The sequence below is a fragment of the Metopolophium dirhodum genome, chromosome 3, assembly GCF_019925205.1.
Source record: "Metopolophium dirhodum isolate CAU chromosome 3, ASM1992520v1, whole genome shotgun sequence".
Lineage (NCBI taxonomy): Eukaryota > Metazoa > Arthropoda > Insecta > Hemiptera > Aphididae > Metopolophium > Metopolophium dirhodum.
This window is the reverse complement of record NC_083562.1, coordinates 36,812,909-37,017,274: the sequence shown is the minus strand read 5'-3', so window position 1 is coordinate 37,017,274 and position 204,366 is coordinate 36,812,909. Positions and strand designations below refer to the sequence as shown.

Sequence of the window (204,366 nt, the reverse complement as noted above, 5' to 3'; positions counted from 1 at the left end):
TAAGTTTCTTAATATGTACATCATTTTTCGAAGCTTTTTTCGTAATTGTTCAATATGAGTTTTCCATCTCATATTACTACTGATTTCGATACCTAAATATTTAAAATTATGTTCAATCTTTATTGATTCACAAAAACAATTTTTTTCTAACTGTGTACAGGTGTCATTATGAATTTTTATTTTTGTTTCAGTAGGTAGTCTATTTTCTATTAAGGCATGAGGTACAACACATGTTTTTTCTAAATTTAAAAATAGATTATTTTCAGTTAACCATTGTTTTATCAATTTTAAATCGAGTTTTATCATATTAAATATTTTGTCCCATGAGTCACCTGAACATAGCATAACTATGTCATCTGCATAACAGATTATTTTACTTTTTAAGGGGAGAGAGTGAATACCATTTAGCTGTATGTTGAAAAGTATCGGGGAGATAACTGTACCTTGTGATACACCACACTTTACAATATTTAAAGAACTAATAGATTCATTTATTTTAACACACTGTTTTCTATCACTTAAGTATGAACGGAGTAGTAGTAAAGCTCTATCACGTAATCCTAGTTGTTCTATCTTGTGTAAAAGTATGCTATGATCAATAGTGTCGAAAGCCTTAGCGAGGTCTAAATAGACCGTAGCACATTTTTGACTTTCATCTAATGATTTATAAATAAATTGAATCACTTTAGCAATGGCTTGATCCGTGCCTTAACCTTTTTGGAAACCATATTGAGATTTATGTATATAGTTGTTTGATTCTAGAAATGTAACAAGTCTATCTTTAGTAATTTTTTCAAATATTTTTGCAATATTTGTAATCATTGAGATCGGTCGGTAGTTATTGATTACATTTGTATCACCTTTTTTGAAAATTGGAGTGACGATGGACATTTTGAATAAATCTGGTACTGTTGCATTTGAAAGACTAAGATTATAAATATGTTTTAAGGGAGAGGCTAGTGCAAGTTTATTTTCTTTTAATAAGTTGACCGTAATACCATCTAAACCAGGCGAAGAACCATTTTTTAGTTTTGAGATTTGATTTGTGATTTCAAGTTCATTGGTGGGAGTGAATAGATTGAGGATAGATTTGTTAGGAGTGTTAATATCTAAAATAGTAGGTAATTTTGGAGTTACATTTTGTTGATTTTTTATTTTGGTGAGTAGATCTGATGCCACATTGATAAAGTAGTCATTAAATTTATTTGAGATAGTGCTTCCATTTTCTTTTACATTTAATTCAGTACCATTATGTATTATAGTATTTATTGTACGATTTTGTTTGTTTCCTCTACCGATAAAATTATTTATTAATTTCCAACACATTTTAGGGTTTCCGTTGGCTTTTTCTAATTCCGATTTATAATATAAATTTTTGGCATTTCTAGTTAATTGTGTGACTTTATTTCGGAAACTTATATAATATTTTTTTAGACTGTCATTATTATTATGTTTTTTTTACTTTGAGGTGTAGTTGGTCTCTATCCCTAATTGCTTTTATTAATTCAGTGGTGGCCCATGGTTTTATTTTCTTTAATTTCGAAGAGATTTTAATGCTAGCAGATGCCTGTTTTATTAAGTCGTTAAGTATGTTAATGAAAGATTCAGTTGCATTATTTGTGTCATAGTGTTTTAAGACAGTATCCCAGTTTTGACTTGAAATTAAATTTGATAGTATTGAATAATTTATTGTAGTGATTGAGAGAGGATCTGGCTTATTTTTTCTATTACTTATTACATTTCCAATACTAAGAAGTATTGGATAATGATTAGATATTGTAATTGGACAGACTATTGGTTTCGAATATTTTATTGTTTTACTTTTCATAAATCTGTGATCGAGGCAAGAGTTAGAGACATGTCTAGTGACGGTATCTATCATTTTAAAGTAACCATATTCAGCTAAGAGATCGAGGTATTTATTTGAAATTGACGAAGTACGTAATATATCTAAATTTATGTCCCCAATTAATATCTTAAAGTCAGCATTTAACTTTTTGGCTTTTTCCAACACGATATTTTGTAATTCATTTAAGAACAACTCTACGTCATTGTTAGGGGATCTGTAAATTGAGTAGATTAAAAAGCTAGTATTCCATTTTTTAATTTGAAGTTCCAGGACAGTATGAGAGATTGTGTTCGTAATTCTAAGGTGGAGATTAAAGATTTTATATAGACCATAACACCGTCGTTTTGGTTTTTATTTAATTTAGTGTAGTACATGGAGTAGTTTGGTAATTGATAGATATCAGCATCATCATTATCTCTACCTAACCATGCTTCAACTAGTATAATTATGTCATATTTTATAGGCAAATTATCTAATAATATACAGAATTCGTCAAAGTGCTTTTGAACACTGCAAATGTTAATTGCCATTATGTTACAAACATTTTCACTGTGGATTATTGAATTTAGATTGATGATGTCGCATGTGTATGTTTTAGTTTCATTTACATTTTGTAAAATTAAATTTTCATCGCATATAGAGTCAGTCATTAGGGTAGGTAATGTATATAACGTAGTATTAAATTAGGTATTTTTGTGAATGGCCATAGTAGTATTATAGAAACATGGTACAGCAGATAAGGAATTCTCATTAGCAAATTTAACCTACAGTTATAAGATAAAGAATAAAATAAATTAGTACGGTACAAAGTAATAGTTGCGATATACAATCAACTTTGTTTGATTTCATCAAAAGAAATCTTTACGAGGCCTAATAAGTTATAACAATTTAAAGGTAGATAAAATAACAGTAGATAAAATAAATAGACAATTGATAGTATCTTAACTAATAAACGGGAAAATAATTGAGTATAAAACATATTAGGAAATTATAGGGTATATTAAAAATGACTTACAAGGTTGCGAAAATTACATGCGTTCAATATCATTGGTCGAATTTATCCTGGTTATTTTTGAGTTTTCATTTCATCTTATTAAGATATCCCCGTTTGAGATCCATATGAATTTGTAGTTGTGTTCTTTCCCGGCAGCCCTTGTTTTGGAGTGGAGTATTCGTTTTTCTTTGGTCAAGCGTTCATTTATATAAATCTTATTTTCCGTTTTACAATTATGTTAGCATTTAATTTCTGTGATTTAGATGTACTTATTAATTTTTTTCTCATTTCAGTGGTTTTGAGTTTGGCGATTATTAATGGAGGTTTATTTCCAGTTTGATTTATTCTTGAAGCTTCTGTGACATTTATAACAATATTTAGTTTTTCAGCAATTTCTTTAACTATTTTAATACAGTTTTCGTTGTCCGTTTTTGGTACGCCTGTGATTTCAATACCAATGCCCATATTGGTTTGTTCGATTTTTTCAAGTTTTTGTTTTATTTCAAATATTTTGTTTGCTAACCTTGTATTTTCATTTTTTATGTGTACGTTTTCGGTCCTTAGGTGGTTTATTTCCAATAAGGTCGCATCCAATTTTTTATTGAAGTCATCAAATTGCAAACCCATAAAGGCAACTGATCTAATTAGCTCTTCCATTTTTTCCTCTAATTTATTTGGATTTGTTTTATCTGATTTTGTTGGAGGGTCTGTACAAGTTTGGCAAGTGAATCTCGATCTAGAGTTTTTAGACATTTTTGCAAAACTACTTTCAGTGATACCGACACAGTAAAAGTGAATATTGCTTTTACATTCAGAGCATATTAGAATATCTTCTTTGTGAGTCAACGTTTCATTACACTTTGTACAAATCGTAGGCATTTTATTGAGGTAGATATAGAATCGCGTATAATATTTTATCGAGTATTATATAAAGTCCGCACTAATCAAAGTCCAATACAACAGAGCGTAATTGTCGGAGCGCGATAATATTTATACGTGTGCACTGTACGGCGTCTAAACATGAAATATTGGTGAAATATGTGTTAAAAGTGTTAGCGATTAAAAGGGGATTGGTTCTAGAATCGGGTGTTGAGTTATTTATATTGATTTTATAACTTTGAGAGTGGTATTAAGGTTGGGTAGTTATTTCTTTTATAGTTGATCATAACTTTTTTGGATTTCTACTGTTTTTTTTTTAACAATTTCACCATAATAATCAAGTTTCTGTTTTTTAATTATGTCCGCTGGTTTATTTCTATATTGTTTATATTTATCAAGTATTAAATGGTTGCTGTCTGGTTGCCATATGTAATTTATCCCTTTTTTATCGAGTGAACTATACAAGGTGTTATCCAGTATTTGATTTGGTTATTATTTCTAAGTCTAATTGTAGTACTGAATTTAATTTTGTTTAATATTGTATTCGTAAGTAATGTTATTTTTTCATCTGTACCTTTGTTTGTTTTTATTTATTTCCAATCCATTTTATTTAATAACAGTCATAGTTTATTATAATCGACATATTTATATGAAGTGATGTTTGCGCTTCTGTTTTGTTGCAAGTTATGATTATTAAGTTGTAGAAAAATAAGTTAGGTCCATGTATGCTATTCTGAGAGAAGGTTCGCCAATAATCTACAAATAAATTATTATATGTTAGTAAAAAAGTACTATGCTATATAATTATTTCTTACTTTTCTCCACCACGATTGTCCCAAATGAAATCTACATCCAATTATTTTAATATTTCCAAACACGTCTGTAATTGTCTGATGAGCTCCAATTTCAAAATCAATATGAAATGTGTTGATTTTCAAATTTTTTTCGCATAATTTTAAACATGAATTATTTAAAAATTGCCACATTTTAATATATAAGTAGGCGGAGTTTTATTTTGTAAAAAATAGTAAACAAGTGGTAAGTAGTATCCATTTTTATATCCATGTATTGTGTACAATTGAATAAAATATTTTGGAGCATAATTAAATGTGCCATCGTCAAAATACTAGGTACAATTATTTGTCATAAATTGTATATTTTGTTCCGTAGTTAAACATACAAAATTATCATCAATCTGCATGTAAATGAATTGTTGACCCTTATATTTAAAACATTCTTCATTTTGTAAGTCACTTAATTGATAAATTGCTTCATCCAATGAAGTTGGTAATTTAGGATAGGTCTGCTTCCGTTTATCATACATTGCTTTCCGTACATTTCTTACATTTTGATTGTTTAAATTTGATGTTGAAGATGAATTTAAAAGTTCGGTGCGAATAATTTTAAGTGGCCGTGTGGAAATTGATTCATCAGCTTTTCTCTTGCAATTCTCTCTCAAAATTTGTGTTTCTAGTTTTTCAATAGAATTTTGATCGTGTTTATGTTGTCCAGCAGTTTCAATCACTTAACGTTATATCTAAACCTGAGAACATTATTGCTGAACATGTATTCATAACATAATAATTTGTACACCTCCATCTTAAAAGATTATCTTTTTTCCGCTCTCCAATTAATTTATATTTGTATAAATTCACTAAGGCCAATTATTTGCCTCTTTCTGATAAAATAATTGTTATATCACTTATATCCATTTTACAAAAAATAAAAACTATAAACACACTTATACGAAACGCACTATACACGACTACAGGTGATCGAACACTGATATTATTTCTATAATAATTTTGTAATTGTATCTCAATTATCCCCTGATGCTAAATGATTAAAACGTCGTTTTGCTTCGGAACTAATTTATTAATCAATAAAATTGTCGATAAAGCTGAGGGGTTCGGCTCACGGTTCGCGTCAGATATAATAATTGGTGTAATAATACGTGAAAATAATAAATTAAAAAATGTTGGCAACGTGAATGTGGCAATATCGCATAAAATATCCTATGTTCAATCGTGCTTTACCGGCACTGCTTCTATTTTTTCCAGTTTGACCTACTTATTTTAGGCCCCCAAGCGGGTGCATCGTACATGAGGATTGGCCTTATGTACATTATAAGGATACGCAACGCAGTTGATTTGTAGTAAATAATGGTTCTTTATTCTTACATATAAAAATATATTTCAGTTAACAGTTTTTTCTTTTAATTACATTTACTCTTCGAGATACATATATTTAAGTAGATTTTTTTAAAATGAGCAATGCAGTTGTGAACTCACGGTGCCTTCTGTATGTGACTGACTGGTGTGGACTAATACGATTCGAAGCGAGTGACGACCGGGCTGTGTTATGTAGTCCTTGGTGTATGCCAACGGGTAATAACTGCAGTACAGCGATCGGCGGTGGGTCTCACCAATGTCCCCGAAGCGGTGGTAGGTATAGTCGTCCTTTGACAGAGGTGAGTTCCGTGGACACAGCGGCCGTTGTTGAGTCGGTATCGGACGTGCTGGAACCGCAGTGCTCTGCTGTACGGCGTAGGCGCAGATTGAACAATACGGAGTTACCCATATCACTGACTACGCCGCACAGAGAGTGCTGACAAGACCCTTTCTAATGCTAATAGTGTGAGCAGCTTGAACAATACGGGATTAACCGTACCACTGCTCTCACTAAAAGTAAGGAGAGGGGTTGTTCTAAACAGTACAAGTTACCAAAGACGCAGATTCCACTGGTTACTCCTAGGTATTTGGCTTTGGTGGACCATTTTATGGTGTTGCCTTCCATTTTTATGTTTTTTGTATGAACAGGTATTTTGTTTGCGTACATAACTGTAGTTTTTGTAGGGTTTATTGTTACCTTCTAATCTTTGAACCACGTGGAGGCTAGATCTATTTGATTTTCTATTCTTTTAACGGCTTAATTGGTGATAGGTCCGGAAGCGTAGAACATACTATTCGTCTGCAAATAGAGCCGTCTTTGAGTCTTTGTGTTGGGGCATGTCATTAATGTAAGCCGAGAAGAGCTGAAGGGATAGGCAAGATCCTTGTGGTACATCAGCGAGTATGGCTCTACTTGATGACGACGAGTCGTTGACTCTAACTTCGAATGTCCTGAGTTAGAGGAACGATTCGAGTAGTTTAAGCAGCTGAATTGGTATTTGAAATTGTATTCATTTATAAATTAGACCTTGATGCCAGACTTTGTCGAAGGCTTTTTCAATGTCTATAAATGTTGTGGCTGTTTTTGTCCTTTTGTTTAGATTTATTGATATTTTGTCAACAATCTTGACAAGTTCCCAGATAGCAAAAATAGATTTTTTTATCATTTTTATGATATTATTTTTAGTATGATATCATTCGATAAATATTTTTTTTTTTCATCAAATTCGTTGAAAAAATGTTTTAGAAATGATTATAAAATGACGGTTGGCCCCGAGTTTGACATCAATAAAATATTACCAAATTATTAATTATGTGATAATACAATTGTGTTATCATTAAAATATTTTTGAAAAATAACAATTAATCAATATATTTGAATTGTTATTAAAACGTAACATTTCAAATCATAATAAAACAATACTATTGTATTATCGATTTAATATCATTTCCATTTTATTTTATTAATTTATATATTTTTTTTAATTGAGCTTAAGCCCGGCAACTTTGGCCATTAGCTGTTTTTTGTTTGTAGGTTATTTGTAGCTGGGGGGGGGGGGAGTTTGTATGTGTGGCAAGGATTTTGTCACCCATCTGGGAGCTAGCGACGCCGGCCGATACGTACACTCAAGAGTGTTTCCACAGTTGAGTGTACGGACCATACCTCACAAAGCCATAAAAATTAATATATTAATATAAAATGTATACTTTCTTTTTGTAGTATCATTCAAGAATAATAGACCAATTATTATAAATATAATAGATCATTTTTTTTCACCTAAACAAATATATGTGTATATCATCAGCAGTCCATGAATAATTTGGTTAAAGCTACATAGTACTTATACCCTCGTTGTTCCTTCTCATACACTTGAATCCATACTTCTTGGCATCAATAAGTATTCATTTTATTGTTAAATAAATCTCCATACCTTATATAATATAATACTATTTAAATATTATAATATTTAATAAAATACAAATATATTATAAATTTAACTCTATAGTTTAATAAAATGCATATTGTGCATATAATTACATTTTTATACAAACAATTTATTATAAATAAGTAAATAACAGATTATTGTATATCATATTACATTAATTAATAAAAACAATTCTATGTAAACATTTAAATTGAAAATAATTTAAGTATATTATACATAATAATTGTATTACAAAAGAAATATTGTGTAAACAATTAATATTAAAAAAAAATTGGTGAAAAAAAATTTGTTATAATAATATTATTATATTTATACCTAAAACTTGTGTTTAGTATACATATATATTACATAAAAAATGAATTTATCTTTTATAAAACAGGTAGTAAACAGAACAATATTTTTTTTTCATCATTATAATCAAATTATAACAATTTACAATTGTATAATAAATATAAGTATTTTAATTAATAATATATATACTGTACCTAATTAAAAAAAAACCTTTGAAACAAAATTGGGAAGTTTCATAACTTCTTCTATGTAAAACTTAAAGTTAAACTTATATTATTAGTAGAAATTTCCATAATTAGATCCATTGAAATCTAATGAATATATATTACAAGGAAAATTGTTTAAACTTTATATTATAAAAAAAAAAGAAAAATTACAATTAATATATTTATTAATCATATTATAGATATATTTATTAAATGATAATAACTTGCAATTTGTATAGTTAAAATTCAGAAGATTCTGGCTTATTTCTGAATTTGGCACCAGCAATAAATATTTTGATTGGCTGCTCCACATCAATTGAATTACAATTTTGAAATTTGTTAATTTTTTTTATAGAATCTATGATTAAAACATAATGTTAAAAACAAATAACTAACAGTTCTATGATTCAACATCTAATTTAAAGTGATTAAATTTCACTCACCAAAAATAACTGAACAACTTTTTAAAGTATGAAATACTTTCTTTTTTTTCTGACCTTTAAAACTATATTGTTCCAATAATATATCTTTAAACATGTATCACATGATTGCACGCACCGTGCTTGGTAGAGTTCCACGCACCAAACGAGATAATTCTGAAAACTAAAAATATTTATGTACAATAATATCTTACACATTTTTAACATTACATTATATTTAGTTTTTTACCAATTTTTTTTTAAATACTGTATCTAAAAGTTTTTCTTCAAAAATTTCCAATTCGTCTTCATTTGATAGTGGTAGTGCAAAGATGAAATTATTATCTGAATCATCATTCAATACTTCTTTGGAACCTTTGTTTAAAAGTGAATTCTCGAGACTTTCAATCCTTTCTACTAAAGCTTTTATTTCATACCATGTATTTAATGTTGTTCTATTGATTTTTGTTAAAATATCTATAAATGATTAAAAATATAAATATAAAATATGCCAAAGAATATTTTAATTTTAATTGAATAAAATACTGTTTGCTAATTAGTGAATGTAAGTGAAATTTTTTATATACAGTAGAATCCGCGTATAACAATCTTAAAGTAACCTAGAGAATCAGATCATTTTATCCGGATGCACGTGGATACATGATTAAAGGTATAAAAATTTAAAAATTAATAGGTGTATTATTATTTTAAAATATTGTATACATACCATTATTAGAATGCGGAGTAGAATTAGATGATAGATTATTGTCTGTCACTTTAAATGGCGATGATGAAGTTGTTATGATCTTCTCAACTTCGTTAAAATTGATTACATCTATAACAAATTAATATAAAATAAAATATTGCCTCATAATGTTTTTAATTATTTTTAAGATTAATATAGCATATCAATATTGAAACATAATTTAATCAATAAATTTAAATATTATATAAAATAACTTACTACACATTTTAGATTTTGGGCTCAGAGATTTGCATTTGTTTGTATCAAAATTTAGTTTTCTTTTGAACAATGATGTACCAGGAAAAGATTTTGGAAGATCTTTAAGAATTAATGTTTGCTTGGAAGGTGGTGTTTCTGTAAAATAAAAATAAACTATTATTTGAATAATTAGTACTGACTATTTTTATAGAATATTTGATATACCTAGAACAATTTTGAAATTTGTAATAATAATAATTATCTGTTATAAGAAAGTATATAAAACAAACACAAAAATAAAGAAATAAGGGGAAATATAACAAACAAATAATAATACCAAGTACAATATTTTCCTCGTGAATAACTGTGTTAAAATAGTTTGAATCTTTGTCTGAATCATCATCTTCTTCGTTGATAGATGAAGCTAAGCAATTGATCAAGTTAAAATGAAAAGGTATATATAAACAACAAAATATAAATACAAATTACCTGGGCTATCTAAAGAGTGAGTGTTCCACTTAAGTTTTTCAATTTTTTTAAAATCATTTTTTATGACTTTTTTCTTAATTTTTTGGAACCGCGTGAGTCTTTCTTCAGAAGTTTCATTTGAAGATGAAATATTTGAAGTGTCTTCAGATGCTTCTGCCTTTTGTTTAGCTATAGTATAGTCATCTGTAATATATATAAAAATAATATTGAACTTCACAGTTACAAAAATTATTCAATTTGTATTACTTACCTAAATCACTACATAATTTTTTGGCTTGTAAATAGTCAAAATCAAATTTATTTGGAGGAATTCTTCGCTTTATGAAATGTGTTGCATTTTTTAGTTTGATGTTCAATTTTTGTGCACGACCGAAGAGGATTGCAGTGGTTTTTCCCTCGTTTATTCGGAGGCGCTACTTTTTGAACCACTCTGAGGCTGTGTTTATTTGGCGTTGGAGTTGGAGTGTTGCGTATATCGCATTATGATTGGCGCAGTAGAACATAGTGTCATCTGCAAACAGTGATACATGGGCTTTTGGCTCTGTTGGCATGTCATTTGTGTAAATGTTGAACAACGTAGGGGAGAAACACGAGCCTTGTGGTACGCCTGCCCTTGCTACTCTTAGCGATGAGTTTTGGCTTTCTATGTTGACGGAAAACGTTTGATCTGATAGGAAGGACTCAATTATTTTAATGAGTTGCAAAGGGATGTTCATTTCCAGCATTTTGTGATGAAGCCATACGCAGTCAAAAGCTTTTTCGACATCGAGAAAAACTGCGGCTGTTTGTATTCCCTGGTTAAGGTTAGCGCTAATTTGATCGATGAGTTTGGTTAATTGGAGTGTTGTGGAGTGGTTCTGACGGGAGGCAAATTGTTCCTCTCTTATTTTACCAGCCAATCAATTTTGTAGGTGAAAGAGAATTGAACGCTCGTAGATTTTTCACAAGGATGAGAGGAGAGCTATAGGTCTATAGCTTTCCGGTAGTTGGAGGTTTTTGCCGGATTTTGGGATTGATATTATATGAGATAGTTGCCATATATTAGGAAAGTATTAAAGTTGGAAACAGCTATTGATTATTTTTGTCAGTTGTAATATTTTGTTTTTAGGCAAAGATTTTAGGGCTGTGTTTGTTATTTGGTCCCATCCAGGTGCTTTGTTCTTTGCGAGCATATCGATTAATTTTTGGATTGTACCCGGAGTAGTGAAGATGGATGAACTATTCATGACTGATTTATTTTTCGAGATACTGGCTAATACTTCCAGGAGATTTGGTCCTTGAATAGTTGTGAACTGTCGTTCGAGGGAGTCAGCAAAGATTTTTGTTTTCTCTTGAGCTGAGTACTTATCCGCTGGGCCCTAAGATAGGGTGGATGGCTGGTTTCTTTCTTAATAAGCTTCTGTTTAGTTTGTATATTGATTTTTCGTTTTGACCCATTCATCTTATCTATGGGTCTGGAGTATGAGCCTTATACATAGTATTTTTGAGTTATTATTTTTGAGGGGTGAGAGGTGATGATATTGGAGAATTCTTTATTTGCAGGAGTACTGGATTGTGTCGGAGGAGAGTTCATTTAGAGATGTAGATGATATTGATAAATGTGGAAGTTTGGTCAGGGCGATGACTTGGTATTGCAGGAAAGAACGTAGGCGAATCGGGAGCTACGACAGTAAGATTGATGTTTTTATGTAGTAGTATAGTGCTAGACCGGCTGAAATTTGCTTTGATGGGACGGCTTTTGGCCTATGAAGAGCACCTTTGCTGGGCCATTTCTCTCTGAATGAGGTTATTTAATTGATTTGTTTTGGTCTGTTCATGGGACTAGGCATGATAAGTGGGAATATTTGCTCCGTGAAAGTGCATGAGCAAGGTTCTTTGAAAGATAAAGTGCTTCGTCTTGAAGGGTATCTATGGACATTGAGTTTCGTAAGTTTTGATTTGAGACCAGGTAGTGGGCGCCGGTCATGGTACGTAGTGCTACGGATTGGAAGACCTCAATTTGTTTCCAAGATGATAGACGAATTTTATTTCTCCAAACCGGAGCTGCGTATAAAATGATGGGCCTGGGTGTATTTTATACATTGTTAATTTGTTGGCCAGTGGAACAGTACTGTTTAGGACCGGATATAGTGCGGCCCGGGCACCGCGCGCCTTACAAATGGTATTTTGGATATGTTTGTCGAAGCTTAGATCGTGGTTGAAAGTGATTCCAAGATATTTTGCGTGGTAGCTCCATTCGAGATGTTGATTTTGTAATTTTAACTTCATGTTGTGATTTTGGGATCGAGTCCCAAATATCACTGCTACCGTTTTGGATACGTTTAATTGGATTCTCCATTTGGTGAGCCAGTTGTTCGTGATGTCCAGTTGCCTTTGTAGTTTGTAGACTGCATATTTGTAGTTTGTAGACTGCATATTTGTAGTTTCAGTTGCTTGTGTATAGGAGAGTATCGTCCGCAAAGAGAGCCAGTGTGACTGGTCCTATGGTCGGGAAATCGTTTACGTAGACTGAGTATAGGAGCGGTGAGAGACATGACCCCTGAGGGACACCCGCTTCTATATTACGGGATGTAGATAGGTGGTCAGATATTTTGATTTTGAAATAACAGCCTTAAAGAAAAGATTCAATGAGTATTATAAGTGAGTGAAGGACGTTTGAGAGTGTTAGCTTGTGGATGTGCCCTTGGTGCCACACGCGGTCGAAGGCTTTTGCCACGTCCAGGAAGACAGCCACAGTTTTTTCCCCCTTCTGGGACCTTTGGTTCAGGTCGTCAGTCAGTGTGATTAGCTGGGTGGTCGTAGGGGCCAGTACGGAAAGCGTGTTGTTCATATCTAGTTTTAACATGGATGTTAAGCTTACGAAGTATTATTCTTTCGAATATTTTTGACATAGTGTTGTAAAGCAGGGACGTAGCCAGGATTTTATTTCGGAGGAGGTCAAACCAAAAAAAAAAAAAAAATAATTAATTTTAACCATTCTATTATTAATCAATCAAAAATTAAATTCGTAATGACTTACTAGTTACTATATTATGCTAGCTAAGTTTTGTACATATTGTAAAAAAAGTATCGTATAAATAAAAAAAATGTAGGTATAAATATAACATGGATATAATAAAATTTATAATAATAATTTTCTTTTTGATTTTGCCATTATATTCAAAACTTCTTTTGGTGAAACTGATATTTCCTAATGAACTGATAAAAGAGTCAGCCCTGTTAAACGGTCATTTCCAATTTGGTTTCGAAGTAGTGTTTTTACTCTTTTTAAAGTTAAAAATGATCGTTCAACTTCAGTTGTACATACTGGGAGGGTTGCCAAAACTCGTAACAAATAGTGTATATTTGGGTAAAAAGTCGAATCACACGAGTCTAAAATAGCCATAATATCTGTCGGGGTTTCTTCATTATTTTTCGACTTTTCACACCAAAGTAAATACTCACTTGCTATATATTTTTCACCAATTTTATCTTCAAAATAAATGTTGAGATTTTTTAGTTTTTCGACGTTTTTTTCCAAAGCGAATTTTGGCAACAATATTTCTGTTGACGATAAAATATCACAATTCTGTTTAAACCTATTTTCGAGATGTAAAATAAAACCATCTAAACACGGTAAAAATACAGATACTTTATAATACTCTTCTGGTGAATTATATGAATAATTGTCCCTATAATTTTGTTTATTTGTAGTATATATTGTTATTGGAAGTCAAAGATTTATTTTGAAATAAATGATTTGAAACAGTTCCAATGTCAATAATATTAGTACTCACAACATTTGATGCATCAATTATTGAAGAACTGCACACTGGTTGATTATGTTCTTGACATTCATGTTGATTTAAAAGCGCACCAGTAAATGGTTTTTTTGGTTTAGCTTTAAAAAAATTGTCAAGTGCTCCTCTCTTCATATTTGATTATTATAAAACAAAAAATGAAACAGAAACGAGCACAGAAATAAACCGAAATAAAATTTACCGTAGGTACGTTTATATGAAAGTAGACAAACATCGACTGACGACAGACGAGTATGGTATAATATATTTTGCTTTAAATTGTATACACAATACGATTAGTATAACAATAAAAGATAAAGTTTATGATCTTGTCAGTTGATAAAGGACAATCATGATTATTATATTACAAATCTATCTTAACTTAGGTACCTACTAATTAGTACTGTGTCATTTCTTATCAACATGGTTATTATAGAGTTTATAGTTTATACGATTATACGTGGGTTTATCGTCATCTACCTCATACCCAGCTATTTGGTATACGTATAAAAAAAATTTCGTCGATGACATTTCGGGGGGGGGAGGGGGTCCGGACCCCGTGGACCCCCCCCCCTGGCTACGTCCCTGTTGTGAAGTGATATAGGCCTATGATTGTCTGGTATTTGGTGGTTATTCATGGGTTTTGGGATCATGACAATTTGCGCTTTTTTCCACTGATCAGGGAAGTCTGAGGCATGACGTGTAAATTTTTGGGAGGGGTTTCATTGTATTGTTAGTAATTCCATCCTCTCCTGGAGCTTTGGCTGAAGGGAGTCCTTTTATTATGTCAGATACTTCTAGACCGGCTGTGTTTGTTGGTTTATTTTTATGTCGATTGACGTAGATTAAATTGAAGTTTTCAAGATTGTTTGGCGCTGGATTATACGTTTGTGGACAAGCACGACGGTCCCACCGTAGAAGGTTTTACCTGAGCGGACTGTGTTGTCTGATCTGTTGATATGAAAATGTTTGAATTTAATAGTGTTATTTGAGTTGAGCTTGGTTTCTCCAAGTAGTATAATATCGGCCCTGTTTATATTATATTGTAGTTCTAGAATTTTATTTGATATGCCATTACAGTTCCAATGAATAATTTTTAGATCATTATTCATTTCGATTTGTAAGTAGGGCAAGGAATGATTTGATTGTCGTGAGCATAATAGACTTCGGATCGCCGTCCGAAGTAAGGGCAGTGAGTAATTTAGTAAGGAGAGTAAATATTTCTGAGATATTGATTCGATTTGGGCTGTTTGGTTTAGTCATCGATTTGACAGTGTCTGCATATTTGGTACCTGAGTTTGCGTGTTGAGAAAGTGGATTTTGGTGCGTGGGTGGAGGAGGTTTGTTTTTATCAAAACTTACTTACTTACTTGGCAGGACGGCTTAACGCCTATATACTATGCCAGGCTTTTTGCCTTTGCTAGTAGCTGGATGTCAAGTGGAATTTGCAAATTAAGGATTTTTTTTTTTATTTATATATTGACTGGGAGGGGCCCGTTTTTTTGTAGGACTCAACAGTGACTTTTATGAAGAAGAGATCAGAGACTTCATAGATGTGTTTCGAATTTTGAGTGTTGCCAATAATAACTAGGTATATTGGCATATGTTTGTTGACAGGTCCGAAACGTTTTACAAGTTTTACGTCGAAATTTAATAGTTCTAGTTCGGATTTTAGCTCATCAGTAGAAATGTTAGTGGGTATACCTCTTAGCACTACTTTGAGGGTGCGTTCCTTGGGGAGTTTGGACGTTTTGAACTGGATTTTTTGATCAAGGAGAGTGCTGAATTAGCCTGAAGTGATCAATCACGCGGGTTTTAATTATTATAGATCCGTCGGAGGTTGCCTGCGCTGAGATATTTCCTGGAGAGACGATGGCGTTTTTGAAGATGATCGGTGCAACTTTGCGCCAATCAGAAAATTTATTTACAAATATAGGTGGGATACGAATTGTGGGTTTTGCGACTATTGGATTTGCATCATCTTTCTGTGATTCGCCTGAGTTGTTTTGCTTTGGGTGGTTAGGAGTAGGGGTCGGGCTGACGGAATGGTTTGATAATATTGAAACGGTGCACATACTCTACGTGGCACCGCTGCGTAATGATTGATAGCTATTCCTTTTGTTTCAGTATAAAATGTGTGTGTTTATTTATATTAAGAATTATTTATTTTACAATAAGTGGGAGGGGTCCGAGGGCCAACTGGTCACCGGGATCCCCGTACAAGAATGTGAATGTTTTGTTAGTACAATGTTTGATACAATTTATGGGATGGGACCGAGACTTAAACACACCGGGCCCGCTTATAAAAGTGGCGTCCGCTCTATGAGTCTCGTCCGGTATAACCTGAAAAGGACAATTTCTATATAATTCCCGTGGCTATCCAACAATATAGCTGTCGGTCGGGATAAGTTCAGCTTCGGTGTCGTTGGAGCCGGTGTCCCCGCGGCCTCGGTAAACTTATTACGACGTCGCCCGTATTTACGCTTTGACTTGGATTGTTAGCACTTCGAGGACGTTCGTCAGGTGTCTGTGGGTAAGACAATGCCTGATAGCCGATTGGCCCTGAGTGGTGCTAAACAAGTACACGCCGTCAGTCGTATGATATAGGCAACCCGTAATTCGTTGCCGGTGGAGTCGACGTTGTCGGCGGTCTTGCTCTCGTTTCGTAGCTGGTCTCGTTGGAACGTTTGGTAACTCGCTTCTCTAACAGGCTGAATGTTCCGCAGATCGACGTTGTCGGCGGTCTTGCTTTCGTTCCGTAGATAGTCTCGTCGGAGCGTTTGATAGCTCGCTTCTATCACAGGCTTCGTTGTGTCTTGCTAGGAGATGTTGTTTGTTAGAAGGTTTGAAGTGAAGTGTTCTTACATGCTTTGCTTTGCTTTGCATTGGGAGCCAAGGAAAAACCCCAGCTGTGTTTGTAAGTGTCAGGCGGTGCCTATAACTTATGTTTGAATTTTTAATGGCTGATTATCAGGATGTGGAGTATATTATTATAATTTCGCAAAGTTGATTGGTCTTGGTCGGCGTGTGTGTAATTGTGGAGCTGGTGATGTTCCAATGTCGCGGATGTGGGCGAATGTTGATTGGGCATTTCTGTGATAAAATACCCTAGCCGCTAGTTCTGCTTCGTTTCGTAATGAGTTTATGGGTGGATTTAAGATAGCGTTATTTCTGGTGAAAAAGTGGGCACCTGTGATTGTACGGATCGCCACGTTTTGGACTGCCTCTATATTTGCCCAGTTTGATGCACTGATGAGAGGACCCCATGCCGAAGAGACATATAGTAAAATTGGTTTGATATATAATTTATAAATTGAGAGTCTGGTTGGCATTGGGATGGGTGATCTGCTGTTTAGTATCGGGTATAGTGCCCCTCTGGCTTGCTTAGCCTTCCTGATGCAGATCTTGACGTGATCATTTAGGCGCAGTGCTTTGTCTAGTGTGACGCCGAGATAGGTGGTCTTGTTTTTCCAGTCGATTGCTTGGCCTAGTATTTGGATTTTTCGCGCGGTTTCTTTTCGGCTGGTTCCAAAAAGTATGCATACCGTTTTTTGAGGGTTCAGTTTTAAGCACCATTTTTGAATCCAGTCGGTTGTCATGGTGACTTGGCGTTGAAGACGGATTATAGCGAAGTTTTTCGACGTGTTACTAGAGTAAAACATGGTGTCGTCGGCAAACAATGAAGTAGTAACATGAGGTGAGGATGGGAGATCATTGATGTAAATGGTGTATAATAGGGGAGAAAGGCATGACCCCTGTGGAACTCCTGCTTCGATTGTTCTGAGGGTTGATTTTAGGTCGGAGATTTGTATTCTGAAGTTCCGGTTTGATAGGAAGGATTTGATTATTTTTATCAGGGATGTGGGGACGGTTGACATTGTGTGGAGTTTGTGGATTAATCCGTCGTGCCACACTCTGTCCAACGCTTTCTCCATGTCCAAGAAAATGGCAGCCGTGTGTCTATTATTATTTGTATTTAATACCAAATCGTCGATCAGTTTAGTGGGTTGAGTAGTCGTCGAGTGTCCGTGCCGGAAAGCGTGTTGTTCTGTTCTTGGCTTAAAATATTTGTTTAGATGGCTTAATAGAATTTTTTCCAATACTTTTGACATCGTGACGAGAAGTGATATTGGCCTGTAGTTGTTTGGTAGACTGTGGTTTTTGTTTGGCTTCGGAATCATGACAATCGTGGCAGTTTTCCAGGAGTTCGGAAAATAAGAGTGTCTGAGACAAGCTGTGATTAAGTTGCTTAGTCTTACGATGGCAGGGGCTGGAAGGTGCTTTAGTGCAGCGTTTGTAATGTTGTCGTGTCCGGGGGCTTTGGCGGATGGTAGGTTTTTAATAATTCCAAACACTTCCCCAAGGGTAGCGAATAGGCTTGACTTTGTGGAGTATCCGTTCAGTTCGTTGACCGATCGGCTGACCTCCAATAGGTTGTTCCCAGGGTTGGCGGTAAACTGGTCCCTCATTGTGTCTGCAAACAGCTCCAGTTTGGATTTAGTGTCGTAGATTTTTTGACCGGAGTTTGCCGTCAACGGGGTGGAAGCTGGCTTCTTGTGAAGTAGACGACGATATAGTTTGTAGAGTGATCGATCTTGGAAATTTAGTGTGGATGTGAGACGGTCCCATGCTAATTGACGATGTTCTTTAAGGAGGTTTCGGACATACACTATTTGGGCGTTTAGCATTGTCTTTACTCCTGGATGCCTAGTGCGTTGCCAGTCTTTCCTTAAATTTCGTTTGGTGGCAATCTCAAGTAGGATATCGGGGGAGAGTGGCTCTCTGGTTTGAGGTTTGTTAATGAGGTAGGAGCATTTTTCGATTGTTGACTTGATGAGTGTGGTAAATGAATCAACCTCGTTGTCGATTTCTGTTGGGTTTGATAGTTTGGTCGTCAGTTTTGGAGATTTAAGCGATAGTTCTTGCTCAAATTTTTTCCAGTTGATTCTTTTTCTGGCAGCCGGAGGGTTAATCGTAATAGGAGAGTCGCTTATAGTCATAACAATTGGGTTATGGTCTGACGTTAGCTCATTATGATTAGTAAGGACATACTCTCTGTGAGGGAGGTTTACAAGTGCTATGTCCAAGATATCTGGCCTGTGTAGAGAATTGTAGGAGTAGTGTGTTGGGGAGTCAGGTGCGCAAATGGAGTATGAGTTGGATGTTTCCATATGTTGGTGGAGAATTCTGCCCGCACGGTTTGTAGTGTGACAGTTCCAGGACTGATGTTTTGCGTTAAGGTCGCCAGCTGCTAGAAAGAGGCCGTTCTGATTTGTTAGAATGTCCAGGTCGTTAGTTTGCAGGGGAGAATTTGGACTCTTATACATAGAAGTTATACGGATTTGGTCGTTTCCAAGTTTGATTTTGACTGTAGTTGACTCGAGGGACATTACATTTGCAATTTGCAATTTGCAATGATAGGAGGGACTTATTGTCCTTTGCCTGAGTTTCGGGGGGTCTAGCCCCATGACTCGAGAGTAGGAGGTGAATTGGTTGAGGTGATTTTTATGTGCGCCTGGTCAGTTCACCGGGTCTGTTTCTGTTGCGCTCGGGTGGGCCGGACGTTTTGCCTATGTTTTGTAGGTGGCTGTAGTTAGATTGTTGGAGCTTGATGAACATGTTTTTTGAATTTTGAGTTATGGTAGATTGGATCGATGGAATTTGGCTGGATTTTGATATAACGGCGTTCCGGACAAACCAGGGCGAACCGGTGATTGTTCGGAGGGCAATGTTTTGTACTGCTTCCAGTCGCCTCCAGTTTGCATTTGATATAAGTGCGGCCCATGCTGGACCGGCATAGGTGATTATTGTTCTGACGTACATCTGGTATATGCTGAGCTTTGTTTGAACTGGAATTGGACTCAGCCGGTTGAGGACGGGGTACAGTGCGGCTCGTGTGCGTCTTGTCTTTTGGGCGGTTTCCATGACGTGCCGATTGAATCGAAGTCTACTGTCGAGGTAAACTCCGAGGGTATTTAACTGCAGGTTTCCAGCTATTTCCTGGTTGTAAATTTTTAATGGTGTCGATTTTTTAAGTCCTCTTCTCCCGAACTTTATTTCCAGGGTTTTGTCGGTGTTCAGAGTCAACTTCCACTTTTGGAGCCAAGGGAGGGTGACGTCAATTTGTGCCTGAAGTTTGTCCACTGCTTGCTGCATGCCCATGCTGGTTGCCATAAACATGGTATCGTCAGCCTTTGCCTTTGCCTCTTTAGGTTTGTCAGGGTTCCAGGTGTAGAAGGCATGTCGTTTATGTATGCTATGAACAGAATTGGCGAGAGACAAGATCCTTGGGGGACGCCTGCAATCGGAGTTCGTGGAGTTGAGAAGTCGGAGCCGACTCGGACTGAATATGTTCTGTCGGAAATGAATGATTGCACCAGTCTGACGAGCGAAGGTGGAACGTGTAGCTGGAGTAGTTTGTGCAGTAGTCCGTCGTGCCACACTTTGTTGAACGCCTTCTCGAAGTCCAGGAATGCTGCCGCTATTCGCTCTTCTCGGTTTGTTGTGTTGGCCAGGTGGTCGATTACTTTCGTCAGTTGGTTGGTCGTTGAGTGTTGTGATCTGAAGGCATATTGGTCAGGTCGGATAGAAGTAGATATGACTTTTTTCAGATTAATCAGGATTATTATTTCTAGGACCTTGGCCATTGAATTAATGAGTGCTATTGGTCGGTGGCTGCTTGGATTTTTGAGATCTTTTCCTGCTTTCGGTATCATTATCACTGTGGTTGCTTTCCAAGGGAGTAGGGAAGTGTTGGTATCTTAGGCAGCAGTTGAACATTTTGGTCAGTGCCAGGATGGTTTTGTCAGAGAAGTGACGGAGAGCCGTGTTGGAAATGCCGTCGGGTCCCGGCGCTTTGTTGCGTGGTAGTCGCTTAATGATGTCTTTAACTACTCCTGGAGAGACCTGCTGAATTGGTGGTTTTGGTGATGTGTTTAGAATTTGGATTGAGCTGGCGACTAGAAAGTTAGTGGCTGGAGTTCCATCCGGGCAATTGAATTGTGTGGCTAGGTTAGCAGCGAAGAGTTCAGCTTTCCCTGGGGAATCGAAGACTGGTCCTTGTTGGCCGTTAAATGGTTGGTTTGGAGGTTTTCTGTTAATTAGAGATTTGTTGATTTTGAATATTTTAAAGTCTCCAGGTCTTATTTTTCCCAAGGATCGAGTCCCATTCGGCGGCTCTATGAAGTTGGATGAGCCTTTTGACTTTTGATGTCTGGTTATTGAACCTGTGTTTGGCTTCTGGGTTCCGGGTATTTTGCCAGGCCCTCCGTAGTCTTCTCTTTTTAGTGATTTCGAGCTGGATATTGTCTGGTATGCGTGTTTGGTTTGATTGGTTGATGAGGATAGAAGTATTTTTGGACAAGGTGTCCTGGACAGTAGTGGTAAAGTTCTCAATCACTTGATTGAGTTCCGAAGTTGAGTAGATGGTTGGATTTTTTTGCATTGCAAGTAGGACGACCATAGATTTGTCTATGTACTCTTTTCAGGCGGATGCCTATTAAGAGATGAATGATATGGCAGGTAGATTTAGGTATACTATGAATGTGACCAATCGAATGGTCGTATTTTAGGAGTTGACCTGATTGTCGATACGGCTTCATCACGGCCCAAGTTTTTAATATGGTTGTGGTTTGAGAAGGTGTTTTGATAGAATAGTCTTTTTGAATTATCCTTTACTACTTCACGTATGGTTTTTATTCTGGCAGAGTCACGAATGTTCTGGTTTGATACGAATCTCAAGAGGCCAGCACTGGACCGTACGCAAGTGGTCTGAACTGACTGAATGAGATTCCAGTTAGATGGCGAAATACAAGGGACCCAGGCCTCGGCGGCGTATGTTAAGAGTGGTTTTATGTACATGAGATAGATTTGAAATTTTGGATTTGAGCGGCACTGAGCTGCGGCTATTTAGGACTGGGTTGAGCATATTATTGCATCTACGCGCTTTGACGAGAGTATTCTTGACGTGGTTGTGGAATGTTAGGTATTTGTTGAAAGTGACTCCAAGGTACTTTGCATGGTTTGTCCACGGGATGGGTACACCTGCCATGGTAATTTGACTCAAATTAAACGTGGTGTTTTTGTTGAACAAAATAGCTACTGTCTTACTTGTGTTGATGCCTAGCCTCCAGTTTTTGAACCATGTTAAGGCCAGGTCAATTTGCCTTTGAAGTATAGCAATTGCGTATTTAGGGTTACGATTTGAGGCTAGAAACATGGTGTCGTCGGCGAATAAAGCGAGACTGCTGTTAGCGTTAACAGGTATGTCGTTTGTGTATATCAGGTATAAGTATGGTGACAGGCAGGAGCCTTGTGGCACACCTGCTCTGATTGGACGGTTACTGGAGACAGAATTATCGACACGAACGTTAAAGTATCCGTCGGATAAGAACGATTGGATAAGCTTAATTAAGTGGATTGGGGTACCAATTTTGAATAGCTTGTGGAGTAAACCTTCGTGCCAGACCTTATCGAAGGCCTTTTCTACGTCGAGAAAAATAGCCGGAGTGAATTTTTTGTCGTTTCGATTTTTGCAGAGCTGGTCCGTGAGCTTAATTAGTTGAAGAACGGTAGAGTGTTGACGACGGAAGGCAAACTGTTCATCTCTGATCAGGTGCTCAGTTTGGCACTTTAGTTTTCTGAGGATGATTATTTCAAACATCTTGGCAATAGTGGGTAGGAGCGTGATAGGACGGTAATAAACGGGGTCAGCGTGGTTTTTCCCCGGTTTAGGTATGGTTATGATCTGACCTCTTTTCCAGTCGTCCGGGAAGAAACAAAGTCGAATGCAACCGTTGTATATATGCGTTAGCCTGAGAATAAAATTATTCGGAGCGTTTTTAAGTGCGTTATTCGTTATATGATCTTCGCCGGGGGCTTTCCGTTTGGGTAGATGGTTTATGATGTCTTTGATGAACCCAGGGGTTGTGTAATCGTTACTACTGACTTGTGCGTCAATGATAGAAGTTAGGCTGCTAATTACTTCGGGGAGGACTGGGCCACGATTTGGTGTGAACTGTTGTTGGTACGTATCAGCAAATAGTTCTGCACGATCAATGGCCGAGTAAATTAGGCCGTTTGGTCCCATAAGCGGATGAGTTGCTGGTCTCTTTTTAAGAAGGCTATTGTTAAGTTTGTAGATGGAGTGGAGACTTTGGCTGTTCCAGAACGGGTGTTTAGCGTTCCAATCGCCCGCGAGAATAGTCGGAAGGTCGGTGTCCAGGAGGTTATCCACGTCCGATGGCATAAGTGGGTTTATAGGCCTTTTGTAAATTGCCGAGATTCTGGTCTCTCGGTTGTTTAACTGAATGTGGATGGTAGTGTTTTCCAGAGAGCTTGTCTGAATGGGGACTTCGTAGCGAATGAGCTTGTTGGCTACTACGATCGCTGTGACTCCGGCGCTTCTTGACTGACCGGGAGGAGTGGGTCGATCGTTTCTATAAATGTGGTAGTTTGGTAGTTTGAAAGACGTTGAGGGTTTGAGGTGTGTTTCGCTGAGTAGGATGATGTGGGTTTTATGTTGTCGAACGAAATGGAGGAGTTCTGATTTTTTGTTGCCCAGACCTTGGCAATTCCAGTAGAGAATTTTAAGTTGTTCGTCCATCTTGGTTTATAAGTGAGACAATGGTAGACAATGACATTGCAGACAGGATGGAGTCTTTGAAACTCGATGCAGTAGATATCTGGTATATGGCGTGATTCAGGATATCAATTAGGTTTGTGTTAATCTCGCTTAGCGGTTGAATTGGTGGATCTAGTTGAGATTTGGGCGGCGATAGAGCCTGTGCATAGGTGAGTTGCATGGGGCTTGTGGGTGGAATAGATGTTGGTTGAGTAGCTGGTGGCGGAGTGATGTCATGAGGTTTGGATTTCTTTGCAGAGGTAGCTTTGATGTAGGCGGGACATTGACGGTAGTTAGCCGTGTGTTCGCCATTGCAGTTGCAACATTTTGGCGGTTGGTCAGGAGTTTTGGTACACGTCTTAGTTGCGTGGTCATTGCCGCATTTCACGCATTTTGGCTGGTGATTGCAATTAGCTGAGGAGTGTCCGAAGCCTTGGCAAGAGAAGCTCTGGGATGGTCCTGATGTTTTATATGCCTCTACGCGAATGATTAGGTAAAATAGACTGGATAGGTTGAAGATGTTCTTGCTTAATTGGGTGTTAGGGAGACACACCATGTACATCGGCAGCTTCCTTCCGTCTTTCAGGAATTGGCGCACATTACATTGCTTTGCTTTGCTTTGTTTTAGTTTTACTCTGTATCAAGCGTGCGCTTCTTGCAGAGAGATTCAAGTAGTTTCATGTAATTGTTGGCTGTTAATTGTAGATGATTATGCTAAGCTTAGGGGTCTTTTTTTGAATATTTCTTTATGATGTTTTCTGTTTACTATGTCGGATATGTGTTCGTAGTTGTAGTTTTTGATTTTTTGGAATGTTCTATTCATTTCCAAGTTAACGGAGTCTTTTATAGATAATATATTTAAAGACGATCTTATTGTATGGTTAGAGACGTACCAATGGCTGCCTGTAATTGTTCTCAACGTTTTGGACTGGAACGCTTCCAACTTTTTCCAGCTGGCTCTTGAGATGTTCGCTATCCACGATGGAGAAGCATATAAAATGATTGGTCTTATGTAAGCTTTATATATGTAGAGCTTTTTTTTAAGAGGAAGTGGACTGTGTTCGTTGATGAGAGGAAATAGTGAGAACTTTGCTCCAGTTGCTTTATGAACCAATGATTTTAAGTGATTTGCAAAATTAAGTTTTCTATCTATAGTTACTCCCAGATATTTCACAGAATTGGACCATAAGACCGAAGTATTTCCAAAGTGCAAGGTATTGGATTGATGAGTGGATCGATTTGTGAACATGATAGCTTGGGTTTTTAATGGATTCAGTGATATCTTCCATTGTTTGAACCAGGGTATTGCAAGGTCTATTTGTCTTTGGACTCTTGAAATTGCTGTATTGTTAGTTGCTCCGGAAGCGAAGAAACCGTGTCGTCTGCGAAGAGAGAGATGTTGGCTTCCTTCTCTTTTGGCATGTCATTAATGTAGACCGAGAATAAATGAGGTGATAAGCACGACCCTTGAGGGACGCCTGCACTAATTGTTCTTGGGGAAGATAATGAGTGGCCGATCCTAACTTCAAATGATCGGTTCAGGAGGAAAGATCTGAGAAGGTTGATTAGTTGATGAGATACGTCCATTGTTAACAGCTTGAATATTAGACCTTTATGCCACACTTTGTCAAAGGCTTTTTGAATGTCCAGGAATGTTGCAGCTGTTTTATGTCTGATATTTAAATCATTAGTAACCAGATCTATAACATTTATCAATTGAATAGTCGTACTGTGTTCTGATCTGAAGCTGTACTGTTCAGGACGGATTTTTGGCATAATAAAGACTTTCAATCTAGACAGGAGAAGTTTTTCCAGAACCTTTCCCATTGTATTGAGAAGAGAAATCGGACGATGATTAGTTGGGTGTTTGGGGTCCTTTCCTGGTTTTGGTAGCATTATGATTGTTGCTATTTTCCAAGGTTTAGGAAAATATTCGATTCTAGCGCAGGCATTGTATATTTGGCAAAGATAAAATTTGAATTTCTTACCACCGTGTTTTAGGGCGCAGTTGGAGATTTTGTCCGGTCCTGGGGAACTTTTGTTAGGAAGTCTGCGTTACATTACAAATTTTTCCAATTTGTTTTGGTTGGGCGGCCAGTGGCCTATTAAGAGCACCAGGCTAACGCCTTTACACTCTATTTGAGGTGTTTCATGACAATTTTGGGTCTTTAGGATAGTGCTGACAAGTGAGGGTGGCGACTAAGCGATAGCCTGTATGCTAGTGATTTTGATAGATGTAGTGCCTCCTATTTTAGAGGGAGAATGGAGGTAGAGTTCCGTAGATTATTGTTGTTTACGAGATAGTGAGCGCCTGTTATAGTACGCAACGTCACATTTTGGAAGCCCTCGATTTTTCTCCATGTGTATGGACCAATGAGTTGTCTCCAAATTAGTGCGGCATATAACAAAATTGGCCTGATATAGATTTTGTAGATTGTTAGTCTGTTGGATAGTGGGACAGTACTGTTGCGGTTTAGGACAGGGTAGAGGGCCGCCCGGGCACCGCGCGCCTTTTTGATGGTATTTTGGATGTGATTTACGAAGCTAAGGTTTTGATTGAACGTGACTCCAAGATATTTTGCATTTTTGCTCCATTTGATGGTTTGGTTTTGGATAGTAAGTTTCATGTCAAGATTTTTATGTTGGGGCCCAAATAACACCGCTACCGTCTTTGAGACGTTTAATTTGAATCTCCATTTGGTAAGCCAATCTGTCGTAGTATTTAGCTGACGTTGTAGGGCCATAACTGCGTATTTATAATTCCGGTTGCTGGCATATAGGAGAGTGTCATCGGCAAAGAGAGCCAGTTTTACTGGTCCTAATGTAGGGAGGTCGTTTGTATAAATTGAGTAGAGAAGCGGAGATAAGCATGACCCCTGAGGGACGCCTGCTTTAATTTTGCGTTCCGTTGAGAGGAGATCAGAAATTTTGATTTTGAACGTGCGATTACTAAGAAAGGATTCTATCAGTTTTACCAATGGAATAGGGACGTCGGCAAGCATGAGTTTGTGTAGTAGTCCTTGGTGCCAAACTCGGTCAAAAGCTTTCGCTATGTCCAGAAAAACAGCCGCTGTGTTTTCTCTCTCATTGGATTTTAGTGAAAGTTCGTCGGTTAGTGTTATTAATTGAGTGATTGTAGAATGGCCCGTACGGAAAGCATGTTGCTAGAATCTGATTTTGATGTAGTTGTTCAGTTTCCGTAAAATTATCCTTTCGAAGATTTTGGACATAGTATTAAGTAATGAAATGGGTCTATGGTTGTCCGGTATTTGGTGATTCTTTATGTGTTTGGGGATCATAACAATCTGAGCTTTTTTCCACTGGTCAGGGAAATAAGAGTGTCTAAAGCAAGATGTGTAAATATTCGCTAGGAGTACGATGGCTATTTTTGGTAGGTGTTTTAACGCTTTATTTGTAATGCCGTCCTCGCCCGGTGCTTTCGCTGGTGGGAGATGTTTTATTATGTCCCATACTTCTTTCGGTGAAACGTAGTTTTCTGACGAGGGAATATTGAGAGCTCGTAGTTTTGCGATGGAGTTATTTACTTCAGGTAGTGGGGGACCTGGGTTATTATGGAACTGGGTGGTCATTGTGTCCGCAAAGAGCTCAGCCTTTAAGTTTGAGTCGTATATTTGTGTCCCAGCAGGGGTTCTGAGCGGTTGAGATGGTGGTGGATTATGGAGAAGGCGACGGTTCAGTTTATATAGGGATTTATTTTTAAAGTTTAGTGTGGAGGTGAAGAGTTGCCACTCATGGAGTCTATGTTTGGTGAGCAGATCTTTAACGTAGGATACTTGGGCGTTGTATAGTGTTTTCATGCGTGGGTCTCGTGTTTGTTGCCAGTTTTTCCGCAGTATACGTTTGGTATCGATCTCTAATAGTATTTCGTCCGGTAGTGGTTTCGAAAGCTCTGATTGACCCACTGTGTAGGAACAGTTTTCGCATTCATTTTTTATATTATTCGTAAGTTGGACAATGTTTCTATTGATGTCTGAGATGAAAGAGATGTGGTTGCTTTTAATCCGAGGGGCTAGTTCAATTTCAAATTTTTTCCAATTTATGCGCTTTCTTGCTCTAGGAGGATCGCATAGTGACATTCGAGATTGTATGCTTAGAATCTGGGGGTTGTGGTCAGAGGAAAGGTCGCAGAGGTTGGTGATGGAGTAGTTCATGTTTGGTGTATAAAGTAGAAAGATGTCGAGGACATCCGGGCGGTGCGTAGGAACATACGAGAAGTGGGTCGGCGAGTCGGAAGCCACGACCGAGTATCGGTTTGACGACTTGGCGTGTTGCGCTTAGGGTCTTGCCTGATTTATTGGAGCGTAGACTGTGCCAGTCTGTGTGCTTGGCGTTTAGATCACCGCCAATTATGAGCGGGCCGTTGTGATTGGATAACGCATCTAAATCTGACGATTTTAAGATAGCGCTTGGACTTTTGTAAACCGCCGTGACCTGGGAGATTTCATTTTCTATTTTTATTTGTACGGAGGTTGAGTCAAGTTCAGTTGAGACATTGACATGATTATGCGTAATTCCACGACGGATTAGCACTGCAGTTCCCCCGTTTGGTGGATGTCTTGGCAGCGGTTGACGATCGGAACGATAGATGTGGAAATTTGGAATCTTGAGTTGAGTTTGTGGGTGAAGGCGGGTTTCGCTTAGTAGAATTACTTGGATGTTGTGGAGTTTTACAAATGCTGTTAGTTCTTATGTCTTTTTGTTGATACCATTGCAGTTCCAGGCCATTATTTTTATGTTAGTCATGATGATTTTTGGGGATGGCGTTGAGAATTGACATGACTGTATTTAGAATAGCGTCTTTAGAGTTTGAATCTGCACATTTTTGAATGGTTCCAGGTAGTTTTTTGATAATGCTAAGTATTTGCGTCATTGTGGCCATAGGTTCGGTGGGATTTGAGGTGTTAAATTTTACTATTTCGGCGTAGGTTACGGAGGTAGTTTGATGGGCATTTGGTGGTTGTGGTGCGGCAGGTGGAGGAGAAGACAGGGTAGGTTGATGTGCATGTGCGATGTTCACAGCACGTACGCTGTTGGGTTTTGGTTTGTGTTTTTCAATGTAGTGAGGACAGCCTCGGTAGTTGGCAGTATGCTCCCCTCCGCAGTTGCAGCAGGTAGCTTTATCAGTTTTGGGCTTTACAGTTACATTACACTTGGACTTGCCTTTATAGGACGGCCTATGGCCTATTTAGAGCTCCAGGCAGTTGCCTTTTCTCTCTAGTTTGATTGTTGATTGTTTTAAGTTTTTAGGACTGTTTGTTTTTGAATTTTATGTTGATAGTTTTTGAATGTGTTGGTATCTTGATATTGAGGCCTTGTAGTAAAAAGTCTGGGTTGCGTGTTTTATGATGTCTGAGAAAGGTTGTATGTTTGCTGATCTTTGGATAGCTTCATTTCTAGTAAGATAGTGCATGCCCGTTATTTGTCTTAATGTTGTGTTTTGTACGACCTCCATTTTCTTCAAGCTTGACTTGCTAATTTGTGGTGCCCACGCAACTGAGCCGTATAGGATAATTGGTTTTATATACATGTTGTATATTTGAATTTTTGTTTTTAGCGGTATAGGAGATTTATTGTTTAATATTGGGTAGAGGGAAGTTCTTGCTCCTTTTGCTTTTTGCGTTGCGATTTTTACATGTTGTTGCATATGTAATTTTGAGTCGATAGTTATTCCAAGGTATTTAACTTTATTTTTCCAGTTTGTGGTTTGGTTTCGTACGGTTATTTTAGTTTTTGTTGGTTTTCCTCCGAAGATAATTGATTCAGTTTTTGCTGCATTTATTTTTAGTCTCCACTTGTCGGTCCAGTCAAGAGTTAGATTGATTTGTTTTTGCAGATGGGATACCGCATACCTTTTGTTTCTGTGGGCTGCACGGAACATTGTGTCATCCGCGAATATTGATGTTTTTACTTGAGGATGAAGAGGGAGATCATTGATGTAATGCGTGTATAGTATCGGTGATAAGCATGAGCCTTGTGGTACCCCTGCTTGTATGGTTCTTTCTGTTGATAGTTGGTCATCTACTCTTATCTGAAAGGAACGTCCAGTCAGGAAGGATTTGATTAGTTTTACGGTGTAATTTGGTAGATCTGTATTCTTATTTAGTTTGTGGATGAGACCCATGTGCCACACACGGTCAAACGCTTTTTCTATGTCCAAAAATGTTGCAGCTGTGTATTTCTTTTCTGATTTGTTGTTTTTTAATTCTTTGAACAGTTGTACAAGTTGGGTGGTCGTCGAGTGTCCCTCTCTGAAGGCATGTTGTTCTGGTCGTGGTTTGATACATTCTTGTAGTGTTTTCAGTACTAGTTTTTCGAATAATTACATTACATTGCTTTGCTTTGGGGGGATGGCTAAGCCGTGAAACTATACCAGGCTTTTGCCTCTACTAGTGGATGGATGTTTTAGGAAGGTGGTGTTAAATTTGTTGGTCAACCCATGTCAAAGGGTAGGGTTTGATTCTACGCTTTGTGGTTGGTGGGGTGTGCGATTTCCCTAAGAGTCGGATGTGGGCATGAGTAGAGAAAGAGTTTTTGTAGAACATCGATTTAGATTGGCTATGAATAGAATTTTTGATTGACTTGAAATTTGCTGATTTTAGAAGGACCGAATTTTTAACGATAGTGGGCATACCCGTTATCGTGCGAATGCCGATGTTTTGAACAGATTCGATACATCTCCAATGTGAGGGACCGATGAAAGGAGCCCAAGAGGGGCCAGTATAAGAAAGAATTGGAGAGACGTAGAGTTTTAGAATATTGAGCTTTGAAGATTTTGGGACAGGGCTAGAACGGTTGAGAATGGGGTAAAGAATACCGCGGACGCGAGTGGCTTTTTTGGTGATGTCTTGAACGTGTTTGTCGAAGGTGAGTTTGCGCCCTATTGTAACGCCGAGGTATTTGGCATGATTGGACCAAGTCACTGGATGGTTGTCGAGTAGTAGGGGTGGGATGTGAGTAGTATTGGAACGTCCGAAAAGAATACCTATTGTTTTGGTAGGGTTTATTTTGATTTTCCAGCGATGAAACCATGTGGTAGCTAGGTTGAGTTGGTGTTGTAATTGTATGGCTGCACGTTTCGGGTTTTTGTCGAAAGTAAAGAACATAGTGTCGTCAGCGAATAGTGAGAGGTGAGCTTTAGGAGTTGTTGGTATGTCGTTAATGTAAGTCAAGTAGAGAGTAGGTGAAAGGCAGGATCCTTGAGGGACGCCTGCGAGTATGTGTCTGGTGGACGAGAATGAGTCTTCGATTTTTGTGACAAAAGTGCGGTCAGTGAGAAAGGATTCGATGATTTTAACGATTTCAGTCGAGATGTTGAGTTGGGACAGTTTGTAGAGGAGACCGACGTGCCAGACCCGGTCGAAGGCTTTTTCCACGTCAAGGAAAATGGAGGCGGTGTTATCGTTTTTGTTAAAGTTCTGACTAAGTTGGTGAGTAAGTTTGGTCAGTTGTTGAGTGGTAGAGTAGTGTTCAGGTCTGAAGGCAAATTGTTCTGGGCGGATTTTGTCTCGAAGATTGGTTTGAAGGTTGAGAGAGGATGATTCGTTCGTAAATTTTTGATATTGAGGACAGTAGAGCGATAGGTCGGTAATTTTCGGGAAGTTTGTGATCTTTACCCGGCTTAGGGATGGAAATTATTACTGCTTCTTTCCAAGCACGTGGAAAGTAGCAAATTCTGAGGGAGCAATTCATAATTTGTGTTAAGGAAATTAGAATGTTATTCGGTAGAAATTTAAGAGCAGTGTTGGTGATGAGATCGACACCAGGGGCTTTCTTTTTGCGTAGGTTGTTTATGATTTTTTGGATTGTGCCAGGGGTGGTGTATAAATTAGATTTGGTGATACTTATGTTTCGAAGTAAGTTGGAGTGGGCAGAAACTTCTGGAAGGTCGGGACCAGGGTTTGGTTGGAACTGGAGTTCGAGAGAGTCAGCTATCAGCTCGGCTCGATCGATGGCCGGAAAAACTAGACCGTTGGGGCCGGTGAGAGGGTGGGATGCAGGACGTTTGTGGAGGAGACATTTGTTTAGTTTGTATATAGAGCCGTCCTGATGGTCAAGAGAATTAAGAAAAATGTCCCACTGGTCAGTTTTGTGAGTTTCGAGTAAAGTTCTGATTAGTGAGATTTTGGCGTTAAGTTGACGTTTGGTAGTCGGGTCACGGATTCTTTGCCATTGACGGCGTAATTGGTTTTTTTTTCAGTTAATTCAAGTTTTATGTAGTCAGGTAGTAAAAAGGAAGAGTTTTTGTGTTTAGGGGTAAATACGCTAGCTTCGATCGCGTGTTGTATGTTTTTGGTGAGAGTATCAATTGCCAAGTCGATCGACTCACTGTTGATGGTCGGTAGTTCAGTTGGGTTTGGTAAGTTGGATAGAATTGTCTTGTATTTTGTCCAGTTAATGAAGCGGTTAGTCGTTGGAGGGGACGATGATACCGGAATACACAAGGTCTCCAGAAGGATAGGGTTGTGGTCAGAAGATAGCTCGTTGAGGTTGTCGATTTGAGTAGGATAAGGTAGTCGAACGAGTGCGATGTCAAGTATGTCAGGTCTGTATCTAGCGTTTGTCGGGAAGTGTGTGGGGGATGAGGGAGCAGTAATGGTATAGTCCGATTGTTGAACGTGGTCGAAAAGTACGCGACCGGCAGCGTTTGTCGAGTGGCTATACCAGAGAGGGTGTTTGGCGTTGAAGTCACCTGCCGAGATTTGCCATTCGGCACTTTGGGTCAACAAGTCCAAGTCGTGAGACGTGAGTGTTGCACCTGGTGGTTTGTATACCGCTGATACAAGGACTTCGTGGCCGTTTAGTTGGATGAGGACAGAAGAGGTTTGAATGGTTGTGTTAAGAGTCATAGGTTGGTGGACGATGCGACGGTGAATAAGGACGGCCGTGCCGCCGTGAGGGGGCGAGCCCCGGGTGGTCGGTAGGTCGTTCCTGTACGTGAAGTAATTTGGAATGTGAAGGTTGGTGCAGGGAGATAGACGAGTTTCGTTAAGTAAGATAATGTCAGTTTTTAGTTGGAGCGCGAGAGCTGTTAGTTCATTAAGTTTGTGTGTAATACCGTTGGAGTTCCAAAACAGGATTTTTAAGTTATTCATTTTGGGGTGAGAGAATGGACAGGAATGTTTTAATTGTAGTTTCTATGAGTGATTTCGGATCTTGATTGTTAGATAGTGCAGTCAGTAGGTTGGTGAGCAGGTTGAGAATAATTGGTAAGTTAAATTGTGGGACTGGAGAAACTAGAGAAGTGTTCGCTGATTTAGAAGTTGCTGCAGAGTAAGTGATTGTAGAGTTTTGCTGGTGGGGAGGTGGTGGTGGTGGAGAGGTCGGGATTGGTTGTGAGACTTGTTGTTGGGCGGACTTTTGGTTCGGTGGTGGAGATACCTGCTGTTTTTGGGCCAAGAATTGGGGGCAGCCTCGAAAGTTTGCCGTGTGCGGACCGCCACAGTTGCAGCAAGTCGGAGCTTGTTCAGGGGTTTTGGGGCAGACGTTGGCAGCGTGGTTTCCAGCGCATTTAACACACCGTGGTGGGTGACCAGTTACGGGAACGATGGCCAATGCGTTGGCACGAGAAGCACTGGGCTGGGCCGGAGGGTTTAAGGGGTTCGACAGAGATTTCCAAGTAGAACAAGTTGGTAAGGAGAAATATATCCTTGGCAGTCGGGTTGGCAGCGATATGCACGAGACATATAGGCATTGGTTTGTCTGGGGTTCCAAAGCGGCGGACGAATTTAACGGAAAAACCCAGGGACTCAAGTTCATCCTTAAGTTCGTCAGAGGTTATGTCATTTGGTATTCCCTTCAGAACTACCTTGATGGATCGTTCTTCGGGGAGTGAAAAGGTGTGGAATTCGATACTATGTTTCAGTAGAGTTTTTTGGATTAACCGGAAAAGGGTCGCATCGGCGGCCCTAAGGTCACTTGTTCGCCGGAGGCCTTGGCCGACAGAGAGCTTGGTTGCAAGTTGGGGAGTGCGTATATGGTGGGCGCGACCTTACGCCAGGAAACGGAGCTCAGGATTATGGGAGGTGGTCTGGGGATTGTTGGAGATTTGTACGGCGATTGGGTTGTTGGGACGGTGTTGGTTGATGCAGGAAGTAATGTATCTGTGGATAGTACGGAGTTAAGTGAGGAATGAGAGTGTTGAGACGAGATGCTTGAGTCAGAAAAGGAGTCTAGAGTTTCGGAGCCGGAAGTTCCAGACGGAGTTGGAGAGGGGGGGGCAGAACGTTGACGTGATATTTTAAGTAAGTGGTTGGTAGGAGGGTTTCCCCCTTTGCGTTTTTTGCCCATGTTTGATGGGCGTGGGTGTGTTTAGGGAGGGGATGGGATGCTCTGGCTATGTGAGGGCGCGGCCCCACGACAGCTAAAACGGAGGGACGTCGCTTCCGCAACGGCTTACTTGTGGGCGCTGGTGCCCTGTTGAAGAGCGGTGAAAACGGCTGTTTTGAGTTGCAGGTTCGTGGTGTGAACCGTGGGCGCTGGAGCCCTGTTGAAGCAGTGAGAACGGTTGTTTTGTGGTTGTAGGTTCGTGGAGTGAACCGTGGGCGCTGTTGCCCTGTTGAAGTGTTGAGAACGGCTGGCTGCAGACTATAGTTGGCAGAGGACGTCTTAACGGGATAACTGTTGGCTGGATGATGATGGATTCCATCACAAAAAACAGTGTTATTTAATGATAACAACGTACCAAGTAGTAAACAAATTACAACCAAGTTTGTTCACTTGGTTATGACCGCCCTCAGGTTTTTTGTTATTTTCCTATCTCTAAAATGTTTTTATTGATCAATACTCAACTTTTTCGAATCTTCATTCTATTCTAAACGTTACGGTTCATTAGGTCTGACTCAAGAAGCTGTTGCTTGCAAAATATAAGTAGTTGTCTCAGCAAATCCTCGTGATTTATGGTACATGCTTGTTGTTTCTATTTTACGACGGGTTTCATTTAGTAGGATTATGTCAGTTTTCAGTAGGAGAGCGAGGGAGCGTAGTTCGTTGAGTTTGTTTTTGATACCGTTGGAGTTCCAAAATAGGATTTTTAAGTTATTCATTTTGGGGCAAGAGTATGGACAGGAATGTTTTGATCGTTGATTCTATGATAGTTTTCGGATCGTGATTATTGGATATTGCAGTCAGTAGGTTAGTGAGCAGGTTTAGTATCAGTGACAAGTTTAGTTGTGGGACTGGAGAATTTGAAGAAGTGTGCGCTGATTTTGATGTTGCTGCGGAGTATGTCAATGTAGTGTTTTGTTTAGGGTGAGGTGGTGGAGGAGGGGGGGGGGGTTGAGGTTGGGTGTGAGGATTTATTTTGAACGAAGACTTGGGTTGGAGTTGGAGATACCTGCTGTTTCTGAGCCATGAATTGGGGGCAGCCACGAAAGTTTGCCGTGTGTTGGCCACTACATTGCAGCATGTCGGAGGTTGCTCGAGAGTTTTTGGACAGGCGTTTGCATTGTGGTTTCCGGCGCATTTTACACACCGAGGTGGGTGGCCGCAGTTACGAGAGCCATGGCCAAAACGTTGACAGGAAAAGCATTGAGCGGGTCCAGAAGGTTTTAGTGGTTCAACTGAGATTTGCAAGTAAAACAAGTTTGTCAGAAGAAATATGTCCTTAGCAGTCGGATTAGCAGCGATGTGCACTACACATATCGGCATAGGTTTTTCAGGGGTGCCAAAGCGGCGGACGTAGTTTACGGAGTAACCTAGAGTAACTAGCTCGTCTTTAAGTTCATCAGTAGATATATCGGTTGGAATGCCCTTTAGAACGATTTTTACAGAGCGTTCCTCGGGGAGAGAAAAAGTGTGGAATTCGGTGCCTAGGTGTAATAAAGTCTTTTGGATTAGGCGGAATTGGGTGGTATCGGTTGCCCGTAGGGTTACCCGGTCGCCGGAGGATTTTGCTGATAGAGAGCTCGGTTGCAAGTTTTGGAGTGAATAGATGGTAGGCGCGGCCTTCCGCCAGGAAGCGGAGCTCAGTATGATAGGTGGAGGCCTGGAGATTGAAGGAGCTTGGGCGGTTGAGAGTGAAGTTTTTACTGAGTGTACGGAAGTAAGTGATGATAGGGAGTGGTGGGTTGAGGTGCTAGAGTCGGAGAAAGAGTCTATGGTTTCAGAGTCAGAAGTACTGGAATTAGATTGTATTGGGGAAGGGGGAGTTGATCGTTGTTTTGGTATTTTCGGAGGTGGTTTGGTCGAGGGGTCTCCGACCTTCCTACGTTTGTTGTTCCTGGTCATTTCAGTGGGTGTGGGATGTTGGGGAGGGGAAGCTGTGGCAATGTGAGGGCGCGGCCCCACGACAGCTGTTGACGGAGGGACGTCGCTTCCGCGGCGGCTTGTTTTGGGCGCTGGTGCCCTGTCGAGAGCGGTGAAAACGGCTGTTGGTGAAGACGTCGCTTCCGCGGCGGCTTGCTGTTGGCGCTGGTGCCCTGTTGAGAGCCGTGGGAACGGCTGATTTGGTGACGGTTCGGGTGTGAACCGTGGGCGCTGATGCCCTGTTGAGAGCGGTGAGAACGGCTGTTTAGTTACGGTTCGGGTGTGAACCGTGGGCGCTGATGCCCTGTTGAAAGTGGTAAATACGGCTGTTTGAGGAACTGCTGCTGAAGCTGGCTGCAAGTTGAGTGGTGTAGGACTTGTTCGGATGTGAACTGAATGATGATTATTAATGATTTTTACATTACATTACATTGCTTAGCTTTGTATGTAGTGCACTATTTCAGGCTGGTTAGGTGGCCACAGTTACGGGAACCGTGTCCAAAACGTTGGCACGAAAAACATTGTGCCGGGCCGGAAGGTTTAAGGGCTTCTACCGAAATTGTAAGATAAAATAGGGAGTTGAGAAGGAAGATATCCTTGGCGTTCGGGGTTGCCGCAATGTGTACGAGGCACATGGGCATCGGTTTTTCGGGAGTACCGAAACGGCGAATGTATTTTGTTTGGAAGTTTAGGGTTTCTAGTTCGGATTTTAGATCGTCAGTGGTGATGTCGATCGGTATGCCCTTTAGAACGACCTTAAGGGAACGATCTTCAGGGAGGCTAAAGGTATGGAATTCAGTTTTGCTGTCAACTAGGACTGAATTTGTCGGAAGTGGGTGGGGTCGGTAGTTTGGACAGTTATTTGTCCATTGGATGTGGTTTTGGTTGAAATTGCGATGGAGTGAAGTTCGGAAGTTTGTAGATGGTTGGTGCGATTTTTCGCCAGGACGCAGAGTTTAAGATTAAGGGGGGTGGCCTGATTTGCTTGGGTTTGGCTGATGTCGGGATTTGTTGTTCGGATGTTTTGGCTGGTGGAGGTTTAGTAGTCGGGGTGGAGTGTTGGGAGGATTTGTTTGATTCGGTGTCGGAAGAGGAGCAGTTTGACGACATTGTTATTGATGAGTCGGTCGACGGAGTTGGAGAGGGGGGGGGGGGAATCCCTCTGTGGACCTTTTAGGAAGGTGGACGGTGGGGATGGTGAGGCACGTGGACGTCCCTTCTTTGAACTCCCGGGTGTATGCGCGGGGCCCTTCCGCTTGTTAGCTGTTTTGCCCATGGCAAGACCGTAACAAACTCAGGGTTTAACACTGTAGCTCTGAAAAGAGCGATTTTCTGGTGGTGTGACGGGTGGGTTTAGGGGGGTTTGGTTTGGTCAGGGATGGGATTCTGCGGCAATGAGAGGGCGCGGCCCCTCGACAGATAAACGGTGGGAGGTGGATACCCGTCGCTTTCGCGACGGCTTACCTTGGGCGCTAGTGCCCTGTCGGAGTAGCGGTGAAAACGGCTGTTGATTTGGACTACGACGTCGCTTCCGCGGCGGCTTAGGTGGGCGCTGTTGCCCTGTTGAAGCAGTGAGAACGGCTGTTTTGTAGTTGAAGGTTCGTGGTGTGAACCGTGGGCGCTGTTGCCCTGTTGAAGCGTTGAGAACGGCTGGCTGTAGAGTAGTTGGCAGAGGACGTCTTGCTCGGATGTGAACTAATGATGTGTCTGATGTGTCTAATGATGAAGATGTCAATTACATTTACTTACTTACTTGGTAGGACGGCTTTTGCCTATATACTATGCCAGGCTTTTAGCCTTTGCTAGTAGCTGGATGTCAAATGGAATTTGCAAATTTAGGATTTTTTTTTTTTGTTTATATTAACTTATTGCCCATAATTTTACTCTAGGTCGTTGTTTATGTCTAGAGGCTTGTGATTGGTGGGAAGTCTGGCCAATGTTCTTTATATGGGTGTACTGAGAAGTTGAGATACGGTGGAAGGTTGCTAAGGCGTACTTTTTGATTAAGAGCTTGATAGGGATGAATCCGGTTGTGTGAAGAAGTACTGAGTTTTTTACTATGGACGGTTGACCTAGTATTACTCTGATACCTATTGTCTGTACTGCTTCTATTTTCCTCCATGTTGATGTGCTGATGAAGGGTGCCCATGCTTCGCCGGCGTAAGTTAAGATAGGGATAATGTACATTTTGAAAATGTTTAGTTTGGTTCTGGTGGGGATTGGGCTTTTCCTGTTTAAAATTGAATATAGTAGACCGCGAATTTGAGTAGCTTTTTTAACAATGTTTGACGCGTGAGTAGAAAAGTTTAATTTACGATCAATTGTTACTCCTAGATATTTAACGCTCCTGGACCAAGGAATTTTAATGTTATTTATTTGGATATTATTGATGTTTGTAGTCTTTGTACGGCCGAACAGGATTGCAATGGTTATGGATTCATTTATACGAAGTTGCCATTTTTTAAACCAGTCTGATGCCAGGTTTATTTGTTTTTGGAGTTGTAAGGATGCAAAACGCACATTGTGGTTTGAACAGTTAAAAAACATTGTGTCATCCGCAAATAATGAGACTCGAGCATTAATATTCGTAGGTAGGTCATTTGTATAAATATTAAAGAGCGTAGGGGAAAGACAAGAACCTTGAGGCACGCCCGCATTTGCCTTTCTTACGGACGAATTTTGGTTTTCAATTTTTACAGAAAAGGTGCGATCTGAGAGGAAAGATTCAGTAATTTTTATAAGTTGTAGAGGGATATTCATGGACATCATCTTGTGGAGAAGTCCGTCGTGCCAGACAGTATCAAAAGCTTTTTCAACGTCAAGGAAGATGGCAGCTGTTTTAATACCTTGGTTGAGATTTTCGCCGATTTGGTCTATTAGTTTGGTTAGTTGGAGGACAGTTGAGTGGTTTTGACGGAAAGCGAACTGCTCGGCTCTTATTTTGCCTTCTAGAGATTTTTGGAGATATTGTAGTATTAAACGTTAATTACATTGCTTAGCTTTGTATGTTGTGCACTATTTCAGGCTTTCAGCCTCTGATAGTGTGAGTGAAGTAGTGGAAGGAGTAAGATGAATTGAGCTCGGGAGCTTGCAGAAGTTTTGAGTTTGACTGGTGCTGGTAGATTAAAAGTTTATGGGTCGTTTTACATAATTTGCTGTGATTGTAGTTCTGTTGCTGATTTCGGAGATGTTGTTGTGAGGGGATTGCTGAATTTGAATTTTGACGGAGTTAGTTAGTGACTGAATGTGATCCTTGAGAAGTACATAGCCGGTTGAATGGGGGATCGCTCTGTTGTTCACGTACCATGGTTGTCCGGTAATTTGGCGGAGTGAGGTGGATTGGAGCCTTCAAGCTTGATCTAGCTATTGTTAGAGATGTTGGAGGCCCATATAGGTGATGCGTACGTGGCGATGGATCGGATGTAAGTGTTGTATATGAAGCATTTAGTGTTGATACTTAAAGTTGAGCTGGATAGCATGGAATATAATGAATGTTTGACTGCTTTGGATTTGTTAATAGTGGAGTTGATGTGTTTGAAAAATTTTAGTTTATGGTCAATATGAACACCGAGGTACTTCATGGAGGTTGACCACTTGATGTTGGTGTTTTTGATTTTGGGCTTGATGGAGTTTGAGGTGGATCTGTGAGAGAACATTACTGCAGTGGTGGTTTTGAGAGGATTTATTGAGATTTTCCAGTCGTGGAACCACCTTACAGCTGCGTCGATCTGCAGTTGTAGCTTTTTGGTGGCGACGTCGTTGGAAGTGCTGGTTGCGTAGAACAGTGTGTCGTCTGCGAAGAGTGCCCGAATTACATTGGACTTGCCTTTGTAGGACGGCCTAAGGCCTATATAGAGCTCCAGGCTTTGCCTTTTCTCTCTTGTTTCATGTTTACCCTTACAGTATTGGACGATTTGTCAGTAAGACATAGTTTATTGGGTCAGAGCCCGAATGTGACGGAATCTTGACACAGAAGCTCTATGTAAAAATACAGCTATTGCCAACTGTATTGTTTCCGAAATAGATAGAATATCGGCTGACTGTCTTCGAATTACATTGCTTTTGCTTTGCTTTGTATGTTGTGCACTATTTCAGGCTTTAAGCCTCTGGTAGTGTGAGTGAAGTAGTGGAAGGAGTGAGATGAATTGAGCTCGGGAGCTTGCAGAAGATTTTAGTTTGACTGGTGCTTGTAGATTAAAAGTTTATGGGTCGTTTTACATAGTTTGCTGTGATTGTTGTTCTGTTGCTGATTTCGGAGATGTGGTTGTGAGGGGATTGCTGAATTTGAATTTTGACGGAGTTAGTTAGTGACTGAATGTGATCCTTGAGAAGTACATAGCCGGTGGAATGGCGGATCGCCCTGTTGTTCACGTACCATGGTTGTCCGGTAATTTGGCGGAGTGAGGTGGATTGGAGCCTTTCAAGCTTGGTCCAGCTATTGTTTGAGATGTTGGAGGCCCATATAGGTGATGCGTACGTGGCGATGGATCGGATGTAAGTGTTGTATATGAAGCATTTAGTGTTGATATTTAAAGTTGAGCTGGATAGCATAGAATATAATGAATGTTTAACTGCTTTGCATTTGTTAATAGTGGAGTTGATGTGTTTGAAAAATTTGAGTTTATGGTCAATATGAACACCGAGGTACTTCATGGAAATTGACCACTTGATGTTGGTGTTTTTGATTTTGGGGTTGATGGAGTTTGAGGTGGATCTGTGGGAGAACATTACTGCGGTGGTTTTGAGAGGATTTATCGATATTTTCCAGTCGTGGAACCACCTTACAGCTGCGTCGATCTGCATTTGTAGCTTTTTGGTGGCGGCGTCGTTGGAAGTGCTGGTTGCGTAGAACAGAGTGTCGTCTGCGAAGAGTGCGGTTTTGCAGCTGGGGTGAGATGGTAGATCATTTATGTACAGACAGAATAAGTATGGGGCGAGGCAGGAACCTTGAGGCACTCCTGCAAGAATTTTGCGTGGTGTGGATAGTTTGCCTTCAATTTTTATTTGGAAATGTCTATCGGTCAGAAAGGAAGTAATGATGGTGATGAGGTCACTGGGCACTTCGAGGTCGATGAGTTTGCTAATGAGGCCGTCGTGCCAGACCTTGTCGAATGCTTTTTCCACATCGAGCAGGATTGCAGCAGTTTTCCTTCTTTTGTTGAGGTTGAAGGATATATCGTCGACTACGCTGAGTAATTGGGTGATGGTACTGTGAGAGCTTCTAAAGCCGTGTTGGTCTGGACGGATTTTGGAGGTGGTGAAGATCTTAAGTCTGGTGAGCAGTAGTTTCTCCAGAACTTTGGACATTGTATTGAGCAGTGATATCGGGCGATGATTGACTGGGTTGGTGACATCCTTGCCTGGCTTAGGAATGGTGATGACGATGGCATGCTTCCACTGTAGAGGGAAGTAACCAGCACGTTTGCACCAGTTGAGAATTCGACATATGTGAGTGATGGTTTTGCGACCACAGTGTTTAAGGGCGCTGTTGCTGATGCCGTCTGGCCCCGGAGCGCGCCGACTAGGGAGCGTCTTGATTACGTTCCAAACTTCTGAGGGAGTGAAGTATGAAGTAGTAGTGGGAGGAAGTGAGAGCATGTGAATAAGTTTGTTGTGGACTGATGAGTCAATTTGGTCGTTTCCCGGAGGGGAACGAAATTGTGCTTCCAGAGAGTCTGCGAGAAGAGCGGCCTTGTGCTCCGGATCAAAGGTGAGGTTGCCTGCTGTGTCCTTGAGAGGGCGAGATGGTGGAGGTTTACGAAGCAGTGCCCGATTGAGTTTGAAAAAGCGAGACCAGGCGTTGGGACCTTCATTCAGAGAGCCGAGGAGATTGCTCCATTGATTATTTCGATGTTCTGCCATGAGTTGTTTAACTTTAGTGGTTTGGCGATTGTAGGAGGTTTTGGCGTCCGGATCTCTGGATCTTTGCCAGCGAGATCGTAGGCGACGTTTGAGATTAATTTCAAACTGCAGCTGCTTGGGTAGAGCTCTGGAACCTTCATGGAGTGCAGATGGAGAGGTGTGGATGGCTATGCCATGTGACATGGTTAACGTTAGATTTTTGATCGCTGAATCAATGGAGCTAGTGGATGATCCGCTGGACGGTGAGTGGGTGACGGAGTCCATGAAAAGCTGGAACGCGGCCCAGTCGGTGACTTGTTTGGGTGCCGGGGGACACGAGGATGCCATGGTTGAGTGGAGTTCAAGTACAACTGGAGTGTGGTCTGAAGATAGGTCGGTTGATAGGTTTTCGATGTGATGGTGAATGTTGTTAGCTTTAATGATGGCGATGTCTAAGATGTCTGGACTGTGGTTGGAGGCGTTTGGGTAGTGTGTAGGAGTGATTGGAGAAGCGACTGTTAGGTCATTTCTAGAGTTTATGAATCTGGCTAGAGTGTTTCCGGCCGTGTTGGTCCTCCTGCTGAACCATAGCTGATGTTTACTGTTCAAGTCACCTGCAATGATGGTGTTGTAGGTGGTGTCTAGTAAAGCGGTGAGATCGGATGGAATGAGTATGTTGGTCGGTCTTTTGTATGCGGCGACCAGGCGGAGAACAGAGTTGTTGACTTGTATGTGCACAGCAGTTTGTTCTAAGGAAGTGGTTTGAACGGTGATGAAGTGGTGAGTGTACCTTTTGTGCACGAGAATAGCGGTGCCGCCTCCAGCCGAGTGGCCGGGGATTTGAGGGCGATTTGTGGTGTATGTGAAGAAGTTTGGAATGTTGATAGAGCGTTGACCAGTGAGGTGGGTCTCATTGAGAAGCAAGATGTCGATTTTTTGTTGTTGAACGAAGTCTATGAGTTCAAGGCGCCTCCGAGTGACGCCTTGGCAGTTCCAGAATAATATGCGGGTGTTATTCATGTTGAAGGCTGGTGAGGATGAGTGGCAGAATTGTCAGCAAGGCAATGAGGGCATCTTTAACCTTCATTTTGTTAGAGGCAAGATTGGAAATGATGGTAGTGAGTTGAGAGGCCAGAGATACTGGGACAGTGGAGACTGCAGCGCCATTAGAGGTTGTGGAGGCGTATGTGCTGAGGTTGACAGGTTGACTGGTCGGTGGATTCGTGAGGGCAGAAGCAAGTGAGTTGACTGATGGAGATGATGATTGAGTGACTGTTTTTGAAGTGTTGGGTCTTGTAGGACGTCTTCTGTCCTTTTCTTGAATAAGCGAAGGACAGTTCTTGTAATTTGCTGTATGGGAACCAAGACAGTTGGCGCACGTAGGTGGTTCTTCGAGGGTCTTTGGGCAGTTCTTGGCCAAGTGACCCTGGGCACATTTGACGCACCTAGGAGTGTATCCGCAGTGAAGGCTGGAGTGACCAAATCTCTGGCAGGAGAAGCATTGGGCAGGGTTGGTGGATTTGTAAGGTTCAATTTTTACGGCCATGTAAAAAAGAGAGTGTTCGTTGAAAATTTGTTTGCTGGAAGGAGAAGAAGCAAGAATCACCATGTGGAGGGGGAATTTACGAGTTGCGTTGCCGAATTGACGAACTGATGTGACGTCGTATCCTTTGGATTTGAGTTCTTCCGAGACCTCTGATTCGGTGATGTCTGAGAGTAAGCCACGGATGACTATTTTTAATGTCCTTTCCTCCGAAGATGGAACGGTGTGGAATTCAGTATCGTGACTGTGAAGGTATTTTTGAACGGACCTAAATAGCTGAATGTCGATGCACTGAAGTTTGATGGAATTGTTGGTAGATGCCTTGGCTTGAATGCTGTCAGGAGGGACATCGGATAAAAGTTTGGCAGCGACTTTGCGCCAAGCAGTTCCTTGGATGAAGATCGGCGGAATTTTTTGAGCAGAAGGTGGTGGTGGTGAAGAGGTAGATGGCTCAGAGTTTATATCAGATAACACATTTGATTGTGAGTCCGAGTCTGACGTGATAAACGATGAGCTATCGTCGGTGTTAATAGAAGCAGATGAAGGTGTAGGAGATTTGGGTTCTGGTCGCTGGAGTGCGTCCCGTTGACGTAGCTTCATGTGGGCTGGTGTGTTGTTTTTGTTCCGACCGCGGTGGTTACCCATGACGGTATGAAATCGTTGAAAATTACTTGATGACAACTTGTCCCGGAGCCATTTAATAGTTGTGTAATAGTGTAACTAATAAGCTCGATATGTCTAACTTCGATATCTCGATATTATCCTAGAATACTTAGATTACATTGGGGAACGCACCGGTATATATACCCGTTCACCGCTGTATTCCGGTTTCTTATTGGTTGACAGCCCTTTGGATAGGCAATCCCAACTACTCTCGTTTCGATGGTCACTGGGTTATAATGGTGTTGTTTTCCATCGGTAAAATCCATATATCTATCAAAAGTCTCATGTTTCCTTACATCTGATGATATATGTTGGTCATGAGAATGGCCGTTTTAGTGGTGTGTATTTATGTTTGTATTTGTACCGCAACAATATAGACGAGGTAGAAGTAGAATCAGAAAAATAAGACTCACCTGACATTTGCTCGTCGAAGGATTCGGGAGAAGGAGGTTCTGCACGTTGGCGTCGAGCAGCATGCAACGGTGGTAGAGAGTAAGTATTGTCTCGTGTTTTCTTCGAGCTTGTGACCGGAGGTGTCCGTTTTCTTTTGCATCTGCGGCCGCCCATGGTGTTTCGTTGTTCAGAATGGTTCACTGCAATATTGTAACCGACGTCTGCACAGAACGAACAGTGGGCAAGAACTGATAATGATATAAATAATCTTGCTTTGTTTTGTATAAACCTACTCTGTTTCAAGCTTTTCCGCTTCTTCCAGACAGTATGGAGTCTTTTTAGAGATTGTTTATGGAGTTTCTTGTCTATTTTTAGGTTAGGTCAGTGGTCTTCTTTTGAAATGTTCTTTATGGCTTTTTTTTGTTAACTATTTCGTTGATGTGTTCGAAGTTTGAGTGTGCTATTTTTTGTTTGATTTTGGTTCTCTCGTTTAATATAGTGTCATTTATTGATGGCATGTTCAATGACATTCTTATTGCATGGCTTGAGACGAACCAGTCACTGCCCGTTATCATCCTCGGTGTTTTTGACTGGAACACCTCCAGCTTAGTCCAGCTTGTTTTAGTTATGTTTTGTGCCCACGCGGGGGTGGCATAAAGTAATATTGGTATAATATGCGCGTTATATAAGTACAGTTTGGTTTTTAGAGGAAGCGGGCTGAAGTCATTGAGTAGTGGATGCAAGGTATATTTTTCTCCGGATGCTTTGTGTAACGCAGTTTTTGTGTGAGCGTAAAAGTAAGTTTTAAGTCGATGGTCACTCTAAGGTATTTTATTGTCTTGGACCAGTTTCTGTGTATTATTTATTTATTTGTTTTCATTTAAAACAAAAATGTATACATACATGTAAAATTACAAATATTCATACATATTATAATTTGGCGTTATATATAAATGATTGTCTCCGTAAGCTAGGCTTGTTGTGGAGACAAGGTTCTTAAAAAAATATCTCGTACATTTACTAAATAATTAAATTAGCGAGTTACATATTGCAGCACCCCCTAAAAGCAAAGCTTGTGCTGGGGGAGCGAGTTCTTTTGACCTACCTAGAAATATACATACATTTGAATAATATAATAATAAATCTGTTTTTATACTATTACACTATAAACATAATAATACATAATACAATATCTTAAATAATAGTCTCATTAAGTATAATCATATTTTCTTTAAATCAACATGTCTAAGATAAGTTTTGAAAGACTTTAAATTTTCAAACTGATTAATATTAATATTTAATAATCGACATAAATTTAAACCAGTATGCAATACACTTTTTTGCCCAAAGGCTTTTTGGCATTTCAATAAACGAATATTAACATTTTGCTTATATCTAGTATCATGATCATGATCTGATACAGGTATTAAATGTTTATGCTTAAATAAATGAACTAATACAGCTTGATTATATACTACCTTAAAACTATTTACATTAAGTTTTTCATAAATTAAAATAGTATTTGTTTGCAGTGGAAGATTTAATAAATATTTAATAATACCATTTATTGTTACATTTAAGTTATGTACAATGCTGTTACAAGCTCCTCCCCAGATGGATATACCATATGAAAAAATAGATTGCACTAAGGCTAAATAAATAATTCTTTTATAATTTACATCTAATATATACCTGACTTCATGAAATATATAGAAAAATTTACGTAAAATACCATTTAAATAATTTACATGGCCATCTAAGTCTATGCTCTATTTTTAAGCCAAGATATTTTAACTCATTGACTTTTTCAAGTTTTACACATTTTGGATCACATTTATTTAAATTAGTATTACATTTTAGGGAATGTACAATCAAATTATATCCATGTAAAACATTAATAACAGATAAATTAAAACATATAAATTTAGATTTCAGTAAATTTAACTTTAACTTATTTTTACAAAACCAAATATATACTTCATTTAAAATATTATTTGCTTCATGATACAAATTGTCGATTGTTGGTTCGGATATTAGAATAGCTGTATCATCAGCAAAACTAATGAATTCTTTATTACTATCTGTATTTATATTCAATAAGTCATTTATAAAAAAGATAAAAAACAATGGGCCTAAGACTGTTCCCTGCGGAACTCCACAGGTTATATATTTAGCTTTACTATAACACTCATTTATTTGAACTATTTGAGTTCTTTCATTTAAGAAGGATTTTAATAGATTATTAGCAACTCCCCGAATACCCGAATATTCTAGCTTTTTTAATAATAACTCATGATTTACGCAATCAAAGGCTTTTTGCACGTCTAGAAAAATACCCATTACTTTGTTATTAATGTCAATATGTCTACGAACAAAGTTATCAAGTTTAAAAAGAGTATCACTCGTTGACAAACCAGCCAAAAAACCAAACTGTGAATTAGAGAAAAATGAATTCTTTTTAAAGTAATTTAATAAACAGCTTTTGATACATTTCTCAAAAATTTTTGATATAGTTAAAGAAAGTGAGATAGGTCTTTAATTTCCACACGATAATTTATTACCTGATTTAAATAGTGGAATAACAATACACTTTTTAAAAGCTAAAGGGAAAACACCTTTTAATAGGAGGTGGTGTTTTTTGAATAGGAAGGGTTTTGTTTGGTTTTGGGATGGTTTGGGCCTGAGTTTGTGGTTTTGGTTGGTTTTGAGCCAGTAAGTGGGGGCAACCTCGGAAATTTGCGGTATGTGATCCGCCGCAGTTGCAGCATGTTGGGGCTTGTTCGCGGGTTTTTTGGCAGTCGCTAGCCAAGTGGTTACCTGCACATTTCACACATATAGGTGGGCGACCGCAGTTGCGTGAACCGTGGCCGAAGCGTTGACACGAAAAGCATTGGGCAGGGCCGGTGGATTTAAGGGGTTCGACGGAAATTTGTATATAGAAAAGATTGTTTAACAGGAAAATGTCTTTGGAATTTGGATTTGATGCGATGTGTACCACACAAATTGGCATCGGTTTTTCCGGGGTGCCGAAACGGTGGATGAATTTAACGGAGAATCCAAGGGTTTCCAGCTCCCCTTGGATTTCGTCGACCGGGATATCATTTGGGATGCCCTTCAGCACGACTTTGAGGGAACGTTCTTCGGGGAGCGAAAATGTGTGGAATTCCGTTCCTTTGGACATTAGCGTGTTTTGGATCAGACGGAATTGGGACGAATCAGAAGTTTGGATGGTGACTTGGTTGTTGGAGGACGATTTGGCGGTTAGAGAGGTAGGGGCAAGGTTTGGGAGGGCGTAGATCACAGGAGCGATCTTCCGCCAGGAGCCGGAGCTTAGCATGATTGGTGGTGGTCTGGCGGATGTAGGTTTAGTCGGAGTTTTTGGTGTGTTTGGTGCGGAAGTAGATTGTTTAGATGCGGAGGTGGTTTGATTTAGTGTGGAGGTTATTTGGTTTAGTGAGGAGGCGGTTTGGTTTTGTACGGAGGTGGTCTGATTTTGTGCGGAGCTATTTGTTTGGTTTGGTTTAGGTACGGAAGTTGATTTAGTAGATGTCGCAGAGGACGCAGAGGACAGTGAGTGGTTTGTAGAAAGGCTACAGTCAGAGAGAGAGTCTAAGGTTTCAGAGTCGGAAGTATTTGGTTTTATTTGAGGGGGAGAAAATGTGCGTTGCCGTGCAACTTTCGGAGGTGGGTTGTAAGTGGAGTTTCCCGTTTTCCGTTTTTGTTTTCCCATAGTCAAGGTTGTGGTCAACCTTTTTCTGGGGAGGGGACGGGGATGCTGTGGCTATGTGAGGGCGCGGCCCCACGACAGCTGGTTGCGGAGTGACACGTCGCTTTCGCGGTGGCTTACTTGTGGGCGCTGGTGCCCTGTTGGAGAGCGGTGAAAACGGCTGTTGTTATTGACTTTGACGTCGCTACCGCGGCTCTATTTTGGGCGCTGGTGCCCTGTTGAGAGCGGTGAGAACGGCTGTTCGAACGCTGTCGCCTCCGCGGCGACTCATTGTAGACGCTGATGTCCTGTTGGAGTGAACCCGCACTTGACGGTTGACGGTCGGATTTGACCCGTGGGCGCTGTTGCCCTGTCGAAGGCACCGCCCCAGAAGCCGGATGCAGTGTTGGCCGGCAGAGCAGGTGCGAACAGGCTGGCTGTTGACTGGACTAGATATAATTAATGCTATATTATTATATATAATATATTGCTATTGCTATGGGTGACGGCCTGTGGCCTAATGGGAAGTACCAGACTGATGTCTTTGTCTTCCTGTATGATGTAATTCTCGGAGTTTTGGCTTGTTTATTTAGGTGTTATTTTTTGAAGTAGAAAGGTCTTGATTTACATATAGGGTCTTCTGGGTCTGGTACTCCTAATTTTTGAATGTGTGGGTAGAGGGATCTTGTGTTTTTATTAAACATTATCGTAGTGGCTTTCCTGGCATCTTCCTCTATTGACGGGATTTTAGTTATTGCGAGTAAGGATTTGTTTGACTGGTATGGTGGAATGGCTGTTATTGATCTTAGTCCTACGTTTTGCACGGCTTCGATCTTCTTCCAGTTTGACCTACTAATTTTAGGCCCCCATGCAGGTGCGGCGTAGAGGAGGATGGGCCTTATATATATTTTAAATAGAGATAGTCTTGCATTAATTGGGATATGGCTTTTGCTATTTAGCAGCGGATAGAGTGCCGCTCTTGATCGTTTGGCCTTGTTAATTATGTCCTCAACATGATTGTGGAGTGCAATATATAATTAATGATCAAAATGCACCCGTATTTATAACCGTTTGACATTGTGTTTCTCGGGTGTTGATTGGTCGGCGTTTTTAGGTATGACGAGGAATTGTCGTATATTCATCATTTGATGAGTTGTTTTCGTTATTTGACTTATACTCCTGTTTTTGTCTGACATGGAAAAGCATGTTGTTGGTTATATTTTATATGCCAGGCGTTTGCGTTTAATTCGTCATGTCTCTATTCGTTGTTCCATGATGTTCGAGAAAGTCCGTTTTTCGTGTGCACGTGTGTGTGGTGGCCCCGTAACGACCTTAACCTGGTTTTGGCAGCCTTATGATTTCAGTTTCATTCCATGGCTTTGAAAAATATTCGAATCTGGTGCAGGCATTGAATATTTGGCAAAGATACTAGGTGATTTTGTACCATCGTGTGTTTCAAGGCGTGTTACGAAATGTTATCTAGTTCCGAGAACTTTGACTTGAAAGTCTGCGTATTGCTTCATGTACTTGCTAATAAAACTCGCTAATAGCATGGCACAGAATTATGTAATTTTTGTCTGTTGGCCTAATCAGGGGAAGTTTGCCCCTTTACTCGGAGTATACCTGTAACTAGAATATCAATATAATTAAATATCTATTTTCTTTTCTTAAAATTTATAATAATATTATATTATAATGTAGTATTAGATAAAACATCGTGTGGTTGATTGATATTTTTGCCGCCACGCGCTTTTTGTAAGGTATTCCTGATATGTTTTTCAAATATAAGATAGTAATTCTGGATCACAACAAGGTATTTAGCGTGGTGGCTCCATTTCAGGCATTGGTTATGCACTCTTAGCTTCATATTGCGTTTTTGATAAGGAGACCCAAAAATTACTTCCTCCAGCATGTTGTTGTTATGAATGCTCCGCATGTTTAGCGTCATTAGCGTATATGGTTAAAGATTCGATATACTTTCTGTGAACGTATGAAAAAAAAACCCAACTCAAAATTAAAATAGCTTGCGTATTTAAATTTTTAAAAATTCTAAAAATTGTATAATTACCCATGCCATTAAATATTATAATTAATAAAATCATTAACCTGCACAATTAATGTTGAAGGAAAGAACAAATTTTATATTGTAAACCATTTCTCAAATGTATTAATTAATGTAAACATTGAGTTAAAATGGTACCTATATTAAAAAAAAAAAAATGTCAACACCAAAAATTACTCATCAAATTGTATATTATATAATTAGTAATTAAGTACCCATATTATTTAATATTATGATTAATAATATCATTAAAACCTGTACAATTAATAAAATATGCACAATTTATGTTCAAGGAAAGAACAAATTTTATATTGTAAACCGTTTTTAAAATGTATTAACTAATGTAAACATTAAGTTTAAATGGTACCTATATTAAAAAAAAAAATTGTCAACATTGAAAATTACTCATCAGTCATCACAATACCTATCTAATTTTCAATTTTACTAATGCCGATGTATTAAAACTCCTTATTTATTTTCAATGTCAATGAATTATGACTGCATAATTTACAACTGTAAAAATAACTTAGCTCATAACCAAACATAGACACACATTTTATAGGTAGTATAAATATCATGTAGTTTTAAACAAAAAAAAAAACATTTTTATAATATTATTCATATTAAGACATTGGTAACCCGATTTAAATCTGTAGCCTACTAATGATAAAAGTACTCATTCTTGTGACACCATTATTATTTAATTATTGAAACATGATTAATTAGTAGCCCGAGGTGATCCGCGGCCGCAAGAAGCGTCTAAAGATTGTATATTAACATCTGTTTTTATGACGTGGTCGGTAGCCCGAGGTATGACTATAACCAATTTTATCATGAAAAACATCTGGATAAACCGATGTAGACCTTGCCACCGCGGCCTATTAAAGGTTCACCATTCATATGAGTACTCATTCTTATGGAAAAATTATTGTTTTATCATTAAAACGTCATTACCTAGCAGCTGGAAAAAACATTCAAAAATGTTTTATTAACATCTGATTTTTATAATGTGGTTGGTAGCTCAAAGTGTATGACTATAGATTATTTTATCTTAAAAAATTACCCTAAACCTTCTCCATTTTAAATATTATATTAAATAATTAAACACTAATCTTACTCCCCTTCGTCAAATTTTCCTTAAAAAGCTGATATTCTAATTATTACATTGCAGTTCCCAAAACCACATTAACTATATTGTGTAATATTGTTCCTACGCATTTTGTTTTATCACTGTTATGACTGGTGATTGTTATTTTTATTTTTATTTTTTAGAAAAATTGTTATTTAAAATATTCCTATAATTGTTAAACTTTTCCCAAAATATTGAAAATGTTATTATTATTTTACACATTAACTAAGTAATATACTATTGTTACCGCATATTTTATTTTTATTACCGTTTTATTTTATTGTATACATATTATAAAAAAACATTGTTCTTTAAAATGCCTCTCAAAATTGTTATACTTTTCCCTAAACATTGAAAATGTTAAAATTATTATTGTACACATGTTAAAATATATTACTACTCATTTACCAAAAAACACTTTCTTATTATTTACCTATTTCTTTATATATTATTTTGTTTACAAAGCTCATGCTTATAAGTCACCAGGCAGTAGTTTCTCTTAACTGGCGGATCCTGAGGTAAGTTTTTCTTACCAAAATGAATTAAACCCAATGAAATAATTAATAATACAAATGACTAGCAAAATGTTAAAAAAACTATGTATTAGACTTTTAATCTGTATTATTCCTTTTAAATCGGGAATAATATATCAATAGTAAAAAAAAAAACAAACTTCATCAACAGAACAATCTGTTAAGTATCCATTGAATATGTTATCAAAATTATTATCGAAATTCATTGATGAAATTCATACAACATTGTGTATAAGATTATAAGTATGAAACTTTCCCCTTTCTTGCAATATTGAAAAATATATTTTTTTTAAAACTGTTTTTTGGTATGTTATATAAAATCATCTCTAGATGCTCATACTGATTTCATACATGAATAGTGATTATCAATATTCAATTCCGGATCATTGTTAAATTTTATGTTATTTGTTTAATTTAATATATAAGAAATATTTCTGTAATACTAATAGCTTTCAATAACACTTCACTAAGTACAGGGGTTAACTGTACTTTCTACTATAGTTTAAAATTAAAAATAATTTTTTATCTTTAATTTTAAAAATAAATTTCATGAAAGTAAATAAATAAAATTAAAAAATAAATTTCATGAAATTTTAGAACACTAATATTGTATATGAAAAATGGTTCTGTGCGGTAACTGTTCGTTAGCTTAAATCACTAATGATTTTACTCGGTATTTTCTCATTAATTTTAAAATATTGTTTTACAATTTACATATTACAATTTTAATTTTCTTGACTTTTTAGCAAACTTATTAAGAATTTTTTTTTTTAAGTTCTTAAGTAAATCGTTTTCAATGTTTAGTATTACCAAATTATCAAAACAATTTTGCTCCATTGAAGATCTCAAACAGGATTTTATTCTCCTCGTAGCTGAAAAGGAACGCTCACAAGTAGCTGTAATAACAGGTATTATTAATGCTACTTTTAACATTTTTCTTAATTTAGTGTGTTTATAATTGATCAATTAAGATTACTATGTAATAGGTATGGGACTCAGCAGCACAGAAAGCATTAATTTAGTGAACAATCATAAATGCCATGAATATTATACAAAACTAATTAAAAAACAATACAATACATAATAATATATAACCTTAATATGAGATATTTAAATTATTAAAAATAACGTATGTGAGACCAATTTGGATTCATGACATAGAATGTAGATGTAGATGAATAACTTCTTTGAGTATTCACTTGTTTTTTATAAATTATTATGTGTAGATTTCGGTCTAACTTTTATAATTCAAATTAGAATATAATATTATGTTTGTAAAATATATTTCAACGCTCTCAAAAACTTGTTAATACATAAATATTCTTAAAAAGAAATCAATTGTTTTTTGGCGGGAACCTATATTTTTTAGATACATAATATTAATTAAAGTAAAGATAATTATTTATTTGTACACAAACGATTATATAATAATTAATATACATATATAATACTAAAAAAAAAAAAAAAACAATTTATTAAAATACACATTACCTGTATAAACCCTTTGTTAAAATAGTAATACATATTAGGTGTGTAGGTATACCTGTAGTGGCTAGTATCCAGTTAATCCACGCATTAACTAATAACTACAAAACAACAACACTACAACATGCTACATAACTTCATCCACATTTGTTTGGTTACCTTAACACAAATTTATTCACAAAAATTGCCATAAGTTACAATATAAACCATTACATAAATGTGTTTACATTTTTACAAATAACAAATATATTTCCTAGAAAATAAATTATTAACACCTTTAACCGGTCCTCTAGAAGCGAATACTGCTATTGGTTGTGAAAAATTAGCACATGAACTTTGGTACGTAATTACTAGTCCATTTAGACCAGAGGTTTCAAAATCCTGACCAAAATTCTCTATTCCAGTATGTTTTTGAATCTACATCAATGCTCTCTCGCAATATGATTTCATCATCAATGAGCATTCCATGTTCTTTACTTAAAGAAGTCATTTTCTTTTTTAAAAGTAAAAAATATTTATCATCAAAACCACTTAGTGGTTTTACAAGAGGGAGATATCTTCTTATCGTACGAATACATGGTAATGGTAAAATATCTTGGCGAGCTATAAAATAATGTAGACAAAATGTATGATCATGCTGCAGTGTACAATTTATTTGATTTATTTTGAAATGTTATTCATTTATAATTTAGTTTTGAATTTACTTTAGATAATATCCATCGGACTTAGTGTTAAAATACAAAATTGATTGATATTCTTACCGAATTATAAATAATATACATAATAAAATTTTGGATTTTCTGATTTACTTGTAGTAATTATCTCATGAATAATTTTTTTCTGTGACTCGCCTAATTTACAATTATTTAATACAAATTTCCCCGAAGAATCACTCATTTCTCTTGTTGATGAATTATTTGAAATCTTATTATTAATTTTTTCAATTTATTGTTAATCGCAATATACAGTTTTTTTAATGTTAGAATTACATTATTAAATAAATTTCAAAGTGATTCATAAAAAAACAGTATACAACTAGGTACTTACCTAGAATTTGATTTTTGTAAATTTTTTTTTATTTAACATATCACAATATTTCTTTTTGTGGATTGGAGTAAGAATTTGCCCTATATATTTGGACTTTGCTTCCAAAGATCTTTTTTTATAAACTCTAAATGTCGAATATAAACCTTCACAAAACTCACATCTTTTGTTAGAATCAATAATCATTGAACATTTATCATGGCGCCATATATTATTGAATCCTAGAGATGCAGTGCTAACTTGAATACCTAAAAGTAAATATTTTACATAACATATATTTTACATATTACCAAGCCAAAAACGAAGAAATCTCCGGCCAAACCAAAAAAAACAACCTTTCGTTTGTCAAATCAAAGGTTCCCACACAGCAATTTTACATTGTAATAACATTACTATAAATTGTAATTAAAAATATCAATGTTACCATAAAATTAATTTTTGATTTATTTTGATTTGTATAATCTTATAATAACATTATACCGTGATAATTTGGCCAGCAAAAATATGTTATCACAATATTGATAGTTAAAGTTGCTGTAATATTTTTTTTTTAATATTAAAATTAAAATAATATTACCAAAATATTATTACTATATTGTCATAAAAATACTCAAACTTTAAAAAAATATGATAATAATATTATCATTTAATACCCTTAAAACATTTCATAATGTTATGATAATATTATATTTATGATAAAGCAATTCTATTAATAGCGTTAGGTAAATTTGTACCAATATTGAATTTCCATTACCTATTTTAAAAGTATTAAGATATTTTAGTACATTTATGGATCAGGAATTATGTCAGGACAATACATAAACATAATAAAAAAAATTTTTCTTTTTTATTGATATATTATATAATATACTTGCTTTATTCAATATAATATCTTTATATGCAAAATTGACGGCTGTAACATGATTGCGCTCGTCCTACCTTTTTACATGCAAAAAACGCAACACGATTGCGCCCAGCAAGTTAGCTCAAAGCACCAGTTTTTACCTTTTTACCTGCAAAAAACGCAACACAATTGCGCCCAGCAAATAAGCTCGATTGCGCTTCGTGAAATATAAAGTCTTGCCTTTCTAACAATTTTCCAATAATCTATTTAAAATACAGTCGGAGTGGAAAACTCTTAAGTTTAAGTTAGGTTAGGTTATTATTTTAACAATTTTCCTTCCCAATTGTACAGTCTTAGGACTGACAACAATTATGTCCTATAGGAATATAGTTGTTGTCAGTCCTAAGCCTGTAAAATTGGGAAGGAAAATTGTTAAAATGATAACCTTACCTAACTAAACTTTGAGTTTTCCACTCCGACTGTATTTTAAATAGATTATTGGAAAATTGTTAGAAAGGCAAGACCTTATATTTCAAGGAGCGCAATCGAGCCCTTTTGCTGGGCGCAATCGTGTTACGTTTTTTGCAGGTAAAAAGGTAAAACCGGGCACTATCGAGCTAATTTGCTGGGCGCAATCGTGTTGCGTTTTTTGAATGTTAAAAGGTAGGACGGGCGCAATCGTGTTTCACCGAAAATTGACTCCCAGTCAGTATATAATTTTGAAAAATTAAAAAAATTAATATAAATTCTACATTATTTGACTCCCTGTCAGTAGGTTTGGTTAGTTAATTATTTAACAATACTTTTTTAACATTCTTTTTTTTTTATATAAATATACAATATATATATATTAAATAATAGTATTATTAATTTTTTTAGCACGCCTAAAACGTGCATGAGCTAGCCATGTTCCAATATCATTATCAACGTCTTTTTCTGGTACCGTTTTGTATTTGATATTGGTCCTCAATATATCTAAAATAAAAATGACCACTTTAAATAAGTATTTTCATATAAACAATATATAGCTATATAATATATTATAAATAGTTTATATATACGCATATATATAATATAAATATATATAGTACAATTCAAAATGTCTGTATCAACTTTAATATACTTGAATGGGGTTTTGGTTTTTAAAGAAACGAGTAAATATTAAGGAATATTTAAATATATTCTAATTGAATGGTACACGTATTTATTCTAATTTTTTACATTCCACTTATTGTCTTACTATAAATAACTATATATGTTAACTATATATTTTTATACATTTATAGTTTAAGTAAAAACATATTTCCATGACTGTTAGAAATTATAATTACCAATAAGAAGCCGATAAGAATATAATGAAGAAAACCTCAATTTTTTTTTGAAACCATAAGTTGAATAATCCTCAAGAACTTTGTCATCAAACATTCTGGACATAACACGCCTCAGTGAGTCACCTACACTTTTATTAGTAATGAGCAATGACAATTTGCGTACCTGAAAATTAAGACGATTAAATTGATTATGTTATTTCTTAAACTCAATTGTTTTTACGTAGAAGACTCAAATGAATTAAGTGTTATTGCTTATTAGTTATTACCATAATAGTTTTAAAGTTGTTTTCATTTTTTTGAAGTTTCAGTTCAAATTCTTGTAGTGCTTCATGACACTCTATTGGAAATATATTGTTCAAGTCATAGTCATTAATACCATCATCTGATACCGAAATTGAATTTTTATTTATATTTTCCAGCAATGTATTTATATTAGCATTCATAAGTTGATTGGTAGATATACAACAATTTATGTCATATTTCATGACGGACAACGTGTTCACTGCATATTTTTGATATTCTAAAAACAAATAATACAATTTAAATACAATATAACTGAATACTAACGATAAAAATAAAAATTATGAAACTTTAAACAACAATAATGTTTTATTAAAGTAATTAATAATACCTACCAGCCACTGACATTATTGCTGTAGGTTCAATTGCAGTTTTAGATTTACTATAGCCTAAAGAAAAGAAACAATGAAATGTCAGTTTGTTAAGAAACTTGTTTACTATTAGTATTAAAATACTTTGCTCAAAATATAATGTCTTGGAAAAATCTAAATTGATAATGATGATTAATTTTAATTTTAATAAAACTACAATATGTTAAGTAGTATATAATCTATAAGTATTATAGGTTAAGGGGATTGGAAGTGGTGATTTTCTGTATTTGTCTAATACACATGCAACATAGGATTTTAGACGTGTTCTATTTCCAACATACCGCAATAGATAAAAGCAATAAGAAATCTGAAAACATTTGAATTTTTTGTAAGTCTATTGAGATCGACTTTCCCCATTTTAGATTTTAACTTCTTCAAAAATTGAAACATGACGATTTCTTAATTACTTTTAAGTATTCTCACATTTTTATAAATTCAAATCTGTTTTCAGAATTCTTATCGCTTCACTATATCAATTAGGTTGTTAGAAATAGAACACGTCCAAAATCCTATGTTGCGCCTGTGTTAAACAAGGACAGAAAACCACTGCTTCCAATCCCCTTAAGACAAAATAATATATAGGTATTCTTACTATTTGATTTCAACAATTTATCATCAAAAAGTTTTCTTTTTATTGGAATTGCTGTTTTACTAGTGGACTGTAATTGAGGCGATGTTTCTATTTCCAATAAGGTATCAAATAAATCTAAAAAAAAAAATAATAATGATATCATTATTAATTCTTGGACTATATAGTTTATTATTAATAATTTAAAAAATTACTTTTGGATTTTGAAGCTTTAGTAGGTTGGGTATGACTTAGAAACTTTTTTTGTGGTTTCAATGGTTGAGAATCTGATATTTTTGTTCCACTCAAAGATTTTCTTTTTGGAGAGTTATCATTATAATCATTATCATCATTTAAAAATATTGGACTTGTATCTAAAATCATTGTTTATTATTATTCATACTTTAGAAATATATAAAATATAAATGTGAGACTTTATTACGAATGCTATTTATAGGAAAACAACAGACGCACCAGGACGACTGCAATAATTTTTATAAATATTATTTTAGTAGATTCATTGGGACTCTGAGTGTTATATTATATTTTCTACTAAGGTCTAAAATATTTTTAAATCAATTTTAATCTAGTAAAATAATGTAACTTCTATTTTTTTGATAATATGATACCTATGTGTATGGTGTAATCTGGATCTAAATCTGAGTCATCGTTTGATTCACATTTACCAACTATACTTTTGTTCACTGAAAAATAAAAATGATTATATGATAGGGTTAATTTATATTATATAATCACTATTTTTGTTAATTATTTATAACTTATTATATACAGGCCACAGGGTGTTTAAAAAGTTTGGCAACGGTCTTTAAACTAATTGGGACTGGTAAACAATATGATATAATTATAATGAGGTGATTAAATATGAACACCATGTACAGTGAAACCTCGATAACTCGAATTGATTGGGGGCGAAAAAAAAATTTGAATTATAGAAAATTTGACTTATAGAGGTTTGAGATATCATATATTGTAAGGCAGGGGCCAAGGTATTCCTTCAAGTTATCGAAAATTTGACTTATGGAGGTTCGAGATATCGAGGTTCCACTGTATATTAATAATATTTAAATAATTATATATAGATATAGGTATGATTGTACTTACAAAATATATCAGGTGGACTTTTAATAGCTTTTTTTTTTGGTGACGGTGATGGTGAATTATCAATCATTTTGGCTCTTACTTTACGGTCTTTTAATACATGTTCAGTTCCTGATAGATCAGAAGATTCTTGAGCAATTTTAGCCTTGTATTTCGCTTCTTCGTAAGTATCTAAACAAAATGAATGTAAATTAGACATACCTATAGGTATAATAATGCATATATTGTTAGAAAATAAGTTTCAACTATATAAAATAAATACTAAAATATAAATATTGTAGTTTACATTTATACTATAATATTATATTATAATCACCGTAACAGGATCCCAGCTTTCTAGCAATATGCCATTTAAATTCTTTTTTGTTTGGTGGTAATTTTTTTTGTATAATTTTTTTTGTATTGGAACATTTTATTGGCCAAGCACACAACCCATTTTTGTACCAACTACTTGGAACAACGTCAACTGTGTTGTCTTTTGTGAAGTTGACAACAAACCACATAATGCTCAAAGAAAGCTATAATACATATATAAATTGGATTTATTACAGTAATTAATTTAAAAAATATTAAATAATAAATTACACCTACACTCATTTACCTGATGGTAATAACCACAGCACAAATAAGAATAATTTATGTTGACATTTTTACTATCATATTATTTACTATTTTTAATTGCCTATATTACATTTTAATACATTTATGATACAATGGTTTATATATTTACATTTGCTTTTATTAAAACAATTTTTATATAATATCTGTATGTAATATTGGTATAGCATAAGTGCAGTTATTCAATGGTATCACCATCATTTTATATTTTATGTCAATAATATTCCAGACCTTAAGATTATCCATGAGATTATCAACTTTGTAAATATTTAAAATTGAAGAGCAAATAGGTTTAGTATATGCTGGAAACTTGTTTAAAAAGATTTGACCCACTATGAATGTAACACTATCAATTTTTTCACGTATAATATTTGCACATTTTACAATCTGACCACAATGAGTTAAAATATAGCAGTCTTTGTCATTGTTAGTTTTTAGAGTAAAATTTTCAAAAATAATCTGGTGATATTGTAGATAATTTAAATATTCAAGTAATGGACCATTATTGTGCATTTTTTTTAAAGTAAATTCTTTGTTAATTTGATTGAAGTTTTGATTACGGACATGACACTTTTCATTGTACCGACAAATAAATTGTTGAAGAGGTTTTTCACTTTTTCTTAGAGCTACTTTAATTTCCTTCATATGGTTTTCAAACGGAAAACAACTACATTGATCAAGTGGACCATAACGGTCATAATCAGATGTGATATGAAGAAGCCCATGAATGTTATGAGAAACATTGAAATTTCCATATATTTTATCAAATGTCATTACAAAATAATCCAATAATTGTTGAGCATACTCTGAATAATGAACTTTATCCGGACTTAGTAAAATTACCATTGCCACATTTAATGCCATAAAGTTAACTAAGCAATTAGTTGATAAAATACCATCAAGAATTAAAGGACCAAGATAAATTAAAAACAAACGCAATTCGGTTGCTTTCCAACGACAAATATCTTGCACTTCTCGAGGTTTTCTAGAAAATTCCAAAGGTATATAAGGCTTTATTTCTAATAGTAATTTAGTTATTTCATTAATTTTTCTTCCTGGTAGGCGAACATTGGCTGGACCTCTGATAACCCAAAATGAAATAAGTTTACGCATCACACCCAATGTTACTAAGTGCATATAATCTAGCACAAACGATTTAGAAATATCAAAATTGGGTATTCTGGTAAGAATTGAAGGAGATGTTGATGTATGGAAATCTTCATCAGTACAATTTCTATACTCTGTATCAGTTCTTAAAGCAGATTTATTTCTATTATATGGGAAACAAACACGATTATTAATGTATTCTCCTTCGATTTTACATCGTGAACATGATGAAAATCCAGAATGTCCTTTGGTTTTGAGGACAAAACTCTTGGCTGGTGCATCACAACAGAAGACATTAAATGAAACATTAATTTTCTTATTTTGTGCAACTATCCCATTTAATGATAATTCTACTGCCTCATTAACAAAATCTAATAAATAATCATCACTATCATTGGGTTTCGTATACCCATGATACATTCCAACTGGAAAAACTTGAGATTTCTTATTTGTAGTTATTATGTAAGCTAAAATAGGCCAAAATTGACTTCCACTGGATTTTGAAAGAGGGAGTCCGTCAATACCTACAGCAATTTTTAATGAAAAATAATTTTCATTTGCCACATAATTTTGGAGAATGCCTTTAGCAATTCCAAAATGGTAATACAAGCCAGGTTCTACGACTCGTAGAGTATAATCAAATTTAGAAGATGTATGTAAAAGTGTTCTACTATCTTTAGGTAAGGATGAAAAACATTTGTGGGTTCTTAATAATGATAATAATGAATTCACTGTAGTCATTGGAACATTATGGTTAACAGCCCAATGTGCAAGACTATCATTAAGATTTGGTAATGTTGTTGTATCAAGTACTAAGGAATTACTATTATCAGTAGATTGCTTTTTGGACAAATTATCAACTGTTGATACACTAGACAATAAAGAATTTGAATGTGGTTGATGAACACCTGATGCCAGATTTGGATCAAGTCTAGGAGTTAAATTATCTAATGTTAATACGGGGATATTACTATTATCCTGTCTTGTATTACTAGAAATGATAAATGTATCAGACTCTGTACCCTGGTCCAATGTAAATAAATTATTCACTAAATCTCGTTCCTCTTTAATTTTCCTGTTTCTAGTCCTATTACTTTTAATCATCTTACTGAAAAAAAAAAAATAGTAATATATATGAGGTAACAATTGTACCTAGCATCGTATCTATGTTTCTAATCATAAATCAATTTTATCAAACTTAATATTATAAAAAATATATTATATATTATACATTTTTAAAATTATAATTCCTAAAATGTTCATAACCAAAACATGCATTTATTTAATATTAATATATATATATATATATTATATTACTTATATTATAAACTTACTAAGAATGTTTAAAAGGACGTGATACCCACATTTGTTGTCTTCGTCTTACAATTAATGTACTATCTCTATTTATTATTGTTGAATTACCCAAATTCTACAACGCACAAGGAAGAACTTTATCTGTGTCGTAGCGTTTTTATTTTTTTGATAACATAACTACAATTTAAGTTATCAGTTTGAGAACATTAGGTTTTTTAAATTTAATTTAAAATAATTTTAATTATTGGTTAGTAGTGCTATCAAAAAAAACCTATCAAACTACTTAACTACCTAAACTAACCGTACCTATATTAATATACCTGATATATAATTAACCTATATTAATGTATTCTCATCTATTAAACAATAGTACATCATGAAACAATTTTGTGTTGTGAGCTTTGATATATTAAAGTTAAAACCTATTATCAAGCTTAAAGGCATTTATAATAGGGTTTGGAATTAACATTATGTATGTTGGTTTTTTATTTAAATATTTTAATTTTTATGAAAATTGTGAGTATGTAAAATATTATAAAAATGATCATAACCCTATTAAAAATTAAAAGGTCGTAAAAAAATAATGTATAAACACAGATAATATGTACTTACTATTTAAGTTTGATTATAGGTATATTAATTCACTCTAATGCTATATTGTTGGTCTGCATAAAGCATGAAAACAAAAACAAAATATAAATTCATATTTTCCCAACACAGACGAGAAAATCTAAATGTTTTTAAAAACAGTAGGTATGTTACAAAACCAAAACAGATTGCATATTATTTTTTTTTAAAAGCACAATAAATTGGTTCTATATACCGAACGTCAATTTGATATGTAGTACTATAGAACATATATTTTTTTTTATAGTACGTTTGTAAGACGGAGACAACAAATTACAAAATATGTGTGTGGCGTTCACGTCTTCTTAACAGATATATAGGTACCTATATGGCTGTATAAGTAAAGTAAAATTAAAACAAATTAATAACGTAAGATTTTACTTACCAAAGCTGTTGAAAAGTGAAAACTTAGAATTTTCGATTTGAAACAGTTTTCTTCTGTAGGTATGACGAATATAATTTGATATTATTATTAGTTTAACAATATTACGATTTGATCACCAATGTTATAGTTGGTTATAGTCAATAGTATTAATACTCAATAGCAATTCCACAAATCATATTAAAATCTTCATCTTTAGGCCCGTTTCATATCGTACGCGCACGTTTCATACGTCGCGGTCGCGTTCAGAATTACGTGATTTATATATTGACTGTTTCACATGGACGCGTATAAAACGCGACTCGTTGTTGGATACGCGGGCATTCATTCTGTATATCATATCATTCTGTCACTAGTTCACATCCGAACAAGTCCTACACCACTCAACTTGCAGCCAGCTTTCAGCAGCAGTTCCTCAAACAGCCGTATTCACCGCTTTCAACAGGGCATCAGCGCCCACGGTTCACACCCGAACCGTAACTAAACAGCCGTTCTCACCGCTCTCAACAGGGCATCAGCGCCCACGGTTCACACCCGAACCGTCACCAAATCAGCCGTTCTCACGGCTCTCAACAGGGCACCAGCGCCAACAGCAAGCCGCCGCGGAAGCGACGTCTTCACCAACAGCCGTTTTCACCGCTCTCGACAGGGCACCAGCGCCCAAAACAAGCCGCCGCGGAAGCGACGTCGACGTCAACACAAATCAGCCGTTTTCACCGCTCTCCGACCGGGCACCAGCGCCCACAAGTAAGCCGCCGCGGAAGCGACGTCCCTCCGTCAACAGCTGTCGTGGGGCCGCGCCCTCACATTGCCACAGCATCCCCTCCCCAACATCCCACACCCACTGAAATGACCAGGAACAACAAACGTAGGAAGGTCGGAGACCCCTCGACCAAACCACCTCCGAAAATACCAAAACAACGATCAACTCCCCCTTCCCCAATACAATCTAATTCCAGTACATCCGACTCTGAAACCATAGACACTTTCTCCGACTCTAGCACCTCAACCCACCACTCCCTATCATCACTTACTTCCGTACACTCAGTAAAAACTTCACTCTCAACCGCCCAAGTTCCGTCCAAAACTCCTTCAATCTCCAGACCTCCACCTATCATACTGAGTTCCGCTTCCTGGCGGAAGGCCGCGCCCACCATCTATTCACTCCAAAACTTGCAACCGAGCTCTCTATCAGCAAAATCCTCCGGCGACCGGGTAACCCTACGGGCAACCGATACCACCCAATTCCACCTAATCCAAAAGACTCTATTACACCTAGGCACCGAATTCCACACTTTTTCTCTCCCCGAGGAACGCTCGGTAAAAATCGTTCTAAAGGGCATTCCAACCGATATATCTACTGATGAACTTAAAGACGAGCTAGTTACTCTAGGGTACTCCGTGAACTACGTCCGCCGCTTTGGCACCCTGAAAAACCTATGCCGATATGTGTAGTGCACATCGCTGCTAATCAGACTGCTAAGGACATATTTCTTCTGACAAACTTGTTTTACTTGCAAATCTCAGTTGAACCACTAAAACCTTCTGGACCCGCTCAATGCTTTTCATGTCAACGTTTTGGCCATGGCTCTCGAAACTGCGGTCACCCACCTCGGTGTGTAAAATGCGCCGAAAACCACACACGGCAAACTTTCGTGGCTGCCCCCAATTCATGGCTCAGAAACAGCAGGTAACTCCAACTCCAACCCAAGACTTCGTTCAAAATAAATCCTCACACCCAACCTCAACCCCCCCTCCGCCACCACCTCACCCTAATCAAAACACTACATTGACATACTCCGCAGCAACATCAAAATCAGCGCTCACTTCTTCAAATTCTCCAGTCCCTCAACTAAACTTGTCGCTGATACTAAACCTGCTCACCAACCTACTAACTGCGATATCCAATAATCATGATCCGAAAACTCTCATAGAATCAACGATCAAAACATTCCTGTCCATTCTCTCACCCCCAAATGAATAACTTAAAAATCCTATTTTGGAACTCCAACGGCATCAAAAACAAACTCAACGAACTACGCTCCCTCGCTCTCCTACTGAAAACTGACATAATCCTACTAAATGAAACCCGTCTATCTCCTTCTACCCAACTTCACATTCCAAATTTCTTCACATACAGGAATGACCTGCCGCCCGTCCGCGGCTCGCCTGCTCACGGCGGCACGGCTGTTCTAATCCACCGACGCATCATTCATCAACCTATAACTCTTAACACACTCATTCAAACCTCTTCTGTCCTCATCCAACTAAACGGCCACGAAGTCCTTGTATCAGCGGTATACAAACCACCAGGTGCAACACTCACGTCTCACGACTTGGACTTGTTGACCCAAAGTGCCGAATGGCAAATCTCTGCAGGTGACTTCAACGCCAAACACCCTCTCTGGTATAGCCACTCGACAAACGCTGCCGGTCGCGTACTTTTCGACCACGTTCAACAATCGGACTATACCATTACTGCTCCCTCATCCCCCACACACTTCCCGACAAACGCTAGATACAGACCTGACATACTTGACATCGCACTCGTTCGACTACCTTATCCTACTCAAATCGACAACCTCAACGAGCTATCTTCTGACCACAACCCTATCCTTCTGGAGACCTTGTGTATTCCGGTATCATCGTCCCCTCCAACGACTAACCGCTTCATTAACTGGACAAAATACAAGACAATCCTATCCAACTTACCAAGCCCAACTGAACGACCGACCATCAACAGTGAGTCAATCGACTTGGCAATTGATACTCTCACCAAAAACATACAACACGCGATCGAAGCTAGCGTATTTACCCCTAAACACAAAAACTCTTCCTTTTTACTACCTGACTACATAAAACTTGAAATAACTGAAAAAAACCAATTACGCCGTCAATGGCAAGGAAACCGTGACCCGACTACCAAACGTCAACTTAACGCCAAAATCTCACTAATCAGAACTTTACTCGAAACTCACAAAACTGACCAGTGGGACATTTTTCTTAATTCTCTTGACCATCAGGACGGCTCTATATACAAACTAAACAAATGTCTCCTCCACAAACGTCCTGCATCCCACCCTCTCACCGGCCCCAACGGTCTAGTTTTTCCGGCCATCGATCGAGCCGAGCTGATAGCTGACTCTCTCGAACTCCAATTCCAACCAAACCCTGGTCCCGACCTTCCAGAAGTTTCTGCCCACTCCAACTTACTTCGAAACATATGTATCACCAAATCTAATTTATTCACCACCCCTGGCACAATCCAAAAAATCATAAACAACCTCCGCAAAAAGAAAGCCCCTGGTGTCGATCTCATCACCAACACTGCTCTTAAATTTCTACCGAATAACATTCTACTTTCCCTAACACAAGTTATAAATTGCTCCCTCAGAATTTGCTACTTTCCACGTGCTTGGAAAAAAGCAGTAATAATTTCCATCCCTAAGCCGGGTAAAGATCACAAACTTCCCGAAAATTACCGACCTATCGCTCTACTCTCCTCAATATCAAAAATTTACGAACGAATCATCCTCTCTCACCTTCAAACCAATCTTCGAGACAAAATCCGCCCAGAACAATTTGCCTTCAGACCTGAACACTCTACCACTCTACAACTGACCAAACTTACTCACCAACTTAGTCAGAACTTTAACAAAAACGGTAACACCGCCTCCATTTTCCTTGACGTGGAAAAAGCCTTCGACCGGGTCTGGCACGTCGGCCTCCTCTACAAACTGTCCCAACTCAACATCTCGACTGAAATCGTTAAAATCATCGAATCCTTTCTCACTGACCGCACTTTTGTCACAAAAATCGAAGACTCATTCTCGTCCACCAGACACATACTCGCAGGCGTCCCTCAAGGATCCTGCCTTTCACCTACTCTCTACTTGACTTACATTAACGACATACCAACAACTCCTAAAGCTCACCTCTCACTATTCGCTGACGACACTATGTTCTTTACTTTCGACAAAAACCCGAAACGTGCAGCCATACAATTACAACACCAACGCAACCTATACTCTTTTTCAAATGAGAACGCACCGGGCGGCGGACGAAAACCGGTCGAAACGCGCGCATGGCCTCCCCACTCCCGACAGTTTCAGCTGTCGTAGGTGGTGCCACCTTGTATACGTAGTGAGTTGTATTTCCACAACATTGACGGCCGTTCGCACAATATGTGAAACGATATCTACTGTTTTGTTTACGCGCGCTCAGTAAATATATTGAATTTTGGCTTGGATTTGTGCGTTTAAATTATTTTTTTTATCGTGTCCTGCTTATTGGACAAAATTATGGATGACGAAATAATTGTTACACCAACAAAAAAAAATCCAAAGGGAAAGGTTTGTATTATTGTGATTAATTATATTATAGAATAGTGTATATTATGTTATTTGCAATGTATACAATAATATTATTATCATACATTTATTTATTCCAGTTTGTTTCATCAAGTCAAAAAGTGATGATTATCAATGCGTACAAAATGGAGTTGAAAAACAATCCGAAAATCACTATTAGGGAATGTCGGATAGTTCTTTCCAAACGCCTAGGCATTGGGCAAAGAACAATTTCAAACACTATTAGTGAGTACAATACCTCAAAGACTGTGATGTCTCCAAACAGAAAACGATGTAAGAAATCGTTTAAAGACGATTTCGATGATTTACATCGTAACACTGTGCGTCGTCATGTACATTCTTTTTGGTACAACAAAACCATTCCTACATTGGCCAAAATATACGCAGTTATTAAGGACGACGATAGTTTACCGTATGTATCAGAAACCAATTTATATCGTCTTTTAAAAACCATGGATTTCGAATACACCAAACGAAGCCGCAATAGTGCTCTCGTCGAAAGAGACGAAATAGTTGTATGGCGTCAACATTACTTGGAGGATATAAAGAAATACCGGGAAGAAGGGAGACACATGTACTACCTGGACGAAACGTGGGTCAATGCAGGAGAATGTACCAACAAAACATGGGTAGACAAAACCGTCAAATCGTGCCATGATGCATTTGTTCGAGGCCTCACAACAGGGCCGAAAAATCCAACAGGGAAAGGCAAACGACTGATCATTCTACACATAGGGTCGGAAGACGGGTTTGTACCAGGTGGACTCCTATGTTTTGAGTCAAAAAAAAACACGAATGATTATCATGACGAGATGAACGGTGACACATTTTTTGAATGGATGCAAAATATATTACCAAAACTAAAAGAAAACTGTGTCATCGTTATGGATAACGCATCATACCATTCAGTAAAGGCAGACAAAATACCTACTACATCAACAAAAAAGGCGGACATAATTAAATGGTTGGAAGAAAAAGGTGAAGTTATCGACAAGCCTATGGTAATTCCTCGACTACTTGAAATAGTACGCAGAATTAAACCAATGCACGACAAATATGTAATTGACGAACTGGCCAAAGAACACAATCGCACCATCTTAAGACTCCCACCGTACCATTGTGAGTTAAATCCGATAGAGCTGGCTTGGTCATCAGTCAAACATCACGTCAAAATAAACAATACCAGCTACAAATTACCTGATGTGAAAAACTTGTTGTTGGAAGGTATCGAACGGGTAAATTCCGTTATGTGGAAAAATTTCATAAGTCATACCGAAAAAATCGAAAAAAAATTCTACGAAATGGATTTCATCGTTGACCAAATGTTGTCTGCAGAAGTAGAACCTGTTGTCATCAATGTAAGTAATTCCTCTTTCGAGTCTGAGTCTGACTAAATGTATTTTTATTTTTTATATTTGTAATTTTTATTTTTTTTTTATGTGTAATAAAAAAAGAAATATTAAACAAATGGTTTTCTGTACTTATTAAAATATCATCCATAAACCTATCCATCGTGTTTCTGTGTATAATATAATCAAATAAAATAATGAAGTATATATATTTATATACATTTATATGTATAAAAAAAAAATTTTTAAATGTTTTTTTGTTGTAAGTGATATACAATTATAAACTAACTACCTATCTGATCGAAATCAATTTAATGAACCGTTTGATTAATTTAAATACATATCTAATAATTATACAATCATGAAGAGCCAAAAAAATCTTTAAATTCAATATTATATAGGTACGATTAGTGTCGTACTTATATAAATGCGTATTATAATATATGAGTTGATATACATCATAATATATTATATATTAGGTATAATAGGTGTGTGTGTGTATATATATATATAAGTATATATATATATAAGTATATATAATTATCCCATTTAGACCCTAACACATGGATGTACTAAAAAAAATATATATATAAGTATAGCATTTATATACACGCGTTAATATTGTGTACGTATAACATAATATAATATAATGGTCCCCACGATGCTATACTTTATATATATATAATAATTAATAACACACCAAGTATATTATCGCCAAAAATGTGTACGAAATCTTCGCCGACCTGCTATGAATGTTCGAATTTCAAAACGTACATTCTCATCACAATAACCTCGTGCGGCCCGCCGCCGGACGTACACAATATATATTATACTATAGGTCAGAGTTGGGCCAAATTTTATCTAGATAATTATTCGAATAAATATGTATTCGATTAATTATTTATTCGAATAAAATGTTATCTCAATAATCATCTAAATAAAATTTCATTCGAATAACGCCCTACTCTGCTATAGGTAAATACTATGGACTCAACAAGTCCCTGTGGTGAACTGGCACCACAGCCTGCTACGACTGCTATGGACGATTTAATAATTTTGTTTTAAGAATTAAAATATATAGGTATTATTATAGATACCATATTACCACGATGCCATAATATCGACAATATGTATACTATAAGAAATACATCAATAAATAATGAATAATAATAATCCGTAAGTGTTTACGTATTTGAGTATAAAAATAATAATATTCTGTGGCGTGCAACAGTATGATGCGGTAGATAATAATTATAATAATAATTGAACATTCTGTATGCCCGGCGGCGTCGAAAGTAGCCGATCATTGGCGACTAATCAGAAATTAATTACTAACTTTGTGGGAGGGGCTTGTGGTTCCGCCTCTGATAACGATGCGCGACCCGGTGCGTTCTCATTTGAAAAAGAGTATAGCTACCACATGGTTTCATCGCTGGAAAATTAAAATAAACCCTACTAAAACAATAGGTATTCTTTTCGGACGTTCCAATACTACTCACATCCCACCACTACTACTCGACAACCATCCAGTGACTTGGTCCAATCATGCCAAATACCTCGGCGTTACAATAGGACGCAAACTCACCTTCGACAAACACGTTCAAGACATCACCAAAAAAGCCACTCGCGTCCGCGGAATTCTTTACCCCATTCTCAACCGTTCTAGCCCTGTCCCAAAATCTTCAAAGCTCAATATTCTAAAACTCTACGTCTCTCCAATTCTTTCATATGCTGGCCCCTCTTGGGCTCCTTTCATCGGTCCCTCACATTGGAGACGTATCGAATCTGTTCAAAACATCGGCATTCGCACGATAACAGGTTTGCCCACTATCGTTAAAAATTCGGTCCTTCTAAAATCGACAAATTTCAAATCTATTCAAAACTCCATTCGTTCCCAAACCAAATCAATGTTCTACAAAAATTCTTTCTCGAATCATACTTACATCCGACTTCTAGGTAAAACACACCCTCCCCCAAATACTAAACGTAAATTGAAACCCTACCCACTCTCTTGGGCAGACCAATAAATCTAACCATTTCTTCTTAATTTCCATCCACTAGTAGAGGCTAAGCCTGGAATAGTAAACGGTATAGCCATCCCTTTCAAAGCAAAGCAAAGCAAAGATACGCGGGCGAACACGTCCCCGTACGCGATGCGTATGAAACGCGTGCATACAGGCTATTATAGGGCCCTATCATAGATGCAATGTTATATCTTAATATATTATATTACTAATATTATTAAAACGTGAGATGATTTTTTGTCAAGTTATATCTGAAATTCTACTGTATCGATTTTCATGATTTTTATCCCTTTAAACGCAAGTACTCGGTGTGGTATTAAGCCATCTAAAGAGAAAACTCCAAATATGTAACAATATTAAATAGTTTTTGGAAATATTTAGTTTTCCGTGTATAGTTGCATATATATAGTGAACACAAAATCTTTAAGATCTATTATATATAATTATCTATTATCTGCTATCTCGGAGATCTAAATAGTTATGAACTATAATGAATAATAATACATCAGTGATTGGCTGATTGTCTTATTAATGACTATATATTATTATATATATTATAATATATATATATAATATTATAATATTGAGATTAAAAATTAAAAATGATTTATATTTTATTTATCAATTATCACATACCTCAATAATATTATTTTAGTATGCCTTATTTATTTATTGTGTTTATCTTTCTCCGTCAAATTATTCATTCTTTTATTGCATATATTGTACCACGCTACCATTGGATTGCGTATTTATAAAAATAAAATTTATGTTGGACCAAAAAACCAAGTTATATACCTATAGTTTGGTCATTTTAATTATTACCAGATTAAATACAATACATACGTATATTTATATATTGTATTTAAGATATTTTTTGATGGTACGATCATACTAAGTATTCAATAAAATATTGCAAAAACATGCAAAATAAAAATAGTACTTTTCTCATCAGAATATAATATATATCGCGGACATTACTCACTAAAACTCCATCTGGACGTAAAAAAATACATGCTGTTATTGCTTATATAAATCCTAGCCCTATATAGCTGACGACCACTATACCTATAATTGGATCTATTGTGTGTCGGTATAATGGAGTATCCAAGTCCATAGTCCATTTTCATATGACATAAATTTAAAATTTATAAGTTATAATAATGTTTTAAAAAAAATGAGTTGACACATTGTGGCCCCTTTCAACTTGCAGCCCGGGGCTATAGCCCCCTAGCCCCCCCTGATAGCTGTTTATAACTTACTACAATAGTTGGACATCCAATAATTGAATTTCACAAGCAACAGCATATCAACGCCAGACATAAAAAATCTTTAAAGTAATACTAAGCAAAAGGTTTCTAACAAACAATATATATATATAATAATAATAATTTTTTTTCCCTTTTTTTTTGTATTTTTACATTATTGTCATTCATTTTTCATTTATATTTTGTAAAAATTCTCAGTGTTAAAACAAATAATAATAGTGGCGGGCGCACGGCTGAAATTTTTTTTTTTTAATTATGTCATAAATTGGCATGTTAGAAAAATTATATTTGCCATCCCTGCCCTAGACGGAAGTGACGGATCGAGTTAAAAATTATATATAACTAATATTCAATATTTATAATTATTCAGTTTTTGGTAAGACTAATGCAGTCTAAATATTAATCACACTATGATTAATAAATAGGAATTATTGTATTTACAATAGTAGTATATATATTATTATATAGATAGATCAAAGTCATCGTTATCGGTGGTGTTATCAAACAATAATGCAGGTTATTAATAAAGGACTGGTTACTTCAATGTTAAATAAATAAAAAATAAAAATATTATAAATTAAATTAGCTTTAAATGTTCTCCTAAGATTGATATACAATATTATTATACACTAATAATTTTATATTTGTAAAATATTTACAAGAATTTAAAATTTTAATATTATTATTTTAATTTAAATAAAAAGTTAGAATAATATTGTCAGAGTAACCTTGTTTAAAATTAAAACTAAAATATTATTTTAATATTTTCATTTGGTTTAAACTTAAATATTATTAAACTAATTAAATTGTATCATTGAGAAAATATATAAATTGTAATATTACATTTTTAAACTTCATAAAATGTTGAACCAACTTTATAATCATAATATTTAAAATATAATTCAGTTTTAAAGTTATTGTAATATTGATATTATGGAATTGCTGTGTGGGTTGTGGCCAAAGTGAAAAAAACACCCACCAAGAAGAAGACACCGGCACCAAAAAAAAAAATATGTACCCCCCACAAAACGATTGGAAAATATTTAAATCGGTCCTTTTCAGGAACACCAAAATAATAATTAATAACTCACCCGTGCTTATCTTGATTTCCCGATGCGCATTGACATGGTCTTACTTTTGGAGATTAATATAAAACAACCATTGAGTGAACAAGGTATTTGACCAACTAACATAATATTATTATTACAGTATGGCGTTAAGTGATGTCTCTTGTCCACACGAAATACGATAGAATAATAGAAGAAAAAAAAATGAAAATATAGTCATGCAACCACACCATTTTGCTTGGAAGGAAGTTGAAGGCCGATACTATACTATTATTATAAAAATGTATTCAATCCAGAAAAAATGCTTTGAATAGATTGTATTTGATTATGCTGTTGAAATTGGACCGACTCATTCAATATTATGTAATTTGATCATGATAACTTTTTGTACAGTTGTTTAATTAATTGTAAACATTGATACATTAAGGTTACTAAGAGACTAAAGAGATGTAGTGTATTTTAAAATATTTATATCTAAAATATAATTTATGAACGCATGACATTACGTTGTAATTATTATACAGAGTTATTGTTATACCTAATCAAGTTAATGATGATTTTTAACTGAGTTAAGTTAAGTCGAAAGAAAACATTTTAAACAGTTGAACAGTAAACGTAATTTTTTTTAAACTCTTATAAGTTAAAAGTTATATGAACATTTTCAATTAACTTATTATTATTTTTTTAATATCTATACGAATACCCATTAATATGGTTTAAAATGATAAAAACCATAAATATTATTGAACACGGGAAATAGCCAACATACGAGCATAACCTAATTGATTTTAATTAAACAATAACTTATTCGTGGCGAAAATATTAAATGATATTATATTCTTGATAATTGTACATTTGTGATTTGTATCTATGTCAATATAATAATATAATATCATATTACTTATTAGTTATTAGTATTTATTGATTATTATTATTACGATATGGCCGTATGCCGCAGTATGGTATGGTACGTCTTTATATAATATACGATACACCTAATTTGGCTATTGCTATGTGACTTATAATTAAGTTATTTTTCTTGAAGAATTCTGGTTAACGGAACAATAAATAAATTTAACTATATTTCTAATTTCCTATTCTAGTATATGGTTACGTAATAGGTATGCATCATCAATAATAATTTTTATTTTTATCATATTTATTATTTAATTATTTATAAATTAACTTAACTTGAATTTGATTAAAAGCAACTCGTTATTTATTAAGTTTATGATATCAATTAAAGTAAAGTTAATGAAAATAAACTTTTTAACTCGTTTATGCCCAGGCTTGTACCTAATACATGGGATTCGCGCTGTATAATTATTGAGTGTTGTCGTATATTGTAGACAGTCGTCAAAATAATTATTGACATATTATGTCAGGCCAGCGAAGCAAGATGTGCCGGGGCGACAGTAATATTGTCTATATATTATAACACCGCTGTCGCTGAGTGATTCGGCGAGGACGTAGGTACGACGTGCGTGTGAAACACCGATCGCAGTACCGGCTAGGCAATCTGAATCTGCTAACTGTTTTATTTATGTTTGTTTTAATACAATAAAAGTGTTTCCGACCTGAAAAGCCGAGTTCAACATTATTTTAGTCATTCTTACGTTCTTACATTTTATAATTTATAGGAGCAGCGCCGGTATATACTATATACCTACGTACTATGTGTCAATGAAGTTTTATCAAACTGAATAGTGGTGCCAAGGGATAATAATAATATGTACTCTTTGAGTCATTTCAAGTAGATGGGAACGAACTAAGAATTGACGAGCGCATACCATCGTAGCTCAACGAGTTGACAGTGCCATTCTAATTAATTTTAGAGAGTGTCATTAACTAGAGAATACGAGGGAAGACGTATTATAGTTGGTCGTTGTAATGGATGTGTTGATTAATATGGATTTCATGTCATTGAATAATACGAAATACGATCCTGCGGCCTATATAATATATTATTATAATCAGTGTTGCGCTTAGATAAAATAAAATTATCTAGATGTAGATGAGATACCTATCTGAATTTATTAGAGTTGGTCGAACAATAAATTATTAGTGGATAATAAATAATATTATTGTCATAATGGATATATCACCAACTTACTAATATTGGTTATTATTATAAAATGTAATATAATATTATCATTATATTCGTAAGAGAGGTCAAAAGTTATTATTTATAAGTTTATAATCATTAAATATTTTTTTTTTTTGTTTCGTATATTGAAAATATATTTCTAGGTATGCTATGCAATTGTTATTCACATATCACATTTGAAGAAATAAAGTTTTATCACACAAGAGTAAATGTAAAATCGATTCAATATATATTATTATGGGTCTAAGAGATCGTATTTGAAATTAAGGTAAAAGTTGTTCACACGTACCTAATATAGGATAAACCGTAACCGCGCACAAGATTTGAATAATAAAACAATCGACGGAATGTGATGGCCCTGAAAAGGGCCGTTTTAAAATGATGATGAAGAAATGACGGGATATTTAAGCACGTTCTCCGCGGATGCGACGGGCCAATTGAATGTCCTTCGGCATGATGGTGACACGTTTGGCGTGGATGGCGCACAGATTGGTGTCTTCGAACAGACCGACCAGGTAAGCCTCGCTAGCTTCTTGCAGAGCCATGACGGCGGAGCTCTGGAAACGTAGGTCGGTCTTGAAGTCCTGGGCTATCTCACGCACCAGACGTTGGAACGGCAATTTGCGGATCAACAGTTCCGTGCTCTTCTGGTAACGACGGATTTCACGGAGGGCGACGGTTCCGGGACGGTAACGATGAGGTTTCTTCACTCCTCCGGTGGCGGGTGCGCTCTTACGTGCGGCTTTAGTGGCCAGCTGCTTCCTGGGCGCCTTTCCTCCGGTCGACTTGCGGGCGGTTTGCTTGGTACGTGCCATCTCGCAATTGATTGATTGTCAATACAGATTCTCAGACAAGTATGAATGAACAATGATACCCGAAGGAACTTTGCTTTGGGAGGGGCGGCTATGCCGTTTACTATTCCAGGCTTGTGCCTCTACTAGTGGATGGATTTTGTGGTTGATTGGTAGGTTCAGTTATGTTAGTCAGTCCAATTTAATGGGTATGGTTTGAGTAAACGTTTGGTGGTTGGAGGGGAGTGGGTTTTACCTAAGAGGCGGATATGATCGTATTCGGAAAAAGAGTTTTTGTAGAACATTGTTTTTGATTGAGAGCAAATGGAATTTTGAATAGATTTGAAGTTGGCTGATTTTAAAAGGGCCGAGTTTCTAACGATGGTGGGCATACCGGTTATCGTGCGTATGCCGATGTTTTGGACGGATTCGATACGTCTCCAATGGGAGGGGCCGATAAAGGGTGCCCAGGAAGAGCCAGCATATGTAAGTATAGGGGTCACGTAGAGTTTAAGTATGTTAAGTTTTGTTTTCAGCGGAACGGGACTGGTACGGTTAAGTAAGGGGTAAAGCATACCACGGACGCGGGTAGCTTTTTTGGTTACGTCTTGAATGTGTTGGTTGAATGTAAGTTTACGTCCAATCGTGACGCCTAAGTATTTGGCCTGTTTTGACCAGTTAACGGGTTGGTTATCGATGGTTAGAGGTGGAATGTGGGTTGTATTAGAACGCCCGAAGAGGACGCCTACTGTTTTGGTGGGGTTTATTTTGATTCGCCACCTGTGGAACCAGTTGGACGCGAGGTTGAGTTGGTGTTGTAGTTGTATGGTTGCACGTTTGGGGTTTTTGTTACTAGTAAAGAACATCGTGTCGTCAGCGAAGAGTGAGAGGTTGGCTTTAGGAGTCGTTGGAATGTCGTTAATGTACGTCAAGTATAGCGTCGGTGAGAGACAGGAGCCCTGAGGGACTCCTGCGAGTACGTGTCTGGTAGTAGAGAAGGAGTGTTCGATTTTAGTGGTAAAAGTACGGTCGGTGAGAAAGGATTGGATGATTTTTACGATTTCTAACGAGATGTTGAGTTTGGAGAGTTTGTAGAGTAGGCCTTCGTGCCAGACGCGGTCGAAGGCTTTCTCCACGTCGAGGAAGACGGAAGCAGTGTTTAAGTCGTTGTTAAAGTTTTCGCTCAGTTGGTGGGTGAGTTTGGTCAGTTGTAGTGTGGTCGAGTGTTCGGGTCTGAAGGCGAACTGTTCGGGACGGATTTTGTTTTTGAGTTTGTCTTGTAGGTGGGTGAGGATGAGTCGTTCGTAAATTTTGGACAGGGAGGAGAGGAGGGCGATTGGTCTATAGTTTTCGGGTTGTTTATGGTCTTTGCCAGGTTTGGGAATGGAGATGATGACTGCTTTTTTCCGGGCAAGGGGAAAGTAGCAGATTCTGAAGGCGCTGTTGATGATCCGAGTAAGGGACAGTATAATGTTGTTTGGTAGGAATTTAAGAGCCGTGTTGGTGATGAGGTCGTCACCTGGGGCTTTCTTTTTGCGAAGGTTGCGAATTATGTCTTGTATCTGGCCGGGAGTGGTAAAGAGGTTAGATCGGGTGATGTCAAGGCCTTGTAGGTACTGGGAGTGAGCGGTTACGTCTGGTAAGTCGGGGCCGGGGTTTGTTTGAAATTGACGTTCGAGCGAGTCGGCTATCAGCTCTGCTCGTTCGTTGGCCGGAAAAACTAGGCCGTCGGGGCCGGTTAGTGGGTGAGATGCTGGACGTTTGTGTAAGAGACATTTGTTGAGTTTGTATATTGAACCGTCTTGGTGGTCTAGTGAGTTAAGAAAGATGTCCCATTGGTCAGTGTTGTGCGTTGCGAGTAAGGTACGTATGAGAGATATTACCCGAAGGAATCAAAATACGCCGTTAAATATACACGAATCGGAACCGTATGCGTCGCTACCATTGGTCGGTGTACTGCGGTTTGTTCGAGAGTGGGAGAAATCCAATCGAGCATTTTGATTGGCCGTGCGTGCGTCGTAAAACGAATAAATAAGACGACTTTTCATGTCCCCGGCATCATCACTACTTCACGTTCAGTTCACATCCGAGCAAGACGTCCTCTGCCAACTACTCTACAGCCAGCCGTTTTCAACGCTTCAACAGGGCAACAGCGCCCACGGTTCACACCACGAACCTTCAACTACAAAACAGCCGTTCTCACTGCTTCAACAGGGCAACAGCGCCCACGGTTCACACCACGAACCTTCAACTCAAAACAGCCGTTTTCACCGCTACTCCGACAGGGCACCAGCGCCCAAGGTAAGCCGTCGCGAAAGCGACGGGTATCCACCTCCCACCGTTTATCTGTCGAGGGGCCGCGCCCTCTCATTGCCGCAGAATCCCATCCCTGACCAAACCAAACCCCCCTAAAACCGCCCGTCACACCACCAGAAAATCGCTCTTTTCAGAGCTACAGTGTTAAAACCCTGAGTTTGTTACGGTCTTGCCATGGGCAAGACAGCTAACAAGCGGAAGGGCCCCGCGCAAACACCCGGGAGTTCCAAGAAGGGACGTCCACGTGCCTCGCCATCCCCACCGTCCACCTTCCTAAAAGGTCCACAGAGGGATTCCCCACCCTCTCCAACTCCGTCGACCGACTCATCAATATCAATGTCGTCAAACTGCTCCACTTCCGACACCGAGTCAAACAAATCCGCCCAACACTCCGCCCCGACTATGAAACCTCCACCAGCCAAAACATCCGAACAACAAACCCCGACATCAGCCAAACCCAAGCAAATCAGGCCACCCCCCTTAATCTTAAACTCTGCGTCCTGGCGAAAAATCGCACCAACCATTTACAAACTTCCGAACTTCACTCCATCGGCAATTACAGCCAAAACCACATCCAATGGACAAATAACCGTCCAAACTACCGACCCCACCCACTTCCGACAAATTCAGAAAGTCCTAGTTGACAGCAAAACTGAATTCCATACCTTCAGCCTCCCTGAAGATCGTTCCCTTAAGGTCGTTCTAAAGGGCATACCGATCGACATCACCACTGACGATCTAAAATCCGAACTAGAAACCCTAAACTTCCAAACAAAATACATCCGCCGTTTCGGTACTCCCGAAAAACCGATGCCCATGTGCCTCGTACACATTGCGGCAACCCCGAACGCCAAGGATATCTTCCTTCTCAACTCCCTATTTTATCTTACGATTTCGGTAGAAGCCCTTAAACCTTCCGGCCCGGCACAATGTTTTTCGTGCCAACGTTTTGGACACGGTTCCCGTAACTGTGGCCACCCACCCAGATGCGTCAAGTGCGCAGGAAATCACTTGGCATCTGAATGCCAAAAAACTCCCGACCAAACCCCGACATGCTGCAATTGCGGCGGGCCTCATACGGCTAATTTCCGCGGATGCCCACATCTCTTGACGATAAAACCCAAAATCGCACCACCAACAACCAAACCCCAAACCCTGCCACCGACAACTCAATCTTTTACACCACCCCTGCCCCCACCAACAACTACAATAAAACCCCAAACCCGCTCGTACGCTGCAGCCACCACCGGCCAAGCGCCCCCACCACCACCAAAACCGACCAGTCCCGAAGCCCCACAAATTAACCTGTCCCTCATTTTAAACCTCCTGACCAACCTCTTAACAGCCATAGTTAACAACCAGGACCCCAAAACCCTGATACAAACAGCAATACAATCATTCTTAACCATACTATCCCCCCAAAATGGATAACTTAAAAATTCTATTTTGGAACTCAAACGGCATTAACCACAAACTTGACGAACTGCGCTCTTTAGCACTAAAACTGAAAACCGACATAATCCTACTTAACGAAACCCACCTAAAACCCTCGGCCAGACTTCACATTCCTAACTTTTTTACGTACAGGAACGACCTGCCGCCCGTGCGGGGCTCGCCCGCCCACGGAGGCACGGCCGTTCTCGTCAACCGACGTATCGTTCACCAACCAGTTACCCTAAACACAACCATCCAAACCTCTTCCATCCTCGTACAACTCAACGGCCACGAAGTACTTATTTCAGCCGTATACAAACCACCCGGAACCCTACTAACGACAAACGACCTCGACCTTTTGACAAAGAGTGCCGAATGGCAAATTTCGGCAGGCGACTTCAACGCCAAACATCCGCTGTGGTATAGCCACACGACTAACGCTGCCGGCCGTGTCCTCTTTGACCACGCACAACAATCGGACTACTCTGTAACTGCTCCCTCTTCTCCCACACATTTCCCGACATGCACACGATACAGACCTGACATACTCGACATCGCCCTCGTACGACTACCCTATCAAACCCAAATCACTAACCTCAACGAACTATCTTCCGACCACAACCCCATTCTTCTAGATACACTCTGCACTCCGATCTCTTCTTCTCCACCGGTTACGAATCGGTTTATTAACTGGAAAAAATACACGACAACTCTCGCGAACTTACCGAACTCAACCACTCAACCGACCAACGACCGTGAGTCTATCGACCTGGCAATCGAAAACCTCACAAAACATATCCAACAAGCGGTTGAATCCAGCGTATACGTACCGACACGCAAACACCCGTCCACTGTAGTACCAGACTACATTAAACTGGAAATACAAGACAAAAACCGTATACGCCGCGAATGGCAAATAAACCGCGACCCGACAATTAAACGACAACTAAACGCCAAAATATCTCTCATACGTACCTTACTCGCAACGCACAACACTGACCAATGGGACATCTTTCTTAACTCACTAGACCACCAAGACGGTTCAATATACAAACTCAACAAATGTCTCTTACACAAACGTCCAGCATCTCACCCACTAACCGGCCCCGACGGCCTAGTTTTTCCGGCCAACGAACGAGCAGAGCTGATAGCCGACTCGCTCGAACGTCAATTTCAAACAAACCCCGGCCCCGACTTACCAGACGTAACCGCTCACTCCCAGTACCTACAAGGCCTTGACATCACCCGATCTAACCTCTTTACCACTCCCGGCCAGATACAAGACATAATTCGCAACCTTCGCAAAAAGAAAGCCCCAGGTGACGACCTCATCACCAACACGGCTCTTAAATTCCTACCAAACAACATTATACTGTCCCTTACTCGGATCATCAACAGCGCCTTCAGAATCTGCTACTTTCCCCTTGCCCGGAAAAAAGCAGTCATCATCTCCATTCCCAAACCTGGCAAAGACCATAAACAACCCGAAAACTATAGACCAATCGCCCTCCTCTCCTCCCTGTCCAAAATTTACGAACGACTCATCCTCACCCACCTACAAGACAAACTCAAAAACAAAATCCGTCCCGAACAGTTCGCCTTCAGACCCGAACACTCGACCACACTACAACTGACCAAACTCACCCACCAACTGAGCGAAAACTTTAACAACGACTTAAACACTGCTTCCGTCTTCCTCGACGTGGAGAAAGCCTTCGACCGCGTCTGGCACGAAGGCCTACTCTACAAACTCTCCAAACTCAACATCTCGTTAGAAATCGTAAAAATCATCCAATCCTTTCTCACCGACCGTACTTTTACCACTAAAATCGAACACTCCTTCTCTACTACCAGACACGTACTCGCAGGAGTCCCTCAGGGCTCCTGTCTCTCACCGACGCTATACTTGACGTACATTAACGACATTCCAACGACTCCTAAAGCCAACCTCTCGCTCTTCGCTGACGACACGATGTTCTTTACTAGTAACAAAAACCCCAAACGTGCAACCATACAACTACAACACCAACTCAACCTCGCGTCCAACTGGTTCCACAGGTGGCGAATCAAAATAAACCCCACCAAAACAGTAGGCGTCCTCTTCGGGCGTTCTAATACAACCCACATTCCACCTCTAACCATCGATAACCAACCCGTTAACTGGTCAAAACAGGCCAAATACTTAGGCGTCACGATTGGACGTAAACTTACATTCAACCAACACATTCAAGACGTAACCAAAAAAGCTACCCGCGTCCGTGGTATGCTTTACCCCTTACTTAACCGTACCAGTCCCGTTCCGCTGAAAACAAAACTTAACATACTTAAACTCTACGTGACCCCTATACTTACATATGCTGGCTCTTCCTGGGCACCCTTTATCGGCCCCTCCCATTGGAGACGTATTGAATCCGTCCAAAACATCGGCATACGCACGATAACCGGTATGCCCACTATCGTTAGAAACTCGGCCCTTTTAAAATCAGCCAACTTCAAATCTATTCAAAATTCCATTTGCTCTCAATCAAAAACAATGTTCTACAAAAACTCTTTTTCCGAATACGATCATATCCGCCTCTTAGGTAAAACCCACTCCCCTCCAACCACCAAACGTTTACTCAAACCATACCCATTAAATTGGACTGACTAACATAACTGAACCTACCAATCAACCCCAAAATCCATCCACTAGTAGAGGCACAAGCCTGGAATAGTAAACGGCATAGCCACCCCTCCCAAAGCAAAGCAAAGTCCCCGGCATCAGTCTAGGGACAGCGTAAAGAGCAGCAACTACTCCAGTATTTAACTACAAGAAACCACACCTATCCTAATATGACGGGACGCGGTAAAGGAGGAAAAGGGCTTGGCAAAGGAGGCGCTAAACGTCATCGTAAGGTGTTGCGTGATAACATCCAAGGAATAACCAAGCCTGCCATTCGTCGGTTGGCCCGTCGTGGTGGAGTGAAACGTATCTCCGGTTTGATCTACGAAGAAACACGTGGCGTGCTGAAAGTGTTCCTGGAAAACGTGATCCGCGACGCCGTGACGTACACCGAACACGCCAAGAGGAAAACAGTCACCGCCATGGATGTTGTTTACGCGCTGAAACGACAGGGCCGTACGCTTTACGGATTCGGAGGTTAATCAATGCACGCAAAATTCCAACTTAGTTTAAAAAGGCCCTTTTCAGGGCCACCAATAATACTAATTTGATACACCGACTTTGCCAATGATTTGGCAAATTGTTGGTCGACGCTTAAGAGGACGTTAACCCGCGCTGTGTTGTCTCCGTCTTGCAAGTGCGTAACGTAGCAAATTTTACGCTCAGCAAAACATGTGTAGCTCCGTTAGTATAAAAAATTAGAGCGAATTTGGCGTCATATAAAATCTAGAGGTAAGATTATTATCTAGGCAAAACCTCATGGGCTTTTTAGTATATTTTAATTTTAACGCGAGTTATGAGTAATATTCACTATTTTAAAGTTGTAAATTTTTATACATCTTATAATACTCATAACTCGCTTTGAAATTAAAATATACTAAAAATCCCACGAGGTCGCCTAGACAATAATCTTACCTTTAGATTTTATAATAGGTCTATTCACCTTAATTTTTAAATTAACGGAGCTACACGTGTTTTGCTGAGCGTAAAATTTGGTATGTTAAGCACTTGTAAGACGGAGACAACACATGCGGGTATAACGTCCTCTTAACGTTGTGAGTTGATTTTAGCACAGTCATGAAAAATATTATCTTTATAAAAATGTGATGGTATGGAGAAAGGAAAAACCAGCTAAACAATTAATGTTACAGTCGGCCCTACTTTTTTATAACCCTAGTGCCGTTTGAGGGAAAATTCTACATTCTTCATACGCGATAAGGGTACAATTGCTACGTTTTTTTCACCACTCGCGCTCACGGTATCTCGATATTTTTAATAACGGTTCATTGGATCATGGGATCGGAATGAATTACGTATTCGTGGTGACTACAATTTTAGTACCAGTGTGTTGAAATCAATATTCTTTTAGGTACTAGGATCATGCATTCTATAATTTACATGGAAAACATTTAGGTACTTTTTGTGTAGTCAAATGATAAATGAAACTCATTAGGTCGTTTAACTAGAAATATCATTCTGTGTCATCAGCAGTCTTGCATATGACACGTTTTAAAAATGTTTCAAGTACAGCTAATAAAAATAATATTTTGGATATTTCATAACCTACAGTTAGTGTTTTCTTCAGTTGCACGATAGTTTATTTAATATTGAAGATGTATTATATACTGGAAAGTAAACAGTTTAATACTAATATCGATATATATTACTAGCGACTGTGTTTGTTGTTAATAATATAAATACAAAATAAAATCTGTAAAATTTTATTTTGTGCCAATTTATAAAAATTACATTAGTAATCAAAAATATATTATGCAAAATGTGTTGATAATTTCATTCCTTTTAAGTTTCTACACATACGTTTAGAACGCCTTATTCCATTTTAATATTATTTAGTATTCAAAATCCAAAAAATCCAAAACAAACAACAAGAAATTCACAACTAGTCTTAATCCCCTTATTCGATACCGTGATTTTCCGTTTTTGTCGAACACATGCGCGACATAGTATTTTAGACGTGTATTTGCCAAACATTTCGATTGATCTATTGAAGCAATAAGAATTCTGAAAACAGATTTGAATTTGTCGTCAAGTCTCCTTGAAATCGACTTTCCCACATGTTCGATATTAATCTCCAAATTCCTATAAATGCCATATTAAACAAGAGTACTTAAAAATTGTCGTATTTTAATTTTTGGAGAAGTTAAAATCAAAAATGTGGAAAAGTCGATTTCAAGTAGACTTGACGACAAATTCAAATCTGCTTTTAGAATTCTTATCGCTTCATTAGATCAATATTGGTGTGTTTGGCAAAGAATCAGTCTAAAATCCTATGTCGCGACTGTTTTCTATTCAAAGTAAATTCGTACCATTGGCCAATATTAATTAATAAGGAGGCACACGATTGATTATAAAGGTTGATAAATTGTGTTTTATATTAAAAAAAAAAAAAATTTATATTAATACTGAAATACACATAGGCAGACTAAATTAATTGGAATAAATCAATTATTTACAAATTATTATGTTTATGGCTTTTCAAGAATAAATTGTTTGTAATATTCATTCTAGGTCCGTAAGAAGAAAATAACTCTTAATTTATAAACACCCGTGCAAAATGCTAAAAGTATAATATTATGCTATGTACCGTGGTGTTACCTTTTCGGATGAGTGAGTTAGTTAAATTGATGGCCCTGAAAAGGGCCTTTTTAGTAGAGCGAGTGTCGGGTGGGAATATTTAAGCTTTCTTTTCGGTCTTCTTGGGTAAAAGAACGGCTTGGATGTTGGGCAACACACCACCTTGAGCAATAGTCACTCCGGATAACAATTTGTTCAACTCCTCGTCATTCCTGATGGCCAATTGTAAATGTCTAGGGATGATGCGAGATTTCTTGTTGTCACGGGCAGCGTTACCGGCCAACTCCAAAACTTCGGCTGCCAAGTACTCCATGACGGCGGCCAGGTAAACTGGAGCTCCGGCTCCGACGCGCTCGGCGTAATTTCCCTTTCTCAACAAACGATGGATACGACCGACCGGGAACTGAAGTCCGGCACGGGACGATCTGGTCTTGGACTTGCCTCCCTTCGCTTTTCCTGCTTTGCCTCTTCCGCTCATGATTAATAGTTAGAGGACACTTTTGTATAGAATTCAACTGACGACTGATGGAAATTTTTTTGCTTTGCTTTGCTTTGCTTTGGGAGGGGTGGCTATGCCGTTTACTATTCCAGGCTTGTGCCTCTACTAGTGGATGGATTTTGGGGTTGATTGGTAGGTTCAGTTATGTTAGTCAGTCCAAATTAATGGGTATGGTTTGAGTGAACGTTTGGTGGTTGGAGGGGAGTGGGTTTTACCTAAGAGGCGGATATGATCGTATTCGGAAAAAGAGTTTTTGTAGAACATTGTTTTTGATTGAGAGCAAATGGAATTTTGAATAGATTTGAAGTTGGCTGATTTTAAAAGGGCCGAGTTTCTAACGATAGTGGGCATACCGGTTATCGTGCGTATGCCGATGTTTTGGACGGATTCAATACGTCTCCAATGGGAGGGGCCGATAAAGGGTGCCCAGGAAGAGCCAGCATATGTAAGTATAGGGGTCACGTAGAGTTTAAGTATGTTAAGTTTTGTTTTCAGCGGAACGGGACTGGTACGGTTAAGTAAGGGGTAAAGCATACCACGGACGCGGGTAGCTTTTTTGGTTACGTCTTGAATGTGTTGGTTGAATGTAAGTTTACGTCCAATCGTGACGCCTAAGTATTTGGCCTGTTTTGACCAGTTAACGGGTTGGTTATCGATGGTTAGAGGTGGAATGTGGGTTGTATTAGAACGCCCGAAGAGGACTCCTACTGTTTTGGTGGGGTTTATTTTGATTCGCCACCTGTGGAACCAGTTGGACGCGAGGTTGAGTTGGTGTTGTAGTTGTATGGTTGCACGTTTGGGGTTTTTGTTACTAGTAAAGAACATCGTGTCGTCAGCGAAGAGCGAGAGGTTGGCTTTAGGAGTCGTTGGAATGTCGTTAATGTACGTCAAGTATAGCGTCGGTGAGAGACAGGAGCCCTGAGGGACTCCTGCGAGTACGTGTCTGGTAGTAGAGAAGGAGTGTTCGATTTTAGTGGTAAAAGTACGGTCGGTGAGAAAGGATTGGATGATTTTTACGATTTCTAACGAGATGTTGAGTTTGGAGAGTTTGTAGAGTAGGCCTTCGTGCCAGACGCGGTCGAAGGCTTTCTCCACGTCGAGGAAGACGGAAGCAGTGTTTAAGTCGTTGTTAAAGTTTTCGCTCAGTTGGTGGGTGAGTTTGGTCAGTTGTAGTGTGGTCGAGTGTTCGGGTCTGAAGGCGAACTGTTCGGGACGGATTTTGTTTTTGAGTTTGTCTTGTAGGTGGGTGAGGATGAGTCGTTCGTAAATTTTGGACAGGGAGGAGAGGAGGGCGATTGGTCTATAGTTTTCGGGTTGTTTATGGTCTTTGCCAGGTTTGGGAATGGAGATGATGACTGCTTTTTTCCGGGCAAGGGGAAAGTAGCAGATTCTGAAGGCGCTGTTGATGATCCGAGTAAGGGACAGTATAATGTTGTTTGGTAGGAATTTAAGAGCCGTGTTGGTGATGAGGTCGTCACCTGGGGCTTTCTTTTTGCGAAGGTTGCGAATTATGTCTTGTATCTGGCCGGGAGTGGTAAAGAGGTTAGATCGGGTGATGTCAAGGCCTTGTAGGTACTGGGAGTGAGCGGTTACGTCTGGTAAGTCGGGGCCGGGGTTTGTTTGAAATTGACGTTCGAGCGAGTCGGCTATCAGCTCTGCTCGTTCGTTGGCCGGAAAAACTAGGCCGTCGGGGCCGGTTAGTGGGTGAGATGCTGGACGTTTGTGTAAGAGACATTTGTTGAGTTTGTATATTGAACCGTCTTGGTGGTCTAGTGAGTTAAGAAAGATGTCCCATTGGTCAGTGTTGTGCGTTGCGAGTAAGGTACGTATGAGAGATATTTTGGCGTTTAGTTGTCGTTTAATTGTCGGGTCGCGGTTTATTTGCCATTCGCGGCGTATACGGTTTTTGTCTTGTATTTCCAGTTTAATGTAGTCTGGTACTACAGTGGACGGGTGTTTGCGTGTCGGTACGTATACGCTGGATTCAACCGCTTGTTGGATATGTTTTGTGAGGTTTTCGATTGCCAGGTCGATAGACTCACGGTCGTTGGTCGGTTGAGTGGTTGAGTTCGGTAAGTTCGCGAGAGTTGTCGTGTATTTTTTCCAGTTAATAAACCGATTCGTAACCGGTGGAGAAGAAGAGATCGGAGTGCAGAGTGTATCTAGAAGAATGGGGTTGTGGTCGGAAGATAGTTCGTTGAGGTTAGTGATTTGGGTTTGATAGGGTAGTCGTACGAGGGCGATGTCGAGTATGTCAGGTCTGTATCGTGTGCATGTCGGGAAATGTGTGGGAGAAGAGGGAGCAGTTACAGAGTAGTCCGATTGTTGTGCGTGGTCAAAGAGGACACGGCCGGCAGCGTTAGTCGTGTGGCTATACCACAGCGGATGTTTGGCGTTGAAGTCGCCTGCCGAAATTTGCCATTCGGCACTCTTTGTCAAAAGGTCGAGGTCGTTTGTCGTTAGTAGGGTTCCGGGTGGTTTGTATACGGCTGAAATAAGTACTTCGTGGCCGTTGAGTTGTACGAGGATGGAAGAGGTTTGGATGGTTGTGTTTAGGGTAACTGGTTGGTGAACGATACGTCGGTTGACGAGAACGGCCGTGCCTCCGTGGGCGGGCGAGCCCCGCACGGGCGGCAGGTCGTTCCTGTACGTAAAAAAGTTAGGAATGTGAAGTCTGGCCGAGGGTTTTAGGTGGGTTTCGTTAAGTAGGATTATGTCGGTTTTCAGTTTTAGTGCTAAAGAGCGCAGTTCGTCAAGTTTGTGGTTAATGCCGTTTGAGTTCCAAAATAGAATTTTTAAGTTATCCATTTTGGGGGGATAGTATGGTTAAGAATGATTGTATCGCTGTTTGTATCAGGGTTTTGGGGTCCTGGTTGTTAACTATGGCTGTTAAGAGGTTGGTCAGGAGGTTTAAAATGAGGGACAGGTTAATTTGTGGGGCTTCGGGACTGGTCGGTTTTGGTGGTGGTGGTGGTGGGGGCGCTTGGCCGGTGGTGGCTGCAGCGTACGAGCGGGTTTGGGGTTTTATTGTAGTTGTTGGTGGGGGCAGGGGTGGTGTAAAAGATTGAGTTGTCGGTGGCAGGGTTTGGGGTTTGGTTGTTGGTGGTGCGATTTTGGGTTTTATCGTCAAGAGATGTGGGCATCCGCGGAAATTAGCCGTATGAGGCCCGCCGCAATTGCAGCATGTCGGGGTTTGGTCGGGAGTTTTTTGGCATTCAGATGCCAAGTGATTTCCTGCGCACTTGACGCATCTGGGTGGGTGGCCACAGTTACGGGAACCGTGTCCAAAACGTTGGCACGAAAAACATTGTGCCGGGCCGGAAGGCTTAAGGGCTTCTACCGAAATCGTTAGATAAAATAGGGAGTTGAGAAGGAAGATATCCTTGGCGTTCGGGGTTGCCGCAATGTGTACGAGGCACATGGGCATCGGTTTTTCGGGAGTACCGAAACGGCGGATGTATTTTGTTTGGAAGTTTAGGGTTTCTAGTTCGGATTTTAGATCGTCAGTGGTGATGTCGATCGGTATGCCCTTTAGAACGACCTTAAGGGAACGATCTTCAGGGAGGCTGAAGGTATGGAATTCAGTTTTGCTGTCAACTAGGACTTTCTGAATTTGTCGGAAGTGGGTGGGGTCGGTAGTTTGGACGGTTATTTGTCCATTGGATGTGGTTTTGGCTGTAATTGCCGATGGAGTGAAGTTCGGAAGTTTGTAAATGGTTGGTGCGATTTTTCGCCAGGACGCAGAGTTTAAGATTAAGGGGGGTGGCCTGATTTGCTTGGGTTTGGCTGATGTCGGGGTTTGTTGTTCGGATGTTTTGGCTGGTGGAGGTTTCATAGTCGGGGCGGAGTGTTGGGCGGATTTGTTTGACTCGGTGTCGGAAGTGGAGCAGTTCGACGACATTGATATTGATGAGTCGGTCGACGGAGTTGGAGAGGGTGGGGAATCCCTCTGTGGACCTTTTAGGAAGGTGGACGGTGGGGATGGCGAGGCACGTGGACGTCCCTTCTTGGAACTCCCGGGTGTTTGCGCGGGGCCCTTCCGCTTGTTAGCTGTCTTGCCCATGGCAAGACCGTAACAAACTCAGGGTTTTAACACTGTAGCTCTGAAAAGAGCGATTTTCTGGTGGTGTGACGGGCGGTTTTAGGGGGGTTTGGTTTGGTCAGGGATGGGATTCTGCGGCAATGAGAGGGCGCGGCCCCTCGACAGATAAACGGTGGGAGGTGGATACCCGTCGCTTTCGCGACGGCTTACCTTGGGCGCTGGTGCCCTGTCGGAGTAGCGGTGAAAACGGCTGTTTTGAGTTGAAGGTTCGTGGTGTGAACCGTGGGCGCTGGAGCCCTGTTGAAGCAGTAAGACCGGCTGTTTTGTGGTTGAAGGTTCGTGGTGTGAACCGTGGGCGCTGTTGCCCTGTTGAAGCGTTGAAAACGGCTGGCTGTAGAGTAGTTGGCAGAGGACGTCTTGCTCGGATGTGAACTGAACGTGAAGTGATATTGTTCAAGTAAATATTAAAAACGATGGATGATTCGTCTGTTCACTGCGGAAATTTTTTTTTTTTGCTCCGCACATTATATAGGCAAAAATAGGAAAACAATTCTGCTATTGGATAAACGAAACAGTTAGACGAAACAACTTGACACCGTTTACCAATCAAATGCTACTCGACGATGCTGTTTTCAATCGGCGTTTTTATATATTTTTTTTTAGAGAAACGATTATTTTATTTATCAGGTAACCACCGTCTAATCCTGTTTAGTCCACCATACTTAGTACTTTTCAACTAATGAACGATCGACGTATAGCTTTGGTTTGGTAATATATACTCATTTTTCCTGCGTTCTACCCATCATTCAGACCTAATCGTTCCAGTTGTCAACAAGTAATTTTCAACGATTCATACCGTCATGGCTCCAGGAGGCAAATCCGCAGGCGGCAAAGCGATGAAGAAGTCCGGCAAGGCGCAAAAAAACATCGCCAAGTCTGACAAGAAACGCAAGCCCAAGAGAAAAGAATCATACGCCATCTACATCTACAAAGTGCTGAAACAAGTACACCCAGACACTGGCGTTTCCTCCAAGGCAATGAGCATCATGAACAGTTTCGTCAACGATCTCTTCGAACGTATTGCTTCGGAATCCAGTCGTTTGGCTCACTACAACAAGCGATCCACAATTACCAGTCGGGAAATCCAAACCGCCGTCCGCCTCTTGTTGCCCGGCGAGTTGGCCAAGCACGCCGTCAGTGAAGGCACTAAAGCCGTCACCAAGTACACAAGCTCCAAGTAATCATGTATTGCTTAGCGAGGTTTTGACACTTAAAAAGGCCCTTTTTAGGGCCACCAATTGTTGAGAATATTTTATTGTAATATTTTACATTGAGAGATGGGCAAAACGAGATTCATAATGGTGACGACTATCCTGGTGTCCTTCTGGAACCCGTTCATTATTGTCCTGTTTTTCAGTGCCCTATGATAAACCTCCCTTAACGCAAACAAAAAAACTAAATATAAATTAAGTATTTAATTATTTATTCAAATTAAAAAAAATAAACATTCATCGTCTGTCGAGTTCGGTAACGCGACGCACACCAAAACTCTAGACGACAGTATAATATTACATTAATACACGATATACTATAAACGAAAATACCTAACCGTCGGGATATATCCCGTCGTTGTTGCGATAAGACTTCCCACAGCTGTACACAAAATAAAATAAATATGAAAAATGATTAGAATTATTATGTTTTCTGCAACAAATAATTTAATTCATAAAAATCGAAGTAATGCATGGAATCACTTCACACGGAAAATAATAATTGGTTGGCTTAACTGAAATTATATTATGTGTACTGGTTGCTAGATTCATAGTTAGTTCGTCTACAATATATTATAGTTGCTAATTTGTTAAATTATACATTTATTTAAACATTTTTAAGACACTTATTGAATTACTATGCTATTCGTTAGCTTTAAAAAAAAGGTACCCAGGTATAATTAATATTATTGTATGATAAAAAAAATTTTTATTAGTTATTTCATTACAGTACGAAAAGTGCAGTGTATAGTACGACATTTAAAAGTTTGTCAATCTATTTAAACTTTTATAATAATATTATGTATAATTTTATATCTTCAAATTTTTTTTATATTTTAATAGTTTTTTGCCAAACTACATTTTAATTATTATCTACTACACAGCGTAGATAATAGTTCATATATTATCTATGTTACACAGACACACAGTAAACAATATTTTCTGTTGTTACATCTTCTACTCTCTTTATAGTTATTATTATTCATTGTTATTGAAAGTAGCTATTTTTATTATTGTCAGCTTAATAGTGAACTAGTTTCAGTGATAATTCAAATATATTACCAATTTTTGGACTAATACTAGCTATGTATATTTATTCAAACCGATAATATACCATTTTTGATATATTAAAAAATGTAATTGAAAATACATAGGCACAATTATTTTTCATAAGCATTTAAAGTTGAAATTTTGAAAACATTAGTCATATTTTAAATTTTAAAATGATTTTGTAGTCCAAAATGTAGTAGAAAATATTCAACTCTTATGGCTAAGGATAGAAAACTTACAAGGTTCCACCTAGGTAAGTAGGTTATTCTGTAACCAAAAAATCTCAATAATATAAAATCACAGTTCTTTTTATAGTTATTTTATGTTCAAATTTGGAGGAAATTATATAATCAAGGATAACGGTTTTAGTTATTTTGTTGTAATTTTATAATATAAATTAGACCTTAATATTATCCTAACCTATCCTTAGCCATAAGAGTTGAATATTTTCTACTACATTTTGGACTACAAAATCATTTTAAAATTTAAAATATGACTAATGTTTTCAAAATTTCAACTTTAAAAATGCTTATGAAAAATAATTGTGCCTATGTATTTTCAAAACTTTCTAAATGTCATTGTAACAATCTATTAAGAGCCTTGTATTACATTTTCAAGCTATTTTAAAAAACATATACAATTTTATTGACATTCATAGCAAAAAAAAAAAACTAAATAAAATTAGAAACTGAAAATGTCTGATGGAAAACGATAATATAAATGTTAAGTGAAAATGTCATTTGTATTAGAGTTACGCCAAAAACCAAAATCCAAAATCGAAGCAGTTGTATTGCTCCAAACCGTAATGACAGACACATAAAAAACGCACATCATTGTAAAATAAATACAATGTCATTCATCACTCCGTTCAGAATCTAAAATATAAGGTTATATATTTTGGCTATTACAAATATTTTTAATATTTTTAATGGCATATGTCATTGTTTAATAAAACGTAACTTATTTTAAATTATTACTATTATTATTATTATAATTATTATTGTAGAGTGATATAATGTTTGTAAAATCCTAAGGGTTTATATTTCATTAAATATTGTTTTGAATTTTAATATGGAATCTTATTATTTGTAAACTGTAGGTAAGTATAATATGGAAAAGGGAACAATTATAATAGTTATAACTACGGCAAAATGCATTTTTTTTTGGTTGATCTTTGACAATGCTATCCAAGTACATAATTCGTTTAGTGTACCGATTGCTTTAAAGCTAATCATTTTCATTTTCATTTTTTGCATATTTCGATTTTTTTTTTTTATTTTTAGAGCATTTTAATCATAGTTGGGCAATTTATGTTGGTTTTAATGCATATTTGTTCAATAAGTCACCCGTACTCGGATAAGTAACAAGTAATAAAAGGGCAAAAATTCAAAACGTGGTATCTATTGCCAAAATTTCGAAAATCGAGTTAAACATCGATTTATATGGAAAAAAGGTGGATAAATGAATGTCGCTCTGCTGTACAGTAGATTACAAGCGGGTCACTGTAATGGATGGTGTTAAATTTGAATTCAATGATATAATATCATTGTATAAGAAAAACAATTCTGAGCGAAAACGGTCAGTCAGCCCTATTACCAAGTATATTTGATGATATTATTGTGAATAAAGTAATTTATATATAACCTATTTACGTGGAGCCTTGTTTTAAATTTTCAATCCTTAGCCATAAAAGTTAATCATTTTATACATTTTTGACTACAAAATAATTAATAAATTAAAAAATTGATAAATGTTGTCAAAATTTGAACTTTAAATAATATATTTTTAAAAAAGGTTCACCGCAAATCATTAAAAACTTGTATTGATCATACAATATATTAATAAAATGTTCAATGACATTGGTGGTCCTGAAAAGGACCGTTTAAATGTAAGAAGGGAGAAGTATATTTCAATTACTACTTCTTTTTGGGAGCTGCGATTTTCTTGATTGGAGTTTTCATCGGTTTGGGTTTGATGGCGGCCGGTTTTTTTGTTTTGACAGGCGCGGCTTTTTTCGATTTTTTGGCTGCTGGTTCGCCCACCGTGGGTTTTTCGGCGGCTTTCACTTTTTTGACGAACGATTTCTTCTTTTTCAATTCAACGACCTTTTTCGGCTTGACCTCTTGGTTAGGTCACTTGAAGTGTCCCGAAGTGCCGGTTCCCTTGGTCTGAACGACGGTACCGTTGGCGACGGCGGCTTTCAAAAACTTTCTGATGAAAGGCGCCAACTTGGCGGGATTGACTTTGTAGTTGGCGACCAAGTATTTTTAATGGCTGGCAACTACGAACCCTTCTTCTCCTCGAGCTCTTTAATATAACCTTTCTTTTTCCTACTGACTTGACTCCCCTATATATATTAATAGATTAAATTAAACTATCTAATAGAGTTGAAAAAAAAAATATACTATATTTTTCGAGGTATTCCAAAAACAAATGATTTGTAAATTTGACTATAATTATAGTAAACTAGCTGAACCCGTGCACTTCGTTGCCCATTAAGTGCACTAACTATATGTGACTCAAGCTTTGTTCAATTCGTTATTTAATATTCGGTGTATGGTTTCAAAATTAATCTTAACTTTTCCGTTGCCCTGAATAAAAATTCTGATACGCCTTCAAATAAAGTATAGATTGATAATAAAATTCAAGTATTCCATTGTAATGAATTCTTACAGAAATCGATATAATGCATTTTGATAAACAATGTTTTTCGTTTTGTTTTCTGGTGCAAAAATAAACAACGAAGACGGTTTTCCAACACGCGAACTGGCAACGTACAGCTGCCCGTGCGAAAAACATGGAAATTCCAAATCGATCCCACAGACTTCCAACGATTAGCCTTGCGATTTATTGATTGTCATCGCAAAAGCCAATTTAACGGAAAACTGAATCCGCTTAAACTGGAATGGAAGATCTGTTGGAATGATCGGAATTCGTGGGATAAGGACTTCCTCCCCTTTGAAATTGCCCTTGATGATCGTTGATTGTATTACATTGTTCATCAGTTTCTTGACGGACAATCGTGTACCATTACACAATTTAGGAGGATTTAGATTCCGCAACATAATTATGATCGATCCCACTTTTACCTGCAAATTATGCGGTGGAGTTCCGGGCACATCAAGCGAGTTCAAAAATTCTGTCGGATAGTTGACCGCTTCGTTTTCGTCTGTCGTGCTGTTAACGGATTTATATGAACGCAGTTCTCCAGCAATTTTACTCTGAATTGTAAAATTCAAGCTATCGACGTCCTTATTCCTCGCTGCTAGTATTGCCCGTTCACTCATCCAATCAAGATTGTTATAATTGACATCAATGTTTGGGAACACTTTTGTAATGAGTTCTTCCTTCGATGATGTGAACTCACAAAAATTTGCCGGAAACGATATTAATCCAGTCAAAACATCAATCGGAATGTGTCCATTACCAAGCGCCAGCAGTTGTCTCGAGAATTCAGCAGCCGATGGGTCGTTTTGCAACGCAACTCTCATGTTCGTGGTCAATTTCAACATCTTTACATGCCGCCACAAAAACGACGATTTCAGGCATGCATTAATTTCATCGGCAGCAGTAGATTTCGGAATGACGGGAAGTGTTTGACGAAAATCTCCGGAGAGCAATATCATTGCCCCACCAAATCGTCTCGAATTACCTCGTAAATCTTTCATCGTTCGGTCAACTGCCTCCAAAGCTAGTTTATGTGCCATCGTTCATTCATCCCAAATGATGATTTTGCATTCTCGCATCAATTTCGCTTTCGCTGAATTCTTGGTCGTTGTGCATGTAGGCTTGTCAACCATGAGAAGATTCATTGGCAGCTTCAAAGCTGAATGTGCAGTTCGACCGCCTTCCAACAATGTGGCAGCAATGCCAGAGGATGCGACAGCCAACGCAATTTGTGATCTTGACCGAATTGTTGCCAGAATCAACGAAATGATGAACGTTTTGCCTGTCCCTCCAGGAGCATCGAGAAAGTAAATGCCTCCCGTTCCATCATCAACAACCTTCATCAGCGAATCGTATACATTCTTCTGCTCGGAATTCAACAGCGGCACATTTTTTCGGACTATTTCAGCCTGCTCATCTAGATCATAGTTTTTCTCCCGCTGTAATTCAAGATTGAATGCAGCGTGCCTCGAACGATTTGGCGCTGGCATTCCCAAAGTTGACAACAGACTGCCGCACATGAGCACGCACATGTCTTCGATCAGAACTAATGCTTCGTTCCGCATCTCGTCGTTACTTTCAATATCAAAATTTGTCGTTCGAACTCTGTGCAAAATGTCATCAACCATCTCGTCCTTGTATTTCTCCCACAGTGCATTCGGGTTCGATGGATGACATGTGGCTATGATGATCGCAAACAACGTACGAATTTGATTTGCTGGCGCAGAAACGGTTGCATCGGCGAGTGTTAAGTCCCAATGTGAATCGTTTTCGAGCAAATTCAAGCATTGGAAAGCTTCCCGAAAAGTTGTGCACAGTACACCATCGACAGTACGCAGGGAATTGAAGGATGTCCCCTAACGTTCACCAAAAGTAAGCGAAGATGGAAGCATTCGTCTTGGCGTGGATGAACTGTGTATATTCGTCCGAGGGAATCAGTCGAATAGACATCTGCGAAGCCAGCAACAGCATCACCTTTCTTCCTGCGTTGTAACTTCTTTGATGCAGCATTCCATGTACAATAGCGTGGCATTTCCGAATATAGTAAAGTCCTCGCGAACGGATCGCTTTCGCATGTCGAAAAAAAATTTGTCAATGTCGTCGCTGGTGGTGGTCCTGATCTTTGCGCTGCGTTTGCTTCCGTAAAGTATACACGCTGGCCGTTCTCTAAGTGAACTGCCAAATGTACGACAGTCGGTTGACGTTCATGAATTGTAAATGAAAACAGCCGCCAAATTGCCTCATTACAACTCACGTAACGTCCAAGTTGAAATTTCATCACCTCATCGTTTGCATTTGGATCAGCAATGCCAAACACAGCCATGTCACTCCCTTTGTTCACATATTTGCAAACATATTTGATAGATTTTATGGAGTTGCAATACTCAAAATTGCAGTGGTTTGAGAACGTTTTCGACAAAAGTGGACAATATGGAACGATCCATCGATTATCGACGACGACATCTTTTCCCTTGACTTTCATTATGATTGATCTGCCGTTGTCATCTGGAGAACGACGCCGATACAATGGATATCCGTCGATTCCACTGACGCGGGAAACGCTTACTGCAGTTCCGTTTTGCATGCACGGTGGCCCAGGATTATGAGTTCCGCAAGGGCCATGTATCATGTTCGTGGTCACAACAGAATGCAACTCATGATCTGTTTCTGGATCTGGTATTTCGGCAGAAATGATCGAATCAACATGATCTGGTCGGACCTTGTCAAACATCCAAAGCAGAATGTGCGCATGTGGTAAACCACGCTTCGGCCATTCAACCGAGTACATCCATCAACGGATTGCGCCAAAGACCTTCTGCTTAACGATGTAATTCATGAGTACTGCGTTATATTTTAGTGTATTCGCTAGGAAATGTTTTGATTGGATTGTATTTCCATAGAGAAACGAATACAATGGCTCTGGTGGTTGAGCTAAAACTGGTAATTTAACCTTGCCACCGGCGCAGCATAAGCCGGGGGTTTCCAATCTAAACTTCAATGCCTTGCCATGCTGGCATACGATATATAATGAGCCGATATCAACACACAAATGATCTTTGTAAGCGAATGCGGAATCATATTCGAAAGCAGCGCGATTCAAGGCTACATCTGAACTTCTTCTTCTTATATTAACATGTTGTCGAATTTGAGGGGGCGTTTGTGCAGCGCTGGCCTGTGTATTATGAGCACGTCTAAATTCATTAATGTTTCTTGCATTACGTGTACGCCGTCCAATGTTTGTTCTTCTCATAGGAGGCATGATTCAAGCACAAAAATTCTCTCCAAAAAACAATAGTCGTTTTTGATTGAAAAAGTTAATAGATAACATAAAACGATAATGTTTCAAAATAAAATGAATAATGTGCCAACTATTATATTTGTTTACTCTAAAGTTATGAGTGTCTAAAATAAAAATGTATGTCAACCAGAATATAAAAATATATATTATTTTTTTTCGATTTTTATCAATATTAATCGATTTCAAGCCCAGCTATTATCGATATTTGTATTATTATTTATATTATATATTATTATTATTATTATTTTTATATTATTTATATTTTTTTCTCCTAGATGGCGCCACCGGTGTAACTCAGTTTTTGTCTCTAAATCTCTAACTCACATCAATTAGGTCCATATTTTATGCTATTAACCCGCTCCCCGATATTCTCTATCATTTAAAAAAAAATTTAGCAAAATCGGCCCAGCCGTTCTCAACTGATGCAATTTCGAATTTTTTGTCTCCATTTTTATATACATATATAGATTTTAAAAAACGTTTAGTTGAATTTACTATAAAAGTCATGAATAACAATAGTTGGTTTAACTAAATATTTAGTTAGAGAAATATTGTCAACTACTTTGTTTAGCTGTTTCAGAAAATTGATTTGGTAAATTTGACTGAGGTTAAATGACAACATAGCGCTACTAAACGACGCATCCCCCACCCACATAAACATAGCTAACGGAAACCTCTCCTGCATAGATTTAACCCTCTGCCCACCATCCTTAGCACACAGATTAGAGTGGAAAGATTGTCCGTCAAGAAACTGATGAACAATGTAATACAATCAACGATCATCAAGGGCAATTTCAAAGGGGAGGAAGTCCTTATCCCACGAATTCCGATCATTCCAACAGATCTTCCATTCCAGTTTAAGCGGATTCAGTTTTCCGTTAAATTGGCTTTTGCGATGACAATCAATAAATCGCAAGGCTAATCGTTGGAAGTCTGTGGGATCGATTTGGAATTTCCATGTTTTTCGCACGGGCAGCTGTACGTTGCCAGTTCGCGTGTTGGAAAACCGTCTTCGTTGTTTATTTTTGCACCAGAAAACAAAACGAAAAACATTGTTTATCAAAATGCATTATATCGATTTCTGTAAGAATTCATTACAATGGAATACTTGAATTTTATTATCAATCTATACTTTATTTGAAGGCGTATCAGAATTTTTATTCAGGGCAACGGAAAAGTTAAGATTAATTTTGAAACCATACACCGAATATTAAATAACGAATTGAACAAAGCTTGAGTCACATATAGTTAGTGCACTTAATGGGCAACGAAGTGCACGGGTTCAGCTAGTTTACTATAATTATAGTCAAATTTACAAATCATTTGTTTTTGGAATACCTCGAAAAATATAGTATATTTTTTTTTCAACTCTATTAGATAGTTTAATTTAATCTATTAATATATATAGGGGAGTCAAGTCAGTAGGAAAAAGAAAGGTTATATTAAAGAGCTCGAGGAGAAGAAGGGTTCGTAGTTGCCAGCCATTAAAAATACTTGGTCGCCAACTACAAAGTCAATCCCGCCAAGTTGGCGCCTTTCATCAGAAAGTTTTTGAAAGCCGCCGTCGCCAACGGTACCGTCGTTCAGACCAAGGGAACCGGCACTTCGGGACACTTCAAGTGACCTAACCAAGAGGTCAAGCCGAAAAAGGTCGTTGAATTGAAAAAGAAGAAATCGTTCGTCAAAAAAGTGAAAGCCGCCGAAAAACCCACGGTGGGCGAACCAGCAGCCAAAAAATCGAAAAAAGCCGCGCCTGTCAAAACAAAAAAACCGGCCGCCATCAAACCCAAACCGATGAAAACTCCAATCAAGAAAATCGCAGCTCCCAAAAAGAAGTAGTAATTGAAATATACTTCTCCCTTCTTACATTTAAACGGTCCTTTTCAGGACCACCAATGTCATTGAACATTTTATTAATATATTGTATGATCAATACAAGTTTTTAATGATTTGCGGTGAACCTTTTTTAAAAATATATTATTTAAAGTTCAAATTTTGACAACATTTATCAATTTTTTAATTTATTAATTATTTTGTAGTCAAAAATGTATAAAATGATTAACTTTTATGGCTAAGGATTGAAAATTTAAAACAAGGCTCCACGTAAATAGGTTATATATAAATTACTTTATTCACAATAATATCATCAAATATACTTGGTAATAGGGCTGACTGACCGTTTTCGCTCAGAATTGTTTTTCTTATACAATGATATTATATCATTGAATTCAAATTTAACACCATCCATTACAGTGACCCGCTTGTAATCTACTGTACAGCAGAGCGACATTCATTTATCCACCTTTTTTCCATATAAATCGATGTTTAACTCGATTTTCGAAATTTTGGCAATAGATACCACGTTTTGAATTTTTGCCCTTTTATTACTTGTTACTTATCCGAGTACGGGTGACTTATTGAACAAATATGCATTAAAACCAACATAAATTGCCCAACTATGATTAAAATGCTCTAAAAATAAAAAAAAAAAATCGAAATATGCAAAAAATGAAAATGAAAATGATTAGCTTTAAAGCAATCGGTACACTAAACGAATTATGTACTTGGATAGCATTGTCAAAGATCAACCAAAAAAAAATGCATTTTGCCGTAGTTATAACTATTATAATTGTTCCCTTTTCCATATTATACTTACCTACAGTTTACAAATAATAAGATTCCATATTAAAATTCAAAACAATATTTAATGAAATATAAACCCTTAGGATTTTACAAACATTATATCACTCTACAATAATAATTATAATAATAATAATAGTAATAATTTAAAATAAGTTACGTTTTATTAAACAATGACATATGCCATTAAAAATATTAAAAATATTTGTAATAGCCAAAATATATAACCTTATATTTTAGATTCTGAACGGAGTGATGAATGACATTGTATTTATTTTACAATGATGTGCGTTTTTTATGTGTCTGTCATTACGGTTTGGAGCAATACAACTGCTTCGATTTTGGATTTTGGTTTTTGGCGTAACTCTAATACAAATGACATTTTCACTTAACATTTATATTATCGTTTTCCATCAGACATTTTCAGTTTCTAATTTTATTTAGTTTTTTTTTTTTGCTATGAATGTCAATAAAATTGTATATGTTTTTTAAAATAGCTTGAAAATGTAATACAAGGCTCTTAATAGATTGTTACAATGACATTTAGAAAGTTTTGAAAATACATAGGCACAATTATTTTTCATAAGCATTTTTAAAGTTGAAATTTTGAAAACATTAGTCATATTTTAAATTTTAAAATGATTTTGTAGTCCAAAATGTAGTAGAAAATATTCAACTCTTATGGCTAAGGATAGGTTAGGATAATATTAAGGTCTAATTTATATTATAAAATTACAACAAAATAACTAAAACCGTTATCCTTGATTATATAATTTCCTCCAAATTTGAACATAAAATAACTATAAAAAGAACTGTGATTTTATATTATTGAGATTTTTTGGTTACAGAATAACCTACTTACCTAGGTGGAACCTTGTAAGTTTTCTATCCTTAGCCATAAGAGTTGAATATTTTCTACTACATTTTGGACTACAAAATCATTTTAAAATTTAAAATATGACTAATGTTTTCAAAATTTCAACTTTAAATGCTTATGAAAAATAATTGTGCCTATGTATTTTCAATTACATTTTTTAATATATCAAAAATGGTATATTATCGGTTTGAATAAATATACATAGCTAGTATTAGTCCAAAAATTGGTAATATATTTGAATTATCACTGAAACTAGTTCACTATTAAGCTGACAATAATAAAAATAGCTACTTTCAATAACAATGAATAATAATAACTATAAAGAGAGTAGAAGATGTAACAACAGAAAATATTGTTTACTGTGTGTCTGTGTAACATAGATAATATATGAACTATTATCTACGCTGTGTAGTAGATAATAATTAAAATGTAGTTTGGCAAAAAACTATTAAAATATAAAAAAAATTTGAAGATATAAAATTATACATAATATTATTATAAAAGTTTAAATAGATTGACAAACTTTTAAATGTCGTACTATACACTGCACTTTTCGTACTGTAATGAAATAACTAATAAAAATTTTTTTTATCATACAATAATATTAATTATACCTGGGTACCTTTTTTTTAAAGCTAACGAATAGCATAGTAATTCAATAAGTGTCTTAAAAATGTTTAAATAAATGTATAATTTAACAAATTAGCAACTATAATATATTGTAGACGAACTAACTATGAATCTAGCAACCAGTACACATAATATAATTTCAGTTAAGCCAACCAATTATTATTTTCCGTGTGAAGTGATTCCATGCATTACTTCGATTTTTATGAATTAAATTATTTGTTGCAGAAAACATAATAATTCTAATCATTTTTCATATTTATTTTATTTTGTGTACAGCTGTGGGAAGTCTTATCGCAACAACGACGGGATATATCCCGACGGTTAGGTATTTTCGTTTATAGTATATCGTGTATTAATGTAATATTATACTGTCGTCTAGAGTTTTGGTGTGCGTCGCGTTACCGAACTCGACAGACGATGAATGTTTATTTTTTTTAATTTGAATAAATAATTAAATACTTAATTTATATTTAGTTTTTTTGTTTGCGTTAAGGGAGGTTTATCATAGGGCACTGAAAAACAGGACAATAATGAACGGGTTCCAGAAGGACACCAGGATAGTCGTCACCATTATGAATCTCGTTTTGCCCATCTCTCAATGTAAAATATTACAATAAAATATTCTCAACAATTGGTGGCCCTAAAAAGGGCCTTTTTAAGTGTCAAAACCTCGCTAAGCAATACATGATTACTTGGAGCTTGTGTACTTGGTGACGGCTTTAGTGCCTTCACTGACGGCGTGCTTGGCCAACTCGCCGGGCAACAAGAGGCGGACGGCGGTTTGGATTTCCCGACTGGTAATTGTGGATCGCTTGTTGTAGTGAGCCAAACGACTGGATTCCGAAGCAATACGTTCGAAGAGATCGTTGACGAAACTGTTCATGATGCTCATTGCCTTGGAGGAAACGCCAGTGTCTGGGTGTACTTGTTTCAGCACTTTGTAGATGTAGATGGCGTATGATTCTTTTCTCTTGGGCTTGCGTTTCTTGTCAGACTTGGCGATGTTTTTTTGCGCCTTGCCGGACTTCTTCATCGCTTTGCCGCCTGCGGATTTGCCTCCTGGAGCCATGACGGTATGAATCGTTGAAAATTACTTGTTGACAACTGGAACGATTAGGTCTGAATGATGGGTAGAACGCAGGAAAAATGAGTATATATTACCAAACCAAAGCTATACGTCGATCGTTCATTAGTTGAAAAGTACTAAGTATGGTGGACTAAACAGGATTAGACGGTGGTTACCTGATAAATAAAATAATCGTTTCTCTAAAAAAAAATATATAAAAACGCCGATTGAAAACAGCATCGTCGAGTAGCATTTGATTGGTAAACGGTGTCAAGTTGTTTCGTCTAACTGTTTCGTTTATCCAATAGCAGAATTGTTTTCCTATTTTTGCCTATATAATGTGCGGAGCAAAAAAAAAAAATTTCCATCAGTCGTCAGTTGAATTCTATACAAAAGTGTCCTCTAACTATTAATCATGAGCGGAAGAGGCAAAGCAGGAAAAGCGAAGGGAGGCAAGTCCAAGACCAGATCGTCCCGTGCCGGACTTCAGTTCCCGGTCGGTCGTATCCATCGTTTGTTGAGAAAGGGAAATTACGCCGAGCGCGTCGGAGCCGGAGCTCCAGTTTACCTGGCCGCCGTCATGGAGTACTTGGCAGCCGAAGTTTTGGAGTTGGCCGGTAACGCTGCCCGTGACAACAAGAAATCTCGCATCATCCCTAGACATTTACAATTGGCCATCAGGAATGACGAGGAGTTGAACAAATTGTTATCCGGAGTGACTATTGCTCAAGGTGGTGTGTTGCCCAACATCCAAGCCGTTCTTTTACCCAAGAAGACCGAAAAGAAAGCTTAAATATTCCCACCCGACACTCGCTCTACTAAAAAGGCCCTTTTCAGGGCCATCAATTTAACTAACTCACTCATCCGAAAAGGTAACACCACGGTACATAGCATAATATTATACTTTTAGCATTTTGCACGGGTGTTTATAAATTAAGAGTTATTTTCTTCTTACGGACCTAGAATGAATATTACAAACAATTTATTCTTGAAAAGCCATAAACATAATAATTTGTAAATAATTGATTTATTCCAATTAATTTAGTCTGCCTATGTGTATTTCAGTATTAATATAAATTTTTTTTTTTTTTAATATAAAACACAATTTATCAACCTTTATAATCAATCGTGTGCCTCCTTATTAATTAATATTGGCCAATGGTACGAATTTACTTTGAATAGAAAACAGTCGCGACATAGGATTTTAGACTGATTCTTTGCCAAACACACCAATATTGATCTAATGAAGCGATAAGAATTCTAAAAGCAGATTTGAATTTGTCGTCAAGTCTACTTGAAATCGACTTTTCCACATTTTTGATTTTAACTTCTCCAAAAATTAAAATACGACAATTTTTAAGTACTCTTGTTTAATATGGCATTTATAGGAATTTGGAGATTAATATCGAACATGTGGGAAAGTCGATTTCAAGGAGACTTGACGACAAATTCAAATCTGTTTTCAGAATTCTTATTGCTTCAATAGATCAATCGAAATGTTTGGCAAATACACGTCTAAAATACTATGTCGCGCATGTGTTCGACAAAAACGGAAAATCACGGTATCGAATAAGGGGATTAAGACTAGTTGTGAATTTCTTGTTGTTTGTTTTGGATTTTTTGGATTTTGAATACTAAATAATATTAAAATGGAATAAGGCGTTCTAAACGTATGTGTAGAAACTTAAAAGGAATGAAATTATCAACACATTTTGCATAATATATTTTTGATTACTAATGTAATTTTTATAAATTGGCACAAAATAAAATTTTACAGATTTTATTTTGTATTTATATTATTAACAACAAACACAGTCGCTAGTAATATATATCGATATTAGTATTAAACTGTTTACTTTCCAGTATATAATACATCTTCAATATTAAATAAACTATCGTGCAACTGAAGAAAACACTAACTGTAGGTTATGAAATATCCAAAATATTATTTTTATTAGCTGTACTTGAAACATTTTTAAAACGTGTCATATGCAAGACTGCTGATGACACAGAATGATATTTCTAGTTAAACGACCTAATGAGTTTCATTTATCATTTGACTACACAAAAAGTACCTAAATGTTTTCCATGTAAATTATAGAATGCATGATCCTAGTACCTAAAAGAATATTGATTTCAACACACTGGTACTAAAATTGTAGTCACCACGAATACGTAATTCATTCCGATCCCATGATCCAATGAACCGTTATTAAAAATATCGAGATACCGTGAGCGCGAGTGGTGAAAAAAACGTAGCAATTGTACCCTTATCGCGTATGAAGAATGTAGAATTTTCCCTCAAACGGCACTAGGGTTATAAAAAAGTAGGGCCGACTGTAACATTAATTGTTTAGCTGGTTTTTCCTTTCTCCATACCATCACATTTTTATAAAGATAATATTTTTCATGACTGTGCTAAAATCAACTCACAACGTTAAGAGGACGTTATACCCGCATGTGTTGTCTCCGTCTTACAAGTGCTTAACATACCAAATTTTACGCTCAGCAAAACACGTGTAGCTCCGTTAATTTAAAAATTAAGGTGAATAGACCTATTATAAAATCTAAAGGTAAGATTATTGTCTAGGCGACCTCGTGGGATTTTTAGTATATTTTAATTTCAAAGCGAGTTATGAGTATTATAAGATGTATAAAAATTTACAACTTTAAAATAGTGAATATTACTCATAACTCGCGTTAAAATTAAAATATACTAAAAAGCCCATGAGGTTTTGCCTAGATAATAATCTTACCTCTAGATTTTATATGACGCCAAATTCGCTCTAATTTTTTATACTAACGGAGCTACACATGTTTTGCTGAGCGTAAAATTTGCTACGTTACGCACTTGCAAGACGGAGACAACACAGCGCGGGTTAACGTCCTCTTAAGCGTCGACCAACAATTTGCCAAATCATTGGCAAAGTCGGTGTATCAAATTAGTATTATTGGTGGCCCTGAAAAGGGCCTTTTTAAACTAAGTTGGAATTTTGCGTGCATTGATTAACCTCCGAATCCGTAAAGCGTACGGCCCTGTCGTTTCAGCGCGTAAACAACATCCATGGCGGTGACTGTTTTCCTCTTGGCGTGTTCGGTGTACGTCACGGCGTCGCGGATCACGTTTTCCAGGAACACTTTCAGCACGCCACGTGTTTCTTCGTAGATCAAACCGGAGATACGTTTCACTCCACCACGACGGGCCAACCGACGAATGGCAGGCTTGGTTATTCCTTGGATGTTATCACGCAACACCTTACGATGACGTTTAGCGCCTCCTTTGCCAAGCCCTTTTCCTCCTTTACCGCGTCCCGTCATATTAGGATAGGTGTGGTTTCTTGTAGTTAAATACTGGAGTAGTTGCTGCTCTTTACGCTGTCCCTAGACTGATGCCGGGGACTTTGCTTTGCTTTGGGAGGGGTGGCTATGCCGTTTACTATTCCAGGCTTGTGCCTCTACTAGTGGATGGATTTTGGGGTTGATTGGTAGGTTCAGTTATGTTAGTCAGTCCAATTTAATGGGTATGGTTTGAGTAAACGTTTGGTGGTTGGAGGGGAGTGGGTTTTACCTAAGAGGCGGATATGATCGTATTCGGAAAAAGAGTTTTTGTAGAACATTGTTTTTGATTGAGAGCAAATGGAATTTTGAATAGATTTGAAGTTGGCTGATTTTAAAAGGGCCGAGTTTCTAACGATAGTGGGCATACCGGTTATCGTGCGTATGCCGATGTTTTGGACGGATTCAATACGTCTCCAATGGGAGGGGCCGATAAAGGGTGCCCAGGAAGAGCCAGCATATGTAAGTATAGGGGTCACGTAGAGTTTAAGTATGTTAAGTTTTGTTTTCAGCGGAACGGGACTGGTACGGTTAAGTAAGGGGTAAAGCATACCACGGACGCGGGTAGCTTTTTTGGTTACGTCTTGAATGTGTTGGTTGAATGTAAGTTTACGTCCAATCGTGACGCCTAAGTGTTTGGCCTGTTTTGACCAGTTAACGGGTTGGTTATCGATGGTTAGAGGTGGAATGTGGGTTGTATTAGAACGCCCGAAGAGGACGCCTACTGTTTTGGTCGGGTTTATTTTGATTCGCCACCTGTGGAACCAGTTGGACGCGAGGTTGAGTTGGTGTTGTAGTTGTATGGTTGCACGTTTGGGGTTTTTGTTACTAGTGAAGAACATCGTGTCGTCAGCGAAGAGTGAGAGGTTGGCTTTAGGAGTCGTTGGAATGTCGTTAATGTACGTCAAGTATAGCGTCGGTGAGAGACAGGAGCCCTGAGGGACTCCTGCGAGTACGTGTCTGGTAGTAGAGAAGGAGTGTTCGATTTTAGTGGTAAAAGTACGGTCGGTGAGAAAGGATTGGATGATTTTTACGATTTCTAACGAGATGTTGAGTTTGGAGAGTTTGTAGAGTAGGCCTTCGTGCCAGACGCGGTCGAAGGCTTTCTCCACGTCGAGGAAGACGGAAGCAGTGTTTAAGTCGTTGTTAAAGTTTTCGCTCAGTTGGTGGGTGAGTTTGGTCAGTTGTAGTGTGGTCGAGTGTTCGGGTCTGAAGGCGAACTGTTCGGGACGGATTTTGTTTTTGAGTTTGTCTTGTAGGTGGGTGAGGATGAGTCGTTCGTAAATTTTGGACAGGGAGGAGAGGAGGGCGATTGGTCTATAGTTTTCGGGTTGTTTATGGTCTTTGCCAGGTTTGGGAATGGAGATGATGACTGCTTTTTTCCGGGCAAGGGGAAAGTAGCAGATTCTGAAGGCGCTGTTGATGATCCGAGTAAGGGACAGTATAATGTTGTTTGGTAGGAATTTAAGAGCCGTGTTGGTGATGAGGTCGTCACCTGGGGCTTTCTTTTTGCGAAGGTTGCGAATTATGTCTTGTATCTGGCCGGGAGTGGTAAAGAGGTTAGATCGGGTGATGTCAAGGCCTTGTAGGTACTGGGAGTGAGCGGTTACGTCTGGTAAGTCGGGGCCGGGGTTTGTTTGAAATTGACGTTCGAGCGAGTCGGCTATCAGCTCTGCTCGTTCGTTGGCCGGAAAAACTAGGCCGTCGGGGCCGGTTAGTGGGTGAGATGCTGGACGTTTGTGTAAGAGACATTTGTTGAGTTTGTATATTGAACCGTCTTGGTGGTCTAGTGAGTTAAGAAAGATGTCCCATTGGTCAGTGTTGTGCGTTGCGAGTAAGGTACGTATGAGAGATATTTTGGCGTTTAGTTGTCGTTTAATTGTCGGGTCGCGGTTTATTTGCCATTCGCGGCGTATACGGTTTTTGTCTTGTATTTCCAGTTTAATGTAGTCTGGTACTACAGTGGACGGGTGTTTGCGTGTCGGTACGTATACGCTGGATTCAACCGCTTGTTGGATATGTTTTGTGAGGTTTTCGATTGCCAGGTCGATAGACTCACGGTCGTTGGTCGGTTGAGTGGTTGAGTTCGGTAAGTTCGCGAGAGTTGTCGTGTATTTTTTCCAGTTAATAAACCGATTCGTAACCGGTGGAGAAGAAGAGATCGGAGTGCAGAGTGTATCTAGAAGAATGGGGTTGTGGTCGGAAGATAGTTCGTTGAGGTTAGTGATTTGGGTTTGATAGGGTAGTCGTACGAGGGCGATGTCGAGTATGTCAGGTCTGTATCGTGTGCATGTCGGGAAATGTGTGGGAGAAGAGGGAGCAGTTACAGAGTAGTCCGATTGTTGTGCGTGGTCAAAGAGGACACGGCCGGCAGCGTTAGTCGTGTGGCTATACCACAGCGGATGTTTGGCGTTGAAGTCGCCTGCCGAAATTTGCCATTCGGCACTCTTTGTCAAAAGGTCGAGGTCGTTTGTCGTTAGTAGGGTTCCGGGTGGTTTGTATACGGCTGAAATAAGTACTTCGTGGCCGTTGAGTTGTACGAGGATGGAAGAGGTTTGGATGGTTGTGTTTAGGGTAACTGGTTGGTGAACGATACGTCGGTTGACGAGAACGGCCGTGCCTCCGTGGGCGGGCGAGCCCCGCACGGGCGGCAGGTCGTTCCTGTACGTAAAAAAGTTAGGAATGTGAAGTCTGGCCGAGGGTTTTAGGTGGGTTTCGTTAAGTAGGATTATGTCGGTTTTCAGTTTTAGTGCTAAAGAGCGCAGTTCGTCAAGTTTGTGGTTAATGCCGTTTGAGTTCCAAAATAGAATTTTTAAGTTATCCATTTTGGGGGGATAGTATGGTTAAGAATGATTGTATTGCTGTTTGTATCAGGGTTTTGGGGTCCTGGTTGTTAACTATGGCTGTTAAGAGGTTGGTCAGGAGGTTTAAAATGAGGGACAGGTTAATTTGTGGGGCTTCGGGACTGGTCGGTTTTGGTGGTGGTGGGGGCGCTTGGCCGGTGGTGGCTGCAGCGTACGAGCGGGTTTGGGGTTTTATTGTAGTTGTTGGTGGGGGCAGGGGTGGTGTAAAAGATTGAGTTGTCGGTGGCAGGGTTTGGGGTTTGGTTGTTGGTGGTGCGATTTTGGGTTTTATCGTCAAGAGATGTGGGCATCCGCGGAAATTAGCCGTATGAGGCCCGCCGCAATTGCAGCATGTCGGGGTTTGGTCGGGAGTTTTTTGGCATTCAGATGCCAAGTGATTTCCTGCGCACTTGACGCATCTGGGTGGGTGGCCACAGTTACGGGAACCGTGTCCAAAACGTTGGCACGAAAAACATTGTGCCGGGCCGGAAGGTTTAAGGGCTTCTACCGAAATCGTAAGATAAAATAGGGAGTTGAGAAGGAAGATATCCTTGGCGTTCGGGGTTGCCGCAATGTGTACGAGGCACATGGGCATCGGTTTTTCGGGAGTACCGAAACGGCGGATGTATTTTGTTTGGAAGTTTAGGGTTTCTAGTTCGGATTTTAGATCGTCAGTGGTGATGTCGATCGGTATGCCCTTTAGAACGACCTTAAGGGAACGATCTTCAGGGAGGCTGAAGGTATGGAATTCAGTTTTGCTGTCAACTAGGACTTTCTGAATTTGTCGGAAGTGGGTGGGGTCGGTAGTTTGGACGGTTATTTGTCCATTGGATGTGGTTTTGGCTGTAATTGCCGATGGAGTGAAGTTCGGAAGTTTGTAAATGGTTGGTGCGATTTTTCGCCAGGACGCAGAGTTTAAGATTAAGGGGGGTGGCCTGATTTGCTTGGGTTTGGCTGATGTCGGGGTTTGTTGTTCGGATGTTTTGGCTGGTGGAGGTTTCATAGTCGGGGCGGAGTGTTGGGCGGATTTGTTTGACTCGGTGTCGGAAGTGGAGCAGTTTGACGACATTGATATTGATGAGTCGGTCGACGGAGTTGGAGAGGGTGGGGAATCCCTCTGTGGACCTTTTAGGAAGGTGGACGGTGGGGATGGCGAGGCACGTGGACGTCCCTTCTTGGAACTCCCGGGTGTTTGCGCGGGGCCCTTCCGCTTGTTAGCTGTCTTGCCCATGGCAAGACCGTAACAAACTCAGGGTTTTAACACTGTAGCTCTGAAAAGAGCGATTTTCTGGTGGTGTGACGGGCGGTTTTAGGGGGGTTTGGTTTGGTCAGGGATGGGATTCTGCGGCAATGAGAGGGCGCGGCCCCTCGACAGATAAACGGTGGGAGGTGGATACCCGTCGCTTTCGCGACGGCTTACCTTGGGCGCTGGTGCCCTGTCGGAGTAGCGGTGAAAACGGCTGTTTTGAGTTGAAGGTTCGTGGTGTGAACCGTGGGCGCTGTTGCCCTGTTGAAGCAGTGAGAACGGCTGTTTTGTAGTTGAAGGTTCGTGGTGTGAACCGTGGGCGCTGTTGCCCTGTTGAAGCGTTGAAAACGGCTGGCTGTAGAGTAGTTGGCAGAGGACGTCTTGCTCGGATGTGAACTGAACGTGAAGTAGTGATGATGCCGGGGACATGAAAAGTCGTCTTATTTATTCGTTTTACGACGCACGCACGGCCAATCAAAATGCTCGATTGGATTTCTCCCACTCTCGAACAAACCGCAGTACACCGACCAATGGTAGCGACGCATACGGTTCCGATTCGTGTATATTTAACGGCGTATTTTGATTCCTTCGGGTAATATCTCTCATACGTACCTTACTCGCAACGCACAACACTGACCAATGGGACATCTTTCTTAACTCACTAGACCACCAAGACGGTTCAATATACAAACTCAACAAATGTCTCTTACACAAACGTCCAGCATCTCACCCACTAACCGGCCCCGACGGCCTAGTTTTTCCGGCCAACGAACGAGCAGAGCTGATAGCCGACTCGCTCGAACGTCAATTTCAAACAAACCCCGGCCCCGACTTACCAGACGTAACCGCTCACTCCCAGTACCTACAAGGCCTTGACATCACCCGATCTAACCTCTTTACCACTCCCGGCCAGATACAAGACATAATTCGCAACCTTCGCAAAAAGAAAGCCCCAGGTGACGACCTCATCACCAACACGGCTCTTAAATTCCTACCAAACAACATTATACTGTCCCTTACTCGGATCATCAACAGCGCCTTCAGAATCTGCTACTTTCCCCTTGCCCGGAAAAAAGCAGTCATCATCTCCATTCCCAAACCTGGCAAAGACCATAAACAACCCGAAAACTATAGACCAATCGCCCTCCTCTCCTCCCTGTCCAAAATTTACGAACGACTCATCCTCACCCACCTACAAGACAAACTCAAAAACAAAATCCGTCCCGAACAGTTCGCCTTCAGACCCGAACACTCGACCACACTACAACTGACCAAACTCACCCACCAACTGAGCGAAAACTTTAACAACGACTTAAACACTGCTTCCGTCTTCCTCGACGTGGAGAAAGCCTTCGACCGCGTCTGGCACGAAGGCCTACTCTACAAACTCTCCAAACTCAACATCTCGTTAGAAATCGTAAAAATCATCCAATCCTTTCTCACCGACCGTACTTTTACCACTAAAATCGAACACTCCTTCTCTACTACCAGACACGTACTCGCAGGAGTCCCTCAGGGCTCCTGTCTCTCACCGACGCTATACTTGACGTACATTAACGACATTCCAACGACTCCTAAAGCCAACCTCTCACTCTTCGCTGACGACACGATGTTCTTCACTAGTAACAAAAACCCCAAACGTGCAACCATACAACTACAACACCAACTCAACCTCGCGTCCAACTGGTTCCACAGGTGGCGAATCAAAATAAACCCGACCAAAACAGTAGGCGTCCTCTTCGGGCGTTCTAATACAACCCACATTCCACCTCTAACCATCGATAACCAACCCGTTAACTGGTCAAAACAGGCCAAACACTTAGGCGTCACGATTGGACGTAAACTTACATTCAACCAACACATTCAAGACGTAACCAAAAAAGCTACCCGCGTCCGTGGTATGCTTTACCCCTTACTTAACCGTACCAGTCCCGTTCCGCTGAAAACAAAACTTAACATACTTAAACTCTACGTGACCCCTATACTTACATATGCTGGCTCTTCCTGGGCACCCTTTATCGGCCCCTCCCATTGGAGACGTATTGAATCCGTCCAAAACATCGGCATACGCACGATAACCGGTATGCCCACTATCGTTAGAAACTCGGCCCTTTTAAAATCAGCCAACTTCAAATCTATTCAAAATTCCATTTGCTCTCAATCAAAAACAATGTTCTACAAAAACTCTTTTTCCGAATACGATCATATCCGCCTCTTAGGTAAAACCCACTCCCCTCCAACCACCAAACGTTTACTCAAACCATACCCATTAAATTGGACTGACTAACATAACTGAACCTACCAATCAACCCCAAAATCCATCCACTAGTAGAGGCACAAGCCTGGAATAGTAAACGGCATAGCCACCCCTCCCAAAGCAAAGCAAAGCAAAGTTCCTTCGGGTATCATTGTTCATTCATACTTGTCTGAGAATCTGTATTGACAATCAATCAATTGCGAGATGGCACGTACCAAGCAAACCGCCCGCAAGTCGACCGGAGGAAAGGCGCCCAGGAAGCAGCTGGCCACTAAAGCCGCACGTAAGAGCGCACCCGCCACCGGAGGAGTGAAGAAACCTCATCGTTACCGTCCCGGAACCGTCGCCCTCCGTGAAATCCGTCGTTACCAGAAGAGCACGGAACTGTTGATCCGCAAATTGCCGTTCCAACGTCTGGTGCGTGAGATAGCCCAGGACTTCAAGACCGACCTACGTTTCCAGAGCTCCGCCGTCATGGCTCTGCAAGAAGCTAGCGAGGCTTACCTGGTCGGTCTGTTCGAAGACACCAATCTGTGCGCCATCCACGCCAAACGTGTCACCATCATGCCGAAGGACATTCAATTGGCCCGTCGCATCCGCGGAGAACGTGCTTAAATATCCCGTCATTTCTTCATCATCATTTTAAAACGGCCCTTTTCAGGGCCATCACATTACGTCGATTGTTTTATTATTCAAATCTTGTGCGCGGTTACGGTTTATCCTATATTAGGTACGTGTGAACAACTTTTACCTTAATTTCAAATACGATCTCTTAGACCCATAATAATATATATTGAATCGATTTTACATTTACTCTTGTGTGATAAAACTTTATTTCTTCAAATGTGATATGTGAATAACAATTGCATAGCATACCTAGAAATATATTTTCAATATACGAAACAAAAAAAAAAAATATTTAATGATTATAAACTTATAAATAATAACTTTTGACCTCTCTTACGAATATAATGATAATATTATATTACATTTTATAATAATAACCAATATTAGTAAGTTGGTGATATATCCATTATGACAATAATATTATTTATTATCCACTAATAATTTATTGTTCGACCAACTCTAATAAATTCAGATAGGTATCTCATCTACATCTAGATAATTTTATTTTATCTAAGCGCAACACTGATTATAATAATATATTATATAGGCCGCAGGATCGTATTTCGTATTATTCAATGACATGAAATCCATATTAATCAACACATCCATTACAACGACCAACTATAATACGTCTTCCCTCGTATTCTCTAGTTAATGACACTCTCTAAAATTAATTAGAATGGCACTGTCAACTCGTTGAGCTACGATGGTATGCGCTCGTCAATTCTTAGTTCGTTCCCATCTACTTGAAATGACTCAAAGAGTACATATTATTATTATCCCTTGGCACCACTATTCAGTTTGATAAAACTTCATTGACACATAGTACGTAGGTATATAGTATATACCGGCGCTGCTCCTATAAATTATAAAATGTAAGAACGTAAGAATGACTAAAATAATGTTGAACTCGGCTTTTCAGGTCGGAAACACTTTTATTGTATTAAAACAAACATAAATAAAACAGTTAGCAGATTCAGATTGCCTAGCCGGTACTGCGATCGGTGTTTCACACGCACGTCGTACCTACGTCCTCGCCGAATCACTCAGCGACAGCGGTGTTATAATATATAGACAATATTACTGTCGCCCCGGCACATCTTGCTTCGCTGGCCTGACATAATATGTCAATAATTATTTTGACGACTGTCTACAATATACGACAACACTCAATAATTATACAGCGCGAATCCCATGTATTAGGTACAAGCCTGGGCATAAACGAGTTAAAAAGTTTATTTTCATTAACTTTACTTTAATTGATATCATAAACTTAATAAATAACGAGTTGCTTTTAATCAAATTCAAGTTAAGTTAATTTATAAATAATTAAATAATAAATATGATAAAAATAAAAATTATTATTGATGATGCATACCTATTACGTAACCATATACTAGAATAGGAAATTAGAAATATAGTTAAATTTATTTATTGTTCCGTTAACCAGAATTCTTCAAGAAAAATAACTTAATTATAAGTCACATAGCAATAGCCAAATTAGGTGTATCGTATATTATATAAAGACGTACCATACCATACTGCGGCATACGGCCATATCGTAATAATAATAATCAATAAATACTAATAACTAATAAGTAATATGATATTATATTATTATATTGACATAGATACAAATCACAAATGTACAATTATCAAGAATATAATATCATTTAATATTTTCGCCACGAATAAGTTATTGTTTAATTAAAATCAATTAGGTTATGCTCGTATGTTGGCTATTTCCCGTGTTCAATAATATTTATGGTTTTTATCATTTTAAACCATATTAATGGGTATTCGTATAGATATTAAAAAAATAATAATAAGTTAATTGAAAATGTTCATATAACTTTTAACTTATAAGAGTTTAAAAAAAATTACGTTTACTGTTCAACTGTTTAAAATGTTTTCTTTCGACTTAACTTAACTCAGTTAAAAATCATCATTAACTTGATTAGGTATAACAATAACTCTGTATAATAATTACAACGTAATGTCATGCGTTCATAAATTATATTTTAGATATAAATATTTTAAAATACACTACATCTCTTTAGTCTCTTAGTAACCTTAATGTATCAATGTTTACAATTAATTAAACAACTGTACAAAAAGTTATCATGATCAAATTACATAATATTGAATGAGTCGGTCCAATTTCAACAGCATAATCAAATACAATCTATTCAAAGCATTTTTTCTGGATTGAATACATTTTTATAATAATAGTATAGTATCGGCCTTCAACTTCCTTCCAAGCAAAATGGTGTGGTTGCATGACTATATTTTCATTTTTTTTTCTTCTAATATTCTATCGTATTTCGTGTGGACAAGAGACATCACTTAACGCCATACTGTAATAATAATATTATGTTAGTTGGTCAAATACCTTGTTCACTCAATGGTTGTTTTATATTAATCTCCAAAAGTAAGACCATGTCAATGCGCATCGGGAAATCAAGATAAGCACGGGTGAGTTATTAATTATTATTTTGGTGTTCCTGAAAAGGACCGATTTAAATATTTTCCAATCGTTTTGTGGGGGGTACATATTTTTTTTTTTGGTGCCGGTGTCTTCTTCTTGGTGGGTGTTTTTTTCACTTTGGCCACAACCTTTGATTTGACAAACGAAAGGTTGTTTTTTTTGGTTTGGCCGGAGATTTCTTCGTTTTTGGCTTGGTAATATGTAAAATATATATTATGTAAAATATTTACTTTTAGGTATTCAAGTTAGCACTGCATCTCTAGGATTCAATAATATATGGCGCCATGATAAATGTTCAATGATTATTGATTCTAACAAAAGATGTGAGTTTTGTGAAGGTTTATATTCGACATTTAGAGTTTATAAAAAAAGATCTTTGGAAGCAAAGTCCAAATATATAGGGCAAATTCTTACTCCAATCCACAAAAAGAAATATTGTGATATGTTAAATAAAAAAAAATTTACAAAAATCAAATTCTAGGTAAGTACCTAGTTGTATACTGTTTTTTTATGAATCACTTTGAAATTTATTTAATAATGTAATTCTAACATTAAAAAAACTGTATATTGCGATTAACAATAAATTGAAAAAATTAATAATAAGATTTCAAATAATTCATCAACAAGAGAAATGAGTGATTCTTCGGGGAAATTTGTATTAAATAATTGTAAATTAGGCGAGTCACAGAAAAAAATTATTCATGAGATAATTACTACAAGTAAATCAGAAAATCCAAAATTTTATTATGTATATTATTTATAATTCGGTAAGAATATCAATCAATTTTGTATTTTAACACTAAGTCCGATGGATATTATCTAAAGTAAATTCAAAACTAAATTATAAATGAATAACATTTCAAAATAAATCAAATAAATTGTACACTGCAGCATGATCATACATTTTGTCTACATTATTTTATAGCTCGCCAAGATATTTTACCATTACCATGTATTCGTACGATAAGAAGATATCTCCCTCTTGTAAAACCACTAGGTGGTTTTGATGATAAATATTTTTTACTTTTAAAAAAGAAAATGACTTCTTTAAGTAAAGAACATGGAATGCTCATTGATGATGAAATCATATTGCGAGAGAGCATTGTTGTAGATTCAAAAACAATTGACTTCTACTGGAATAGAGAATTTTGGTCAGGATATTGAAACCTCTGGTCTAAAAGCAAACCATGGGCTAATTTTTCACAACCGATAGCAGTATTTGCTTCTAGAGGACCGGTTAAAAGTGTTAATAATTTATTTTCTAGGAAATATATTTGTTATTTGTAAAAATGTAAACACATTTATGTAATGGTTATTGTAACTTATGGCGATTTTTGTGAATAATTTTGTGTTATGGTAACCAAACAAATGTGGATAAAGTTAAGTAGCATGTTGTAGTGTTGTTGTTTTGTAGTTATTAGTGAATGCGTGGGTTGATGACTAGGCATTATAGGTATCTAATATGTATTACTATTTTAACAAAGGGTTTATATTACTAATGTGTATTTTAATAAATTGTTTTTTTTTTTAGTACTTTATTACTAAATTAAAACAAATAAACATATAATTTATTTATCTGTATTTATGTGAATGTATGTTTAACTTCATGTTTATTGTTGGTAAGTTTTAACACAATGTGTACATATCTCTTGTAGTATTATATTATTTAACTATATGTCTTCAGTCTTCACTCACATAGGCATGGTCCTATCTCAGTTTGTGATAAAAGCCATTAGCCTCCTTGAAAATTGTGGAGCAAAAATTGATGGAATCGTATCAGATGGGGCATCTATAAACCGCAAATTATGGGTAGAATTTGGCGAGGCTGGGCATCAACGAGTTAAAAAGTTAATTTAATATTAACTTTTTAACTTAACTAATTACTTTTGGCTTTTCATTAACTTAACTGTTAACTTACTAAATTTAATTTTTAATTAACATGAAAATAACTAACTAATTTTTCATTTTAAGAAGTAAGTTATAGTAATAGTAAAATGATGCCTTTGTAACGTATTGTATACTGTATATATTAAGTTTTCTTATTGATTATCTACTTCTTACTGTAATTACGTTATTTTTCTCTATTTAATATTAAAAGTATAACTGTCATATTATCATTGTTATTATATAAAATTAAACACTACTATATGTCTATAGGTACTCTAGTTCATTTCAATAACGAATGGCTAAGGCACCAAATCTACCTAATCTGTGCTTGCGCTATTAATATGCTTTAATATATTAGTTGCTATTATATCCTTATCTATATTGTTATATTGTTATTGTTAATTCTCTTTTTGTTTTATTTTTCATTTTCTTAATGACTTAAGACTTTGTATCGCTTCCTCTCTCTTTTCTGCACAAGCTTTGCTTTTGAAAAGAGAACCAAAGATTAATTAATTTATGCTTATAACATGTTTTGTACATTTAATTTTAATTTGGTAACAATAAATATTATTATTATTAAGTTAAGTTAATTAATTTTGTTTATAATTTTATTATACCTACTTCAGTCTATTTCATTTTCATGTCGAAAAATGTTTACCGTGATATCATTTGAATCTAACTTATATGGAAATACTGTATAAAGTATAAACACTATATATAGTCTATAATTTAGTTTTGGGTTTGAAAAAAATTAAGAACACTAGCGTTGTATAAATAAATTAAGTTAAAAAAAAGTTAACGAAAAGTGTCTATTATAAATTTTAACTTAACTGAGTTAACCTATAATTAAATTAACTTTTAACTTTTTGTTATTGGTGCAAATTAACTTAATTAACTGAGTTAAAATAAATCATTAACTTGCCCAGCCTTGGAATTTGGAATAAATGGTACAATGAATAATGTGAAAAATTCATTTATTCATCCTTTAGACGACAGTAGAAAAATATACATGTTTTCAGATGCCCCACATTAATAAAAAAGTTTGAGGAATCGACTAGTCAACAAAAAATCTTTAGGGGTACTCTATATATTTTTTTTAGGAATAATATAATGTTTCAATTTCTTAACTAACATAATTTTTCTTTTCTAGATTTCTCCCAAATAACTATATGTTAGGTGGAATCATTTCATAGATGTCTATGAAAAGGACATCGATAGGGACTCTGCAGCTCCCACTAAAATACGACCTAAAATTACTAAGAGACATTTGTTTATTGACAGTTTTTCAAAAATGTCTGGGAGGTTAGCGGCTCAGGTAAGTAGTGATAATAATAAAACATTAATTACCTAGTTAAAGTAATTTAATTTAATAATACATTTTGGTTTAATATTTATAGGTTCATAGCAATTCAATGGCTAAAGGTATCGAATTTTATCGAGACCATGAAGGCATTGATTCATTAAAAAATAGCCATGAAACACAACAATTTGTAGAATTTTTGATAAAACATTCGATGCACTCAATCGCAAATACTCAGCTGAAGGAATAAGAATTAATAGTCACGATTTTGATGTTTGTTTATTTATCTACAATTTAAAATTTAAAAACGTATATCTAACTGTATGATTATTCATAGGTATTAAATGAAACATACACTTGGATAAATGAATGGGAAAGTAATGTTAAGAATAAATTAATTCCAGAAGATGAATATCTTACAAAAAATACAGCTGAGGGATTAAGAGTTACAAGTATATAATTTATTTTACCCATAGCAATTTTTTGGAATGACACGTCAAGCAACTGGACGGAATGACCATCCAACATTTCCTACATTTTTGCAAGTCTATAAAATGCTTTCTCTATATTCAATTTTAAAAGCCCTTACAACTGGAAACTGCAAAATTTCAGAAAAAAAATACAACAAAAATTACCATGAATGATTTAAAAATTTTTTTTTTTTTTTTGAAGATAGTGTTATGCAATCTGAGAAAATATTAAAATTACAAAATAAGCTGGATAGTACACTAACAGTTGGAGAGTTGGAAATTAAAGATGTTTTTGAAACGATCTTGTTTCCCAGTCCTGTATATCCATGATTTAAGATAAATCTTAAGTAAATTATATAATATATCTTAAGTATATTATCTTAGTCCGTGGTACACTGGTACCTAGTATAGGTAGATATGTGTGCTGTAAATTTACCAGCTAAATCAAAAACGCCTATTCCGAATTATTGTAAAGTAATATCTTTTTTATCAACTAAAATTGTTTCAATTTTTAAAGGTATTATTTTTATAAGGTATTAAAACACCGAATAAGGTGTACAACAAACTGTAGTCAACAGACGTTCGTGAAGTTGGCCCACCTAAGTACTTCAATTTTTTTTAAGGCTATGCCATTATTTTGCAAGTTATTTGCAAGTATTTGCAAGTCTATTTTTAGAATTTGCAAGTCCAAACTTTCACCGTGAATCCAAAAACTGAAAAGGTGGGCCAACTTCACGTAGCCCACCCATTTTGACCGAGAACTTCAAAATCGGTATCAAACGAAAGCTAATGATTAGCAAGTATCTGAAAGCCCCTTTTTGAAATTTGCAAGTCCATCAGGCGGCCGCTATAAACTATTGAACTTGTGAAGTTGGCCCACCTACTTTGTCCTAGAACTTCAAAATCAGCACCAAATGAAAGCTACTGATTAGCCAGAATTTGCAAGTCTGGTTTTAGAATTTGCAAGTCCATCAGACGACCGCTATAAACTTTTGAACTTGTGAAGTTGGCCCAACTACTTTGACCTAGAACTTTGAAATCAGCATCAAACGAAAGCTTATGATTAGCAAGAATTTGCAAGTCTGGTTTTAGAATTTGCAAGTCACCCGGGTGGCCAGTAAGAGCTTTCAAAGTTTAGAAGTTGGCCCACCCAAGTTGTCCCAGAACTTCAAAATAGGTATCAAACGAAAGCTAATGAATAGCAAGTATTTGCAAGTTCGTTTTTAGAATTTGCAAGTCACTCGGGTGGCCACTAAGAGCTTTCAAAGTTTGGAAGTTGGCCCACCCAAGTTGTCCCAGAACTTCAAAATAAGTATCAAACGAAAGCTAATGATTAGCAAGTATTTGCAAGTCTACTTTTAGAATTTGCAAGTAACTCGGGCGGCCAGTAAAAGCTGTCAAAGTTACGAAGTTAGCCCACCCAAATCGACCTAAAACTTTGAAAATGGTACCGAACAATAGCTTTTCATTTGCAAGTATTTGCAAGTCCAGTTTTAGAATTTGCAAGTCATTAAGGTGGTCGCTAGAAGTGGTTTCTTACTTTTGAAGTTTTACTGTTGCCATTTTTTATTCAAATTAGTTTTTTATTTTTATCGGTATCAATAACACATATTTTATTCGTTTTTTAATGTATGATTGATTATATGTTGATGTGTTGAAAAAAAATGAAAGCACTGTCGAAGTGTTATGGCAGTATGGCACTATTATTGTTTGACCATAAATTTAAGGCTGTGTACGCCTACGGTAGAAAGTACTCCTTATAAGTAGTCTCGCTGTTTCTCAAAGACCTGAAACTTCAAAGTGGGTAGGTATCAAACGAAAGGTAATTATTATAACAAACATTTGCAACTTTGCAAGTCACTATGGCGGCCGCCATTAGCTTTTGAAGCTGGGAATTTTGGGCCAACTGTTTCGATCGAGAATTTTATAATTGGTTATCAAATAAAGCTAATAATTTTAAAATATGCTTGTGGCTCGCTTTTACAATTTAGAAGTTACTCAGGGATTCATATCTTATAACCCCTAATTAAGGCTTTCAAAAATATTATTATACCATTCCTTGTACCACGTTTGTATTGATTTGTACGACACTCCTCGCTGTTTTGATTTTTGGAACCAAATCTGCAGTTTTAATCGTTTAGTCTTTAGGTACATTCCGTTATGTCTGTATGTTGTAACTTATAGTGTACCATAGGAGTTTAACCTACAGTGTAGCTTATGCATATTGAACATAACATAGCTTAGGTATATTAATGTATGTTGTATATACAATGGATTCAATATTTATTTACTATTTATTTAATATTTATTTTTTTATTTAAATTAATATTATATTACATTTTACTTAATATAGATTTTTTTTTAATAAATGTAGATTTATTTTATTCAACTATCCTTTTAGGATTTCGTACGGTAAAGCGGGTCCCTATATTACTAAGGCTCCGCTGTCCGTCCGTCTATCACCAGGCTGTATCTCATGAACCATGGAAGTTAGAAAGTTGAAATTTTCACCGATTATGTATTTCTGTTGCCGCTATTACAACAATTAATACTAAAAATCCTAGAATATAATATAATATAAGCAGTGTTGCCAACATGTTTATAGCTGATGATGGTACGGAACCCTTTGAGCGCGAGTCCGACTCGCATTTGGACGGTTTTTTAATTAGATTTAGATTTTTTTCATTCATTTTAAATTTTTTATTCAAATTAGTTTTTTTATTTTTATCGATATCAATAACACAGTTATTCGTTTACAATTTGAATGTATGATTGTATGTTGATGTGTCTTCAAAAAATTAAAGCACTGTTGAAGTATTAGGGCAGTATGGCACTATGATTGTTCCAGGCTCGATCAGAAATAAATTGAGGCTATGGTGTACGCCTATGGTGTACATTATGATATAAAGTATTCTTTATAAGTAGGTATATTCACTGTTTCTCAAAGAACAAAAAAAATATTGTGGACCAACCTTAAATGCATTCGTTTAGAAGTTTGGAAACAAAAAATAGTGTATATTTTGCATGTACAACAAAATAATTATAAATATATAAACTTGAATAAAAATTACAAAACATAAACGTTATAATTCATGTTAGTTTATAATATCATAAGTCCAAAATGGTAGGACATATGCTGGTTCAAAATTCCCAGCTTCAAAAGCTAATGACGGCCGCCATAGTGACTTGCAAAGTTGCAAATGTTTGTTATAATAATTACCTTTCGTTTGATACCTACCCACTTTGAAGTTTCAGGTCTTTGAGAAACAGCGAGACTACTTATAAGGAGTACTTTCTACCGTAGGCGTACACAGCCTTAAATTTATGGTCAAACAATAATAGTGCCATACTGCCATAACACTTCGACAGTGCTTTCATTTTTTTTCAACACATCAACATATAATCAATCATACATTAAAAAACGAATAAAATATGTGTTATTGATACCGATAAAAATAAAAAACTAATTTGAATAAAAAATGGCAACAGTAAAACTTCAAAAGTAAGAAACCACTTCTAGCGACCACCTTAATGACTTGCAAATTCTAAAACTGGACTTGCAAATACTTGCAAATGAAAAGCTATTGTTCGGTACCATTTTCAAAGTTTTAGGTCGATTTGGGTGGGCTAACTTCGTAACTTTGACAGCTTTTACTGGCCGCCCGAGTTACTTGCAAATTCTAAAAACGAACTTGCAAATACTTGCTATTCATTAGCTTTCGTTTGATACCTATTTTGAAGTTCTGGGACAACTTGGGTGGGCCAACTTCTAAACTTTGAAAGCTCTTACTGGCCACCCGGGTGACTTGCAAATTCTAAAACCAGACTTGCAAATTCTTGCTAATCATAAGCTTTCGTTTGATGCTGATTTCAAAGTAGTTGGGCCAACTTCACAAGTTCAAAAGTTTATAGCGGTCGCCTGATGGACTTGCAAATTTCAAAAATGGGCTTTCAGATACTTGCTAATCATTAGCTTTCGTTTGATACCGATTTTGAAGTTCTCGGTCAAAATGGGTGGGCTACGTGAAGTTGGCCCACCTTTTCAGTTTTTGGATTCACGGTGAAAGTTTGGACTTGCAAATTCTAAAAATAGACTTGCAAATACTTGCAAATAACTTGCAAAATAATGGCATAGCTTTAAAAAAAATTGAAGTACTTAGGTGGGCCAACTTCACGAACGTAGTCAACAGTCCAGTTTTAATTAGACATCGGCAAGTACATAAACTAATCTTCCGCTTATTGGTCTAAAACTACAAAAAATACGGTGTGCCTTAGTAGGGTCGGAGCCGATGGGTTTTTTGGTACAAAAACATGTTTTACAGGAAAAACTCTCACGCCCTGACTACCTATTCTAGTGGATTTCGTTAATTTTTTTTTTTTATTTAAAAGTAGAGAACATTGTGTAGGTCAGATCAAAGTCCGATTTTGAAAATTATAATTTTGAATAATGCACAATATCTGTTCTTTTTCAAACGTATTTTTCAACTACTATTTTAAAAAAAATGAAAATTCGAGTTCTGATCCGACCTGCAAAAACTTTTCATCTTTCAGACAAAAAAACGACGCGTGGGAGTTTTTCCTGTAAAAGCATTTTTGTTCATCAAAATAATGCTCGATAATAGCCTTCGAAGTCAATCACTGACTTGTGCATGCGTGTGCGTAAATATCTTTATTTGCGCGTGTAATTACTAATTATAGCTCACTCATACTAATATCGATTTAAGTACTCACACACATGCACGTTCCCCGCGAGGCCGACACAACATGTGAATTTAATTGCCTACATTTTACTCCTTAATAAATGACCGGCACCGACACCCTTAATTCAATTAAAAATTATCATTAACTTACTACCCAGGCTTGGTTACACACTTACACGTGATATAATTCCAGCGGATGTCGTTGTTATCGTTACTCGTTAGATCCACTGGACAGTAGTTACGGGAAAGTGAAGAATATAAAACGTAAGATGTAGGTACCTACTCTAACTTATGGTAATTAGGAATATTTTTTTTAAATTATAATGGCCGTAGAAGTTTTATTTTACAGTATTATATAATTAATTTTCACACTAAACTTTTCATATATTATGGCTTTACTATGATTAATAAATATATAGGTTAGGATAAGTCTTGGGTTTTACTAAATGACGTATATTATTATTTATTAAGAGCAATAACTTTTTTTACTCAATTTGGCCAAAAATATTTTGGTCAATCATTTTTATAATCGGTGATTTCACTCAAAGATTACTTGATAACATAAAAAAATATAATTCTACGTAAGCATGTTTTGTCAACGTTACATAATAAAAGAGGTACCAATAATACCTATCGCTCACTATGGAAGTTCACCTTGAGTCCTTGATTCACGATCGTCGCTGTTTCATAAACCCACTCCATTAGTTCACGAACCCGTGTTTGCGACGGTCCGAACGCATGGGTGAAATACAATTATTTATAACACCTATAATACTAATTATATAAGTAATAATAAAATATTATATTAATAACAATAATGTCTTGTACATCATTGTTAGTTTGTACGGGAGTTGTTTTCTTCCTGCATGTCTTCCAGGTCATGTCCGTCGATATCGACGGTTCGGCGGACAGCGGCTTGCCGAAGACATGGATCGCGAAAATCTTCTACGAGGCGCTGGTCGACTTCAACGGGCCCAGAGACGTGGGCAGTACAGCGTGTCGCCAACAGACGCAAATGTACGCCAGACACTTGGAAAACGATTCGCTATGGGCGGTGCAGAGTCAGTAAAATATATTTTAATAATACATATACCTATTACCTACCCACTTAAATGTTAAGAAAAAGTAAAAATTGGGTATTTTATATAATGGCCAATGTGTAGTGGACAATGTATAATAATATGATATAATTGGAAGTTACTCGTTTCAATCAAAAGTATACCTTTCTCTTTTCCACCGATTCACTATTCGACCAAATCATAAATAGGTAAATTCCCCTTACTATCGTATAAAAAACGCAAACCTATAGGATGGCATTTTAATAATATTGAATGTTGTATAACTATTATAGGAACAATTATTAATTAACAATTAATAAATATATTTAAAAAATATAAATTATTCAATTAATCAAACAAATGTTCGATTTTATTCAATTTTGGTTTATGGGAAAAAAAAATTAATAGTTGAATACAAGGTTCCACATAATAGTTACAACAACTTCAGATGTTAAATTTGACTTCCAATCTGTGCATATTATTATCCTCGTGTAAAGGATTACTAGCTAACGTCCTAGCAATAACCTAACCTATAGGTATAATATGAACACAATTTTGGAGGAGATGTTATTGGCTATATTTAACGGGCGCGGGAAAAATGAATCTGCACCAGATATTTTTCAGATAGTAGGAAATAATAAATAATAATCTTTACAACTAGAGAAATATGATTATTTCGTAACTTTATTTATTGTACTATTAATTTAAATTATAGGTAAGTACCTTTATAATTATATAAATAATTTAACTTTGTAACCACTGAAACAATTTCCTCATTTGCGTACCTATCTAGATGATAATATATTTAGTCATTATCGAATGAATATATTATTATATTATAAAGCAGGAAATGCAGCAAAAAAAATGTATTGCTCATATGACTAGCGTCTAGCTTTACAATATATTAAAAAAAGGCAACAAAAAATAAAGATAATTTTTCGGTATCTTAAACTTTAACAACATTAAAGCTATAACGAGACAAAACTCTTTCTGTTTAATGCAAATTAATTAATATATTGTTGTACGTTTTTATAAGATGGTAATGCGGGTTTGGCATCCTCTTAAATACTATTATAATAATATGTTGTATTTTACGAATCACGCCAACAATTCAAATTATTTTAAACTCTAAACGATAAACAGGAAACAGGATTCTGGTTTGTTTTCCCATAGAAATCATTTTTTTTTTAACTAGAATCAATTGTTTATATAATATTATTATATTATGTAATACATGTCTAGTGTATGCATTTGGAATTTTCGTAGGTAATAATGAAACAGGTATATTGCGTACAATATTCGAGACGGAAATTATATAACAAAAAGTAATAATAAATAAATAATAATAAATCATAGATATAAGTATAATATAGCTACTGCCAACTTTAGTCAGGTCAATGTCGAAATTTCACGTGTCTGCAGTATACTATTATAGACGCGCAATAGATTTTCTATTATAATATTATAATACATAGGCGTGTCTTGAACTATTTCGCAGATCTGGCCGTGGTAATTTTTTGGGAATTCCCATATGAGATCACCTGTGTACCTCCCCAAAAAGTTCTAAAAGTTAGGGTTGGGATTATTTACATTAGCATTGCTTACCGTTTCCAGAGTGACCAGACCCATATGCACAGCTCCTATAACTTACCCGTTTATGCAAACCTAATAATATGTATTATTTTTAATTTTTAAATATCGTTATGTTTTTTTAACAATATATTAATATGCAGTGTCTGATTCTTGGATACGGTATCCGAACGGCATACTTGTCGGCACCTCACACCACATGGGTGTGTACGATGAGTGCGTCAGCGTTCACAGGCCAATTCAGGGCAAATACTGTATACCATCCGTCAAACTCGGATCGTCAAACGGCGTCGATTTTACGGTCGGCAAACCCGATCAACCGCAGAGCAACGACCACGCCTGGCGTGAGATACTCGGGGTGAGTAGTGAGTACGTAATAGGTACGCGATAGGTACAATGACAAGTTCAATGGTCAGCGGAATAGGTATATTATAATTATATTATAATATTAAAGATAGTAGATATTATGAACTCTGTCGTGAGAATATAACTCTGTTTGGAACTTCTTATATTTAATATTAGAACACCATCAGTCAGCCCTCGAAAAAGAGGACCAAACAAATACAATTCTTCAAGGAATCCAATTTAGTCCTATTTTAGGTAAACAATTTAACAATGTGTAGGTACGACAATGATAACTTATTGAAAGAAACGTATTTTTTTAAACAAATAAAAAAATATATTTAAAAAAGCATTATTGAAAAAAAAACTATAATATAGTAGCATTACGCGGTAACAACCACGGCTGGTTCTCATTAATTACGGTCTATAACCTATCGTATACCTACCTAACTTCGTATTGTATTTCTAATAGTAAAATTATCTACATAGTTCGTAGATCATGACAAACAACTGCACAGGAATGTCGTAAAATTTGGCATTTGCATCCCGGACTCTTGCACTGCTGCCGATCTCCAGGTTACGCTACAAAAGGAATTCGACAAACACTTCCTACCACATCAGGTTAAAGCTCAAGTCGAAGTCGAATCAATATTGTGTTCGACGGATAAGGACGAATATCCGTACGATACCGGCTACTATTTGACCAGGTAACGAATGTCTAGATTAAAATTAATGCAAATTATTTAATTGTTCTATCGGCACAAAAAATAATTATTATATCTAGATTAATACCTACATATTATATTTCAAAAAATAAAATTATAGGTACGTTTTTTTTAAATTTGATTTTTTAATTGATTTACTAACAAAATAAGAGTAAATATGCATAAACCCTTTAAATATACAAAACTAATAATAATATTATATAATATACATTTGTTGAAAACTATTAAATACAAAAACCATTGATATGAAGTTAAATTTCATAAAATATTCATAATATTTTTCTGTTTACACGGTATAATTTTCAAAATTTCGACCTATATTATATAGAGATGTCAGAATTGACTTATCGATTTTTATTTCAGGAAAAACTCTCACGCCTCGTTGATATGTCGAATTCTGAGTGGAATGATGTGTGTTTTTTTTGTATCTGTGTAAACGATAAAAAGTCGAAATAATGTTTCGATTTTCAACTTCAGCATCTTATTTGATGACAAAGTGAATGTTGTTGGAGTGTCAAATTTTAAAATTTCCAATAGTTTTCAAAAGCGCCGGAAAAACAACATAAAATTTAAGGAAAAACGGAAATTTTTACGTAAAATTGGTTTTCCACAAAATCGATTTTGGTTTTTGGTGTAAATCTAAAACAAATTAACGTATATACATGAAATTTTCACTGGTTGTTTATATTTGCGTTTTCTATACACGATACTATTTTCAAAATATTTAAAATTTTTGATTTGTTCTGAACTGTTTAGGAACATTTTCTGTTTCCAATTTTATTAGTCGTTTTTTTTTGATTTTTCTATGAATGTCGATAAAACTTTATTTGTTTAGTAAAAAAGCTTGAACATTCAATACAAGGCTCCTACTACCTATATTGTTACAATGACATTTGAAAAATATTAAAAATCCTTAGTCCCAGTTTTTATTTATAAGCATTTATAAAGTTCAAATCTTGACAAAATACGAAAAAATCACGAAAATTAGCAAATTATTTTGAGTTTAAATTTATAAAAATTTTTCCTTTTAAATCTAAGATTTAAAAATGTAATCCAAGATTCCTCATGAGTTTGTCTACCTTTATCAAAAAAAAAATAATCAAACAAGCAAATCAAATTAAATTTTTATGAGAATTTGAAATTCATATTTTTACAATATTGGTTATTCACTCGATTTGTCATGTAGCGGTTTTGTTATTTTATTGTTATTCAAAAATTAATTTCTGTAAATAAAATGAAAATTTTACTGAATGGTTATATTTTCATTATCTATACACCATAACATTTTGAAAATATTTTGACTCTTTTTGAGCAGTTACGGACACTGTCAGTTTTCAATTTTTTTAGTTTTTTTTTCTATAAATATCAATACAATTTTTTTGTTGGGTAAAATAGCGTGAAAATTTAATGCAAGGCTCCGGATATATTGTTATAATAGCAGTTGAAAAATATTAAAAATACATAGGCACAATTTTTTTTTATAAGTATTTAAAGTCCAAATTTTGACAACATTTAATAATTATTTTGTAGTTAAAAATGTATAAAATGTTTAACTTTTATAGCTAAGGATTGAAAATTTAAAACATGGTTCCACGTAAATAGGTAAATATTATATAAATTACTTTATTCATAATATCATCAAAATATATATATTTAGTAATATCGTAGGCTGACTGACTGTTTTCGCCCTGAATCGTTTTTCTTATACAATGATAATATTATATAATTGAATTCAAATATAACACCATCCATTACAGTAACCCACTTTTAACCTACTGTACATCAGAGCGACATCCACTTACCCACTTTTATTGGTCATTTTTTTATCTGAAAGATGAGAAGTTTTTGCAGGTCAGATTATACGTCAAATTTTTATTTTACTTTAAATAGTAGTAGAAAAATACGTCTAAAAAGAACAACAAATTGTGCATTATTCAAATGCATAGTACAGTTTCTATAATTATAATTTTCAAAATCAGACTTTGATAAAACCTACAAAATGTTCTCTACTTTTTTTAAATAAAAAAAAATTAACAGAATCCGACTATTCTACAGGGCGTGAGAATTTTTCCTGTAAGACATGTTTTTTGTATCAAAAAACGCACCGGCTCTGGCCTCCTTAACGTTATAAAAATTTCCACAACAGTTTGAAAATTGAACACAAAGTTCCTTATAATTTTTATTCTAACCAATCAAAAATATTAAAGATATGAAAGCACAATTTTTTAGATGCATTAAAAGTTCAAAGTTTGAAAAAACTACGACAATTTGCAATTTTATTTATATTTAAGAAATTTTTTAGTTTTTACAGTTCGAAAATATAATATTATAGGTTCTTCATAAATAACTACCAACCGTAAGTAAAAGTAAAACTTTAATATAGGTAGATAGTATTTAAAAAAAAACATTAGAAATATAAATTTAAAAAAAAAAATGTTAACACTTTTTGATCTACTTACATCTATATTATCTTATGTTTAACTTGTAGTAGCCAGTAGGTTTTTTGGTTATTTCTGATTATACACCTTTGTATGACTATTAATCGTAATATTTTTTTCGAATTTGCTTGAAAGTTCACTAGTTGGATTCATATTCTTGGTCTGCTGCTTATCGACGGCGTACCATTTGATAATAATAATACGGGATAACAACGGAAAAAATAGTAAGTAGAGTATTTTTTTTTTTAGTTATAAATATAAATAACTAGATAGGTACATACCCATAAGTAATAGTATTAACAATAATTATACGTTTTATAATATTTAATTAATCAATTACTTTTACAAAACCAGAAAAATCCTTAAAAAGGCATGGTATATATAAATTTCTTTAATCAATTTATACGAACAATTTATTTCGTTAAACATCTGCTCAATTCTTTCGAGTTTCGGGGGGAGACTCCTGGGTTTCCAGCATCGCCCTTTGGAAAGACTGGGCAAGTTAACGATTTTTTTTTAACTTGTTAAGTTAAGTTATTTTGAAATAATAAAGTTAAGTTAAATTAAAAGTTACTCGTATTTTTTTTCGTTAATTAAAATTAACTTAACGTTTTTACTTAATTTTAACTTTTAACTTGTTAATGCCTAGCTTGACCTTTTGGCATGTCAACGTAAGGTACCTATCATATTATTATTCAAGGCTGAGCATTAACGATTTAATAAGTTTAAAGTAAGTTATTTTTGACTTATCAACTGAACTGTTTTAATTAACTTAACTTTAACTTAACTCCTTTATATATTTACGTTAACTTAATATCAACTTATATTATTTTTAATATTCACTAAGTTAATTTTGAATTTTCATATTATCCAAATATTATTTTTATTAATTATAAGTTTGTAGAATATAGAAAATATTATCACAAAAAAAAAGATATATTTACAAAAAAATATAGTAAAATATAATAAATAAAAACTAATATGTCGTATTAATTAGGTACTAATTTATAATAATATAGGGGTAACAATGTAACATACTATTTGTTTAGTCTCCCTTCTTGCCCAGCCAATAGCCATGTTATTATTGCACTTATTATTGTATTTTATATTTTACAGGTGAAATGCCAGAAACGTTTGGCTCATTCTCGCTAATTCGCAACTGCAGAGATCTGATCAAATACAACAAAAACAACGAATTGAACATCTTCAATGGGCTAAAAGTTGTTGCCATGTTATTGGTGTTGTTCTGCCATAAATTTCTATATTTTGTAATAAATCCGATCACATCCGGGATTTACCTTGAAAAGGTAATCCAAATATCATAATGATACTATGATGCGGGAGCATGCAACGATCATTTACATGACCTATTTCTAACTTTGCTTTGCTTTGCTTGAGTGACTGCCCCTGGGGCATTTTGCCTATACTAGTGGTTTAAATTATTTGAGTAATATAATGATTACTAGTTAGCTGATGCCCATTTTAGCGGACGTTGTGTCGGGGTTTTGTATCGTGTTTCACTGGGTTTGTGGCCGAGGTATCTTATATGTGGGTACTTGGAGTATGAGTTCTTGTGAAACATCGCAGATGCCTGGTTGCTGATGGTTCCCCTGATGGTTTTTAAGCCTGCGGAGCTGCGAAGAATATCATTCCTGACAAACGTGGGATTGCCCGTAATGGTGCGGAGGCCAATTGTTTGTACTGCCTCAATTCTTTTCCATTGGTGCTTCGATACAAGGGGTGCTCAAGCTGCACCAGCGCATGTTAATATAGGGATGACATACATTTTGAGGATCAGGATTTTAGTTTTTAGGGGTAATGGGCTTTTCTTGATGATTAGGGGGTATAACATGCCCCTGACCATGGTGGCTCTTTTTCTAGTGGTATTGATGTGCTGTGTTACGCCATGTCGTCTGTTTAGTGTTACACCGAGATATTTCACGTTATCAGACCATTTTATTGGGTGACCATTGATTTTAATTAGAGGAATATTTTTGGTGTTTTTGTTTCCGAAGAGTAGTGCTTGGGGTACTCCAGAGAGGATTGGGTGGTTTGTAGATGTTTGATCTTCTTGTTTAACTGCGAAGGTTCGGTTTTCAAGGAATGATTGTACGATTTTAGTCAAAGCTGGGTGGATTTGCATTTTGTTCATTTTAAAAAGGAGGCCATCGTGCCAAACTTTATCAAAAGCTTTTTCCACGTCAATAAAGACTGAGACTGTGTTGATTTTAGAGTTCCAATTTACACATATATCATCTATCAAATTGGTCAATTGTTGAACTGTTGAGTGGCCTGGACGAAAAGCGAACTGTTCTTCCCTAATTATATGGGAGATGGTTTTTTGGATGTTTTCAAGAATTATCCTTTCGTAGACTTTTGAAAGGAAGACAGCAAGGCAATGGGACGGTAATTTTCCGGAAGTGAGTGGTCTTTCCCCGGTTTGTGGATCGAGATAATGACTGCTTCTTTCCGTATGGAAGGGAAATAATTGAGTCTTAAGCAACCGTTTAAGATGTTTGTAAGGGTTATAAGTTTGTTCTTAGGGAGGAACTTGAGAGCTGTGTTAGTATAAGGTCTTCTCCGGGTGCTTTTATTTTAGGCAGGTGCTTGATGATTAGTTGAACTGAACCGGGTATTGTGTAGAGATTGGAAGAATCGATAGGTGTAGATCGGATATTGTGAGCCATTTCTTCTAATTCTAAGATGTCTGGGCCGGGGTTAGGTTTGAATTGTTTTTATAGGGATTCCGCTATTAATTCAGCTTTAGATTTCGCGTCGAAAATAAGGCCGTTTGGTCCTTGGAGAGGATGAATTGCTGATTTTTTTAAGTAACCTTTGTTAATTTTGTATAGTGATCCATCTTTGGTGTCAAGGGAGGTAAGAAACCGGTCCCACTCGTCTATAGTTAAAAATATTGTAGGCAACCCCCCAAATTTCTGGTTTGCAACGCTTATGGTGGTTAGTGTTAGTAAGAAGGGATACACAAATGGAAACATTTTACCCTTAAGTAATAATTAATAGTAAAAAATGTATTCATTCACCGTCACATACTCACATTATACATTTTATTTTTGTAGAGAAAATACAATTTATTATTATTTATGATCTATTTTGTAAGAATTTAAATATATAATCCGCCTTCTATTTTTGTGAGGAATAAAAATGTTCCTGAACATTTTTGAACGATTTGAATATAAAATTGTTTACTTGCTTTGCATTTTTTTCAGTTAAAAAATATAAAATACATGTAGGGTTATACCATTTATACACGATGTATAAGATATCTACTATCTACATAATATATTATGACTTATTAGAATTAAATGGTACCTACTCCAACTTTAAAATTCACGATCTAATATAAAATCGTTTCGTGTGTGTTGATATTATATTATATTATTTAAATAGGTCCAATAGAAAAACTACTCAACAACAGATTAACGGTGCCACTGGGTAGACTATCCTATACAGTTTATCTTGTCAACATCATCGTTATGATGATGATAGAAAGTAAACAAAGAACAGCCGTAACTCCTTCATCATATATATTGGTAAGTGAATACTTTATACTAATCAGATCTATTTATTTAGTCTTATTAGTTAAACTGCATGCATCTGTTCATATTTATATTTATAATTATCATCTTAAAATAGCTACAACTAACATTGTCTTTTATCGATAGAAATAGATAGCCAGTAACGGCTAGGAATGTCTTATTTTATTAAAATAATAATAAAAAAAAAAATCAGATATCATCGTTTTAATATCACATTAAGAAGTTGTACTTAATATATGAATTGATAAAATTAATCAACAATTGACAGACAGTATTCAAATTCTAATTACGATTTAGGTTCCATGTAATTACAGTGATACAACTTATAAGTCAATACTTAATAGCAATAATAATATATGAGTTAATATTACCATTGATTATAAATACTAGTACCTACTTATAAGTTATAAATTATGATCAATGATAATACCTAGAATATTATAATTATTGTTAAATTATAATATATATTAAGAACAAATTACTAAGTATGTGGTACACTGAAAAAAACCTATATAGTAATATATAAGTTTTTAAATAACCCAAGTTATTTTTTTTTCATTAAATGCCCCATTGTCTACATTTGAATTATATTTTATAAATTATTGTATTTTTTACTAATGCAATTGACGTTTCAGGTTGATGGATGGATTATCGGATCGTTCAGAACATACTTTGCGGGAACTTTGCTGTATTTGATCATTGATGCACCGCTTGGACTGTTGATCAAACTATTATTGTTTGGAAAGTAAGTAGGTATAACTATCTAATACTAGCCGATCCCGTGCAATTCGTTGCCCGTTGAGTGCCACGTAGATTTGGCGTGCGTTGCCCGTTAAATGTATAAACTTTGTATGACTCAACATTTATTCAATTCGTTATTTAATATTCGGTGTATGGTGTTGAAAACTTTTCTAAAATACATTTCTTCGTAAATACTGTTTTATATAGAACACGTGGACATATCGATGGCGTCGGCACTACGGCAACACGAAATGAGACGGACGCCAAAACCAAATGAGACGAAACAAAAAAATACATCAGTTCTGTAACCGCGTATGTACTATACCTTTATTTGTTTTCACATCATTCCGTATACAATTTTTAACACCATAATGGACTTACCATGGATAATTTTATTAGTTAAGTATTTTGTTTGTTGAGAAGTGAAATTTACCGGTAAAATAATATCAGTAATAATAAAAGTAGATACTAGATATTGCAACCGTAAAAAAGCTGCTTTAGTAGCTTATAATTTGTTAAATGATTCTAGTATTCCACTGTAAGATTATCATCATTTTATGAAAAAACATAAGAGCAATTTCAAGTCAAAATTAAATAACACACAGTAGAACATTTTCTTTAAGTACTATAATATGTATGAATATTGTATGTTTGGTATATTACAATATACTCGCATTTTATCAATAATCTACAATTCATATTTCCTCCTATGTGAATTTTGTATTTACAAGTTGGTTTCGCTTACAACCTGTAGAGCTATAAATGTTCATGAACATTTTTTTGGTTGAAATTTTTTTTTTTTTGGATATCGTAATTTTAGATTCTGAGTGAAACGATGAATGTATTGATTTTACAATGATGTGTGTTTTTTTTTTTATTTTTTTTTTATTTTTTTTTATTTTTTTTTTTTATTTTTTTTTTTATTTTTTTATTTTTGTGTCTGTGTACACGATAAGTAGTCGAAATAATGCTTCGATTTTCGACTTCAGTATCTTGTTCGATGGGAAAGTGAATATCGTTGGTGCATTGGGGAGGTCAAAATTTTAATTTCCCAGTAGTTTTCAAAAGCTATGTGAAAAACAAAAGAAAAATTAAGGAAAAACGGGAATTTTTACGCAAAATCGATTTTTAACAAAATCGATTTTGGTTATTGGTGTAACTCTAAAACAAATGACCGTAGATGCATGAAATTTTCACTGGTTGTTTATATTTGCATTTTCTATACACAATACAATTTTGAAAATAATTTGACTTTTTTTGAACTGTTTACGGACATTGTCAGTTTTCAGTTTTTTTAAATTTTTTTTCTATAAATATCAATAAAATTTTATTTGTTCGGTAAAAAAGCTTGAAAATTTAATAGAAGGCTCCTAGGTTATTGTTTCAAAGGCAGATGAAAAAAATTAAAAATCCTTAGTCACAGTTTTTTTTTATACACGTTTAAAGTTCAAATCTTGAAAAAATACGGAAAAATCACGAAAATTTGCAAATTATTTTGAGTTAGAAATTCATAAAAAATTTTCTTTTTAAATCTAAGATTTTAAAATCTAATACAAGATTCCTCATAAGTTTGTCTAACTTTATCAAAAAAAAAATTTCTACAAGAAAGTCAAATTAAATTTTTATGAGCGTTTTAAATTCATATTTTTACAACATTAGATATTCACTCGATTTCTCATGTACCGATTTCCTTATTTTCTTGTAATTCAAAAACGAATAACTGTAGATACATGAAAATTTCACTGAATGTTTATATTAGCATTTCCTATACACCATACAATTTTGAAAATATTTTGACTCTTTTTGAGCTGTTTACGGACATTGTCAGTTTTCAATTTTTTTAGTTTTTTTTTCTATAAATATCAATAAATTTTTATTTGTTGGGTAAAAAAGCGTGAAAATTTAATATAAGGCTCCTGATATATCGTTCTAATAGCAGTTGAAAAATATTAAAAATACATAGGCACAATTTTTTTTTATAAGCATTTAAAGTTCAAATTTTGACAACATTTATCAAATTTATAATTTATTAATTATTTTGTAGTTAAAAATTTATAAATTTTTAACTTTTATGGCTAAGGATTGAAAATTTAAAACAAGGCTCCACGTAAATAGGTTATATATAAATTACTTTATTCACAATAATATCATCAAATATACTTGGTAAAATCATAGGCTGACTGACCGTTTTCGCTCAGAATCGTTTTTCTTATACAATGATATTATATCATTGAATTCAAATTTAACACCATCCATTACAGTGACCCACTTGTAACCTACCGTACAGCAGAGCGACATCCACTTATCCACCTTTTTTTTTTTTTTAATTATAGGCCATTTGTTAATTATTTATTTAATCATTTATTCACGAAACATTTACCGACTTACTTATAAAATAAAAATGTTAACTATGTATGTTTAATATATTTTCTTAATTAAAAATGTAGGTGTAATAAATTTAAAAAAAAAATCTAGAATTTAGAATTAATTGAATATTTATTAGGTACATCAGTACATGATTATTATAATACATTATTTATATTATATTAAAATCAATTTTGGTTTTAATCTCTAATAATTAATTTAATTTTGTATTTATATATTTTAGAATCACTGTCTGGTTGGATAAACACCACACAAGATCACAAGGTTATAAAGAAATAATATCAAATATTTTAAAACATTGCTGTCAAAGTCAACATCAAAAACCACATTCACAGATGTAGCCACTGAAATAGTAGTTAATATAATTAATAACTAAATATTTAAAATACATAGGCAAAAATAAGCATATTATATGCAGGAATAAAAAAATATCTTATAATATTATTTTGTGTTACTTATTTTATTTTAAAAGTTATCCTTTTTCAAATAATAAAAATGTGGGTAAGTTTGTACATTGGTTCTCCTTTACATGGGTTGTGTTTGGAGTGTACTGTGTCACCAAACTCATGTCTCATACTGATTGCGATCACAATTTGCGATCTAAAGTTTTGAGCAATTTAATTTTATCGTATATTGTAAAATATATTTCCTGGTTTATTTATGTCATACAAAGTGTCCGCAATCGATTTTTATCAATTTATTTTCACCGTACAAAATTTCCGCGATCGATTTTTATCAATTTATTTTCACCGTACGAAATGTCCGTGGTATGCAACTCAAACAATAGATAGTACAAAGTGTCCGTTTACCGGCTAATCTCCCATACCAGTTTTATTAATGTTATCTACCTAGATATATTAAACACATTTTGTATTCAAATTTAAATCATACAGTTTAATTGTATTATTCAAAAACAAAATTACAAAAGTAAAGATTTATGTTCAGAAATTTAACATTACACACATAATATACACAATTGTTTAACAAATTGTAATAATTATTACGGCAGTATACGTCATATATACTATTATTATTTTATTTTAAATAAAACCCAATGAATGACATGGAGAATATTTTTTATTTCAAAATTTAAATAAATATAATTGTATTTTGTGTACCTATAGGTATTATAGGGGCGTACCCAGGAATTTTTCTAAAGGGGTCCACATATTTTTAACATGTAAAAATTATACAATCAGTGGTTGGCGTTTTAAGAATTATGTCCGAAATGCTATGGTGCGTTTATATACCTGTAGCGGTCGAGGACGGCGTAACTTGATTGAGGGGCGGGTAATCTACCAAGTTCACTTATGTGGGTGAAAGACGATCGGGCGTTTCGATGAAGGAATACCAGCTTTAGCTTTCTACACTTCATTGCGATAGGGGGGAGGACTTAGAATTCCATTGTTTCTTGTAAGGAAGTGGGCACCGGTGATAGTCATGATTCGTATAGCCACGTTTTGAACTGCCTCGTTGTTTCTCCAATTCGACTCGCTTATGGGTGGGCCCTAAGATGTAGCAGCGTATAGTAGAATCGGTCTTATGTAAATTTTGTATATGTAGAGTCTGGTTGTCATCGGTATGCGAGATTGACTGTTTTGTTTTCGGTTACAGTGCAGCTCTGGCTTGTTAAGCTTTATGAACGCAAGATTTAACATAATGGTGTAGCTGAAGTGTTTCAACGAGGGTGACACCGAGATATGTATTTCTATTTTTCCAAGCAATTGTAGTATCTTGTATTTTTATTTGACGACTGGACGCATTGCGTCTATTCCCGAAGAGTACTGAAACTGTTTTCTGGGTGTTAAGTTTTAGGCACCATTTTAAATCCAGTCAGTTATTGTTTTCACTTGTCTCTGTAGATGGTTTATTGCTATATTCTTTGACGTGTTTCTAGAATGAAACATCATGTCGTCAGCGAATAGGGACGTGACACATATGGGGGGTGGCTGGGAGATCGTTTATATAATGGCTGTATAGAAGGGGGGAAAATGAGCCATGAGGGACACCTGCTTTTATCGTTCTTTCTGTAGATGTATGGTTACAGAGTTTGATTTTGAAGGTTTGGTTTGACAAAAAGGATTTTGTAAAGTTTTTATTAGAGGAGAGGGACTGTAGACATTGTGTGAAGTTTGTGAATTAGTCCATCATATCAAACTCTGTCAAATGCTTTCTCCATGTCTAGGAATATGGCTGCAGTGGTCTGTGTTGTTAGTATTGATTTACAGATCGTCGATGAGTGTAGCAAGTTTGGTTGTCGTCGAATGTCCGTTGATAGAGAGTATGCTTGTATGTATGAGTGATAGAAGGGATGGTGATGGTGAGGTGAGGATTAGTTACATTAGATTTTCGATGGATAATGATATGATCCATTATATGCTAGCGATTGAAGATCTTCGCTTTGTTGAATATTAAGTTCTTTGATCCATTGACTATTTGGTTCCGTAGTGTTCCTTACGAACCTAGTGACGCTGTTATATTTATTAGTGATGAGTTTTAGACCTCCTAGAGACGGCTCCAGTCCTGTTTTGAGACAAGAGCACCCCCAGGCTGGTCCTCCGTTATAACTAGGCTTTGCATTGAGTGGGATGACCTCCGTATAAATTTACTACTACTACTTGGTAGGACAGCTTTACGCCTATATTCTATGCCAGGCTTTTTGCCTTTGCTAGTAGCTGGATGTCAAGTGGAATTTGCAAATTAAGGATTTTTTTTTTTTTATTTATATATTGACTTATTGCCCATAATTTTACTCTAGGTCGTTGTTTATGTCTAGAGGCTTGTGATGGGTGGGAAGTCTGGCCAATATTCTTTATATGGATGTACTAAGAAGTTGAGAAACGGTGGAAGGTTGCTAAGGCATACTTATTGATTAAGTTCTTGATAGGGATGAAACCGGTTGTGTGAAGAAGTACTGAGTTTTTTACTATGGACGGTTGACCTAGTATTACTCTGATACCTATTGTCTGTACTGCTTCTATTTTCCTCCATGTAGATGTGCTGATGAAGGGTGCCCATGCTTCACCGGCGTAAGTTAAGATAGGGATAATGTACATTTTGAAAAGGTTTAGTTTGGTTTTGGTGGGGATTGGGCTTTTCCTGTTTAAAATTGAATATAGTAGGCCGCGAATTTGAGTAGCTTTTTTGACAATGTTTGACGCGTGAGTAGAAAAGCTTAATTTATGATCAATTGTTACTCCTAGATATTTAACGCTCCTGGACCAAGGGATTTGAATGTTATTTATTTGGATATTATTGATGTTTGTAGTCTTTGTACGGCCGAACAGGATTGCAATGGTTTTGGATTCATTTATACAAAGTCACCATTTTTTAAACCAGTCTGATGCCAGGTTTATTTGTTTTTGGAGTTGTAAGGATGCAATACGCGCATTGTGGTTTGAACAATAAAACATTGTGTCATCCGCAAATAACGAGACTCGAGAAATAATATTAGTAGGTAGGTCATTTGTATAAATATTAAAGAGCGTAGGGGAAAGACAAGAGCCTTGATGCACGCCCACGAGTATGTGTCTGGTGGACGAGAATTCAGCCAGAACTTTAACAACAACGTAAACACCGCTTCCATCTTTCTTGACGTAGAGAAAGCCTTCGACCGACTCTGGTACGTAGGTCTCCTCTACAAACTATCTCAACTCAACATCCCGAATCTTCATCACAAAAATCGAAGACTCATTCTCGTCCACCAGACACATACTCGCAAGTGTCCTTCAAGGATCCTGCCTCTCTCCTACTCTCTACTTGACGTACATAAATGGTATACCAACAACTCCAAAAGCTCATCTCTCACTATTCGCTGACGACACAATGTTCTTTACTTTCGACAAAAACCCGAAACGCGCAGCCATACAATTACAACACCAACTCAACCTAGCTACTACACGGTTTCATCGCTGGAGAATCAAAATAAACCCGACCAAAACCGTAGGTGTCCTTTTCGGACGTTCAAATACTTCACCCATCCCACCATTAATACTCGACAATCATCCAGTGAACTGGTCCAATCACGCTAAATACCTTGGCGTTACAATCAGCCGCAGACTCACCTTCGATAAACACGTCCAAAACATCACCAAAAAGGCCACTCGCGTTCGCGGAATGCTCTACCCCATACTTAACCGTTCTAGCCCCGTCCCACAGACTTCGAAACTCAACATTCTAAAACTCTACGTCTCTCCAATTTTCTCTTATGCAGGCCCCTCTTGGGCACCCTTTATCGGTCCCTCACACTGGAAACGCATCGAATCTGTCCAAAACATCGGTATTCGCACGGTAACAAGTATGCACTCTATCGTCAAAAACTCGGTCCTTTTAAAATCTGCCAATTTCAAGTCTATCCAAAACTCTATCCGTACCCAATCTAAATCGATGTTCTACAAAAACTCCTTCTCTGTTCATGCCCACATCCGACTCTTAGGTAAAACTCACCCCCCTCAACCACTAAAAACAGGATCAAACCCTACCCACTATCATGGGTAGGCCAACAATTTTAAAATAATCACCCTCACCAACTTTCATCCACTAGTCGAGGCAAAAGCCTGGTATAGTTAACGGCATAGCCGCCCCTTCAAAGCAAAGCAAAGCAGGTATCATTTTTTTGGTTATCATTTGTTTTGGGTATCATTGACGAATCCTTAGCGGACGACTCCTTTGCTTCGTCTGACACCGAAGGAAGCCTAGTTTCTATCAAATCAAATTCTGATGTAATGAAAAAAGCCAAGATTAGCATCCCACCGATTTTCATCAAAAACTCCTCTGATTGGCGCAGAGCTGCACCAAACGTTTTTAAAGATTCTGACCTCACCCCTGAAACTTTTCGCGCGCAAGCTACCTCAATTGGATCCATAATTGTGAATACTTGCAAACCAACACACTACAGACAACTCCAAAAAATCCTACTAGAAATGAAAATACCTTTTCAAACTTCAAAACTGGGAACGCCAATGGCATTTCAAAACGAATAAACGAACTCAGTGCACTAGCATCTTCAATCAAACTTGATGTTATTTTAATCGGTGAAACACACCTAAAACCAAACTTAACCCTCAAAATCCCAAACTATTTTACCTACAGAAACGACCTGCCGTTAAGACCGGGCTCTAAAGCCCATGGCGGCACAGCTATTTTAATTCATCGTAATATTCATCAATCAATTCAAACAAATACTAAACTCCAATCTACTTCCATTCTAATTAAAATCCACAACGAAAGCTTGCTTGTTTCCTCGGTCTACAAATCTCCCTCGTCTACCTTGGACCCTTCAGACTTGGACCTTCTCATAAACAGTGCAGACAATTTCATAATTGCTGGTGACTTAAACTCTAAGCGCCCACTCTGGAACAGTCGTAAAACTAACTCTGCAGGAATGATATTATACAATCACCTGCAGCAAAACAACTACTCAATTATTGAGCGTTCAATTTTCTTTCACCTACATAATTCACTGGCTGGTAAAATAAGAGAGGAACAATTTGCCTTCCGTCAGAACCACTCCGCAACACTCCAATTAACCAAACTCATCGATCAAATTAGCGCTAACCTTAACCAGGGAATACAAACAGCCGCAGTTTTCCTCGATGTCGAAAAAGCTTTTGACTGCGTATGGCATGATGGGCTTCTTCACAAAATGCTGGAAATGAAAATCCCTTTGCAACTCATTAAAATAATTGAGTCCTTCCTATCAGATCGAACGTTTTCCGTCAAAATAGAAAGCTAAAACTCATCGCTAAAAGTAGCAAGGGCAGGCGTACCACAAGGCTCGTGTCTCTCCCCTACGTTGTTCAACATTTACACAAATGACATGCCCACAGAGCCAAAAGCCCATGTATCATAGTTTGCAGATGACACTGTGTTCTACTGCGCCAATCATAATGCGAGATACGCAACACTCCAACTCCAACGCCAAATAAACACAGCCTCAGAGTGGTTCAAAAAGTGGCACCTCCGAATAAACGAGGGAAAAACCACTGCAATCCTCTTCGGTCGTACACATAAATTGAACATCAAACTTGAAGTAAACAATATCGAAATCTCTTGGTCAAACAATGTGAAATACCTCGGAATTACAATTGATCATAAGCTCAGCTTCACCAATCATGCCGAAACGATAGTCAAAAAAGCAACCAAAATTCGAGGATCCCTCTACCCAGTGCTTAACAAAAAATGCCCAATCCCAGCTAGGACGAGACTAAACCTCTTCAAAATGTACATACAACCAATTTTAACCTATGCTGGTGCACCATGGGCACCATTCATCTGCAAATCCTCTTGGAAAAAAATTGAAGCGGTCCAAACTATAGGTATCAGAACCATCCTGGGTCAACCGACCATAGTACAAAACTCAGTTCTCCTAAACACAGCTGGTTTTGACACTGTCAGGAACACCATCAAAAAGAATGCTGCAGCAGTGTTTTACCGATGCTCAAAGTCTCAGTATAATCACCTCAGAAGAATAGGTCAGATCATCCCCCCACCACCTGACTTAAGATACACACAACGCCCTAGAGCAAAACTATAGGCAAACAACTAAAATATAAAAAAAAAAATAAAAAAAAAAATAACCCCAACCAACCAAATCAATCAAACATCCTGCGACTAGCAAAGGCAAACAGCCTGAAATAGTTAAATAGGCGAGAGCCGTTCTACCGAGAAGAAGAAGGTATCATTGTTCTAAGATGATTGGCGAATTCTATCTATCCAAACAGGAGCTGCGTATAAAATGATGGGCCTGAGGTATATTTTATATATTGTCAATTTGTTGGCCAGTGGAACAGTACTGTTTCGGTTTAGGACCGGATATACTTCTCTGAGATTTTGTTTCAACTATCAAACAGTTACGAGATGGCACGTACCAAGCATACCGCCCGCAAGTCGACCGGAGGAGAGGCGCTAAAGCCGCACGTAAGAGCGCACCCGCCACTGAAGGAGTGAAGAAGCCACATCGTTACCAGAAGAGCACAGAACTTTTGATCCGCAATTTGCCGTTTCAACGTCTGGTGCGTGAGATAGCCCAGGACTTTAAGACTGACCTGCAATTCCAGAGCTCTGCCGTCATGGCGTTGCAAGAAGCTAGCGAGGCCTACTTGGTCGGTCTGTTCGAAGACACCAATCTGTTTCCAGTGCGCAATCCACGCCAAAGGACATCCAATTGGCTCGTCGTATTCGTGGAGAACGTGCTTAGAATTATTGTTATTATTACCCTAAAAGGCCCTTTTCAAGGCCACCAAAAACAATATTATAATCATCAGTAAACCAAAATTTAATTCGCAGACACCATTAGATTTTTGATAATGATGAGAAGTATAATATCGGTAAGTACGTTCTTGGTAATTGGTTTAATATGATTTACAAGTGGCTATATTATTTTAGGGCAAGCCAAACACACGACGGATTCTGAACGTCTCTATGCACCTGTGTTGGGTCTTGGGGCGAGTAACCTAACTTAAGTTACAAGTTACTGTAACGAAATTACTTTTGGAGTATTTTAATTACATTTTATTGTAAGCAATTTATATGTAATTTAAGTCAGTTTTGTGTAGTAATTTTTACTAAATTACTCGTTACTTTTTTTTGGTTTAATACATTTTTAGAACGTATTGATAATATTATGTGTAAATATTAAAATATATCATATAACCTATAAGTTTTATAATGTATAGGTTAAGTTGTCTGAACAGTAATATTTCCCTTGCAGGCAATCTGAATACGTCGGTCGCAGACAATGTGCAAATCATCCACCTTGATATAGGCAATGTTCAAAAATTCGATTTTATAGCTTGTACTTGATCTTAATAATGTATGGACCTAATAACCAATGGCAACCAATAATAAATTAGTACTAATATCTGCTAAATATTTCTACTATATAACCAATAGCAACTATTTATAAACAACAATTTACAGCGTAAATCTCAAAATCCTCGTTTGGGTGGTAGGAGGGTGAAAAATACTTTACGACCATTGCCATGGGAAAGTGAATCTAGTACTTTGAATACCTTGAATTTAGTATAAAATGTTCAACTTGTATAGCTAAGGATTGAAAATTTAAAACAAGGTTCCACGTAAATAGGTAAGTAATATATAAGTTACGTAATACCTACCTTAGGAGATAAAAAGTTATATTTAATAGCAAAGGAGAAAAAATTAATGGAATTTTATTAAAGAAATGTATTTTAAAGAAAAAGAAAAAGGTCTAAAAATGGCAACTAAATTATCTTATAAACATATTTATTACTTTAATGAGAAAATGAATGTTAGGCTAGCTACTCAGTTATTAAGTAATAAGTAAAGGTTTGTTATTTTGTCAATCATTAAATTCAAAATTTAAAGACTGGGCCAACCGTAGAATTCTGCCAATTTATAGATGATGCGTTTGACATACTTAATTGCTGTTCAAAATATTCAACATCTCCATATAATAGGGTTTTAAGCTTAGAAACATATGATAACTAACTATTTAAATTTCATAAAACAGTTTGAGAAGTATGTATATGGCTTAAAGCATGTAGATGGGACCAGGGTTGTTGATTCACTGAGAAAAACTGTTTTTGTTGGTATAGTATGGGCTCTGAAAAAATGTATTAAATTACTATAATTTTATAATTGGAAATGGATATGGGATGGAATACATACTCCTTATAAAATATCACAAGACCGCATAGAAACATTTTTTAGCTAAATGAGATCGAGGGGTGGGTAAAATAACAATCCGTCAGCTAAAGAATTTAAAATTGCATAAAAAAAACTATTAGTGCATCACCATGTTAGTGGATCACAGTACCTATGGAAATCCCAGAATCTATGCTATCTCAATCAAAAATATTCATCCCAGATTCTATGACCCCCCTACTAATGATACCAATGACTATAATAATCAAGAAGAAACAGTGACTAATCTTGACCATGATCATCTAAGATCATATTTCAATGTATCTCCATATGTAGAAAATATAACGAGTATATTGCAGGATTCGTTTCTAAAACAGTAATGAAAAAAATTAACTATAATATATGCAAAGAGATCTTAACTGTAGGTCAAACAGCTAATCTTTTAATTAAACTAAAAGATAGAAACGATGCACTGATTAAACCTATTAAGGATGGTGGTTATATTCGTGCCGTTTCAGAAAAAATATACGATGCATAGATTTTACAAATATGTGTGGTAACAATTTTATAAAAAATTATATTTGAAAATAAAATCAGAAGTGTTTACACGTAATTCTGTATTCCAAACAAATACAATGAATAAGCATATAAAAAATCAATCATTGTTTACGAATCATAAGGACCAATTACTAATTTTAATAATATACACTTATGTAAATTTACGATTAAATTATATCGCAAATCAACAACAAAAAAAGGTGGGTAAGTGGATGTCGCTCTGCTGCACAGTAGGTTACAAGTGGGTCACTGTAATGGATGGTGTTAAATTTGAATTGAATGATATAATATCATTGTATTCACAAGTTCTAACAGGTGAAGAAACATCCAGTAATTTAGATAGGCTTCCTTTAGTACGCACCCATGATGTCTGTTGATGTTGAGTGGTCATTCTCGGCATACAAAACTCTTCTGTCAAATAACTGTAGATCATTCAAATTTGTAAATATAAGAAAACATATATTGTTCAATGCAGTTCTTAATGTATCTAAATGAAATAAGTTAATACATTTTATTATTAATTTAATATACAACAATAGGTATTAAATTGTTTTACATATTTAAGTTAACAGTAAATGTTCCAGAGCTGGAATAAATATATTCTATTTCTCAAATTCCTTCACCATATTTTAGGTATATTAAAACTTGTATAATTTAAAAAATCTATAAATTAATTTATAAAAAAGTTCAAATAAAAAAATGTTTGTTGATGAAATTTTAATTTTCATATTTTTCAACGTTAAGAGCTATTTATAGTGCTTATTGTGGTGTGCTTGAGTGCATAATAAAGAGCTAAAAATGTACTTTATTTGTGCTATAAATTCCGAGCCTTGGTCATAAATTATAATGTAGGTACGTAATACTTTTTTTCTTTTTTTTTTAATGCCTAGTGGCGTTTATTGATAATTCACAATCTGTACATTAGATACAATAAGTAATTTTGATTACATGCTGTTAATGACTTGAAAGGAAGACTAGCAGTAGAGTCACTTTTTACAATGAATTTACTGTATTATTTATTATTATAGATATTCATCATATTTATATATGCCTACAATATTATAGTTCCCTATAGATTTATGACTTAAAGGAGCTTACAATTAATTTCTATAAATCATTTCCATATTTGCAATTTTGCATATTATTTTGTATAGGTACTTAAGGAGGTATTTAGTTTTAATAAATTTTAAATTATAGAAACAAACTTTCATTAATTCTTTGAAGAATTTTAATTTGATCACCTAGGTACTATAAAAAGACATATTAGTCTACCTACCTACCTTAAAGTAGTAAATGTGGAATACCAAGATTTGTTAGATGGATTACATACAGAAATGGTAACAAATAATGACAGACCACCATTTTGTGTTATGGATGATTCAGGATTCAAATATTCAATATTTTGAACTATTATCGAATTAACATACTGTCGATTAATAATATCTAAACGTGTACATTTAAGTGGAAGTTTAAAAAAGAAATTAAAATCACAGCGTATTGAAATAAAAGAAAAATTACTCCCGGGAATAAATGCTTTTTTTGATAAAGATTCTTTTGCAAATGATTCAAGTTTGAGTACCACGCCTTTGAAATCTGCGCCTACGGAAACGGAAACAACTGATAATTTAAGTACGATGTCAGAGGAACGGCTGAGTGGTTTGTCAATTATTTCGATTGAAAATAAGCGGGCACAGCAATTAAATTTGGATGAAGTCATTGACAAGTTTGCTCAAGTGAAGGCTAGGAAAGTTAATTTTTAATTACATTATATAATATAATACTTAATATTTCAATGTCATTGTTTTTATACATTTTTAAGTAGTAAAATAATACAGGCACCTTTACATGCATTTTTTTTTTACCTCATAGAATCATTGTTTACATTAAAGAAGGCCTCAAACTTTTATTCGCCCCAGGGCCACCAAGTTACATGCTACGCCACTGCTATTACGAATTACGATCAAAAGTTAATACGTGTTTCATTTCGATATTTTAAATACCGAATGAAAAAATTATAAATTTATGTAAGTATTTAATAAATGTTTATTACTTTATTCGATTGCAAATATTTTGAAAGTATGAGTGATAAATGCAAAAAAAGTAATTGAATTGGAGAGGTTCTGAGGTTATTAATCTTATTATATTATTATTTATAATAATCTAGTAATATTACTAAGTAATATACGACATAAGTAATGTTCTAGACCAGGGGTCGGCAATAGGGGAAGTAACTGGACCGCCAAAAATATATTTTTTAATGTTGGCTTTTGAACATAATAGGTAGATATTTGATTTATTTTTATGATGCATTTGGATATATTTTGGCTCTACATACATATGTGAAACTTCGTTCTCCAAAATTACGTTTTTAAAGAATAAATATCGTAAAGTTTACCTAATTAAAATAAATTGATCTAAAAAAAGAGACAACAATCAACAATTACTATATATAACTATAATTATAAAGATCTTGTGCCTGACCGTCTGAGTCTATTTTCTTATACGGTTATACCTACAGTGCGAATAGGGTCCTACTTTTTTTTTTAGTTTCTAAAATCTGAACTAGGCGATGAATGTATTGATTTAACCATGAAGTATTTTATAAGCGTTTAAACTTTAAAGTTCAAATTTTGACAACATTTATCAAATTGATAATTTTCAAATTATATTGTAGTTAAAAATGTATAAATTGTTCAATTTTTATGGCTAAGGATTGAATATTTAAAACAAGGTTCCACGTAAATAGTTTATACTAGCTGTAACCAAAAATTCTATGGTATTTATACAAACTAAGTTTTTTTTATAGGCATTATAAGTTCAAATTTGTATGAAATAAGATATTTAAACGAAGATCGACGATTTTAGTTGTTTTGTTGTAATTTAAAAATATTATTCATAGGTACCTACATGTTTGTAGCTTTCAAAATGTATAAATGTATTATTATATTTTATATACACAATTAAATTTTCAAATGCAATATTTTCGGCAAAAATTAATTCAACCTACTATACTAATACCCAGACAATAGTAAAATAAATTACTTTAACGACTTTAACCATAGTAATATCATGAAATATACTTAGTATTATTATAGGCTTCGCCAGAATCATTGTTCGTATTAAAATATTTTATATCATTGGATTCAAATCCATATAATATCCATTGCAGAGAATTCTCTAGACACCATGATTCTCGTGTACCTACAATAGAGTGTTACCTACTTGCCAACTTTTTTATATTGATTTAGTAACATCTATAATTTTCTAACAACTACCTACTAACTAGTTCGACTATCGATTTTAATAATTGTATTTACATTTTTAAAATTAATTTGAAAAATATTAGGTTGTGATACTATATTAATTTACTTACACATCCAAAAATAATCAATTTATTTTATTTTTATTTATAAAAAAAAGTTTACATAATATATCTATTTTTACGTGGTCTGGCTTCATTGTAAATAATTGTAGGTATATCGCTGACAATAATATTTTAAACAAAAATACCTATTTACGAGTGCAACGATTACTATATTTAAGATTTAAATATTTAATTAAGATTTTCCAATTCCACCCTATAAGAGCCAATTATTTAGCCTTTAGTTATTGCTCTTGTCAAATGATTTATTCATTCATAAATTTGGTAACAAATAGCAATAATTATTATACCAAATGTCCAAATACATCATGTATAATAATTGCGTATTGTGAACATTTAATTATTAAGTATACCTATAGGCTATAATAAAAAATAATATTTTATGTGATTATGTGATAAATTAAATAATATTTGAAATTGTCATAAATTCGATGACATACAATATTTATAAATGTAAGTATTGTTTTCACTTTAATAATTTCAATCACTTCATTAATTTGATAGTTATATTATATATTACACTTATGTTTAAACAATATTAAAATTATATGGTGTTTCCAGTTCTGTAGATTGTAATAATATTTGGTGGTCCTAAGAAGGACCGTTTTAAATTAGAAAAATAATAATGCACGCACATAGGTATTAAAAAATAGGCTTAAGCTTTCTTTTCGGTCTTTTTAGGCAAGAGAACGGCTTGGATGTTGGGCAACACACCACCTTGGGCAATAGTTACTCCGGACAATAACTTGTTCAGCTCCTCGTCATTTCTGATAGCCAATTGCAAATGTCTAGGGATGATACGGGACTTTTTGTTGTCACGGGCGGCGTTACCAGCCAACTCCAAAACTTCGGCGGCCAAGTATTCCATGACGGCAGCCAGGTATACCGGTGCTCCGGCTCCGACACGCTCGGCGTAGTTTCCTTTTCTCAATAGACGATGGATACGACCGACCGGGAACTGGAGCCCGGCACGAGACGACCTGGTCTTGGACTTGCCCCCTTTCGCTTTTCCTGCTTTTCCACGACCACTCATGTTGGAGATATGTGTATATGACGTTGTAGTAGTATAGTAATAGTAGTAGTCAACTGGAACGACACGACTCAAATGATACTCTGGTCAGCTTCAACACGGGTTTATATATAGTGAAATTGCCCTTAAATTGAGATGTATGAGACGTAAAACAAAAATGTGACGATGTAATATGACGAGTTAGTTGTGTAAAAGGTTATAGCAAAAGGTACTTTTACACAAGCAAAATGTAGGGTGTCCGGAGCAGATGTATTTCCCCCAGAGGGTAGTAATGTGACGATTTAATAAGGGTGATGTCGACCAATGAACGCACGTAGTTGCACCGCAAAAATAGCTTAAATACGAGAGCACTATTTCTAGGGTGTCACTCGTTCGAGCCGTACCATACAACACAGTTCAGCAGGCAAACACAAACATGGCTCCAGGAGGAAAATCAGCAGGAAAGGCGATGAAAAAATCGTCGGGCAAAGCGCAAAAGAACATCGTCAAGGCCGGAAAGAAACGCAAGCCCAAGAGGAAAGAATCGTACGGTATTTACATCTACAAAGTCCTGAAACAAGTACACCCCGATACCGGCGTCTCCTCAAAGGCAATGAGCATCATGAACAGCTTCGTCAACGATCTTTTCGAGCGCATCGCCGCCGAATCAAGCCGGCTGGCTCACTACAACAAGCGTTCAACAATCACCAGTCGGGAAATCCAAACCGCTGTCCGTCTGTTGTTGCCTGGTGAGTTGGCCAAGCACGCCGTCAGCGAAGGCACAAAGGCCGTCACGAAATACACCAGCTCCAAGTAATCGAACGTGACGATGATATTCCACAACCTACTGCGATATAGGTATTATAACACTTAAAAAGGCTCTTTTCAGGGCTACCAATTTTTGAACTATAATCCTAAAAGCCCGCATTTGTTACTCCCACCATTTACCTGTAAACACCAATGGAACCATAGGAGCATTTCTACTGCCCAAAAAGGTGAAGACCTACACAAAATTAAAATTAAATAAAAAAACACACATTGTGAATCAATACAAAATGTAAGTTAAGTTTTTCTATTTTTTAAGCCTGTAAAAGCTAGGTACAAGTTAATTAGAAAATAAAAATAAATTTAGTTTTAACTTTTTTTCATATAAAATTAATAATTACACACTTTTTGAAAGCTAACAAATAACATGGTATTATTTAAAGGTCTTATTTGTAGTTTTAAACAAATACATGTACCCAGTAGTCAGTACGATTAAGCATTTACATAAAATTAAATATTAAGATTTAATTCAATATATTCCATAGCATACTTATTTAAATAATAAAATATCTATTTGATGTTGATATATACCTGAGCTATAAAACTGAGTGCATAGTTACAGTTTGATTGACTGATTAAAAACTGCTTTGTGACTGTGAGGTAGGGTGATGTAGGTATATAATTATATTATACTGGCTGTAACATTTTAACAGAAAAACATGACAAATTAAATACATTTTCTTCTAATCAATGTTTTAATTTATTTTATATAATATATAATTTACAGACGCTTGTGGTATACGTACCAAAACATTTTTTTTTTTATACTGAAAATAAAAATTTTTATATCTGATATAAATATTGTTATTGGAAAATTAAAAATAGCCAATTTGTAAATCGGTTTTTTGGAAAAATATTGATTGTAGGCACCTAAAAACATTCATTTAAGTTGTGTATACTTTATTTTTTACAATCTTTTTAAATCACATTATTCTCGTTCACTCTATATTGTACCCCTGACTTCTCTGTCTATAGAGAGAGCGAGCAAAGAAACAAAGTACTAAAATGTATGCAGTTCCTTAGTTCCTTCACTACTTTATGTTTTTTCTCTCTCGGTTATATGGATCGCCTAGCAATAATTAGCATTGATGGCAGGGTGGAGTGGAATGCGCTGTCCAATAGTTTATGGGTCTATGGTAATAAGTTCTTTTTTTTCTCTTTTTTTCCTGTTTTGAACCGACGACGCCGCGGGAACTGCTTTCGCAATGCTTCCGCGGCGCAATGGTAATAAGTTCTATAATAACTTATAATAACTTATAACAACTGTAATAACTAATATGATTGCAATAAACAAAAATATTATAAACGGCTGCGGACTATCAGTAATCTGGTCGTCGGACGACAATAAATTTTATATAAGACGACCGCGGACCGACGGGCGACAGGCGACGATAATGCGAGAAAAATAATACATATTATAATGTAAACGAGTAGACGGTCGGGTCGACTGCTGACCAATGCCTACTACTGAATATCGTAAATGAATAATGATTTAAATAAAATATGTAAATGTAATCATTTACAGTATTTGCCACCACCGACGACCGCCGGATGCCGGATCGATTATAGTGCTATCGCCCGGAGGAAACACTTTCCCGGAAACGCGACGACGACGTCTTGTCTAGTCAGTTGTTACGCAGAATAAAACATTAAAACCGTACAACGTACCGTGCACTGTAATCGTCAACGACCTTAGAACGACGACGCCGTGATCTTGATAAGACGAACATAATAATATTTTCTGTGATATTTTTTCCTGTTTGATAACTCAAATTGTATAAAATATGTTATTGTTTTTTCGTGTTAATTCCCTACGTTTGTCCACTCGCACAGTGTAGTATTGTAATAATAATTGTTAATAATTATCATATTCGACGACATATGGGACGATAACGATATCATATTATTATCATGCGCAAACAACAAATTAAAACGTACAATTATTGATAAAACAGTAATTCCGTGTAAAAGCCAAACCGTCGCGTCAGACTACAATCGCTTTCCAAAGGCTCAAGAGTCAAACGAGTACCGACAAGTCTTTCGTTACGTTATTCATTACGTTTGACGGTAAACACCTGTGCCCATTGTGTACGGTTATGGGCAACACTAGCGGTAATCAGCGCCACAAGTCGGCAGGTCTGATCGTTCCGTCATCGCCGACAAAGGAGGTGCAAAGTCAAGCGTTTGTGTTTGATAAAACTTCGGATTCTAATGCGCTACACGAGACTAATGCGCTGTTCCCCCAGAGTTCATCGAAACCAAATGTATGTCAACAATGGTAGTCTAATAGACACTTCTGTGTGTATTTTCAATATTATTTTAATTTTTTATCTTTTTAATTCGATTTAACCGTTCTTGATCCAATAGGACGATGATTTCAACGACGGAAACCCGAATTCATTGTCAGAAAGCGACACCGAAAATAAAATGTTACCGACCGTGTTCAGATGGGATGGCGGTGGCAAACAAGTGTTCATCAGCGGCACGTTCTCTGAATGGAAACCTATACCAATGGTTCAAAGGTACTTTTATATGGTCTAATACAACCATACATATTATGTATGTAGTTAATAAATTGTAAACTTGCATTTGTATTCACTGTAAGTAGTTAGGTACCATTGATCGTTAGGAAGAAAAGTAAGGCTTGAATAGAAAATCTAAACATTGGATCCATGTAGTTAATGTATACGTAGATGAACTTAAATTACTTAATAATTACTGTTGATATATTACATTCATTGGATTTTTCATGAGTATATTAGGTTCATAATGTAACAAACAATATTCTTAATTTCCAAAACATTGCCTTGACTGTTATGCATAAGCTGACATCTTACATAATATTGTGTTGTCTCCAACTTACAAACCTGCAGTATGGCAAATAACTAAAATTAATGCTAACAACACTAAATTAGTTAGGCTGAATGCAAATTGTTTACATTAGTTATAAATTTGTAAGTTAGAGACAAGTATTTTAAATACTGTCTTGGACGTAGGATTTGTATTTGAAAATCAAATACTTTTGACAATTCAAACAAATTATTCGTCGATCGTCACTTTTTAAAAATGTATATACTATTTTATTTATAAATTATAAAAATATTTTTCTTTCATAATTGTTGAGAACTCCTGTCCACTAGCTCTGTATATCCACATCATTTATATTTCATTAAGAACTGTTTAATTAGGTACCTATTATTAAAGAATTTCTATAATATAACAAGTTTTATTTATTTTCATTTTTCAGTATACAATTGAAAATGGTACAAAAAGTTCTAGTAATACCTAGGTGAATGTATCATGACAATTTTAAATAAGTAATTACAAAATTAATTTAGCAAACTAACTAGTGGAAAAGTAAAGTAAAAAAAAGTATTTGAAAAGTATTTAAATACATTGCAAGTATTTATATTTTGTTCTTAAATACTTTTTCTTAAAAGTATTTGAAATGTATTTTAAATACTTTCTGAATGGATGTATTTGTATCTGTATTTAAATACAATTTTAAAAGTATCTTTTACAAGACTCATAGTTTTGTGAAGAACTCTGATTACGTATAGAATATAATCAATTATTATTTGGTTAAATCTTAAAATATGTATCTTCATTTTTATCTGCTAAGAAATCGGTGCAGAATCTATGTTTATTTGTGGGTTTTTAACGATAATTCTGTTTTTAAGTAAGTTATGAGCATTTTAGCAATTTACGCTATATTAAATACGCATAACTTACTAAAAAACTGAACTATCGTAAAAAACCCACACACAAACACAGGTTTGACAATCAAGTTTCATTAAAGGTTGATTCAGTGGCGCGCACTCAAAAATAAATAGGGGTAGCATATTGAATCGGTTACCTCTATATTCGCTAATTGTATATAATTATACAATAGTTTATTTTCAATATTTTTATACGTAGTAGAATTTTTATAATGTAAATATTTTGGAGCCAGGGTGTCAACCCACCTACCAAAAAAATCAGGGGTAGTAGCTTCTACCCTTGAACCCTCCAGTGTGCGCCACTGGGTTGATTCACTCTAATTTTTAAACAAATTGAGCTAAACGCGTCATCTTGAGCATATATTTGCTGTGTTACGCACTTGTAAAATTAAGACAACAAATAGCTGTGTAGCGTCCTTTTAAGCTTACAATTCAGATATAAAAAAATTTGATAAAGATTTATTAATATTAATAATATAATTTAGTTTAAGATGTTTCATAAAATGTTTATTTAGACAATGATTTATGTAAGTCCTAAATAATCAACAACTTTCTGTCCTATACTTTTTTTTATACAATTTACATTTAAATCATATCTTAAAAATTCACGTTTAATTATATTTATAAATATTTAATTTGTTAATATTGTTCTATATTAAAACAACTCTTTAGCTTTTTTGTTGACTTTTGAATGAATTTTTGAACTCATCAAACCCTCAAACATATTAAAATTAAAAGTAAAATTTAAGTTTGAATCCAAACATCTCAAATAATTTGAGCATAATCAAGTTTAAAATGTTCAAAGTGACAGAAGATAAATTTTAATTAATTTTTATCAGTAAACATTGTTTTTTAACTATTATATTTTAAAATTTGTAAAAAAATTTAAACCTTTAAAAGTTTAAATTCTAATAATAAAGGAAAAAAAATTTGAATTTGTTAAAATATAAGTTTGACCTACCCTTCCCTACTTACATAAAATGTAGGTGGCACGACAAAAAATAGATGTTAAAATGTAATAAAAATTTATTATTGTCTAGAGTAGCAACATTTCTTAATTTTTTGAAGTACGCGGACTGCTAATAAAACACTATCAAACAGTGGACCCCTTCCCAATTGTCTTTTAAATAACCTTTTTATGTAACTAGTCCAACCAATATTACAAACACATAAAGAGTTATACCAAAACATACTCATTTCATAATTATTTTTAATATGTACTTAATTTTACAAAGAAATTTAATACTTTATCTTTTAATTTTTATTACTTAATGCAAAGAGCTGTGTTACATTCCCTACATCAGTTTTTAAAAAATTTACTCTAAAAACGTATTAATTCTAAAAACTTTAACCATACTCTGGATTTCTAGGCCGTTTTAAAACTTGTTTAAATTTATACAATAGCAGAGAAGTCATTTTTAGATAAATAAACTGTGGGAATAATTGGAACTAAAACTTTCACAACAGAAATATTAATAGCGCAATGAACTCTTACAAATGGAAACACAATTTAAGAACCACTGTTTTAGAGCAACATATTTTAACAATAATTTATTGAACTTTAACTTATCATAATATATGAAATACTTTCTACATGACGTGATTTATTTTTAAATATATAAGTAATACACTATCAATTTTATTTATGATTTCAGTCACAATGATTTTGTAACTATAATTGACTTACCAGAGGGTGAACACCATTATAAATTTTGTGTTGATGGCAATTGGCAGTGTGATAATAAAGTTGTAAGTTGATATTTAATATTTGCAGCATTTTGCATGGAAAAATCTATCAATTTACAATATGCTTTTTATTTATAGTCCATGATTGAAGGTGATCCAGGTATAACAAATAACAAAGTAGTAGTGAGGAAAACAGACTTTGAAGTTTTTCAAGCACTAGATGTTGATTCAATTGACGAAAATTGCATTGAAAAAAGTAATCAACATTTATTTTATTAACTGACTAGTAAATTTTTTTTTAATGTATAGCTTCTAAATATCTACATGACCTGTCGATACATTAAAAATTAAGAACAAATAATACTTAAAAGATTTAATAACTAATTCAGCATATTTCATTGTAAATTATTACATTTTCAGTAGTATTATTAAAATTAGAAATGAGAATATAAAATTAGCCTGGATTGTAAAAGTTAATACCACAATATGTTCATATAATATATAAATTAATTGAGAATTTTTAATTATCTGTACAACTGTACCTTATTTAGTGGAAATATCTGCAAAAATCAAACACTTAAAGAAGAACCGCATAATAAACAGATTTATAAATATTTGAGAAAAAATTATCTCTTCAGAGCGCGTAAATATGAACTACTGAGTTTTTTAATTCTGTTCATAAAATTTAAGTACATTTCAATGTTACATATTAAAACAATATTTTTGATTTTTAATAAATGTTTAGTCTAATTTATATTTGTATGAACACTTAATAATTGAAAATACAACATTTATCTAACCTAGTAACTGTTCAGTCACTTTTTTTACTAAGGTGGTTTATTATTACCTTTAAATTGAAAAATGATAGATATATTTTGGATGAATTTAGATGAATCTAGATATTGATACTTAGAATCTATTTATATCACTTTTTTTTAATATTTTTTATTTAGGTGGATTTTCTCAAGATATTCCTTCGTCAGTTCCTTGGCAGAAAGTTTCTGGACCACCAATTTTACCACCACATCTTCTGCAAGTGATACTGAACAAAGACACTTCAGTTTCCGTAATTATTTTCGATATTATTCTCATACAAAATAATAATTTTTTTTTTTTTAATAAATAATTTTGTGTACTTAGTGTGAACCAACACTTCTTCCAGAACCAAACCATGTGATGCTCAACCATTTGTATGCTCTTTCAATTAAGGATGGAGTCATGGTGTTGAGTGCAACACACAGATATCGTAAAAAATATGTTACTACTCTACTGTATAAACCAATCTGAACATGGTATATTATGTTTATTTTTTTTTACTATTTATTCATTCATTATTAGGACAAAACACATTAGGCTGAATTATAGTTCTACTACCATGTTTGATTCATTGAGCTTTCATTGGACTTTAAAATTTGAACAAATCTTTACAAGTTACTTTTATTCAGTCTTAAATATTAGGGACATTTTCCGGTAACTGCTGCAATTCCGTACAATTTTCCATTACCGTGTAGAGGTACAGGTAGACTTTCTCTCTTCACTTTTTCATTTCTTCCAGTGAATTCGATTTTCCCTCTAAAATATAAATATATAATCGTAATATATTGTATCAATCTTTTAAAATATAAGAACCACATACGTTATCCAATCAGTCCAGTAAAAATTTTCCCTTGTAATAGTCAGTCCAAAAGGATAACTGCAATTAGCAACAGCAGTCCGTTGTAATCGACTCTCTATTCCAATACATTCTAAAATATAGGAAAAAAATATATATCTGTTTATAATATTAGATAACAAATAATAAATTGCTTAGTATTAACTATTATTAATAATAGATATAGGAAGACACTTTTTTTAAAAAATATTTTGTAAAGTTACCTATGCTTTTTAAACCTGCATCTGCCCAGCACATTTCATCTGTATACCAATCTATAGCTATAGAGTTTGGTAATTTGACATTAGGTCCTTGGACAAAAATTTCTCTTTGACTGCCATCCAAATCAGACCATTCAATTTTAGGGCTATTTCTATTCCAGTCTGACCAAAATAATTTTCTAGCCATAAATAAAATATATAAATTAGTTAATTAAATTGTTTCAGTTTTATATAAATTATAATACTAGGTACCTTCTGTTTGGATGAACTGCAATTCCACGAGGATTACTCAGTGAAGAATTTGCTATTATTGTTACATGGGTGCCATTAGACAAATCTGCTGCCATTATTCGTTTAAAACCAGAATCGGTCCAATAAATCTTTCTATTAATCCAGTCAATAGTTAACCCTTCGGTTGATGTAGCTTCGGTAGCAATAAATTCTTGCACATTTGAACCATTCAGTTTAGCAGACTTAATTGTCTGGTCTGCTATATAACTCCAATAGAACTGCTCTTCTAAACAATCAACTGCTAAACCTTAAAATAAAATATAATTTACTGACTGACCCTATGCACTTTGTCAAATCTTATATGATTCAAACTATGTTCAACTCATTATTAAATATTCATTATAATGGTGTCCAAAACTAAAAAAAATGTTGAACTGTTACTATTGTAATATGTAACATATGATAACAATTTATAAACAAAATAAAAATTGTAAATACTTACCAATGGCTATTTTATCAAATTGCAGATGAATTGGATAATCTCCTCTTGTTTTGTTTGGAACAGTTGGAATATGCAATGTTGCCATCCCTTGATTTACAAGTAAGTAAATGTCTTCTTTTGTTGTTTTTTTATTTTCTTAAAACAAATGATACTTAAGTATAAGGGTAAAATAAGTCTGAGCAGAAGTGATTATCTAACCACTTGGCTACAAAACAATATATATTTTTTTTTTATACATAAATTCTATGTAAATATTTATGATTTTGTTTTATAGATGCTATAAATTGATGTTTTATAAATAAACTATTGTAATTTAAATAAATGTTAATTATTATGTTTATATGTTATTGACAAATATTTGTCTTACCTTTACAGTAATAACCATTTCCTATGAATCCTTGTCTACATTGACAAATGTAATGTCCTGATGTATCAATCATACACTGAGCCAATGGATGGCAAATGCTAGTATTTACAATACATGTCTCTGAGCATGATAACTCTAATCCATTCCAGTTTTCTGTATATCCCTTCAAAAAAAAATATTAGGAATTGTTCGTTTTTATTGTGTAAATATTAAATAATTATAATTAGCTTATTTTATTAATTACTACCTGGGCACAAGAACATTTAAAAGTATTTCCTATGTTGTTACATTCAGTATTTGCAGGACACGAGTTCTCTGTGCATCCAGTTTCAATAATCCGATCACATTGTGTAACACCGTTACCTCGGTATCCGTTATTACAACGACATGCATAATTATTTCTTTCTCCTTGTACACAATTGGCATATCTATGACATTCGTATGAACAGCCTAAGATTGATAAATAATCTTATATTACTGTGGTTTATTGTAAATAAAATATACAACTGTGACTTACGTGATCTTTGGCATTTGTTTTCAAGCTTTTGATAACCTTCCAAACACTTACAGCTATATATGAAACTGGTTTCGTTATACATACACGTCTCGTTCGGGCCACAATTTGAGTCCGCGACACATTCTCCAGTCGGTGTACATATTACACCATCTCCTTCATATCCGCTGTTGCATACACATATTGAATGACCTTCAATCATCTGACAGCTAGCATGCATATCACAGATGTTTGATTTTGAACACGATAGTTCTAAATCATTTTTAGTAGCAACATAACATACAAAATGTGTAATAATAAAAATAAAATAAAATATGACATTTTTTTATAAAAATAATTATTAAATGTGTACCTGTTTTTAATTTTGTATTTACATACTTATCTTGTTTGTAATTTAGAAGAAATACTTGAATATTTGTTTCAGCAACATAAGATAGGTATTTTGTACAATTAAATAAGAAGAAAGAAAATTGATAAGGTGATTGTGGTTTGAAAAAGTCCTTTATTAAGAGACTGGTTCAAGGTGCTAAGGTTAGCTTTAAATGCTCAGATTTAAATGTATAGAAAATGATTATTTATTTGTCATTTGATACAGGGGAGAAAATAGTAGGTAAAATGCAGAAAGTTCAACAACATAAACAAAAATTCTGCCTTTTTAAAAAAGATCAACTCGCACGGTTTTATTTAAATTTTAATATACCTACTTAGGAAGGTAAGTACTCGTAGTTTATATTCAATTTTCTCATAAAACTAAAATGGGCCTTACTGTACTATGAAACTGTTTTTCGTTTATTTCAAAATTGTAATTTTAATATTTTATAAGCGTAATTCTGCAAGTAAATAAATTTTACATTTTGAGTATTAAAATATTTATTATATACATACTACCTATGTATTAAACATTTAAGCACTCTAGGTTTTCGAAAAAAGAAATGGTCATTAAAATTGCCTGGACCCTAGACATTTTGTCTCAGTCCTGGGGTCCAGGTTCTACAAAAGTTTAAGATCTATTGGTTTAAAATAGTTTAAATAATATAAAAGGTACCTACATTAGTTATTTTGAGTTTTATATTTGTGAACAATCACTATTTTACCTATTAATTGTTTTTACATTTTCATAATATTTTTTCCCTTGTTTCTCAATCTATATTATTATACAATGAAATAGTATTTTAATACTGTAATCCATTTTAATCTTATTAATAATAAATTCTTAAGTATATAGGTGATTAATAAGATTTTCATAAAACTATAATAGCATTATTAATACTATTTTCATTGCTATAAAACTGTAAAAGTGTTTTGATAATTTTCTTAGTTCAATAACAGTATTTAAATGCTTATATGAAGTGATTACAAATTGTATTGCATTTGACACATAAATACGTGTATGTGTAAAATATGTAAATTGCCCAATAGTTGTCCCAATAAAAGAATGAATTATAACAATAATTCTCGGTCATGGCTTATCATATTAGAGAATTTGTATACCAAACAAACGACAGTTTGTAGTAGCAATTTTTATTTTTTTGAGGTATTTGAACACTATATAGGTATTATTTAATTGTTTTGTGGTATTACCACACTACAATTTATTACCACGATTTAAGATTGTATGGAATGGACACGACCAGACTGGTGGGTGGGTGGGGTGTGATACTGTTTTGTCACTACAATTTAGTAGGTGAGAACTAAGCGATAATTAAAATATAATTTGTTATGCGAATCTGGACGGTGGTCTATGGCTCGCGGTGATGTTATTATATGTAATTATCACGCTTGTAGATATCTACAACAGTGGTAATTATTATAGCGCTCTAATTGCATAGTTCCCCCCCCCCCCCCCCCCACTACAATATTTACCGTGACAGTTTCGGATCGCGATTTTAGCCACCGTGTCCAGTCCATACTTTCGTAGTTCATGGTTATTACTTGTAAATGTATAATACATATTTATTAGTAGGTACCTATTTAAAAATTAAATGTGCATGAACAAAACTATAGAATCTTCACTAGGTATTTAGAACAGAAATAACTAAAGGATACCTATTAATAATTAATATTCTGTCCTTAGTCTTAGTTAATAATATGTAAACTATTGATTCTTAGATTTCTTACCAATAATCGAACACTCATATCCGTCTCCTTCATAACCCGGATTGCATTGAACACTTGTGTCGTTGTTGAGAATTTATATAGTTACATTGGGCATGAGCATGACACGTGTTGATCTCAGCACACGAAACTGCAATCATTTTTAATACAAGTTATACAATTAATAAACAACATAACTATTGTTAGACCGAAACTCACTCGATGATTCTGTTATGGTGCTCTCCGGTTCTACGGTCGTAATATCATCATAGGGCGCACAATATTCTCCGACGTCAATGTACGATGACGGACATTGACACAAATCTTGGGTACAAGTTTTCTTCACGGGACACCCCTGACCTATGTATCTACTTCCTTCCAACCGGCATCTGGGGTCTATGAACAATTTTCGTAAATTATGCAATTAATATAGAAAGTATAAATGTATATAATATACAATCTTGCTTTTAGTGCCTAACCTAGTTTGCTAAATTAGTTTTTATATTTTTGGTAAAAAATTGGTTACAAATATTAATTTTCCGTCATAAATCATAATGGTAGGCACCTATTTACATTTTTGTGAAATATACGGAGAGAGAGGCTATACGCGTGTGGAAGATGGAGAAATCAATTACAATGTTGTGCCTTATTTAGGCTACAATATTAAAAATACCATTGCTTTTTTTCGAAAACAACGATCGCTAAAATAAATGTGAATAAACTGATCACTCTTCGTATGAACTTACATAACGGTAAACACCTAAGTCCATCGCCTATGAAACCTGCGTTGCAAGCACAGGCGTAGGTACCCGGATAATTCGTACAATGACTGTCCCTGTGACAGACTTCTGGTATATTACATTCGTTGACATCTATGCATTCGAAATCGGTGGAGTCGCCTGACAGCAAACGTATTTCGTAACTATAGTCGAAAAAATATCAAATTGTACTATTTAATCCAAGAAAACGTAAAAAAAAAGTGAAACTTCCAAATAACAAAGTCTCACGGACAAACAGAAATATCGTATTAAATAAAATTGGTTCTCAAAAATATTTCATTAAATGGAAATTGCACTGTATCTATATTGTTTTTTAAAAATAATTTGAGTACATTATTATTAATTACGACTTTAAAAACATTATACTTAAATAATATATAAGTTACGTCATTACAGTTCCTGATAAATAAACGATTAATTTACCCTTGGATACAGGAACAAGTGCTGATATTATCAGGTACATCACAAACACTGTTTTCGATGTTGTATGCCCTTGATATTGGTTCTGAAAAAATTTATAAATTTCGACGTTGACATAGGTAAATACATACATTTTTTTATATAACCCCCTTCCAGGAAATAAAGGGGAGGGAATTCCAGTTGTGATTTTTATCAAAATATACCAGTCTTATGACAGTTGTAATGACAACCTTATTAATCAAATATTCAGATAGAACTATTATGAAAACACAGTGGCATAGCCATGGTGGTAGGGGGGGGGGGGGGGGGGGGGGGGTGGTTGGCCATGCAACACCCCCAATAATTAACCGTATCAAAACACTAGATAGAAACTTTTAACTAGATAAAAATAAATAATTATTGTTAGATAATTGTTGAGTACGCACTACTGTAAGTTGTAACACATTCATTATTGATAATTCAACTCTGTAAAAAAATCATGTGGTAGCGCACACCTCCAAGGAATAAATTGAACAAAAGAATACAACGTTTTTAAGTAAATTGAGGTAAAAAAAAAAAATAATAAAAAATGCTTGTTCCAAGTCACCGCTGATATAGGTTTTAGGTGACTAGGAACATTCGTTTTTTCAAGTTCAGATTGCATTAAACCATTTGTGGTAGGTCACTTGGAAAGCTAAAATTATTTTTTAACAAAAAGTGTTAAAAACCATAATTTTACTGTAGTATTTTTTATTAATTGAAAAAAAAATGTTAACATTTTTTTGAAACTATTATTATGGTTGATTAATACTTTTTTTATTATAGTTTGCAGCCTTTACTCATGGTTAATGGAAAATTAATTCCAAAGATTTAGATGAAAAAATTGGGTAAGTTCGACTGCCGGGTGTTCGCTCATAGTAGTTTGGCATGTTCCAAGCCGCCCACTTTTTTTGGACGGATAATAAAAACAGCCCTCAAAAATCCAAATAATATTATTTCCGAATTCTAATTGACGATTAACACCGACAATTCAGTATAAAGTCACTAAAAAATAATAGTAACTTGACATTTTACGCTCAATTAAGACTTCCGAAGTTTTACGTAAGTTAAGTTTTTTATTAAATTATGGTTGAATCACAAGACGTATTGATAAGAGTTAACACATTTTCAATGGCAACGAAATATTCCGAAAAATATTATTATGATGGCAGAATTTCATTCCCTTATTCTACCATAAAATTAAACGATGTTATCAAAAAATAACACAATATTGTTTCAATTCACCTCTCAGTTCCAAGCACTTAATAAAAAGATATAACTTAGTCCGAGGTTCCAAGCCACCATGATTGACGGCAGTAAAATACTGTACTCTGTATTACAGTATAAGACACTATAAGTATAACAATTTATTCTACTGCCTCTGTACTATAGTAGAATTGCAATCACCGAAATTCCACAACGCATAGGGAGAACTTTATCTGTGTCGTATTGTTTTTCTATTATTTAGATATCATAAATAAATTTAAAGTTATCAGTTTGTGAACATTAGGTTTTTTTGTTTTAATCATTTAATTATTGAAAATTATTGATTAGTGCTAACAAAAAAATGAAAACACTACGACACAGATAAAGTTCTTCCCTATGCGTTGTGTAATTTTGGTGATTCTACTATAGGCACATATAGACGGAGTATACCTAGCTGTCCCGTGCAAAACAGTTTTTGCTATGTTGTACATATTTTATAAGACGGAGACAACACTAGCGGATGTACGTCCTCACAATGATTAGAATAAATGATCACTAATTGCTACTCACAAACATTTACTCGACACTCACTTCCTTAAAAATTGCATGCCTATATTGAACTCCTTAAAAACGGTCGATATCGAATCCCCTTTATAAAAAAAAAGTACAATATTATGGTATTTACCCGTATTCGGGGCTTCAGTAGCAGCTCCGCAGTAATAACCGTTCCCCTCAAAGCCCGGTTTACACTGACAGCTATAGGTTCCCACTTCGTTAACGCACATAGCGTTCGGATCACATCGATCGATCCTGTCTTGACACTCGTTGATATCTACGCACCCGGACTCGGCACCGTACAACGAATGGAATCTGTGTAATAAAAAAAGTACACGCGTGACGATTAAAAATTAGAACATATTATTTTGTGTCAGATTCTGCTAACACGAAGCCACGAAGGGTTTAAAAAAGATGAGTTAAGTCAGTGCAGTCTTACGACACAATTGTTATGAATTATAGGTAGGTACATATTAATTAATAAATTATTATAGTTTATTGGTAAAAGATGATATTATTTTATTCTGCAGCAGCTCACTCTGTTGTATGTACCTATATATAATAATAATATATAATATATATATATATATATTTCATTATTTTTAAAACGATATTAGGTGCATCGTTGTTAGTCATCGTTATAACAATAGCTGACAATAATAAGTAAACATTTTATATTATTATGTACATACCCTAGATTGCATTCGCATCTGAATGTACTACCTTCCCTGACACACGTACTGTTCGCAACACATTTCACATGTCCGTCGCTGCAAGGGTCCTGCGTGTCTTCTATGTATCCGTATGGGTATTTCGTGTATGCCGCATACAACAATAAATTAAATATTACTTATTACTAATAAGTTTAAGCACATATAGGCACTGCCGTGCCACAACAACTATTTGAAGTTGAAAAACTTCAGTATTTATTAAGTATTTTACTATTTTAGTACTCACCAAACGGCAGAAATATGTTGTTTGTGCTGACCAGTCTTAAAATTTTTACTTTTTCCTCGTAATAGGCGAATGCTTTGGAATTCTGCAACATGAACGACGTAAAACTTTTGGCGGCCTTGTTACATGGCTGAGAGAATTCAAATTTTTGCGCCACGGTCACTTGCTGTTCGAAATCCGACCCTTCCTGTTTGTACCTGTACGTGTAATACGAGTGCATACGACCTGTTCAAATTTAAATATGAAAACATTGTAATATTATATACAATATATAGACATTCAAACATTTGATAGCTAATATTATAAGATCTGGTTACCTTAAAATATATGATGGGTGAGTGGAATATGTTCAAATACAATTTGAGGTTCGGGGGCTATTGATGTTTAAGGGGGCCTAACCCCTAGAGCCCCATATTTGCACCTATTGTGGGTGGGTATTGATAGAAGGAAAATTGGAAATTGTATTGGTATAGCGTAGGTCACCTAAAATTATTTAAGCAACACCAATTTTTTTAACTTTTTTTTTTGACAAACGCCTCTAGACTCTGGTTGACTGAGTATATAGATAACCTATACAATTTTAATTTTACACTGCGTTTTTAATTTGTATTTATCAAGATCTTAATTAGGTATTTATGATTCCAAAAAATATTTTTTTTATAAAGAAATAGGTTTTATACACAAGTGGAAAAAAAAAACAAAATGATACTTTAAATGGGTAAACACTCGTATTCTCGAAAAGTTTTATGGTTTTTTGATAAATATTTTTTATAAATTTATTAAACGGTCATTTATTAAAGTCATTAAACAAAATATTATTATTATTTTATATGAAGTAAGTCTCCTCCCAGACTAACACAACTCCCGCCTAAAATAACGAAATATTCAAATATCATTAATTAAATTTCTCAATGAACTTTTAGATCCATCATTATTCATTAACCCTCTACCATATTCCTTCTTACCATTGTCCTTAGTTAGTTAGTTCTTACAATCCTTTACTTAATACTAAAATATAAACAAATAACATATTATAACCACACACACTCTCAACATTCTTGACATTCAAATAGTTTTGTTAGGTACTCAGCTTAGTCCTCACCGTAGTCATCATCTTATATAGGTACTCGATAACTGTGGTTCTTACTATCGGCCAAATAAGCCAGCCTATGCCCTATACCCACGATGTAGAGCCTTCAATAGAATTCCTCTTCACCAACCGTCCCACCGACAATCAACCCAATCCCTATAAATCATCTTACAGCCCTTTATTAAAGAATAAAGATTATATAATATCATATATCGTGTGAATAAAAAAAAAATTAAGTAAAAAACTATTTTATACTGTTATAATTTTTTTAGTATTTCAATTTTTATATTTAATAAGTACTAATAAGTCATAATAGTGTTAGTTTTATTTATTATCTACTTGATTTAAATAATAATATTGTTCTTCTAAATGTCCACAAACTCGTAGAACATCGTATACCTATGTCCTACACAATATTATCTCAATTATCTCACTCACCGTTCGCAATCGTATACTGCTGATGATTGTCGTTGGGCAATGTGAATCTGGTATGTGGCAACGGGACCTGAGGCGTTGTTCCCTGTACGGTGGCGTCCATTATCAATTGATCGAACGAATTGAGCCCGAAAAACCGTTGATGAATGGTTATCCTGTGTTCGGTTCCCGGAAAAGTCACTTCGGAAGTATAGTTTACCACTCCTCCTATACATTGACACAATCGTAAATGCGTGATGATATAATATAATGTGACATATACGACAAATTGTATGCACTTAATAAAATGCAAATTATTCATAATTACTAATAAAATTAGGCACTCAAAATGAGTGTTTGAAACATAATGTGTAATTAGAATTGAATGCAAACAAATATTTTTGAACTTCAATTTGTAACCTAACCTAACCTAACTCTTCTGTAACTTGTTTATTTAGATAGTTTCACTGGACCACAGGGATTTCAATAATATATTATATATAAAAATGTAATTGCAAAATTAAAATATCTAAGGCATTTTTTACAATGTCCGCGGGTAAGTGACTGATAACGCTATCCGTCAGAATTATATCGGTAACACAAAATAAATTCTGCCGGTTCGTCTTATATAGACAACATAATTTGTCGAGATCGACTTTAGTTTAATCTATATATAATATATATAGGTATATAAATAAATATTGTAATAATCCAATAATCACCGACCTGTCAACTGGTATCCGTTGTACGCGTTTTCCGAGTGCAAAGAGAAAAGCCAAGCAACTACCGACGGGAACACGGTCAGGTATTGCAACTCGAAACCCAGGTTGCTGGGCACGTCCGAGATAGCCATGTACACGCGGCCGTCCATCGTTGCCACGTAAGCCTGTAAGTCCGACTCCGGCATGGAGATCCCGTTGACGTCGATGCTGACTTTTCCACTGACGCGGACTGGTACGTCTGCACGAGTAACATAAAATAACATAATACTATAGGTAATGTATTATTTTCGCACGGGTAAGTACTGCATAGACAGTAGTTTATACTGCGAGTACCTACATATAATATAGACCATGGCTTAAATATACTGTTAGGTCATTGGCACTCATTGCTGCAATAGTACCTTTCAGGCACGTAGCCAGAATTTTTTAAAATAACGTGTTTTAATTTTATATTTAAATACAATTTGGGGGGGGGATGTTCACACATCTAATATATTTTAACACCCAAAATACCCGCACTGGCTACGCGCCTTATACCTAGCTGGTACCCCCCATTATAGTACCCTGAATTTCAATGCTAGCACCCCGTGAATCTCTTAATCATCTTAAATAATGATAAAAAATCTTGGACAATTACCACTATGTGTCAAGACTCAAGATAGACTATCGGACTTATCAATTATCTGCATAGAAATATGAGATATGGGCAGGTATAGTCCTTATCAAGCGTCATTTTACATGTCATGGAAATTACATGTCTTAACTAGTAAAATTACAGTGAAACTTTCATATATAACGAACTTCCAATTAACAAAAAGTTCTGTTTGACTAAATATGTTTGAGAACCAAACCAAATTAGAACCAAATTTATTTAATTTAATTTTAAGGAATTCTCTATAGTACGAATTTTTGTCACCCGTGAACCCACGAAACTTCGTACTATGGGAGTTTCGTTGTAAGTACATATTAAATAACGTAAAAAAACATAATTGTTTGCATAAATTGTTATAAATATTGTGCCTGTGAATTGAATGCAGGGAAAAATCTCAAAATATTCACTTTAAAATGCTGTAATGATATGCTCACACACCATTATAATGAACTAAAATTGTACAGAATAATAAACAACGGCCAGACTGTCGCTTGTAGAAATCGGTCGCATCAAATAAAACCATTGATAACGACAACTAAGATATTGACACGCACTCATAACAATATTACGTAGGATGTGTGTGACTTTATTTTATGTTGACGCCAAAGAATAATCTAGTTCCCAGGCCCACGATAATTTAGTAACAAAGCCACCCACCACTCTCTGGTCAGCATCCTCGCGTCCGTCCCTTAAATCAGTGCATGAGCACCAGCCACCAAGTAACAACCTCTCAAGTACCAAAGAAACCGATTTCAACGAGCGACAACTGGACTTCTTATGCAAGCAATAATCAGTGCGTTCGTTAATTCAATTTGTGTATTTGAAGTAGTACTTTATCTTATCTAAAACCTAAAACTCTTACAATATTGTCTACGAACAACTGCGAATCAGGTAAGGCATATGATGTAATATTTTATGTGGATTGCAGTCAATACGTTCTATGTGCTTTTTTCCATAAAATCATATTGTACGGTCTATTTGATATAATTCTCGAATACACGATCTCGAGAGCCCTCCGAACACCTGGAGGAAGGTAATAGCGTAATTTTACAATTCTAACTTTTACTATTTTAATATAACTATCGGCAGGAGCCGTATTTATAATTATTTATATTTTATCTTATTTTACGTTATTACAATGCACTATACATGAAAAATAAATTCAAAATCGGTATAAAAATCTATTAAACTGTGATGAGAAAAGAATTATATTTTCATTTATTTTTAAGTTTTTACAAAAATGTATAAAACAAAAATTAAAAAAAAATTCATAAAATGTTGGTAAAATGTTTTTAATAAATGAGAAATGAGATTCGTAAAAACATACCTTTTTTATAAATTTTATTAAGTGGCGTCAACCGAACCTGAGTGGCGGGGGATGCTTTCTTGGTGGGGGTCAACTAGGCTAGAAGGTACCGAAAAATGTATACATATTTAGGAATTAGGTATTTAAGCAATAAGTATAACAATATAATAATATGTAATATGTTATAATTTTATATTTATAAATTTAAATTCTTTTACAATAATTCAAAATTGTTCGTAATGGATATTCGACCTTTTCATCTATGATTAGCATTAGATAACTTATACAATATATTATAACCAGATTATAGCTATATACCTAGGTATAATAGTAGGTAGTTTATTATAATTAAATCAAGAGTCGACTTACTTTCTTTGATACAAGTCACTCCGTTGCCAAAGTACCCTTGCTTGCATATGCAGCACATGTCCCCTTGTTCGTAATCCACGCACGACGCTTGGTTGTGACACAAAGCTCCGGCTACCGCGCAAGTCAAACCTTCATCTGAAACATAGTGACATTAAATATTATTATCATAATAATCATGGTAACAGAGAGCAACGCCGTCACAGGTAGTGGACGAAAGTGGGTTCTACAATGTGTCAATATGGTGAGCTTAGTCACCTCTAATAATTCCCATTTCCAACCACTTTCAAACATTTCTACATTTCCACGTTTGACGAGCATTACTTATACGAGTTACACTTTATAAATTATAATATACGATTATTATATTATATAATACCATTTTGGAACATAATACTCTTAATTTTTCCCCAAACCATCTGATTCCGAAAAGAACAAAATGTAATATGTTGACATGAATAAAACGGGGAAATAATTTATAATTGTTCATAAAATATTATACAAGTGTAGTTTTTTCTTTTGCTAAAACGATGCGTAAAGCTACATAATAAGTCAATAAGATAGGTACCTGGTCGGACGCTCCCGGGAAATTCAGGTGGTTCCACGTTTTCATTCGGTCCAATGTTGCCCACACGATACAACCAAATGCCCGGCGCGTCCGTGTTACTCCATCTATGCATAAACAAGATCAATCAATTTAATCGTATACAATTTGTTATAATATGTGATATAATTTATAAATTAAATTATAGGTATCTATATTTGTTCGCATGAGCTAATAATAATTATTTTTAAAAGAAAATTCCTGCGGATGGTGGCTTATATTATATTAGTAGATATAATAGTTGATACCATTAGGCATTAATACTTTTATGACTTTATTATTGAATGTAGGAACACAGCTATGCCCGTTGTAGGGACTAAGCATCTCCATTCAAACGAATGCACAGTATCGGAACACTAATTATAATTTTGGAGGGGTATAATTTTTTTAAAATAAATAGGTACCGTAAACTTTGGCCCACCGTTGGAATTTTAAATACTTCTGTAAGCTGTGATGTATAAATACCCCATTCCCGGGTAACTTTGGCTCATTTTTTTTGAAAAATTATTTTATGGTTAAAAAATTGGAAATTAAATTTTGCAGAGGGCATAATATTTGGATCCACGTAATTATGTCAAATTTTTTTAATTTTAGTTTTTTATGTGCAACCTAGTTAAATTTAGTCCTAAAGTTGAAAAATGCTGAAAAATGATACAAAGTTACCCCGGTTTACGGTAAGGAGTTACATTTAGATAGTCAAGAAAGCACATATAATTAAGTAACTATTAATTTCGCACCCTTCCTTAACTAGGTAGTGCCTATCGATGTCTTAAATATTTTTTGTAATTGACATTCTCTTTATCATAAAAATACAATAGGTTACGCAATTGAAATTTAAAATGAATAAAACATGTAAAATCTGACACTGATGTAAATTTTATTTTTACCTAGTAATACACTACTTGGTAAATTCAAGCTGTTGGTTGTAAAAATAAAAATATATAATATAGGTACTTCTATAAATTATAATAATGGTAAAATATCAACAGTATAAGTAACCTTTAACATACCTAGTCTGAAATATAAACTCAAAATACCAATAATAAGGTAGAAGTGAACTTTGTGAACTATAGATATTTATTTATCAACTGTTGACTACCTATTGTTAGTTTTAGACGTTTCTACGTTCGCTACATAAATAAACTTCTTGTATATTCAATTTAAAATGGGAGCGTCGAGCATATTATATTATTATATTTGTATTATACATTTATACCTACCTAGGTACGGTTATAGACTATAGTATAATACTAGTAAATGTGATGAAATAAAGATAACGATATTATTTATGATTTAATATTTTTAATAAGTTTTTACTTAATATTTATAAGTTACCTGACGCGATTACACTTTTCTACAAGTATTTATTTAAATTAAAATACGTTATAAACATCGTGTGTTGAGTAAGTTATTATAGACACTCATAGACAGCTGAAGAGTGAAGAGAATCCATGAGATTTACAATACAAGAAATATTAGCAATAAAGTAAGTACTAGTAAAAAGTAGGTTAGGTTAGGCTAGGTACTATGTTTAGGGCTCGGTTTAGGTATAAGTACTACCTGTTTATTAAAAAACCAAAGGTGGGCAAGTCAATTGGAAACTGGAGTTAGTCAAGTCAACAATAAGAACGTGCAGCTATAAGTCCAAAGTTAACAAATACCTATAATAAGCAATAAAAAAGTTTAAATTGGAAATTAAAAAAATATTTACTTAATTCAGTTAAAAGTTAGTTTACCTATTGGCTATTCATTTGTTTTAAATTTCCCCTGGGTTACATCATTTTTTAAATACTCCGCGTTTCCACCCCAGATAATCAACCTACCTTTGATATTTACTAAAATTATTATAACGTATGCATTCCACCTAACCGGAAATTTAGTCAGTTTAAATCGCACGAAAGTGTTTTGTTTTTGAAAATCACAAAACCTTACTTAAACAACCTAGCGACGACAAAATATATGACCGATTTACACCTCGGTGTAGCTGTGCAAGGGTACCTACTAATACACGTATTATGGTCGGTGGTCAGATAATCGAAAAAAAAAACAAGAAAATAAAGTTTAGTGGAAAATTTATCAAAATACTTATTCTTGTACAGTTCTACAGTTGTACGTTGTATTTTAGTGTGTAATGTAAAATGTTTGTACATATTATATTATATTTGTTATCCACCATAATAGGTATCATAACTTGTATTTTTTGATCTTAATTATATAGTATATTTGATCACCAGAAAATTCCTCATTTCTATACACTTATTATAATATACATGACGTATTTCTCGTAGACTTCACATCTCGAAGATCTCGCGAAAAAATCTAGATAAATTCATATAGACGACCTCAGTTTCTATCTTAGATTATAGTCAAATACAAATTTTGTCATTTATCTCGATAAGGTGTCTATAGATACAATGATCTAACTAAATTTAGCTATTGCACAACACTGGTTATTGCATCGAAGGACTTACCTGTCCAAGTAGGTAGGTGTCTATAGATACAATGATCTAACTAAATTTAGCTATTGCACAACACTGGTTATTGCATCGAAGGACTTACCTGTCCAAGTAGGTAGGTGTCTATAGATACAATGATCTAACTAAATTTAGCTATTGCACAACACTGGTTATTGCATCGAAGGACTTACCTGTCCAAGTAGGTAGGTGTCTATAGATACAATGATCTAACTAAATTTAGCTATTGCACAACACTGGTTATTGCATCGAAGGACTTACCTGTCCAAGTTGTGTATTTGATCACTGCCCGATCCGCGGAGCACGTGTATGCGTCCGTCGGCGGCGCTGAACCCGGCCTGGGCCTTGGCGTCCGGCAGCCCAACCTCGTCGGCCAACCCGCCGAACGACTGCACCCACTGGACGGGTGACGGGTACGCGAATTGCACGAACGTCTCGTGGCCGTCTGTGGCCACGGCCACCTGGAAGGTGTTGGTCCGGTCGGCGTTCTTCTTGTAATAGCCCACCCGGTGCCAGGTGGCCACGAACACTGACGTGGCGGTGAACCGGCCCTGGTACCGCGGGTAAAACCTGGACACCAGGCCGTTGGCGTGGGCCAGCGTCCGCTGGTCTCTGTCCTCCCGGTAGTACACCTGTCCACTGCCGCGCAGGTCCACGTTGGCGTAGAATGCGGCCAGCGCCGGGTAATCGAGCGGGAACGGCACGTTGAAGAACGTGGGCATCTCGTTGTTGAACGACACCAGGCCATTGCTGTTCACCTGCGCCCGGTCAAGTTACACAATTAGGTCGGTAGGTATAAGTATAATATTAAAATTCATAACTTATTGCAATACAATATTATTAATCGTAGCAGGGACTGGAATCGAATCGAAAAGAACCGGTTCTGGTACCCGAAATCCCTCATAAATCATAATATTGGGAACCGGAACCGAATTCAAATGGTTTCAAATAACCGGAACCGAAACTGCCGAATCCATATTTTTAAATGAACAAAAATCTGGTTTTACAATGATTGTCTTGTGTGTTTACCTTCGTCGCCTGTGCTCAGTTTATTGGCTATAAAAAGTACTACAGAGTACCTACCTACAGAGAGACTTTGATTAACTATTATTACTTATTAGGTACTTTTGTTTAAAACAGTAAAATCTGGTACCAAAACCAGAATCAGAACGGTTAAATTGAAAATTATAATATTGTCTAAACACCATAAACTGTTAAATGAGCATCACCTATTCATTATCACTTATAAATGTAAAATAAATAATAATCATACAAATTCTGGTATGAATGTATGACGAATAGTAATCCAAACAGCCATTAAGGGAGCACACTATACAAAAAAAAAGTTCTTTTTTTATGAGTATTTTCAAGTATTAATGTTGTATAATATTATATACTCATAACTCACTTAAAAATTAAAATATCGTAAAAACCAACGAGAGAACAACGATCGTTTAGTTACATAAAATTAGAGCGAATTGACATTTATAATATTATGTGAATTTGCTCTAATAATTAATATTAAAACTGACAGCACCCTATTGAAACTAGCGAACGGAAATTTGCCATGTCGTCCGCCGTGTGTAAGACGAAGACAACACAAGCGGGTACGACGTCATCGGATAGCTTCAGCCACATAAAAAAAAACTGATCATGGAGTGGGTTAATGTGGGAATCTCTCTTTTTGCATTTCTCAATAATTGAAATAAAACCGCGGAAAAACGAAAATATTTACGCAACACCAGTTTTTGATAAAACCGTTGTTTTTTTGCATTGTAATTCAGAAAATAATAACTTACTGTATTTTAAAGTGCTGAGATATTAATTACAGGTATTTGATAATTTTACAAAATATTTATTGTGACATTTTTTAGATTTGGTATGATCTTAAAATAGTTTGTACACTTAACATTTTGAAGTTTTCATAAATTTTCTAAAAAGTTTTAATTTTTTTTTTTTTGATTTATGTAGATAGTTATAACGTTATTTCGTTTTAGGCGCACATTGGGTGTAAATGTATGAGGTGCTGGAATAGGTACACAGATTTCCTATTACTATAATTTAAATTGCATGTTGCAATTATTTTAAATATTTATACAATTAATAGCAATGAATCAAATCGTCTGTATGACGGTACACCCGCATGACGTGATCTTATCTCCATCTTACAAGACATTGTACAACATGGCAAAAACTGCTTTTCACGGGTAACCTCTCAGTCCAAGATAAGCAACCAAATTTCCACACTATAAAGAGGAGAACATATTGTATAGTAAACATAAGCAACGATGACTTATTTTTTCGATATCAGAACTAAAAAAAAAAAGTTATTCAAGTTTGAAACACTCAAAAGTAATGAATTTTCAAACAATAAGAACTTTTTTCGTATTTTTTATATCGAAAATTTAAAAACAACGATGCACAGTCAATGTTCTCCTCTTTCCATATGGTGTGAACTTTTTGTCTACAGCCCGAGTGGTGTCCTATACCTTCGCAAAACCGTTTTTGCCATGTTTTGCATTTGTAAGACGGAGACAACATGTGCGGGTGCAGCGAGTATAGCGACCTCTAAATAGTAAATAATATTTGTCATTCCACATTCAATTCGGAGTAGCCTGTAGGTTAAATAACATTAGTAAAATCCAGTGTATTTATAAATAGAATATAATTTCGTAACCAACTATGAACCGTAAGATAAGATAATATACAATTTTCTATAATATTATGATTGCCGTTTAAATGTTTAGACGAACACTGAAACGTGCGTTCATATTATAATATACTGTTTTAATCGTGGATTCGTGAACTATTTTCATATGTGTAATAGAAAAAAAAAATTCTGACTCAACAAACCGCAATAATTTACAAACGGTACAATACTGAAATAAATTTTACAGGGAACTGCACTCCCTATGTGCGCCTATCACGGTCGCTATGTATTATACTATTTTCGATGCACTGTAACATCAGACATTTTCAAAATATTTAAGACTAATTTAAGCTATTTATTATTTATATAATGAACATATTCGCACAATCACACTCTTCTACGGTACCTATACAAAAAAATAATGAACAGGTACTATTGGTCCAAAATTTAAGTTTGTGGTCTACTAACAACTTATCCGCTACCTACCCATTTGACCATCGTAATTTTTGTTATTTATAATATTATATAATATATTATATTGTAATATTGTATTATGATGAATAATATATTGTTTTACAACAGAGTTTCCCAAACTGTAGTAGTCCGAGGACCCCTAGGGCTTTGATTAAATATATTTAATCAATGCCTAGGGGTTGGTTATAATTATTATTGTTTGGTTAGGTTATTTTTATTACGGGGTGCGCAATAATTTTTACTATACTCTAAGGGGCGGTCCGGCGGAGGAATGGTCTGGCAAACGTTTTACAATATTAATATATTATGTAAAGTTTACATAAAAAATAGTGTTTATGACTTGTTCACCTACCAAATTACTGGCGTGATAGAGATACCATGATAATTATTAATTGTACACCTACATAAAAACTATTTTTGATATATTTAAAAAAAAAAAACTAAAAATATTAGAAATTTATAATATTATATTTGTACGTAAAAAATACATTTTGGAATACCTGTCCGGCGAATCGAGAAAAAATGATCATGCCAATATTGTTTGACCGTTTGAGTACGAGTCTGCATCTATAATAGCTATAATATAGCTATTTAAAGTCCCGTACCCTAAATCCGTCAGCCGTTCACTAATACTTTTTTTTTGTTTATGATAAAAGGTCCAAGCCACTAATTATGACTTATTTTAATGACAAAGGGAATAAGTCTTATAAAATTACATGCAATAGCTCTTAAGCCATGATGCGAAAGGGCTCAAGTCAAACAGGTATAATATATGCAATAAGTCATAAGTCATTATAATTTGAAGAAAATAAATAAATACTAAAATATATTTAATAATAAAATAACAAAACACTTATATATTATATACACCTATAATTAAACATGATTATGAATACAAAATTGAAAAACATTAAAAATTTACAAAGTTATAATGTTTTTTGTGTCTCCTGAAATCGTATCTATTTTTTCTCTTAAAAACCGTCCAACTTAAAATATACCTAAGCACTATCGTAGTTGCAGATTTAAAAATAGATTGAACAATTTAATCCATATTATCCATTACCTGTTGCGTAATTAATTATTATTTTATTAATTAATCCATATGATTCATACAATATAATTGTAATGATATGCTCACACACCATTATAATAAACTAAAATTGTACAGAATAATAAACAACGGCCAGACTGCCGCTTGTAGAAATCGGTCGCATCAAATAAAACCATTGACAACGACAACTAAGATATTGACACGCACTCATAACAATATTACGTAGGATGTGTGTGACTTTATTTTATGTTGACGCCAAAGAATAATCTAGTTCCCAGGCCCACGATAATATTTAGTAACAAAGCCACCCACCACTCTCTGGTCAGCATCCTCGCGTCCGTCCCTTAAATCAGTGCATGAGCACCAGCCACCAAGTGACAACCTCTCAAGTACCAAAGAAACCGATTTCAACGAGCGACAACTGGACTTCTTATGCAAGCAATAATCAGTGCGTTCGTTAATTCAATTTGTGTATTTGAAGTAGTACTTTATCTTATCTAAAACCTAAAACCCTTACAATATTGTCTACGAACAACTGCGAATCAGGTAAGGCATATGATGTAATATTTTATGTGGATTGCAGTCAATACGTTCTATGTGCTTTTTGCCATAAAATTATATTGTACTACGGTGTATTTGATATAATTCTCGAATACACGATCTCGAGAGCCCTCCGAACACCTGGAGGAAGGTAATAGCGTAATTTTACAATTCTAACTTTTACTATTTTAATATAACTATCGGCAGGAGCCGTATTTATATATTTATATATTTATTTTATCTTATTTTACGTTATTACATAATATTATGCCAACGTCCTATTGAATATAAAGTCGATAAATGCAAATAAGTATTTCAGTATTTGTGATCAATGCCATTAAAATATGATAATATTACACGACACACGTCGTGTGCAATCAACTAAATTATACAATTTAGTATTTACTATCTAGTCTACATAATTTGATATAAAAATATTATTGCAGAACAAACAGACGAGTGCGAAGACCGTTTTCGGCAAATGATAATCGTTTTCATTTGGTTTTCTTTGTTTTTATTTTCTAAAAAGAACGAGTTTTTCGATACCAAACAAAAGGGCGCGGAAATGTGTTCGGGGTAAAAAATGTCATTAGAAAATAATTCTATTCGGCATAACGATAACAATAGTCAATAATAATATTATAATATATGATAGAAGTATAATATACATTACTATAATAATTAAATATCAATCATATATTGTCCCCACTTGCCCATGACCACATTTTTTTTATAATTTTGTTAAATCTCATATGGTCATATGGGGTTATTTTTTCGGGGACTAAATTTCAAGGGTTATTTTTTCTTGGTACAGTAGTTGTAGGCACCGTAGCGACGTATCGTTATAATTATTATTTAGCAGTGCAATAGAGTGAATAGAATACCTGAAGAACGAATTCAACGAAGTAAAATACATCAATTCAGTAATTGTATTTTCTCAAAAATGTACTCACATTAGAAAATAGAATTTATTTATAATATATGTTCACCGGACTAGGTACTGTATTAATCACACAAACACTTGAAATCTTGAATATTGGCGAATTGGTCATAACATTTTCCCGTTTGGGTTAGGTTTTTAAATACTTATATTTACATAAACTATTATACATAGATACATTCTTCAATCAATTTTCGCATCAATATTTTGGCGCCCCCTGCATCCTCTTTAAATAAGATACATATAATTAATGTGTTTAGTGTACGTGAAATGTTTTACATATTATATAAAATAAGCGATCGATATGCATTTTAATATTAATGAACTAGATACCTACATAGGTACCATTGATATTTGATTAACAATACTAAATTATTCAATACGTAATGTACATTTACAACTTACTTATTATACATTTATCATATTATTATATTATTGTATGTATAAATTTAAAATGTTTAGAAAAATAATATGATAAATGATTAATGATTTAAAGTTTAAGATTTAACATCTAAATAACATCTATATTATACAGCTATAATATACACATATTACCTACTCCCAAAAACGTAATCTTTCATGTCTGACTGTTTGACCTTTTCTTTTGATTTATTAAGTATTGTAGCCTATAGGATATACTAAAAGAGTTTGCTGTATCAATTGACGAATTCAATAGCAAGTAATATTTATGGTAACTCATTTATAGGATGCATCAACTGTGTAATTTTAATAGTTTACTCCTGAAAACAAATTATTTATCTATAAAACATATTTGCCCTACTATTCAGTTGAACCAAATTCAAGCATAGTGTGATCACACGCGTTTTAAAGTTCACCAAATCATTAAACATTACTGAACGGATACAATTTTATATCATAGCAATATTAATTAATAATTTTTGATTTTATTTTTTTATCTGCTGTTTTGTTATTATTATTTATGACTTATGTAGATAACAACATTTTTATGTACCTACCTCGAGCATTAAATATGAGAAAATATAGTATTTAAAATTAAAACACAGTCTTGGTTAAAAAAAACAAATTAAAACGGTTTAAGTTGTTCAAAATTACTATTACTGGTATTTTATAACCATATGTAACGTAATTTTGTATATATATAAGTATTGATATGGGTTTTTTATGCAATAGAATATTAATGTGTAATTTGTTTTAATTTTCGTCATCACTTATAACACGGCTATTATTGGCTATAATTATCTTAATCTTATTAAAAGTTAACACACAGGCAGACATTATTTTAATTTTTTTTTAGCTAACAACAGAGTTCAACCCTGCTTGGGAGTTATAAATTAAAACTATCATAGAAATAAAATAATAATCTCAAAAGTAGCTAATATGTGTAATGATTGTGTATGATTTACTGATTAACTTTGGAATGCAATAAATATAACAACTTCAATATTTTTTTAACTTACGAAAATCGTGTCGTAAGTCTCATTATAGAACTTCACAGGCACACTGAGTGGAATGCCCGGGCTAGCAACCTCATATCCCACTCGTAACTGTGTATCACCGGCTGATGGTCCATAAGGGTAAACTAATTGTGTTGAACTATTTATCCCAAAGACCAGAATTAAAAGAAAAAACCGTAACAATTCACTGAACCGATCCATCGTTTTTGTTAAACTGAAAGTGACTGATGGCCGTTACACTATTCGTACATAATATGGCAATAATAGGTTATCTATAAAATTTTACATATTATTTTAGACTTGAGATCAAAAGTCCAAACTGATAAATTTCATGTATTCACAGAAAAGAAAGAACAATCAGTAGCATTAAAATAGTATTATTATATTAATATAAATTATATGTAGGTATAAAAAAAAAAATTCAAAGGTCAATGACGATAAAAATGTTGATTTTTATAATTCATGAATCAGTACCACTATCCCATTGATTCTTTAATTTTCTGTAAGAGAAGTTTGACTTCCGGTGATTCATCTGAGATAAAGTTCATTGAAAACTCATTGTACAGGCTCATAAATGATTCCAACTCTTCTACAGCTCTTAGATCTAAACAATTAACAATAATTTATTAAACAAGAAAATAACTATATGATGTAATCACTTCCTAAATTTTGATTAGGTTATTAACATTATCCATTACATTGTACATATTACACTAAAAACACTAATAACTTAAATTTGTATTATGATAGACAAATATATATTGTATAATATACGTATATTACGTATAATCATCTTGTACGTACAGGATGATTTACTAAGTATTTTCACTGTTGGGAATTACTTAGTGACCCATAGCGAAATAGTAAGTGTAGGTATTATATGCTAATCATTTTATTTATGAATATATTTAAAAATGATTGGGTTCAATATAATAACAATACCTTTGTTGTTATAAATGAATAAATGTATACAATTAAACTTGAATCAATAATTTAAATTATCTATTTAAAATACTTTAGTTATATTATATAAACACTAAACCGTACATTTAATACAATCGGAAGATGATATAAAATATTGTATTCCTAAACTGTAATACAAATAATTCATAAACACAAAGAATTATGTGTTGTAACTTATATAGCAAGTCATGTTTATACTAGTTATCTAAAAAATAACCTTAATTTAAATTATTTTCAGCTAACATTTTGATTGTAAATAAATCAATGTAAATATCTTAATTATTTACTATAAAATATGTAGGGGTCAATAAATACTATTGATTTAATTATAATATTCCATAAGTAGTGATAAATTTAAAATATACAAAATATACAAAACTATATCTTACCTTTCAAGTTTGTTATCACCAATATATAAACTTCTAGGGATAATTTGCGCAAACTTACATTTTTAGGCACGCCTGAAAGTAAATATTTTAGTAGATAAAATTATCAAAACTATGAATTATGCTAAATTTAATTTACAATTAATTTATCAATTTTTTAAGCTTACCAAAAGAAAAGTGCAAAGTTCTTTTTACATGGCTAAGTATGTATTTAAGTTGTTGCTTGTGACTGGCATACAGCTGAGCAAAAGCCAATCGTTCTATTACTTTCAAGAGTGTACTCATGATAGCTAACTGCAGCGGTCTAGTATTATTTTTTAAATGATCAGCACACTGAGCAGCAACTGTTTCTCCAAATTCAACTAAATAAAAAAATGTGCCAATGACTGTTTAGTTCCTACTTCAATCTGTGATAATTATAACAGAAACATTTAGATTTATTTGATACCTTGAGTTGCCAATGTTTGAGGCCATGCTTTTCCAACCAATGAGAATAAAGATTCTTTTAATTTTAATTGTTGTGATTGATCATCAACATCTGAATCTTCAGTACTCTATAGATACAAAATGTATATTATAAATCACTATTCTCATTATAATGACAGATTAAAATGAGAAAAAACCATACTTTTTGTATTATGTGCATAACTAATTGGTAAGTTTGAGCAAATCGATCAATTTTTAATTTTTCCAATAGCTCGCCAAGAGTTTTTAAAGCTACCATTCTATAGTTAACATTTTCTTTTTTACATTCATTGAAAACCAATTCCACAATTTCTTCATTTTTATGTGTTTCTGCTAAATCACTGAAAATATACCAATTTTTTATAATAAAAATGATCAGTAAAATTTTATTATAAATATGGTTGATACTCTTCTCCGAAATTCACCTTGAACTTAAGTTTAATTGCAACAAGGCTTCTAGTAAGAATTCTTTACCATCCCAAGTTCGGCCAGCCAAACCTGTTTTAATTGTTTCTATAAACTTATTACGGTGTTCTTCATTTAATTGTCGACCGAGTTTATTGGCTGCATCTCCAATCGATCTAGCTGCCTACAACATAATATCATTATATAGATGGAATACAAATATAAAAAGTAATTTTTAAATGATCTCACTTGTGCTTTCATTGACCACGATGGGGACTTGATTGCAATACCCAAAAATTCATAGACAGAATCCAAATAACGCAATAGTACAACTTCGGTATTATGTACATTATCTTCCCAAAGTTCTTTCCATATATCATGGCTTGAAACAATTAAAACTGCTCCGTTACCTTAAAGTTAAAAAAATTGAATTGTGTTTACAAATGATAGTTGAGATTTATATTCATGTAAATTACTTGTTTCTTTTTTGTGGATAGCAAAAAATACCAATGGTATAATATTAGCTAAGTATAAATCTGGTTTCTCACATTGACTTATACCTTTTAATGCATACCCAACGGTTTGTCTGATACTTTCATCTGTACATTATTTGTTAAACACATTTTAATAAATAATGAATAGGGCACAATAAGGGCAAATAAGGCACATTTACCTTCATTTTCTATGTACAAATCTCTCAATGATTGAATTAACTTGTTTACAGTAGTATCTTTTGCGACTGTAGTGATTATAGCTATAGTAGATGCATAGCTTTTTCTAATTGTAGTGTTGCGATCAGTAATACCTTTCATTAAGGATTTTAAAATTTTTTCTAAAATAAAAATATACATATAATATTATGCAATATTTATATTTATTAAATGTGACATGCACTTTACCTAAAAATTTTGAGTTGACCTGTAGCTGCTTTTGGGTGATCAACAAACTAATAAAATGTGATGTGGCAACTTTAGTAGGTAATCCAATATTAGTGGTTAGAAGATCTTGTAAGAGTGGTATTAAATCTTGCAATACTGTCTCATCGATATAAAGTAAGCTCTGAAAGTTAAAATAAAATATAATATAAGATTTTTTAATACAAATTTACTATTATTTTTTTATTTAAATTACCTTTGATAGTACATCACTTGAACTCAGTGTTCTCGCTGAAGCAGCACGTTGAGAGTCTATAAGTTCTTGAGTGTTGGGATTAGCTCCAGACATAACACTTAAAATACTCATAGTTGGTGTTTCCACTTTATCCGCACCTCTCAAAAGTGCTATTATTAATTTTGCCAAGTCTCCTTTTAATTTGTCACCACAGTTGACAATTAACTGAGATATCATATCCATACTAAAATTAAATATGCATCATAATATGCAATAATAATGATAGAAAAATGTAATAAACCGTATTTACCTCATTGCCCGTATACTCGACTCAGTGTGATACAGACCTCTGTCTAAAATTATTGGCAAGAGTAATTGTAGCAGTACTGTATTAGTAGTACATTCAGTCACACATAACTAAACATAAATATCATATTTGTACAATAAAAAATAAGTATTAAACAATAATCATAAATGTATTTGTTTATACTTTAGATAATGTTTTAGCAGTAGACGTGGCAGCGGTTCTAGTGCCTTCATGAATATCATCCATCACTCTAATGAGTTGTTTCCATGCTTCAATTGTTAAATCCAAACATTTCTATAAAATGCAAATTGTTTGAATATTAATCATATATATTATTGTAATACAGTATAATACTAATATTTACCGTGAATATTTTATCCCCAGTATATTGCAAAAATGAAGGGATGGCTTGACAAACAGAAATTCGAACTCGCCAATCTGGACAGGTTATGTTTTTTACTAAATCCACATAAATTTCTTTATGATACTTGTCAACCTAAACACAAAATGTTTATATTTCTATGTAAAACTTATTTTATTTATTTTCATTTGAGATCCTAAAAAAAATAAAGTAAAAACTTACCGTGAAACGTGTATCTAATACAAGATAACTCCATATGGCACTCATTGAAGTTTGTACAATAGGTGTTGGATCATATTGATATCGATATAGTCTTGGTATAATAAATGGCAATTGTTCATTAAGTTGATCATCAATTTCCAACTTCGATTTAGATTCCTTATAAAAAAAATAAAAATAAAACATAATTACAATTATTTATTTTTTATTGTAAAAAATATAATCATAACAACCTTTTTCTTGTTATAGTTTACTAATTGTATAAATTTATATAGTAATTTAGGTCTATTCAGATCAATTACTAATGAACACAATTCTTTGTATGTTGACAAAATACCTCTGAAAATTAAATATTTACATATATTAAAAAATAACTAACAATAAATCAGAATAAAACTTTTTGAATTCCTCTTACCCAGAACTATCTTTGCCACTATTTCCCATTGCCATATATTCTGATAATTGTTTTATAAGCAATTTTAAAATAGGTTCTTTACGATCATCAGTTTCATATTTGTATACATTTATCAAAGCCTTAGATGCAATATCTCGGATATAGTCTAATAGATAAAAGAAGATACATTTATTTTCAATGATTTATTCATAATAATAACTAATAATAATAAATACTATTCTTTTCTGCCAGGAGTGCAACATAAGCAGTTTGAATACGAGCAAGTTTTTGATTTACTGAAGTTAATGTGTTACATTCTTCCAATACATTAAACATCCAAACACAACATGCCTAAATAAAAATAATAAATACAGTATATTGGTCAAAAATCAGTTATACATAAACAATCAATATTTTATTTTATTTTGTTTTATTCATAAATTATGTGTAATTTTAATAACTTGCTGTAATAATTTTAATGTTAGGAATAATACTTAAAATAATATCCTAGTTTATCAAACAATATTTTTAAATATTAATTTTTATTTTAATTACCTGTTTTGAATTTGGATGATCTTCAGACTGAACTTTTTCTAATATACTATTTAAAAAGTAATCGGCCAATTTCTCACATTCATCGACAGATAAATCTGATGTATTTTTTTTAAATTCATCCTCGTTGCATGTCCAAAAGTTTCGAGACATTTTTGACCGAGGTCCGAGGATAGCACAAGATATACTATCACCAATTGATAAATGTATCTCTATATCTTTTGTCTATAATTTAAAAAAATAAAAAAATAAAATAACTAAAATAAAATAAATGATAAATACATACATATTTAGTGTTGTCTAAATATTCTTTAATAATATCTTTACTTCTTGATGAGGTTTCTCCAACACAAATCAACCCTGTGCATTTAATCGCTTTGTTTCTGATCTGAAACGCATAACATTTACAAAATTGTTTGATTCTGAAGTTATGTCAAATTTAAATTTACCTTTGAATGTGTTGAGCTATTAAATGAAATACTTAATAGTTTTTTTACTAGTGTTGATTTCTTAGACTCTTCAATGGGTAATGGATTTAGCCTTCCAATTGCACCTATCACATCACAAGCAGCACCAACTATTAAAGGACTTGTGTCATCGAGTAATGTTACTAAATAAAGATAAATGATAATATTATAATATATTAAAATGTATGTAACTAATTATTATGTAATAAAATATTAATATAATATACTATAAAATAAAAAATTTAATAATATTTATTCACCGAGTGAAGTAAATGTTTCCTCTCCAACCAATAGTGGACAACTAGTATTATTGTAATATTGATACTCTTGAAGCGATGATAGGGCATACAAGGAAGCGTAAAAATCCAATGATTTACTACGGTTTTTATCCATTAAAGATGATATTAATTCCTTAATGCGCTTTTCAGAGATCGATTCGTCCACAGCTGATAGAATTATACCATACAGTATTCCACTTATTCGTCGTATATCATCATTACTCGATACAAATAATTTCTATAATTTTGTTGTCTGTTAGTTTTTGATTTTGTAGAAGAAAATCAATATTTACCTGAATTATGTTTAAATCTTTGGTGTATTGATTTTTTAATTCATTTGGTAATGTCGCCACACATGCTAATAAATTATTGAGGGGTATTACACTGGGTTTGATTTCTAACAATTGCATCATGAGTTTAAAATAATGATCCACAATTTTTGCATCAGACTGATAAACTTTGGACAAATATTTACAAATATCTGGTGTATGTTCTGATGGATGATATAAAGTGTTGTATGTAACTGGTAAACCAGCACTAAATATCAAGCAATGGTTGAGATATTCAGCTATCTAAATATAAAAGCATAGTGAATAATTTAATATTTACTTATTTATTCATAATCATTATCTATAACTTGAAAACTAACATCTAATAGAACAGACGAGTCAAACTGTTGATTACTGTCGACAACAGTCATCACCATATCTGGGAATCGAGGCAATAGCAGTGCCTTTTCGTTTTTACCAATAAGATTACCTGCTTCATCCACGCTGTATAATATTTTTTTTAAATCTGAATCACTAAAATATATAAGTATTGCTTATTAGAACCATTCATTTAAATTTCTTAAAATAATAATATTGTTGTACCCAATAGAAGTTGAATGTGACAGAATCAACAATAATCTTGACTTAGCATCATCAGCAGGAAATAGATAAGATAAATAATGCGTTGTAACTTGCTTTAGAAGGCCATCAGACATTTTACAATAATGTGCGATCATGTTCAAAATATCAGTAAGTTTACTGGAGTCAGTATATGCATTGCACATAGAGATTAAACTTGATCGAATCGATCCTTTCAAATCTGGGGAAGTTTCCTGAACAAATGATAATAGTTAATAATGAAAATGTTTTATTAATTTTATAAATAACCTGTATACTTTTATCAAAGCATCAAAAAATGAATTCAGTAGAACTAAGTCTTCTTTTACTGAAGAAGGCACTTTAGAAATCAGTAAGCCAATTAGAGTGAATGTCATCTGTTTAGCATTTAAATCAAGTTCTGGTGATTTTAGTAATTTTAACAGACCAGAATTTAATAAAATTGGAGTAGCTTGAAGCAGAATTTTAGCCGGTTTTCTATAAGAACAAAAATGTAATAACAATTCAATACATAGGTACAGATTTTATAAACGGTTTCAAATAATGATGATCACGATGAAATAAATAATTACCAACATTTTTTACTATTATTCAAATAAATCATATTTGGTTTATTAAATTATTAATACTAAGTTTATAAACAAACTTTTTGATCATGTATTATAATATTCTATTGTTTATGATAAGAAATGAATATAATATTATTTGTTAGTCTTTATTAATTATTTGATGGTGCCTACACTAATACTAAGTTTATCATATATTATATACAATTATACTGCAAGTAAACTTACTGTTGTATGATGATTTGTGTGAATTGTAATGCCAAGCTTTTGAGCCTTTGATTAGTATTCTCGCCATTCCAACAGTCAAAAATAATCTAAAACAAATAGATATTTAAAACTTTTATGATATAATAATTACAAAATCATTGTTATTAATGTGATCACGTCTTAACTTAAGAGGTAATTTAATAACATTTATTTAACAGTACAAACCTGCATGCATTGCGGCCAAATGACCGATTCTTCGCTTTTGCTAAAACATAAACATGGCAGTATCTTTAATCGTATTCGCACACAAGCTGGTTCTTTTTTATTTGCTGCTTCTTGCTTGTTTAAACTAGTGCCAAGAAATAATGCATATAATGGCATCATAGTAGATGATTTAGACCAGTCAATCTCACTAATGGAACATACAAATTATAAATTAAACAAAATATCAATGGTAAATTATAATTTTAACTAACCAAGTAATTTTTCGTAATTCATTTCCACCAGAATTAGCTACCATATATCGCGTATCAGCAGCCCCAACAACTGAATGTATTAATACTGATTGTGATTCGAAAATGTTTGCTGATATCAAACCCAAAATACCTAATTTAACCTATACTCATTATAAATTTTTCAAATATTAAAAATAAAATAAAAAAATAGAGATCATTAAGTATATTACTTGTTCGTGATAATCAGCATCCATGAATATTAGAGGTATGTTGAGCCGCAGCCTTTTTAAAGATTGTGTGTTAAACCCAGCAACAGGAACTTCATCTGATCCACTCCATTTATAAGGCAATAATAGTACATCTAACATTAACTGTAATAGTACAGTTTTCAATGTTGGATATTGTTGAATGACTATTATACCCTTACTTGCTACTTGAACATTTGATTTATTAAGAACCCCAATTATAAGCAATAAAATGCTAGAAAATTTAAATTAAAATTAAAAATTATATCACTTAAACATTTATATATTATTTTCAAATGATGTTTTAAATTTATTATTACCTTTCTTGGTGAGCAATCGACTTATTAGCTATAGAATTAATAAGAGAGGGGATGAGTTCAACTTTTTTATTGTTATCTATACGGCCAAAGCTAGTTTTGACAAACACCACAGTAAAATTCTAAATAATATAAACATGTAAATTTATTATACAACTCGATGTATTATATATGTCGTATTAAGATACTTGCCAATACAAAATTGTTTGTGGACGTAGATAAAAGTGTAGCTAACTGATCAACAGGAAGTAAAATACTCGGACTTTGTTTTATCACTCTTGTGATGTGAGTTAATAACTCAACAACCTACAATCATGATAAATATTACAATAATGACAATGAAACTTAAATTTAAATTTGTCTATTACTTTGTTTTTGACAGGTTCGTGAGGAGAAGATAACTTTTGTAGTACTGGTACTAAAAAGTTATTAATGCAAGCCGAGAGCTGTGCATCTGTATCTGCCGAACCAAGACGGAAAAACACCCTCTCCAAGAGCACTGTATACATAAAACGATTAAAATACCGGATTATTGAAAACTCAGTGGAAATTTATTTACTAATCAGGTACTTACCCAGTTCGTCATTCATGTTCGTCTCAGACATGATGATATTATATTGACTCAAAAATATGTACAACAGGTATTGACTAATGACCGATTACATAAAGGTATTGAATTAATATTACATAGTACATACATAGTTATGTTTTAATAACATTCCGATTTATGACTCACCTGAACGACTGATTTTACGTAAAATACAACATAATAGCCAACAGGTAGATCGTAGATACTAGAACAGTATTAGGTAGTTGAGTTTGTTCTAACTATTTTTAATAATATTAGGTATTAGAATAAATTAGAATATTACTACAGAGTACAGGTAGATATTTAATCATGATTACTAATCATATTTCATTTTCAAATTTTCATTATCATTGTGTACAAGTATGAAGGCGGTAACGAGTTTGATAAAAACATATAATTCAAAGAACGTTCCTAACGTCCGGTCTTACTACCTGTACCGACCACGGTCTTAGAATATACCACGGACTATAACATTTAAGGTGCGATTCCTTAGGACGCGACTGTGGACGCACGACCGCAGCGGCTGACGCAACGCGGCTCTATTTTTGGCCGCACGAGCCGCACGACTCAATGACGGATTCCCTACAACCAAAATTCGACGCAGGAGACGCGCGGCGATTTATGTTATTCGTTCGAGCGCGTTTGAACTGACAAGTCAGTCGTGTTTATAAATATTTGTTTTTATAATAATTGTGAGATTTGTATTTGTATAATAACAATTATGTTGAGAAGTCAGAAGAAAAAAATGCTCATCAAACTACTTCTTTTAGAAGAAATTAACGAAGAAGAAGCAATGATCGAACATTCAATAAAAATATGTAATAAAAAAAAAATTCACAATTTGTTTCTTACTAGAAAAATTGAAGGATTTTACAGCATATTAATTGAAAAACATTTATTTGAAGATGAGCAAAAATTTAGAGAATTTTTCAGATTGAGCTGGGATCAATTTAATTACGTCTTAAATATTATTGAAGAAGACATCAAAACTAATCCTTACAATCGAGTCAAACAACCCATTACGCCAGCCGAAAAGTTATCAATTACACTAAGGTGAGATGTCATTTTTTTATTTAGAATACTAAAAAACATTCACATAATAACAATGTATTACACAACGTCTTGTTTATGTGATAATTTAAAACAAAGTCTATAATTATCTATGATAAATAAACAGAAAAAACATAGATTTAGTTAATGATATCTGTATTCAAATAAAAATGTTTAAGCAATGAAACAAAAGTAAAAATTTTAAAATAATCGAAAAATACAACATAGATATTAATTACTGTAATATAATATTAAGAATATAACTAAAATAAAAAATATCTGTGGTTGAAAAATATGAAAATGAAAAAGTAATTGCTGCAATATTCTAACGGTTTGACTGATTTAATTTTACTTATTTGATGGAAGGAACATATTATATTAATTTATTGTTATTATAAAAAAAATGTATAGGCACATAAATTACAAATTAATCAAATCCGATTCATTATGTACTCGACTCACTCAGTCATTCATAGTATATCCAATATACTATAAAGTATTAACACAAGTCATTAATGACATTAACGGCATTAACGACATTAACTATTACAACAAGAATATAAAGTATATTCTTGAAATTTCGAGTATCAACGAATAATATTTTTAAATTACAACAATATAACTAAAATTTAACCCAAATTTGAACTTAAAATAGATATAAAAAAAATTGTGTTTATATAGATTCTGGATTTTTTTGTTGCAGAATTAATTACTTACGTAAAACATGTTTTTCAATCCTTAGCTATAAAAGTTAAACGTTTTATAAATTTTTAACAACTAAAGAATTTGTACATTTTCAATTAAATACATTTTGTCAACATTTGAACTTTAAATGGTTATAAAAAAAAACGTGCCTATGTATTTTTAATATTTTCCAACACAAGTTATATAAACTTATGGGTATCTTGTATTACATTTTCAAGTTTTTTGATCTAACGGATAAAATTTTATTGACATTTATAGAATAAAAAACTAAAAAAACGGAAAATTTTAAATGTCTATAAATAACATCACATTTCTAACTCAAAATAAATTGCAAATTTTCGTGATTTTTACGTATTTTGTCAAATTCGAACTTTCAATGCTTATTAAAAGAAATTGTGACTATGTATTTTTAATAATTTTTAACTACCGTTGCGACAATATATTAGAAGTCTTGCATCAAGTTTTGAAGCTTTTTTGCCCAACGAATACAATTTTATTGTCATTTATAAAAAAAAAACTAAAAAAAGATCGAAGATTTCAAATGTCTATAAATAACTTAAAAAGATTTGAATTTTTTTAAAAATGTTATCATGCATAGAAAATTACAGTATAAACATTTAGTGGAAAAGTCATGTTTCTACGGTGATTAGTTTAAGAATTACACCAATATCTAAAATCAATTTTTTCGACAACTTTTCGTGTATACTGCGTAGTACTGTACACAGACACAAAAAAAACACACAACATTGTAAAATCAATACATCCATCGTTCCGCCCAGAATCTAAAATGATAACCAACATATAATATATCTAACTAAATACAACAAAATATATATATGCATTTTTGTAAATGCGTCGGGAAAAGCCAAAAAAAAAAATAAAAAATCAGAGAAAAACGTGTATTTTTATGAAAACAAGATTTCGACCAAATCGATTTTATTATTTGGCTGGTAACTCAAAAACTAAAAACTGAAAATACTTGGAATTTTCACCAAAATGTTTGTCTATACACGATACAACTCTCAAAGTATTTTAACATTTGTTGAGCCTTTTATGGACCGCTGACATTCTTTATTTTTCTTAATTTTTTTAAAAAATATCTAATTAAAATAATTAACTGTCCATAAAATATTAAAAATTTAATGCAAGGTTTTCCTTAATTGTTTCTTTCAATAATATTGTAAAAAAAAATTGAGCGTACCTAATATAATTATAAAATTTTACAAGTGTCTATAATTCAGATTTTTACAAAATCCCATAAAGTAACGATTTATTCTCAAACGACTTTATATTTTTGTTATACTTCAAAAAGTATAGAGCGTGAGAACTTGTAATTTTCGTCAGTTGTTTGAATTGGCATTTTTTGACATGGTTTAACTTTCAAAATATTTAGCTTTTTTAAAACTATTTATAAACATTTGAAATATTAAATCCTTCTAACTTTTTTTTATAAATATTAATAAAAAATGTTCTACTCATAGCTAAAATTTCAAAATTTAAAACAAGATTGTCTATAAGTTGTACTTTCAATAATTGTAAAAAAAAGTTGAATATTATGTGTAGATCGATCAAACTTTTAAATTGTATTATTTTATATGCATAATGGTATTATTTAAATGCCTTATAACAAAATAAATTACTTTTTTTACATTAGTATCATAAAATATACTTTTTTAACAGATACATGGCTACAGGAGAATCATTGCGGTCATTAGCATTCGTATTTCGAATATCCCAGAGTTATATAACTCGTATCATACAGTTGGTCTTAAAAGTTTAAGTTTACGATTGCCTGGTATATTATTAAAACCTCCGTCAAAAGAAGATTTGATTCAAATCGCACGGGACTTTTGGGAAAAATAGAATTGTGTAGGATCAATTGATGGGAAACACATTCGAATATTTTGTCCAGGAAAAAGTGGTTCATTATTTTTTAACTACAAAGACTACTTTTCTATTGTTTTACTGGCAATAGTTGATGCAAACTGTAAATTTATTTACGTCGATATTGGTTCATACGGTAAAGAAGGTGACATTGGGATCTTTTCAAAATCAAGTTTATATAAGTTAATTAAACAGGGAAAATACTTTCCTCCTAACGCAAAACTTCCTTCTTCAAATCAAACGTTACCATATGTTCATGTTGGCGACGAAGCGTTTCGTTTGGAGACACACATGATGCGACCATACACACGTGGAGAAGCCAGAAAAGATTACGAAAAAACCATTTTCAATTATCGCTTGTCGAGAGCTCGAAGAACTGCAGAAAATAGTTTTGGCCTTCTCAGACAAGTATTTAGAGTATTTTATTCACCCATCGCTTTAAAATCTGCAACCACTGACCACCTAGTGCTATCAGCTTGTTGCCTTCATAATCTGCTTAGAAGTAGATGCATAGAAAACACTTCTAATTATTATTATAATTTTGACTGCAGCGAAACTGAACCTTCACAAAATATGATAGGTCTTGCTCGAGCAGGAGGGTATGCTAATTTTGAAGGATTTCTGGTAAGAGATGAATTTAAAAAATTTTTCAACTCCGAAGAAGGAGCTGTTCCATGGCAAGACCACCAAACACAAAAAACAGACAATCCACAATAATAATAATGTACAATACCTAATTCAAAGTACCAATAGGTATATAAATACCTATTATTAAATATAATTAATAATATATTATAATAATATTATAATTTTATATTAATTTAGTTAATTTATATTTAAATAATTATTATTAGATTATTATAATGTTAATTTAATATTATTTAATTTCTTGACTATTTCAGTTATTTTGTTTTATAATATGATATAAAAAATGTAATATAATATAATATAAAAAGACTTACCACTTTTTGTTTTTAGAATCACAGATATTTCCTTCCAAACATTTTCTCTGACTTGTTGATCCTTATATGCCGGATGCTTCAAGTCGAACAAGCATGGGTGTTTACTAACACACTCGGCTAGTAATGTATCTTCCTCTAAAGAGAATGTAACTTTTGAAATCATTTTAAAAAATCCAGTAAAAACAAATTAATCAAAATTTAAAAAAAAATGCCGTGTTCAACAGTCGCGCGGCTGATGTGTTTTGACTGCTTCCAGAGCGGTCGCAGTCGCACGTCGCCAGCCGCATGCAGTCATCGCGTGCGGCTGCGGTGGTCTAGGGAAATTATTCTATTTAAAAACGTGAAAACCCAAGGCTGGGCATGTTAATGATTTTTTATAACTCAGTTAAGCTAAGTTAATATGCACCAATAACAAAAAGTTAAAAGTTAATTTAACTATAGGTTAACTCAGTTAAGTTCAAAGTTAATACACATTTTTTGTTAACTTTTTATTAAGTTAAAAAAAAGTTAATTTGTCTATACAACGTTAGCGTACTTAATTCTTTTCCAACCCAAAACTAAATTATAGGATATAGTGTTAATAATTCATACAGATTTCCATATAAGTAAGATTCGAATGATATACATTTTGAACTTTAAACAATTTACAATACATATTTTTTGACATGAAAACGAAATAGATTGAAATAGTGAAATATTATAAAATTAAAAACAAAATAAATTAACTTAACTTACTTCTTAAAATGAAAAATTAACTCGTTAATTTCACGTTAATTAAGAAAGAAATTTAATAAGTTAACAGTTAAGTTAATGAAAAGCCAAAAGTAACTAGTTAAGTTAAAAAGTTAAAATAAAATTAACTTTTTAACTTAACTTTAACTTTTTAACTCGTTAATACCCAGCCTTGGAAAACCAGTAATGTGCGGCCAAAAATAGAGCCACGTTGCGTCAGCCGCACCGGTCGTGCGTCTACAGTCGTGTCCTAAGGAATCGCACCTTTACTATTATATCCGAGTCCGTGGAATATGCCCAATTGCCGACCGTGCCAATCACGAACAGCTGTCAAATATTTATATTAGCATGTACTAATAATTACTTTACATAATATGATTGTTATACTATTCTGTGATATTATAAATTATAAAATATTTTGGATATTCTGTGCTAATTATAGATATTTGAAATATTCCACTTCTAGTTTGTTTTCGATTTTTGTTAAAAGTCTTGCAGTGGCGGTTCTGGTAGTATTTTTTTGGTGAGGCAACTTATGTATCACCCCCCCCCCCCTCACATACAAAATTAGAATTCACAATAAATCTAATTTAAAAACCTTAAAAATAATTATAATTGTATGAATGCTAATAATATACTTGTTTCGTATAGTAAATAATATAGTAAGTGATAGGTAATAAACAGAAAATTTTAAAATTTGGTAGTCCTGAAAACGACTTTTCAAGTAGGTATGCCTAGTCCTGAAAAGGACTTTTCAAGTAGGTATGTCTAGTCCTGAAGAGGACTTATAAGTATGTCTAGTTCTAAAACTATTAATTAACTAAATTGATCTATTATGTTTTGTATGTTAAATTTATACTCCTATCTTTTTGACTAGAATAAATGTTTATAATATCATCATAAAATGATTCAGTTTTTTTAAGTTTATTAATCAAGGATTTTTCAATTGATAGCATTGAAAGAGAACCTAAACAAACTTGTGAAATACTATTTCGAGAACAGGTTTTAATTCTTTTAAGGCAAGAGAAACTTCTTTCATTTGATACACTAGTTGATGGTATGGTTAAAATAAGAATAAATAATTTATAGGCTTCAGGTAAAATGTCTTTCAATGCATCTTGTTCAATAATTTTAACCATGTCATAAATGTGTAATAAATTTTGATATTTTACATCACTATACAAAACCTCCAATTCAACTTTTAATGTATTAATATTATAAAATATATTAGGATAAGTTGATTTCAAATTATTTAAAGCATTTACAGGAAATATACAAGAATATTCTTTAAATTTAGTTACATCAGCTAACTGCAAAAAAAGTAATTTATTTGTATCTTGAAATCTGGTATTTAATTGCATTAGAATATTATCAATTATTTCATAAAACAATATTTTAAAATTTGGTTGATTGTTAGATTCATTTCTTGTAGCTTTTGGAGGTTTTGTAAGAGTAACTGCTTGATTAAATAATTTTAAAAATTCAGGTTCATTTCTTTTTTTATCTATAAGATCATATGTTATATTTATTTTTCTCAAGCAAAATTCTACATCAAATGATTTATTTTGGAGTATGTTAAATAAATTGTCAGTATATATGAATATATCACTAAATATCAGTGCTAAGAAAGCAAATTCAAAAGTTTTTAAATTTTTAAGATGACCAATAGCACCACAAATAGATTCAGATGACGATTTTGGATCTTTGCTAATACAGTCAAAAACATTTATAAACCCAGACCACTCATTAACTATTGTGTGTAAAATTTTTGACCGTGGGGACCATCTTGTTTGGACAAATTGAGGAATTCTTTTCCCTACAATAGTATCTACAAAATTAGTACGTGAAGTGGAATTGTGAAAATAAGCAGCGATACCAGTGAGGTTAGCAAAAAATATACGACATTCAGCATTTATACTACAACCATGTTGCAATACCAAATTTAATCTGTGAGCTAGGCAGTGTGTAAATAAAGCATTAGGTGCAACTTCCTTAACTCTAGCCTGTAAACCTGTTAAATGCCCAGACATTACACATGCCCCATCATAAGATTGTCCAACTAGTTTATTTTCTATATCAAACTCATGTAAAACAGAATTAACCAAATTAAATAAGCCTTGAGCCGTGCGGTCTTCACTAACATCATGAAAACCCAAGAAACGCTCAACCAATTCAGATTTATCTGTAACATATCTAATTATTATTGAACATTGTGTTTTTTTACTGATATCTGTAGTGTCATCAATTTGAATGGAATAAAATTTAGATTGTTTGATTTCATTTTTTATTTGGTTTATTAAAAATTCAGAAATACATGAAATTAAATCATTTTGTATGGACTTGGACATACCTGAAAATATGTTTTTTATACTATTATAATGATTTTGTATTTCTTGAGAACACCTAATAATATGCATATCAAACAACTCTCTAAAATTCCCTTTATTTAATGAATTACTGCTTTCATCATGACCTCTAAATGCCAACTCTTGTTTTCCCAAAAATAAAACCAAATCGATTAAATGCTCCATAAATAAACGATTTAATCTCACATTCTCATTATAATTTTTTTTAAACAAATTACCATGTTCATTAACAACATCTATTATAGTAAAACAATTTTTTTCGAGGTTTTTTAATCCTAAATGATTATGAATATGTTCTTTTGATGTTTGATGTATTTGTATACCTCTAGATAAATTTTTCAAATCATAATACCCAACAGTATTCCACGCAGACTTCATTTTACCCAACAACAAACATGGCCAACAAAACAATTTTTGTATATAATGACTCCCGCATAACCAAGAGTGTTGTCGATATAAATTTGGATTAAATGACCTACAGAATACCTTACTTAGTTTCTTGTCAGGAGCCAAAGCTGACAAAATCGGAATAGGCTTACCCACTTTTAGTAAATCATTTTTACTATCAGAATTCCATCGTCGAAACGGCGTCTCCGACAACATAACTACCACGTCTGTCACTGGACACGTCATAACTCCAGCAGTAATTAATTTAATAATGTTTATTACGAAAAACTGCAGCACTCGCACATATGTTTTAACGTAGACGTGTTAAGACGAACCGGAATCGCCGAAAAAGTGTAAAGGTACGGTTTCGTTTCTGCAGTAGACTGCAGCAGTCATACAAAATACCGGTGCAGTCGACTGCAGACTACTGGTGCTCAGAGCAGTCATGTAGTCGACTGCTGCAGTCAACTGCGTTAACGAAACCGTACACAAGCTACCGTTCGTACAAGACGTCAAGACAGAAATGACTAATGATAAATATAAAATTATTATCAATAGATATTACAACGGACAACGGTTTGTAATTTGGACTGTCCCGAGTCTCGATTGTAACAATAACATCTTTACTGATAATGTGTTTTTACGTTGAAACGCCGGCTGACTATATTATATTCCTGTATACCGAATCTATTTTTAGTACATAAAAGGGGATATTAGTCGAGCCTCACAATGATCATTGCGCATGCGCAACTCTAGTTATTTAATAGTCGCGTACATACACGCTTGTGTGCGTAATTCATGTACACAATAGTACATACTCTGAGGCGGAGTTAAACGGTGCTTACTGACGGAACATTGCCGCCGGTTGAAACACTATAGCGTTTGTTTACGTAATAATTATTTCATACATTTCTTATCGGTTTATCACTATTTTTGGTGATAAACACTAAATAATATAATGATTTACCATTTACAATATAATAAATAATAATTTATATTATTAAACTTGGCAAAGAAGATTTTTTTCTCAAATAAAATCATAAAAACGTTAAAAATTAATATCGAAATAATATATGTATAATATGCTATCGGTGGGCCAAAAAATACTTTAATAGTATTTTTTACTTAAAATTTTAGGTTAGGCGGCGCCTCACTTGCCTCACCCCCAAAACCGCCACTGAAGTCTTGTGAGCTTGAAATTGTACAAGTACAAGGTAATGCTCATGACTTATAGGATATTCTTACGGCAATATTATACAAGTACTTAATGTTGAAAATCCAGTCACTATCTATTTTTTTTACATAAATTATAAGCACCTAGAGTTCATATTTTTACGAAATTCATCAAAATCACAAAAAATTAATAACTCGCACAGTTTTTATTTGAACATCTATAGGGACTGAAAATATTAGTTTACAATAGGTATTCCCCATTAGTTTTCCTTACTATAGTGGTAAAAATGTACGTAGGTAAAAAACGATTCCGCAGAGCGGAGACGGTAAATATTTCTAAGGATATTTTATTAGGTTATTTGGTACCTATAAGTAATATAAGTATCTATATAATCCTCATAATATTATAATTTATGTTATACTAGGTACATATTATTGATATTAGTGGTTTATTTTTTCATTAGCAATACGGTGGATTGAATTATTTTTTTTTCTAAAACAAATCGTAATTAATTATATAATTATTATTGTATATATTATTTTATGTAATAAATATTAATATTAATTTTACTAGGTAGCCTGCTGTTATTAACTTATATGCCAATATCGTCGCAGTTGCGTCATTTTGCGGGGGGGGGGGGGGGGGCATTTGCCCCATTGCCATTAGCGAGCCGTGTGGCGTGTATGGGCTAGTTTTGGACCTTTATATTACTATAATTATAGTAGCTAACAGCCAATCGGTAATTTATTTAGGTATCCCTCTACGTATGTATTAATAATTTATTCATTTTTATCTACTTATCCCTCAAATAAAAAGGGTATTTATGCATATTATATGATATAGTAACCACGGTTAGGTATCTCAGATAACCGTAATTAAAGTAACTAGTAAGTATAAAATTATGTAACAAGGTTATTTGTATTGCGATAAAAATGCAATTGTGATGTTTTGTAATTGTTAACGATCGGTTTTTTTTTTCAGATTTATTATGGGTAGATCAATAATTTTGTCCTCCTCTCAAAAACTGAAATGACACCACTGTACCATCGTACCGTATAATGGTGTAAATAGGTTCGTTTTTATAAAACAAAAATCTTAGAAAAATAATAATATCTTGTTTTGGAGTATTAATAATGACGTATGCTGTTATCCAAATAAGTAATAAACTTAAAAAAAATTACGATAAAAAAACTGGAAATAATAAAGTTTTTTTTCAAAAATGTTAATGAATACATATTATGTGAAAAAATTTATTTTGTACTATGTTAATACTTTTTGAAATAGGTACCTACTAAACTGAGACGTGACTTGTGACTACACGAGTGTTTACTTTTAAAATAATCACCATTTGGCATTCAGCCTGTATACATATGAAAACAAGTATTTATTTGGTATAGTAAGAATTAAAAACATAGGTTTTAATGTTTTGTTTATTAATTATTTCCATTTGTATACAAATACAAACTTATGAGTTTTTGGTAACTTGATCACACTTCTGAAAATATTGTACTCGAAACTTATGATTAATTTATACATTTTCCTTTGCTTCAGCCGTCCGTCCACTCCGATCAGTGATCACTGTAGCAAATTGGCCCTTTTCTCAAAGTCCGATAACGACAACAATCGAAATACCAAAAAAAGAAGAAAAATATTTACTCGTCTGTAAATTAAAACATTAGTGTGATCAAATCATTTACCAGAAGCCCAATGGACTTCCAACTACTTTTCGCGTCCACCAACTGGATCTTCTGCTTGACGGGCTTTGCCTCCACTGCAATTTGTTGAAATAAAATTTTAAAAAAAATTAGAAAATATAAGTAGGTATATATTGTGTTTAAATTGTATACCGGAAGTAATTCGGGCTTCCTTTTTCCACTCATCAAAGTACATAATATTATACTGCACAGTGCACAATATGCGTAACTGGACTATAAGCAGTGCATATTCAATACCTATTTAGTTATGTAGTGCGTCGTATTTCAAAACCGCGTACACAATAATAAATTGAACCTACACAAAATAGTGTACAGGGCGTCCAGTAAAGAGCAAACATTAACCAAATATTTTAAATTGAAAACATTAAGTCGTCATATTTTTAAGTATCTATATATGTATAATATATATTTGTATCACGTTTGGTTATATCTTTATTGGGCGTCCTGTATATACTTGTTTGTATATTCACATAGAAATGGGAGTCTTAACCTCCTAGCAAAACTGCGCACAGGAGTACAGGACCAGTTACTGAATAAACTTTATACGACCTGACAAATGGTGCATAATACGCGTTGACTTGAGGAACAAGCCGTGTTGAACCTATATGTACACAAAATCATGTACTGGGCTAAAGAGCAAACTCACTACACAAATATTTGAGATTGAAAATTTTAAGTCGATTTAAATTATGGTTATAGTGATATTATGCTTGTTCAATGTCGGTCATATATTTATTGGACAGCGCCTGTACACATAATGTAAATAAAATTGGAAGTCCCGGCTAAACTATACGAGCGGGCACTGAACAGCTAAACGCGACTGTCTCACGAGGATCGTCTTTATAATAATATGCATATTACGTCTCGCCGTCTTGTAATTGATTTTGAAAATTTCCATTTAACCGTCTGCGAAATACTAAACGCAATCTTGTTCAAATTGTATATTTTTTTATAATTATTATGTTGTTAAGTGTTTATCGTTTCGTCGCTATACGCGTTGCCCGGTTTTGTGACTGGAATCGAAAAGTATAATATAATATGTACCTCATAATAATATTATTATCACGAATAACATAATATATAGGCATTTCTTTCGTTATTTCGTAGCTAAGCGATGAACGGTGCATAATACAAGTATAGGTTTGGTCAGGTTATATAGGTAACCTACTTGGATACATTTATTGTTTTCAAGAGTTGAATATATCACCCCCTTCCTCTCACGGTTGTCCAAATTTGTTTGGGTAAAAGAACTCACAATACATAAAAAAAAGGGATTTAAGCCGAATAGGCATCACGTCATAAAAATGTAAAATTAAAAATAATGACAATCCAAAAATTGTGGAATGGAACTCGCTGCAGTGCTAACGATTGTTATATAGCATGTATACCAACAATATGGTTGGAAAAACCATTGAACTAAACTATTTGAGTTGAAGAATATTATTATTTCCATAGTGCAGTGAACGGTATTTATTTAAAGGTCAACTATGAATAAAATATATAATCAACTGTGTGTGTGTCAACTGCCGGTAAAATAACTATAAAATTTAATAGTTAATAAAATTAATTTGGAAATACAAAAGTATCATGTATCTTTTATCTTTTCTACATTCACAATGTAAGTATCTTGTATCTTGTATATTTAGATACACTAAGTGCGTGTATCCTTTTTTTTTTTAGTATGTTGCCCAACCCTGATGATCCGATCATTATATTATATTTATTATTATTATGGTTTTTATTAAATATAATTATTAATCGCGTGGAAAGATTATTAGAAAACATAATGCCTTCATTATTTCGAAAACAAGTGCAGGAACGTTGCTTATGCAAAATGAGCCCATTATTGGGCTATAAACCGTGGGTTTATGTTTTTATTTTGGACTACACCCAAAATATGACAACAAGAGGAATTTAAAATTATCGCTTTCCGCGGGCCAGTCGATTATATGTATAGAACGTTCATTTGATAGGAACTTACATGGTATATAGAAGATAATATTATGTTATATTATATTCTTCGCCGAGCTTGGTACTTCGTCAACAAAATTAATGGAGAATATAATATTATATACCTACTTCAAACGATGAGTCACTCGGTCACTTGATCCAAATTTTGCGGTCACAATATTACAAAACCATGATTATGCGTGTTACGCATGACTTTGTATACGACGCGACGCTTTGGTGGCAATGGCCTTATTCAGTTATAATAAGACACCCCGAGTTGTTGAGCGTTATTACGTTTTGGATGGTATTTATAAGGAGAGAAAGGAGGGTGTTTGGAAATTCGCAGACGAACGCAAAAGGTGTTAGGGAACACTTCGTGACATAATATATGGCCCGAACGGCCGAAACAGGCACTTAGCTGGCAAAACAAAATTGCTTGCAAATAGTATTAAAGTCTGGAAATCGTGATATGTTTGTAAGTAGTTTTGAATTATCCTAACATGATATTAGTGTATAAAATAAAATTTACTATAATGCGTATGATTATATTAATATTTGATAACTATTAACATTTATTTTTTTAAATGCTTAATACGTTAAATTAAGAAGTCAGACTTAGCTAAGCCTTTTGCCGTTCATATAGTTATAAAATTCAAGTCATCACAATAGTGTATTCTATTGCTCTGTACCCATATTATTCATAAGTTATGACTTACGAACAATATTTGCGCAATGTACATTAACTACTGAATTTAAACTCAACAATATAATATTTAGTCAAATGCCTATATATATTATGACTATAGTGATCGATGTTCAATAATATATTATAATAGGCAAAAGTATAATACAAACGTTTTGTATACTGAAGAACAATATTTTTATTTTATAATATCTCTAAATCATAATTTAACACGAGAAAAAAAATTATATAATAAGGTAACTATATTCTAACACTGAACAATAATAATAATTATTATATTATACACGATAGTTCGTCTTACGCGACGAAAAGTACAAATATATTATATATTAGTTTAAAAACGCGTAATAATAATTTATATTTCAAGACATAAAATGCGCGATTTTTTCTTTTGAAAAATAAGGTAAGATGCACCTACATAATAATATAGTATACTCATTATAGCTATTAACAAACACAATACACAGTAATAATAATAATGATTATAAAAAAAAAAAAAAAAATGGTAAAATATACATTTCAAACGCTTAAAAATTAAGTAAAATGTCTATTATAAATATTATAATAATATAATATGTGATGTGTTTATTTACTCTCGGCATAAATCAACAATAATATATTACCATTATGGTCCCGTGGTCGACATTTGAATTTGAAAATGTTTAACAGTGTTTGTCGTCCGTGCAGG

General features: G+C 34.8%; 19 protein-coding genes, 1 long non-coding RNA gene and 1 pseudogene across 22 annotated transcripts; 9 read left to right on the top strand and 12 right to left on the bottom strand.

The window, feature by feature from the left end:
- Positions 1–34,643: 34,643 nt before the first annotated feature.
- On the bottom strand, positions 34,644–39,159 carry LOC132940676 (mucin-2-like). Its single transcript, XM_061008384.1, has 3 exons — positions 39,117–39,159; positions 37,317–37,568; positions 34,644–36,244 (listed from the first exon to the last, which is right to left on the bottom strand). The coding sequence occupies exons 1-3, from the start codon at positions 39,157–39,159 to the stop codon at positions 34,644–34,646; spliced, it is 1,896 nt and encodes a 631-aa protein (XP_060864367.1).
- Positions 39,160–56,009: 16,850 nt separating this feature from the next.
- Positions 56,010–56,805, bottom strand: LOC132941747 (uncharacterized). Its single transcript, XR_009664190.1, has 3 exons — positions 56,693–56,805; positions 56,427–56,589; positions 56,010–56,070 (listed from the first exon to the last, which is right to left on the bottom strand). It is a non-coding gene; the product is annotated as an uncharacterized LOC132941747 (long non-coding RNA).
- A 10,046-nt stretch (positions 56,806–66,851) lies between these two features.
- Positions 66,852–69,951, top strand: LOC132941185 (uncharacterized). Its single transcript, XM_061009123.1, has 2 exons — positions 66,852–67,184; positions 67,283–69,951. Exons 1-2 carry the CDS (start codon positions 67,134–67,136, stop codon positions 68,594–68,596), a joined length of 1,365 nt encoding a protein of 454 aa, XP_060865106.1. The 5' UTR covers positions 66,852–67,133; the 3' UTR covers positions 68,597–69,951.
- A 5,435-nt stretch (positions 69,952–75,386) lies between these two features.
- LOC132940889 (histone H3) lies at positions 75,387–75,863 on the bottom strand. Its single transcript, XM_061008691.1, has one exon. It carries the CDS (start codon positions 75,827–75,829, stop codon positions 75,419–75,421), a length of 411 nt encoding a protein of 136 aa, XP_060864674.1. The 5' UTR covers positions 75,830–75,863; the 3' UTR covers positions 75,387–75,418.
- A 6,517-nt stretch (positions 75,864–82,380) lies between these two features.
- LOC132940897 (histone H4) lies at positions 82,381–82,728 on the top strand. Its single transcript, XM_061008699.1, has one exon. The coding sequence runs from the start codon at positions 82,388–82,390 to the stop codon at positions 82,697–82,699; it is 312 nt and encodes a 103-aa protein (XP_060864682.1). The 5' UTR covers positions 82,381–82,387; the 3' UTR covers positions 82,700–82,728.
- Positions 82,729–84,850: 2,122 nt separating this feature from the next.
- Positions 84,851–85,344, bottom strand: LOC132940896 (histone H2A). Its single transcript, XM_061008698.1, has one exon. The coding sequence runs from the start codon at positions 85,288–85,290 to the stop codon at positions 84,913–84,915; it is 378 nt and encodes a 125-aa protein (XP_060864681.1). The 5' UTR covers positions 85,291–85,344; the 3' UTR covers positions 84,851–84,912.
- Positions 85,345–90,173: 4,829 nt separating this feature from the next.
- Positions 90,174–90,642, top strand: LOC132940892 (histone H2B). Its single transcript, XM_061008693.1, has one exon. The coding sequence runs from the start codon at positions 90,214–90,216 to the stop codon at positions 90,592–90,594; it is 381 nt and encodes a 126-aa protein (XP_060864676.1). The 5' UTR covers positions 90,174–90,213; the 3' UTR covers positions 90,595–90,642.
- Positions 90,643–94,508: 3,866 nt separating this feature from the next.
- LOC132940675 (uncharacterized) lies at positions 94,509–95,381 on the bottom strand. The gene has a single exon (XM_061008382.1). It carries the CDS (start codon positions 95,379–95,381, stop codon positions 94,509–94,511), a length of 873 nt encoding a protein of 290 aa, XP_060864365.1.
- A 3-nt stretch (positions 95,382–95,384) lies between these two features.
- Positions 95,385–95,969, bottom strand: LOC132940673 (uncharacterized). Its single transcript, XM_061008381.1, has one exon. The coding sequence runs from the start codon at positions 95,967–95,969 to the stop codon at positions 95,385–95,387; it is 585 nt and encodes a 194-aa protein (XP_060864364.1).
- Positions 95,970–96,121: 152 nt separating this feature from the next.
- Positions 96,122–97,129, bottom strand: LOC132940672 (uncharacterized). Its single transcript, XM_061008380.1, has one exon. It carries the CDS (start codon positions 97,127–97,129, stop codon positions 96,122–96,124), a length of 1,008 nt encoding a protein of 335 aa, XP_060864363.1.
- Positions 97,130–102,426: 5,297 nt separating this feature from the next.
- Positions 102,427–102,895, bottom strand: LOC132940893 (histone H2B). Its single transcript, XM_061008694.1, has one exon. It carries the CDS (start codon positions 102,853–102,855, stop codon positions 102,475–102,477), a length of 381 nt encoding a protein of 126 aa, XP_060864677.1. The 5' UTR covers positions 102,856–102,895; the 3' UTR covers positions 102,427–102,474.
- A 312-nt stretch (positions 102,896–103,207) lies between these two features.
- Positions 103,208–103,707, top strand: LOC132940895 (histone H2A). Its single transcript, XM_061008697.1, has one exon. It carries the CDS (start codon positions 103,268–103,270, stop codon positions 103,643–103,645), a length of 378 nt encoding a protein of 125 aa, XP_060864680.1. The 5' UTR covers positions 103,208–103,267; the 3' UTR covers positions 103,646–103,707.
- A 2,122-nt stretch (positions 103,708–105,829) lies between these two features.
- Positions 105,830–106,177, bottom strand: LOC132940898 (histone H4). Its single transcript, XM_061008700.1, has one exon. The coding sequence runs from the start codon at positions 106,168–106,170 to the stop codon at positions 105,859–105,861; it is 312 nt and encodes a 103-aa protein (XP_060864683.1). The 5' UTR covers positions 106,171–106,177; the 3' UTR covers positions 105,830–105,858.
- Positions 106,178–112,704: 6,527 nt separating this feature from the next.
- LOC132940888 (histone H3) lies at positions 112,705–113,181 on the top strand. The gene has a single exon (XM_061008690.1). The coding sequence runs from the start codon at positions 112,739–112,741 to the stop codon at positions 113,147–113,149; it is 411 nt and encodes a 136-aa protein (XP_060864673.1). The 5' UTR covers positions 112,705–112,738; the 3' UTR covers positions 113,150–113,181.
- An 11,555-nt stretch (positions 113,182–124,736) lies between these two features.
- LOC132940671 (nose resistant to fluoxetine protein 6-like) lies at positions 124,737–134,465 on the top strand. The gene is made up of 8 exons (XM_061008379.1): positions 124,737–125,067; positions 126,798–127,012; positions 127,486–127,703; positions 130,295–130,383; positions 131,276–131,466; positions 131,626–131,683; positions 133,568–133,710; positions 134,352–134,465. Exons 1-8 carry the CDS (start codon positions 124,824–124,826, stop codon positions 134,463–134,465), a joined length of 1,272 nt encoding a protein of 423 aa, XP_060864362.1. The 5' UTR covers positions 124,737–124,823.
- Positions 134,466–143,700: 9,235 nt separating this feature from the next.
- LOC132940670 (histone H3-like) lies at positions 143,701–144,063 on the top strand (annotated as a pseudogene).
- A 5,905-nt stretch (positions 144,064–149,968) lies between these two features.
- On the bottom strand, positions 149,969–151,852 carry LOC132940894 (histone H2A). Its single transcript, XM_061008696.1, has 2 exons — positions 151,773–151,852; positions 149,969–150,493 (listed from the first exon to the last, which is right to left on the bottom strand). The coding sequence occupies exon 2, from the start codon at positions 150,438–150,440 to the stop codon at positions 150,063–150,065; it is 378 nt and encodes a 125-aa protein (XP_060864679.1). The 5' UTR covers positions 150,441–150,493; positions 151,773–151,852; the 3' UTR covers positions 149,969–150,062.
- Positions 150,512–151,273, top strand: LOC132940891 (histone H2B-like). Its single transcript, XM_061008692.1, has one exon. It carries the CDS (start codon positions 150,853–150,855, stop codon positions 151,231–151,233), a length of 381 nt encoding a protein of 126 aa, XP_060864675.1. The 5' UTR covers positions 150,512–150,852; the 3' UTR covers positions 151,234–151,273.
- A 1,053-nt stretch (positions 151,853–152,905) lies between the features above and the next one.
- LOC132940887 (5'-AMP-activated protein kinase subunit beta-1) lies at positions 152,906–159,591 on the top strand. 2 transcript variants are annotated; one of them, XM_061008688.1, is made up of 7 exons: positions 152,906–153,505; positions 153,609–153,763; positions 156,616–156,709; positions 156,785–156,902; positions 157,600–157,712; positions 157,787–157,938; positions 159,277–159,591. In XM_061008688.1, the coding sequence occupies exons 1-6, from the start codon at positions 153,338–153,340 to the stop codon at positions 157,931–157,933; spliced, it is 795 nt and encodes a 264-aa protein (XP_060864671.1). In that variant the 5' UTR covers positions 152,906–153,337; the 3' UTR covers positions 157,934–157,938; positions 159,277–159,591. The 2 variants fall into 2 exon arrangements, with proteins under 2 accessions (XP_060864671.1, XP_060864672.1); XM_061008689.1 differs by having other exon boundaries at positions 153,411–153,539.
- Positions 157,931–181,111, bottom strand: LOC132940886 (nidogen). Its single transcript, XM_061008687.1, is given in 22 exon segments — positions 157,931–158,218; positions 158,283–158,391; positions 158,522–158,697; positions 158,771–159,056; positions 159,252–159,386; positions 159,619–159,781; positions 159,866–160,068; positions 160,136–160,384; positions 162,251–162,299; positions 162,301–162,377; positions 162,446–162,622; positions 162,973–163,148; positions 163,429–163,510; positions 165,335–165,519; positions 165,897–165,996; positions 166,162–166,383; positions 167,687–167,890; positions 168,389–168,622; positions 170,712–170,846; positions 171,277–171,380; positions 174,048–174,544; positions 180,881–181,111. Coding segments are annotated over 22 exon segments (3,879 nt in total). The 5' UTR covers positions 181,079–181,111; the 3' UTR covers positions 157,931–158,100.
- A 127-nt stretch (positions 181,112–181,238) lies between these two features.
- On the bottom strand, positions 181,239–190,340 carry LOC132940884 (proteasome adapter and scaffold protein ECM29). Of its 2 annotated transcripts, XM_061008683.1 has the most exons (35): positions 190,198–190,340; positions 190,036–190,109; positions 189,830–189,960; positions 189,654–189,767; positions 189,465–189,583; positions 189,130–189,379; positions 188,921–189,060; positions 188,670–188,856; positions 188,466–188,551; positions 187,950–188,148; positions 187,657–187,886; positions 187,434–187,587; positions 187,078–187,356; positions 186,767–187,022; positions 186,489–186,649; positions 186,326–186,427; positions 186,043–186,264; positions 185,724–185,838; positions 185,509–185,653; positions 185,327–185,432; positions 185,097–185,252; positions 184,878–185,009; positions 184,697–184,807; positions 184,517–184,623; positions 184,228–184,450; positions 183,996–184,155; positions 183,770–183,928; positions 183,573–183,695; positions 183,346–183,506; positions 183,117–183,280; positions 182,855–183,032; positions 182,675–182,780; positions 182,394–182,588; positions 182,230–182,301; positions 181,239–181,481 (listed from the first exon to the last, which is right to left on the bottom strand). In XM_061008683.1, exons 2-35 carry the CDS (start codon positions 190,064–190,066, stop codon positions 181,354–181,356), a joined length of 5,202 nt encoding a protein of 1,733 aa, XP_060864666.1. In that variant the 5' UTR covers positions 190,067–190,109; positions 190,198–190,340; the 3' UTR covers positions 181,239–181,353. The 2 variants fall into 2 exon arrangements, with proteins under 2 accessions (XP_060864666.1, XP_060864667.1); XM_061008684.1 differs by lacking the exons at positions 189,465–189,583; positions 189,654–189,767; positions 189,830–189,960; positions 190,036–190,109; positions 190,198–190,340 and having other exon boundaries at positions 188,921–189,050; positions 189,130–189,255.
- Positions 190,341–204,366: the final 14,026 nt, after the last annotated feature.

Excerpts from the sequence above, each read along its gene's own strand:
- LOC132940676 (XM_061008384.1), bottom strand. The coding sequence starts at position 39,159 with ATGGTACGTGAACAACAGAGCGATCCCCCATTCAACCGGCTAT. Across the intron at positions 37,569-39,116 it reads TCCCCCATTCAACCGGCTAT|ACACATCAGACACATCATTA; the intron begins GTACTTCTCAAG and ends CTTCATCATTAG. Across the intron at positions 36,245-37,316 it reads ACAGGGCACTAGCGCCCAAG|TTCACATCCGAACAAGTCCT; the intron begins GTAAGCCGTCGC and ends ATCATCATTCAG.
- LOC132941185 (XM_061009123.1), top strand. The coding sequence starts at position 67,134 with ATGGATGACGAAATAATTGTTACACCAACAAAAAAAAATCCAAAGGGA. Across the intron at positions 67,185-67,282 it reads AAAAAAATCCAAAGGGAAAG|TTTGTTTCATCAAGTCAAAA; the intron begins GTTTGTATTATT and ends TATTTATTCCAG.
- LOC132940889 (XM_061008691.1), bottom strand. The coding sequence starts at position 75,829 with ATGGCACGTACCAAGCAAACCGCCCGCAAGTCGACCGGAGGAAAGGCG.
- LOC132940897 (XM_061008699.1), top strand. The coding sequence starts at position 82,388 with ATGACGGGACGCGGTAAAGGAGGAAAAGGGCTTGGCAAAGGAGGCGCT.
- LOC132940896 (XM_061008698.1), bottom strand. The coding sequence starts at position 85,290 with ATGAGCGGAAGAGGCAAAGCAGGAAAAGCGAAGGGAGGCAAGTCCAAG.
- LOC132940892 (XM_061008693.1), top strand. The coding sequence starts at position 90,214 with ATGGCTCCAGGAGGCAAATCCGCAGGCGGCAAAGCGATGAAGAAGTCC.
- LOC132940675 (XM_061008382.1), bottom strand. The coding sequence starts at position 95,381 with ATGGCACATAAACTAGCTTTGGAGGCAGTTGACCGAACGATGAAAGAT.
- LOC132940673 (XM_061008381.1), bottom strand. The coding sequence starts at position 95,969 with ATGGTTGATGACATTTTGCACAGAGTTCGAACGACAAATTTTGATATT.
- LOC132940672 (XM_061008380.1), bottom strand. The coding sequence starts at position 97,129 with ATGTACTCGGTTGAATGGCCGAAGCGTGGTTTACCACATGCGCACATT.
- LOC132940893 (XM_061008694.1), bottom strand. The coding sequence starts at position 102,855 with ATGGCTCCAGGAGGCAAATCCGCAGGCGGCAAAGCGATGAAGAAGTCC.
- LOC132940895 (XM_061008697.1), top strand. The coding sequence starts at position 103,268 with ATGAGCGGAAGAGGCAAAGCAGGAAAAGCGAAGGGAGGCAAGTCCAAG.
- LOC132940898 (XM_061008700.1), bottom strand. The coding sequence starts at position 106,170 with ATGACGGGACGCGGTAAAGGAGGAAAAGGGCTTGGCAAAGGAGGCGCT.
- LOC132940888 (XM_061008690.1), top strand. The coding sequence starts at position 112,739 with ATGGCACGTACCAAGCAAACCGCCCGCAAGTCGACCGGAGGAAAGGCG.
- LOC132940671 (XM_061008379.1), top strand. The coding sequence starts at position 124,824 with ATGTCTTGTACATCATTGTTAGTTTGTACGGGAGTTGTTTTCTTCCTG. Across the intron at positions 130,384-131,275 it reads GGATAACAACGGAAAAAATA|GTGAAATGCCAGAAACGTTT; the intron begins GTAAGTAGAGTA and ends TATATTTTACAG. Across the intron at positions 131,467-131,625 it reads CCGGGATTTACCTTGAAAAG|TTAGCTGATGCCCATTTTAG; the intron begins GTAATCCAAATA and ends AATGATTACTAG.
- LOC132940894 (XM_061008696.1), bottom strand. The coding sequence starts at position 150,440 with ATGAGTGGTCGTGGAAAAGCAGGAAAAGCGAAAGGGGGCAAGTCCAAG.
- LOC132940891 (XM_061008692.1), top strand. The coding sequence starts at position 150,853 with ATGGCTCCAGGAGGAAAATCAGCAGGAAAGGCGATGAAAAAATCGTCG.
- LOC132940887 (XM_061008688.1), top strand. The coding sequence starts at position 153,338 with ATGGGCAACACTAGCGGTAATCAGCGCCACAAGTCGGCAGGTCTGATC. Across the intron at positions 153,506-153,608 it reads AGAGTTCATCGAAACCAAAT|GACGATGATTTCAACGACGG; the intron begins GTATGTCAACAA and ends TTGATCCAATAG. Across the intron at positions 156,903-157,599 it reads CGAAAATTGCATTGAAAAAA|GTGGATTTTCTCAAGATATT; the intron begins GTAATCAACATT and ends TTTTTTATTTAG.
- LOC132940884 (XM_061008683.1), bottom strand. The coding sequence starts at position 190,066 with ATGTCTGAGACGAACATGAATGACGAACTGG. Across the intron at positions 189,768-189,829 it reads ACGAACCTGTCAAAAACAAA|GTTGTTGAGTTATTAACTCA; the intron begins GTAATAGACAAA and ends TCATGATTGTAG. Across the intron at positions 184,156-184,227 it reads CAAGTGATGTACTATCAAAG|AGCTTACTTTATATCGATGA; the intron begins GTAATTTAAATA and ends TTTAACTTTCAG.